The 288,358-nt window shown below is 43.5% G+C and overlaps 1 protein-coding gene and 1 pseudogene across 1 annotated transcript; both read right to left on the bottom strand.

The window, feature by feature from the left end:
- Positions 1-101,139: 101,139 nt before the first annotated feature.
- BOD1L1 (biorientation of chromosomes in cell division 1 like 1) lies at positions 101,140-220,583 on the bottom strand. The gene is made up of 21 exons (XM_073609958.1): positions 220,372-220,583; positions 212,305-212,429; positions 211,073-211,263; positions 199,581-200,195; positions 171,226-171,378; positions 170,708-170,865; positions 169,182-169,296; positions 160,290-160,425; positions 159,708-159,771; positions 151,930-158,176; positions 148,385-148,431; positions 145,661-145,736; positions 144,902-144,987; positions 134,893-134,965; positions 134,096-134,133; positions 133,857-133,896; positions 126,941-126,987; positions 124,787-124,868; positions 122,821-122,968; positions 120,632-120,757; positions 101,140-107,423 (listed from the first exon to the last, which is right to left on the bottom strand). Exons 1-21 carry the CDS (start codon positions 220,486-220,488, stop codon positions 107,294-107,296), a joined length of 8,814 nt encoding a protein of 2,937 aa, XP_073466059.1. The 5' UTR covers positions 220,489-220,583; the 3' UTR covers positions 101,140-107,293.
- On the bottom strand, positions 164,441-164,559 carry LOC141125094 (5S ribosomal RNA; annotated as a pseudogene).
- Positions 220,584-288,358: the final 67,775 nt, after the last annotated feature.

The raw sequence follows: 288,358 nt of genomic DNA, 5'->3' as shown, positions 1-288,358 counted from the left end.
TAACATAGCCTGTCTGAAGCCTTTTTTTGAAGCAAGCCTAAACCAGCCCTAATTGTCTTCTGGTAACCTGAACCTGTACTATGTAACTATGTAACCTGGCAGAACACTAATGTGCCTCTCTGTGCCCAGCAGTGAACACGCTACATGGGCGGAGCCTTCATGCCTGGCTGTTAGCCCCACTAGTCACATAGCCTTCCTTCTCCCTTTTGTTCTCAGCTGAGCAGGGAGCAGGGGCAGGCCGAGGGAGCTGGAGCAAGCAGTTCCAGCTCTCCTGATCTCTATGCCATTTCTAGCACAGACACGTCATAGAAAATGGAGCAGATCACTCCTAATTAACAAGTAGTTGTTAATTAAGGGCAAGATATTCTCATTTTTAATAGGGGCTTTTACTCTAGTGATTGTTTGTAAATAAAGCTGTATTTAGGAATGTTGCATCTGGCCAAGAAACTGGACGGAACCACTATTGGGCTGAGCCCAACCTTGCACTGTGACTCTAGCCAAGCAGCCGACTAATGTGATTGTGTTCTTTGCTTTGGCTTAACCAAAGGATATAAATTCACACAAAGTATATCTGCTTTGAATACACCAAGTCAGCTTTATTTTCCACTTAATATTGTAGCACTAACTCTCGGTGGAGCTGCTGGTTTAAAGCGGGCTGTTACCACTCTCGCCACCTCTGTTTCACCGGCACCGAGTCTAGGGTCCCGTTGAGTTTACCTCTGGACGATGTAGGCACCAAACACTTGAGTATGTTTTCCAATGCTTTAATGAACAAGTAATAAAGGAAGTAGCAGGAAAGAGGCAGAAGGAAAGTTGCAGGGAAGCTCAAATACCTTTCCTTAGTATTCTTCAGAACATTATTAGGAATTGAACACTTGTAGTTGAATGAACTCTCCTTGTGGGATTCAATCTTTGCCTGCCTGGATAGGCCTCTCTCACTTGCCTAGCAGCCAGCACTTAGCATGAACAAAAGTCTCTGCCACAGACTTGTTTGGAACAAAACCCGTACGATCCTCTGCCACAGGATGTAATGGTTTACGATGAGTATCAGGCACAGCACTTGAACCTTTGAGCCAACCCGGCAGTACTATGCAGTTAGATTACTTCAGGATACGTCCTCCAACTGAGTCACCAGGCCCCTCTCCAGACCAGCACTCTGCATGATCCTTCCATGACGGGTCCTCCCCTGGGATCTCCTCAGTTGTCCAGCTTCTTCACTCAGGATAGACAGCCCAGGACCATTCCTCTGCCGCTGTGGTAGGCCCCAGACAGGCTTCTGGGCCCACCCACATGCCGCAGCGACATGGGCCTCCGGAACGGAGGACCACGAGGTGGTATTCCTAATGCATACCTGTCGGCCAGGGGGGCCAGCATGTGGCTGAAAACGAACCCCTAAACATGGCGTCTGTCCCATAAATACCCTCTCCCAGAATGCAACTCAGAGGACCACCTCCACCGAGTTGTCTCCGGGATAGAAGAGCACTCATACGCTTCAACACGTTGCCTTTCCAACACCGGCCCATGGTGCCAATGTGGAATCACACGCAACTCAGCCAAGCTGGAACAGAGGCAAATCTAACTTCACCTAACAAGTAACCCACTAGATTTACCTATCAGCAGTAGATTAAAAATCTACCAGCGCTACAATATTAATTGTAAACCATAGACATGAGATGACAGTAGCCTGATCCAGATTGCTTCTTGATGTTGGAGTGAAAGGTGTAGGGTAGGTTAGAAGACCTTTCTCCATTGCTATTATTCCTCCTGTGATAAGCTGCCACTATCTCCCATTTCCCACTCTGCCCCTCCCCAGCTTTAAAATCAGCCAATATTATAAATGAAAGTGATATTAAAGGTTCTTTTTAAAAAAATGTAAAAAAATTAATAATATACTTAATAATAATATAATATACTTAATAATAATAATAATACTTACCTGCTCTGTGCAATGGTTTAGCACAAAGTGACCCTAGCCCTCTTCTTCTGGGTCTCCTGCTGGTGGTCTTAGCTCCTCCTCTTTGGCGAATGCCCCCCCCATAGGTAGCTACTTCCTATGGCTGCACTCATGAGGGCTCACTCCTGTGCTGCCTTGCCTGCATCCCTTGACTCAGACTGGACGGCTCGCCCCCACCCCCACTCTTCATCACAGCATTTGATTGACAGCAGTGGGAGCTAATGGCTCTTGCTGCTATCAATCTGCCCAGAGAGGAGGGACAGAGCCAGGAGATCCTCGGCTCTCATGCACAATAGTGGATCTTGAATGCGCCCAGGTAAGTATAAGAGGAGGGGGAAAGGGTGGATTCTGTTACACAGAAGGTTTTTTTTTTTTTTTTATCTTAAAGTGGATCTTCATTCCCCCAATCAACATTGATTATTTTTAATTCTTATGCTGCTAGCATTCGTAAATAGATGGGAATGCATATCATATTTACTTGTTTTAAACTTTATTTTTTACATTTCTTCAGTTACTTCTGGATTCTTGTCTAGGCAAATTATGTCATACATCCCAGGAGTTTCAGGAGGAGGGTAGAGGAGGAAGGGTTTTTTTTGAGCTAAGCACACTCTCCATAGTTGCCAACATTCTCCAAAAATGAATAGGGACACATTTTTGTCTGTAGGCGGGGGGTCTTAATATAATAAGGGGGCGGGGCATTCATTTGTAGGCATGGTGTAGAGGAGGGTGGAAAAATGCAGCGCGTGGAGCGTACCTTCGCGGAAAGGGGGCGTGGTCTAAACTTTATGTTGGGCATAGCTTAAAGGGGGTGTTGTTAGAGTCTGAGATGAAAGAGAGATGGGGGGAGAAGGAAAGGGAGAAAAAGAAAGAAAGAAAGAAAGAAAGAAAGAAAGAAAGAAAGAGAGAGAGAGAGAGAGAGAGAGAGAGAGAGAGAAAGAAAGAAAGAAAGAAAGAAAGAAAGAAAGAAAGAAAGAAAGAAAGAGAGAAAGAGAGAAAGAAAGAGAGAAAGAAAGAAAGAAAGAAAGAAAGAAATGAGTAAATCTTGTGTGAAATTTGTTCAAATCTTGGGTAAAAAAGATAAGTAGACCCCTAAGTTTTACCTTCTATATCTCCAAGCAGAGGAGTGAAGGAGTTGAAGGAGTAGGGAGAATGGGGATTTTTACATGTGTTTAATTTCATTATAAGGCAGAACAGAAGCAGACAACCTTTCCCTAAAGCTTGCATTCAGAGGTATTTCAGGCTTCCCTATAGGATAATCTTTATAACAGTTGCGTATCCACCGTGTAAAAACAGGGTGTGTTTTGCCCACATATCAGGTAAGTTCAACAAAAAGAAAAAGTCCCCATTACTGGATGGGACTTTAATGGCAACAGAGCACCCAAATTTAGATAAAATGTAAACATTTATTGATACATAATAAAATTTCCAACAAGGTAATACATATACAAAAATAATAAAAGCATATGACTCCAGTTACATACTAAGGTAAATGCATATGTTAATCAAATGTTGTCTCCACTCCACCATACGCGTTTCAGGAAAAACTTTCATCAGGGGTGCAATGGGGAGGGGGGGGATGCATATGTATAAGACATTCACATAGATTAATTGCGATGAAATGGTTTTGTATGTAACTGAGTTCTCAAGAGAAAGGGTAGAACTCTATCTGTGTCTAGTTGGGGGGAGAAAGGCAACACAATGTCCAACTAGAGGGGGGAGGGTAGAAAACCCACCGTCCCAACAAAGATCTTCAGACAAGGATGCCGCTGTGGTCCGCAGATGGGGTGAGATTCATAAAAAGCGTAGACTCCACATGAGTCTGTAGGAATAATCTGGAAGGTTGGTGGAGTAATTATTCCCTGTACACACAACAGTGGATTGCTACGGCCATGCTGACGTCTGGATAGCATCTCTCCCTCAGAGTGCTGTTCAGGATACAGGATTATCAGGATAATCTTTGGTCATCTGGTAGAATCTAGTAGGGATTCCTCTTTTAAGGCTGCTGGGGGTTATAGGTGGGAATCCCCACACTCTATGAAGTGCAAGTTGTAAAAAGTAACTATACTAAAGCACAGCCTTCCTGTTAGGGGGCAGGAGAATATTTTATTTTAAAATGAGTATTCTCCTTTAATGGACAAAACTGTAATATGCATAGCTGCAGTCTGTAACCTGATTCTGTCTGGAAGATGCAGAAAAAAATACAACATAGCTCAAGAAGAACCTGTATGTGAACTCCGAAACTAGAACACAAGTGAGAGTGGGGATTTTATTGGTGTTTTCCCTTATGTTTTCTACACTTTTTCCGCCACTACCGGTACTTACCTGATGTCCCTCTCTGTTATTCTCCCACAGGCTTCCAGTGAACCATAGAATTTAATTCAAACTCATTTCCCAACTAAACCAAAATTATATTTATTGGTCCAGTGTATTTCAGGATATTATAACTGCAGTGGCTTGGACAAACTATGAAACATCTTCACCATTACAGAAAATGGCTAGTTGAAGGTGACTAACTACCACTCAATGTTTTTTGGAATAGATGAGGTGAAAAAGTGCACTAATGTAAAAGGGGAGGTAATACACTGAGAATACGCAGAAATGATTGGAAAAGAGCTAAAAGAGAGAAAATAAGAATAACAGAGATTAATCAAAAAGATAAGTGATGTGGAAAATAGACAGGAATAAGTAAGAACACAGTGAAATGGCTTCTGGGTCATGGAGAGAGGATGAAAATAATTGGTGGGTGCACATTTTTGTAATTCTGTTGCTTGCAAGAACTGTTATTATTATTATTATTATAATACGAGATTTTTATATTGTCAACAGTTTACGCAGCGCTTTACAATGTATAGGGGGCAACACAATTACATTATAGTTCAATACAAAAGGTACAGGAGGGCCCTGCTCGTAGAGCTTACATTCTAAAGGGAGGGGGTGGTGGTACAAAAGGTAATAGCTGCAGAGAATGATTTGATGGGGGTGGCTTGGGGACAGTTGTTATGTGGGTGTGGGATAGGCTTCCCTGAATAAATGAGTTTTCAGGGATCTCCTAAAGGCGGACAGGGTAGGGACTGATCAGACATACTGGGGTAGGGAGTTCCAGAGGATGGGAGAGGCTCTGGAGAAGTCCTGAAGGCGAGCATGGGGGGAGGTAACAAGGGAGCTAGAGAGCAGGAGGTCCTGGGAGGAGCGGAGGGGACAATTTGGGAGATATCTGCAGATGAGGTTGGTGATGTGATGTAACTGTAACGCAAAAACTGGAAAAAGCCAGTATAGATGTAGTAACTGCCACTGAGAGAGCCAGTTTTGGCAGGAAATATGTACCTGATCGTCTGGAACAGGTTGGCCAATCGGGTAGTTCAACTGAGGATTGCCATGTTTGTTCCAGAAATGGAAGAGGTCACTCAGAAAGTGGTCCTGTCATGGGGAGTGCCACTAAAGAAGTATAATGTGCCTGTCTGTGCCTGAATGGACAGGGATCTGTACAGGCTAGGCGTATGACTAGAAGACTGTGGCATATTGTTTGGATGGCATGTGGCAGTGACTGGAACAGATGGCAAGACTTTCTGAAGAAAGTCCAAGAAATAACTAGTCTGCCAGGGCTTTCTTTGACCAGACAACAGGAAGAAGGCTAAACTTTTAGTTTCTAAAGTTAGCTGAAGATACTCCTATGTAGAAAATGTCTTTTTTGTTAGTTATCTGTGTCACAATTAAAGGTGTAAAATTTATGGAAATTTTGAAGCTATGGGAAAAAAAAAGTTTTTCCTTGTTTTTTTCTGGAAAAAAAAAAATTAATATTTTCGGAAAAAAAATCAGTGTAGTGTAGTTTTACAAATTGAAAGTTGTTTTGTTACATTGGGAACTTGAAATGCAGTGTATATAAAAGTATTTTGCTTGAAAAAAAAGTACAGCTTATTCAGTAAATAAACTAAACTTGCTTTTTAAAATTGTATTTTTTATTACAAATGGAATATCAAGGACTGTATATGTTTAGAACAATTCAACTATATTTGAGAACAAGTACCCCCCCCCCTTTCCTTTTCGTAATAACTTAAAAACTTTGTGCCAATATGCATTTTCAGTTATTGACAATGCTGATCCAGAAGCATTTATTGCTCCTGCAAAAGATTGAGCAATGTTCTCCTGATTTTCAGGTGTCATTTTCTCTATAAATGAAGGGATTGTGTATTTTTGGGAGGCCGTGGTTTGCAACACTTCCTTACTTGAAGATGATGCTGGTGAAGAAACACTTTGTGATGATCCAGAAGCAGCAGAAATAATGTTTCTGGAATGAGAAGGAAAAAGCACTTTCATTATGGTACTCATCATTTAATTTCATAAAGTATTTTTTAATGTCTTTAGGGCACCTCTGGCATGCAAATGTAACACCATGTTACAGTTTTGCAGAACAGTTTTTTTGTCACAAGTTGGCAGTGTTCGCAACTTAGCTATTATACAACTCATACAGAAATGCTGGGAATGTAGGACTTGTATGCTGTGAGCAGGATTCTTTCATTCAGATTAGCTGAAGCTGAACTACACCAGCCACAAAGACTGGCAAAGGGGTGGGAGCAGTCCACCCTGGGTGCCATGCATTGGGGGGTATGTCAGCCCGGCGCCCCACTGCGAGTGAAGCGGTGACAGCAGGGCACCGGGCACAGGCAGCAGCGGCGGCGCTGTGACAGTCAGGGCAGGAAGAGGTCAGCTGTGACAGGGTGCAGGGGTGCCCGTATGCGGACCTTACCCAGGTGACTGACACCCAGGGCTGGCCCTTGGGTTCTCTCTGCACCACTCACAGCAGAGGGAGAGAGATGGTGAGCTGAGCTGAAGAGAGGACGGCAACTGCTGTTAACTAGCAGGTGATTGGTTGCTAGGTGGTCCTAGCAGCCAATCATTAGCATTGTTAACATGAAAAATTAAGCAGTTCCTGCCCTCTTTTCAGCACTGCTGTGTCTCCAGCTCTGCATGCATGCTCCAGTAAGGTAAGAAGGGGCAATGTGTAATATGCAGGGGTCCCGAGCTGGGGGGGCTGTGTGTAATGTACAGGGGTTCAGAGCTGCGGGGGGGCGTGTAATGTACAGGGGTCCATAGCTGGGGTGGGGGGCTGTGTAATGTACAGGGGTCCAGAGCTGGGGGGGCTGTGTAATGTGCAGGAGTCCATAAGCTGGGGTGGCTGTGTAACGTACAAGGGTCCAAAGCTACGGGGGGCCATGTAATGTGCAGGGGTCCATATCTGGGGGGCTGTGTAATGTACAGGGGTCCAGAGCTGGGGGGCTGTGTAACATACAGGGGTCCAGAGCTGCGGGGCTGTGTAATGTACAGGGGTCCAGAGCTGTGGGGGGCTGTGTAATGTGTAGGGGTCCAGAGCTGGGGGGGCTGTATAATGTACAGGGGTCCATAGCTGTGGGGGGCTGTGTAATGTTCAGGGGTCCAGAGCTGGGGGGGCTGTGTAATGTACAGGGGTCCAGAGCTGGGGGGCATGTGTAATATGCAGGGTCCATATCTGGGGGGCTGTGTAATGTACAGGGGTCCAGAGCTGGGGGGCTGTGTAACATACAGGGGTCCAGAGCTGCGGGGCTGTGTAATGTACAGGGGTCCAGAGCTGTGGGGGGCTGTGTAATGTGTAGGGGTCCAGAGCTGGGGGGGCTGTATAATGTACAGGGGTCCATAGCTGTGGGGGGCTGTGTAATGTTCAGGGGTCCAGAGCTGGGGGGGCTGTGTAATGTACAGGGGTCCAGAGCTGAGGGGCATGTGTAATATGCAGGGTCCAGAGCTGGGGGTGTGTGTAATGTACAGGGGTCCAGAGCAGTGGGGGGGCTGTGTAATGTTCGGGGATCCAGAGATAGCGGGGGTGTAATGTGCAGGGGTCCAGACCTGTGGGGGGGCTGTGTAGTGTAAAGGGGTCCAGAGCTGCGGGGGTCTGTGTAATGAATAGGGGTCCAGAGGTGCAGTTATGGAGAGGAGGTACACAGTAGTGACAAAGAGATTTTGGGGGGTGCAGAGGCATGCAGGGGGCGTAGTGGGGTGTTTTTACATTTTAAAGTGGGGGGGCCAGATATAGGATCCGCCCTGGGTGCCAAATGCTCTAGGTATGCATTTAAAAGGGAAAAGCCTGAGAACAACCTGGGGTACATAAGAGAGACTGGGTTGGAGGCAGGACGTGAGAGAGTGCAGAGTGGATCCACGTAGGCCCAGGCCGGATCAGGCCGAGTCGAGGAGTGTCGCAAAAGCTGCTAGAGAAGCTGATCATCCTGAGGAGGCAGGTAGCAGATCCTGCGGGCAGATGGTCCGGGTCATTGCCATCCCAGAGAGGACAAAGGGCCCACCTCCACACAGAAGGTTATGGCTTCATGCTGCTTCACTGTGGAACCGGGTGACAGGGTTCCTACACAATGCTGCCATTTCACTCACACCTGTTTGCATCCAGTTGCAGTTTACAGTACAGGCCTATATCTTTAGGCACAGGCACTATAACCCATCCAGTACTGCAGTATAACTTTCCTTATTGTTTTTCCAGCACTGCATGCAGGATACTCTTTGATTCCCTGCTAAGCAGGAACTCTACACACACCTCACTTCAGACTTGAGCTGGTTTCCATTTAAAGAGGAAGTAAACTCCGATATATACAGTGGGGACGGAAAGTATTCAGACACCCTTAAATTTTGCACTCTTTGTTATATTGCAGCCATTTGCTAAAATCATTTAAGTTCATTTTTTTCCTCATTAATGTACACACAGCACCCCATATTGACAGAAAAACACAGAATTTTTCACATTTTTTCAGATTTATTAAAAAAGAAAAACTGAAATATCACATGGTCCTAAGTATTTAGACCCTTTGCTGTGACACTTATATTTTTAACTCAGGTGCTGTTCATTTCTTCTGATCATCCTTGAGATGGTTCTACACCTTCATTTGAGTCCAGCTGTGTTTGATTATACTGATTGGACTTGATTAGGAAAGCCACACCTGTCTATATAAGACCTTACAGCTCACAGAGCAAATGAGAATCATAAGGTCAAAGGAACTGCCTGAAGAGCTCAGAGACAGAATTGTGGCAAGGCACAGATCTGGGCAAGGTTACAAAAAATTTCTGTTGCACTTAAGGTTCCTAGGAGCACAGTGGCCTCCATAATCCTTAAATGGAAGACATTTGGGACGACCAGAACCCTTCCTAGAGCTGGCCGTCCAGCCAAACTGAGATATCGGGGGAGAGAGGTGAGCCTTGGTGAGAGAAGTAAAGAAGAACCCAAAGATCACTGTGGCTGAGCTCCAGAGATGCAGTCAGGAAATGGGAGAAAGTTGAAGAAAGTCAACCATCACTGCAGTCCTCCACCTGTCGGGGCTTTATGACAGAGTGGCACGACGGAAGCCTCTCCTCAGTGCAGGACACATGAAAGCCCGCATGGAGTTTGCTAAAAAAAACACCTGAAGGACTCCAAGATGGTGAGAAATAAGATTCTTTAGTCTGATATGACCAAGATAGAACTTTTTGGCCTTAATTCTAAGCGTTATGTGTGGGGAGAACCAGGCACTGTTCATCACCTGTCCAATACAGTCCCAAAAGTGAAGCATGGTGGTGGTATCATCGTGCTGTGGGGGTGTTTTTCAGCTGCAGGGACAGGACGACTGGTTGCAATTGAGGGAAAGATGAATGCGGCCAAGTACAGGGATATCCTGGATGAAAATCTTCTACAGAGTGCTCAGGACCTCGGACTGGGCTGAAGGTTTACCTTCCAACAAGACAATGACTCTAAGCACACAGCTAAAATAACGAAGGAGTGGCTTCACAACAACTCCGTGACTGTTCTTGAATGGCCCAGGCAGAGCCCTGACTTAAACCCAATTGAGCATCTCTGGAGAGACCTAAATTTGCTGTCCACCAACGTTTATCATCCAATCTGACAGAACTGGAGAGGATCTACAAGGAGGAATGGCAGAGGATCCCCACATCCAGGTGTGAAAAACTTGTTGCATCTTTCCCCAAAAGACTCATGGCTGTATTAGAGCAAAAGGGTGCTTCTACTAAATACTGAGCAAGGGGTCTGAATACTTTGAAATATCACATGGTCCTGTTTTTCTTATTTAATAAATCTGTAAAAATGTCAACAATTCTGTGTTTTTCTGTCAATATGGGGTGATGTTTGTATATTAATGAGGGAAAAAAATGAACTTACATGATTTTAGCACATGGCTGCAATATAACAAAGAAAAATTTAAGGGGGTCTGAATACTTTCCCTCCCCACTATATATATATATATATATATATATATATATATATATATATATATTTTTTTTTTTTTTTTTTTCTCCTTCCCTGCAAAGTAAAGGCATAATGTGCATACTAGCACATTATGTGACACTTACCTGCAAGCGAAGCCTGCGTCCCCCCCGGAGGTCGCATCCATCTTTGCCCATCTTCGTTATGGGGTCACGGACTCTGGCTTTGTGACTGGCTGCTGCCACGTGACGTCACTCCCTCGCATGCGTGTGGGAGCCGCCAGTCACGGCACTGATTTCTAAAGAACCGGCATGGGCGGCTATTCCTTCAGAGCACATGCGCCGATAACATCATCGGCGCAGTATACAGTAAATATCTCCTAAGCTGCGCACGGGGCCACCCGGGTACGTAAACGGGTGGCCCGCCCCTCTGACGCCACGGGGAAGCCATTGGGAAGTCCCCGTGTGGGGGGGCGGGGTCACCCGGGTACGTCACCGTGTGGCCCCGCCCTCAGTTATAAAAGAACTGTCATCACGCTGAAGTGTCATAAGGCGGGTGAATCCCATGGAGGCGGGTCTTTTTTATTTATTTTTTCCGGTCCGTCGGCGGAGCGCGAGAAGAAAATGAATGGACTTCGTGGGACATTTTTATTTTTTTAATAAAGGACTTGTCCCAAGATGTGTTTTGTGTTTTTTTTAACATTTTGACACTTTTTTTGTGAAATGGTAGGGGTACAATGTACCCGTTACCATTTCAAACAGGGGGGGTCGGGATCTGGGGGTCCCCTTGTTAATGGGGGCTTTCAGATTCTGATAAGCCCCCTGCCCGCAGCCCCCCACAACCACCGGGCAAGGGTTGTGGGCATGAGGCCCTTGTCCCCATGAACATGGGGACAAGGTGCTTTGGGGGCTACCCCAAAGCACCCTCCCCATGTTGAGGACATGTGGCCTGGTACTGTTCAGGAGGGGGGGCGCTCTCTCATCCCCCTTCTTTTCCCGGGGCCTGCCAGGTTGCATGCTCAGATAAGGGTCTGCTATGGATTTTTGGGGGGCACCCATGCCATTTTTTTTTAATTTTGGCGTGGGGTTTCCCTTAAAATCCATACCAGACCTGAAAGGTCTGGTATGGATTTTGAGGGGGACCTCTACACCATTTTTTTTTTTTAATTTGGCGCAGGGTTCCCCTTAATATCCATACCAGACCTGATGGGCCTGGTAAGGAATTTGGGGGGGCCCCCACACAATTTTTTTTTTTAATTTTGGTTCGGGGTTCCCCTTAATATTCATACCAGACCCAAAGGGCCTGGTATGGATTTTTGGGGGGACCACCATGCCATTTTTTTCAATGACTTTTATCTGTATTGCCGAGATCCGACAATTCATTATAGCCGTGAGTAATTTTAAATGACTTTTTTTCCTTTAGAAATGTCATTTTGTGCAGGGACTGTTCTAAACACGGGAAAAATGCGCCACTTTACAGGCATACTATAGACACCCCCCAGGTACGAAATTTAAAGGAATATTTCACTTTTATTGTTTCACTTTAGGCAGGGGCGTTGCTAGGGGGTGGCTATTGGGGCTATAGCCCCGAATCTGGGGCCCATAGCCCCGAGTCTCTTGCCACAGGGTCCCTGCCTAACCAGCAGGTCGTGGCCATGGCTGCTGAGGAGGGCGGGCTGGCTGCATGAGACAGACAGAGGAGAGGAGAGAAGTGAGCGGGTGGACAAGCAGAAATGACATCTCTCTCCACCCACTCCACATCAGCGCTCTTCACAGCCGGCCTCTTCAATGTGGGAGCAAGGTGCGGCAGGGAGCAGAGAGATGACATCATCTCTCACTGGCCGCCACACATCAGAGCTCTTCCGCCCTCACAGTGCGGTGAAGCGGAGGTCATGCGCTTCCTGTCATCGGTGGAGCTCCAGTTTGCAGCCAGACCCCCTTGCTTCAATGTTGGGGGTGCGACATCTCTCACTGCCCGCCCCACATCACCGCTCTCCTGCCCTCACTAAATGGACCAGTGCTGCCAGCCTGCCACCAATGCAGAGTCAATGCACCTTTGGTGGCACTGGCTGGCATGGCAAGTGACAATCCACATCAGTTGGCAAGTGACAACCCACATCTGGTAGCGGGTGACATGGCAAGTGACAAACTGCAAATGGTGGCAGGAGATGTGGCAAGTGACAATCTGCAAAGGGTGGCAGGAGATGTGGCAAGTGACAATCTGTAAATGGTGGCAGGTAATGTGGCAAACTGCAAATGGTGGCAGGTGACGTGGCAAGTGATAATCTGCAAATGATGGCGTGTGACGTGGCAAGTGACAATCCACATCTGCTGGCAGGTGAAAGTGGCAAGCGACAATCCCAATCTGGGGATAGGTGATGGTGTCAAGTGACACGCTGCATCTGGTGGCAGGAGATAGGGCAAGTGACTCGCCCAGGGCTCCCACTGATTCTGCATTATGGTGAGTTGAACCACTTCATTATATATTACAATGTAACAATAGAAACAATGCGCCTCAATCACCCTGACACCATATCAACCATGGTGCCATGATGATTGAAGCGCCAACACCAGCCATTGCCAGTGAAATATGGTTTACCACCGGCGTGCCAGGCCCACCCCCCCCACCCACCCCCCGAAAAGGTTGGTGACGGATGCTATGGGCTCTAGCCCAAGATCTTTTGCAAACCTAGCAACTCCCCTGACTTTAGGTATTATTATTAAAATCACTGCTCCCGAAAAAAACGGCCATTTTATAAACTTTTTTTGCATTGATACATGTCCCCTGGGGCAGGACCCAGGTCCCCAAACACTTTTTATGACAATACCAAGCATATAAGCCTTTAAAATTAGCACTTTTGATTTCTTCTATAGACTTTTAAAGGGTGTTCCGCGGCTTTCGAATTTGCCGTGAACACCCCAAATTGTTCACTATTCGGGGGAACACCTGATGTTCGAGTCGAACTTACGTTTGTATCGAACATCGGGCTCATCCATAATAGTAGGTATATAATGCTTTCCCCAATGTAGTGGGATCAGAGATTTACATGCATTTAACAGATATGAAGTCAAGACATCCTATATTGACCTATCACTTCAATCGTACAATGAGATAAAAAAGATATTGGTTCAGGTCCAATTACTTGCCCCTGTATCAAAGAAATCAATTTCGCCACTTCTTCCCAAAACGGGCAGATCTTAAGGCAAGACCACCATATATGCCCATGTGTAGCTCATTCTCCACAGTTTTTCCAGCACAGGGGCGAATTTGACATGGACATTGTGTGCCGTTTTACTGGTGTATAATACCATCGAGTAAGAAGTTTAAAATGTACCTCCGTCATTCTACATGAAGTGGTGGACATAAAACAGTTGTAAAATCTTAACTTTTTGTTTATCTATAAATGTAATTTGTAAATCTGTTTCCCAACGGCCTATATAATCTGGGTAACCCGGGTTTTGAAGGGTCATCAGAGTTTTATAAAAAAATTAAATACAGTTTTGTGGTGGGTCCTTATATTGCATGATTGTTTTGATAGGGTTCAATTCTTTTCGCGAACGAATGGGTTGCGGAAGACTCTGAATAAATTGAGGCAACTGTGCATATCTCCACTAATCCATGAATGTTGGCTGATCTACTCCACACATGGACTTTAATGGTTTAATCTTTGAATCCTTTAGTATTTGATGTAATAATGGTATAGACTCTGGGAACCATGTTTCAAAACCTTTATCTAAAACTCCTGGCATAAAGTATTCATGTCTCAACAAGGGCATTATTGGGGAATTGTATTCCCAGCAATATCAGGTGTGTAAAGAGTCCCATAGTGCCAAGGCAGATCTAGTCAGTGGAGATATTGTGCATGCTAACCCTCTCAATGGTCGTGGTATCTATGGTACTACCGATAAGTCGGTGTCTGCCAGTGCTGTTTCAAGTTCCACCCAGTGTCTAGTCTTTCTAGCATATTTCCAATCTGCCATGTGTGTCAACATGATCGCTTGGTAATACAGTTTAAAATTTGGTAAGGCCAGTCCCCCCAATTTTTCAGAATGGTATACCAGTGTTTATTAAAGGGGAACTCCTGTAGCTATTATACCATTCCTTTGTCAACTATGTTCTCCTCAAAGAGACTACATCTCTATTGTACACCAATGTAAGGGCCCCAACTAGCCAGCAGAAGACTTCTTCATGTGCTTGGGGTATCTGATGAAAATTTAATGAGAATTAAAACCTGACTTTTTTCACTGAGAACCAGCAAGTGAGCTAGGTCAGTTGTTATTCTTTCTTTCTCATCCCCTTCCCAGCCAGTGTCTTTAGTACTGTGACAGTGCATATTTTAGCACTGAGCACTGTATTGGTGTCACTGGTTCCCAAAAAAAGTGTCTGTTAGTGGGGCAATCAAAGGGTTAACTGTGTGCCTAGCCTGTGTTTTTGTACAGTGTGCAAGGTGCTTTTACTAGGGTAACACATGGATCCTTGTCCCTGCTTTGCAGGAACACAGGACCCATGCCTTCCCTGTTGACAGAACGGCAATCTGCCTTGTTTACATAGCTTTTGATGACGTTCCTAGCTTCTGATGACATCATATCACATGACGAAATGCGTCAAGTCGAGACATATGGTGCGAGGTAGTTGAGTCCTAGGTGGCACGCACGCCGACCCCAGGACAATTTTTCCAGTACCGCTTTGAAGCGATGATACCTAATGTTTGCATGGATGTCATACTGCTTGGAATTTTTACATAAACTTTTTTATGCTATGAGGAGCAATTTTTTCTTTTTCCTGGTTAATCCTGCTTATTGAGAGTCCTTGCCAAATGTATCCTAAGCTGCCGGGTGGAGTGGACGGAGTTTTTGGTTGCTGACTGTGATTTGACTTCTCTTGTCGTAAGGTAAAGAGAGTCAACGACGTTCGGTGAGTAGGGATCTATACTCCCATTCGTTTTTTCATACTTGTGGAAAGGAACGTCTGATATTGCCATCTTGGATTTTGGTGGTTACATGTATATAAGGCTACAGACGTAGTGAAGATATCAGCCATTTAGGAACACGGATTGTAATACCTGTCATATGGACTGTATTATTTATATCACTATTTAATCAACTTTGGGAATATTAAAAAGAGATTCCTTATTTGGACTATTTTCTGGTTTCACATTTAATATATTTAAACATTCACGTATGTAAATAGGTGAATGTTTTAATTTTATTTATTTATTTTTTATTTAATTCATTTATTTATTTTGTTGATTTACACTGGTCACTTTTCTGTTGCATTTGGACACATTAGCAAGCGCTGTTGGTCACGGAGGTTTCTCTAGTGTATTGCATGACCTCATCACCATTCACAGGTTGAAACAGCAGCTGCTCATTCACTATAATTAGTTTGCAGACACAGAGTTTAAGGCGCGGGTGATATAAGCAATATGGCATATAAAATATAACATGGAGTCCGTGGTACCCGCTGATCGGCTACCGCTGTATATAATCACAGCGGGACTGAGCTGCCCGTGGCACGCATTTGCGCCCGCTACCCGGACCTGCAGGGTCCCGTATGTATTTGAGATCCTGCACACAGCGGCCACCCTGAAGCAGTATATCTGCTATAACGCGGTCAGCAAGTGGTTAATTGCTACAAATGTATCCCACACACAATAAGAATCGATGTTATGGCCAAAAGAATAATGTCCACACAGCATATGTATATCGTCCAGAGGTTTTCTAGTCGTGGTATCACTAGATACAGTGGTCATAGCCTGCACATACCAGCTAGTTAGTATCCTTGTCCAGTACCATATTCACATCACTAATCTTTATGCACAGAAGAAACATGCTTTTTAAAATTTTAATAAATTAGTCCAAAAATACCAGATAATTAAATCACTTAAAAGAATTGAATGCTGCATTTCAAACCAAAACTAAATTATAGTGAAGTTGATCAGTATCGAAAATAGCTGTATCAGACTTTAGTGGTACCGTATAATTGGCTGTTAATAAACAGTCAATAATAAAATTATTCAAAATATTTTATTACAAAGAAAAAATACATTCATTATTACACAGGTAAATATAAAACCAGATCATGACAATCAGAAAATGCTTAACAAATAGAACATTTATACCATCTTGTTTCGTGGACTTGGCCGCTTCTTCAGGAGCTTATTTATTATTCAGATGGTATATAGAGAAAGATTGTCATATAGCTAAGAAATAGAAAAGATACATATTATTCACAAGAAAAAACATTGTGTAGTTACAACCAATAACATTTCATGTAAGTATAAGACATCCGCTGTAATACACCCACCATCCACACATCTTGCAGGAGGGCGTCAGCGAGCTGGGGACCCGGAGAGAATGCGCCCCACTCCGGAGGGCCTAGGAGCCTGTTATAGGGCACTAAATACGGCTAATACTTAGCCTAGTGGAAGGAAACAAAAGATTTTTTCAAATGTTTTCAAAGTCATCCAAGATAGGATGACATATATATGATACATTTGAACATATATGCATATTGGACAAGATTTTTTATCATACCTGAAGTGGGTATGTAAGCGACTAGGTGGGCTCAATAGGAGAGTGTAGTTTTGTCCCTATGAAGGGAAATGTATCTATAAGGTAAAGATACATAAATTAATTCTATAAGAAGCACACTATATATAAAAACTACAGACAGCTGCGTACACATAGACACATTTAAAACTGCAGTGCAGTGCAGTCTCTTTATGAAGTACCTTATAGTAGTATCAAAGCACATAATCCGTTTGTTACATGCACAGAGCTGCACTGGTAAAATAGAAAATGTATACTCCTATAAGAGATATAGCATAGAGTATAATTATTAATGCTTGCATCCACAATGGTGTGTGCCCATTCATATGCACACACCAGTCATGCAATGCATAAATCAATCTATATTCCTTTTAGTGTGCAAAATATTATTACCTTTGCAGCTGGTAAGCAATCTCTATGCTTGCAGAGAAACCACATCAGCAATGCACCTGAACAATGGACTAAACCATATCAAAGGATAAGATGAAGTATCCTGAAAGCAGGACAATTAACACAATCAAGACTTGATCCAGCTGTCAGAATATATAGTAGAGCCATTGTTAGAGATGGAACGACACGTGCCTAAGAGCCCACATCTAGTTGTGTCCTCCCCCACAGAGATGAACAGCTGATACAGCTAACAACTTTGCCCACACATGTGCCCCACTAATCAACATTTTGTGAAAATGTTCTTATGAAGTCTGATTCTCACTCACTTTTCCCTCTAATATGCTCCCTCTACACTTCCTTCTCACATTAGTGTCCTCTTTCCTCAAATTCTCCTTACTTTACCTCTCCTCTCCACCCCACAGCATATATACAGTATATATTGTGTATATCACCTTTACTCCTACCTTTTCCCTATTACTGCACTCATCATCTCATGCAAATACAGTCCACATACTGACCTAAACATCAGGACAGTGAGGTATATGTGCTCATAAACATCCAGTGGTGGCTGGTGCTCAATTTTTTTTTTTTTGGGGGGGGGGGGGGGGGGACAAACAAACTAAAAAATTCTGAAGAATACTGAAAAAAACATAAATTGCACCCTCACTGTGCCATCAATTGCAGCCATTGTGCCCATAAAATGCAGCCATTGTGCCCATAAAATGCAGCCACAGTGCCCATCATATGCAGTGCCTCTGCCCATCATATGCAGTGCCTCTGCCCATCATATGCAGTGCCTGTGCCCATCATACACAGCCTCTGTGCCCATCATAAGCAGCCTGTGCCCATCATACAGCCTCAGTAACCATCATATGCAGCCTGTGCCTATCATATGCAGCCTCTGTGCCCATCATATGCAGCCTGTGCCCATCATACAGCCTCTGTACCCATCATATGCAGCCTGTGCCCATCATATGCAGCCTCTGTGCCCATCATATGCAGCCTGTGCCCATCATATGCAGCCTGTGCCTATCATACAGCCTCTGTGCCCATTATATGCAGCCTCTGTGCCCATAATATGCAGCCACTGTGACCCCCCCGCTCGCCATCTGACCGGCACTTACCCCATCCTGGTGGCAGGTCACAGCAGCAAGCAGCATGTCAGCATGTCAGGCGATGACTCCTGCATACTCCATGGTTCTCTGTCCTCTCTTCGTCTGTACCGGCATCCAATCGGAGCGCCTGTGCCTTCAGCCAATCAGGTGACGGGTATTAGATCCGCGCCTCATGATTGGCTGAGAGGCGGTTCAATGTTAGAAAAACAAACATTCAATTGCTTTTCTAACACACCTGGGTGGACTGCGAGCGCAATGCTTTGTGCTCCATGTCCACCTTTTTTGAAGCCTATTAGAGCCTATGGGTCTAATCAGGTGCTTAAAAAAAACACCCCTGCCACTGTAGTTCATGTGCCCAGCGTTCGAAAAGGGGCCGGACGCCTGAACAGGGTGTGGCTACAGCGGCCATGGATAGATTCATGCTATGCATAAATCTATCCATTTTACACAGAGGGGGGTGGTGTGACAGACGGGGCAGCACCCATGCGCCCTTAATGGACGCACCGCCATTGTAAACATCCCTATGCTCTCTCACAACTTCAATCACTCCCTCAATACTGGCACCTTTCCCTCTAAAACATGCACAAAGCACCCCATACTTAAAAAAACCCTCACTCCACCCCACCAGCCTGAACAACTTAAGACCCATCTCCTTGCCCCCATTTACCTCTAAACTTTTAGAATGTTTAATTTACAACGGTCTAAGCTCCTACCTCATTGAAAACAACCTTCTTCACCCCTTGCAGTCTCCTTTTTGCTTGCAACACTCCACAGAAACTCTACTAAAACTCGCTAAGGATTTACTAACTGCAAAACCAACAGCTAGTATGCCATTCTCTTATTACTAAATCTTTCTGATGCCTTTGATACTGTTGCTCCTCCTCAATAAACTCTACTTCCTTGACCTCCAAGATTCTGCTCTTTCCTGGCTGTCCTCCTATTAGTGGTGCACCAAAATGAAAATTCTGGACCGAAACCGAAAATTCAGGATGCACTAAATTTCAAAACCAAAATTCGAAACTAAAACCAAAATGGACAGTTTTAAAAATATATATATATTTTTTATATATAATTGTATAATATTCAACTTTTTAATTAACTCCTTCCGCCGACCGCACACATATATGCGGCCTCACGGAAGTGGGCTTTTTTTCGAGCGGCCGCATATATGTGTATCTCTCTTTGTGCTGGGAGCACACCGCACAGCCCGCTCCCAGCACAGAGACTGGGCTCTTGCTGAGAGCCCCAGGTCTCATACTAATGTCCGTTCTGGGTCACCTGATTGCCGTGAAAGCCTCTCATTGGCTATCACAGTGATCAGTCACTGCTAGCCCACCCCTCGGTTTCCTTCCTCTTTTGAATGAAGAGAGTGATACATTGTGTCTTCCTCTTCTTGCAGGAGAGGAATTGTAAACAATCCAAGTGTGTAAAATCTAATAAAAATTAAAAATAAAGAATAAAAAAAAAGTATAATAAATTTAAAACATAAAGAAAAAAATAACAAGATCAAGATTGCCAGGGCTATTGTTAGGGTCAAGGTCAGAGTCAAAGGTCAAAGTCGGGTCAGAGATCACGGTCAGCATATTTAGTGTAGAATTTTTCGGATTTTCGTCTACAAAAGTCCGACGGACGCCGACGGACAAAATACGGCCGACAATCCGATCGTGTGTGGGCTTCCCCGGACTTTCAGCGGACTTTTCCAGCCGCAAATCTGACGGACTTTAGATTTGAAACATGCTTCAAATCTTTACGTCGTAACTACGCCGGACCCAGAAATCCGCTCGTCTGTATGCTAGTCCGACGGACAAAAACCCACGCTAGGGCAGCTATTGGCTACTGGCTATCAACTTCCTTATTTTAGTCCGGTGTACGTCATCACGTTCGAATCCATCGGACTTTTGTGTGATCATATGTAGGCAAGTCCGTTCGTTAGAAAGTCTGCTGCAAGTCCGCCAAAAGTCCACCGAAAGTCTGTCGAAAGTCTGTCGGACAGGCTGTCGGACTTTTGTAGATGAAAAGTCTGACCGTGTGTACGCAGCATTAGAGTCAGTCTCAGTGTGTTTTAGGCAGGATAAAAAAAAAATGTGCACCATTCTTTCTGGGCTGTACTATGGATACAAACAACAACTGTTACCATATACCACCAAAAGACAGCCCAATTTGTCCTAAAAAAAAGAAAAAAAAAAAAAAAGGTATAATCCACCTAGATACACTAAGTAGTTGTGACAATGTGTACAGTTTTACCAACACATGACAAAGTTGCAAAATTGAGCTTAGGTTTTTAGATTTGTATTACCCTTGCGCTTTCTGTCACGGTGTTAAAAATTCTGTTTGCCGCAGTTTTGGTGTACATTTTGTCAGTTAAAAAAGCGCACCATAATCTCATTGAAAATGCTGCAACACTTTTGCGTTTTTGATGCAGTTCTTGAATCACATGACCTATAAAAAACGCACCGTAAATGAAGAAAAATTGCGGTAAAATCACTGCAAAATTGTGGCAAAATCACACGTTTTTCGGCACCCATTTTCGGTACCTTTTTTTTATCGGCAAAACTCAAATGACACTATTTTAGGCTGATAATTATTGGGAGCCAATATATTGATGTATCCCTACCTCCTGTCTTTCACAGTGCACCTTCATTGTTACCTACAATTCTGTCTCCTTCTCTCCACTTCCTCTTTCTGTAGGGGTCACCAAAGGCACTTGTTCTTGGACCTCTTCTCCTCTCTATCATCATCTCCTCTCTTGGTCACCTGATAACCATCAATACCATTTACCAATATCAGAACAATTTCAATACTGCCTCTACACCCAAATCTATCTCTATTCCTCACCTCACTCCTTCAGTGTCCTCTCATGTTATTAACTTACTAACTGACATAGCATGGACTTCCTCAAACTAAATCTTTCTAAAACAGAGCTTGTAATATACCCCTCTAACAGTGCCCTCCTCCCTGACTTCTCCTTTAGGATCAATAATACAGCTATCAGTCCCTCCCCTCATACCTGGGTACTAGGTGTAATCCTAGACTCTTACCCGTCTTTTACGTCCCAAATCTAATCACTGTCAAAAGTGTGTAGGCCTCACCTTCTTACTAGGTCTTTAAAATACACCCCTTTTTAACCAATGAAACCACCAAGCTGCTCATTCACTACCTTTTTCTCTCTCACCTTAACTAGTGCAACTACCTTCTCATAAGCCTACATCTACAAAGGCTATCCCCCCTTCAGTCTATCATGAATGCTGCTATCAGACAGAGATGGTAATTAGGGTAGAGTGCTCAAGCAGTTTTTGACATAGAGGCTCAGAGAGCTCAGAGTTGGACTCTGGCGAGGCTATTGCCAAAGCACACTAAGGCTGGCCATACATGGTTCAAATCCTGCTGAACTGACCATGATTTGACCATGATTTGACCGTTAATAGGCAGGCTGAATGTACCAAGTTGATCAATCGATCAACTTGGGTACAACCAGCCTGCCGGATTCTCTTGCGATTATCGCTAGAGGCTGCTAAAGCTATATAATCACTGTCTTCTTCCACTCGCCCCCACCCCCTGCCGGGAGCAGACAATTGCTTGGCAGGAGGGATTCCCCTGTCTGTGTTGATGGGGAAATTTCTTTCCTGCAACCTGTGTATGGCCTGCTTCAGAGTGAATACAAGTAGATTGCTGCAGTAATTATGTCCCACCCAACAAAACACTTACAGTCGACACAGAGGTCTTTGTGGATATGGGGGAGGCCTCAGTCTTACTTGACATAGCTGAAGAAGACTTCATTGAGGATGACACTTTAATAATAAGTGTCCCAGCATCCAGGTTACAGGTGTTTGTTCCTTCTTGGGATATAGAGAAACTACCCCTAGAATCAGTAGGAGAGTATAGCTGAGGTCACCCAGAGCAGTGGGACTGTTGACAACATGTAGCAGGAAACAACTAGGCCCACAATAAAGCGAGGCCTTATGTAATTACAAACCCAAGCAGCAGGTGCTTATGAGGGTCAACAGTGGCAGGAGATTAATTGATTGAGACCAGAGACCAGATGATATACATGGTGCTTCAGAAGCAGGAGCAGCAGCGGGATGGTGCTTCCTCTAGGCTGAATGGAAGGCGAAAGAGTGCATGCAACACTCCTCGTAACTAATGACATAAGCACTCAAGTGCCCCAGCCCTAACCCATACTGCAGTGGCGGTGGTAGGTTTTACAAAAAATAAATACAAAAAATAGTACAGTAGCTGCTGATGCTTTAGCTTGACTGGCATTTACTCACAATGTGAGTCTTCAGGATCATACTAGAGACTGGGTCGCCCTCAGATGCTGTGCCTCTGCTCTGGGCACAGATACTAACACAGTACGCAAAGATCTGGAAAGCACCAAAATGCAGAACCCAATGCCGAAGGTTGCACTCTAGGCTAGCCCAACATTCATACAGTCTAGTGGAGTACAGGTAAGGCTTCTAAAACCATTGCTGAAGATATGCCCATCTGGATAACTGCTGTCTAGGAACCATCTCAAGCAACAATTTTTAAGGCACAGAATTAAAAAAAATAGCTACAAGATAGATAGACTTTGTTTCACAGCATAGCTAAAAAAAAAAAAAGAGGTTCAACCACCTGGAACACTATCAATAATGTAGGCATGATGATAGGAAACAGTTTTAATAGGGGATTGGCTTCATTGTTTGCCAGTTCCGCTTGTAGGTGGCAGTATAACCCAACTGTTAAGGATTTCTGAATTCCTTTGTTGCTCAATGAACAGAAAACAAACCCAGCTACTTTTCCTGTAAAAAACACTACCATAAACCTTACTGCGGCACTTTGTAGCAAATATACTCTGCTTTGACCTTTTACACATACAGTGCTAAAAATATGGCAAAAGAATAGATAAACTTGTGATGTGCAGTGGAGTGTGAAAAGCTGATTTTTTTTTTTTTTTTACTATGCCTCAAACTAAATTAAAACAATGTTTTCTGTTTGTACCCCACTTGGATATTTTTATGTAAAGTTATCTTTTGGGCTATACATGTTTTAACATCTTTTAAGCTTTACGTGATCATAATGCACGTTATGGGAATGCAGAAAGAGCTGACCACACAAACAAGTCAGATGTTTTTTCTGGTTCAGAGAAGTCCCTAAAAAAGTCCAACATGTCAGTCCAGTGCTAAGCTACAAAGCTACATGTTTGCTGTCAGATACTGTACCTGCATTTTTTTTTTCAGATATAGCAAACAGGTATGTTGCAAGACCAGCTTCACTGGACTTTACTGGAAATCTGGGTCATCCACGGGAAATTTACAGATCGCCTTTAGCCCAGAAAGAACATTGTTCTGTAGCTCTCTTTTGCATCATTAACCTTAAAGGCAACAAATATTAATTTTAATGTTTTATATTTAAAGATTTTTATTGTGTATGGTGTGATTACTTTTTTGTGCTAAAAATTACAGGACCCCCATTTCAACATTTTGATGAACTTCCCTTCGCTCAAAAACAAAGCAATTCTAATTATTCACTGACACCCTAATTAACTTACATGTGTCGCACACTGTACCCATGTTTGTATTCGGTTTGCCCTGATTACGTATATTCTATGATTGTTTCTGTTCTAGTAATCTGGCTGCACACTAGTAGAGTTTCATAAAAATCCATGCAAAACTTCTCAATACATTCGACAAGATTACGGATGACATTTGAAAGCAGTTAAGAATTTGGTCTGTTTTTAACATTTTATTTAGGAATGAATGGACTTTACCAAATAAAAACCACATACACTCTTAGAAATTTGTTCGTTCAAGAAAAGAATTCCATCCTGCTACTTCGAATTTTGTTGTCACTCTGGTCAAAATCGAATATCAATTTGATGCCACGATTAGAAAACTGTATGAATTTTTCTTAAAACAAAACATTTCCCATAAAATTCAACTAGTGCAGGCACCACTAAACAGTGAACCATGGTCCGGACCCAGAGCGAGACACGGTCCCATCGTAAAGGTAAAGGAGGGCCAGAGCTGCAAGGGGCTGTGATATAAAGGGGGGCAGAGGTGCAGGGGGCTGTGATGTAAAGGAGGGCCAGAGCTGCAAGGAGCTGTAATATAAAGGGGGGCAGAGGTGCAGGGGGCTGTGATGTAAAGGAGGGCCAGAGCTGCAGGGGGCTGTGATGTAAAGCGGAGCCAGAGCTGCAGGGGGCTGTGATGTAAAGGGGGGGCAGAGCTGCTGGGGGTTGTGATGTAAAGGGGGCAAAGGACACCGCTGTGAAGGGGGGTTCAGAACCCTGCTGTGAAGGGCAACTGTGATGTGAAAGGGGGACTGTGATATAAACGGGGACCGCAGGCATTGATGTAAGAAGGGGATTGTCAAATAAAGGACGGGGGCTATGATTTGAAGGACATTCACATGAAGGACATGAAAGTCATCATTCAAACATGCAATTCAGACATTTGCTGGAAGAAAATTTTACTGATGGGACCTCCATGAATTTTAATTCCGTACCCCTGCACTGATGTATAGCCACCAGCTTTACTATGTGTGTGGACTGCATGTGTTTACTGTGACTATGTGGGTCTGCTCTATTAGTCTTTTACTGCTTGTGAGCTCCGACTGTGTGTCTGCTATGTCTATGTGTGTGTATACTCGGGCTCTGTGTGTCTGCTATGTCTATGTGTGTGTATACTCTGACTGTGTGTATGCTGTGTGTCTGCTATGTCAATGTATATATACTCTGACTGTTTGTCTTCTGTGGCTGGAAGCATTTGCTGTGACTGTGTGTGCTCTGACTGTCCGCTACATTTGCTGTAATTGGGGGTGGTTGACAGCCTTCACTTCTTGAACATGCAATCACTGCAGTGGGGACACAAGAGAAAGGGTAGAGCAGGGGTCACATAGGAGGAGAATGTAACAGTGTATAGGAGAGGTAGGTGGGGGTAGTAGGGGTCAGAAGTGCAACACTAAAACCTCATACACACAATGAGAATATTGGACGAATAATTGTCCATTTTTTTTGTGATGCTAATCTCATTTGAAAAATGAAGAGGGTACTAAAGTTTCTAAAATTTGAATACAGAAGAATACAACTTCGGAAGTGATACAATGTATTGTATTGTATTGTAGTGAATTGTTTAGTTTCCGAGCATGAGCGGTCTTGGTCACTTGATTTTTTTTCGGGCAAATACTCTACTGATTTAATGAAAAATGCTCATTTTGGTATTGTACGAGAAACATTTTTCCTTGTCAAAAGAAGTTTATTGAGTATACAATGTTATAAAGATACATAAAGTAAGTTTACAAGGATCTATAAAGTAAGCTCATTGTTTTACAGTAGGGTTTATATAGGTAAATATCATGAAATTTCAAATATTAAACATTGGGTTCACGTAAACCTAAATTAAAAATATATATCATTTCCTTAGTTACTTTTGTAGGTATTTAAATTATTTATACCTACTATACATATTGTTTACAAGTAGAGTGTATATAGGTCAAATAAATTCTGATAATGAGCTTTAATCGTAAGGTGGAGAAAAGGAAAGAGAAAGAAGAAAAAAGGTTGAAAGGTAGAGGTATGGTCCACAAGGTTGTCCCGCTCGTCAGTTTATTATTCTTTTTAGTTCTCTTTGAAGCCTTAGAATGGGTGTCTCTGTAAGTCATTTAATCTGTTACCATGGCAACAGGACAGAGTCATTGAAATTTGACAGGAACTGTTGTTTTATCCAAGGATGCCAAAGTTTTTCAAATTTTGGAATTTGATTTTGATCGATGGCTACCATCTTAGCATGGGACATTGTATTATTCATTCTGTGAATTGTTTCTGCTAGTACCAATGTAGGAGATTTCCATGCCTTGGCCACTGTTTGTTTTGCAGCCGTTATTAGTTGGATCATAAGTTTGAATTGAGAGAGTGTTAACCATTCCGGTTTTAGATTAAGCAAAGTTAAATATGGATCTGGTTGTATTATTTTTTTAAATATTTTAGATGCAATCACGAAGACTTCCTTCCAGAAGGTTTGGATTACTGGGCACGTCCACCATATGTGTAAATATGTGCCTATTTCTGGGCATCCTCGAAAACAAAGAGTTGAGGTATTAGGTGAATATTTTGCCACTCTAGCGGGTACAAGGTACCAGCGAGTTAGGACTTTATAATTTGTCTCCAGTGCTAAGATGTTGGGTGAAGATGACTTAGATGTGAGCCATATGTTAGACCAGTCCGTGTCTTCTAAAGTTTGTCCCAGGTCCTCCTCCCACCTCTGAACGTAAGAGGGTCTATTAAGATTTGCTACTCCATATAATTGATTATAAAGTGATGAAATTGTACCTTTAGCAAATGGATCTTTTGTACAGATTGATTCAAAAATGGATAATTGGGATAATGGTGTATCCCCCTTTAGGAATGGTGTATAGAAATTTTTGATTTGGAGATATCTAAATATCTCAGAGTTTGGTAGATCATATTTTTCTCTAAGCGATGGGAATGAAAGGAATGATTTAGATGCTATGAAGTCATTTAGTGTCTGAATGCCTGGTGTTGTCCAAGCTTTAAAAGAATTTGGGTAGATCCATGCCGGATAAAAGGCCGGATTTCTGATAAAAGAAAGGAGAGGATTGTGTGGAGATTGTAACTGATATTTGGTTTTTAGTTTATCCCAGAGAGATAAGAAGTGTTTAGTTATGGGATTATGAATTTTAAAGCGGTCTTTAGGATCAAGCCATAATAAATTTGATATTAATAGAGGGTCATTTTCTGAAGCCTCTATAAATACCCATAATGGGATTTCCTGTTTTGCATGGTATTTGGACAGACTGGCCAAATGTGCTGCTCTGTAATAGTTAGTAAAATTAGGGTATCCCAGGCCTCCTTTATTTTTGGGAAGATGTAGTGTGTGTATAGGTATACGTGGTTTAGAAGAGCCCCATATAAACGAAGTTGCTCTTTTTTGTACTATTCTCAAAAAATAGGAAGGAATTGGAATAGGGAGGACTCTGAATAGATAAAGCAATTTGGGTAGAATAGTCATTTTGATTGCATTAATCTTCCCTATCCAGGATAAAGGAAGTTGCGACCATTGTTTTATTAGTTTTGTGATCTGTCTTAATACAGGAGGATAATTGGTTGAGAATAAGTCAGAATGAGATGCTGTTAAATGAATTCCAAGATATGGGATTGATTTTTCTGCCCATGTGAATGGGAGTGCAGCCCTAGCCGGGATCAATTCCATGTTTGTGAGAGAAATATTAAGCACTAGGCATTTCTTAGGATTAATCATAAGGCCGGATAGGGCTGCAAATCCATCAAGAGCTGGTATTAAGTTAGGACCAGAGACCTGTGGTGATGATAGAAAAAGTAATATATCGTCTGCAAATATACATAATTTGTGTGTAATACCTCCTACTTCAATGCCAGTTATAGTTTGGTTTGTTCTGATGTATTGGGCCATGGGTTCGAGTATAAGGGCAAATAATAAGGGAGATAATGGGCAACCCTGTCGGGTACCTCTTTCGATATTAAAGGCTTCAGATTTGTATCCAGCATATTTTATATAGGCTTTGGGTTTATTATATAATGCTTTGATCCATGTTAAAAAGTGGGGTCCAAAACCCCATTTTTGTAATGAATATTGCATATATTGCCAGGATACTGTGTCAAATGCCCTCTTAATATCGAGAGATAGAAAACATAAAGGGATTTTCCGTTTTTTAGCAATATGTGCCAATAACACTGCCCTGCGTATATTATCGCCTGCCTGTCTATTTGGCATGAAGCCTACTTGATCTCTATGTATTAATTTTCCTATAATGCTATTGAGGCGTTTTGCTATTATTTTTGCTAATAATTTAATATCGAGGTTTAACAGTGAGATAGGCCTATAATTCACACAGGAAGTATCATCAGAAAGGGGTTTTGGGATCATACAAACAATTGCCATTAGTGTTTCTTGCCGAAAAGAATGTCCATCTAGAAGTTTGTTAAAAGTTTCAGTGAGAATGGGAGAGAGTATTTCTGAGAATGTTTTATAGTATAAAGCCGAGTAGCCATCTGGGCCTGGTCTTTTGTTAAGTTTTAGGTCTTTTATGGCGTTAGCAACTTCATCTATAGTTATAGGCTCATCCAAACTGCTTTTTTGATTCTGAGATAACTCAGGTAAGGTTATTTTTGAGAAGAAGGATTCAGCTTCTGTAGGATTAAATTCATTGTTTGTCTTGTATAAAGTTGCGAGATGTGAGTGAAATTTATGGACTATTTTAACTGGATTACAAGTGTAAACATTTTTTGATAATTTCAAACGTATTGGTTTGAAAGATTTGTTAGTTGAATTTAATGCCCGAGCCAAATATGTACCTGGTTTGTTTGTATTCATGTAGAAATTGTGTTTGGAGCGTTTGAGGGATTTATCAACTGATTCAGTGAGAAATAGATCGTATTCCAATCTAGATTTTTCCAGATGAGATTTTGTACTCTGAGATGGATTATCTTGAAATGATATGTAGGCTGCATTAAAATTGAGTTCTAGTTTTTTTGCTAGATTTTTGCGTTCCCGTTTAAATAGTGCCATTTGTCTTTGTATTGTACCACGCAAGACAGGCTTATGAGCTTCCCACAGTGTTATTGGGGAGATGTCTGTTGTATTATTAATTGATATGTATTCCTTTAAAGCTTGTTCAATGGCCATCTGATGTAGTGGGTGTTTGAGCATTATGTCCGGTAAGTACCACGTTGGGTCGTGCGCTTTTGGTATGGCTGAGGCTATAGTAGTGTATACTGCATTATGGTCAGACCACGGAATCGGAATTATATCTGATGCAATAATTTCTGGTATCATTCCTATTGTTAGAAAAATATGATCTATTCTGGTGAAGGTTTGATGAGGGTGTGAGAAATAAGTGAATTTCTTTTTCATTGGGTTACTTTCTCTCCATGAATCTACCAGATTGTATTTGGAAAGAAGTTGAGAAAAAGGTAATCTAGAGGTTATTTTGGATGGTGTAAAAGGTGATTTATCTAGAAATGGGAGGAGGACCTGGTTCGAATCCCCACACATTATTACTGTTCCTATTTTGTGTGTATTAATCACTTGTAATATATGTGAGAGGAATGGTGTAGGTTGTTTGTTAGGAGCGTAGTAGGAAATCACCGTGATTGCTGTATCCATTATATAACCCATGAGTATCAGGTATCTACCTTCTGGGTCTTTAATTTCTGATGATAAGGTGAATGGTGTGGATCGGTGAAATGCAATTAGAGTTCCCCTTTGCTTGGTACAGGCAGAAGCCGTGTAAATTTGTTGATAAAAAGGAGAAATATATTTTGGAGTAGAATCTTTGGTGAAGTGTGTTTCTTGGAGGCATACTATGTGAGCCTTCTTGTTATGGAAAGTACGGAAGGCTTTGGTCCTTTTTTGAGGGACATTTATTCCCTGAACATTCAGGGAAAGTATATTCAGTGGTGCCATGGCAACAGATCAAATAGTTTTGACTTACTTTTTGTTATGCAGAGCTGACTGCGCAGATCAACCAGTGTGGACTGAAGAGATGAATAGATAGAAAAGAAACCAGTGAATTCTGGAGTAAAGAGTAAACAAAAAACATATGAGATTAGATGATACATTGTATAAATTATTTTTTGCAAGTAATCACAATTTACCCGTGAAAGAGAATAAATATCTCTCTCAGGGGAATAAGTGCCTTCGTCACACTCCCACATAATATGGTTGGGAGAATGAGGAGGGCTAATGGGGGTACACGGATCTTCCGCTTACAGGAGAGAAGTGCTATGTCAAAAGACATCAAAATGATGTTTCATTAATTGGAGTGCAGAATATAGTTTTTGTTGAAATTATTTATTCCAGGGTGGTTGTATATGGTTAGTCTTGCCCTAGGCTAAATAATTCAGTTAGAAAGGTACTGTTAATAACTTTGGTATTGATGAAGATAGTTTGAATTATTTTGGGATTTTAACCCTTTTAGAGTAAACAATTACATATTTTATTCATATGTAACTGTTTAGATATGTTAACTCATAAAATTGAGGTTGTATTGCTTCAGATTAGAATAAACAAAAACATAATTCTACGAACTAGTTAGGTAATAATATATTTGTTTTAAGAAAAGAAAGAAAAAGCTTCCATTACTTCTGGATTATTGAACATATTTGTCCTAAAAAGTAATAAATCTATTGTTATTACCTGATAATATATAACTGAACAAGAATTTCCTTATTTCACTTATATATTCTAAGGCTATATGAATCAGAAGTAATAAGAAATATAACTGGAATGTAACATGATCCCACACAGTGTGTGACTATCAGAATGCAGTTACATTCAGTTATAAATACAGGTTTTTTATAGAGAACCATCTCTTAGTACAATAAATGAAGAGATATCAGGAATTAGGATGTCAGTCCATTGAATCTTCTTGGTCCATTGGCATAACGGCCTCTTTTGTGAGAATGATGATTCCCATTTTGTTCTGAAATTTTCTGGGTGCTGCCTGAAGGTGAAGATGACGCCATTCTTCTGCGTGTGAGAGTGTTGCTGCTTGTGGGTTCTGTCAGATTTAATTTTAAAAGGGTTTGTTGTAGTTCATCTGCTGATCTGCTTCTGTAAATTGTACCTTGGTAGTTAAATCTGACTGAAAAGGGGAAGCCCCATTGATACATAATGTTGTGGCGTTGCAGTTCCATTAGTTGGGGTTTCATGGATCGTCTTTTAGTAATAGTAAGTTGGGATAGGTCAGCAAAAATTTGATAATTGTGTCCTTGAAAATTAAGTTCCTTTTTTTCTCTTGCAGCAATTAGTATTTGTTCCTTTGTTCTGTAATAATGAAATTTTGTGATTATATCACGTGGGGGTCCATCTTTCTTTTTGGCTGTGAGGGCTCTGTGTACTCTGTCCAGTTCTAAACGTTCAATAGGGATATCTGGCTTTAGTTCTTGTAATAGAGCAGTAATAGTAGATTGCAGGTCTGTCACAGTTTCAGGTATTCCCCTTATGCGCAAGTTTGAACGTCTGGCTCTATTTTCGTAATCTTCGAGCTTAGTTTGAAGTATTAAATTCTCTTTTTTTAATTGTTCCAATTCTGTTATATTTTCTTGGGTTGTAATTTCAATTTCATCCATTTTTATTTCTAAGGCTGCGGTGCGGTTTCCCAGCTCTCTTATTTCTTTGGTTAGGTTTTTTGTTATTTGGTCTGAGGTTTGTTTTAAAGCCTTATGAAGCATCTTTTCAAATTGTAATAATATTACTGGGGATACTGAGGAGGCTTGTGGAGAAGTTTGTGAGAGGATTTGTTCTGTATCTGACTCAAATGGAGAGTCTTGCTGTGACATTTTCTGTCTGTGAGAGCGCCCTGATGCTGTATCCTGTGAGGTGACTGGAGCTGCTTCAGCTGCAGTGAGTGCCTGTGAGCTCTTTGTGAGGTGATTTTTATTTCTGCCACGGTTTCCTCCCAGTACCATATTTCCTGCCCAAACTTTCACAGTTTGTTCCCTGGGGCAAAAAGGTTCAAATGGATACCTTTTGAGCCTGCAGGCTCCGCTTTGTCCTTCTCTTCTCTCCTCAGCGGTGTGGAGCTCTAACAATGCATGTCTGCTCTGCTAGGCTCCGCCTCCTGCCCCCCCCCCCCCAGAAACATTTTTGAGCTTGTCCCTTTGGATAATGTTGCATGGACTGTCATGCTCGGCTCTCAAAAGCTTTATACTAATAATCAGATTTATTGCACAATTGCTTCGAAGGTGGTATTTTTTTCTCATTGTGTGTACTAGACATAAGGAGGGGAGCAGAGATATGGGGGTATGAAGCTGAATGTGGAAGTCTGAAGTAGTACTTAAAGAAACCAGGATGTTCTTTTCTGCAAAGGACAACTGGGAGGTGAGATTGAACCCCCAAAGAGAACAGACAGGGAGTTGGAGCCTGCTTACTAAGAGTGTAAAGCTAAAAGGACCTGTTTACTGTTCCTAAAAGTGCTTCTGGCAGGGAACAGGAAAATGCTCCTCTCTTTTTGTAATATATACAGGAAGAATATTACTGTATATCTAAAGCTAGAACTTTTTTCCGTTTTGGATAGAGTAGAAAAGGGGTAGAACCTTTGTTCTAGCTAGATGTTTATTCTCTCAAACAGGAATAGAGAATAAATCTATCAAAGAAGATCTCTGTTCCAGTGACAACTGTTTCACTTTTAACAGATTTCTTCTAATTTCCTTTTGTGACTGGATGTTAAATTAAATCTACTCAACAGGACACCGAGAAATAACACATCACAGGGTTTTAATTACATAGCCTAGCAAAAACTGAAAAAAAGCCAGCTTTATATACACTAATGATCCATGTTTACTACTGATATTGTACCCATGTTCTCTTTCATTATTTATGGCTTTGGAGGGCATCCATTCTTGCTGTAGCTGCCTAATTTTCTCATTTACCAACAGAAGAAGCGCCAGACCGATTTATAAAACTCGATTGATTGGTTTGATGGTAAGTTATTGGTAAGTTGTTTTATTGGTTTGCACTAAAAGACGGCCAAAGCATTTCAGGAGCCAGAAAACACTTCATCAGGGCTTTAGTTAATGTAGGAAACTTGAATGGACTCAAAATGGGACTTTCCTGTGTAAATTTATGTACGGAAGTTACTTTCTGGACCAGGAGAATCACTAGACAGCAGCATCTGCATGAATGTCAGTAAAGAGATAAAGTCATTAAACAAATACTTAACCAACCAATAAATCAATTTGGACTATTTTATCATTTTGACTGGTGTGCCTTCTGATGGTAAATGTTTTTGTCTGGTAATCTGCTGGCTACCCACTGGAGGGTAGCCCTGTTTGTTGCCAGCAGGCTGACCTGAGCCAGTGAGCTCTTTGAATGTTTTATTTCTTGCCACTAACAAAGATTAAAGTCCCAGTGCCTCTTTGATGCTTATGTAGCAATGTCCCGGGCCTCCAGAGGCCTAATGGTGACCTCAAGAGTTAGGGAGAGCTGACATCCTTCCTTGTAGAGTGGGTTAACAGGCATAGTGGGTGTAATGCAAGATGAAATGATGGGCACCAGTCACTTTTTTAATGCGAACAAGAGATTTATTGTCTCTTAACAAGAACTGTGGGAGAGCGGGTTAAGGCCAGGACACCCTTAGGTAGATGCAATGGTAATTGGCAGACTCCGAGACACTATAGGTAGACAGCTATACAGGGAAAGGCCTCCAGCTGGATGCCACGTCTGTATAGGTAGGACCGCTCCTATGGCAACATAACATAATAGTACATAACTATTGGTAACACAGAATAGTTCTTCTCTTATCTCACAGTATCCCACTGTAGGTCTTCAGTCACAGAGCTCTCAGTCTCTTACTAGACTTCCAGATCCCAGTTGTCACCGGATCTATTGAGCTCTTCCACAGCTAGCCCGCTGTATACTCCTCAAGCATCACCCCCGCGAACCCGATGGGTCCCTGGCTTGGCATTCGCTGAAGCTTTCCCACTCCTTCACCATCCCTGGCTGGTGAGAAGATTGCTCTGGTACTTGCTCGAGCTTGCTTACAGTAGTCTCCAGTAATAAGATGGATGGTCCCTTAGTGGCGACTGCTTCCCCTTTACCTCCGACCACTGGTTCCCCATCCGGCTGAACCTTCACAACTCGGTTGGAGTCCAATCTTGCAGTTCCAGCCCTACGCTGCTTCTCCTGCTCCTGGATAGGCCTCAGGCAGCCTAGCAACCAGGTGTCCCCGGGATAGGCCTCTGGCTTCCGGCCTAGCAACCCTGGGGGACATAACAAGCATCCACCTAGACAGTCATCCAGGTGGCACAGAACCCTGATCACCTGACTCCACCCAAATAAATAGGGTCTCCCAGCAGGCCAAGGGACAAGAAAAACCCCTGCCAGTTGGCTGAGACACCCCATCCATTCATAATCTGACTTTGCTAAACCCCTGTCAATCTAATGTCACCAGCCACAGTGCCACCTAGTAACAGAAGAGAAAAGGTGCATCAATTCCAGAATTAGAGAGGAATCAGTGGATCTTCTAACAATTAGTGAGGACAATTACTACCTGGCAAACTAAATTTGTTGGCAACCCTGCCTAAACACCAGGGTGCTACACTTATTTCTTCATTGGATTTATTTTCTTATCTGACATATAACCATGTATGCTCCTAGCCCTGAATAACAAGGTTCCTAGGCAACTTCTGCTGCCTGTGTTAGGTGTCAGAAGGCTTATTGAGAGCAGGTTCTCTATTTTTTGGTCGGAAAAAGTTCCTATCCAAAAATGTGTTCGTCTGTATGCAATTCTGACGTGCAAAAAACCACGCATGCTCGGAAACAATTTGACGCATGCACGGAAGCACTGAACTTCATTTTCTCAGCTAGTTGTCGTGTTGTACATCACCGCATTCTTGACGGTCGAAAGTTCAGAGAACTTTTGTGTGACCGTGTGTATGCAAGCCAAGCTTGAGAGGAATTCCGTCGGAAAAACCATCCAAGATTTTTCCGACGGAAATTCCACTCATGTGTACGGGGCATTATAGGTGAACAGCCGCCAATAAAATACATGGGATTTTGAAAGTTGAGCATTTTGGAGCTTCGAGCGTGAATGAAACTTTGGAAATCCAGATAAAAACATAAACAGTATCATTCAATGGTTTGAAATCAGATTCAGCAAGACCAGACAGAGATGTGCAAGAACGAGTCATAAGTTAGGACAACCACAACGCTCCAAAATATGTCAAATAAAAAGACACCCTAAACAGAAAGGATTCATAAGGACAGACACAAAGGGGTTTATTTACTAAAGGAAAATTGACTATGCACTTTGAAAAATGCAGTTGCCCTCTGCAAGTGCAATTGCTCCAGAGCTTAGTAAGGCTTCACTTTGCAAAGAATGCCCAATCACATGCAAGGAAAATGTAAAAAACAGCATTTTTGCTTGCACATGATTGGATGATGGAAGTCAGAGCTTTTGCTCATTTACTAAGCTCTGAATGCACCTGCTCTGGCAGAGGGCAACTGCACTTTGGGGTCCAGAGGATGAGGACAGGTGGGCAGGAGGTAGGTGCATCACATACACCTACCCACAGACAGGGGGGCACAGGAGGGACTGCAGCCAGGGCTAGGGGGTCGCCCACCCCACTCTCTCTCCCAACCCCTCTCTCTCCCACCCGCCCTCTCTCCCACCCCCATCTCTCTCTCCCACCTGCTCTCTCTCATCCCCCTCTCTCTCCCACCCCCTATCTCTCTGTCCCACCCCATCTCTCTCTCTCCCACCCCCTCTGTCTCCCACCCCCTCTCTCTCTCTCTCCCACCCCCTCCCACCCTCTCTCTTCCACCACCTCTCTCTGTGCCACCCCCTCTCTCTCTGTCCCACCCACCCCCTCTCTTTCATACCCTTTCTCTCTCCCACCCCCTCTCTCATCCACCCTCTCTCTCCCTCCCACCTCCTCCCTCTCTCTCTCCCACCCCCTCTTTCCCCCACCCCTCTCGCTCTCACCCTCACTCACCCTCTCTCTCACCCTCACTCACCCTCGCCCACCCCCCTTTCTTTCTCCCACCCCCATCTCTCCCTCCCTCTCGTGAGATCTCAGGGGTTCATGCTGGGACTTGTAGTCTTTCAATTTTGGAGGGAGTCACATCCATTAAAGGGGTGGGGCAAATTTACATAGGAGGGGGAGGGGGCCCCCAATTTTAGTCTTGCCTAGGGCAGCACAAAATAAAAATACACTACTGGGCTATATCCACTTTAGAGTGCACTCTATATAAGTGGCAGCAATGAAATTTAAGACTCCCCAAAGAAGTACCTCTTACTATGGACAATAGGCAAAGTTCTTGTGAAGCAGCTATCTGAGTAAACAGTCTTTCGTCCTAGTTCTTCAGCCAGCTAGCGCTGGGGCCCAGGCTTGCGCATGAGTACAGCTCCAGTGAAGTCTGCATGCAATAAATAATGCTGCTATTTAGAATGCCAGTCCCTATATGCTCAGTCTCTGCTAACAGCAACAGGTTAATGGCAGCAGTGTCCTCTCATCAGTCTCAGCGATACAGCAACCGGGGTCCCGCTGTCCAGATGTCAGCTCACTTCTGGATCTGCCTGGATTGACTTTGGTTGGTCCACATAGGAGTAGTGCTGTTCACACCTTGGTCTCCTTGCAGCTAAGAGGAAATTTGTATTCAGCATGTGAAAATACAGCTCTGTCTTTCTCTCTCTCTTTATACTCCACCTGCATTGAGAATTTTAGTCCAGTAGCCCATAGACAGCTATAGTAAAGTTTATTTCTTAAACTTCATCTCCCATGATTCAATGTTGCCAACCGTCGAGTCTCTGTGTTGAGCTCCTTCTGCTTCTCAGCTCCCCCTGGCAGTTGGAGGTGAGGTAGTGTTAACCCATTCAGCTAAAGTCCATTGGGAGCACAGAAAGCACAGCAGTACAGTACCTGGCTACAGGGGGTAGACTGAATAGCATGCCAAGTTGAAAAGTGGGTTTGTCTGCTGGAAAGTGAGCGTGACCATATGGGCATAGCTTTTAGATATACTGACAAACCCAAAAGCTCTTGTAGGTAATACAGTGAAAACACCAAACTCCAACACATTTAGAAAACATAATTTGACACTAACCATTCTGCTGAGTACTGCACAGTGTTGCCAACCATCAGTATTTTTATTGGCAGCAAGTAAAAAACTGGCCAGTAAATGCCAGTGATAGGAAAAGGTTGTCAGTAAAAAATATGGCTGTAAAGCTCGGCTCAGAACTAGTCTGGAGTTCCGGTCTGGAGCCAGCTGAGACCATTTGAGTGCCTGCTACAGTGTGTTTGGGCGGTGAGAGCGGGGGGGAGTCTGGCAGTGTGTTATGTGATGTCATGCAGGTAACTGAGCGGAGCAGCCGGGGCCTCATGTGCAGGTCTGCGGGACTGTTAGTGCTGTTTGGACTTGAGTGAAGGCTTCACCTGACATGGAGAGAGACAGTTCCTGTGGCTCAGGAGGCAACATGTTGTGTTGGTGATCTGTGCTGCTGCACACTGCTGTCAGTGTCACTGTGAGAGTCAGTTTCATGTGTGTGTGCCTGTCCATTCTAATTTCCTGCCCTCCTGAGTCCTGTTCTGGAACTACTATATTGAAAACAAAATAAGAAATATGTTTATTACCTTAGTATCTACCTTATATGACATGGCTAATTGCATATTGCACTTCTTTGTAGCCTAAATACTGACATTTTCACTGTAATTTTGTAACTTTTGGAAATGCCAGTAAAAACTTGGCTATGCCAGTAAATTTTGGGTGTTGTGTCAGTAAATTTCAATCTGGCAAGTTGGCAACACTGGTACTGCAACACCTGTTAAGCCTGCTTCTTCTATACACAGCACACATACAGTATGCCATAGTGCTTTTACCCACAAAATGTCCTTTAAAGGATAAGTTCCCTTTTAGAACATGTTACACGTTCCAGCTCCTGCAGCTCTTCCACCACACCACCTCTCTCTGTGACATCTGGCAGGTGTTCATCTCTCTACGCTATTGTCATATTTTGAAAAGAATGTTACCATGTGGGGCTCCACCCACAGGGCTGCGTCATTCATTTACAGTTTCCTGTGAATAATTATCTACAAGGTCCACCAGCCGTTGCAGCTGGCGGCTTGTAGTTCTCAGCGAACTACCAGGGCGCTGGTGACTACAATACACTAGCGTGTATTGTAAATGTACAATGCAGTATCTATTGTGCAGGGGCCTGGAGTGCATAATGCACAGAGTGCAGCGGTTGGGAGTAGTTATCGCACAATATTAAGGGCTTAGAAGTGTGTAATTCACAGAATTCAGGGGGCAGGAGCACATGACACGCACATGACCGATGTTATAAAACATGTTACAAACATCGGACTAACATACGACTCATACTTACACGTACTAGGGAGACAACAGGAAGTGAGAGGAAATCTACCCCAAGGAAGGGTAATTTACCTGTTCCAACTTACATACAAATTCAACTTAAGAACAAACCTACAGAACTCAATATTGTTTGTAAGCCGAGGACTGCCTGTACCTTACATGGTTCTGATTGGAAGAATTTATTGTGTTAATATTATAAAAAATATAAATCTATTGCGCTTGAGCTATAAATCTAACAAATAGCAGCTAGCACAGTATTGCTGGGTACAATAGAAGTGATGATAAGAAAGGTGCAGCGCTTGGTTAAAGTTCAAATAAATTAAATAAAAGTTCATGACGAGTCAAAGTGATGTTCCTGAAGTATATACTGGTACGCTGAATAGAAGAGCCGTCACAAACACCCAATCATACTGACCCTTACCCTTCACCAAAGATGTATGCTGTAGGTAACCCGATAATAATGCCAGAGATCCTCAACTGCAAATGGATCCGCTCATCCAAGAGAGTATGCTGATTCCAATGCACTTATATGGATGTCAATTTCTACACTCCACCATCGAGCGTCAGGAAAGCCAATAAAGGGTCCTCACAGCAGCAATGGTACTCTCAAAGATGAAGAGAAGAATACTCATTGCGAAGACATCCAGTAAATGTAATTTTATTGAGTAAAAAGATTGAACCTACATGCTCTAGATAAAAAGCCATGTATATGGAAACGACCAGCAATTCCAACCAACAAAATTGCCGCTGCATCCCAGTTCACGCTCGGGTCATACGGAAGAACTATTAGTCGTGTACTCCACAAATTTGGCCTTTATGGAAGAGTGGGAAGAAGAAAGCCATTGTTGAAAGAAAGCCATAAGAAGTCCTGTTTGCAGTTTGTGAGAAGCCATGTGGGGGACACAGGAAACCCGCAAGAAGGTGCTCTGGTCAGATGAGACCAAAATTGAACTTTTTGGCCTAAAAGCAAAACGCTATGTGTGGCAGCAAACGAACACTGCACATCACCCTGAACACACCATCCCCACCGTGAAACATGGTGGTGGCATCATCATGTTGTGGGGATGCTTTTCTTTAGCAGGGACAGGGAAGCTGGTCATATTGATGGGAAGATGGATGGAGCCAAATACAGGGCAATCTTAGAAGAAAACCTGTTAGAATCTGCAAAAGACTTGAGACTGGGGTGGAGGTTTACCTTCCAGTAGGACAACGACCCTAAACATACAGCCAGAGCTACAATGGAATGGTTTAGATCAAAGCATATTCATGTGTTAGAATGGCCCAGTCAAAGTCCAGACCTAAATCCAATTGAGAATCACTCTCCATCCAATCTGACAGAGCTTGAGCCCTTTTGCAAAGAAGAATGGGCAAAAATTTCACTCTCTAGATGTGCAAAGCTGGTAGAGACATCCCCAAAAAGACTTGCAGCTGTGATTGCAGCGAAAGGTGGTTCTACTAAGTATTGACTTTAATACAAATGCACGCCACACTTTTCAGATATTTATTTGTAAAATATTTTGAAAACCATTTATAATTTTCACTTCACAATTATGTGCCACTTTGGGGTTGATTTACTAAAGGTAAACAGACTTTGCACTTTGCAAAATGCAGTTGCACTCTGCAAGTGCAGTTGCTCCAGAGCTTAGTAAATGAGGTAAAGCTTCACTTTGCAAAGAATACCCAATCACGTTCAAGAAAAACAAAAAAACAGCATTTTTGCTTGCACATGATTGGATGATGGGAGTCAGCAGAGCTTCTGCTCATTTACTGAGATAAGGAGCAACTGCTCTTGCAGAGTGCAACAACACTCTACAAAGTGCGCAGTCTATCTGCCTTTAGTAAATCCACCCCATTGTGTTGGTCTATCACATAAAATCCCAATAAGATACATTTACATTTTTAGTTGTAACATGACAAAATGTGGAAAATTTCCAGGGGTATGAATACATTTTCAAGGCATTGTTAATACCACTGCTACTTATATTAGGTGTCATTTTGATATAGTATGGCGCCCAGCAGGTTTTTGGAACAAATTGCTCAATGCCTTAACCGCTTCCCGACCACCTCACGCAGATATACTGCAGCAGAAGGGCACATACAGACAGAAACGTACCTGTACGTTGCCCTTTAGGAGGCGGCTTGCAGGTGCGCGCACGCTGCCGGCGGCTCGCGCTCGCCGGGAGCTCCGTGAGCATGATCACGGGTCCCTCGGACTCGATGTCTGCGGGGATACCCGCGATCGTCTCACGGTGAGGAAGAACAGAGAGGTGCTAAGGTAAACAAGCATTTCCCAGTTCTGCCTAATAACATTGTAACTGATCACATCTCCCTGTGAACGGGAGCGGTGATCAGTGTCGTGTCACACTCCGCCCCTCCCCTCCCCCCACAGTTAGAATCACTCCCTAGGATACACTTAAAGGGGTTGTAAAGGTAAAAGTTTTTTCACCTTAATGCATTCTATGCATTAAGGTGAAAAAACTTCTGACAGAACCGCCGCCCCCAGCACCCCCGTTTTACTTACCTGACGCCTCGAAAGTCAGCTTCGCGTTCCCGACATCTGTTCCTCCGCTCACCCTGGCCGCTGATTGGCTGCAGTGGATGGATTGAAAGCAGCGCAGCCATTGGCTCGCGCTGCTGTCAATCACATCCGATGACGCGGCGCGCCGGGGGGCGGGGCCGAGTGATACAGCGAGCGGCTATAGCCGCCGGCTGTATCACGGGAGCGCGCCCGCAAGCACTCACCACCGTGCGAGAGAGCTCGCATGAAGGTGGTAAATGCTTGCGGGGAGGAGCTGAGACAGCCGCCGAGGGACCCCAGAAGACCAGGTTCGGGGCCACTCTGTGCAGAACGAGCTGCACAGTGAAGGTAAGTATGACATGTTTGTTATTTTAAAAAAAAAAAAAAAACACCTTTACAACCCCTTTAACCCCTACAGCGCCACCTAGTGATTAACCCCTTCACTACCAGTCACATTTAAACGGTAATCAATGCATTTTTAATCGCACTGATCGCTGTATAAATATGAATGGTCCCAAAATAGCGCCAAAAGTGTCCGATCTGTCCGCCATAATGTCGCAGTCTCGATAAAAATCTCTGATCGCCGCCATTACTAATAAAAAACAAAATTATTAATAAAAATGCCATAAAACTATCCCCTATTTTGTAGACGCTATAACTTTTGCGCAAACCAATCAATAAACGCTTATTGCAATTTTTTTTTACCAAAAACAGTTAGAAGAATACGTATCGGCCTAAACTGAGGGAAAAAAAGGTTTTTATATATATTTTTTGGGGATATTTATTATAGCAAAAAATAAAAAATATAGCTTTTTTTCAAAATTGTCGCTCTTTTTCTGTTTATAGCACAAAAGATAAAAACCGCAGAGGTGATCAAATACCACCAAAAGAAAGCTCTATTTGTGGGGAAAAAGGATGCTAATTTTGTTTGGGAGCCACGTCGCACGACCGCGCAATTGTCAGTTAAAGCGACGCAGTGCCGAACCGCAAAAAGTGCTCTGGTCTTTGGCAAGCCAAATGGTCCGGGGCTTAAGTGGTTAATGGAAATGAGTTGCTGCTGTATGTGTCCCCACTGCCCTCTGTTACGGAATCTAGTAATAGCTTAGAATTTTGGATGTTACCCCCTTTCATTCCCAGTGACAATGGTCATGAAAGCAAATAGAGGGAGTGAATTTCCACATCAGGGACACAGACAGCAATAAATTCCTAACAGAGGTTTTAACTCGTCCACTTTCTACTCTTAAAAATATGTTTTTTGGCTATAAGCCTGTACAGACTTCACCATTCTCATGCTTGTTCTAGTTCAGTGACTTGCTATATACTGAAGTCAGGGTTAACATGATCTTTCCTCCCAGGATTACTCAAAACCCAACTCCAAACTCACCTCCCCTTCAACTTGCCCACCTGTAATTGGGCTTCAGGCTTCTTTGCCTCTTCTACAGCTGGTCCTCACTGATGAAGAACGGCTCTGATATGATATAATTTATAAACGATGATTGCTGTGGTAATGCCCATTTATTCATAGTATATCCTCAGTCTTCCAGGTTGAATGATGCTAGGTGTAATAGAAGTAGTGCAGGGAATAGCTTCAGAATAGTCCTTTCACTGCTGCCACCATAAGAGTTATGACAAAGCAGAACTGCTTGCAGCGTGCTGTGCCAGTAACACTGATGCCCTGTACACACGGTCGGACTTTCCAACGGAATATGTGCTTTCGGAGCTTGTTGTCGGCTCCATCTGACTTTTTCCATCAGAATTTCCGACACACAAAGTTTGAGAGCAGGCTATAAAATTTTCCAACAACAAAATCCGTTCGCGTAAATTCCGACCGTGTGTGGCCAATTCCAACGCACAAAGTGCCACACATGCTCAGAATAAATTGCGAGACGGAACTGCTTGGTCTGGTAAAATTAGCATTCGTAATGGATATAGCACTTTCGTCACGCTGCTGTTTTAAATTGTTTAATGCAGCTCACTCTCTTCTTCTTTATAATGCTAATATTTTGATTTGTCACATCTACCGAAAATTTCTTTATTTTTTTAATTTATTTTTTGGTATTATTTGTTGTATTTTTTGAAAATACAGATCTCTGTTTTATTTTAGTTTTTTTGTTTTTTGGTGATCTCCAGAATAGTTTTGGGTGTGTTTTGTGTGTCAAGTTACCACAACACCATTATTATCTTGTCTTTTTAATCTCAAAGAGATTGGTTGGTGGTGTTATCCCTTGTTAATTTCTCATTGTATTTTGAAAATGTACCTGCCTCCTCACAAACAAACTGTCCTTTTTGAAGGAAAACACACATAGGCAAGTATTAGTTCCAAAAAATACCTTTATTAAGGGGTCCTAACCAAATAAAGAGGGAGGCAACGCTGGAGAAACAGCAGAAATTGGCGAAGCCTTTGGCCCCCAGGGCACACATCAACTATTTTCAGGCAAAATTGGTGGCCTGAGGAGTCCATATATTCAAGAGAGTACAATCTGGTCCAGAAGTCCAAGAGGTCATGGACAGCAGCAGATGACATGTATGACCCCAGGCTGTGGTCATACAAGAGCCTGCATCTTTAGTCAGACCAGACTGAACCCAGGCCATCACTTTCTTGTCTTTCTTCCACTCTTCCTTCCAGGCTATGTCTGTGGTGTTGGAGTTGTGGCAGGAGGAGGGTGAGGATGATGCAACTCACACAGGTGGGTATTGGGTGTGTTTTCGCCCCTCAACCCCTTATTTAATGTTTTATAAATGATTTCCTCACACATGAGGCATTGCCCCTCCTGCATGTCCTGCAGTTTTGTGGCAGCCATGGAGGCAAAGGCCTCTTCACGAGTGAGGGGTGGCTCTGAGGGACGCAGAAGCCTCCTGAATCAGCCTGAGTGCTGACTCCTCCACGTTTCTCCTCTTCCTGGGTCTTTTGTTTGGAAGGCGGAGGGGAGGAACCTGTGATTGTGTGAGGCTCCTACTGGGCCCTGCCACCACCTGGCTGCCACTTACCCCGGCCAGCTTCTGGCTGCCACTAACCCCCGCCTCCTCCTGGCTGGCACATTCCACAGCCTCCTTCTGTGTGCCACATTCCACAGCCTCCTCCTGGCTGAGGTCTTCCTGTGTATGAAAAAGGAACATAGTTTTAGTTTTTTCTTCATCAATCACAAACAATTTTCATCTCATTACTGTTGCAAATTGAATGTTAAAAAATAGAAAAGACTATCATTCTGAGCCCAGCATTTTTCATTCTTGTCACAATTATTTTTGCCCACTACTGTCTATTGATATGTAAACGCCTTTATTAAATCAGTGATCGCTAATAACATCTAGTAGACATCATTTATGTTTTGGCAAGAAATCTGTAGAACAATGCTATACCTGGCTCAAGCTGGGCTCCTTCACTTCTTCCTGGCTGGAAGTCCCAGGTTGGAAATCAGAAGCCTCAGCTGGGGTGGAAGATAGGGTGGAAGGAAGAGTGGAAGGAAGGGTTGAGAGGGATTCCCTGACTTCAGTCTGGTCTGACAGAAATCGCAGTCTCTCATAGTACCACAGCCTGGGGACATAAACGTCATCTGCTGCAGCTCCGGATCTCTGGGAATCCTGGACCTTCTTGTGCTCCCTAAGATAAGTGCTCCTCAGGCCACCAATTTTGGCTTTTAAATAGGGGATGGTTGCCGTGGGGACCACCGGCTTCACTAATTCCAGCAGTTTCTCCAGCGCTGCCTGCCTCTTTTGTTTATGAATATAATGCAGGTGTTTTACCTGCCACAGACAGGGCAGCTCCCTGTATTTGTCTATGAACAGGGGGAGGAAGTTGTGATCATTGAAGCCATCCATTTTCTCTGCAAGACACAACACAAGACAAACCCTAATGTCAGGCTAAACTCTCCTAATCTTGTCCCAACATAGGCCTCAATCTATAAGCAGTATAGGCCCAAGTTAAACTTGTACCTTCGTTATCACGATCGGCACTTCCGATACTCCTTCCTCCGCTCACAGTACGTACGTACGACGCACGAGTGTTAAGCTTTATATACACTGCACATGCATGAAACTCCGCCCGCCCCTGACGTTCTTTCTAGTCTATTCCCTGTCCCTTCTCTTTCGGTGCAGTGGGGAACAGCACATTGCGGAGAGACAACAGGTGCATGATAATAGCAGCAACAAGAAGGAGGAGGAAAGCCCGGAGCCAGAAACGACACGATCCCGGAGGAGATTTAAGGCCTCAAATATGGCCTTTGTTGAGATGGTGGAGATAGTGGACATATTGAAAAGGGCCGACTATGACGGGAAGTATAGACCTTACCCAAACGTCAGAAAGGCCAAGATCATGGCTAAAGTTAAAGTGAAGAGTCTGCACAGGAATTTTGGGGTACATTGATCCAAGGATCAACTGAGGAAACAGTGGTCGGACCTCAAATTAAGGGAGCACGATCAGTATAGAAGGATCAGGAGAGTGCTGCAAAAAAGTGAGTAGTTGTCCTGTGTTCCTATTCTTTCTTTTTATGACGTTCGTGCTGCTCCATGTGCTTTTCTTTACTGTTGCACATTTTAAAATGACAACTTTCATGCTCATTGACACATTAATCGTTCGTAGGAAACACTGTTTGTTCGGCCACTAAAATACGATGTTTTGGCCAGATGCAGTTCAATACAGTTTTTGGGGCCTACTTCTATTAGTAAAATTTGTTGTCTAGATGGGTTTGTAACTAGAATGAAATGCTAACTAGATTCTGTGTAAGGAGGGGACACTCAGCAGCTGTTTACACATCTGGACGCTGGAGCACTAGTGTGGGACAAAAAAACACCCTTTTTATTAGGGGGCCCACACAGGTGCTCCAGTGTATACTATAGGGGTGACTCCATCTGTGAAGCTTGTACAAAACAGGTAAGTATTCAAGCTTTACAAAGGACAAAAAAAAATCTTCAGCTTGGAATTCTGCCAAAACAGACAATTGTACCCCACTTCCAAGCAATGTTTCATATTCCTATTTCTGCCATCAAATATCTGTGTGGTAAGTATACCTATTTTTGTTCACATAGGGGAGAAAAGACTCAGAGGACACCACTCAGAGGACACCAGGGACCTCCCAACTCAGGAAGAAGGGGAAATCCCCCAAACCCAAGCAGAGGAGGAGGAGGGAGATGTTGTAGAAATTATCACCACAACAGGTGAGTGTCTGCAACCACAGCTTCAGGTAAGAGATGGATGTCTGCATATTTATAATACATGTTGTTTTATTTATTTTTTTTTTTTTTGTAGGTGATCGGGATGTAGGTGATCGGGAAGAGGAATGTCATTTCACTAGTGAAAGTGCCCAGATCCTCATCGGGGAGATAATGGGGTGTAATAGAGATTTAGAAAACATAAAGCAAAACATCAATGATGTTTAAAACAAAATGAAGAACATCATTGATGTTTTAGGGAGAATCTAAAACACCCAGAAATCCCTAAATTTCTTCTCTTTTTTGTAACAAAATTTTTTTGCGTATGTTAAAATCCAACTTTAGAAGATGCACACAGTGTGTGCTATCTGCCATCACGGGAGATCAATGTACGCGTTTTGTGGGTGCAACCCCTTCCTCAGTAATAAATTAGCTGAGAGGAAGGGGTTGCACCCACAAAACACGTCCATTGATCCCCCATGATGGCAGCTAGCACATGTTGACATTAGGCAATTTGTGTGCATCTTCTAAATTTGGCTTTTACAGGGATGACATCACCCCATCTTGCTGAACGCAATATCAAACACAGTTTATAAATACTCATGTCTGATATTGCCTTCACTTTCTATAAAAGTTGAACTTTGTAACTTCCAGAGTTGTGTATTGTTTTATGGGTTTAAACATGCCTGTTTTACCTTAAAAGGCAATTTCTACTTAATGTGACCTTTAAAAATGTTATACAACAAACATGTTGATTTGTTCAAAAACCCTTTTAGAAACGCACATGTAATTGTGCTTTGATTAAAAAGATTGATAATCAACAATGTGTGGCTTCTTCTTTCAATGCTCAGAAGCATTTTTTGTAGTAAAGTTGTTGTTTTCAGTGACAATGTGGGTTATTTACTAAAGGCAAATCCACTTTACACTACAAGTGCAGTTTCAGTGCGGTCTCAAGTGTACTTGTAGTGCAAAGTGTATTTTCCTTTAATAAATAACACCCAACAGTGCTTCCTAATTTTACACAATCACGCCATTTTCATGACTCCCCAAATTTCGGTCATGGTGTTGAAAATTATTAATATTTTTGTCAATAATTTTTTACATACATTAACAAAAAAAACAAGGTGTGTGTGTGTAGCAGACCCACAACATAATAATAATAGTTAGCCGAAGAAGAGATTGTCACCTAATGTGTCAACGAAATTTAGTTTGCACTGTTAAAGAAAAAGGCCAAACAATTAGAACATTAATAAAAGATAACCAAGGAGACAGCTAAAAGAAAGCCAAGCAGTAAATCAAAGCAAATATTTGTTCCGTTTCAAATATATTTTTATTTTAAAAATGTCTCAGACATTGTCTGGCATATTGATGGCCCCCCTACCCGCAAAGTATTATACGGACCTCGCGGGCACTCTGGGGGGGCAAGCCAGTACGGCCAGTTTCAAGCGCCATCAGGGTTGGTTCATTAATATGAATTCCGGCCTCAGGCCCAACTGAGGCAGCATAGTTGAAAGAATTTCTCCTTAAAGAGTTGTGGAGAACACAGCAACACAGAATGATGTAATTGAGTTTATATTGTGTATCGGTGTAAGAAATAGGTGGAACCGGCTGGCCATTTTTCCAAACGTATTCTCCACCACTCTTCTGGCTCTGGCCAGCTGGTAATTAAAAACCCTCTGGTCCGGGGTGAGGGTCTTCATAGGGAATGGCCGCATAAGATGGTCCCCCAGCGCAAACGCTTCATCTGCAACGAAGACGAATGGAAGTCCTTCCACATTGTCTTCTGGAGGTGGCAAGCCCAAGCTGCCATTCTGGAGACGCCTGTAGAACTCGGTCTGGGTGATGACTCCACCATCTGACATCCGACCATTCTTCCCCACATCCACATACAGGAACTTGTAAGTAGCCGACACCACCGCCAACATCACAATACATCACAATACTATTGAACCCCCTGTAATTATAATAGCATGACCCCGAGTTGGGGGGTGGGACTATGTGGATGTGTTTCCCATCAATTGCCCCTCCACAGTTAGGACAGTCCCACTGCTGGGCAAAGTGGGAGGCCACAGTCTGCCATTCCTGTGGGTTGGAAGGAAACTGTGGAGTCAAACAAGAATAAAAAAATTAGTCATTTTGCACATAAACATTGAAAGCAGATTAGACACAAAACAAAGGACCTGGTATGGAATTTAGGGGGATTCCCACGTCATTTTTTTTTTTAAATTTTGGTTCGGGCTTTCCCTGTGGGGAATTCCCATGCCGTTTTTATCAATGAACTTCTATGTGTATTGTCGGCAATGCAATAGCTGCGGGTGGTTTTAAATGGGTTTTTTCCTTCCAAATGTCATTTTGCTGTCAGACTGTTCTAAACACGGGAAACATGCGCCCCTTTACAGGCATACTATAGACACCCCCCCAGGTACGAAATTTAAAGGGATATTACACTTTTATTGTTTGACTTTAAGCATTATTAAAATCACTGCTCCTGAAAAAACGTCCGTTTTTAAAACTTTTTTTGCATTGATCCATGTCCCCTGGGGCAGGACCCAGGTCCCCAAACACTTTTTATGACAATAACTTGCATATAAGCCTTTAAAATGAGCACTTTTGATTTCTCCCATAGACTTTTAAAGGGTGTTCTGCGGCATTCGAATTTGCCGCGAACACCCCAAATTGTTCGCTGTTCGGCGAACTTGCAAACAGCTAATGTTCGAGTCGAACATGAGTTCGACTCAAACTCGAAGCTCATCCCTACTGAACAGCAGAAAAACGAACTGAAAACCACAAGTCTGAAAAGCGCGAATCGTCTCTCACCAAACTTTTACTAACATGAGATTAGCAAAAGGAGCCCAAAGGGTGGCGCGCTTGGTATTGAACTGCCCTTTTATAGTCCCGTCGTATCTGTTGTACGTCACCGCATTCTTGATGTTCGGAAATTCCGACAACTTTGTGCAACCGTGTGTATGCAAGACAAGTTTGAGCCAACATCCGTCGGAAATAATCCGATGGATTTTGTTGTCGGAATGTCCGATCAAAGTCCGATCGTGTGTACAGGGCATAATGGTGGCTGCTTTCCCTTAGGTTTTAAGTTTTGGATTGTTTCAGCAGGCAGAATGTCAGTGATTACTGCCTGACAATAATCTCTGCTTTTCCCCACCACATAAGCTCTTTCCCGGCCCGATCTCTCTCCCCCTTATTGGCCTGTGGATCTCTGCTGCAGTGCCCCCGCTGCCTCTGCCTGCTGATGTCCCCTCAGCCTCCACTGGTGATGAGGCCGGCTTCCTGTCGTCATGCCCGTCTCATCACCAACTTTCTGTTTCAGGATGGCAAACAGTGGGATTAGTAGACATGACTTCCATGTTAAGTCATCTCTTTCTGTGAATGATTAAATTCTCAGTAGTCAGTAGTGAGCATTTCCAGATCCACTGCTGTGCTATTGAGGAATCTGTGTCCTCATTCTCTCTCCAGCTCAAAGGGTAAACTTCAGGGGTCTGCTATTTGATTTTTTTTAAAACTAACTTGGGGACATTTTTAATACATACAAATATAGCTATGATTTGGGCCAATTGCAGCCCAACAGAAGGCCAATTACACCCATAATTTACATTTCTTTAGATTTCATGGCCTCACAGGAGATAGCGGAAATACAAAATACAGAAGGAAATTTCACTGGTCTCTGACATTTAATGTTAGACACACATATCACTATTTTTTCATTATGGTCCACTATTTCTTTGTGTTTTGAATATTCTATATTCAAGAGAATGTGGTGACACATGGAATACAAAATATCTATAATACAGTATATTATGGCTGCTAAAAGGATTGCGTGTAAAATCACCACTCACATACAAATAATAATCACTAGCTATCCCTCCTTGCACGAAAGCTGCTGCTTATTTATGTAACACGTGTACACTCCTTTGTTAAAATTAATAAAATATTTGAACAAGAAATACTTATCACTAGCACTTATTGTATTCTTTTGATATGTTTTAGGTGTGCTCATAAACACTGAGATAAACAAACACTTGCTCAATTTATCCTAAAATGAATGGACTGTACTGTAAGAGTAGGAGGAAACCACTAACAAAAAATATAAAATATGGGTTCTCCTGGAGCTTTTGGCAGTAATGGGCTTGTATGCATAACCTATTAGCACATTATAGCAGACTTAGCAACCAAGGGAATCCCCTCCAGTGCATATGCATGTTAGTTACTTAATCTAGGCACAGAATCGTACCACGACTGTACTTTATGGTGACCCTGTCAGGGAAAAACTATTCCAAAAACCAGTACCCTACAAGAGAAGAGCTCTTGGGGGTTACATAGTTAGTCAGGTTGAAAAAAGACACAAGTCCATCTAGTTAAAAAAAAACAAACATACAATCCCATATACACAATCCTTCACCCAGAGTTGATCCAGAGAAAGGCAAAAAATCCCAGCAAAGCATGCTCCAATTTGCTACAGCAGAGGAAAAAAATCCTTCCTGATCCCCCGAGAGGCAATCAGATTTTCCCTGGATCAACTTTACCTATAAATGTTAGAATATACGTTATGTACATTAAGGAAAGAATCCAGGCCTTTTTTAACCGGTTCCGGACTGGCTTACGCAGATATACTGCGGCAGAATGTCTCTCCTGGGCAAAATCCCGTACGGGTACGTCCTACCCTTTTTCGGCCACCAGAGGGCGCGCGTGCGCCGCCGGAGGCAAGGGCGCGCGCCCACTGCATGGCGGGGGACCCGATGCGTGGGGCCGGTGGGTACGATTGCTGCCGGCCACGAGCGATCACGTGCATGAGCGCCAGCACAGGGATTTGTGTGTGTGAACACACAAATCCCTGTACTGTCAGAGGCAAGGAGCCATATCGTTTGTTCCTACTAAGTAAGAAAAAACAATATCTCTCCTCTCCTAGTCACTCCCATACCCACACAGTTAGAACATACTGAAGGAACACACAGTTATCCCCTTCCCTGCCAGTGACATTTACACAGTAATCAGTGCATTTTTATAGCACTGATCGCTGTATAATTGTCAATGGTCCCAAAAAAAGTGTCAAACGTGTCCAATCTGTCTGTCGCAATGTCGCAGTACTGCTAAAAATCATAGATCACCGCCATTAGTAGTAAAAAAAAAAAAAAATGCCATAAATCTTTCCCATAGTTTGTAGATGCTATAACTTTTGCGCAAACCAATCAATATACACTTATTGCGATATTAAATTGTCAAATTTAATTAAAATTATCAAATTGTAAAAAGTGCTCTGGTCAGGAAGGGGGTAAAATCTTTCGGGACTGAAGTGGTTAAAACAATCTACTGAGCTTGCCAGAACCACCTCTGGAGGGAGTCTATTCCACATTTTCACAGCTCTTATTGTGAAGAAACCTTTCCGAATTTGGAGATGAATTCTTTTTTCCTCTAGACATAAAGAGTGCCCCCTTGTCCTCTGTGATGACCTTAAAGTGAATAACTCAACACCAAGTTCACTATATGGACCCCTTATATATTTGTACATGTTGATCATATCCCCCCTTATTCTCCTCTTCTCAAGAGTGAATAAATTCAGTTCCTCTAATCTTTTCTCATAACTGAGTTCCTCCATGCCTCTTATCAGAGTGCAATGCACTCTTAGTAAATGAGGTAAAGCTTCGCTTTGCAAAGAATACCCAATCACGTGCAAGGAAAATTGAAAAAAAAAAATGCATTTTTGCTTGCACATGATTGGATGATGGAAGTCAGGTGAGCTTCTGCTCATTTACTAAGCTCCGGAGCAACTGCTCTTACAGAGTGCAACTGCACTTTGCAAAGTGCACAGTCTATTTGCCTTTAGTAAATCCACCCATTATAGTCACCTGTCTGCCAGCTTGCATCTCCTACCTCGTCTTCATTCTAGCAATGCAGCCTCCTGTGGTGTCTTCAGAATTCAACACTTCCAGGAATGTCAGATCCCAGTGGCTTCTGCTTGGAATTCATTCTCCTCATTAAAAGACTCTGCAATGGCATAGAGTTTGGAGCATGGAGCTTGTGCTCAGTTTAACCCTTTTGTTGACAGCGACGTATACGACGACAGCAGCTAGGGGTGGGTTTAAACACATGGGTGTGATGCTGCTGCTGTTGGTTGGCAAGTAGACTTTTGGTCCCCTATGTGATAAAAAAAATAAAGTTGAATAAAAAAGTGTAAAAAAACAAAGTTATCTAAACCCCCCTGCCCCACACACACATGTGAACAAAAACACATTGATTGCGCTGCATGTTACATATTACCATGCATGCTAGCGTGAGAGCAAGACTTCTAGGGCAATTATTCATGGTCATCTCTAAACCTGTAGGGGCTTTTAAAGTGTCAACAGTGGAAAATTTAGGGCACCAAAGTTTGCTGCTGTTTTATGGTGCACCCAATTTTAAGGCTTGACATATTGGGTATCTTTTTACTCAACATAACCTTTTCTTTTATATTTTACCAAGCGATTGGGTAATATATTGTGAAAACTTGCACTTGATAAACCGCTGGGCTGATATCGTGTGACAGCAAAAATTGGAAGTACCAGGATCTCTGCATTCAGAAAATGTATGTTGTGTTTTGGGGGTTCTAAGTAATCTTCAGGTTTAAAGTGAATTTTTAAACATGTGTGCAAAAAAAATGTAAAAACAGCTTGGGCAGCAAAAGGTTTGAGGGAGGCTTGTACTGAGAGAAATATGGGACAATCATTACTGAAATTTGAAAATGCTAGTTTCCTGACACAGAGGAGACATGCAGATTAAGATATCAGACTGAAGTCTGAGCACCTGATGTCCACATTTGTCAGTGATTCATGAATGTATTGAAGCCATTAGATTAGCAAGACAGCCAGGTAACTAGTATGTTCAGAAGGGGGTTAACTATGGCATCCCTTGTACTTAAATACAAGCTTCCTTTAAAGAACGTGTAAACATATTTATTGATCCATGCTTACAGAATGACCAATAGTTAGTTAGTGAAAAGCAGCCAGCAGACCAGGTCATACCAGTAGGGAAATTACTCACGCAACATGCAAATCAGGTAAAAGATTTCTAGCAGCACAGTTTATTTCCTCGTCTACGAAAACAGACATCTGCATGGGAATTTCAGTAGTTTTTCACAGCAGGATGAAGAGTTCAGTCTTCAGATTTCTAGACACTCATCGCTAATACCTGAACCTGTAAGTCTTCTTGTTTTTATATTATAACAGAAATTCCAATAGGTGAAAACTCCAAAAAGGTATTACTTCTGTGATGTTCATTCTGTTCATTGCTGTATAAGTGTATATTACAATGGTACAGTCACATTGCATTGTAATTTCTAGGGACATGTTTCTGCCTGGACATCAATCTCCATTACAGATAATATTGTTTCAGAAGGGCACACGTCATCCTATTTCTCTATTTATTTATTATAGGTATTTATATAGCACTAATAATTTATATATAGCTCTCTCTGTCTCTCTCTCTCTCTCTTTCTCTATCTTTTTCTCTCTCTATCTCTCTCTCTCTCGGGTTGATTTACTAAAGGCAAATAGACTGTGCACTTTGCAAAGTGCAGTTGCACACGGCAAGAGCATTTGCTTAGTAAATGAGCAGAAGCGCTGCTGACTTCCATCATCCAATCATGTGCAAGCAAAAATGCTGTTTTTTAAATTTTCCTTGCATGTTATTCAGTATTCTTTGCAAAATGAAGCTTTACCTAATTTACTAAGCTCTGGACCAACTGCAGAACGCAACTACAGTTTGCAAAGTGCACAGTCTATTTGCTGTTAGTAAATCAACCCCTTTCTCTCTCTCTCTCTCTCTCTCTCTCTCTCTCTCTCTCTCTCTCTCTATATATATATTGTACATTTACATCAGTCTCTGTCCTCAATGTGCTCACAATCTAAAGTCCCTATTTCACATCTTATGCATATATTAATGCGCTAAGGCTGTTTTGGGGGTGTGGGGACCCATTTGCACCATGGTATATGTTACATCCTAAATACAAGTGTAACATGTAAAATGGTGCAAAAGGTGGAGTTATCCTTTAAGGGCGACTTCACACTGCCCCGGTGCAGTCCCACTACACTTTGGGCAAAGCGTAGCTAACCCGCTGTTTTTGTGCAGGTTAGCTGTGCTTTCCCATAGACTTCTATGATATCCTGCAGTTTTGGTGTGGTTTCAGCAAAGAGGCAGGATGCAGGGGTTTTTGGTGCACTTTCTGAAACTGCAACAAAACCTCAGCAGCTCATAGAAGTCGATTGGAAAGCGCAGCCTACCCGCACAAAGTGTGAAGCCGCCTTAATGTTGCTTACCACAATGAATAGCATGTGTGTTGTGGTATACTGTAGAGCGGATGCTTAGCAGTTTACTGTACTTTTGTGTTGGGGTTCCATTTTATACAACACAATGCACATTATATCGTGTATTAATGCGTGTGGTGAAACATGCTTTTTTTTGTTTTTTTGGGGTTTTTTTTGGCACGTTGCTGCATGCTGCTGTAAAGCCACAAGACACAATTACAGGGACAAACTTGGACATTTCTCTGCTCTTGGTATTGACCAGTGGGAAAATAAGTGCTGTTCCATTACACAGGTTTGCAATTATTGCAACTTTATCTTATCTGTTAGCAGGCAAAAATGTGAGGCAGTCACATCAAACTATTATTGCAATATAATTTAATAAACAGTGATATATAGCTGCTATCAGTTTAGCGCATCAGATTTTGGATATTCCCTTTCTGTAAGAAGAACTGCGTGAAGGTACATTAGCTACAACCTGGGTTGTGCAAAATATTTCTTTAGTCACCGTATCCTAATGCACTGTACAAAGTAATTTGGTGATTAAGCCCTCTCCTTTTCTAAGAGTATTTAATTACTCTCAAGTAATGAGTACTTGCTATTTCTACAGCAACTAAAACAGTAACAAATAGAGGAGAAAGTGTATCTATATATCTTTACATCCTAGTATTAAATCTGAACTCTAGGTGTGATTTTTTTTAGCATAGTTACTTTGGTCCAATTTGACACAATGTAAGTAATATACAGTATTTCTCATGCTTGATGGACTACTGGGGAGGGTGACAATCACTGTAGTCAGTGGTAAATTTTGGTTTTGTGCTGCCCTAGACAAGACTAAAAATGCCCCCCCCCCCATCTAAATTTGTCCCACCCCAGCCAATGTAAAATTGCACACGCCCGTGCAATATCGACAAATGACGTAAATTTTACTATCCATAGGTGATGCTTTAAAAACCTTTACAGGTTACTACTTTAGATCTACAAAAGGGGTCTTGTGCAAGAATTACTGCCAATGATCTGACATTCGCGGTGATACCTCACATGTGTGGGACGATCGCCATTTGCGTGTGTGCGGGACCAACACACGGGTTTGCTTTTGCGTGGGAGCATGGGAGGACAATTACAATTTATACAATTTTGTTGTATTTATTACATTTTTTTTTGTTTTACACTGTTGCTTTAATCTTTTTGTATCACTTTTATTGCTGTCACAAGGAATGTAAACATCTTTGTGACAGCAATAGTCAGTGACAGGTACTCTTTATGGAGAGATTGGGGGTCCCTCCACTGCCCTTAAAAGCATTCAAAATACCAAGATCTGTGTTTTTGAATGCTTTGGATTTTTCACAACTGGCGGCTCTGGTTGATATTACAAGAGAGCCAACTGCTGGCTCTACAAAAAGAGTACCTGTACCAGGCCTCATCCCGGTACAGATGCCACTGCCCTAAAAAATGCCACCTTTGGTAAACGCCTTGTTTGCCTCGCACTAAATACACCCTTGACTGTAGTAGTTGTAGCTACTACAGCGATAACGGTGGTATGCTGGCTTATGTGCTGAGCGACTTCCCTTCTGCATAGTAACCACAGAGGGCGTCTCTCGCTCGGTAATGCCTCCATTCATAGAACGCTTTTTTTTTTTTTTTTTTATAAGGCAGGGCAGCCACTCAGTGCTAGACCTTAAAGATCGCTTCTATCATTGTAGTAGGCTTAGCGCCAACCACTTAAAGGATTGTAAACTTCTCCCGCAATCCTTTAGGTATAAGATATGTATTCTTATATGGTTACAAGCTGGACAAATCTACTGTAACTATGCAATGAAAATCACATCTACGCTTCCGCTTTAAATAACTTTTGGTGATTGTAAATATAACAAAAGGGAAGGAAAAATAGTGAAATGTGTTCTCTTTTAAAATACGATTGACACCCTGTCCAATAAAACCATTAAAGCGGCAAGAGTAATAATCATAAAGAATGAGAATGGTAGTAACCATTTTCATGTATATGTCCTGTCAGTATTTTATTGTTCTCTGATAATTGGCACAGATATGCAATCTGTTGAGGATCTAAGTTAAATATCATCTCAATGCAAGTGTTTACAACAAATATTTCCTGAAAATTTGAAATTTAAGAACTGAAACACACTTTTGCAATGCGGCACATTGTGGTAAAGTGTGTGTTAGTGCAATACACAGTACATGCGTTAGCGCTATGTAGTGCGATTTATCTTAGTTGGCACCCCAACCCATGAAGACAATGCAGCTCTGATGCACATGTATTGCAGGACACCTCAACACACATGGTGCACTGTGCCAGAAAAAATGTTGCATGTACTTTTTTGTTCTTTCTTGAAAAAGTGCGATGCAATGAAAATGAAAGGCTTGCCTTAACACAATCAAAAACAAAAGAAACGTGTAAAAATTACACAAAACATCCAGCGCTCCTCTATACTATGTAATGACAATTAGTCACACAAACACATGAATAAACACACCGAGAGTCTGTGGTGTAGAAGCAGTTATTGCAAAAGTACATGAATGGCAGAGGGGTGAATGAAAAGTGGACCGATGGAAGGATGAAGGGATGGATGGATGGAATGTGGTTCACCTCTGCAGCTCCCATAAGATCTGGGCAGGATCACCTCACGAAGCAGAAAATAGCAAAAAGAAGGGCACTGATGTTAACCACTTCAGTCCCAGAAGGATTTACCCACTTCCTGACCAAGCCCTTTTTTGCGATACGGCACTATGTCGCTTTAACTGACAATTGCGCGGTCATGCGACGTACCCAATCAAAATTGACGTCCTTTTTTCTCCACATATAGAGCTTTCTTTTGGTGGTATTTGATCACCTCTGAGGTTTTTATTTTTTGCGCTATAAACAAAAAAAGAGCGACAATTTTGAAAAAAAAGCAATATTTTTTACTTTTTGCTATAATAAATATCCCCAACAAAATATATAAAAAAAATAATTTCTTGCACAGTTTAGGCCAATATGTATTCTTCTACATATTTTTGGTAAAAAAAATCGCAATAAGCATATATTGATTGGCTTGCGCAAAACTTACTGTGTCTACAAAAGGGGATAGATTTATGGCATTTTTAATAATCATTTTTTTTTTATTAGTAATGGCGGTGATCTACGATTTTTATCATGACTGTGACATCGGACAGATCGGACACTTTTGGGACCATTGGCATATATACAGCGATCGGTGCTATAAAAATGCACTGATTACTATGTAAATGTCACTGGCAGGGAAGGGGTTAAACACTAGGGGGCGATCAAGGGGTTAACTGTGTTCCCTCAGCATGTTCTAAATGTAGGGGGGATGGGCTCACTAGAACATGACAGAGATCACAGTTCGCGATCACTGGGGGGCAGAAGATTCCTGTCATGTTGCTCGGTAGAACAGGAAAATGCCTTGTTTACATAGACATCTCCCTGTTCTGCCTCTCCGTACCACGATCGCGGGCCACCTGCGGACATCAAGTCTGCTGGATCCACAGACACGCTCCTGCGGCGTGCACAGCGACATACGGGTACGTTGTTTTGTGCCCCCGTTCCACTTTACCAACGTATATCGGCGTGAGCCAGTCGGCAAGTGGTTAATATCAAGAAAAAAAAAAACACCTTTCTTGAATGCAACACAGTTACAGGTCATAAATCACCAATCCACCAGTGGATAGTAACACAGCAGGTTGCGACACCAGAGCTGATTAGCTGAAGGTACATGGAGGCAATGGGTGGCCCCTAAGCATGCAGCAGCAGGGGCTCCTAAGCACCAGCAGGTAGTATGGAGAGAAAGGACCGGCAGCGTCTCCAGCCACACTGTGAAGATTACAGCCGGCAGGATTCTATGGTGATGTTGGGAGGGGGCGAGCATAATGTGTTTCAAGGGAAATGAATCTAAAAAAGGGACCGTCTGAATTTCAATGCATCTGACAATTGTCTTTTCTCCAACAGAATGTTGAAAAATTTCCACTCAATGAGTACATGCAGCCAATCGGCTGCAGTGCTGATCAGTGTATTCTGTCAGAAAACAATAGCCCAGCAGGAGGCTTTCTCCATCCATCTCAATTGTGTGGATGAGGGAATCTGTTCAGTTTTTTTGATCAGTCGGCTGGGATCCATTACTAAATACTGGAACAGTAACTGTAATTGATTGGATGCAGTCATTTTTTGACCAATCATTTTCCACTCTGTCTCTGTCCCTATCGCTGCTGGACTGGCTGCTGCAAGCCTCTGCCTATAGTCCTTATACTCCTGCTTTTTACCTATTTTGTTACATTACAGCCTTTAGTTCAATGTTTTTTTTAATCTGAATTAAATGTGATGGATCAGAACACAATAGTCTAAGTTGATGAAGTAAAATTAGAAAAATATATACCTAAAACTGTTTTTCAGAAATAAAAAAATGATAATTGGCATGTGCGTATGTATTCGCCCCCTTTGTTATAAAGCCCATAAAAAGCTCTGGTGCAACCAATTACCTTCAGAAGTCACATAATTAGTAAAATGATGTCCACCTGTGTGCAATCTAAGTGTCACATGATCTGTCATCACATATACACACCTTTTTGAAAGGCCCCAGAGGCTGCAACACCTAAGCAAGAGGCACCACTAACCAAACACTGCCATGAAGACCAAGGAACTCTCCAAACAAGTAAGGGACAATGTTGTTGAGAAGTACAAGTCAGGGTTATAAAAAATATCCAAATCTTTGATGATCCCTAGGAGCACCATCAAATCTATCATAACCAAATGGAAAGAACATGGCACAACAGCAAACCCGCCAAGAGACGGCTGCACACCAAAACTCACGGACCGGGCAAGAAGGGCATTAATCAGAGAGGCAGCACAGAGACCTAAGGTAACCCTGGAGGAGCTGCAGAGTTCCACAGCAGAGACTGGAGTATCTGTACATACGCTCCATAGAGTTGGGCTTTATGGCAGAGTGGCCAGAAGAAAGCCATTACTTTCAGCAAAAAACAAAATGGCACAGTTTGCGAAAAGGCATGTGGGAGACTCCCAAAATGTACGGAGGAAGGTGCTCTGGTCTGATGAGACTAAAATTTAACTCTTTGGTCATCAAAGAAAACGCTATGTCTAGCGCAAACCCAACACATCATATCACCCAAAGAACACCATCCCCACAGTGAAAGTCTTCAAAGCTGTGGGCATGTTCTGTAAATTAAATGATGCAAATCCTCAAACAATCCATGTTAATTCCAAGTTGTGAGGCAATAAAACACAAAAAATGCCAAGGAGGGTGAATACTTTTGCAAGGCACTGTATACACACCTCGTATAGAGAGCATGTAGTCAAAAACTAGCGGTGGGCGTAGGTGGACCAAGAATGAGTAAAGACGCTGGGTACTATTAACTTACAGGTCACTTATGCCTAAATAAAGCATGGTGTCATTAAACTGTGTAAATATATCAGTGTACCTTTAAGATCGAATAAAATAAAATTAAAAAAACACCTAACCTCTCAGATTGAGCTTTGGCTGGATAAAGGGATAAGTCCACACCTAGGTATAGACATCAAGCTCCTAGTAAATTGCAATGATTCCAATCCTATTCAATACGTAGTAAAGTATAAGGATGTAAAGCATAACACAGCCCCCAGCACACAGGAGCCTGAGACAACAAAAGGTATAACATAGATCCATTAACAATGGCCACAAACGTGTTTTACCTGTATTGTATCCCATAAAAGGGCTGCACAGTAGCGTCTTATAAGTTCAATCTATCCAAACATCACCACCAGGAATACACATCACAGGGAGAGGGGTACCTATCCCCTATTTATGCACCTATTTTATTTTATTCATTCTTAAAGGCACACTGATATATATACACAATAAAATGACATCACGCTTTATTTAGGCATCAGGGACCTGTGCTTAAGACTACCCAGCATCTTTGCTCATTCTTGGCCCACCTACACACTGCCCTGAGGTGTGTATCATGTTGTTGTCTACACACTTTCTAGTAAGACATGTATCTGATTCTTAGTCATCATATATATTCTCATTATATTGGGGTCTATCTTTTGTTACCCCCTGACCCCTACATCTGCCGGGGAGATTTTTGTTATTGGGGCATTCGCCCCCTCTGGATGCGGACTATGTAAGATATGGGGCCATTTCTGTCTCTACTTCTGTTTTTTGGTTGGTAGCTGGTGCACTGTATGAGGCTAATTTCTATAATCTGTTTAATGTGTAGCTGTGTGATCCAATGTGCATGCATAGTTATGTGTGTACATATGGCCCTACATGTGCCCGAGTTAAATATCATATGTGTGTTTTCATGTATTTCTGTTTACTTATAGATTTTCACTCCTTCTCAAACTCCTGAAGAAGTGGTTATCCCGCGAAACATGTTGAGAAAGACTAGTGTAACATTGAATATAGTTCCCCTCTTATTATAGAGGGGCATTTCTCCTATTGACCTAGTCTCTTTGAAGGAGTTATGTCTGTTTTTTAAACCATTTATTTATTTATATTTGTATGTAGAAGTGTTTTCATTTTCATTTTTTTCATTTTTTTGTGATAAAAAATATATTCAATTTTATTCTGTGAGTGTATTATCTGTACAAGTGGAACCAAGAAAGTCCTGATTGTCAGTTTGTGTTAAAAACAGGGGTTAGCACACATTTGCAAATACATGTGTAAGTTGCAGACCCCAAAGCCAAGGCACCAAAATAATTCTGCAGTCCATAACTCAATTTATGAGAGCCTCCATAGTAGAAGCACATGCATTCTAATGGATAGATAGAGGGCAGGTGAGCCTGGAGGTAGCCCACCCTTACTTAAAAACACAGGGGCACACAGGTTCTTCTACCAGGTATGTGACATGTTGTGATGGGTGGTGCCGAGAGGGACACTCACAGCTTCAATTTTGGCCAATTCAACCTGGAAGCTGCAAAATTCAAGCAGTTTATGGCCAGCTTAAAGCTATTGTTTCAGGACTGTTCATTCAAATTTCAAATCCTTAGCTGGGTCAAATCGACATTAGTTTTCTATCACAGTGAAGAGAAAATTCTAAGGGGTAGGATGGAAATTATTTTTCATACAAATTTCTAACAGTAAATGTGGTTTTCATTCAAGGAAATAACATTTATTCCAAAATCAAATGGTAAAAGCAAGGTTTTGAAGTACTTTTGAAAGACACTCGAATGTACTATGGGAATTTTCATACAAATGTCTGTATGAATGTTGGTACAAAGGTTTGTTTGTAAATCTGCTAGTATGGAGGCACATGCGTGGAAGCGTCCAAGATGGCCGCATAGCCCTGGAGCTCCGCACCTCGACGGCTCCCTAAACCCAGCCATGGCACACAGGAACACTGTCCCAGCCCACAGAGCTACCAAAAGAGAGAGGAATACCCCAGGAACCACCCGATGACAACGGGATCAGCACGCAGGGACCTCTCAAGCCAGCTGAACTCGGCACATCCACAGCATGGCCGAATCAAGATGGCGCCCGCAACTACACGAGGCCTGGCCCGGGAGGCAGAGGAATCCAATGCTGATCAGGACACAGCACAGGATACGACAAGCCTCACACCGCTCCCACAGGAGCACAAAACAGTAAGTACCTGGCAGCACTCCACTCACTCCCCAGCATCCACTGAATCCCTGATTGGGAAAACGATGGGAGGCCTCAATCTATCACCACTGAGCAATTTTTTATCTACCCCAAGCACTCCAGGGCACCCGGCTATCCCCTCACCCCCTTGACTTCTCCTCCATGATGGAGGCCTTTGCCAGCATGCTATCAAAGGGCCTGGCCCAAACAGCAGCACAGATCACTAACTCCATACATGCTGACCTCCAACAAATTGGAGAATAGGATAGACACAATAGAAAAAACAGACCAATCGGTTGCCAAGATTAATCAAAATTCAGCCAGAATCCAGAATCTCCAGGATCACTTAGAGACTGCAATGTCCAAAACTGACTACCTGGAAAACAGGTCGAGACGCCATAATTTTAGAATCTGGGGCCTACCCGAGTCAGTCAAGGAGGTACTAGTGGAAGTCTGTAAGCTGATAAAAGATTTAATCCCCACCATACCAGAACATCGCCTGGAGCTTGACAGAGTCCACAGAGCCCTGCAACCATTATGCATGGATGGCCTACCATGGGACTTTATTGTCAAACCCCATTTTTACGTGGTAAAAGAAGAGGTTATGAAAAGGTCCTGCAACGCTGACAAGCTCACTATCCAAGGTCATCAAATCCAGATTTTTGCGGATCTGTCTCCCTATACAGTCCAAAAAAGACGTTCCTTAAAACCACTTCTTCAAGTGCTGATGCAACAAGAAATTACTTACCGCTGGTCCTTCCCCTTCAGGCTGAACTTCTCTCATCAGAACAAGCCCTTTGGTTTCTCATCATTCACAGAGGGTGAACGTTTGCTTTTACACCCGGGACTGATCACACAAGAAACCCCAGTCCCATCTACCCTCAGAGATTCCTCTTCTGTGAAAAGGCCATCTCCAGGAGTCCTCTCATCCCAGTCTGGCAGCAACAGCAGTCAAAAAGGTCGGGGGAAGCTCATCCTACCTGAGAAAGAGGACAGGATGTGGACAAGGATGTTCAGCTTTACACCTTCAGGAACTGAACTTTAGAGGGTAACTTTTCCTTTACACTTTGATTGATATGGCCCTCCACAGTTTAGGCACAGGTAGCGCACTAAGACCCCGGAGTAGTCTCCCGGGAGAGTAAGTTAGCCCTGAATTCATGTTTTATGCCCAGCTCTGAAGTCTACCGTATGAACTTATAGTTATCATAACAAACCAAGCTGGGTCGCCTGCTTTCTACAGTCTCACTTAGGTTTACCTGCAGCATTAGCACATACAAGGTCCTATGCTGTGTATCAACCTGAACTCTTGCCTTCAGGACAGGAGGCCTAAGTTTAGCGAGCACAGTTGATAGTTCTAATTTAAGTTCCCAGGGTGGTAAGTGTGATTGTCCCCTGTCTCCCCAGCCTCTGAAAACCTATCCTTACCTTGGGGGACAGGGTGAAGGGTTTGCGGGGATCAGGGGGTTTACCACAGGGATCACACCTTTAACTTATGGCTGGGGACAGGTTGCTGTTCATATATTACTGCTTTGTGTTGTTGAAAATTTTTTAAACTGGGTAGCCGTTGCGCGTGCAATGCGCCTCCACCTGAAGTCGAGGCATCCATGTTACTCCCTCAGGGTCAGACTGATATTCCCCTATTAAGGGAATATCACCCTTTTTCTGGTTTGGACCAGGAAGCTGGTGGTCCCTTTCTGACCCGAGTGGGTGTGGGAATTTTAGGTTATGTATATTTACTAAATGACTTTTTTTTCTTCAACCCTCTACGCTTTACTTTCTCTTTTGTCTTTCCCTTTCTTTCTCTCCCAGTGTTCTTTTGTCCTTGAAGCCTTCCAGGAACTTTCCAATCTGTGGCCTGAAGGAACCAAACTGTTTTCATTCCCACGGTGCTTTTGCCTGCATAAGGTGAGCCCTTTATTTCTTACGAGCTACTACCCTCTGATCCATGGCTAATCCTACAAATGGTAAGGTGAAGCTACAGGTAGTATCCCATAATGTTCAGGGGATTAATTCCCCAGTGAAAAGAAGGACATTTTTCTATATAACTATATCACACCTTAAAAACGGATGTGATTCTTTTACAAGAAACTCACTTCCCTATCTCTTACAGTCCTTCATTTATCCACCAAAGCTACCCACAATTCTTTTTAGCTAATGCTGAAAACAAAAGAAGAGGTGTAGCTATCTGCTTTTCCAAACATTTACACTTTTCCCCCTCTAATGTGATCAAAGACCCGGATGGACGATTTCTCCTGGTGGAGGGATCTATAGATGGTGGGATCTATAATTTCATCACATACTATGCCCCTAACAAGGGTGAAGGGAGTTTTTTGAAACTCTGATGAAAACCCTACAGCCACACTGTAAGGGTACAGTGGAAATGGGAGGAGACTCGAACATTCCATTGGACCCCTCCATGGACATATTGCCTGGAGGGATCCCGAAAATGAAGCGACCTCCCAAACAGAGCTTAAAAATAGCACAGCTTCCTAACTCATACGGCTTAATAGATATCTGGAGGGAACTGAACCCGCATGTCAGGGATTACACACACTATTCAGCCCCTCACCGTACATACTGCAGGATAGATCACATCTTCTTACAATCTACGATGTCCCCTCTAGCTCCCTCTTCCACAATCCGTGACAGGACCCTGTCTGACCACTCCATGGTAACCCTACTAATACAGCGCCCACTAGGGGTCAAGGGAATGTCCAAATGGCGCCTAAATGAAGCAATTCTCAGCAACCTAATACAATGTACATTATTAGAAAAAGCCCTGAAAGAGTACTTCACAGATAATGATAACAATACGGTTCCACCAGCTACACTATGGGCGGCACACAAAACAGTAATCAGAGGGAAACTGCACCTTAACTTAGCCTTGAGCACAGCAGCAGAAAAACACCTTTGATGGTTTGGAGCAAAATTTTATTCACAAGAGGACAAAATTGGCTCCAAATTAGCGACAAAAATTAGCCCAAAGCCACGTACTGTAGCATTCCCCTAGATACGCTCTGAAACAGGTGACCTAACTCAAAATCCCATCCGGATCCTGGAAACATTCAAAAAGTTTTCTACGACAAGCTCTATAGGTATCAATCACACACCTCTCCCTCTAAATTTGATAATTTCCTTCAAAACATACCCCTCCCTAAAATATCCCATAACCACATGAAAATCCTTGAACAACCTTTCTCGTCGGAGGAAGTCCTGGAGGTCATAAAAACACAACACTGATAGACCCAGATCTATCAGTATGCTACTATAAGAAATTTGGACATGCCCTTGCATCCTTCATGACTCGGTTCTTTAATTCTCTCCGGGATGGAACCCCAATAAATAAAGATCGAAATTCTGCATTCATCACGGTCAACCCCAAGAAGGGAAAGAAGCGAGTGATGTTAACAACTACCGCCCAATTTCTCTCATTAACCACTTCACTTCATTAGTAATGGCGGTGATCTGTGATTTTTATCGTGCCTGCGTCATTTTGGACACTTTTGACACTATTTTGGGACCATTGGCATTTATACAGCGATTAGTTCTATAAAAATGCACTGATTATTGTGTAAATGTCACTGGCGGGGAAGGGGTTAAACACTAGGGGGCGATCAAGGGGTTAACTGTGTTCCCTCAGCATGTTCTAACTGTAGGGAGGATGGGCTCACTAGAACATGACAGAGATCACTGCTCCCGATCACTGGGAGCAGTAGATCCCTGTCATGTTGCTAGGCAGAACAGGGAAATGGCTTGATTACATAGGCATTGCCCCGTTCTGCCTCTCCGTGCCACGATCGCGGGCCACTGGCAGACATCAATCCACGGGACCCGCAAGCATGCTCCCGTGGCGCGCGGCACGTGCACGCCTGCTAACCACAGATGACGCAGCGACGTACGGGTACATTGTTTTGCGCACCCGTGCCACTTTGCCGACGTATATCGCGCGAGCCGGTCGGCAAGTGATTAAAAATGACCTAAAAATAATGACCAACATTCTAGCAATGAGACTTTCAAGCTTTATCGCAAAGTATATTCATAAGGACCAGGTGGGCTTCATCCCGGGAGACAGGGACCGAACCAGATTAGGAGGGCTATAGATGTAAACTCCATGTCAACTCCAGGTGGGATGGGGGAACCCAGCAAGGTTCCTCTGATCAACTGACCTCCAAAAGGCCTTTGACTCCATCTCCTGCCACTAGGCTTTGGCCCTAAATTCCTGGGTACAGTCCATTCACTTTACTCCAACCCTACAGCGCAAATCCATCTGATGGGTCACTGCTCCAATTCTGACATTAAGGGAATGATTTAATGCTTTTTCTCACCTCCCCACTAATCTCCACACCCAATCTCCTTCAACTACTAAAAGACTTCGGCAGGTTATCAGGCCTTAAAGGTAAACGTCGCTAAATCTGCGGAATTAAATATCTCAGTCCCTACTGCATTAATAGATCAGCTAAAGGGTCACTTTCCATTTACCTGGGCACCAAACACTATCCCATACTTGGGAATCAAACTGCCTGCTAAAATTGAAAATGTATTCTCAGCTAATTTCCCCCCAATGTTCAGAAAAGTAGAAGAGGAATTAAAGGCATGGTCGATGTGTGGTCTAACCTGGTTAGGGAGGATTAACGCGGTCAAGATGACACTACTACCACACTTGTTATACGTTTTTCGCGCCTTCCCCATACCGCTGCAGAAAAAGTCACTCTGGAAAGTTCAATCCAAAATAATTAAATTTATTTGGGGAAAAAAGGGTCATCAATGTAATAAAGAAACCCTTTTTCCTCTTAAAAAACAGGGGGGATTGGGACTACCCAACTTATGGTGGTACTACCAGACCGCACAATTGACCCAAATCTTCATAGCATACTCTAAAGGTCCTAAGCCGGATTGGGTCACTAGGGAACGCAGGCAATACCTTCCCACACAATAGATTACCTCCTCTGGTGTCCTCCAAAACTATAACCCACAGTGTTGGCCCCCACACTATCTCATTCCCTAGCCCTTTGTGACTCACCCCATCAACAGAAGACTCTAATATCCGACATGAAACCTCTTGCACATCTATTCCATAATCCAGCATTTCCTCCAGGCATGAATATCTTAGCCTTCAAATGGTGGCTAAATAAAGGACTATTTAAAATTGGACATTTCCTTACCTCACTGGGCCCTATAACATTGGGGTACTGTACTAGTAAACTCGAAATGCCGAACTTGGGAGGTTCAGACTCTCCCAGATCAACTATTTTTTACACTCCATCTGGTTAAACAAGCCTGAACCTCCCAAACCTACTAATTATGAATTATGGTATGCGTATCTCTATCAAATACACCTCCTTGGCAGACAATACCTCCAAGCCTTCCTACGCCCAATCCTGGGAGTCAGATCTGGAAATCCACATAGGCCCGGAGAAATGGTTCCATGCATTCCAAAGGTCCTACAAGGGTATTATGAATATCTCCTTAATCAAAGCCAGTATCAAAATCCTCACAAGGTGGTACTATGTTCCAGCTAGATTGTCAAGGTTTTTTCCAGATATAAGGCATTAGGTTGTCCCCCCTATGCTTAAGAGGGTGCAACATGACCGGCTCCATGTACCATACCTGGTGGACATGTCCACATATAAGGTCCTACTGGAACAGGGTGTTCCACTTAATATGCAAAGTTACGGGGTTATAGGTCCCTCAGGAATCGACAACCGCCCTCTTGAACAACAGGGTTGATAAAGCGCCTTAAAAGTGCTCAGACCTTAATCTTTTTCATGCTCTTGGGTGCTAAAATTACCATTACAGGTGCCTGGAAGAAATCCTCAATGTCACTACTGGCAACAAAATATAATATTTCCTGGATCATGTCCCAGAAACAAATAGTGGCCAAACTTCAAGATAAAGTCCATCTCTTTGAATGAACCTGGGAACCCTGGGCAGAATTGATCAAAGTACCGCTTTATCCTGGACATAACCCCCTCTAAAGGGAACCCCCCACTACTCCTTCTTCCTTCTACTCCCTCTCCTCCGGGAATTCTGCCTGACTGTCCTGGACTCTATCTCTTTCTCTCCCCTGTCTTTTATAATTGTCAATAAAACGAAGGAAAAGAGTCAAACTTCAAAGTCTTACATTGGGAAACTCTTTCTTGGCAAGATGAATGAAGGGTAACAATTAAATTACGATTTTAAGTTCTTTCGATTACCTAAATAAAAATTGAGATTTAACCAGGTTGCGGAGTAGGGACTTCTCCAATCCTCCTAAAACCGAGTCTGAAAGAGGTCCAGATTATGGATAACGAGGTTGTTGTCTGGCTAGCATGGCCGGATTTGCCCAGTCCACAGCGTGAACCCAATAGGGTGGCGGAGGGGTTCAGTCGAGGCGGGGTGGGCACCGACCTCCTCCAGCATGCTGGAATACTTTTTATTTGCAACGGAGATCATTATATAATCCACAAGGAGATACTCCTCTTACATATATTTCCTATTGTTATTGTTAGCTATTCAAATTGTTTGACAATGGTAAGCTAAAACAAATCTATCATATCACATTAATTTTACCGGATATGTACTGTCATGATTCTATGAGAGGCTTTGCAGGCCATTAACATAAGTTCTAATGTTATTTTGTTTTTCAATGATGGAAATCAATAAAAATATTGAAATAGAAAATCTGCTAGTATTTGGCCTCATGACCCACAATAAAATTTGTGGAGCTCCATACAGCCTACCTGACAGGGACCCCCTCATACAACCCTCCTGACAGGACCAGCCCCCTCCACCCCACACCAAAAAGAGACTTTAAAGCAGAGCTCCGCCCAAAAGGGAAAACTCTGCTTACCTGCTTCCTCGTCCCCCTCCTTTGGCACCTTTCCGGGGGGAGGGGGGGAACAGGTACCCGTTTATGACAGGTACCAGTCCCCACTTCTGGGAGACCTGGCTGCAGTAAGATGCGGCGCAATCCCCCGGAGGTTCGCCCCCCTCCTCCCTCCCCTGCCGCTGGGCCATTCAAAAAGCTCAGCAGGCTTTGTGCATGCGCAGTAGGGAACCAGCTGTGAAGCCAAAAGGCTTCACTGCCAGTTTCCCTCACCACAAATGGCAGCGGCAGCACCCGAGAGCCAATGGCAACATCAGCTGGGGTGCTGACATCGCTGGATTCCAGGACAAGTAAGTGTCCTAATATTAAAAGTCAGCAGCTACAGTATTTGTAGCTGTTAACTTTCAATTTTTTGGTGGGGGGGCACTCCACTTTAAATACTTTATTTTGCATGTGCAGTAATCCTGCCAGCCATGTCTGTTAGCAATTAACTTCCCCAGGCCCCATCAGCTCAGCAGTGGGGGCCAGGGATAGAGAGGGGTCTACTATTCTCATTTTCAGGATAGGTGGAATAATCCTCCGTGCTGCAGCTCCTGACATTTAAATGGCCTGCCCTGGCAGATTGATATAGAAGAAGAGGCTGGAACATGTCGGGAGCTGCAGCACGAAGCACGAATTGTTGGTCTGCTCCCAAAATGAGTAAATAATTTGCTCTCTTTGACCTTGGGGGGCTCGTAGTACTTCAGGTTCAGGGGGGCCCTAAATACACAGGGTTGGTTTACATTCTCAATGGCAGTCACACATTTTTAAAATGCATGTCACAACATCACTCAGATCACGAGTGGGCACACACAGTCAAAGGCCACCTTCCTTAAGAGTGTAAGCACTCTAGCCCCGTGTGGCCAGAGAGGGAGATTACAGATTTTGTATCTGTAGAAACTCTCATCATAAGGACAGTAAGTGAGGGAGAACTCTCTCTAAGGCTGCATTCACCTGAGCGTTTCACAGTCGCACGATTTTGACACATTTTTACCGCGTTTTTGTTCAGATCACCAATGTAAAAGGCAGATAAACACCTGTAATCTGCCCCAAAGAAGCTCATGTTCTTTTTTGAGCTTATGGTATTTTTAAGGCGTTTTGCTTCAGGTGACAGAAAGCTCAGATGTGAACAGGTGCCATTGAAATGAATGGGATTTTGCTTGTTGGGCCTTTTCAGGTGTTTTTTGGGCGTTGTACGAGCGTTTTATGAGCTGAAAACGCTCAAGTGTGAATGCAGCCTAATGGAGCCTCGAATAGCTATTAAAAACCAATCACAAGTTCTAACCCTTCACAACTATCCAAAACTATACAGTTACATTTACACACGCTATTGCTTATCACATTGCTTTTTAAAAGGTGACACTTTGTGATATTTTAGTACAGCAGCATTTCCTGGTAAAGCAGGGGGACTCTCCAGATTTCTGAAAAGATACTGGAATATAACTTCAACTGTATGCTGCCAGTAAGACATGTAACTTACAGATAAGATCAGATGTCCATAATGCCCAAGACCTATAATTGTGTCATAACAGCTCATCTCACCTTTCTTGTTTGTGACTTTTTTATTGATCTAGTTACCTTTTTGTTATCTTCTTGTCACTGCTATGTGAAATATGCAGTTCATTTTGTAACCATAGTTTATTTATTACAGGTACCATAGCTCTCAAATGTCCCCGATTTCGAGGGACTGTCCCTGATTTGTAAAAAAAATTTCCTCTGTCCTTCTTTATTTCTCATTTGTCCCTCATTTGGTCTGATCTATATAGTTGTATATAAAAATGCACTATTTATCTTTCAAAAAGTCATGCTAAACCTTTCATCCAACCTTTAAATTGCTGCATTTGCTGCATTTCAGAAGCCAGTATAAATGAATAGTAGTGGTAAAAAAAGCACTTGTGTGTTTAACTAATATTTTTTTTGTTTAATTCTCCTTTAACCACTTAAGCCCCGGACCATTTGGCTGGCCAAAGACCAGAGCACTTTTTGCGATTCGGCACTGCGTTGCTTTAACTGACAATTGCGCGGTCGTGCGATGTGGCTCCCAAACAAAATTGACGTCCTTTTTTTCCCACAAATAGAGCTTTCTTTTGGTGGTATTTTATCACCTCTGCGGTTTTTATTTTTTGCGCTATAAACAAAAAAAGAACAACAAAACAACAAGAAAACGCAATAGTTTTTACTTTTTGCTATAATTAATATCCCCCAAAAAATATATAAAAAAACATTTTTTTCCCTCAGTTTAGGCCGATACGTATTCTTTTACATATTTTTGGTAAAAAAAAATCGCAATAAGCGTTTATTGATTGGTTTGTGCAAAAGTTATAGCGTCTACAAAATAGGGGATAGTTTTATGGCATTTTTATTAATAATTTTTTTTTACTAGTAATGGTGGCGATCAGTGATTTTTATCGTGACTGCGATATTATGGCGGAAACATCGGACATTTTTGACACATTTTTGGGACCATTGTCATTTATACAGCAATCAGTGCTATACAAATGCATTGATTCCTGTGTAAATGACACAGGCAGTGGAGGGTTAACCACTAGGGGCAGTTAAGGGGTTAAGTGTGTCCTGGGGAGTGATTCTAACTGTGCGGGGGCGAGGCTATGTGTGACACGTCACTGATCACCGTTCCCGATTACAGGGAGCGGTGATCAGTGATTGTGTCACTAGGCAGAAGGGGGAGATGCTTGTTTATATTAGCAATTCCTTGTTCTTTCTCTCCGTGAGACGATTGCGGGTATCCCCGCGGACATCGAGTCAGCGGGACCCGCGATCCTACTCACAGAGCTTGGCACGCGTGCGCCTCTTAAAGGGTAATGTACAGGTATGTTAGTTTGCCTGTACGTTCCATTCTGCCGCAGTTCATCTGTGTGAGGCGGTCGGCAAGCGGTTAAGTGGACATGGCAGGGGGTGTGTGTCCTATGCCTACATACTTTTGCTAATAGGTGACCCTCATTCCCATCTCAAAAAGTTGGGAGGTATGCAGGTACTTACTGTATATAGCACAGACAATTTACGCAGCGCTTTACATATACAGTATATTGTACCTTCACATCAGTCCCTGACTTCAAGGAGCTTATGCTCTAAGGTCCCTAACTCACATTCATACACATACTATGGTCAATTTAAAGACAATTTAAAGACAATAAACCTACCAGCATGTCTTTGGAGTGTAGGAGAAAATCAGCACAGGCATAGGGAGAACATGCAAACTCCAGGCAGGTAGTGCGCTGCCAGGTGGAAGTGCTAGCCACTGTGCTGCCTGTATGTATATTGCTTTATCCAGTCTGTTTTTTTTTTTTTTCTTAATAATTCCAACTTAGCTATTTGGGTACTGAGAGTTGATCATTCATTATTTTGGTTAAAATTGGGACATTTTGGCCAAATGCATTGTTTTTGATGGGAAAGTGCTCATTTCAGATGATTGTAAAATGTACATACTGTGTTGCCAGACATCAGGGAAAGTAAATAGAATTTGGGGGTGTCACCGACAGGATGAAGGAGGTCCTGATTCCCCTGTATAAGTCCTAAATTAGACCTCATTTAGAACACCTTGTTCAGTTTTGTACTTATAAAAAGATATTTGATAAGATATTACAAGTCCAGAGATGGGTAACAAAAATGATCCAAGGTATTTCTGGGGAGACAGAAGGAACTTCGTATTGCCTTAGGAAGGCAGTATTTTCAGCATGAAGCTAAGAGCAAGAACATGAAACATGGAGACATACCCTCAGGCAAGTAGGAAAAACATTAAAAACTAACCTTAGAAAGTATATAATTTCCTGAAAGAGAAGTGCATACTTGGAACACACTTTCACTTACACTATTAAGCGGATTAAAAAATGATTGGGATAAGCCTAGGTCTATACTGGGTTGAAGAAAAGAAAAAAACAAAAATAAAGATTTTTAAAAAAGGGTAGACTTAATGGACAACTTGTTTTGTTCTGCTGTCACTCTTCTACAGTGTGTTTCTATTGTTTTTGCTGTTATTTAACCACTTGTCTGTCAAGGAGCGTGTATAAAGATTACAGTAGACAAGTGGTTAAATCAACACAACTGCTGCTTGTAGGCTTGATACTGGTTTTAAGAGCAAAGGGCTTTCTAATAAAAGTGATCGGGTGGCTCTATAGCCACCCGATCACATTTACTGGGCTCTGAACCTTTTGGTAGTTCCTGGGTTCTCTCGTTCCACCGGGGAACACAGGAAAAATGCTTCCCCGGTGAGTACAGGAGAAACTTGGGGAACCCTGATCCCTCTTGTGTCTAATGACCCCTGAAGCAACATGCATTATGTCACATGAACCGAGGGAGACATTGGGGGTGGCAATAAAATAAAAAAATAAATAAAGAGTTTAGAAAAAAAAAGAATTAGATCAAATAAATAAAAATAATTTTAAATAATGTAAAGCAACCCCGTCACCTCCGCACACACCCCATATAAAAAGCGCAGTGTGGGATGAGCACATGTATGTAAACATCAATTGTTGAGGTACCGTCGTTAACTTATTAATAATTAATAATAATAATTTTAGGGCCATAGTTCATGGTTAACTCTAAACTGATGACCTGTAAATGATTTGCCTAAAATTGTCACCTGTAGAGAGTTTTGGGTACCATAGTTTTCTTTGCGATTCCACAGGCGTGTGCAATTTTAGGACTTGAAATGTTTGGTATCTATTTTCCTGATGCAACCCCGTCTTTTATATTGTACCAATAAATTGGGTATAATATTGCTCTAAAATTTATTTTAGCGTATTTTTTTCCTGACAATATGCGTTTGAAAAATAACTGTGCAAATATCATGCAACATAAAAAAATGCAACTACCACCATTTTATGCTCCAGTGTCTGCTTTCAGAAAATATATTTTTGGGAGGTTTACAATCATTTTTAGCAAGAAATGCAGATTTTAACAGTTGAGCAAAAAAATTTGTCCTGGTAGACAAGTGTTTTTTTTAACTCAGCGCAAGAGACTGTACTTACCTTCAACGTGAAGTGTCCCTTGTGCTGCTGGCTGTAAATTATTCTTACAGGTTAAGGTAGCTTCTTCAACTATACTGGACATACTCTCACTACTAGGGAAACTTGAAGTTAGATGTTGTAACAAAAAGTGTATTGTTACAATTCCCTTTTCCTTGCCCACAAATTATCATGATTGCCTGTTGCTCATGTATTGTAACAATTGCCTCCTTGTTTTTTTGTTTTTTTTTTCTTAGTGAAAGAAAAACATGGCGTCAGCCTCCTGGGTAAATGAGCCAACAGGTAAGCAAATAGTTACCAAACCGATGGATCTAAAATAACCATTGTACCAATTCTGGTATTATAGTGACATCAGATTTCAAATATGTGCAACCTTAGACCACTTGTTCTTGTTTTTATTGGTGCAGGGTTAAAAACAACTCCTTTAGGTTATTGCTGCTATTGCTATATATTTTATATTGACTACATGTACCACAAACAAAGCTCCGATTATTATAAAATATAACCCCACTGACGAACTAGAAGATTCAAAATGAACCTATTGTTTAGCTACCTGTCAGTTTATCTCCATATAAATGTTTATGAACAATCTGCTATTCTTTGTTTCTCTTATTATATGGGCATGTGTTTTGCATCTTGGTTGATAACTACAGAATTTGAGTTTACAGAAGGAAGCTATTTTGGCCTTAGGTTAGTTTTATCTATGTATTTATAATCTTTGTTGTTTTACAAGATTTTACATTTAATACAGGGTGCACTCATGACAAAAGATTCCTGGAGCATTCCCACAAAGCAAAACAGGAGCGCTTTCCTCCAGGACCAGCCAGTCCCAATAAGGGTCCTGAAGACGTTCCTAGGGGTTCCTTAAGCAGTGGCAGACTTACTTCCCATCTGAAGTGCCTGTATCGTTCTGGGGCCAACATCCCTTGTCAGAATCAGAGGCTTGCCACCAATAAACATTTTAGCTGTCTGTTAGGGTGGCATTCTTCTTATTGACCAACACGGATCACCAGTGTAAGGTGGCACTTCACCCCTGATGTAAGGGGAGTAGGGAAAAGGTGTGGGGCGCTTGATCTCCTAAAGAGGTAACAAACCCAAAAGCAAAGGTTTCATATATTTCAGCTTGTTGGCGTGGCTTAAGGCTCCCTAGTGGGGACACTGTGTAACTGCACTCACTAATACTTTAACCATAGGCAGGGAGGGGACTGCAGTCATGTGAAATCGACATTAAGGCAGGCGAGCAACTTGCAAAGTTAACTCTTTTGTAACCCATGGCCAGACTCCTCACACTGTTAATACTGAGTACTCTGGACACAGCTGCTGATAGAAAAAAAAAACCCTTCCCCAGGTGTGCAGCATTTAGGACCTAGTACCGTGGAACCTGCACCAGTCTCCACCAACGCAACTCCTGTCACCTCACTCCTAGTGACCTGTCCAACTGTTGCTACCAAATGATCATTTACAGTACCGTCATGTTTGTTCTCCTCCCGAGGCCTCGCTACATCTCTCTCTCCTGTGACTCCTGGCTAAGTCCTAGGCACTCTGTGCTGCAAGCTTAGTCCCAGTATATGGGGAGTCGGTTGCTAGTGGAGGGGCCAAGCATAACACCCCATCACTATCAGAGTGGCTGTCACCTTTGTCTGTCACCTGTTCCCTGGCTGGTTGGGTGTCTTTAGCAAATAATACATACCCAGTTGTCCCTAGCAATGGTAATATAGCCTACACTCATAGGGGTGCGCACAGGGTGTGCCAGGGCACACCCTAATCACCCTGTATGGTGCATATTCCCCCTGATATTTCACTAGAGCCCCCTTATGGGGCTCCTAAAAAAAATGTTTTTAAAAATAATAAAAAATAAAATAATACAAATAAAAACTATTGACACTATCCACTGCCCTTCTGACACCGCCCACTGCTCTACTGACAACGTCAGTATATATATATATATATATATATATATATATATTGTAATGTTTGGGGTATTTAGCTCAAGCGATAAATGCGTTTTTAGTGCAGTGAGTCCACCTCAGACAGGCATTATAGTTAAGGGCCTGGTAGCCCACGTTTATTAAACCGAAAAACAAAAGCAAAAAGGTCCATTCAGGATTCCCACGCAGGGGTTTAACTTCATTAAGCACTCCAAAAATAAGGAAAACATACCAAGCCACCTGGCTCTCTTGTCAGCAGTTCCTCTGCTTGCTCTCAACAGATTTGGCAATTCTTTACAGCCCCCTGGACTCACTGGCTTCCTCAGTCTCCCCGACTCTCAAGGCTGGCCAGCCTTTCCCAGTCCCTGGGCAAAGAATCCCCTTTTCATCGGCTGCAGACTCCCACAGGGCAGACCACTCTCCAGACACAGGTCTGTCTTCACACAGCAGTAGCAACAAGCTGCACACACTCCACCTTCCTCCACCCTCTGCTCTCACTAGCCCCTCGTTATATGGGCTGTGTGCACCTGGGCACACAACCTGCTGGCTCTCCATAAGACATGGACACAGGGTTAGAGATCCCATCCCTTTTCCCAGTGACAGGGACTATTACAATATATATATACACACACACACCACCATATGTGTTTGAGCTTTGAGGTGCACACCTAGGTGGCTTAGAATGTTACCATCTACCCCCTGAGTCCTACTGCACAGGGGATAAGAGGAAGCTAATGTAAAGACAGATGCAGGTACATATACAAAAAAGTAAATAAAGTTGTTAAAAATAATTTTTAAAAAATGTAATACAAATAAAAACTACTTACATCATCCACTGCCCCTCTGACACCAATCTCTGCCCTACTGACACCGTCCACTGCTCTACTGACACCATCAGTATATATATATATATATATATATATATATACACACACACACATTATTTTTATATAGCGCCATACACATGCAGACACGCATATGTGTTTGAGCTTTGAGGTGCACACCCTAATGCAATAGGCTGTGCATACCTATGCCTACACTAGACAGCACCTTTCATGCTGGACTTCTCTGTACTATATCTTTTGTAACCTATGGTCCACCGATGTAAGCCTTGTTATTTGACACGCAATGCAAATCCATCAAAGATTTCCTTTAACCATATTGTATACTTTCTCATTGCTCATCAGTTGTGTATAAGGTCAACATTGTAGTGGCTATGGTATGATTGCCCAACTGTCTCATAGGGGTTGATTTACTAAAACCGGAGTGAAAAATCTGGTGCAGCTGTGCATAGAAACCAATCAGCTTCCAGTTCTTTTTGTCAAAGCTTAATTGAACAAGCTTAAGTAAGAAACTGATTGGCTACCATGCACAGCTGCACCAGATTTTTTACTTTACAGTTTTAGTAAATTAACCCCTTTCTGTCTATAGTCACTGTTAATTAATTCTTTGGGTATTTAACATTTAGTTTTCTACTAAGCATGCTTGTTTTTTTTTCTCTCCAACAGTAGAAGTACTCAAGCCAATTGTAGAAGAATGGGGTAACAATGTGCTACGGCTTTGTGCCCAACTGTGCCAGTTTTTAAATTTTCCAGTTGAAGATGGTAATTTTTTAAATTAACTATTACTACTATGACAATAAGACTTGGGCTTGTGCCGTTGGCATCAGTTTGAGGTGTGTCTAATATCATTCAGAATTAACTGACAGGTTCATTTGACATGCAGTTGGCCTCTTTCTGACCTGCGCCTTACTTGCTTCAAGGGGATTTTGCATATCCTTAGGTTTGTATAGAAATGCAAAATCTATCTGGTGTGAACAAAAGGCCGTAGACACAGGCTCTTACTTCCTTGTTATGTATAACCAGAACATGTCTACACAGTTGGCTTTTGGTAGCCCAATATAAAAGTAAAATGGCCATTTAGATTATTTTGTGAATTATCTCTTGCATTTTTGCCAGTTTAAACTGAAATTACTGTGTTCACATTACCATGATTAAAATATTTTGAGATATTTTCTTAATTTTTCTCAGTCACAATGCGGAACAGAGGTTGCTAACATAAATTTTCTTTCAATAAACGCTAGAACATACTTCTGAATAGGGATGAGCCTGCAGTTCGAGTCGTGTATTTTTTCTAAAACAAACTGAACATATGGGGCGTTCATGGGAAATTTGAGTTTGCGCAGAACGCCCCATAATGCACTGTGAGATCGCAGTGCATTGCTGTATGATGATTGGCCAAAGCATGCACCTGACCCTGAATCACAGCACGCTCTGCTGAGAGAGCCATGATTGGCCAAAGATTGCCTTTGGCCAATCATGGCTCAGGGGGACTAAGTCCACGCCCCACACTATATAAGGCTGCTTACATAGTGGCCGTGTATAGTGTGTGGACAGATAGTGTGAGCTAGATTAGGCAGGCTAGTTAGTGGCAGTGAATTTGATATATATATATATATATATATATATACACACACAGTCTAGTATATGTATATATCTATATATCTATAGTTATAGATATATAGATATGTACATATACACAGTCGGGTCCATAAATATTGGGACATCGACACAATTCTAATCTTTTTGGCTCTTTACACCACCACAATGGATTTGAAATGAAACAAATGATGTTCTTTAACTGCAGACTTTCAGCTTTAATTTGAGGGTATTTCCATCCAAATCAGGTGAACGGTGTAGGAATTACAACAGTTTGTATATGTGCCTCCCACTTTTTAAGGGACCAAAAGTAATTGGACAATTGGCTGCTCAGCTGTTCCATGGCCAGGTGTGTGTTATTCCCTCATTATCCCATTTACAAGGAGCAGATAAAAGGTCCAGAGTTCATTTCAAGTTTGCTATTTGCATTTGGAATCTGTTGCTGTCAACTCTCAATATGAGATCCAAAGAGCTGTCATTAGGTGTGGCCAAATCAACTGTTTGGAACATCCTTAAAAAGAAAGAACACACCGGCGAGCAACACCAAAAGACCCGGAAGACCACGGAAAACAACTGTGGTGGATGACCGAAGAATTCCTTCCCTGGTGAAGAAAACACCCTTCACAACAGTTGGCCAGATGAAGAACACTCTCCAGGAGGTAGGTGTATGTGTGTCAAAGTCAACAATCAATCAAGAGAAGACTTCACCAGAGTGAATACAGAGGGTTCACCACAAGATGTAAACCATTGGTGAGCCTCAAAAACAGGAAGGCCAGATTAGAGTTTGCCAAACATCTAAAAAAGCCTTCACAGTTCTGGAACAACATTCTATGGACAGATGAGACCAAGATCAACTTGTACCAGAGTGATGGGAAGAGAAAAGTATGGAGAAGGAAAGGAACTGCTCATGATCCAAAGCATACCACCTCATCAGTGAAGCATGGTGGTGCTAATGTCATGGCGTGGGCATTTATGGCTGCCAATGGAACTGGTTCTCTTGTATTTATTGATGATGTGACTGCTGACAAAAGCAGCAGGATGGATTCTGAAGTGTTTTGGGCAATATATCTGCTCATATTCAGCAAAATGCTTCAGAACTCATTGGACGGCGTTTCACAGTGCAGATGGACAATGACCCCAAGCATACTGTGAAAACAACCAAAGAGTTTTTTAAGGGAAAGAAGTGGAATGTTATGCAATGGCCAAGTCAATCACCTGACCTGAATCCGATTGAGCATGCATTTCACTTGCTGAAGACAAGAGTGAAGGGAAAATGCCCCAAGAACAAGCAGGAACTGAAGACAGTTGCAGTAGAGGCCTGGCAGAGCATCAACAGGGATGAAACCCAGTGTCTGGTGATGTCTATGCGTTCCAGACTTCAGGCTGTAATTGACTGCAAAGGATTTGCAACCAAGTATTAAAAAGTGAAAGTTTGATGGATGAGTGTTAATCTGTCCCATTACTTTTGTTCCCTTAAAAAGTGGGAGGCACATATACAAACTGTTGTAATTCTTACACCGTTCACCTGATTTGGATGTAAATACCCTCAAATTAAAGCTGAAAGTCTGCAGTTAAAGAACATCTTGTTCATTTCATTTCAAATTTATTGTGGTGGTGTATAGAGCCAAAAAAATTAGAATTGTGTCGATGTCCCAATATTTATGGACCTGACTGTATGTATATATATATATATATATATATATATATATATATATATATATACACACACACACACACACTCTGCATTTAGCGTAGACTAGATATTCAGTGTAGACTCTATATTTAAATCAGTGCAGGCAGTGCATTTGATTATATATATATATATATATATATATATATATATATATATATATATATATATATATATATATACACACATACACACTCTGCATTCAGTGTAGCCTATATATTCAGTGTAGACTCTATATTCAGTCAATGCAGGCAGCGTAGTTTATAGAACACAGTTTATTGAAGTGGTTAAGGGGACCCTGTGCCAAAATTCAAAAATAAAATGGCGTGGAGGTGTCCCCCCAAAATTCATACCAGGCCCTTCAGGTCTGGTATGGATTTTAAGGGGAACCCTGCGCCAAAATGTAAAAAAATAAAACTGGCCCCCCAAAATCCATACCAGACCCTTATCCGAGCATGCAACCTGGCAGGCCACAGGAAAAGGGGGGGACAAGAGAGTTCCCCCCCTCCTGAACCGTACTAGGCCATATGCCCTCAACATGGGGAGGGTGCTTTTGGGTCCCCCCCAAGGTACCTCTTCCCCATGTTGATGGGGACAAGGACCTCATGCCCATAACCCTTGTCCGGTGGTTGTGGGGGTCTGCGTGTGGGGGGCTTATCAGAATCTGGAAGCCCCCTTTAATAAGGGAGCCCCCAGATCCCGCCCCCCCATGTGAATGGGTAGAGGAACATACCCATTCACCAAAAAAAGTGTCAAAAAAGTAAAAACGACAGCAGACAGTTTTTGACAATCCTTTATTAAAAAAAAAAAGAAAAAAATTGTCCCGCGATGTAAATCCATGGTCAATCATGGCGCCGATTATCCCGAGAAAAACAAAGACGGGGAAACTCCGCCTCCATGGGAGGCGTCCCACCGACTGCACCCTTTTTGCGGTGACAGCTGTTATATAGTCAAGGGCGGGGCTACCCAGTGACGTAAAAGGGTGACCTCGCCCCCCACTGACATCACATAAAGTTTGGCGTGGAGTTCCCCTTAATATTCATAACAGACCCGAAGGGCCTGACAATGAACTGGGGGGGACCCACGCCGTTTTTTTAAATAATTTTTTATGTATATTGCCGGGATCGGACAATACATTACAGTCACAAGCAATTTTAAATTACATTTTTTCCTTTAGAAATGACATTTTGCTGTGGTACTGTTATAAACATGGGAAAGAGGTGCTACTTTACAGGCAGACTAAGGGGACCCCCCAGGCACTATATTTAAAGGAATATTTCATTTTTATTGTTTCACTTTAAGCATTATTAGAATCACTGCTCCTGAAAAAACTGCAGTTTTCAAAACTTTTTTTGCATTGATACATGTCCTCTGGGGCAGTACCCGGGTCCCCAAACACTTTTTATGGCAACAACTTGCATATAAGTCTTTAAAATGAACACTTTTGATTTTTCATGTTCTTGTCCCATAGACTTTAACGGTGTTCGCACAAATTTTTCGTCTGTTCGCATGTTCCGGTGCAAACCGAACTGGGGGGTGTTCGGCTGATCCCTACTTCTGAACATTACATGAATTGTGACTTTGGCTGTGGCAGTGGCATCACGTGCCTGTAGCTTCACACTTCTCAGAGACTGGCCATAAGTTTCTATTCCTTCTGTCTCTTTTCCAATGCTGAGGTCCCATAAGTTCTGGTATCGCTCCCGATAGTCAGAACTGCAGAACCTCCTATCTCCCGTGGAAATATCCCCCATATACCCCACTATGGGAAGTGACCTAACACAGGCTGACGCATCGCCATCCACAGTTAACCCCTTGCAATTACCAAACATTAAAAACCATGTAGTACATTATTACAACACCTGTCTACATACTTACCTTATAAAGTATTTTTCACATGAACCAGTTTAAAAAAATGATATCATTTAAATAAAGTATCTCTTTAGAGAGCAACTGAATCCAAAATATATTTTTGTTTCGGGAGGATCAACGAAAAATGCATGCCTTTTGTTTGAGAGCCCATTAGAGAGGGCCATCACCCTCCACTGGCATGTTCAGATGAGAAGTCAGCTACTTATTTCCAACAGCCCCATCTTTCTCATTATGTTTTTGTGGAGTAGGGTATACATTATATCTAGGAGAAAGGTAAGGCCCAGTGCCCCCAAGCCACCCAGATTCTCAGTTAGCCTAGCTACTCTGAAGAGAATCTCTGCACTGTGCTCCTGGACAGCAGGACAATCAAGCCAGAGAGTGAGCCCTGTTCCAGATAGCAGCATTATATAGGGAATTCCATCTGGAGTTGCTTGTACAGTCTTCTGCTGCACAGTTATTATGTTATACCAGCTACACAAAATGTTCTTTTTTTTCTTTTTTTTAGCTTCCCCTCCTCAATCTTCTCCTTCAACCGAGAGAACTACAGAAGAAATTATTAAAGACTATGAAGATAACATGTCAAAACTGACAAAGATAGTGGAAGGTATAATATAATTTATTTTTCTGCTTATGACACTGACGGAGAGGTAACAATCTGCTGGTTTAAAAAATATCTATCATTCCAGTTTTTTTTTTGTTCGGACCAAGTGCACGTAGCCCGTGGTCCCATTTAAATTCATCCATTTGATTTTAAGCAGCGTGGTCAGACAGGTCCCCACCATCAGACAATGCTGCTAGAAAGGAGACAGATTTGTGACAGTTCTAGTCTCTGGCAGCATGGGCCACTCTGGAGACCAGTGCTGTCATTTCACAAAAAAAAAAAAAAAAAAGAATAAAAGTGCACAGCAGTGTAATACATTAAAAAATGCAATGTCAGCACAAGTGTCAATCCATGCTTTTCGTAGGGGACCAAGGCCTGTGCTTGCAATCACACTGGAAAAAATAATATTGAAGGTCCAGTTAACTTCTAGTCTATTGAAATTGTCGGCAGATGAAGGGGCACTCTTGGACCCCCCCCAAACACATTGGCTTTTGTTTGAATTTGCCCCCTGACTTGGAATACATTTGTACCCTAAATTTTATCATAGACAACGCTTTAAAAGCTCCTACAGTCCATCAGTTTACAGTTACGCAGGTGCTCCGATGTTAAAAGTATTCCCCTCACTCCAGCGTGTGCGGTGATATACAGCATAACATCCGTAGGGCATTTGCCGTTAGGTGACCTAACACGTGTTTGTGTATGTGGGGGGGTTCTAAAAATAAAATAAAAATGTATGTGTCTATTTAAATATTCAAAACATTTTTTATTATTTTTTTTTACATTACTTTATTTCTATCACCTAGGGGACCAATAGCCCCAATGTGATAACATATAGGTGAGCCTTTTTAGCTCCTATTGCCCTTCCTAACAACACCTGCCATGACCGCTTTGGGTCCCCTGGGTAACAGCGGAGCCCGGTGATCATGGTGGGTTGCCGCATGGGGGGGGGATTGGAGGCACATTGTGGTGCTTGTGGAAGTGATCAGCGGCACTTGTATCACTTCCACATTGAAAGCTGAGAGTCGGCTTGTTTAAAGCCCATGTCTACAGCACGTTAAAAATCTGTATCCCCAACATGTGGCTGGAGATTCAGATTTTACCCCGCCCCTTCTCCCAACCTGGTGCCCTAAAGCAGCTGATTAGGCCAGCCTTATGGTTAAACTGGCCCTGATCTGGACCTCCTAGCAGTGGTGTGTCACTTCAATTTCCATTTTTGTTATATTCACCAAAAAAGCTAAATTTTTGTAAATCTGACGCAATTTTGCCTGGAGATCCTGCCAGTAACAACATTTTCTGTTTGAGGCTGACAGAGCTAAGCTGCATAGTTGCAATTAGTAGCAATGCTGTCACCCTGCTGCACATATGTCTTCCGTTGGCTGTTGGAATACCTATCAGATCTGTGCATGCCTGCAAATGTGATAGGCAGCTCAATGGCTAACTGAAGTAGCACACATAGCAGGCTGTCCGTAATTGGAAGGTTTCAAGCTGGCCATACACGTATAGTTATGTTTGTTCAGAATGAACACAATCCAATTGAGACCCATATCCATGCTACACAGCACAAATGGACGAATCTCATTGTCGCTATTGTATTTTGACAGCTGTCAAAGTACCCCAACAGTGTCTGCATCTGATTGGATGCAGGCACTGTTCGGCAGGTACTTATCTGTCTGGCTTCTATGCATTCTAAGTCAATGGATGTCAAGCGGCAGGTGGCCATCAGGGCCAGCCACTGAATGAATTCTGGCCAGTTCACCAGCAACTGACTAAATTCACTCCTTGCATGGCCAGCTTTAGCATTGTCAGCCTTAACCACTTCAGCCCCGGAAGAATTTACCCCCTTCCTGACCAGTGCGTTTTTTGCGATTCGGCAAACAAAATTGACGTCCTTTTTTTCCCACAAATATTCTTTTGGTGGTGTTTGATCACCTCTGCGGTTTTTATTTTTTGCACTATAAACAAAAAAAAATAGCGACAATTTTGAAAAAAAACACATTATTTTTTACTTTTTGCTATAATACATATCCCCAAAAATTATTTAAAAAAACATTTTTTTTCCTCATTTTAGGCCGATATGTATTCTTCTACATATTTTTAGTTAAAAAAAAAAAAATCGCAATAAGCGTTTATTGATTGGTTTGTGCAAAAGTTATAGCGTCTACAAAATAGGGGATAGTTTTATGGCATTTTTATTGATAATTTTTTTTTACTAGTAATGGCAGCGATCAGCGATTTATATCATGACTGCGACATTATGGTGGACACATCGGACATTTTTGACACATTTTTGGGACCATTGTCATTTATACAGCAATCAGTGCTATACAAATGCACGGATTCCTTTGTAAATGACACTGGCAGTGAAGGGGTTAACCACTAGGGGGCAGTGTAAGGGTTAAGTATGTCCTGAGGAGTGTTTCTAACTGTGGGGAGGCGTGGCTACATGTGACACGTCACTGATCTCTGCTCCTGATCACAGGGAGCAGAGATCAGTGACACTATCACTAGGCAGAACAGGGAGATGCTTGTTTACATCAGCATCTTCCCGTTCTTCTTCTCCGTGAGGCGATCGCGGATATCCCCGCGGCGATCGAGTCCGCGGGACCCGCAACTCGACTCACGGAGCTCCCAGCCGGCGCAATGGCATGGCGGCAAATTTAAAGGGATGTACGGGTACGCCCATTTGCCCAGCCGTGCCATTCTGCCGACGTACGCCGGTTGGGAACCGGTTAAACAGCTGCCATTACTGGCAGGATCTCTAGGTAAGAAAACTTTGCAATAGATTTACAAAAAAACTATTTACCTAGGGAAACTTTATACAGTGAGACATAATGTCAACCATACTGAAAAATAGATTTTGAGTTCTATGTACATTTTAAAGTCTGAGTAAAGCCCCAACTGCTGATTTGCAAATCTCTTATGGGTCAATAACTCAGAAAGTGTATGTTATCCAGTCAAATAGCATTTTTGGATTGATATTATTCAGTGCAGATTTTTTTTTTTGTTCAATACATTTTTTTATTCTGCTTTTATTTTTAACAATACATTCAGATAATAATTTTTTTAAAGGCTTTCTTTTCTAATGTCACTTAATTTCCCTTTTTCAGCTATATCCCAAAGACAAACAATACATCGTAAGTCACCACTTTTTTTTCTTCTGCATGTAAATCCTAACAATGAATTCCTTCTATTTGGTATCTTTTCGTCTCTTAAATTTAACATTGAAGGTGTTTTGTTAAATCTCTTCAAGAAGTACAAAAATACCTGCTGATCCTGCCAAAACCCAGTGAGATGATAACTTCCTGTGCTCTCTGTGCTGCACTGAGATCTCAAGCATTGTTATCAGCCTTGCACGGTTGGGAGAGCAATGTGACAGACAGCAAGCAGCAGGCTGAGGTTCCTCATTGTCCTCCACCTTGACCTGAAGATCTATGAACACCAAACTGCCACCAATGTATTAAAGCCAAGCAGCAAGGATAAAACCGTTGATGCGTTTCACACCGTAACGGTGTGAAACATGTCAGCGGTTTTATCCTTGCTGCATTGATTTATTATAACAATAAAGAAATCATTTTCATTGGAGTGCGGCCACCCGGACCTTTTTATTTTTGCATATTGAGCTGCACCCACACCTGGAGAGGGGAGAGATCATTAGGAAGTAAACACCTGGAGCAGGTTCTTCTTTTTGCCACCAATGTATTATGTTTTCTTTTCTGACACGACTGGACATAACATAACAGTTGTTTCTGTTTCCAGATTTTGAACAATATGAACTCTACTTTTTAATAAAGCATGTGGAGGAGCATAACTGGATTCATCTGATGAGGATCCTCAGAGTCAGCGAAGAAGAAGTGGAGAGGTGTAGAATTCTGTCCAGAGATAGAAGGGAACAAAAATATCAGATGTTACAGGTGTGGCTGAAAAAAGGCCAGAACGGGGTCATAAGCTTAAAAAATGAACTGATTTTTGCCTTGGAACTCATTGACTGTGTCAACATTGCTTCAATGTTCAAAAGTGGCCGTTCCGTCATGTCAAGTAAGTAACAGTTATTACGTGGTTCAGGTGAAAACATGTACAGGCAGTCCTCAGGTTACAAACAAGATCATACTTACCGTTATTTTCCTTTCCTGGTGCCTATCCATGCCCGTATACTGAACACACCCAGTTCATTCCTATTGAAGTACAGGAAATGGGCTGTTGTGTGGGTGTTAACTTTTTATAGCTATGCACTGGTCCTGTGGTCAGAAGTAGGCGTGACTACTACCACATGTATGCTACAATGGATAAGCACCAGGAAAGAAAAATTACTGTATTATACAATTTTCTGGGTTATTTTTAATCTTCAATAGTGCAAGGGAGGGTTATAACCAGTCAGATTTTTTTTATTTTTGCCATCTGTGTCCCATTTCAGAGATTACCCTTCACATCCTGTCACATAGCAAACAGGAAGTGAGAGGAAATCCCTGCAAATTAACCACTTCAGCCCCGAAGGTTTTACCCCCTTAATGACCGGGTCATTTTTTGCGATACAGCACTGCATTTCCTACTGACAATTGCGCGGTCGTGCAACGCTGTACCCAAATACAATTGATGTCCCTTTTTTCCCCACAAATAGAGCTTTTTTTTAATGGTATTTGATAACTTCTGCGATTTTTTTTGCGCTATAAACAAAAAAAAGTGACGATTTAAAAAAAAAAACAACAATATTTTTTACTTTCTGCTATAAAAACATACCCAATAATTTTTTAAAAAAAAATCTAATTTCTTCATCAATTTAGGCCAATATGTATTTAGCTACATATTTTTGGTAATAAAAATCACAATAAGCATATATATTGATTGGTTTGCGCAAAATTTAGAGTGTCTACAAACTATGGGATATTTTTATGGCATTTTATTTTATCTTTATTAGTAATGGCAGCGATCATTGATTTTTAGCGGGACTGTGAAATTATGGCGGACAAATCGGACATCTAACTGACACTTTTTTGGGAACCAGTTACATTATTACAGTGATCAGTGCTAAAAAAAAAATGCAGTTAATGTACTAATGACACTGGCAGGGTTAACATCAGGAGCGATCAAGGGGTTAAGTGTGTCCCTAGGAGGTGCTTACTAACTGTGTGGGGGATGGACTGATTGGGGGAAAACAGAGATCCGTGTTCCTTCCCTGTCAGACCGTCGTTCTGCCTCTCTGGGGAACAATCGCAGTTGACCCGCTGATTGGCTCCCCCTCTGTCCAATGCACCCACAGTATCTATTGCACAAAAGTACATACAGGTACATGATTTCATGCAATAGAGCCACCCTGCCGCAGTATATATGCGGTAGGCTGTCTTTAAGTGGTTAAGGGAACTCCTTGGGGACCCCCAAGTGACCAGAACTAGTGTCCCATTGGAAGATTTCCCATCTATTAGTTTTCTGGGGACAACTCAAAGTTTGGGATTTTCTTTTACTTTCAATGATAATGGTAAACAGGATAAATAGAGAGGGTGCCTCCTTAATGAGGGCACAGACAGCAATACAAACTGACAGGTGTTCTAATCCCTCTCCGCTATCAAAAAAAAAAGTTTTGCCTTTAGTTATACTTTAAGTTGAATTCATATGTAAGTTACATTTTTCTAAGTGTAACCCCAGCCCCAAAAATTATTTTTATGTTTTTTTTACTAGCATGGGAAGGGTTAGCACCCCTGTAATGTTTGTTTTGCTGTCTGTGCCCCTGTTCAGAAGATTTCACTTCATTTTCTGGCCCTGTGAAAATTTCGGGTTGTTGTGGAAACAAGGATTGGAGATAAAGCTTCAGTGGAGACCCCTTTTTCCCATGATGACTCTTACAGGAGTGAATTTCCCTTCCTAGGGATAGATTTCCTCTCAGTTCCTGTTGTCACCTCGAGTCATATGTAAGTTGGATGCCTGGATATAGAGATGGTGTTTACCTTGTTTTAAGATTTAAAACTAACTAAAATGTATACTTTTACCCATGTGAGCATAAAGCTTCACGCACACGTGAGCTAAAAAAAAAATGCCCGTTTTACAGGTGTTTAACGTGTTTCTTTTTCTGGCTTTGAATGCCCCTGCATGTTAGTCTATGTGTCCATGCACACATAAAGTAGGCATTTTCAGGAGTTTAGAGGCAGGAGCGCCTGGGTGCAAAAAAAAAAAAAAAAAAACACACCACTTGTGCCTTCAAGAGAGGAGCATTTTGGCTGAAAAAAATGCCAAAACTTGCCTAAACGCATCTAAATGTGCCCAAGCACTGGCACATTTAGTGCTTGCTCTAGATGCGACCTAAACGCATTTGAAAAAACAGAACTTGGGTGCGTTTTTGAAGAGATAAGAAAAGCAGGCGCATCTGAGACAATTTATTAAGAGCTTATATGGATAAAACTCATATGAAGGTGGTTAGAACATACACATCACAGGAGGTACATCCAAGGGACGTCAGCGGGTGTAGGGGCTTTGTAAGCCTGCACTGTCTACCATTTGCAAAGGCTGTTCTGGTCGGTGTTCTGTCAAATTAGCCAACTCGTCAGAAACTCCTTAACTTCCAGTTTCTTTAACCACTTCGCATCCCGCCTATTGTCATACGATGTCCGCAAGGTGGCTCTCTCACCCCGGGCGGGTGTCATATGATGTCCTTGGCTTCCCGCCCGCATAGGGGGTGCGTGCGTGCCACATCACCAAGGGGCCGATGCACGTGCCTGGTGGCCGCGATGTCCGCCGGGCACACACGATCACTCGTGACAGAGCAGGAACGTGGATCTGTGTGTGTAAACACACGGATCCACGTCCTGTCAGGGGAGAGGAGACAGATCGTGTGTTCCTAGTATTTAGGAACACCGATCAGTCTCCTCCCCTAGTCAGTCCCATCCCCCACAGTTAGAACACAGTCTGGGAACACTTAACCCCTTGATCACCACCCTAGTGTTAACCCCTTCCTTGCCAGTGACATTTATACAGTAATCAATGCCTATTTATAGCCCTGATCGCTGTATAAATGTCAATGGTTTCAAAAAAGTGTCAAAAGTGTCCGATCTGTCCGCCACAATGTCACAGTCACCATTACTAGTAAAAAGAAAATTATAATAAAAATGCCATAATTAATAACCTATTATCTATAGGTCCTATATATATATCAAGAATAATGTACAAGTGAATGTGAAAGATGACATCAATAAGGGAGCTAGGGAGGAGGTGGAATCCTTATGGGTAGAGCTCCTAAGGGATGAAGCTAAGGGGAAAATATTACTGGGAGTATGCTAGAGGCCCCCTAACCTGAGGGAGGAGGGGGAGACTGACCTCCTCACAAGTTGGATTAGCAGCAAGGATGGGAACTGTTATCATAATGGGGGATTTTAATTATCCAGACATAGACTGGGCGGAGGGAACCGCACATTCATCTAAGGCTCGCCAGTTCCTAAATGTCTTGCAGGACAATTTAATGGTTCAGATGGTAGATGCACCAACTAGAAATAAAGCGTTATTGGATCTAGTGGTTACCAACAATACAGACCTGATCACGGATGTGGAAATACATGGCAATTTAGGTAACAGCGATCACAGGTCAATTGGCTTCAGTGTAAATCACACAAATAGGAAACATAAGGGGAATACAAAGACACTGAATTTCAAAACAGCCAACTTCCCTAAACTACGAACCCTGCTAGAAGGCATGAATTGGGATAAAATCTTAGGAACAAAGAACACGGAGGAGAGATGGGTTTGCTTTAAGAGCATGTTAAATAAGGGCATTAGCCAATGCATCCCATTGGGTAATAAATTTAAAAGAGCAAACAAAAGTCCTGGATGACTTAACTCCAATGTAAAAATGCATATAAAAGCAAAGGAGAAGGCCTTCAAAAAATACAGGGTTGAGGGAACATCATCAGCATTCAGACTTTACAAAGAATGCAACAAGAAATGTAAGGGTGCAATTAGGACAACTAAGATAGAACATGAAAGACACATAGAGGAGAGCAAAAAAAAAAAATAAAAAATTCTTTAACCACTTCAATACCAGGCACTTAGACACCTTCCCGCCCAGACCAAATTTTCAGCTTTCAGCGCTGTCGCAATTTGAATGACAATTGCGCGGTCATGCTACACTGTACCCAAACAAATTTTTTATCATTTTGTTCCCACAAATAGAGCTTTCTTTTGGTGGTATTTGATCACCTCTGCGGTTTTTATTTTTTGCGCAACAAATAAAAAAAGACTGAAATTAAAAAAAAAAAAAAAACAAGTTTTTCTTTGTTTCTGTTAAAATTTTTTGTAAATAAGTACGTTTTCTTCTTCAATGACGGGCACTGACGGGGTGGCACCAATGAGGTGGCACTGATGGGCACTGATGGGCACTCATAGGTGGCACCGATGGGCACTCATAGGTGGCATTGATTGGTACATATGGGTGGCACTGATGGGTACTTATGGATGGCACTGATAGGTGGGCACTGATGGGCAATGGCAGGTGGCACCGATGACACTGATTGGTGGCACTGATAAAATTTATTGGTGGCATTGCTGGGCATAACTAAAACATAAATGGTGCCAATCAGTGCCCATTTGTGAGCACTGATTGGCACAGATTGGGCACATGTGGATGGCCATGGGGTACATACCTGGCCATCCACATGTTGCCCCTTCCCTGGTGGTCCTAGTGGCAATCCCTGGTGGTCCAGTGTGGTGATCTGAGGAGGGGCTGCGCTGATAAACAATCAGGAAGTAGTTAAGTATGTAAACAGTAAAAAAGGGAGGACAGGGGGACTTCAGTAACCAAAACTGCAGTGTTTATCCTTATGACACATCACAGGAAGCACCTCCATGGTTAACAGAGGACAGAATTAAAATTAGACTTGGTAAACTTAACATTAATTAATCACCGGGACCAGATGGCTTGCTATCCGAGGGTACTTAGGGAACTCAGTCAAGTAATTGCCAGACCAGTGTTCCTAATTCTTACTGACAGACAGTCTACTGACTGGAATGGTACCAGGTGATTGGAGAAAAGCCAATGTAGCACCAATATTTTGTAGATGCTATAACTTTTGCGCAAACCAATCAATATACGCTTATTGCAATTTTTTTTACCAAAAATATGTAGAAGAATATAAATCGGCCTAAACTGAGGAAAATATTTGTTTTTTTTAAAAATAAATTTGGGATATTTATTATAGCAAAAAGTAAAAAATAGTTTTTTTTCAAAACTGTCACTCTTTTTTTATTTATAGCGCAAAAAATGAAAAAACGCAGGAGGTGATCAAATACCACCAAAAGAAAGCTCTATTTTTGTGGAAAAAAATTATCAAAATTTCATTTGGGTACAGTGTTGCATTACCGCGCAATTGTCATTCAAATTGTTACAGCGCTGAAAGCTGAAAATTGGCCTGGGCAGGAAGGGTGTGAAGAAAGTGCCCTGTATTGAAGTGGTTAAACCATCAGTAATTGGAGATTTTGATGAATTGCTGTTTGGACACAACACCGGCAACCAAATACAGTCCGGTACAGGAAGATTTAGCGACTTTGACAGTACAGCAGCTAATGAGGACAAAGTTGTCGCTGCCTCGAAGGCGGCCATTTTGTTAGCTAGTATCGGAGCGGAGTGACAATCTTTGCTCATATTATCCTGTACTGGACTGTATTCGGTTGCCGGTGTTGTGTCCAAACAGCAATTCGTCAAAATCTCCAATTACTGATGGTTTAAAAGAACCGGAAGTTAAGTAGTTGAGAGTTTCTGACAAGATGGCTATTTTGATAGAACACCGGCTGGATGGTAGGAAGAGGGAAGAGCTCAAAGTGAGAGCTGTAACTCACACTGGAACACAGCGTCGACCCAGATGATGTCATTAAGCATCGACGCATTTCGGAGCATGTGCAGTAGGAGAAAAACCAGGGAGACTGCGCGCTCCTTTCTCAAGCTGAATTAGGAAGGAACCTGTGTAGTCCTTTATATTGCCATCTAGTGGACGTTATGATTATCACATGCCGCACAGTGCCCACTCAGACATTGGTTTAACCCTGTGCACCCTGGAGCAATTTTATATATATATATATATATATATATATATATATAAAAAACACACACACACACACACACACACACACACACACACACACATTATATATATATATACACATACACATAGTAAAATATAATTCATGTGTGTCTAAAAGTTAATTTTTAAGAGAAAACAGTATCAACATAATAAGTGTAAAATAACATAAGCTAAAATAAATAAATACATGATCACATAATTGGAAAATCACACACACTCCTGCTAGGAAAAAAACAGGTGCATGGGCCTAAATGTTGAGGTGTGTTCCCAAACTCGTTAAAGTGAGGAAGCCAAAGTTAAAGTGTCTCTAAATCCAAAAGCAAAAAATGTAATATACTGCAGCTCACCAATCCTTGATAATAATGTGGTAGCTGCATTAGTTTTCTTCTTTTTTTTTTTTTTTTAGCCTTCCGTTCCTTTATTTTGCACATCCTACTAGTAAGCCTGGTGTTTTTCAACTTCTTTGATCAGACCAAGCTGTCCAGATAAAGTGGCAGTTGGAGGGTTGAGACAAACCATTTACCACTGACAGGGGTGCTTACGATGGTCAGCTTTTATTCATCTATTTAAAACCTTTATCCTAAAAGGAAGGAGAAAAAAAAAAAACAAAAAAAAAAAACGTAGGCTTTTTATTTAAGTGCATCAAAATTTGCTAATGCATCTAACACTACCCTCTCCCTAGACAATGCTGCTGTCCAAGGGGGTCTCTGTTGCTCCTGAATAGAATGGAGCTACTGTAAAGCTGACCATACATGGATCAAAATTTGTCTGGTTCAGCAGGAGCCGGACGAATTTCAATCTATATTTGGCTAGGGTAGTTCTACAGAAGTTGATCTACCAATGGACCTTTGTACAACTGCCCTTTCAGATTTTTGCTGCTCGATCAGCACTGCCGGCTATAGTTCATCGCTGATCAGTGTATTCTGACAGCAGGGAAGTCTTCCTGCTGTCAGAGTACAAAGGCACAGCAATTAAATTCCCCCATCCACATATCCTAAAATCCCACATATGCAGTAATTGAACAGATCACTGAGCCATCAATAACAGTATTAAATGTTTATGGTATCAATAGAAACTTTTAGTGGCAGGTTGCCAACAATGGGCACCGAAAGTTTATGGTCATACAGTATGTGTGACGGAATACGTGAAGGTTTCTATTTGAAAAATTATTAAAAGCAACAAAATTGCCAGGTGAATGTCAAGAATATGCCAAGATATTCCTTTTAGATCTTTTGTAAGCAGTTTGTGTTATACTAGTTTGATTTTTTTTATTTTACTAATTTCCAGCACCTCTATGAAGAAAACACCAAAGGAGGTTTTCCAGAAGGTAAGTTGTGATTGTGTAAATAAAGCATAGAAACCTGTTTTTCTTTACAAACACAAATGTGTCAAAAGCTTTAGTACTCAGGTTTGTCCTAAAGAACACAAGATTTTAACAGATTTTATCCCTAGTGATGGCTCTCTTCTGATTGGCTAGTTATATTCTTTGGCAACTGCTATACAAAAAAAAAAAAAATTTGACTGCTCAGTTGTTGGATCACTTCCAATATCAAATAAGCAACCTCTATGGTTGGAAGGATATGTTATGTTATTGTTAGAGCTGTGAAAATATTTAATAGGCTAGAACTGGTTTCAGCAGATGTCGTAGATTGCATCCAAATAATGTTGCTTACAAATTTAAACATATGTTGCAAAATTATAATAAACATATCACGCCAAATGAACGTGTCATGAACATTAAATATTGAAACCCCAATTACACCGATTGCTGCTTTAATCATGAGAAATTGTACATCGAAGTCTAAAACCAACATGGAACCATAAACAACACCCAAATAATCACACAAATAACCCTGTATAAAACCAGACACAAACTTGGTAGAAGAATAGGCTGCAGCATTATTTATTGGTTTAAATTTTACAAAATGTTATACATTTACAGTATTACATCAAACCGAAATATGTCTTTTATAATAAAACCACCAACCATCCATCACTAATGCTTGCCTAGAAAGGCTAAAGCATCCTGTGCAACATTCACATTTAGCACTTTCATGACTAAGCCTATTTTTGCTATTTGGTGTTTACAAGTTAAAATCTGTATATTTTGCTAGAAAATTACTTAGAACCCCCAAACATTATGTATATATTTTTTAGCAGAGAATCTAGAGAATAAAATGGCTTGTTGCAATATTTTATGTCACACAGTATTTGTGCATTGGTCTTTTAAATGTAACTTTTTGGGGAAAAGGACACTTTCATAAATTTAAAAAAAAATGAAACAGTAACGTTAGCCCAATTTTTTTATATAATGTGAAAGATGATGTTACGCCGAGTAAACAGATACCAAACATGTCATGTTTTAAAATTGCGCACACTACGGTACCTAAAAATCTCCATAGACGATGTTTTAAAAAAAAAAATAACGGTTACCAGGTTAGAGTTACAGAGGAGGTCTAGTGCTAGAATTATTGCTCTCGCTGACGATCACAGCAATACCTGATGTGTGATTTGAACATCGTTTACATATGCGGGCGCAACTTTCGTATGAGTTTTCTTTGCTGCGCGAGCTCGCGGGGGTGCTTTAAAAATTTTTTTTTATTTCATTCATTTTTATTTTTTTACATTGCAATTAAAAAAAAAAAAAATTTGATCACTTATTGCGGTCACAAGGAATGTAAACATCCCTTGTGACAGTAATAGGTGGTGACAGGTACTCTTTATGGAGGGATCGGGGGTCTAAAAGACCCCAAATCCCGCCTTTGCACTTAAGAATTCAGATCGCCGAAAATGGCGATTCTGCATACTGTATACTTTTTAAAACCGGCGCCATTGGCAGCCGAGTAAACCGCAAGTGACGTTGTGACATCACTTCAGTGTTTACAGAGAGAAGACTAGAACCAAGCCGTTTCCAGGCCAGTCTGTCTCTAGCCGCCAGAAGTGGCGGATCGAGGATCGGGTCTCCTGGTTGGATGGGAGACCCAGGAAGAGCGGTGGAAGGCGGTGGATGTCCCCTCCCGCTCCTCCGGGTTAACAACCAAGCAGCTTTGAGCCGCATTGGTTGTTATCCCTGGAAAGCCGACCACCCGCTCTAAAAAAATGGTACCGGGATGATGCCTGCAGCTGCGGGCATGATCCCGGTATAACCCCCTAAAGCCGAGGCCGCATATATGCATACGCTCGAAACAAAGGGGTTAAACCACCCCCCCCCCCTTTAGTCAGGCTTGACTACACAAGCTTGGCTTCCACCAATACTGAGGTCCTGAGGTCTTTGCTAAGCATCCCAAGGGTAAAGATATCAAGGTCCACATTGGACAGATCACTTGCATTGTGCCTGTAGAGACTTCAAACTCTGTATTCTATAAATAGAAACATGTTAAAAGGAACATCGACACAACTGATGCAATAGTTTACAACAGCTGACCATACTGATTTTGTTTCATCTCTATGAATAATGCACTATAGGACATGTTCTGGTATGGTTCTAACACTCTCACATCTGTGTTTTGTATTTATAGGTTTAAAGTGAGTGAGGACAAACCGGGCTGAAGTATTCCTCTACGAAGATTTTTAAAGCACTTTGAGGATCTCATGGATTTTCCTTCTTGATGCATAGACAGCAATAATATAAGTGAAAACCGCATTCACAGGGATACCTTATGAGTGGAGCTGGTATTCAGAAGGACACTACTGACCAGTGTACTAAAAACAAAAAATGCGGCTGGGTTTGACATTTAATGCCTCAAGACTCCCCCAACCCTCTAGTGCTTGACGGTCATTAGGAACATATTTATAGCATTACCTTGTATATATGCAGTAGGAAGGAAAACATGATTGTCTTATAAACCCATATATGAATGTTCTCATTTAGCATCTAATGGCTACGTGAAGCTGTGTGGGAAAGATCAATTGTAGAAATGTCTTATCAGAAACGGTTACAGAGCCCACTGAGCAAATAAGCTGAACCATTGAGAGCTCTTCTTATCACCTGAGCTCTGTATATATCAGACTGTGACTGAAGCACTGTGGTGCATCCTCTAGTGGTTTCTATATAGGAATATATGAATGGATGGAAAAGCTGCCTCAGCAGATGTCAATAGTAGCTCAACTGAAAAAGTTAAACCAATAAAGGATATGCAAGGGGTGAAAGAGGCATATCCAAGCATAAATGAAAAGCCAGCACAAAAACCTGCCATACTCTACACAAAGTGGAGATGCCTTAGGAGTCAAAGGCAATATGGAAAGATGTCCATTCAGGCAGAAGTCCTCAGCACCCTTCCTCCTGTGGCCACAGTGTGAATACGTAAGCTTGTTTTACACTATGGGAATATTTTTATTCATTTCCATGTATGACCTCCGTGAAGATTTGGGTAAGCAGAAGATCTGTTTCCGGTTTGTGCCCCCACAAGCTGACAGAAGAACATAAAGCAAAACAGATGGAAAACTCTCGAGATTTCATTACCATGTGTGACCAGGATCCATCCTTTGTTTCCCCACCTAAAGAGCATCATGAAAAGCACACGTTTTGCAGATGTGGCGGCAATTGAGGAATGTGTGACAGCGGTTCTGCGATTGATTCCTAAAGAGGCCTTTGCTGACAGTTTCCAGAAGCTTTATGAACATTGCCAAAAGTGTGTTAAGGATGGCAATTATTTTAAAGGCCAATAAAAGGTAATTTGTATCTTCTGTTTCCATTCACCAAACTTTTTAGACACACCTTGTAGAGGCTTTACTTTTTGTTTTGTTTCTGGGACAGTAAAAAGTAAAGGAAATCCCACCACTGATAACTGGCACTGGATCCAGTATGTCCATTCAAATATTGCCCCCTATTCCTATTTTGACGATTACTGTGACATGTTGGATTTGCTCTCCTCTTCTCTGTCCCAGGGATAGTGGCCATCATCAGGACAAGTATTGATGGTGAATCTCCCCTCAAGCGCACAGACAGCATTAAAATCTCACGCTTTCTAAATCTATTGAAAAAAAAATTTTTTTTTGGCAGTATTTTTCATTTACAATTATGTATAGACTATAGATGTAAGAGATCACGAATGCACTTTAACACTACATTTGTAGTTAAACTTGATCCTGTGTTTGTTTATCCACGACTTATATTTCTGTTTAGTTCAAGTAAAAATTTGTGTGGCTATTTTTCTAAAATACTTGTTACATTTTTGCAGTAGCCAAGTGTATGTTATGTGAAACTTAATTTGTTACATAGATCTTGCGTTGCTGGTCCTCTCTCCTTTATCTTCTATCCCTATCGACTTTGTTTACAAAGAAATGTCCATACATCTACACTTTAGGAGGGAAAAAGAAAAATGCATAAAGCCCAACTCCAGACTAAGCAAAAAAAAAAAAAAAAAAAAAAAAAAAAAAGAGAAAGAAAAGAAAGGTGTGCCCATCCTCACGTTTCCAGGAAGGGGAATGTAATAGCATGGAATACCTTGATCCAAGGTCTCACAGGCTTTCCCCCCCACCAGTTCCCCAGCAGCCAATCACCTTCCTACTTCCTGAAATCTTCATATACAATGCAGATCCAGTGGGAAGAGAAGGGGAGTGTAATGTGGGCACACACGTTTATTATTAGATTGGAGCGCAGCTTTGACATATTGATATGCTACTAGAACAATAAGGGAGATGTACAGTATTTCAAAGGCTTTTGGAAAAGGGTTATGAATACAATTTGAATTGAGTTTTAAATAGTGGTGTAGATTTGGGTTTGGCTTTCCAGCAGGATGCATTTTTAAAAAATACAGACCTGTGCTGATTGCCTACGGTAAAAAGGCAAACAGCTTTCAATTCACAGTGCAGTTTATTATATACATTTGTGAATAAGCAGCCACAACTAATATTGTAACCAGTACAGGTAATGAACCGTGTACAAGAAAGGAGGAAAGAAAAACACAAACTGGGAACAAGCAGACATATTTAAAAAAAAAAAAAAGTTGTGGCCAAAAAGCTCAATTTTGGTCTTCTCACGCCAAATGACTTTGTGCCAGAAGGTTTGAAGCTTGTCTCTGTGCTGTTTGGTGTATTGTAAGCGGGATACTTTGTGGCATTTGCATAATCATGGTGCCTCCTTATTGTGCATCTTGAAAACAGCCACACCGCATGCTTTCAGAGAGTCCTGTATTTCACCTGAAGTTATTTGTGGGTTTCTTTGCATCCTGAACAATTTTCCTGGCAGTTGTGGCTGAAATTTTAGTTCGCCTACCTGACTGTGGTTTGGTTTCAACAGAATCTCTCATTTTCCACTTCTTGATTAGAGTTTGAATACTGCTGATTGGCATACTTGGATATCTTTTTATATCCCTTTCCTGTTTTATACAGTTTATTTAATTTATTTTTATTTATTTCAGGTACTTATATAGCGCCATCAATTTACTCAGCGCTTTACATATACATTATACATTCACATCAGTCCCTACACCCTCAAGGAGCTTACAATCTAAGGTCCCTAACTCACATTCATACATACTAGGGCCAATTTAGACAGGATCCAATTAACCTACCAGCATGTCTTTGGAGTGTGGGAGGAAACTGGAGTACCCAGAGGAAACCCACGCAGACACAGGGAGAACATGCAAACTCCAGGCAGGTGGTCGGGATTCAAACCAGCGACCCTTCTTACTGCTAGGCGAGAGTGCTACCAACTACACCACTGTGCCAGGGGCGGATCCAGAGTCTAGTCTCGGGAGGGGCACTGCCAGAAAATATATTTTTTTGGGGTACATCTATCGGGGAAATGGCTGGTGTTGGCGCTTCAATCATCACGGCACCATGGTTGTTATGGTGTCAGGATGATTGAAGCGCATTATTACTATTATTACATTGTTATAAAAAATTCAATAGTTTAACTCACCATAATGCAGAATCAGTGGGAGCCCTGAGTGTGTCACTTGCCACGTCACCTGTCACCAGATGCAGATTGTCACTTGCCACGTCGCCCCACATGTTGCGGATTGTCACTTGCCATGTCACTTGCCACGTCGCTTGTCACCAGATGCAGATAGTCACTTGCCACGTCGCCTGCCACGTTGCAGATTGTCACTTGCCACGTGGCCTGTCACCAGATGCAGATTGTCACCAGATGCAGATTGTCACTTGCCACGTCGCCTGCCACATGTTGCGGATTGTCACTTGCCACGTCGCCTGTCACCAGATTGTCACTTGCCACCTGCTAAGGTGGTGTCTTGTGTCCCAGAGACAGGAAGCAGAGATGATTTAATCTCTCTGCTGCCGCAGCTGCATGGTGAGGGGGTAACTGCAGGGATGCAGGGCGGGCGCCGGGCGGTGAGAGATGATGTCATCTCTCTGCTCCCCCGCCCGCCGGCTCCCTGATTGGCCAGCAGCCCGCCCACAAACACATCGAGTGGCACATCTGACCAACTGAGCCGCTGGGCCAGCCCGCTGTCTCTCTCCTGCGGAGCCGCCCAGTGGCTCTCACTTACGGAGCCGCCCGGCGGCTCTCTCACCTATGGAGCCACCCGGCGGCTCTCTCACCTATGGAGCCGCCCGACAGCGGGCTCCTCTCACAGTCTCACATTTCTCGGAGGGGGCAATTGCCCCGTTGCCCCCCCCCTGGATCCGCCCCTGCACTGTGCCGCCCATGCAGTTCAACTACCTTTTCCCATGACTCAGAATCCAGAAGCATCTTTCATCCAGTGCTGCACTGACGTAAGGGTCTGTCAGGAGTCTTGAAACTCATTGACCTTTTATACACACACACTCATTACAAGCAAACAGATCACAGGTGAGGATGGTTACCTTTAATAGCCATTCAAACCCCTTTGTGTCAACTTGGGTGCATGTTATTAGGCCAAAATCACCAGGGTATGTAAACTTTTGATCAGGGTCATTTGGGTAGTTTGTTGTGATTATGATTTAAAGAGAGTAAACACAGTTGATTGATAATAAATAGTTTCAGCCAAACACTAACCATGGGTGAAAAAAAAACAAAAATGGCCAAGAAATAAAATTCTGCCAGAGTATGTAAACTTATGAGCACAATACATACATTTGCCTCATTTTAAAGTTCCCAAACCTCCCCCCCCCCCCAACTTTCATCCCCCATAAAACCCTTCCACTCCTAGCAAGCTTCAGTTTTGTAGCAAGCAAAAGAGATCATAAGAAGTGTGTGCAGAGACTTGTGTCATGTACTGTACACCATGCAATGGATTTTACTGGTAAGTCAAAAATTCAGTTTTCTTATAGTAAAACGTCTTGTATAAAAACATGGGACGTTCATCTTATCTTATATAAAAACATGGGACCTTCAAAAGCAGTCCAACTGAGGGATAGGCAACACAGCAAATAATCAACAGACCCATTTAGGGATCATAGACATAAGGACCTTAGAAGAATGTAAGCTCCTTGAGGGCAGGGATGTGAATGTATTGATGGGAACACTACATAAAATGACAGCATTTTAAAAATACCTGAAAACAGATAAACTACCTTTACATGCAAAGATCAGGTCGCGTGGGTGAACCAGTGTTCTAAGCAATAGAGTTCATCACACAGACTGAAATCCCAACCCATGTGGGAAATATTAAAAAAAAAAAAAAAAAAGTGCACTTATTTTTCTGGAGCCTGTACCACATTACACCTGCAGTCATATTGCGGGTGCAATCTCAGTCTCATGCAGGCTCTCAGCATAGCTGGCTGCCTGTTCTTTGTATGGGCAGGCAGTTACCAGAGAGCAGGAAAAATCAATGGACTACCAGAGCGCTCACCAGCACCCTGGTAGCTCATTGAGAACTACAAGCCATCAGCTGAAATAGCTGATGGAACTTGTAGGCATTAATTTACAGAAAAGTGAGAATGAATGACGTGCCCGTGTGGGCGGAACCCCGCACAGCCACGCTCTTCGAGGAAGAAGAACCCCCTCCCACTGTCACAGGGAGAGCTGCAGGAGCTGGAACATGTTTTGAAAGTGAACTTTTCCTTTAAATTTGCATCCAGAGACAGCTTAGTTGGTGCCCAAATGCAAGAACCTGGAAATAAACATGATTACTGAAGGTTTATATAACCATTGTCATTCAACTGATAAATTAAAAAAAAAAAAAAACACACGTAAACCAGAAAAAAAAATGCATTACAAAGCAGTGTTTTTGAATGGTTTTATCATTTATGTAAAAAAGGTCAGTAAGAAATTAAGGTTTCACAAAAAAATAGCAACTGTGCAAAAAAAGAAAAAATTAAAAAAGGCAACAATCTCAACATATATGTTATAAATAATAAAAGCAAAAGGCAATGAAAACATACTTTCCACAATGAAAATGACATTTGGCAACATGCCTGTATCATTAAGAGAAAAAATACTGAATCCAAGCATTAGCTTCTAAAAATAATCTCATTTGCAAGAAACAGGCAGAATGTACATGGAGCGCAATATAAGAACACAGACTATACAAGTGTTGATCGAATAGTGGAAGAAAAAAAAAACACTGTAAACATATTTACAAATGAAAAGGTAGGCTATGGTCACACAGGCATAACTGTTCCTTCATCACACTAGATGATCAGAAAGCAAAATAAAAACGAATAATGAACTACAGTTCTCCATGTAAGGATGGGTCTTACAGGGCACACAGCTGAACTAGATGTAAAATCATTGTAATGTGGGGCATAATTTAAACCCACCTCCCACATACACACAACCAGTTTTGGCCAGGAAAGAGATTGTGTTCAAGTGGAGACAATTTAATCAATCCCCATATAGGGTTCCTATGTATTCCTAGATAATCCACTACAGGCAGCAACATTGATGCAGGGAAAGCATGCATTAGCATTTTGTGCAACCAGTAAAGTATGGGGAATGCACTTTAGAGGAGAAGAAGGATTAGATGACAATAGTAAACATCTAGTGGGACTGAAATAAGCCTCACTACACTGAATGTAAAATTTAAAAAATAAATATAACATTTGGGTGGAATTCTGCTTTTCGTGAAACTTTCCTGCACTGCACTTGAAACAAGAAAACGCATGGACACATGAAATGGCTTTTCTACCTTGATATTTGTATACTGAACTGAGGCAAGTTGCAAACATCAAAAGTACATGGCTACCTGCATCACAACCCTTTCAAATCAGTGGACTCAAACTGTTCTGCATCATTAAGTGTTGACTATCAGAACCTTTAGCAGCAATATAGTATAGGTGTGATTACAACTGGCCAGCTACCTGGGACTAGTACTCTACACGGGGAGCAGATATCTATCAAAATCTATGCAGTTAAGATTTTTGGCAGTGTGTATAAAAAGGCAGAAGCATTAGGTGTTCCTTTAAACGCGTTTCTATACTTTTGGGGCTTCAGGACATGGATCTGTTGGTATGCAGGTATCCACAGCGGATTACTGAGACCATTGCAGGCCTCTAGTTGGGACTGACATCGCCTATTCGGGAACTTTGTCAGAGAGAGCATCTCATGCAGTTGTCATTTGCTGGTATTTTGTCTTTCTATATTTCTAAGGTAGTCAGAAAAGCAGAATTATCCTTGCAGTCAAAACAGAATTTTTGTACCCACCATTAAGGTCTTTATTCTTTGGCGCTCACTGAGGGACACAGAGTCTTTCACCTTCGGCCTGTACTGCCTACAGAAGGAATGGACACTGGCAAACAAAAAACGTAGACCAGCCCAGGATAACTTGCTACTCCTAGCATGCTTCAGTTTTTTTAGTAAAACAGTACAGAGAGTGATCATAAACACAGATGGGTGGGACTTCAATGGATTTCAAGAAAAAGGTTTTAATGGTGAATACAAAACATTTTCTTTCATCTACAGAAAAAGTCTTTCAGGCTTGGGGCATTCAAAAGCAGTATAACTGGGGGAAAGGGCAGTACAGCAAATGCCAAACAGGCCCAAGAAAAAAACCTCAGAAAACCGAGGACTACATGCAGCTCAAAAAGCCTCAAGGACCTAATGCCCAAAGCTGGCATCTGATGAATGTGCAACAGCAAAGTGAATTAGTCTTTATGAAAAAAAACAAAAAACAAAAACAGTGGCTGAGAGATAGACTCACAGACTGAGCCACATCTAGACAAGGAAGAGAATTTTACTTTTGGCAAACTGCAGCTGGAGAGAGCAAAGCAAGAATAATGTCCTAGTTGAGGTGAAAGACAGGAACCACCTTAGGTTTTGCCTATGCAATACGATAAGGCCACAAGTTCTGACACTTGCAACAGCCATACCATTAAAGCCAGTGAGAACATGAAGCAGGCTTGTAAAATGAGTCCTTAAAGCTGAAGATCTGGGTGATCTTTTAAAGGCCATGGAGCTTTTGGTTCAGTTTGGGAAATGAACAAAATGGAGTAAAACCCCTGAAAACACTGCCACAGGAACGGGGCAATGACACCTCAATCTAGAATGAAGATCTGCTAGACTGTGTAGTGACAAGGAAATTTGCAGTTGAGAAGCAAGGAGGGGACAGGGAGTCAAATTCCAGTTTGTAGCCCTTGAGACCACATCCTGCACCTAGGTGTCAGAGGTGCAAACTGTTGACGTGTCTGCAAAGGTTAACAAATGTCTCCTATTCTTGAAAGTGGGGGGCACACCTTTCATGTGGAGGAAGGATTGTCTGAAGATATGGCAGATTTTAAGCCCCAGAACTTGTAGACTAGGAACCAAGTTTGCAGAGTCTGAATGTTGATGATGTGGACATTTCTTAACCAATAGTGAGGGTGAAGACTTTGCAGTCTGTTTCTTGGGTTGCTTCTCTTCTACTGAGGAAGATGGGTGTTCGTGCTACCGGTAGGATCCTTGATAATGGTATCCAGAGTAGATCGTAAAGCGACATCCTTTGAAAGCCTTGGGACTCAGATGCTTCCTAGATGCCCGTTCTGCAGTCCAGCACTTTTAACAAACGTGTCCCTCGCATTGTGTGATAGAAGACCCATGGGGGAGATGAGAAACCTCCAGCAGACCATCACAGCTGTAGCTTAAGGCTACAGCTATTTGCTCTAATCTACTACAGCACTAGAAAGAACTTTTTTTAAGGGACGTTGACCAGTCTGCTATGGTTTGGCAAACATAGCTAAAATGGGGTGTGGAGCAAGGCATACCAGTGAGAACAGTGCTTTAGAGAGGGTTTCCAACAGTTTATTGGTTGGGTACTCAGACAGGTCCACCCTTCACTGGCATGTTGGTAACTTTGCTAAGGCCATTAAACTGCATTTTACAGTGCACAGCAACCTACATCCTTGGCATTTTAAACAGCAGAGCTCTTAGGACACTAGCAAGGCATGCTGGTAGTAGGAGGGGTTATCCTGGGCTGGCCTACATTTATTTTTGGCAGTGCGTAATCCACTTGTAGGCAACAGTATAACCTGAAGTTAAAAGACTTCCCGAATTCTGAAAGGTAACTTCCAGAGTCCCTCAATTAATTAAAAAACAAAAATTACTATTCTTACTGTTGTGCTCTTCGGTGCATTACCCTTGCCTACCCAGTTTTCATTTTCTCCAAGATACATGTGCGAACAAGCCCTACAAGAAAAGTACATACAGCTTTTCAGGAGAAACCAACTACATTACCTTGGTAGCTTCAGAAAGAAAAAGGAAAAGGTGTTAAAAAAAAAAAAAAAAAAAAAAAAGAAAAAGAAAAAGGAAGTACAGCCAACACAAAAAAATACAACTCCTTGAACAATGTATATTTACAGAGTTTTATAGTTAAAGGACATGAACATTTCGGCAAATTGTAAAAATAAATAACTGCCTGCCATCTATATACAGCGGTGGCTTCGATTTTGCTTCAAATTCCGCATTATCTATGAGAAAAGAGTCTATCGATTCTACAAGAGCAATAGACATGTCTAAAGTATGAGGCGAAAAAAATTCAAAACTTACCTAGAAATTAATAAGCCAATTTCTTGTAAAGGCAAGATGTCAAGGCTAATTTCATAAGACAATATCAAAATGTCTTAAGTCCTAGCAACCAGTCAGGTCATCAACCTGATCACACTGTACTGGAACACCTGTGGCAAGTACTGTATACAAAAAATCCATGTAGGTAAAGTTGTCTGCACACCAGAATTAAAGTTTAATGCATGTTGATTTTCACTGCATTATAATCATATACTTTTATTTATGAAAGAAAGTACGATTTAAACTTTACGCTAATGTACAGAAGACACATCTTCACAGGTTTCCATTTGTTCTTTCTGGAGGGAAAGTTCAAATTTGATGGCCTGGTGGTAAACACAGCACGATAGTACTCTTGGCCCTGCCCTATTAAATAAAAAACTAGAGCAAACTGCTATTTTGTCAGCTAAATCAAACACTAAATGGGAATCGGACACAAGGTAAGACAGACCTCAGATGGGAAAAGGTTTTCTCTTGTGTCCAGGGCTGAATGCCAGTTGTAGGATGGTGAGGTTATTCCCAATAAATACTTCAGTTCACCTTTAACTCTAGGCCTGGAATGTGGCCCAGGAGTCCAAAAAAATAAAAAACAGCTTCATCAGAAGCTTCTCACAGTTATTTTTTATTCCCTATGAACAAAAATATAGAAACTTGCTGTGTCCATATTCTATAAGTGATGGCTATATCATGAAAGCTTTTACAAAATATACATTCTTGCCAATGAAACATGTAACTGAAGCATTAAAAAGAGAAATGCACTACATGGGTTTCAATAGTGGGAGGAAGGGAGTCTGGTTTGCATCCTTCACCTCTGTGCAATCATTTTTGAAATCACAGCCTGGGCACCTCCAGGACAAAAGAATGGACTAGGCATCAGAGATTTGCTTTAAAAATACAGTGCAAAATCTGGTGCAGCTCTGCATAGAAACCAATCAGCTCCCAGGTTTTATTGTCAAAGCTTAAATTGAAGAAGCTGAATATGGGAGAAGATTGGTTACTATGCACAGCTGCACGAGGTTCCGAGTGCTCCAGTTGAGTAAATCTTAATGTCTTAAGAAAAAGAAAAAAAAACAAACATTTGAAGTGAACATATAGCATCAAGTCTTTCATTTCAGTGAATTTTGAGTCACAGGCAGTTCCGACTAACTGTACACCCAACTCCTATCCTTAACATGAAGGCACTTTGCTAGCTTTAATGCGTCTGTTCACCCAAAACCAGTCTTTCTACAGCTACTTCTAGCTGTATTTAAAGAGTTAGTTCCCATTCAGCATAGACTGACAGTGCCTCTCTATTTCTCTCCCAGCAAGGTAATCCCATGAAATGCAAGCTCCCCTGTCACTTTCCCACTGCAGGGGTTCACTCTGGGTAAACCCCTGGTGTCAGAGCTTACCTAGGTGAATAGCGTCATGGCCGCTTCCACAGTGTTTCAGTCTGGTGACTGACCACTCAGGAACACTGTCACATGGGGGAGACCACATGCTCACCATCTTTAAAAGCCCCACTTTGTTAAACAATGAATCAAGGGCTCCAACGGGGTGCGGTGAGGGGATGTGAATGGCCAAGTATACCTTGCCGAGAGATGGAAGAAGCAAGCAGAAGATCTTTCACTATATCTTGAATGGGCAACTTGGCAGTGTCTCCAAGCAGACCATGGAGGCTACTAGATCTACAGAAGTCTTCAGAATCTCCGACACTCTGGCAGAAGTGGCTGGAGGAAGATCGGATCTAATGTGCACAGTACAAAGTCACAGAGATGAATGACTTTTAAACACCACACCTACTTTCTCACCAACCTCTGAAACCCCCTTCAGTGAGCGTTACCGTTAAAAGTTTACACATTCCTTGAATACATGTACTATGATAATGATGGTCCATGAAAAAAAAAAACAAAAAAAAAAACTGAACAAGTGAGAATTTATAAACCCAAGAGGTTTAGAAATACTGCCCAATGACTTGTGTTTATAATTCTTCAAACGATATATTACATATTTATACATATATATTGCAGCTACACTACAGACCTCAGAAAAACTAGTGGAAAGGAATTAAGTGGTTGTTGGCTATAGCAACCAGGTGCTTCACTTTCTAACTTGCATGAGAAAAATCACAGATGGGAACTGATTGGCTGCTACTGGCTATGACTTTTCTTTGCTGCTCTTCAGTTATATCTGAGACCTAAGTGAATCTTCTGTACATTTAATAAATCCGGAGTTACAATGAAGTGGGGGAGGGAAGGGGCTCCTACATACAACTAAACAAAATATGAAACATTTCCCCCATAGAATGGCATTAATATTGTATATTAATTTACATTTCTAAGCACCTTTTTTTGACACCAAACTTTTTACAGTGTATTAAATTAGAATACAATACTACAAAAATGACCTATGAAATTTATACAATCATTGGCGCTTCATTTTTTTCCCTGCCGATTCTCCTGAGGAGTGCCGTCCTCTAGTCCTTGGTGTTGGTGGGCTGGCTTCTCTCCTCCTCTTTGTTCCACTTGCTTGCGGTGTCTGCTGTGGGCTTGACCTGAACAGAGATCAATAATTACAAGACTATGAAACATAATATTTATATGATCAGTTATAGAATGTGTAAATTCTAAAGTACTTTTTTGTCATGTATTTACATGGTGAGCGCAGCCAAAATACCAAAATATTTAAAGTGTCATTAAACACACATCTTTTTTTACTGTATTCTGCAAAAAACCTGGTTGAGCCAGCTGTTCTCTCTCCCTCCCCTCCTGTCCAGGTCTCCACTGTAGGATTCTGCCGAGCAGCCGTTGTCAGCTAGTGGACATGCTCAGTTTTCAGTAAGTTTCTAGGTTGAGCATTTCCTCCTTGATCACATCTGAGCAGGCCATGTGACTATAGAGTCACACATGTGGGAGTATACACAGTGGTAAATGACAGCCCACTCCCTCCCTCCTTCATGCCCACATACCACAATAGAGGTGGGATATTACAGGTTGAGTGATTGAGGCTTCACTTCCCTCTTATCCCAAGCACATACACACAATAGACACAGGCTGGAGGGGTGTGACACAACCTGTCATTGGCAGAAATCTACTTACACCATGTTATTGCCAAAAATAATGAAGATTTGATTTTAAATATATATTTGTCAATTTAAAACAGTTTATTGAAACAATTTTTACTCTGAACATGTTACCAGCAGCAGAAGACTAGAAGCTCCTGCTTAGGTTTCCCTGCAGACAGGCTGGGAAAGAGCTGGATCATTTGACTGTGGTATATCACTTAAGAAGGTAAATAGATTTTTTTTAATTAGAATATTTACAGTGCCATCATCCATACACAGATAAAGAAGGGATACTGTAAATTGACCACTTAAAGACCACCCCATATACTGCTACAGGATGGCCCTCTTCGGCAGAATCACGTATATACACATGATTTTTGCACTTACGCATAGGGGGCGCACGCACGGGCGATGCCGCTGGCCTGTTTTGGGCAGACACACAGAATAGAGCTCTGCCTATGTAAACAAGGCAAAGCTTGGGGGAATGATGGGTTTTGTGTCCCACAGGGAATAAAAACACTTCACACAGTACACAAAAAATAGGATTTTTAAAACAGCTTACCTATAAAATCCTTTTCTTTGAAGTACATCACGGGACACAGAGCCATAGTAGTTACTATGTGGGTTAGAGGCCACCTTCAGGTGATGGACACTGGCATGCCCCCAAGACAAAAAGTGCACTCCTTATATAACCCCTCCCACTACTGGGAGTACCTCAGCTTTTGTAGCAAAGAAATACATGTGTATACCAAAGAAGGGAGGGACCTCTGTGTCCCGTGATGTACTTCAAAGAAAAGGATTTTACAGGTAAGCAGTTTTAAAATCCTATTTTCTTATTGTACATCACGGGACACAGAGCCATAGTAGTTACTATGTAGGATGTCCCATAGCAATGCCAAATGAAGGGAGGGAGACGCAACAAAAAGTTGAGCACTAAGACTAGAGGACTTATACTACAGCCTGCAGTACACTGCGCCCAAAGGTGATATCCTCATGACCTTTTACATCTACTTGATAGAATCTGGTAAAATGTATGGACTGAAGACAAATTTGCGGCCTTGCAGATCTGAGCCATGGAGGCTTGGTGATGCACTGCCCAGGAAGTACTAACAGCCCTGGTGGAGTGCGATTTAATATGAAAAGGTGGAATTTTCCTTTTTAAACCATAAGCTTGAACAATCACTTGACAAATGCATTTAGAAATAGTAGATTTCAACGCTGCTTGTCCTCTTTTAGGACCTTCTGGCAACACAAACAAAAATAGGATTTTTTAAAACAGCTTACCTGTAAAATCCTTTTCTTTCGAAGGACATCACGGGACACAGAGCCACAGTAATTACTGATGGGTTATATAGGTATCACTGGTGATTGGACACTGGCACACCCTATCAGGAAGTTCAACCCCCTATATAATCCCTCCCCCTTGCAGGGATACCTCAGTTTTCTAGCCAAGCAATATAGTGTATTAGAAGAGGGGTGGGACCTCTGTGTCCCGTGATGTCCTTCGAAAGAAAAGGATTTTACAGGTAAGCTGTTTTAAAAAATCCTATTTTCTTTCTCGAACATCACGGGACACAGAGCCACAGTAATTACTGATGGGATGTCCCAGAGCAATGCTACCTGAGGGGGGGGAACCACGACCAAGTAGGGTGCAATCAGACCTGAGGACCCTGTACTGCTGCCTGCAGCACACTACGCCCAAAGGCGATATCCTCATGCCTTCTCACATCCACCTGATAGAATCTGGTGAATGTATGAACTGAAGACCAGGTTGCGGCCTTGCAGATTTGAGCCATAGAGGCCCGGTGATGCACTGCCCAAGAAGCACCAATAGCCCTTGTGGAATGTGCCCTGATCTGAAACGGAGGAATCTTCTGTTTCAAACCGTAAGCTTGAATGATCAACTGTCGAATCCATTTAGAAATGGTAGCTTTTGACGCTGCCTGTCCTCTATTGGGACCCTCTGGCAGCACAAACAAAACATCCGTCTTGCGGATCTGAGTAGTTGCCCCTAGATAGGCCTTAACTGCTCTTACTACATCCAACGAATGTAGAGATCTCTCTTCCGGAGAACAGGGATCTGGAAAAAAGGAAGGTAGAACAATGTCTTGGTTTAAATGAAAATCAGAAACCACCTTCGGTAAAAAACTAGGATGAGGGCGTAGTACCACTCTATCCTTGTGTATAATCAAATAAGGCTCCTTACAGGAAAGAGCTGCTAATTCTGATACTCTTCTAGCAGAAGAGATGGCCACCAGAAAAATTAATTTCCTTGTCAACAAGACCAAAGGAATCTGACTTATTGGTTCAAAAGGCCGTTTCTGTAACACAGCCAGGACCAAATTCAAGTCCCAGGGGTTTAGGGGCGCTTTAACCGGAGGATTAAGACGCATCACCCCCTGCATAAAGTTTCGGACCAAAGAATGCGAAGCAAGTGGCCGCTGAAATAATACTGATAAAGCAGAGACCTGGCCCTTGATGGTACTCAAGGCCAGCTTCATCTCTAATCCCATCTGTAGAAAATCAAGGATTCTACCTATGACATATTTCCTGGGATGCCAACCTCTGGATTCACACCAGGTTATATAAGCTTTCCAGACTCTATGATAAATCATCCTGGAAGCTGGCTTCCTTGCATTAATCAAGGTAGATATGACAGGACCTGAGAGCCCACGACTCTTCAGAACGTGGGTCTCAATAGCCAAACCGTCAAATTTAGTGTTTGTAAGGCAGGATGGAACACTGGACCTTGAGATAACAGGTCTGGGCGTTCCGGTAGTGTCCACGGGGAACCTACCGTCATCCTTACTATTTCTGCATACCAAGTCCTTCTGGGCCAAGCGGGGGCCACCAGAAGTACCGACTTCCTTTCCTGCTTGATCCTGCGAAGGAGTCGTGGTAGTAGCAGAATAGGCGGGAATGCGTAAATCAGTGAGAACCGATGCCACGGGATCACCAACGCATCCGTCCCGCATGCAAGAGGATCTTTTGTCCTTGCCACAAATCTGTCTATCTTTTTGTTGAATCGGGATGCAAAGAGATCTACATCTGGAACCCCCCGTCTTTGGCATATGGCCCAAAAGACATCGGGATGCAGAGACCATTCCCCTGGAAGTAACTGCTGGCGACTTAGATAGTCCACCTGCCAATTCTCTATTCCCGGGATGAAAAACTGCCGATATGCATGGCACATGCATCTCTGCCCAGACTAAGATCTGGTTCACCTCTTTTTGAGCAGCTCGGCTCCGGGTGCCTCGCTGATGATTGACATAAGCCACTGCTGTGGCATTGTCGGACTGGATCCTGACCGGACAACCCTGTAGCCTGATAGTCCAGGCTTTTAGAGCTAGATGTATCGCCCGGATCTCCAGAATGTTGATGGGTAAGGTCCTCTCTGTCTTGGACCATACTCCTTGGACCGCAGCCTGTTCCAGAACTGCTCCCCAACCTGACAGACTGGCATCTGTTGTTACCACCGTCCAGGTAACCGGTAGAAAGGATTTCCCCTTCTGCAGGTTTTTGGGTATGAGCCACCAATTGAGGCTCTGACGCACCGCATGCGACAGATGCATCGGAAAGTCTAATGCCTGAACCTTCTTGTTCCAGGTCGACAGAATACTGTGTTGCAGCATTCTTGAGTGAAACTGAGCATAGGGAACTGCTTCGAATGAAGACACCATCTTCCCTAGTAGCCTCATACAAAGGCGGACTGAGGGACCCTTCTTGGTCCTTACTGTCAGAATCAGCTCTCTCAAAGCAGTGATCTTTGCCTGGGGTAGAAATATTTTCTCCTGGCTTGTATCTATAATCAGACCTAAATACTCCAGTCTTCTTACTGGTTTTAGGAAAGACTTTTCTAAGTTGAGGATCCAACCCAGGTGTTCTAGATACCTGACCGTGGTCCTCAAGTTTCCATTCAAAGAGGCTACCGACCGGTCTATCAAGAGCAGGTCGTCTAGGTATGCTATGACCGCTATACCCTGAGCCCTTAATCTGGCCAGAGGAGGAGCCAAGATCTTTGTGAACACTCGAGGTGCAGTGGCTATCCCAAAGGGCAGAGCCATAAACTGGAAATGGCGCCCTCCTACCTCGAAGCGCAGAAACTTCTGATGAGCAGGAAAAATGGGCACATGCAGATATGCATCTCTGATGTCTATTGATGCCAGAAATTCTCCTCCCTGCAGGGTGGGAACTACTGTTCGAATTGATTCCATGCGGAAGGATTGAATCCTTAGGAATCGGTTCAGATCCCTTAAGTCCAAAATGGGCCTGACATCCCCATTTGGCTTTTGGACCGTAAAAAGGTTGGAATAGAAGCCCAATCCCTGGTCCTTTGCGGGAACTATCATAATGACCTCCTGCGACAAAAGTCGCTCTAACGCTAGAAGGAGCGACTGCTTCTTCTCTGGGTCTCTGGGAACATTTGATCTGAGGAACCGAGGAGAAGGGAATTCCTGAAACTCCAGCTTGTACCCTAAGGTTACCGTGGAGACTACCCATCTGTCCTGGAAGTCCTCCTGCCAGAGCTCTGAGAACTGTCGCAGTCTTCCCCCCACTCGAGTGAGCGGGGGCGCCCCCTCATGCAGAGGTCTTAGTGTTTTGCCTAGTAGGCTTTTTTCCCCAGGACTTCTTTTGTCCCTGGGGTTGACTCTTGTCTCTGGACCCCGATGGAGGCGGCCGTCGAGACTGCCTGGAGGCTGAAGCCCCCGGCGCTGGGGAAAGAGTCCGTTTGAAAGAGGGACGCTTACTCTTCTTTTTGACAGGTAAGAGAGTGCTTTTCCCACAAGAGATTCTCTTGATATAGTTATCCAAGTCCTCTCCAAACAACCTTGCAGCACGAAATGGAAACCCAGCCAGTAGCTTCTTACATGGTGCTTCGGCTGACCAATTTTTCAACCATAGGATTCTACGTATATGCATTAACCCCAGTGAAAGACGGGAGGTTTGCACGATAGAATCTCTAATGGCGTCAACCACAAAGCATAAGGCCGCTGGAAGGTTAGCAAACCCCTGGGCCTGCTGTTCAGGTAATACTTTGATGACCTGCTTAACATGGTCTCTTAAGTATTGACAGACTCCAATCGCTGCTATTGCAGGTTGGGCCACTGATCCTGCTAAGGAGAAAACATCCTTCAATAGGGATTCCATCCTTTTATCTACAGGATCCCTGAGCATCTGAGCATTGTCTACAGGACAAGTCAGGCTATTATTTATGGAGGAAATGGCGGCATCAATAGCTGGTATTCCCCACATTTTAATAAACTTTTCTTCCATCGGATAAAGTGTTGAAAACTTTCTCGGCGGAAAAAAACGTTTGTCTGGGTGATCCCACTCAGAATAAATAAGCTTTTCAAGTAAAGTATGAACAGGAAAAGCATGTGCTGCTTGGAAAGGTTTCAGTGACCCCAAAGCAGAAGAGGATTCTTTAGCAGTTTCAGGTATGGGCAACTTAAATGTGGAGCGGACCAATCCAGTGAGGATCTGCACTAAGACTTTCTCCTCTTGGGAAGTCGCAGAGGGTCCCTCTCCACCTGAATCCTCCGAAGAGGAATCATCCATCCCATCCCGATCCTCTGAAAGGGATTCATCTCCTTTATCCCAGAGCTCCTCTGTCTGAGGGTCTTGGGGAACAGAGGAAAGCCTAGTGCGTTTTCTTCCACTGAGTGAAGACGTAATCACGGCCATTAATCTTTCCTCTAGACCATTAATGGTTGAGGAAAAAACCTCTTGTGTAATATATACAGGGGCTGAAGTGCCAGAAGCAGGTGTAGCCCCTGACCCCGATGGCTCTCCCTGGCTAGCCGTCCCTGGCCCATCCTTAGGGGGGAAGGATGCTGCCGACAGGGGGCCCTCAGAACCTGAACGAGATCCCCTAGTGTCTCTGGTTCCTGGGGTGCTTGAACCTCTTCTACCCATAGTGCAAAGCAACAAGGTGTGAGGTATACAAATGAACACTGTCCGCTGAGCGATGTAGTCTGGCTAAAAGCCTTGCTACCCAATGCTCAGTCTGGTGTTACTTCAGTAAATGCTGCCTAGGAGAATGCCTGTGTCCCACCTTACATGCGACCGTCAGCTCTGTGTCTCTCAGAAGGCTGAGTGCACCTGTACAGAGTGCCTTTAATAGCCTGCAGCTGGCCTGAGTGGGAGTCTAAACACTCTGTGCTGACATCCCGCCCCCTCCTCTACCGCCCCCCCCCCTCGAGTTTTGAAAAAAACAAGCGCTTCCCGCACTGCCGACTCTCCTGTCATGCTCTGGAGAAAAGGCTGGGGATGGGGGGGGGGGGGAAGGAGGGAGACTGGTAACAAGATTTGCCTGAACGGCTATCTTCAGAGATGGTGGCCATTAGGCCACAGAGCCCGGGTGGTATAACCACTTTCTAGACCCCTGTGGCCCCTCTCTAGCCTGGGGGGGAACATTCAAACATGAGAAATCCCCCCATCCACCTTACCTGCTTGCAGCCTGCTTGATACGCTGGGACATACACAGCGATTACAACACCTGAGACAGACATTCAGCATGTGTAGGTTTGTGCTCTTGGCAGCCCCCGGTGGTCACAATAGGCATAGCATGCATTTACCTTAAAGGAGAAAAGCCACTAGAACTCAAAAATTCTGTGGAATCTCCTCTTACCTTATCCAGCCGCAGGGTGCCGTTTACACAGACCCAATCTTCACCTCTCACGGTGGGCTCCGTTTGAAAAAACCGTCAGAGACTGGGGCCCCCATCAATAGGGGGATCCAACAGTTCTGGGACCGTAAAGCACCTCGCCAGAAATTAGGAAGTTTAAAGCCATTTTCTGATCTGCGGGGTCCAGCTCTCTAAAAAGAGAAGCATTACGGGTAAAACCTCGTTTCTTCGGACACGAGGCCCGGGTACCATTCAATTCGGCCATGAAAAGACACTTTGAATGGATCCGGTTCGCCTGGCTTGCCCCAGTATAGGATCTTAGGATATTCCCTTTGGAGCTCAGCACAGGACATCTTTACATGTCCATCACCTAAGACACTGGCGTAAAAACTGAGGTATCCCTGCAAGGGGGAGGGATTATATAGGGGGTTGAACTTCCTGATAGGGTGTGCCAGTGTCCAATCACCAGTGATACCTATATAACCCATCAGTAATTACTGTGGCTCTGTGTCCCGTGATGTTCGAGAAAGAAAAAAAGATCGCGATAATGATTCTTGACGATTAATCATGCAGCTCTAGCTAGCAGCAAGCTCAGGCTCATGTCCCACTGAGTGCAGTGTGCTGATCCATGCCGGCCCTCCTCTCCAGTTCATTCAAGTGGGTGTGCTTGGGGGTAAAATCATGTGCCGAAAGAAGGACTGGCATGATCAGCACACCAGGACAGGTACCTGTGCCACAGCAGCTTTCCCACGCAGCTCTGCATAAAAAAAACAAAAAAAAACCTTGTACTGTCCTGACCCCCAGTACCATACCATCCAGACCCCCCGTACAGTGCCCCCAAACCACCAGTACCGTGCTTGGCCCTGCTCATCTGCCCTACTGACCTTTGTACACTGCCCTACCCACTACTGACCTCTGTACACTGCCCTACCCACTACTGACCTCTGTACACTGCCCTACCCACTACTGACCTCTGTACACTGCCCTACCCACTACTGACCTCTGTACACTGCCCTACCCACTACTGACCTCTGGGGGCTTGCTAGTTAACAAAACAAAAAAAAAGGCTGAGGCACCCCAGTGAGCTTTGCAGTCTTCCATGTTGTTGTGGTAGATCTGCACATCTCAACAGGTTGTCCACCCCTGGCCTAAAACTTAATATGCTACCCCTCTCCTCAGTAGCATCTCATACAAACAAGCCAGAGTTTTTGCATGTCTGTGCACGTGTGAGCTCCCTGACTGTTCAAAGAAGCCCATCTTCCTGCAGAGACAGGGTCTCTCACTCACGTTCTTTGCAGGCAAGCCTGCACACAAACAGTACAGCAGAAATTTCAGTTCCACGAGAAGAACTGCTTGGTCACATTATTGGTCACAGGCATGGGGGTGGCATACGTCTGATCTGGGATCTGCTATTTTCATGACAGTTTTAGAGACAACTTGGGGGCACATTAAGCTGCTTTGTGCACATATCCTTTACTTACCTGATGATCCTCCCCTGCAAAATCCCAACACTGCCAAAACTACTTGGCCATAAAATTTCAGTCACAGATTGCACTTGACTAAATTTACTGCATTTCTGCAAAAGAAAGGGTACAAGAATGTCTAGACCTCAGGGCTGGAACAGCTTCTCAAGGTATCCAGGAAGTTCACAAACATCTGCTGCAGTTTTTTCTGGCATCTAGAACTCAATGCCTGATCTAGAACTGAGACCCAGCAAAGGAGCAACTAGAGCTCCTCTATCCTATCTCCAAAGGAAACTAGGATGGCTCTGAATTACATTTTTTTTAGTATTTAAATGTTAAAGAGAGAATATAAATATATATATACACACACACACACAACCTTTGTATTACAAAAAACATTTGCTACATGACAAAACATTCCCAGAGTACTGTGGGTTAACTAAAGGTAGCAGAGAAGTGCACCTTACTTTGAAGCGCAATTTAACTGAAATTTAACCCAAATTTCTGATAAATTGGGATGAATCACTGCTGATGACTTTACATAGTACAGATAAAAAGGAGCCCAGTGTCTTTCACTACTGATAAATTTGGGAGGATGAATTTGTGTAGTAGTTCCCATCAGTTGCTGTGTTGAATACAGAAGGCAATTTGTAGGTTCTTTTATTACTGTGACTGAGGTTATAAGGAAGAGAGCCTAAATAGGGGGCGTGGCCACGGCATGCAGGAGTGAGGACGCGCGTCTGCCGAGCTCCGCAAGATCCACTCGCTTACCTGCACCTACGGCAGCTTAACTGGGTGGAACTTCAAAACATGCCCCCTAAGTGGCAGACGTCGCCACAATGGACCTCCCGGGGCCGCTGGATGCCTATTTTACAGAGACCCAATGGGGACCTCCAGGACACTCCAAGATGGTGCCCAGTGAGAAGACTCATGCTGCACGTGCAGCATCCCCTATTCCATCACCAATGATCCCTGTGCACTCGCTCCCCCTCCCTACCTCACCCTCAGGCTCCTGCTCAACCTTTTGCATTAGGAGAAGCCCTGGGTGCTAGGGATCTGCGGGCACATATTTTGTCCCTCCCCACTAAAGCTGATCTGGAGCTGTTTGCTCACAGGAGTGGAGAAGGCACCGAGACAGGATATAGAAGCCCTGTAGCCTGACACAGCACATATTGGAGGCAGAGTAGAAGCCCCGGAGGAACAGTGGGAGGCTGTGTCATCTACTATCCAAGCTCTTACTGAAAGATGCAAAACACAAGACCAACGGCTTAACTCTATTAGATCAAATGGATGACCTTGAGAATAGGAGCCGCAGAGTAAACATTTGTATCAGGGGCCTGCCGGGAAGCTACAGTCCCCATCCTGCATGGAATCTTTAAGCAAATCCTGGGCTGTGAGGCACCTGATCATATTGAAATCGATCGGGCTCATAGAGCACTTTGTCCGACTAGTGGAGCTTGGATGCTCTGCTATTTTTTCCAAGTGTTATTTACTCATACTACTTTAAGTGTTTTATTTCTTTGGTTTTTAGGTTTGTCTCTTTTTTCAGCACTTCTCTTGTGGGTCGGTTCGTCGCAGGTCTCTCTCTGTTCATGTGGTGATCAACAAAGTCCCAAGCTCCACCCCTTGCCATGGCTTCCCTGAAAATTGTGTCCTACAATGTCCAAGGTCTGAAGTCGCCTTGTAAACGCAGTAAGTTGTGGCTTGAGTTGTGGCTGGGTGGCGCATATTCTTTTATTGCAGGAGACTCATTTTCACACTTACTCGGTCCCACGGTTGCCTACCCACCTATACAATCAATGGTTTCTCAGTAATTCTCCACATACTAAGTTGGGGGGGGGGGGGGGGGGTAGCCATAGCTATACACACTCAATGCCCTTTTGTCCTGCAGTAACACTTAGTTGATCCTAATGGCAGATTTGTGTTTTTGAAGGGCACCATTCTAGACCGCAAATATACCTTTGCAGCAGTGTATGCCGCAAATACTTGACAACTTGCCTTTCTGGACTCTATCTTGAAGTCACTCGTGGCTTTCCGGGAGGGCCAATTGATATTGGGGGGATGACTTCAGAGCCCCAGCTAGATACATCCACAGGACACTCCACTCATTCCTTTACCTTCCTCAAACACTTTAGGAAATCCCTACACGCTCACCAACTGATCGACTGCTGGAGGATACTCCATCCTACTGATAAAGACTACAGCTACACTCGGCAACCCATGCAGTTTACACTCGCATAGACCTACTGATGATGGATCAGTATTCATTGGAGTCTCTATCGGATGCATAGATCGGCTCACTAACTATATCTGATCACGCCCCAGTTTCTATTAACTTACATCCCCTTTCCCCTGACCAAAAGTCATGAACTTGGCGTCTGAATAGGTGGCACTTACAACAGGTATCGGATTCGATACTTTGTGGAGAATTCCACAGGTGTGGGGGTGGCTTTCATCTGGGAGGGCAGTAAGGCAGTAATCAGGGGTCTGTACCTCTGTACCCTACAGTGCTCCAAGCAGACGGGAGCTTGGGGGTGCCTACTATGCGTATGCATATTACGAGGCTATTGTCTTACAACGGATATTGAACTGGCATCATGGGGAAAGGACTAAACTTTGGGTTCCTCTGGAAAAAAAATTAGCGGGTCGGAACTTGGCTCAGGTGCCTTAGGTACCCAGAGAGTATCAGGGGTTGTCTGAGTATACCGGCCCTGTCACCACCCACACCCTTAAGGTTTGGTATGGCTCGCCCCCTCGGTTTCACCTCTGGCTCTATTGGGAGGTTGCCCTTGGTTTACGCCGGGAACACCTTTCCTTCTTTCGCTCATGGGCTTGATGGAGAGACGCGATGGGGCAGGTTTGTTCAAAACCAAGGGCTGCTCACCCTACATGCTCTCAGGGACCAATATGGCCGCTTCCCTATGGATGAGTGGCACTATGGACTGCTCCGCTACTTCATTAGCAGTTTGCCTCAGGCCATTCGCCCACGCTCTTCTGCTACTCCCTTCGAGAAGCTCTGTATGTCCACCTCTACGACCCTGCATTCTATCTCTGTGTTATATGGGATGTAGCAGTCACTTGAGCCAAAAACCCTCTACATAAGAGAATGGGAGAGAGACCTGCAATGCAAATTCACTGAGTTACAACTAGACCATCTTTATCGCTTCACATATTCCAGCTCTGTAGAAACGAAAATTCAGGAGTCTGGTTTTAAATTACCGTACTGACTCGTTGGTATAGGGCCCCCTGCAAACTTGCTAGAATCTACCAAATATTGACTGATGCTTGCTGGAGGGATTGTGGACAACGGGGTACATTCCTGCACATTTGGTGGGAGTGCCCCTGGATTACACCCTATTGGCAAGATATCAGAACTCAGGTCAGAGTGATCTTAGATCTAGAACTACCAGACTCCCCGTTTGAGCTTCTGTTGCATGTCCCTACCATTCCTCCAGGTCATTACCGTAAATCAGTACTAGCCCATCTACTGAATGTGGCCAGACTACTAATTCCAGTTCACTGGAAATCAGCTCAAATTCCTAGTAGGGAGGATTGGATACGTTTAGTAAACAATATTAAGGCTGCGGAGTAGTGGATGGCCACATGCAAAGATAGACATGACAAGTTCTACAATACCTGGCCTACGTGGATTCACTATACTAGTTCTTCCCCTTTGGGACTCCCAGCTGTGAACTTCTTGATGAAGGACATGGTTGTAGTTGGACAGTTTAAAAGTTAATGGATCAGATCCAAAAATAGCAATGTATATTTACAAGTATTTATACTAGAGTGCCGTTCTCTCCTTACTTTGTTCCCCTCTTTTGCCTTTTCTTCCTCCCCCACCCTCTTATTTTTTCACTTCATGGTTATCTCTTACATCACCCTTTAATGCTATAAACATATATAGATGGGTGCTGACACTGGGTTTACGCTGAAAATAATATGGCAATTCATAATGTGTAGATTTATCTGTATTAATAATATGCATGCGGCTAATATGCCCTTATGCTGAATGGTCAGTCTATACATGTACCAGTCTATACATGTACCCTATACATGTACCAAGTTGAATTCCTGCTGGGCCTGCTACCCAAATGATAACTTTCTTTTGCCTTTTTATGGCTTCTTGTCTAAATGTCTTACGTTTTGTTTTTCTACATATTGAATAAAGAAAGACTACTTAAAAAAAAAAAAAAAAAAGAAGAGGCTAAATAAACAATTTCTCTCCGGAACAATTTTATTTGCATTTAAAGCCAGTGCATTTTGGGTATTCCAGAACACATTGACCCTTTTATTGCATGCAAACATATAATTGTTCTGAAAAGAAATTAACCTGGTACTCTCCTTAAAAGCTTAATCTTTGCGGAGGACTCATTGAGCGGGTTAAATAACAGGCTTCTTTCGTTATAGACCTGAAAACACGAAAAGGCACTTGAAGCTTCACCTGCTGGCTCAAAAGTAGAAAACTATAAACATGGTATAATTCATATTTACCTGCCAAAAAACAAAAAACAAAAACACATTTTTAAAAAGGCCACATGAAATACTCAAGGTTTCAAAAATTAGGTAAGAGATTGTCTTTTCCACTGAAGGTTAAAGTAACTCACCGCTTTGCCGTTTTTCCAGTCTTGGACTCAGGAGACGTAATTTTACGCCGTCTATCAGCTAAAGAAGGTCGTTCAGGACTGTTTAATTTTGCAGCTGCTCGGGTTGTTGGCTTGTGTGGCAGTTTACTGAAAGTAGATATTACAAATCAGTTACAGATACTATACATACTAGGCAGATGGATGTTTATTAGTCCCAACTAGAGATGGGCTCGGGCGTGTTTGAAATCCCACGTGCCCGATCCCGCCAGGAAGCCGGCTAATCACAGCCAGTGGGATTTCCCAATCTGTGTAGCTGCGAACCAAGAATGGTCTCACTGCTTGTAATTAACCGTGTGCAGTGTTGGCTTCCTGGCGGGATTGGGAACGTGGAATTTCGAACAAGCCCAAGCCCATCTCTAGACCCAACCATCTAAAATTCCCAAACGTAGCATCACATGTCCATAATGATAAATGCACAAATGAAATGAAGCACTAGGCAATGCAGGTATTAAGTTGAACCATGTGTGAACAAGCTTTGTTCATACTGGTTTTTGTTCTGAGAGGACCTGCTATTGAAAGTGAACAATATGGTCCATGAAGATAAGAATTTCCCAAAATAACCACTCACAGATGCACTGCTAGCAAACACAAACAGAGCTGCAATTAATGTGCATCTTCAGCCAAACAATGTATTTGGTTTTGGATGGATTCAGAAGTGTCAGCACCTCTGCCATTTTTTACTGCTCTCTGTGGGGCATTCAGTAGCTAAATCATTGGCTGCCAGCATCATTTCAAGAGTTGCCAGGAACCTGAGCTTGGGGAAATCATACGGTTGTTTTGGCTAAAGAGGCTGTAGGCAAAACTACCTTATACAACAAAGTCTTCAAAGCTTAGCTCCAGCCCTGCCTCTCCCCCTAAAAATTAAAAAAGTCAGCAGCTACTAATACTGTAGCTACTGACTTAATACTAGGACACTTACCTGTCCAGGGGTCACGCGATGTCGGCACCCCACCCGATTGTTCCATCGGCTCTCAGGTGCTGCCACCTTGTGGCTTCACTGTCGTTTCCCTACTGTGCATGCACCAAGCAGCCTGCGCTTTCTGAATGGCCCAGCGGCAGGGGAAGGAGGGGGGGGGGGGCGAACGCCCTGTGGCAAGGTCCGCAGCAAGGTCTCCCCCAGAAGTGGGGATAGGTACCTGTCAAACACAGGTACCCACTCCCCTCTGCCCCCCCAAAAGGTGCCAAATGTGGCACTGAGGGCTGGGGGGGTGGGGATTTTGTGTAGTACCAGAGGAAGCAAACAAGCGGAGCTTCCCCTTTTGGATGGAGCTCCGCTTTAACAAAAGAGGGGTACAAATTAATAGAGTGCGATTAATAAATTGTTAAAATGGTTTTATGTGAAATTAGATGTCAAATTAACACCCTATAAATTTTCAATGAGTGCATTCAATACATAAAGAAAATGTTGTGTTACTTATTCAGTTATATGTTAAACCAGAAAGTCAGCTGCTCTGACAACAATAAATTATCAATGTACCATATATCACAATCTTTGTTCATATGCTAGTCTATCATATTCTGCTAGATATTCTGCCATTAAACCATTACACAAACTACTTGCAGCATCCCTTAATGTACAGAGGCTGGTCATTGTGCCATCACTGTTACTGCCCAAAGCTCATGTCATTGTAATCACATGCCTGAAACTGTGCCAAGGATGCTCTTACAATTTTTATATGCTTGTAGCCCCACCATTCTTCTCCACTGAAACCAACTTGCAGAAGCCATCATATATGCTGTATGGCCCTGAGCTGAACACTTGGCAGAGAGGAAGGATAACCAGTTTCAAACACATTAAGCGGCCGCAAATGTACACGTGAAAGCATATCTAATCTGAAATAAACATGAATTCTGCATCTGCCGAATCGTATAGCAAATGTTACAACACATAGCCATCATGGTGACCCTCTTTGACCAATATGCCGATAAAGACTGTTTTTATTTTATCTGTACACTTATTCCTGGTCAGTGACTCACTGAAACGTAGGGTCAGTATAACCAAGCTATTTTCAGAAGGTGGTTCACAATAACAATTTATCTGAGATTTCGTTTGTTTTAAGCGATGTGGTAAGGAGACAAAAGGTCAAAACTCTACAGCAAAATGCTTTGGTGACCTACAAGCTCTATGCCATCATCCACATGTTGTGTACCTCTGGGCTTCCAGACGGGAGGCAGCTCTCGTTGTCGCCCCTCTAGGCGTTTCATCGTCCTCGTCTTCTTCGCTCTCACTATCTTCCTGATCTTCATCCTCTTCAGTACTTTCTGTCTTCTTGCGCTTTTTCTCTGGATCGGAGCCTTCTGTTATGGCAAATCAGACAAAAGTATATTATATATATTGCTCTGTGTGAGAAGTTAAACAGTGATGCTGAGTGACTCAACTAATAAACCAGGCCAAATTACATTGAAATTTTTTTTTTTCAACCCGATTTTAAGCAAATTTTTAAATTCATAAATCATAAGGCCTCCTTCACACGGCCCTTTAGGAATCCAATGGCTGCAGCTAAACGGCCATGTGAAGGAGGCTGAATGGCCTGGATTCCAGAGTGGTGTGATTTTCTGCAGATCAGATAAGATCAGTATGCAAATATTCAGGTAATCAGAAGTTCACACATTAATGAATATTCTGATTCGATGACCATTATTACATGGTTTTAATATGTTCATACAAATCACTACTAAAAAAAGAAACACAAAAGGTTTCCTGGAATGTGATATTTAATGTAATTCATGCAAATCACTACTAAAAAAAAAAGAAACACAAAAGGTTTCCTGGAATGTGATATTTAATGTAATATTAGAAGGTTATAAAGCAGGGGACCTGCAGCAAACTTCAAACAAATAGATAAATATAGAATTAAAATGTGTGGGAGCGGTTTTATCTGCTAAAAGGGATCTCTTTCATTCCAGCCCATTTTAAGATTAAAGGCCTGCCAGACTGCACCAACAGGCTAGCGACCTGTGTATAATCTACCGTAGCCATGCTAGGTCAGGTCCCGACCTGCCTTCAGTCTGCAACTGGACAGTGATGGAGCAATATCATTACTGATGGGCTCCATCCCTCTGCTTACTGCCCCTGTGTGCAAGTGTACATGTAGCACACCTGGCATAAAGCACTGACCCTTCCTTCTCCAAGTCTGGGGTTTTACTATAAAGAGAATTACAAGAGGCTGATGCCAAATTAAATTCAGCTTTTCATTTTTCGTGGGAATTACAACAAGAGAGTCTTAACATGTGTTTTTCTGGAGTGCAGAGTCCAGAAAATGCACTTCCTATAGGAATGAATAATGCCGCGTGTAAGGTGCACCATGTATGCATTTATGTGCATCTTGATGTCAAAGAAAATTAATTCTGACCAAAAAAAAAAAAAAATAATAATCACTGTTACAATGCATGTTCGTAAGTGCATAAAAAAAAAAAAAAAACTTCAGTGTGTTATAAAAGTCTAAAAATGCATGTATTTTTAAGAGCAGACTTTGAAAACAGCCCTTTTTGCTGTAAAGCAAAAAAATGCCCCAGATGGAAGCATTTTCTAATTCCCAGGCTATATGGTGGCTTCAGAGCACTAATACAAAATACGTTTGGCTTCACTGTCAGATCACTATCCAAGAGTCAAAAAGACAATCTTCCATCTGAGATATCTCAGAAAGGGGTTTTGCTTTAAAATAGGGGCACTTTTAAAAAGGTTAACTCTGCATACATGGACTATGAGAAAAGCCCATTTTAGTCCATAAGCTTGGCAGTTTAAGGAGCTTCCCATAGTTTTTAGCCACAGCAACATGCCAAAGTTTTAATAGTTTCCAAATTTTGAACGACTAATAATCAAAGCATTAAAGTTTACAGGATATGCATGATTACAGTTGTTTCGGTCAATTTCGAACATCATTCATCCCTTTAAGACAGGGAAACAAATGAAGTCTTCGGTTGCAGATTGATGTGCCTGAAAAGATGATAGAATAGTTGCAGCGTCTGGCCAGTAGAGTAGAATGTAGAGCTAACTGTTGGTAAAGTGGTAAAGTTGCTGGAGCGCAGTTGGAATTGTTATAAGCATAAAGAAATGAAAAAAAAAAAACCACAATAGTGTTGAGTGCTTGTGATCAAATATCGGGTATTGAATACCATTATCAGAAGAACTTTGTGAACGTCTTTTTTTTCTTCCTCTTCGCGGTACAGGTCCAGGACTTCTTTCCGAATCTGTAACCTAGAAAATATCAAGACAGTTTCATTGACTTTCCCCAAAACTTGGTTTTTAGAAAGTTTTACAGTTTCTAAAAACTGAACCCCTGAATCAGCCCTCACAAGTCAACAATCTTTAGAGGTTAGATGTAATATGAGACGGAACTGGGCTATGGTACAATCTTGTGTATTACAATTCATCAGTGCGAGGGATGGTCTAGATCCAATTCTGTGTTGATCAGGGTAGAGGCCATACGGAAAATTTTGGTCCAAAATTGCTGCACAACAGGGCACATACACCAAATATATGCTTTCCCGCTTGACCGCAAGCTCGGAAGCACACAGAGGGATAGCCAGGAAGAAATTTAGAGATCCTTACCGGGGCCAAGTACCATCTCATAATGCCCAACATATTGGTAAAGAGCATTTCTTTCAAACCTACTTTTATTAAGCAAAGACAAAAACTCTAGGAAATTGGCAGTGTATATATGGGGGGAGGCGACAATGGTTTCGAAATCTTTAGTTTGGTTAGTCTGGATTGTGTACAATATTCACAGCAATTTAAATACAACATGTTCAGTGGTATCTTTGTCAGCAGCCACCAACTGTTCGGTATGCATTATATCATAAAGTATTAAAGAGGAGGTGCAGCCTGGATGAAAAAAAATAAAGTCAGCAGCTACAAATACTGTAGCTGGCAATGTACTATTAGGGCACTTACCTGTCCAGGGAGCCCACAATGGTGGCACCCCAGCCAATCTTCGGATCAACCCCCGGGTGCTGCCGCCACCATTCCTGGTGATGGAACCCGGTAGTGATGCCTTTCGGCTTTACAGCAGGTTCCCTACCGTGCATGCGCGAAGCGTGCTGCACTTTCTAATTGGCTCAGCGGCAGGGGAAGTAGGAGGGGGGCCGAACTTCCAGGAGATTGGCCATGGCCCGGCTTCAGAAGTGGGGAAGGGGAGCTGTCAAACACACGTCCCCGTTCCCCCCCCAGAATGTGGCAGCAGGGGGGGAGGAAGCGTATAAGTGAGAGTTCCACTTTTGGGTGGAACTCCGCTTTAAGTTATTCTCCATGTTTTTTTCCATAGATGTTTAATCTTACACACCCATCAGTGTTAAATGTTATCAGTCATTTAAAGTTGAACTCCAAAAATGTGACAAACAACGCTTGTAGTTGGGCCCTTTGCACTGCAAGAGTTAAATGCGCGTATAGTCCAAGGATACACAGATGGGAGAAATACTTATTTTATCCCTGGCTCCGACAGGCTTCCACAATGGGGCTGCAGTCACAGGCTTACACCCAACAGAGTTACTAGCCCTGCATTGCAGAGGGAGAGAGCACCGGAGCATGGAGATTACAAGTAGTAAATTTAGACTATACGAGCATTTAAACCTTGCAGAAAAGGGGACCCATTGTCACAATGGCCACTTCCCAGGTTACCACTTTAAGATCCTTCAGAAATATGTCACTACTTTAAGTTTTAATAAATCAAAAATGTGCAATTACTGTCTATTCCAGCCACAACATCATTAATAAAAAAAACGTCAACAACCTGACCAAATACCAATCCTTGTGGAGCATCACAATATATTTAACTCTCTCAAATTGACTTCTGGCGATCACATGGATACGGTTTCTCTAAAATCATCTCCTATTGGGTCTAATGTCATTGTATTCTAAGTATCCCTATGGTTTTCTTTGTAGGATACCAAAGTGGTTTACCATTGCCTTCTTTTGAGAAATTTTAGGTAATGTCTTCTCCGTGGTCACTTTTGTGATTATCCACCATAGACACTGTCCTATAATGCTGCTGCTTAATAAAAGGCATAAGGTTTTAGTCTGCCAGCTCTACTCAAACTGGTCTGCCATGGGTGACCCCAATAAGGATTTAAACTCCAGGTAGCATAGTTTTTAGCTTCCCTCTGCGCCTCAGGCATTTTATGAATAAGTACAAGGCTTTCTCAGATTGGCTCTTGTTCAAACGCCGCTTCTGAAACAGGTTGTGGGAGGGAGGTCACAATAAAATGTTCATTCTTGTAGAGGGTACAACCTCCTGTTGTATACACAATATACAATCTGTATAAAGGACCTACCTCAGATTTTTTGGACTCTTTATCTTTCTTCTCCTGATCAGAAGCGCCTATGGATGTAAAGTAATATGTTAATTTACCACTGTATTATTTGATACAGATATTTGTATACTGGTTCTTACTCATACAGAATGCAAAGCATATCTAAAAAAACCTTAATTACCGGTAATGGTATTTATATGAGCCTTTCAGGACAGCACTTTAGAGAGAGCGTAGCTCCACCCTTCACAGGAAACACTGCCGTGACAAGACCCTTTAAAAGCAGCTGCTTCCACCATGCCATCAGTCATCCCCGAGAATTCCTCCGACATGCTGGAAGATGTAAGCATAGAAAACACCAACCGCCAGAGATACTATATAAGGCATATAATAAGCAAGGGAGGGAAGTAGCTGCTGTCCTGAAAAGCTCATAGAAATACAGTTACCGGTAAGTAACTAATGTTTTCTTCCCTCGCCTTTCAGGACAGCACCTTGGAGATAACCGAGTGCTTACTTCAGGGTGGGACCACAGCTTATAAGACCTTCCTGCCAAAGGATTGTTCCAAGGCAGACAGCAGATCTAAACTGTAGTGCCTTATAAATGCCAGGCAAGCTTCTTTGATAGCCTGCTTTTAGCCCCCCTTCCCGGAGTACTTGGAAGCGTTCTCCCCTTTGTGTGCTCCTGTTGCTAGGGTGGACAAGGCGATAGACTTATAGGTGTTTATTTACATCAAGATATTTTAACCTCCCTGGCGGTATGATTATTTCAGATTTTTGATGCTGAAAGCGGTACAATTATTTTGCACGGAAAATTGGCGTTTTATAGTGTAGGCCTGTAATTCTTAGGAATAACTCAAAACTCAAAAAAACTGTCCAAACAAGAGTCTAGTAGACCTCCAGGGTATGATAAAGTTTAAAAAATTAATTAAAAAATAATAAATAACTATAAATAATTATAACAAATAATAATATAATAATAAAAATTATTCAATAATGTAATCAAATCAAAAAACACTGAAATTTGCTCAGTTGCAGAATGGTCGCTGTCATTACTTTTAGCGTTTGACGAATTTCCCCGTGAATCACTATCGCTCAATTCTGCAAGTGATTCTAATTTATTATGGCTGTTTTCTAGCTGGTCTAAAAGCACTTTTGACGTAAACGGACATTTTTTTGGTTGCTATGGACAATCTAAATATAAAATATATAAAACTGCATGCAGGACACTGGACAGACCACTAGGGACAAAGGGGATGTGTAATTATTTGATACAGTACTGTAATCTGTAAGATTACTGTATCTATACTGTGTTTTTTACTTTTTGAATTTGGCGCCGAATTCCGTCCCCGCGCGTCGCACCGCTCGCAGGGGACGGAGCTCGGCACTGTGAATCGAGCGAGACAGGACGGCTTGCAGATCACAGCGGGGAGACATCGCAGGATCCAGGGGACAAGATAAGTAACCTCTACATCAGGGGTCTCAAACTGGTTGCCCTCCAGCTGTTGCAAAACTACAAGTCCCATGAGGCATTGCAAGACTGACAGTTACAAGCATGACTCCCTCAGGCAGAGGCATAATGGGACTTGTAGTTCTGCAACAGCTGGAGGGCCACCAGTTTGAGACCCCTGCTCTACATGGATCCTGCGACGCGATCCCGAGTCTGACTCGGGGATGTCGCTTTTGGTACTGAAAATCCACCTCGAGCCAGACTCGGGAATACCACTAAGGAGGTTAAAAGACATCTTCTGGTATCTAGAATGTGAAAGGCCTCCTTCTCCCGGCCCGGAAGGAGCCAGACAGAATGTGGGCAGTATAATTTTTTGCAAACAGTGGAATGCTGTAGACATTTTTTGGAAGAAAACCCAGATCTGTCCCTAAGATTATTCTGTCTGAAGAAGATCTCAGGAAAGGCTCAGCATTAGATAGGGCATGCATCTCGCTAATCCTGCGGGCTAAAGTCACCGCTACCAGGAGAATTGTTTTCAACCTGCGCAATTCTATAGAGGTATCTTGCAAAGGGTCAAAAAAGGGGCTTTCATGAGCCCTTGAACTAAGGATAAACCCCACTTCGGGAATAATTTGACTGGCATAGTTCTACCCCTAGCTAAAAAGGAAGAAGAGAAGAATCAAACAGCTCTAGAGAAGGTTTTCGCTAGAAACACCGACAGCGCTACCAGCTGCGCCTCAAGGATGCTCGCTGCTAATCCCTTCCCCATTCCCTCATGGAGAAATTCTAAACACAAATTAAACTAAACTATTAGAATCAAAGTTTTTTTTCTGGAACACTAGTTGTTTATACTTCCAAACTTTGGAATAAATTGCCCTGGTTACCTTTTTCCTGCTTGACAAAAGGGTGTTGAAAAGCTTTTGCGACAGGCCTCTGCATCTTAGTAGGTCCTCCACAAAAACAGGCCATCAGGTTGAGAATTGCTGGGTCCGGATGAACGACGGACCCTTGACTGATAATCTCCAGGGGGCTTCGCTGATAAGTTCAGCAGGGCTGAAAACCAAGGTCTTTTTGCCAAAAGGGTGTGATCAAAATCAGATCAGTGGATTCCACTATGAACTTTGCTAGCATCTGCGGGATCAGTTAGAAAAGATCTCCTGATTCAATGACTCCTTTATCATCTTTCTGCTTAGAAGGTCCGCTAGGACATTATGTGTGCTCTTCAAGTGCACTGCTGACAGCGAAACTAGATTTTGATTCTGCCCAGGATAGGATCAGATATACCAGCTCCATTAGTCGCCTTGCCCTGTTTTGTCAGGCATAAAACTGCTGACATGTTGCCCGACAGAACCTGAACATGCTGATTTTCCAAGAACTGCCGGAAGAACAAAAAAGAAAGACTTAGTTGAAATTGTTCTCTCCCATTGAAGGAGCTTCCTTTTATAATTTAGGGAAGTCCCTGAGTCAGGAGTTATGTTTATCATAGAAAGAACAGAACTTCTTTACATGAAGTGGCATGTTTGGGCTGCGAACCCAGAACCTCAGTGCTTGTAGGTGGAAATGCTAATCTCTAAGCCACTGTGCTGCCAGTTCTTGTAGCAATCTTGATCTTTTCTATTGACTCCTGGTGTGATGATTTCTGGAGTCTATTCTATGGCACATGTGGGATTTGAACTCGCAACCTCACGGTTACTAGCAGGGCGCATTTGCCCACTTTTCCGATTTTTTCCCGCGGAAGGAAAAATCTGTCTCATGACCCAGGAATCTTTCTTGCAGTGCCATCCCAAATTGTTTAGGTGCCGAGTCATCTGCAGATTATCTGCTAACTGAATTTTTGGACTCTGCAAACAGCAGCAGATTGTCCGAATAGGGTACTATGGCAACCCCTCTTTTTAGGGGTTCTAAGGCTTCTGCCATTCTTTGGTAAAATGCTGGGTGAAGAAAAAAAGAATAAGAGGTAGAGCCCCGATCAGCCCTATTTTGTTTCCCAGATGGTGGGCTGCCAGACGCCAAAACTCTTAAGACGAGCTTGCAATTGGATGTATAGATATGAATTTCACAGGTCGATTGATGCCATGAAACAATTGGAATGAGCAGATTCCCTAGAGAAAAGATCTTGTCCACCCAAAACCTTTTGTACCTAAAAAGGATCATCAAATTTAGGATCAGCCGAAATTTTCCTGAAGGTTTTTTGGCTAGAAAGATGAGAATAGAAGCCTTCCACTTCCTGCTCCCTCGGGACCCCTGTTGAATCAGTTCCCTTAAAAAGGGACGTCATGGCCTGGGCTTTTTCTTGATCCTTTGGGAGACTGGTTTTATAAAAATCTGTTGGGGGTTGGAGTCCGGAAAAATTCTGGATTGCCACCTCCCACTGCAGTCGGAAGGCTTGAAGCCTTCCTCCCACTGCAGTCGGAAGGCTTGAAGCCTTCCCCCCACTGCAAGGTGGCCATCATTGCTTTTTTGCTCTTTCTTCTGGAGGCCTGAAGAGCACGCCCCGGGGCCTCTACCTCTTCCCCTCGTCTCTCCTGGCTTTGGTCTTTTTCCTTTGGAGAAAGTGAAAAGGACAAAAACTTTTTGGCGGTACGCTCTTTTTCTTAGTTGGAAAGGCCTTCTTATCCGCTGTCCTGACTAGGACGGTTTACAGGACTGGACCAAACAGTGAGTCTCCTGTAAAAAGAATTCCACAGTTTCACCTTTAACACTGAGTCTCCTGACCAGGTCTTGAGCCATAAAGCCCTCCAGGCTGAGCTTTATAAGAGCGGACGATCTCGCTGTCATTCTGGTGGATTCTGCCGAGACGTTCATTATGTATTTTACTGCTTTTAACAGCGTAGGAAGAGACTCTGGTAGATCCTGTCTTAATGTGCCGACCCTTTAACTGCCTAACCCAGCATTTAAGGTTCCTAGCGACCACTGTAGAAGCCATCGCTGGTTTTAAGTTGGACAGGGACTAGTCCCAAGCTTTCTTTAGCAAGGAGTCTGCCCTCTTGTCCATGGCGTCTTTTGAACATACCCGTGTCCTCAAATGCCCTTACCACCTCTTCCCAGGACAAGCTGGGTCCTCTCCTCCCTCCTACTCCTCTGAGTCCAGCATAGGAGGGGGGATACTTTTTTCTTCCTCTGATTCACACTCACCTTTTTGAGGTGGGTGAGAGAGGGTTGGAGTGGAAGCTTTGATGCGGACCTGAACTCCTCTTCAACCGAAAGTGTACAGACCCCAGTTTCCGCATGCTCCTCCTTACTGAAAAGAGTTCTATGCATTGCTGTGCGGATTCCCTCACTAGCCCTGCAATACCCCACAGAGTGATTTAGGCCAAGAGTCCCCCAGCGGATTCTTACAGGAGGGGGACCTTTCTCTTCTTATTTGGCAGTGGTTTCAACCCCACGGTCCAACCAGGTGCCACAGAGTCTTTAATGAAGGGAGAGATGTAACCAGAGGAAGTCTACCTGCCAATTTTCTACTACCAGAATGTGAACTGCAGACAGAGCAGGAACATGGACTTCTGCCCAAGACAGAGTGAGATTCACCTCTTGCCGAGGTGCAGAGGAACGGCAGGGGCCATGAACTGGTAGTACAGAAACCCTACAACAAAACACAGAAAGTGTTGGCGTGGTGGAAATATGGACATACAGTGGCTATAGAAAAAAAATTAAAAAATTACATTTTGTTGCTTTGCAGTCTGAAATGAAGACAGACAGCTTTTGTTTTATTCAGCTGTAGTTACTCAGTGCAACTTATAACATCCAAGCAAAAGAAATAACACCAACACGTCAGAAAAAAAATTCAAACAGAATCAGAGTTGGAAAAAGGATCACCCCCTTGTGTCAGTATTCTGTTGAACCACCTATTGCTTTAATTACAGCCTTTAGTCTGTTGGGATAGGTCTCTACCAACTGCACATCTAGAATTTGCACACTCTTTGCAGAACTGCTAAAGTTCAGTTAAATTTGATGGTGACCGTTTGTGGACTGCAGTCTTCAAATTATTCCACGGATTTTCAATAGGGTTCAAGTCTGGGGCTCTGACTAAGCCATGCAAGGACTTTCACCTTTTTCTCTTTAAAAACACTGCATTTTTGCTGTGTGCTTTAGGTCATTGTCATGTTGGAAGTTAAACCTTCTTCCCATTGACATCTTTCTGGCAGAGGGCAGCAGATTTTCCTCAAGAATTTGACAGTGTTTTGCCCCATCCATTTTTCCTTCCATCCCGACAAATGCTTCAGTTTCTGCTGCAGAGAAACGCCACATAATAGGACATTACCAGCTACATGCTTTACTGTAGGAATGGTGTTATTAGAATGGATTTCCCCCTGACATATCATTTGGTGTTGTGGCCATACAATTCAATTTTAGTCTTTTTTGATCATAACACCTTTTTCCATGTGGCCACAGAATTTTCAAGGTGTGTTTTAGCAAAGCTCAGTCATGACTGCATGTGGCCTTGGAGGAGTGGCGTTTTTCTTGCAAACTTCCCATACAAGCCATATCTGTGGAGAATTTGTGATATTATTGTCACATGCACACAATGACCACTTTGTCATAAATTCATGCAACTGCTCCAGAGTTGCGGTAGGCCTCTTGGTAGCCTCTGACTAGTTTCCTCCTGGTTCCTTCATCCAGTTCGGAGCAACATCCTGATCCAGGGAGAGTCTGTGTTGTACTAAATACCTTCCACTTCTTAATAGACTTCACTGTGCTTCTAGGCATTGATAAAGCCTTTGAATTTTTTATGATCCCATCTACTGACTTGTGCCTGTCCACAACTTTATCCAAGAGATCTTTTGACCCTGCCTTGTCACCCATTGATTGTTTGCTTTAGTTTAGCACTACCAGGGATTAAAAAGCTCCAGGAAAGCTCTTTTCATGCTTCGCTAATCACAATGCCAACAGCTGATCACAGTTGAAAGTCAACTGGCTTTGTGTGCCATTGAGATGGTGATTAGCTATACCGGATTGCGTTTACAAGTCATTTTTTTTTTAGGAAGGGTGATCCTTTTTCCAACTTAGTGATTCTGTTTTTGATTTTTTTTCTCTGATATGTTGGTGTTATATCTTTCACTTGGATGTTATAAGTTGCACTGAGTAAATATAGCTGGATAAAATCCAAAAACTGTCTGTCAACTGTGAAAATCAACAAAATCTGATTTTATAGGGGGGCGTTTTTTTTCTATACCCACTGTATGCAAGTGTGCATCTTTTTATGTTCGCAGAGCCAGAAGGTTGAGTAAAACCCCCAAAATATTTTTTTTTACAACACTGGCTGGTGCTAGGATATGTTGATCTAGAAGGCATCAGAGGGCCTGACTGTCAATTTCTGAACGCATGTACAAGGCAGGCCAAAATTGTCAGAATGAGTTTCATGGCTATTGAATTAGCAGTCATAATCCCTGCTAATACCATATGTATGCATTAGTACTTGTAGTTTTCGAAACAAAAACTCTCTCAAGGTATTTGTTAAGCATGGCCTATAACAATGCACCGATATTTACATACCTTCATTCAAACTGGCTTCATCCTCAGTTTGTCTTTTTTGCTGGATTTAGAAAAACAAAAAAATATATATATGGTCTAAAAAAATATAGCACAAATATATTTGTTAACCAAGCAAATGACAAATCAAACTAAACATTTTAAAGAGTACCAAAAATTAGCAATCAGTAACTTTACTTAGAAGATCTGAATTCAAGACAATCTGTTTAAGATTTTTAGGGTTTCCTAAAATAAATACTTACACGGACAGCATGTTCTTCAGAACTTACTTTTTTCACTTCTACAACAAAAAAAATTGAATGCATTAAATAAATGAATGTAGCCTTTTATGATACAATGCTTTTAAAATGTGACCAGCTTAAAAGGCCAACCCGCTCTGCTCATGCAGCCCACCCTTCCAAGCATGCAGGGCAGGGACAAGGGATGGGCAGAAGGAACAGCTGCCCTGGGCGCAGCGTGTATTGTAGGGATGGGGGCGCCGCAACTTCCTTCTACTATAAAGCTGACAGGAGTAGCGACAGTGGCATCACTTCTGTCAGTCCAGTGCAGGAAGCAGCAAGGAGAGGAGGAAAGAGATGGGAGGAGGTGCGGGCTGTGACCTCTCCCCTCCTCCTTTGGCGCAATTGGGCATCTTTGCCCTGGGTACTGGATGATCTTGTCTGGGCACTGCAAGCATGTACACTTAACCAGCCATACTGCCTTTCCATTGTAGCAGCCCCACCAGTATTTATTGGTGCTGAAGATTAGACATAGGAACTATGTCATGGCATCCCCTTACAATGTTCAGATCTGGTGACTGGCTGCCACATTAGGATAGCACGTTCTACCCCTCATTCAGAAGCCATGCCCTACTTACAAAGACATTGGCAATGCAGGAAGGCAACAAGAAGTGTGTCTGGGGATATATATGTCAGGGGGGAGCAAAGTGCTCATTCAAGGAAAAGTGACTGTCTGAAAACTGACAGCATCTCTAAACAATAAGTTTCATGTCTCACACGAAAACATGTAAGAGTTTTCATGTAAAATTCAAGAACCTTACCAGCATCTGCATTTGAGGATAAAGACAGGGTACGCTTCTTTGGAGGTCGCCCTCGTTTTCTCTTAGGCGGTTCCTAAAAACAGGAAAAGTGTGAGTGACTACAAAAAGGTGAACATGGCGGTTGGCCTTTGGATATTAAAAGTGAACTTGACACACATACAAAACTAAATGGTTTGCTGAAGAGTCATGGCACTAAAGAGGATTTCTGAAAGTAAATTTAATATCTTCCAAAATGATTCTGGTTTGCCCATTGACCCAGGGCACACTATCCTCCCTAACCACCTCAAGACCGGACACTTTCACCCCCTTCCTTTCCAAAGGAGCTTTCAGTGCTCTCACACTTTCAATGACATATTACTCAGGCATGCAACACTGTACCCAAAGAAATTTCTATCTTTTTTCTTTTGGTGGTATTTAATCACCAGTTTTTTTAATTTTTGCCACAAACGAAAAAATTACTGAAAATTTTGGAAAAATAGGATTTTTTATTACAGCTTACCTGTAAAATCCTTTTCTTTCGATGGACATCACGGGACACAGAGCCACAGTAATTACTGATGGGTTATAGGGTATCACTAGGTATTGGACACTGGTCACACCCTAATCAGGAAGTTCAACCCCCTATATAACCCCTCCCCTTCCAGGGATACCTCAGTTTTGTAGCAAAGCAGTATAGGTGTATTAGAAGAGGGGCGGGACCTCTGTGTCCCGTGATGTCCGTCGAAAGAAAAGGATTTTACAGGTAAGCTGTAATAAAAAATCCTATTTTCTTTTCTCGGACATCACGGGACACAGAGCCACAGTAATTACTGATGGGATGTCCCAAAGCAATGCCAACTGAGGGGGGGGAATCACAACCAAGTAGGGTGCTATCAGACCTGAGGACCTTGTACCGCTGTCTGCAGCACACTACGCCCAAAGGCGATATCCTCATGCCTTCTCACATCCACCTGATAGAATCTGGTGAATGTATGAACTGAAGACCAGGTTGCGGCCTTGCAGATCTGAGCCATAGAGGCCCGGTGATGCACTGCCCAAGAAGCACCAATAGCCCTTGTGGAATGTGCCTTGATCTGAAACGGGGGAACCTTCCGTTTCAAACCATAAGCTTGAATAATCAACTGTCGAATCCATTTAGAAATGGTCGCTTTTGACGCTGCCTGTCCTCTATTGGGACCCTCCGGCAGCACGAACAAGACATCCGTCTTGCGAATCTGAGCAGTTGCCTCCAGATAGGTCTTGATTGCTCTTACTACATCCAAAGAATGTAATGACCTTTCTTCCGAAGAACAAGGTTCTGGAAAAAAGGAAGGTAGCACAATGTCTTGGTTTAGATGAAAATCTGAAACCACCTTCGGTAAAAAAACTAGGATGAGGGCGCAGTACCACTCTATCCTTGTGTATAATCAAGTAAGGCTCTTTACAGGGAAGAGCTGCTATTTCTGATACTCTTCTAGCAGAAGAGATAGCTACCAGGAAAATTAGTTTCCTCGTCAGTAAGACCAAAGGAATCTGACGTATTGGTTCAAAAGGTTGTTTTTGTAACACCGATAGAACCAAGTTAAAGTCCCAGGGGTTTAAGGGCGCCTTAACCGGAGGATTAAGACGCATCACCCCCTGTATAAAGTTTCGGATCAGAGAATGCGAAGCAAGCGGCCGTTGAAACAACACTGATAAGGCCGACACCTGGCCCTTGATGGTACTCAAGGCCAGCTTCATCTCTAATCCTAATTGTAGAAAATCCAGAATTCTACCTATGACATATTTCCTGGGATGCCAACCCCTGGATTCACACCAGGATACATAAGCTTTCCAGACACTATGATAAATCATTCTGGAAGCTGGCTTCCTTGCCTTGATCAAGGTAGATATGACAGGACCTGAAAGCCCACGATTTTTCAGAACGTGGGATTCAATAGCCCACCCGTCAAATCTAGCATTTGTCCCACCCGTCAAATCTAGCATTTGTGAGGCAGGCTGGAACACCGGACCTTGAGCTAACAGGTCTGGGTGTATCGGTAGGGTCCACCGGGAACCCACCATCATCCCTGCTATTTCTGCTTATCAGGTTCTTCTGGACCAAACGGGGGCCACCAGAAGTGCCGACTTCCCTTCTTGCCTGAGTCTGCGAAGGAGCCGTGGCAGTAGCAGAATGGGAGGGAATGCATAAATCGGTGAGAGCCGATGCCACGGAATCACCAACGCATCCGTCCTGCCTGCAAGAGGATCCCAGGCAACCGGTAGGAAGGATTTCCCCTTCTGTAGGTTTTCGGGTATGAGCCATCAACTGAGGCTCTGACGCATCGCTTGCGATAGGTGCATTGGAAAGTTTAATGCCTGCACCTTCCTGTTCCAGGTCAACAGAATACTGTGTTACAACAGTTCTGCTTGGAACTGCGCATAGGGAACTGCTTCGAATGAAGCCACCATCTTCCCCTGCAGCCTTATACAAAGGCGGACAGAAAGACCCTTCTTGGCCCTGACTGTCAGAATCAGCTCCCTTAGAGCAGTGATCTTTGCCTGCAGACACTTCAGTTAAAGTGGAGTTCCACCCAAAAGTGGAACTTCCACTCATCAGATTCCTCCCCCCCTCCGGTGACACAGTTGGCACCTTTCAGGGGGGAGGGGGGTACAGATACCTGTATATTACAGGTATCTGTACCCACTTCCGGCATAGATAGCCGCAGAATCTGCGGGTATTTACGCCACATCCTGTTCCCCCCCCCGCTGCCTGCTGGGAAACACACGGGTCCCAGAGGCAGCAGGGAGCATTCGTATTGCGCGGCGCGACTCGCGCATGCGCAGTAGGGAACCGGGAAGTGAAGCCGCACGGCTTCACTTCCTGATTCCCTTACCGAAGATGGAGGCGGCAGCACCCGAGGACGAAGAGACGATTCGGCCTCGGGTGCCGACATCGCGGGCGTCCTGGACAGGTAAGTGTCCATGTTTTAAAAGTCAGCAGCTGCAGTATTTGTAGCTGCTGACTTTTAAAAAATTTTTTTTTAGGTGCCACTCCGCTTTAAGCAGGAAAACTGGGCACATATAGGCCTGCATCTCTGATGCCTTTTGATATCAGAAATTCTCCTCCCTGCAGGACGGAGATTACTGTCTGAATTGATTCCAAACGAAAGGACTGCATCCTTGGGAATCGTTTCAGATCTCTCAAATCCAAAATGGGTCTGTCGTCCCCATTTGGTTTTCGGACCATAGAAAGATTGGAACAAAGTCTCAATCCTTGATCCTTTGTGGGAACCCCCACAATGACCTCTTGCGACAAAAGTCGCTTTATCGCTAGAAGGAGCGACTGCTTCTCTTCTGGCTTTCTGGGAACACCTGATCTGAGGAAACGAGGAGAGGGACATTCTTGGAACTCCAGTCTGTACCCTAAGGTTACCGTGGAGATCACCCATCTGTCCTGGAAGTCCTTCTGCCAGGGCCCTGAGAGCTGCAGCAGTCTTTCCCCCCACTCGAGCAAGCGGGGCGCCCCTTCATGAAGAGGTCTTAGTGTCTTGCTTAGAAGACCTTTTCCCCCAGGATTTCTTGTGTCCCTGGGGTTGACTCTTGTTTCTTGCCCCATATGGAGGAGACCCTCGTGACTGCCTGGAGGCTGATGCCCCTGGCGCTGGGGAAAGAGTCCGTTTAAAAGAGGGACGCTTACTCTTCTTCTTATCAGGTAAGAGAGTGCTTTTCCCACAGGAGATCATCTTGATATAATTATCCAAGTCCTCTCCAAACAACCTTTCACCACGGAAGGGAAACCCAGCCAGTAGCTTCTTACATGGTGCTTCGGCTGACCAGTTTTTCAACCATAAGATTCTACGTATATGCACCAACCCAAGCAAGAGGCAAGAGGTTTGCACGATAGAATCTCTAATGGCATCAACAGCATAACATAAAGCCGCAGGAAGGTTAGCAAACCCCTGGGCCTGCTGTTCAGGTAATACTTTGATGACCTGTTTAACATGGTCTCTTAAGTATTGACAGACTCCAATCGCTGCTACTGCAGGTTGGGCCACTGATCCTGCTAAAGAGAACACATCTTTCAATAAGAAGTCCATCTTTTTATCCACAGGATCTTTGAGCATCTGAGCGTTGTCTACAGGACAAGTCAGATTACTATTTACAGAGGAAATGGCCGCATCAATGGCCGGTATTCCCCACCTCTTAATAAACTTTTCTTCCATAGGATAAAGTGTAGAAAACTATTCCGGCGGAAGAAATCGCTTATCTGGGTGATCCCACTCAGAATAAAGCAGCTTTTCAAGTAAATTATGAACAGGAAAAGCATGTGCTGCTTGGAAAGGTTTCAGTGACCCCAAAGCAGAAGAGGTTTCTGTAGTAGTTTCAGGTAGGGACAACTTAAATGTGGAGCGGACCAAACCAGTGAGGATCTGCACTAAGACTTTCTCCTCTTGGGAAGTCGCAGAGGGTCGCTCTCCACCTGAATCCTCCGAAGAGGAATCATCTGTCCCATCCCGATCCTCTGAAAGGGATTCATCTCCTTTATCCCAGAGCTCCTCTGACTGAGGGTCTTGGGAAGCAGAGGAAGGCCTTGTGCGTTTTCTTTCACTGCGTGAAGATGTAATCGCGGCCATTAGCTTTTTCTCTAATCCAGAAATGGTTGAGGAAAAAACTTCTTGTGTAATATACACAGGGGCTGAAGTGCCGGCAGCAGATGTAGCCCCTAACCCCAATGGCTCTCCCTGTCCAGCTGCCCCGGGTCCCTCAGGAGGGGATGGTGTAGCAGACAGGGGGTCCTCAGAACCTGAACGAGACCCCCTAGTGCCTCTGGTTCTTGGGGTGCTTGAACCTCTTCTACCCATAGTGCAAAGCAACAAGGTGTGAGGTATCAAAAGCGAACACTGACTGCTGAGCGATGTAGTCTGGCTAAAAGCCTTGCTACCAAATGCCCAGTCCGGTGTTCTTTAGTAAATGCAGCCTAGGGGAATGCCTGTGTCCCACCTTACATGCAACTGTCAGCTCGGTGTCTCTCCAAAGCTCAGAGCACCTGTACAGTGTGCTTTAAATGGCCATGCTTTCTGGCACTGTGGGCGTCTGGGCACGCTGATGCTGTGCTGACGCCCCGCCCCCCCCTTCCCCCCCCTCGTTTTTGAAAAACGAGTGCTTCCCGCGCGAGCCGACCCTTTCTGACAAGCCTGAAGGGAGGCTGGGGTTGGGGGAATAAGGAGGAGGCCGGCAGTGATGGGACCTGCATCGCAATGCGGCTTCGGTGGCGGCAGCGGCTGTGACAGTGCGGTCTCACCCGCCTTACAGCATACCTGAGCCTTTCCCTAGCCTGGGGGGACCATCCCAGCAGAGAAAACCCCCCACCATCTACCTTTGGAGCTGGAGGAAGAGCTAATGCAGCGGACGCTGAGACAGATCAAGCATGAGAAGGTTTGTGCTCTTGGCAGCCCCCGGTGGTCACAATAGGCACAGCATGCATTCACCTTAAAGGAGAAAAGCCACTAGAATTAAAATTCTGTGGAATCTCCTCTTACCTTATCCAGGCCGCAGGGTTCAGTTTACACAGACCCAGCCTTCGCCTCTCACGGTGGGCTCCGTTTGTGGAAAAACCGTCAGAGACTGGGGCCCCCATCAGTAGGGGGATCCTTCAGTTCTGGGCCTGTAAAGCACCTCGCCAGAAATTAGGAAGTTTAAAGCCATTTTCTGATCCGCGGGTCCAGCTCTCTAAAAAGAGAAGCGTTACAGGTAAAACCTCGTTTCTTCGGACACGAGGCCCGGGTACCATCCAATTCGGCCATGAAAAGACACTTTGAATGGATCCGGTCGCCTGGCTTGCCCCAGTATAGGATCTTAGAATATTCCTTTTGGAGCTTCAGCACAGGACATCTTTACACGTCCAACACCTAAGACACTGGTGTAAAAACTGAGGTATCCCTGGAAGGGGGGGGGGTTATATAGGGGGTTGAACTTCCTGATTAGGGTGTGACCAGTGTCCAATACCTAGTGATACCCTATAACCCATCAGTAATTACTGTGGCTCTGTGTCCCGTGATGTCCGAGAAAAGAAATGTATATTTAGTCTGTAGGAAAGTTAGAGTCTACAAACTATGGTATATAGCAAGTTCCCTACTTAAGAACAAGTTCTGTTCCGGGAGCTCATTTGTAAGTTCAGAAAATATTAGTGCTTGCAGATAAAGGCTGCGAGTGCTGATCAGTGTGTTCTGGCGAATTAACTGACAAAGACACAGCACTGGAGATCATTGCACCAACATTGCTAGTGTTAACATGGCGAGCTGTCAGTTAGCCGGCTGGGTTAAACAAAGTTGTCAATTCATAAGATCTTTCTAACACACATCATAGGCATACTTAAAATTACACCCTAAGACTTTCACAGCCTAGCCACAAAGGGGCCCAAAATCCAAAGAGCACCTTCGGGGGCATAAATTACACCTCTAATTTTCTGACTTCCTATCACATTTTTGGAAGTCCAGGAGAAGCAGGACAGTGGAAACACAGTGACTACATTTTGGAGAGTAAACACCCCAAGGTATTTAAGAGGTATGGCGAGTCTTTTTAAGACTTCATTTCTATGCCAAAAGTTTTTGAAAAATACAAGAAAATTACATTTTTTTATTTTTTTATACACAAATTTGTCAATTTAATAAGATTTCTCACACACAGCATGGCATACATAGAATTACACCTCAAAACAAAAACACCTCTAAATACTCCTTATATGCATGGCGATACTTTTTGGATCGTTTATATACCGAATATTGTATTTTGCATATCAGACAAATCAATCGATTGTTTCAAAACCGATGTACTGTAATGGCTGCCTCTGTACGAGGGGTTAGAGAATATGGCTTAATGTAGCATCACCTAGAACTGCCCCAGTTCCTATAGGTCAAGAAAGCTTTGTCTACTGATACGTGGCTGCCCCCAGGAATGTCATGTTCACAGGCCAGGGAGTACAGGAGGCTTAACAATAGAATTCCTGTGGTTCCAGGAGTGCAGGGAATAGCTAGAACTGTAATCAGAATGAACGACCCATCTGCACAGGCAAACAGGTGATAAGCAAACAGGCAAAGGATCGGTCCAGAAAGCAGGCAGGAAAATGTTCAATAAACAGGCCCCCTACTGAGGAAGGCCACACCAAAGGACATAACACACGAGCACTTTGTGGATTACACGCTGTGGTGGAATAGTACCTTGAATTAAATAAGATCAAAAAATACTTTTATTGAGATTCATGAATTTATGGACACTGCAATTTACAGGATAATGACTTCTCACTAAATGCATAGGATTTGCGTTTGTATATTGTTGCATTTTATATCATATTTATCAATTGCATGCGTTGTGTACCGTTGCACTTTAGAGAATTATCTTGTGTTACACAGTTATGCACTAAAGAATTGGAGTAGCACTGCACCGGCTTTGGGTTATGTTTCTATTAAGTGTAGTAAAACGCTTTTGTGGCGTTAGCAGCAACTGAATATTTTTTATAAATTGTATTGGTTTAGGTTGGGTTGCGCTAATTGAATATAGATGATTAAACAGGCCAGGGTTAGTACAAGTGGCAGGCAGAGGCAATACTTCACTGGTGTGGCAGTGATTAGGAACACTGTTGCTGGCTTACACGGGTTTGGTGAAAGTGGGAACTAGTGTGATAGCAATCAGGAAAACGGCTGCTGACTTACAGTGGTCTGGCGACACTGGGGCTGGTGTGGCAATAATCAGACAGACATTGTTCCTGGCTTACACTGGTGTGACATTAATAAGGAACACTGTTGCTGGCATACAATGGTGCGGTGACAGATGATTTAGGCACCCTGTAACTAGTGTAGCAGCGATCTGGGACAATATGACTGGTGCAGCAGTGATCAGGGACACTGCTATTGGTGTGGTGGTAATGATGGGACACTGAGTGGGTGGCAGTGACTATGGACACTGAGTGGTTCCAGCGGTGAATAGGCATACTGACCAGCAGCACTGGTCAGGTGACATTGTCCTGCTGTGGCAGTAATCCGAGATCATGGCTGGTGCCACTGACAGTAATGTCAGAGCAGTCGGCCATTGTACATGGTCATCACCATAGCAACACAATGTCACCATAGTGGCACTGCACTTGCTCTGGTGACAGCAAGTAAAACACTTTTTTTTTTTTTACATGTCGTCACCAGAGCAGGGTGGGGGGGTTGGGGGGTGGGTGGAGTGATTAATCAGGGATTCACAGATGACAGGTAAAAGTAAACAAAGAGGCAAAGAAAACACATAAGTTCCTTATCCGAGAATGCAGCCTCATTCATAAGGCAGCCAACTTGTCTTTAACCCTTTCATGACTAAGCCTATTTTTGAAATTTGGTGTTTACAAGTTAAAATCCATATTTTTTGCTAGAAAATTACTTAGAACCCCCAAACATTATATATATTTTTTTAGCAAAGAATCTAGAGAATAAAATGGCGATTGTTGCAATATTTTTTATCACACGGTATTTGTGCAGCGGTGTTTTAAACGCAAATTTTTGGAAAAGTGACACTTTCATGAATTTTAAAAAATCCAAACAGTAAAGTTACCCCAATTTTTTTATATAATGTGAAAGATGATGTTACGCCGAGTAAATAGATACCAAACATGTCACCCTTTATAATTGCACGCACTCGTGGAATGGCGACGAACTACGGTACCTTTGAATTTCCATAGGCGACGCTTTAAAAAAATTTTTACGGTTACCAGGTTTGAGCTACAGAGGAGGTCTAGGGCTAGAATTATTGCTCTCGCTCTGACGATCGCGGCAATACCTCACATGTGTGGTTTGAACACCGTTTACATATGCGGGCGCGACTTCCGTATGCGTTTTCTTCGCTGCGCGAGCTCGCGGGGACAGGGGCACTTTAAAAAATTTTTTTTTTTTTTTTTTATTTAATTTATTTATTTTTGTACTTTATAAATTGTGTTTAAATTTTTTTTTTTTTTTTTTTACTTTTATTGCTGTCACAAGCAATGTAAACATCCCTTGTGACAGTAATAGGTGGTGACAGGTACTCTTTATGGAGGGATCGGGGGTCTAAAAGACCCCCCATCCCTCCTTTACACTTCAAAGTATTCAGATCGCCGAAAACGGCGATTCTGAATACTGTGTACTTTTTTAAATTCGGCGCCATTGGCAGCCGAGTAAACGGGAAGTGACGTCATGACGTCGCTTCCGCATTTACAAGAAGAAGGCTGGAACGAAGCCGCTCGCAGCTTCGTTCCAGTCCGCCCCCAGCCGCCGAAGGCAGCGGACCGGACACCGGGCCTCCCGATCGCACGGGAGGCCCGGTAACAGCGGCGGGAGGCGGCGGGAGGGGGGGGATGTCCCCTCCCGCTCCTCCGGTATAACAACCGAGCGGCTTTTAGCCGCATCGGTTGTTATACACGGGTAGCCGATCGCCCGCTGTAAACAACGGTACCGGGATGATGCCTGCAGCTGCGGGCATCATCCCGGTATAACCCCGGAAAGCCGAGGACGCATATATGCGTTCGGTCGGCGGGAAGGGGTTAAGGTAGGCTTCTAGATTCCGATTAGACCCCCATAACCACCAGATAAAGATTGTGGTCAAGGAGGGCCCTAGTCCTCATTAACAGGGGGTGCCTAACGATAAGCCGACCCCCATCCACCATGTTGGAGGTCATGTGGTTTGGTGTAATTTTAGAAGGAGTAGGGTGGGCCACATTCAATTTATCGAAAGGCACAACATAGAAATGGATATGAAACACATGTTACAAATATTATTTGGGTTGGACTGTGGCCAGTGGGAGTAGAAAATGCCCTGATTGGTGGGAGTAAACAACTCAACAGGCTTGGTGGCCACTGGTGTTAAAAAAAAAAAAAAAAAAAAAGAAAAATGCATCATTGGTGTCAGCGGGAGGAATAGTGCTCCAAGGGCCAGATAAGAGGCAAGCAAAGGACAACATTAGGGCCACAGGCTGCAATTTTGAGACCCTGTAAAAAAGGGAGGTGTATGTGGTTTTACACATTTAATACAAGCAACTTGCCTCTTCAGACTTTGTAGCAGGCTGTGATTCAAGTTTTTTCTCCTCCTCCTTTACACTTTTATCTTCTTCCATATGTTGTTTAGACCCTTGACAAAGAAAGAAAAAAATTTAAATCACAACCCGATGAGTGCAAATCATAAACATTACAATTGCATGTGGTCCTCTGGGGAAATTCTGTTAAAATGCTTACTCAATATTGTGTGTAAAAAAAACAAAAAAACAAACACACACACACTTGGGAGCTTAATTTTATTTCCTGGTAGTCATGATTTTACCACTTGGGTTTTCAGGGGCCATTTTAAAAGTGAATTCAAATCCAAAGACCCCTTGTGTTTATGTTTGGTCTGTTGGCCTGAGCAATAAGAACGACACAATAAAATACTTGGTTGGTTAGGAGGAAGGTCAAATCAGATTTGTAGATTAGTATTAGCCCTAATATTATTAGGTCTTAGGATTCTTTCAATTCAAATGGGGGAATACAAAATAGCCAGCAAGAACAAGTTCTTCATAGCACTTTCTCAAAAAAAGTTTTTCTGCACACAAATTTAATAAAGGGAGATTGTCATTTTACATCTTTGTATGTAGTCCTGTATACTGTTATTGTTGCTGGTTTAATGGAGTGCTTTGATGAAGATGATCTAAGCCAGCGCCTGAGATGAAAATATAGAGTGCAAGTCTATCACCTGGAGCAGCATGTTGAATGTTTAGCAGTGAATCATTGCATATCCTGTTTCATTATAGGAGAGGGACAGTTCTAACCTTCAGGTTCATCAAGATTTTCACTCTTGTCTGGCCGTTCCACTTCAGTGTTTTCTGCATCTTCTAAAACCTGTACCTAAATATTCATAATAAACAACAATTAAAAAAAATGTAATGCAAGTGGATCAACTGAAAAATCTAAATCAAGCCAAGCCCCCTTTATTACAATCTATGGCTTTAATGTAATAAAGCAACACATGCATACAACCCACAAATTGGATGGGAAATCCTATTGCAACTTGTATATTACTTCACTACAACAAAATGCTTGACAATTAGCTGACAACTACAGAGTATTTAATAAAAAAAAAAAAAAAAAGACAAAAAAGTATTAAAAAACAGTTGAGAGACAGCAAATGTTTCCTATTGGTTGTGTGTTAGGGCTTCCCCATTTATTTTCTAATGCAGCTGAGTTTTATCACGCAACAGAAAGATGTGCTTTATTGAACTACAACATATTATCCTATACTGGATTTATGAAACATTGACACATGTTGAGAATATATATTTTTTAGGTCACTTTGATTTCACCATTTGCACATTTATAGCATATCATATTTGCAAATCGATTGGAATAGTACATATGTAGTTTTATTTTTCATAAAAATTATATAGAGGTCTGCGCTGAGTAAATTATAATTTTTGCGGTGCTTGGTGATCTCAGTGGTGTTAGCAGCGGATTGTATGCATTTCGTTAGGTATATAGCAGAATCACCTCTTTTGTAGCGCAGAGGTTAAAATATTACAATCACTTAGGCTTCTTCACAATAAGGGATGTGCATCTCTCTCTCTCTCTCTCCATCTTTATAGTAAAGGAACGCCAGGGGCAGTTGATCCAGGAAATAACCAAATGGTCTTCTCTGGGTCAATTGTGGGTATAGGATTGTGTATATGGGATGTTTTCTATTTGTGTGTTTTTTTTTTCATATTGGTTGAAATATTGACATGTGTGTTTAACCAGGCTAAACTACATAACCTGATGGTAGTGGCATATAACCCATTGTCTCCTGACTACAAGTCCCGTGTCTTGTATTGTACAATTCAAATAAAGGTTTTGCTAAACTCACAAAAGCACCTAAAACATATGAATTCTGCAGGTACAGCAGGAAATAACAGTTATTCAACCTCATGTTAACGTGAATGAATTTCCAAGAGCTCAGTACTCTGAGCATTCAATGTACTAAAAGCAGAGCCGAGTTCTGCATTCTGTGTGAATAGACAACAGATGCGGGACTTGGAAGCGCGCGCGCATGGGTGTCCAAGGACAGCGCTTCTCCAACGTGGACACTCAATGCGGGGAGGAGCCACCAGAAGAGGACTGGGGCCACTCTGTGCAAAACGAACTGCACAGTGGAAGTACGACATTTTTTTTTATTATTAAAATAACAAACACACAAGAGTTAACAACCCCTTTAACTGGTTCAATACAGGGCATTTTCACCCCCTTCCTTCCCAGACCAATTTTTAGTTTTCAGCGCTGTCGCACATTAAACGACAATTGCGCGGTCGTGCAACGCTGTACCCAAACAAAATTGACGTCTTTTTTCCCCACAAATAGAGCTTTCTTTTGGTGGTATTTGATCACCTCTGCGATTTTTATTTTTTGCGCTATAAACAAAAGAAGAGCGACAATTTTGAAAAAAAAAAAAACACAATATTTTATACTTTTTGCTATAATAAACATCCCAATTTAAAAAAAAAAAAAAATTTTTCCCTCAGTTTCGGCCGATACGTATTCTTCTACATATGTTTGGTAAAAAAAAAAAAAATATATACATATATATCGCAATAAGCGTATATTGATTGGTTTGCGCAAAGGTTATAGCGTCTACAAAATACGGGATAGATTTATGGCATTTTTAAAAAGTTTTTATTTATTTATTTATTTATTTTACTAGTAATGGCGACTATCTGCGATTTTTTTTCTTGACTGCGACATTATGGTGGACACATTGGACACTTTTGACATATTTTTGGGACCATTCACATTTATACAGCGATCAATGCTATAAAATTGCATTGATTACTGTGTAAATGTGACAGGCAGGGAAGGGGTTAACCACTAGGGGGAGACAAGGGGTTAATTATGTTTCCTAGGGAATGATTCTAATTGTAGGGGAAGGGGAGGAGACCGATCAGTGTTCCTCTGTACTGGGAACACAGATCGGTCTCCTCTCAACTGACGGTCCTGCCCGGTTAAGGGCAATCGCGGGTGCCCGGCGGACATCGCGGCCGCCTGGCACACGCACCAGGTCCCGAGCAACGCGGCGGGCGCACGTGCGCGCCCCCGAGATGGCCGGGAAGCCCAGGACGTCATATGCTGGCCACCCAGGATGGGAGATCCCATCTCAGGCCGTCATATGAATATGGCTGGGTAATGAAGTGGTTAAAGTGGTTGTAAACCTTAGTCATGGAATCTGAGCTACGCACATGAGGGCTTAGCTCATTCACACTGATGTACATTTGATGCCTTCCCATTGATATACAACAAAAGGTGCCTTTTTGGTGCACTTTTGAAAAACTACACCAAAGATGCATCCTGCAGGACTTTTTAAAGTGCAGCACGCCTGCAGTGTGAACAGTTACATAAGATTTAATGGGGAATAGAAAAGCATGGCAAAAGCACACCAGTGTGAAAAGGAGCCTAAAATATAATACATATGAGCCAAGATCAGTAATAACAGGGGAAAAAAAAAAAAAAAAAAAAAAAAAAAAAGGGCTTACATGAGCTTCGATTTCTGGCTGAGATTGTTCACCCTGCAGGGCACATTCTGAAATAAAAAATATTATGCATTATACCCATAAGGGGGAAAAAAAAAAAAAAAAGAGGGCACAGTAACCTTAGGTTTAAACATAATATAAATTGTACAGCAAGTCTCGGTTCACAGTGCTGCGGTGCAAATTCCATCAGTTTTTGAGTGCGGTTTAGGTGCAAATTCACAGCGCCATTTCTGTTTGTCAGGTGCGATTCCAAATGTGAACTTTAATAGCAGCTGTGACCAAGCTGATTATTGTTGTTAAGTGAAAATTACAGGGGAAAGATTCCCACTGAAAAGAGACACAGACGGACCATGCTGCTTAACCACTTAAAGACCAGCCTCGTTTTGGATTTTAGGTGTTTACATGTTTAAAACAGGTTTTTTTTGCTAGAAAATTACTTAGAACCCCCAAACATTATATAGTTTTTTTTCTAACACCCTAGAGAATAAAATAGCAGTCATTGCAATACTTTTTTTTGCACCGTATTTGCGCAGCGGTCTTATAAGCGCACTTTTTTTGGAAAAAAATCACTTTTTTGAATAAAAAAATAAGACAAGAGTAAAGTTAGCCCAATTTTTTTTTATATTGTGAAATATAATGTTACGCCAAGTAAATTGATACCCATGTCACGCTTCAAAATTCCGCCCGCTCGTGGAATGGCGTCAAACTTTTACCCTTAAAAATCTCCATAGGCGACGATTAAAAAAATTCTACAGATTGCATGTTTTGCGTTACAGTGGAGGTCTAGGGCTAGAATTATTGCTCTCGCTCTACCGATCGCAGGGAGACCTTACATGTGTGGTTTGACCACCTTTTTCATATGCGGGCGCTACTCACGTATGTGTTCGCTTCTGCGCGCGAGCTCGTCGGGACAGGGCGCTTTAAAAAATTTTTTTTTTTTTTATTATTTTACTTTAAATTTTATTTATTTTTTCACTGTTTAAAAAAAAAAAAAAAAATTGGATCACTTTTATTCCTATTACAAGGAATGTAAACATCCCTTGTAATAGAAAAAAGCATGACAGGTCCTCTTAAACATGAGATCTGGGGTCAAAAAGTCCTCAGATCTCATATTTAGACTTTTTTTTTTTTTGCATTAAAAAGGTTGTTTAAAAAAAAAAAATATGACACAAGAAAAAAAATGTGCCTTTATAAGAAGTGGGCGGAGCTGACGTCATGATGTCGCTCCGGCCGTCCTATGGTATGGAGACGGGTGGGCGCCATCTTAGCCTCACTCGTCTCCATACTGAGGAAGTGAAAGGACCCGATCGCCTCCACCGACGGCTCAGGGCGCGGGGGATCGGTGGGAGGGGTGGCACCTCTCCCGCCGCCGATAACGGTGATCTCGCGGTGAACCCGCCGCAGAGACCACCGTTATCGTGTACAGAACCGCCGGCCCTAAAGATGGATACCTCGGTTGTGGCAGCAGCTGCCGTTATTGAGATATCCATCTTGAAAAAAATGACATATATACAGTGGCCGGTCGGTAAGGGATACATTTTATTAGAAAAATATGTTTAATACAAAAAGAGCCAAGACCAGGTACCCACCACCAACACCATATTAAAAATAGACAACATTGTCTCTGATTATATTAAAAATAGACGTTGTCTGTTTAATAGCAGCTGCATCACACTTCAACCGTGCATACACACACCTATAGCAAGGCTATGGTTAATTGGAGTAGATAATGTTTTATGGATTATACTGATGGTTTCAGTGACATGCACCATACATAGCAAAGTCCGTTCTGTCACTATATTTAATTAGAAACTCTAACAAAAAACCCTGGTAAACGGTGGTTGTGGTTGTTATGTAGGTCTGATTCTATGTCTTTTATTTAAGATATCTGTTAAATCAACCTGTTCTATTTTTAATTTTGCTGAAAACGTATCAATCTGTGTCTGCAAATGTATGCAGAAATCTAAGTGCCTCTGAATAGTGGAAGAGAAAGAGTGTGATGTTCTATATGCCATGTACATCTACTCATGAGTGTGAAACAAAATGAGAAGATTTGGAGTGTTATGCGCTTCGTTGGGTGTCTTTAGAGATCACAATACCATCCCCATTATAACAAGGCTAGTTGATGCACCTGATATGCTCTGGAGGGCTTTTCTATATACAGGCTTCCCTTGATCTTCTGTAGCGGGGGATCACGGGCTTCCGGTAAGCAGTAACCCCTTACTTAATGGTGGTGGATTTCTGCGCTAGTTCCTCTTTTGATTTTGAAGATTGCACTAGTTATGGATAGTTCACGGGTGATACTGCCGTGTAGGCCCTTTGGACATAATCTTATTTGGTCTATTAATTTGTCATGATCAATATTTTTGGACAATATTACACATATATAATTTTTCAGGTGTTTTGCTAATTTTTATTTCTGTTTATTATTTATATGGTTGCACATATTTGGTTATCTGGTTTTTCTGACATCAGGTTGGTGTATGAGAGCACATTCATTATATGTTTAGCGCGATTCTATGTTTTCCTATAATCTTAATTAAAGCTGTCTCTGTGGGACCAGCAACTTATATCAACCACCGTTTACCAGGGTTTTTTGTTAAAAGGGTTTCTAATCAAATATAGGTGACAGAACGGACTTTGCTATGTATGGTGCATGTCACTGAAACCATCAATATGATCCATAAAACACTATCTACTCCAATTAACAATAGCCTTGCTATAGGTGTGTGCATGCATGGTTGAAGCGTGATGTAGCTGCTATTAAACAGACAACGTTGTCCATTTTTAATACGATCTTGGTGTTGGTGGTGGGTACCTGGTCTTGGCTCTTTTTGTATTAAACATATTTTTCTAATAAAACGTATCCCTTATTAAGCAGCATGGTCCGCCTGTGACTCTTTTCAGTGGGAATCTTTCCCCTGTAATTTTCTCTTTATATAGTATTTAGGCACAGAGACTGCACCTATTATTGGTGAGCCTGCAAATCTTGGGACACCACACGGGTATACTGAACACCCAGTGTTGTGGTAACTAATAGTGAGTACTGATCTTTAACCAATATTTTTATATGATTGTTGTTAAGTGTCTGGTATTGATTTGGGGGGGGGGGTCCTATGCCATTTCTACCCGCCATCTTAATTGCCAGCATTCTTTTGTTTAAATTTCAGCTGTCAGGATGGAATGCCTGACAGCTGATGAGTCATTGGTTACTTGTTTTTGAGGGGGGGAGCATGAGGAGGGAAATAGAAAAATATAGGAAAAAAAATTGTTGGAATTTGCATTGTTGTGAACACAAGACTGCGATTTCAATCTAGTCCCATTCAAGTCTATGGAGCTGAAATGCGCACCGCAGTAAACTCAGAATCTTTTTTTAATCGGATCAGAATCGCACCGCATATATATGTGAACAGACTTCAATGACAGCAATACTTTAGATGACATGCAAATCTATGCTTTTTCAGATCGCATCTGAGCCACATTGAATTTGCATCAGTGTGAACTCAGTGTGAGACTAAAGGTTTACAAAGTGCAGAAGAGTGACTAACCTTTATCTGAGTTAGGGATACCATCTTCAGAGGCATTAGATGAGGTAGCATTTTCTGTTTCTTCTGCTTGTGTAAAAATCACATCCGAGTTTGTAGATTGACCTGCAGGATCATCACGATCACAACTTGATGCATCATAAACATCTGAAGTTCTTTCAGATTTAGATTCTGAAGGAATGTTTAAATCAACATTATCTTTATCCAATGTGTAAGCTTCATCTACCGCTGTAAGAGGGGCATCAGTATGGTCTTTTGAAGGCGTTTGTGCTTTGCTGTGCTCTAAATGATCTTCTGATGGAGTGCTGTTCTCGTGGAAGACATCACCAACTGACTGCGACAAGCTTTCTACACATAACGGATCTGCCACTTCAGAATGTGAAGTGCCACGATTTAAATCAGAGTCAAGCAAGACTTCATTGCTCTGCACTGGACAACCTGGAGACTCATCAGAAATATCAGAACATGAGAATTCTTGAGTTTCCGGTTTGCTTTCTTTCTCCAAATCAGAATTTTGGGTTGTAACAGATGAAACCTCTTCGGGCACCAAAATATTTTTGTCTGAAGGAGAGGGTGTGCTTTCTTCTTCTCTCACGTGAGAAGAGTTATCCTCTAGAGGTTCTGGTGTTGCAGTGAAGCTGGTAACACACTCAAGATTTTCTGAGTTTAATTCCTCCATTTCCCCAGCTGTTTCTTCATTGGCATTTGTTATGCTTTCTTTAGGTTTTTCAACAGAATGTACCAAAGTAGAGGAGCTGTGTTCCACAGTGTTTGAAAATGAAGAATCCTCACCTGGGGTGCCAGAACTTGTAACAAATCCTTCACCCTCTTCCTCATCCTCTTTAGCACCAGTGCTTGTGATGGCACTTTCATCATCTTCAGTAATGGCTATAGGGCCAAGGTTTTCAGCTATATTCATACTGCCACTTTCATTTGTTTCTGTCTCTTCAGAACATGCAACTTCATCTTGTCCTTGTAAAACTTTATCACCATAGCTTTCTTCAGTTATACCTGTACTCGTAACCGCCCCTTCACCTTCTTCCGTTATTGACTGACTAGTCTGTGCAACTTCATTTTCAGTGCCTACATTTGCAATCATTTCATTTTCGACAGATACATCTTCAGATTCTTCAGCCATTTTGTTGTCTGCAGATGCTTCAGATACTTGATCATCATTGAAATCTTGATCACTTGCATGGGAAACAGAAGCTTCCTCAACAGCAACGTTCGCTTCCACATTGCTCACATCAACATTAATGACTTCTTTATCTGCAAAGGCGACATGATCAGAGGCTTTTTCTCTATTCACAGATGACTCTCTTGCATCTGTACCAGCACTGGTGACAGTACTATCAGTTTCTCCATCCCCAAGCTGTCTTGTGGCCTGTCTAGATGAATTGCCAACAAACCTTTGTTCTTCAGAGCTGGCACTACTGACAGTATCCTCTTTTTCATCATTATTTTCATAACTTATTGAATTTGATCCATCAGTGGCATTCATTTCAACATGTCCATCATCCTCATCTGCCCGTAATGGAGCAACAGCTTCTTGTAACGTGGCAGAAATACCATTACTACTATGGTTAGCAACAAAACTTGACTCAGCAGCCATTTCTATAGATCTAGAACTGCTTTCATTGCTAGGACTTTCATGAATGCCACTAATAACTAGCTCATTTTTCCTTTCCATGCTGGAAGAGGTTGTGGCATCATCGACCACTGGTCTGTTAACAGATGCATCGGTGACAATATCTTGGAAATTTGAAGAACTAGCAGCTTCAATATTCTTTGACAGGCTTAAAGCCTGTCCCACACCTTCCACACTGCTATCCATTGTATAATCTGATGAGGTTGCGTTGTCACCATCGTCCAGTGGTGACCCCACTGTATTGCTTGAACTGGCTGCTGCGGCTTCACTATTAACATCACACCCATCATCCATATCTTTATCCGTATCCAAATCAAGGTTTGTGCCTGTGGAAGTTGTGGCATACGGGTTATTATTGGAAAGAGCATCACATGCTTTATCATCTTCCATACTGCTGTCCATCAAATTGCTGGATGTAGCTGCTTGTTCATTAACTTTATCTGCAAAAACAATACCTTCGACATTCTCTTCAGTTCGGTCTACTCCCATTATGCTTGAGGAGGCAGGTCCTCTTTCTTTTGTGATGCGTTCCAGACAAGCACTGTCCATAATGTTAGAGGATGTTGCAGTATTTGTTCTGCTGCACAAATGTGCAACACCCATGTTCAGATCTTCGCCGGTACTGCTGTCCATTGAAACACTTGATGATGCTGTGGGTTGTGTGTTGTGATTTACATCTGTGAAGGTTCCACTGTTAACTGAACTGCTAGATGAAGTTGCTGTAGTATCAGAGCTGTTTCCTGGAGAAGTTCTAAAATACTGCTCGCTACTGCTATTAGTAGTAAAGCTTGATGATGCTGTGGCTTCTGTGTTGTCAGAGTTTATTGTGCTTCTAATTTGTCTGTGCTGCGTGTCACTACTTGTAAAAGAGCTTGAAGAGGATGCCGCTTCATCACCTGCAGTCTGTGTTTGAGCCAAAGATGTTCCACTACTGGAAGAAGCTGCATTGTCTTTCTCCTTTGTCGGTTTCAAATATTTATCATTCCCAGGGCTTTGATCTCCCCTACTGCTGGAACATCCCGTGGCTCTACCTGAATAAAATTCACTGCTGACTGAAATTGATGCTTCGGTGCTGCTATCCATGGCAAGATCAGATGAATTTCCTGGATATTCTTTTATTGTGCCTGAGGAGATTATGTCCATACCTGCTTCATTCACACCATCCTGCTGGGTGCTTGATGTGGCTCTAGTATTTTTACTATCTTCTACATTACCAAAATTAGGTTTGCTTCTGCAAGTACTTGGAAGATTGCTAGAAGAACTTGCTGCATCTTCACTCTCTCTTTCTGAAGCATCTTTAAGCCATTCACTGGAATCATCGCCTATACTGCTATCCATTACATTGCTGGATGATGCTGCTAAGTTTTCATTATCTATTTCAGAGGAAACCAAAGAGCCATCAAAGTTTAGTTCTCTACTACTATTAATCATACTGCTTGATGAGGTGGCCGTATGCCTTTCCGAAATTCCAAGGCCATAGTGATTACCTGAAGAGCTTGATGAGGTAGCTGACTGAGCTGCAATATTTCCAGAAATATCAACTGTTCCATCGCTTTCTGAAGACGTTGCTACATGGCTAACAATTTCAGCTCTACAAGAGCTAGCACTTTCTGCATTGGCATCAGAAGAAGTAGCCGTTTCACTGACATTACTTAACATTCCTAACTCAATATTACTTCTTTCTGCATTGTCAGAAGAAGATGCAGCATTTTCGTGGGTGTTTTGTGAAAGTTCTCTATGGGCGCTGGAAGAAGTAGCAGCTTTAAAGGTAACATTACCAATTTTTTCTGGCACCAAATCTGTTGTACTCTGAGAGCAGGTGGCAGTACTTTCTCTCCTTTTTTCTGACAGTAAGGGCTCCAAAAAGCTATCCTCATTGTAATGTTTCCTATCAGAGCTTGATGAGGTAGCAGTGTCTTCAAAGCTATTCTCTGATAACGTTGCAATGTCTCCATCATCTTCAACAATATTACCATCTGCAGAAGCTGAAGAGGTGTATTCCCTGCTGTTATCCAGATTTGCCCCTTCCATTTCCATGCAAGTCTCATCTGTACTGTTATCAACTGGTGTACTGGAAGACGATGCAGTATTCTCAACACCTTGTCTTAACTCATTTTCTATTACGAAACTGGAAGAGGTAGCAGTTGCATCATGCTCAGCTTCCTTTCTACTCTCATTGCCCTCTCTAGGGGTAACACCATTAATCTCTTTGTTATTATTTTCCATAACACTGCTACCTATATTTCTTTCTGTGCCAGTCACATTAGCAGAACTACTTTGTTCTTCACCTTCAGCTGAAACGTTTTCATTTCTTTCCAACAAAGAATTTTCCTTAACACAAACATCCCCTTCAACCTCGTTTCCTGTAACAATATCATCAACCTCTAAAATATCCAATTGAACTGGAATATTGGCACTTTCCATATTCTTTTCTTCCAAGCATTTTCCAGTGCTTTCTGCTAAGTCACTCGTAGAAATCTCCCCATCATTTGAGTCTGCTACATCAGGATATACTTCCCTGGGAGACACACTGGAATAGTCATTACTATGTGGGGTGGGAGCAGATTCCCTTTGCTCCTGAGCAGAACTGTTTGCTGTGCTAGATCCAGCAAGATCATCTCTCTCCATATGTGAATTTCTGGCTGTTTTAGAAGGCATTCCTTGATCAGACTTCTCTGCAACATCAGCACCATCTTTTGAACTGAAGACAGTCTTTTCATTTTCATCTATGCTCTCAGAAGCTGAAGTATCCGAGTCTTTGATGGAACCAAGATCATGCCCTAATAAAGCTGCAGAAGTGTTTTCATAGGGACCGCTAGATTTATTGTCCTTCAAGTCACTGCTTTCATGCTTGGACTTGAATTTTAGCGGTGTGGACTTTTTGGAAGAAGGGGTTTCAGAAACTGATTGAGATTTGCTGTTAGAATTTATTTTTGTGGCATCTGTAACCTTTGCATCTGCAGATGTCTTCTCATTTCCACCTGTTAGACTCCCGAGTTTCTTATTCTCTCTGGGATCTTTATTCTCACCACATCCTGATTCAGCTGAGAGATCACTTTCGGACTTGGAGCCTTTCTTTAGGCCCGTTTCCTTAGAGCTTTCATTTTTTGACTCTGAGGAAGTTTTTTTACCAAGCTTTCCATCTGAGCTACTGCTTCGTTCCTGAATTCTTTTTTCATCTGGATTCTTTACAGATCTTTCTTCTGCTCTCCTGCCATCTTCCTTCCGTTTTGAATCTTTGTGAATATGCTTTAAGTTAGAACTCTTGGAGCTTTCCCCAAATGATTTCTTGTCCAACTTAGAAGATCCATGTTCCTTGCTGTCAAGACGAAGCCTTTCCTTTGATTTATCACTTGTATGCTTAGACTTGTGGCTCATTTCTTTTGCTGCGCTGCTTGAGGCTTGAGAATTATTGTCCTTCCTTTCTCCACCATCTTTATCTTCAGATTTCGATTTTCTGTACTTTTCACTCGAACTGTCAACTGCAACCCTCTCTTTTTCATTTCTACTGTCAGCCTCTTCTTGGTCATTTGGTTTTGTCAACTTATTACTACTACTGCTTTTAAATTTGGCTTTGACATGGAGCCTTTCATCTGAGGAACTATGTAGTTTTTTCTTGTCTTTGTTTTCCTCTTGTCTGGAGTGATCAGAACTGGCAGAGTCAGCCTCATTTTTATCATCTAAAGAATTCTTCGACTTCTTCTGAGATGAACCGGGTGTCCTCAAAATACTTTGAGATTCTCTGTGGTCCCTGGAATCACTTGCTGATCGCTTAGAACGGTGTTCAGATCTGGACTTTTCAGATGACTGAGGTCTGTCTTTTTTACTACCATCACGACGTGCGCTATCCTCTTTTTTGCTAGCATGCTCAGATGTTCTTTCATCTTTACAGGATGATGATGACTTTACATCACTTTTTTGCTTCCCTTTCCGATCAGCCCTCTCTTCCGAACTGGATTTACTGCGTTTCTGTGAGTGGTTGTCAACTGCAGATGTCCTCTTGGATTTCTGAGAGTCTGACTCATCACTTCCTTGTTTATGTCCATTATCTGTCTTGTGCTTATGCTTAAGGGATGAACGCTCATCTTGCTTGCAGGAAGAACGTTCCTCCTGCCTAGAGGATGACCGCTCCTCCTGTTTGGAAGATGAACGTTCTTCAGGCTTTGAGGATGACCGCTCTTCTTGCCTGGAGGATGACCGCTCTTCTAGTCTGCTGGACAAACGATCCTCTGAGAAAGTTCGTTCACGTTCATTCCTGTGAGATTTAGACTCTTTTCTTGGAGTACTCTTTGCATTCAGTGCATCACTGTCAATGCTTTCTTTTTTTAAATATTTGTCAGGTTTGTCTGGTTTGCTGGGTGTTCTGGCCTTCTGATGTTCTTCAGAGTTTGAGTCAAGCCTCTCTAGTTGCTTTCTGGTATCCTGTGTCCCTGCATCTTGTTGAATTTTTTCTAAAAATGAAGGGGATTTTTTTTTACTCTCTTTTTCGGTTTTGGAGTCACTTTTACTCTCTTCTGCTTGGTCAAGTGATTTTTTTGAGGATTTGCCATCAGACTTTCCAGATTTATAGTCTTTTGTGGAGGAGGATATTCTATCCTGCGACTAGTAAAAGAAAAACAAAAAAATATAAACATAAATATTTTATTGAGAGAGGCAATTCCAAGCAACAGATATAGCACATGCATACACAAATACAACTGTTAGATGGGGTACACGATAAATAAAAATCAGGGGAAAATCGTGGGTGCGTGTTACAAGCCGATCCCCTGTGATCCCCCGCTGACCATGAGTGGAGCGATCGCCGGCCGAGTTTGAAAATGGCGCCCCCGGCGCCGAAATACATAGCCGTGACTTGCGGCATCTCTTCGGCCACTTTCGGCTCCACTCGTAGTCCCGCCCAGGATGGGCGTGACTGTGAGCGGAGCGAGCGCCGCCCATATACAGATAGCCGAGTGTAGGTTCGGCTAGCTCCGCTCACAGTCATGACCAGTCCCACCCTATGATGGACACAGGGACTGGGCGTGACTGAGTGGAGCTAGCCGAACCTAGCCGAGTACACTCGGCTATCTGTATATGGGCGGCGCTCGTTCCGCTCAGTCACGCCCATCCCGGGCAGGACTACGAGTGGAGCCGAAAGTGGCCGAAGAGATGCCGCAAGTCACAGCTATGTATTTCGGCGCCGGCGGCGCCATTTTCAAACTGCAAGGCTGCAAATGGACACCAAGGCTGCAAATGAAGATAGACGCTGTGCATGTGTATATATATATATATATATATATATATATATATACATACATACACACACACATACACACACACATACATACATACATACATATACTCTGTGTCGTTCGAGAATTTTGTACACTTAGTAACATCCTCCGTTTCGACTTGCTTTGAAAAATCGAGGAATACCAGACCATCGTTCGCTCCCATTTCTTAGTGTATGCGCCCAGCCTTAATTTTACCATTATATAAAATATATTAGCATTACTTTAATGGAAGATTGCATTAAAAAGAGAAACTGACAAAAAGAAACTGGGTTAAAACTGAAAATTCCTGTCCCAGATCATGTACAAGGTGTCTGTTACCTTTTATTAGCTGTAAAACACTCCACTGTGCCAATCTCAATTAGTTCCACTTGGTTACTAGACTGACCTACAGGATGAACCCTGCTCACCTGTGAATACTCTTGTCCAATTAGAGAACTCAAGTGTCCATTATGTTAAACCAGCCATAAACAGTAGTAGTTAGCGAAAACTAAGCCTATGAGGAAAAACTGCCCAAGCAGAGGATCATTTTCAACAAAAATATTTTCTTTTAATCAAAATAAGTTGATCCATGATTGAGAGCTAAAATTATATGTATATCTCAACTTTTTCCCCAAAAAATATAAGCTTGCCTCCACCTTCCGTCTAAGCATTCCTTGGACAGCTTCACTGACCAAAAGGGAGGTTCAGCAGTAGAAGAGATGAGTCCAAGTTCAACTATTTCATGAAAATTCCAGATTTGCATATGATTTTATCTGATTAGATCTTAGGATATACTGATCATTCCTATAAGCTTTCACGGACAGTACATTCCTAATAGTACTTCCAATGAGGGGATTTTGAATTACTTGTGGATCACTCACCTCATTGGACTTTTGGGTATCTCTAGAGTCTTCATCAAGAACATCAGTTTTTATCTTCAAAGAACTAGACATTAAAAGAAGAAAATTACCTGTTTAAATAATGGATACATTAAAAAGGATAAATTCTACTTTTAACAAAAATGCATATTTTTTGCAAGTAAAAAAAATGTGCAATTACTATATTTTGTTTCTGGAACCTCTAAAAGCATTTCACCTTGTAGTTTTGCATTCACACTGCGCATGAGTTACGCGGCCGGGAGGCGGGGCCTCTAATGTCAAATACTTTAAATATTCAGAAAGTGTATAATAATATTAAATACACACACACTTTTTTCTTCAAAATGATGCGATTTGGTAACGTTCACACAGGTCCTACAGATGCATTTAAAGTGCTCTGTTTTATCCAAACAGAAATGGAAAGGAATTTTCAAACGGTCTTACAAAACTGGTGAGAATCTAAGACTTGGTTATTAAACATGGTTTTATGTAGTTTGTAAAAAGGGTTACTTCCATCAATTTTAAAGTTTGCTGCATCGTATGCTCAATGAAAACCAATAAAATAGCAGTAAATCCAAAACATACCCACTACTATCCTTCTTCCTCTTCTTACTCATTGCAACTTTCTTTTCTAAAAACATTTGTTCTTTGAGAACCTCTTTCATACTGGCAGATTTTGCCTTCTGATCCTTTGGAGATTTATGAACAGAGTTTGATGTACCTATATTATGCAGTAAAAGTTAAAACATGAATAAAAAACAATTTACATTTTAAATCTTGCGGCTTATTTATGGAAAAAAAAAAAAAAAAAAAAAAAAAAAAAAAAAGGCCAAAAGCTACAGGGGTTGGACAAAAATATGATTGGTAGGTGTGAATGTGACACTACATTTCACGTTGAAAGCAAAAGTGATGTAACATTCTTTTGCTTCTACAGTGTGACGAGACATCTGGCTAACAGGTGGGAAGCCTCATTTTTGTCATTCACTGCATACGTTCCTAGTAATACAGAGTCATATCAGAGCTTACAAAGTTTCACTGAGGGCAAACTGTTGGTGTCCGCTTAGCTGGTGCCTTTGTGACTGAAGTTGACAATTTGCGTTGTCCCAAGGTACAGCAACAAAGGTTATAGCAGCTCGTACAGTTTCCGGGAAAGCATCATTTGACAAGCATAAGCGCAGTTGACACGGTCAACCGACCGAAAGACCAAAAAAAGGACACTGCGCAGAATTGTGACCCAGAATAAGAAAAATAGGATTTTTAAAACCGCTTACCAGTAAAATCCTTTTCTTTGAAGTACATCAGGGGACATAGAGCCATAGTAGTTACTATGTGGGTTATAGGTCACCTTCAGATGATGGACACTAGCACACCCCAAGACAAAAAAGTGCACTCCCTATATAACCCCTCCCACTAATGGGAGTACCTCAGTTTTGTAGCAAAGCAATACACGTGAATACCAATAAGGAAGGGACCTCTGTGTCCCGTGATGTACTTCAAAGAAAAGGATTTTACAGGTAAGCTGTTTTAAAAAAAAAAAATCATATTTTCTTTTCATACATCAGGGGACACAGAGCCCTAGTAGTTACTATGTGGGATTTCCCATAGCAATGCCAACTGAAGGGAGGGAGACACAATAAAAGTAGGGCACCAAGAGACTAGAGGACTTATACTGCAGCCTGCAGTACACTGCGCCCAAAGGCGATATCCTCATGACCTTTTACAACTACTTGATAGAATCTGGTAAATGTATGGATTGAAGACCAGGTTGCGGCCTTGCAGATCTGAGCCATGGAGGCTTGGTGATGCACTGCCCAAGAAGCACTAACAGCCCTGGTGGAGTGCGCTTTAATATAAGGGGAGGAATTTTCCTCTTTAAACCATAAGCTTGAACAATCACTTGACAAATCCATTTAGATATGGTAGATTTCAACGCCGCATGTCCTCTTTTAGGACCGTCTGGCAACACAAACAAAACATCTGTTTTATGAATCTGGGCAGTCGCTTTTAAATAGACCTTGACCACTCTTACCACATCAAGAGAATGTAGTGACTTTTCTTCCACAGAATGGAGGTTCTGGAAAAAAAAAAAAAAAAAAAAAAAAAAAAAAAATGAAGGCAGAATTATATCCTGGTTTAAATGAAAACCTGACACTACCTTCGGTAGAAAATTAGGATGAGGCTGCAATACAACCTTATCCTTATGAATAATCAAATATGGCTCTTTACAGGAAAGAGCAGCCAACTCTGATAATCTCCTTGCAGAAGATATGGCAACCAAGAAAACTATTTCCCTCGTCTAGAGTATCAAGGGAATATTTTGAACCGGTTCAAAAAGTGGTTTTTGTAAAGCCGACAGGACTAAATTTAAGTCCCAAGGGTTCAGGGGTGACATAACTGGGGGATTAATACGTGTTACCCCCTGGATAAGGTTACGAACCAGAGTGTGAAGCAAGTGGTCATTAAAAAAAAAAAAAAACACAGATAAGGCCGACACCTGGCCCTTGATAGTACTCAAGGCCAGCTTCATTACTGATCACATCTGTAGGAAGTCAAGGATCCTACCTATGATATATTTCCTGGGGTGCCAACCCCTGGATTCACACCAGGAGACATATGCCTTCCAGACTCTAATATATGGATTCTGGAGGCCGGCTTCCTAGCATTAAACCAAGGTAGAAACTACTGAAGCGGACAGCCCACGGTCCTTTAAAATGTGGGTCTCAATAGCCAAACCATTAAATTTAGCATTTGTAAGGTAGGATGGAACAACGGACTTTGCGAGAGAAGGTCTGGCCACAGGGGCAGGGTCCAATGGTCCCCTACCGCCATCCTTAGGACCTCGGCAAACAAAGATCTCCTGGGGCACCAGAATCACCTCCTTTACCTCTTGCTTGATCCTGCGTAGGAGACGCGGAAGCAGCAGAACAGGAGGGAATGCATAGATCAGTGAAAACGGATCCCATGGAAAGACCAAGGCATTTGTTCCATATGCAATCGGATCCCTTGTCCTTGACACAAAGTTGTCGATCTTGTTGTTGAACCTGGACGCAAACAGATCCACGTCCGGAACTCCCCATTTTTGGCTTATTGAAAGAAAGATGTCAGGGTGAAGGGACCATTCTCCTGGGAACAATTGTTGGCGATTCAAGTAGTCCGCCTGCCAATTCCCCATCTCTGGAATGAAAACTGCTGATGGGCATAAAACATCCCTTGCCTAAGACAGAACATGATTCACCTCTCTGGGCCGCACAACTTCTCGTGCCCCCTTGGTGATTGATATAAGCCACAGCTGTGGCATTGTTGGATTGGATCCTGACAGGTTAATTCCGTAGTCTGAGCATCCAGGCCTTTAGGGCCAGGTGTACTGCCCGAATCTCTAGAATATTGATGGGCAAGGTCAACTCTGATTTGGACCACTTCCCTTGGACAGACGCTTCTTCCAGGACTGCTCCCCAGCCCAAAAGGCTGGCATCTGTTTTCACTACTTTCCAGGTAACGGTAGAAAGGATTTTTCTTTTTGAAGATTTTTGGTTATTAAACACCAATTGAGGCTCTGACGCACTTTGGCAGATAAACGCATTGGGAAGTCCAGAGTTTGGACTTCCATTTGAAGCCACCATTTTTCCCAATAAACTCATGCAAAGATGAATAGAAGGATTCTTCTTTGTTTTGACCAACCAAATCATTTCCTTTAAGGAACCGATTCTTTCCTGGGGCAAAAATACCCTTTTCTGGACTATCTATGATCAGCCCTAAGTACTGCAATCTCCTTGATGGTTTTAAGGAGGATTTTTCTAGGTTGAGGAGCCAACCTAAAGTAACCAGGTAGCTGACTGTGGTGACCAGACTTTGGTTTAAACGGGCTACCGATTGATCTATCAAGAGTAGATCGTCTATGTAGGCTAGTATCATTATACTTTGACCCCTTAACCTGGCTAAAGGAGGAGCCAGGATCTTTATAAACACTCGAGGTGCAGTAGCTTGCCCGAAAAGGTAGAGCTACAAACTGGAAATGAAGATTTTCTACCTTTAAGCGTAGAAATATCAGGTGAGCGGGGAAGAGTTTAGATCTTTGAGATCCAGAATGTCCATTTAACCAAACCCCAACCTCTGCTCTTACATGGGGACCACCATGACCACTTTTGCCAAAAAAAAATGGTCCAATGCTTAAGAGAAAGACTTCTTTTTTTCTCTGGATCCTTAGGAACGTTTTGGTCTGAGAAAAAACGAGGAGACGGGAACTTTTGAAACTCCAGCTTGTACCTTAGAGCTATTGAGGAAGTCCCTATTCGTCTTCCTGTCATATCCTTGAGAACAGCAGAAGAATTCCCTCTATTAAGCGAGCGGGGCACCTCCTCATAAAAGGAGGCTTCGGTATCTTGTAGGTTTCCTCCCCCAAGACCTCTTTTGTCCCTGGGATTAATTCTAAGGATTACCTTTTGAACCGGACGGCGAAAGCCATCGTGACTGCCTGGAGGCTGATGCCCCTGGCACAAAAGGAGCTTTAAAAATGAAAATAGATTTACTCCTTTACTTAAAGATGGCAAAAAGTGGGTACTTTTCCCACTAGAATTTCTTTGGATGAATTATCCAAACATTTTCAAATAGCTGTTTCACCGCAAAAGGTAGACTAGCCAGGAGCTTCTGCATGGTGAAAGGAAGGTTTATCCTCCGCTGACGTGTGTTCCTGCACTCATGTGTTTAGCTGTTTGTGTTAGCAACAATGTGCACAGAACTGTGTATAGCACCTAGTATTCCCAGGCGATCTCCCATACAGGTACTAACCAGGCCTGACCCTGCTTAGCCTCTGAGATTAGACGAGATCGGGCGCTTTCAGGGTGATGTGGCCATAGGCATCTCAGCAGTTGTGAGTTTGGCTAGTTTATAAGCAAGCACCTGCATGAGGACCTTGTGGGAGGTTCTACAATAGAAACTCGCAAAGCAATTATTGCAAACATAAAGCTGCCAGGTCCTGGGCCTGCTGAGCAGGATACCTGAACACCTGTTAAACTGGCCTCACAATGATTAAGCAATTACTGTCAGCGTAGGCTGCTCAATCTGCCAGAGAAAGTGGGTTGTTTTTTTTTTTTGTTTTTTTTTGTTTTAACAGAAATTCCAACATTTTATCCGTTGGATGCCTAAGCATTTGAGCATTGTCTGCCGAACAAAAGCTCTTATTCACAGAGGATATAGCAGCGTTAATTGCTGGTATACTCTACTTAGTGAATTTCCTCCACTATAGGATAAAAAGTGTAAAAAAACTTTAGGAGGACTAATAATGTTTATCTGGGAGATTCTCTCAGATACAAAAAAGCTTTTCCAACAATAATGGACAGAAAAAGGCATGCACAGTTTGAGGAGGCTTTAGCGAACAAAACACTCAGTTAAGGGAGCATACCATACAGAAAGAAATTGCACCATCAATCTTAAGATTGAAACCAGCTCAAGAAGAGGAGTCATCAGCCTCACCACGGTCCCCTGAGGGGATTCGTCTTCTCCCGCCCCTAGTTCCTCAGTTTGAGGGTCCTGGGCAATGGAAGAGAACCAGTAAAGTCGCTAAACTTTTTTTTTTTTTTTTTTTTTTTTTTTTTAAACCCATCATGGCTGAGGGGAAAAAAAATCTTTTGGTAAAATACACAGGGGCTGCAGTGCTGAAAACAGTTGCAAACATTTCATGGCCCTGATGCTCATTCTGACCAGCCACTCCAGCTCAGAGGAGGATGCCATTTGTAGAGATGAGTAGGCTTTCCAGAGCTTGAGGGGGACCCTTTTAGCTCTATTTTGGGGGTGTTTTAACCTCCCTTCTGATCTTAGCCCGATGCACTAAGCAGAGGTATTATCAGAAGAAATCGCATCCACTGCTTGAGCAATAGTCTAGCCACTGCTGCTGCTATTAATGCTCAGCCTCATGCAAATAGTAAATGTGTTAAGCAGGAAATGCCTGTGTCACCAACCTCTTTCATACTCCCTTTGCTCTCATGTCTCTGCGACAATTTTGCAGCCAGCACAAATGGAGTTTTTTTTTTCTTTTAAAAACACTCCCGCGTTGGAGGACGCCAACGCCGCGCTAAGCCTCGCCCCCACCTCATATCGCAGCCCCCCCCCCCCCTTCTCTTTCAAAAAGAGTTTTCCCTTGCAAGCATGGGCCTCCGATCCGACGGGATCGGCTTTTTAGTGAGGGAGGGATGGCGTGGAGGAGACCTGGAAGCAGCCCCGTACAGAGGCGGTGAAAGAAAACGGCATTGCTGATAGTTTTCAGTTCTCCCTTATACTCAGCCTCATGAAGAGGGGAAGAGTTCAGTGCAGGCGGGGGTATGGAGGAAGCAAAAACCCCCCAAAAAAAACTTACCGGAGGTCTGCCTGCTGGCTGGAGAAAAAGTCTGCTGCTTCTGTGACACAGCGTGATCTCTGAGCAAAGCATGAGAAGGTACGTGCGCCATACAGCCCCCAGTGGTGACACTTAGGCATAACAACGTTTACTTTAAAAGGAGACAATTCATAAGAAAATTTTAAAAATTTCTTAGAAAAACTCCATTTACCTTTCCCGCCGCAGGGTTTTCTGTGGTAAACCAACAAACCTAATCTTCACCCTTGACGGTGGGTTCCGTTAAACCTTCAGGAGCGGGGGATCCTCGAGGAAACCCACAATCCTGGACCTGCAATAGCACCACTGGTAGTAAACTTTATGGCCTTAATACCAAAAAGTACTGGATCCTGGGGTCCAGCTCTCAACATAGAAGCATTCACAGGCAAAAACCTTGTTTCTTCAGACACGAAGCCCGGGTACCATTCAATTCGGCCAGAAAGACACCTTGAATGGATCCGTCTGCATAGCTATAGCACCAGCAAGGATTGCTCCAGAGGAGCTCAGCACATCTTTACTCCGTGACCAACACCTAGACACTGGCGAAAAAAAACTGAGGTACTCCCAGTAGTGGGAGGGGTTATATAGGGAGTGCACTTTTTGTCTTAGGGCGTGCCAGTGTCCATTACCTGAAGGTGGCCTATAACCCACATAGTAACTACTACTACTGGCTCTGTGTCCCCTGATCTATGAAAAGAAAACTGCTGCAAAAGTGACTGCAGAGCTCAATCTCAGTCTTCTAAAGCCCATGTCCACAAAAACTGTGCAGAGGGAACATAAGCAAAACATTCAAAAGCAAGCTGCAATTGCCAAACCACTAGTGACTGATATTAATGCTCAGAAGAGAGTGTGGCGCAAGACCCATAAATCAATGGCTATCGATCAATGGAAGACTGTACTATGATCCGATTAATCTAGCTTCACACTGTTCCCAACCACCGGACGGGTTTACAAGTGGCAAACACCATCCCAAGCTTACGACCAGGACTGTCTCGTGCCAACGGTAAAGCATAGCGGAAAGAGCCATATCTTGGTCTTCTGAAGGCCCCATCACCTTGAAAAGGTAGAGTCACTGCCATTGACTAGGTACAAATTTTGGCCAACCATGTGCACCACATGGTACAGACAGCTTCCAGAAGACCGTGCCATTTACCAAGACAAAAATGCTCCGATTCACATAGCTGCCATTGTCAAATTGTGGTTTGACAAGCATGGAGACAAAAAAGTCTTGCACCTGCCCTGGGCGCTGCAGTCCCCAGACCTCAATATCATAGAGCCACTATGGTCAATTTTGGAGTACAAGGTTCAGGTCAGTTTTTTGCCTCTGGCACCTCCGCGAGAACTGGAATGATTTTTGAGGCATCAGATTCCATTATCCCTCAAAAACTTACAGTGGACATAAAAAGTCTTCACACCCCTGTTAAAAGTTTCTGTGATGTAAAAAAATAACGATGAATAATTTCAGAACCTTTTCCACCTTTAATATGACCTATAAACTGTACAACTGAACAAAAACTGAAATCTTTTAGGCAGAGGGAAGTAAAAATAAACTAAAATATGGTTGCATAAGTGTGCACACCCTTAAACTAATACTTTGTTGAAGCACCTTTTGATTTAATTATATTTATAATAAATATATTTTTTATTACAGCACTCAGTCTTTTTGGGTACGGGTCTATCAGCATGGCACATCTTGACTTGGCAATATTTGACCACTCTTCTTTGCAAAAACACTCCAAATATTTCAGATTGCGAGGGCATCTCCTGTGCACAGCTCTCTTCAGATCACCCCACAGATTTTCAATCAGATTCAGGTCTGGACTCTGGCTGGGCCATTCCAAAACTTTAATTCGTCTGGTGAAGCTATTCCTTTGTCGATTTGGATGTATGCTTTTGGTCGTTATGCTAAAAGATGAAGTTCTTCTTCATTTTCAGCTTTCTAGCAGAAGCCTGAAGGATTTGTGCCAATATTGAATGGTATTTGGAACTATTCATAATTCCCTCTATGTTGACCAAGGCCCCTGTTCCAGCTGAAGAAACACAGCCCCAAAGCATGATGCTGCCACCATCATGCTTCACAGTGGGTGTGGTGTTTTGGGTGATGTGCAGTTTTTGTGCCAAACAGTTCAACCTTGGTTTCATCAGACCATAACACATTTTCCCACATGCTTTTGGGAGACTTCAGATGTGTTTTTGCAAAATGTAGCCGGGCTTGGATGTTTTTTCTGGAATAAGAAAAGGCTTCCATCTCGCCACTCTACCCCATACGTATGAAGAATATGGGAGATTGTGGTCACATGTCCCACACAGCCAGTACTTTGCCAGATATTCCTGCAGCTCCTTTAATGTTGCTGTATGCCTTTTGGCAGCCTGCCTGACCAGTTTTCTTCTCATCAATTTTGGAGGGACGTCCAGTTCTTGGTAATGTCACTGTTATGCCATATTTTCTCCACTTGATGACTGTCTTCATTGTGTTCCATTGTGTATCTAATGCCTTGGAAATTCTTTTGTACCCTTCTCCTGACTGATACCTTTTAACAATGAGATCCCTCTGATGCTTTGGAAGCTCTCTGCGGACCATGGCTTTTGCTGTAGGATGCGACTGAGAAAATGTCAGGAAAGACCTACTAGAACAGCTGGACTTAATTTGCGCTTAATAAGAGGCACTTTAAAAATAATGGCAGGTGTGTACTAACTCCTATTTAACATGAGTTTGAATGTGATTGCTTAATTCTGAACAGTTACATCCCCAGTATGCTTATGCAACCACACTTTAGTGTTATTTTTACTTCCCCTTCCTAAAAGATTTCAGTTTATTTTTCAATTGTTGTACAGTTTCATTAAACGTGGGAAAAGGTTCTAAAATGATTTCTCTGGGTCTCATATCACAGAAACCTGACATTTTAACAGAGGTGTGTAGATTTTTTCTATCCAATACATGTTGCTCTATTACCAAGAGAATTCAGGATGTCTTGGATGCCAAAAGGCAGTCAACACCATATTGGGTAACAATTTTGCTCTTTTACCTGGTGTTTCCTGGTGTTTTTGTCCAAGCCCTGTATTTTTCTAGGCAGAACCATTTATCTTGTTTAAACCCTTTCCAGATATCCTACCTTGATTCTTCATTCTCAAAGCCTTGGCTTTCTCCGCTGCTTTTTGTTTGCGCTTTTCTTCCAATCGCTCTCGTTTTACTTGCCGCCTTAACAGTCTTTCCTCCTTTTCCTTGGCCTGCAAGAAGTAAATTCAAGATAAAGCCAATCCAACCTGTCATAATTATAGCATATAAGTAGCAAAAAAAAAAAAAAAAATAAAAATCCCCTCGGCAGTTTAGGTTATAATGGGCTGGTATGCATACTCATAGGACATCCACTCAGAACAGTAAAGCCACCACCCGGCCGTCATTCTTCCACAGGCCAGGGGGGAAGGTGATAAACAGGCTGTCTGAGGAAATGTTTTTTCTCTGAGAGTTGACCGGAACCGAGCTGAGGTAAATTACCACCATATCATAAATGTACACCAAGTTGTGCCATCACAAGAGTAGATTTGCTTAGTCATGCGCCGCCCCCCACCCTGCTGAAGAGGCAGCAGCATCGAGCTCTGAGGTCACCTGACCACTGAAATAAAGTGATTCGTAAGGCATTTTAAGAATTTTTTCAGTTTTAGAGCCACTTCACACATGTGCATCGCAGCAACACAGTAAAATGTATGTGTTCCAGCAACGCAACTGCTCTATGTGCAATTCACTGCGATTCCATTAAATGGGGTGACACCCCAACACTCTCTACAGTAGAGCGCAAAGCACAGCACACATGGTGGACTGCTAAAAAAGGGTCATGTGTGTTTTTCTGTTGTGGTGCTTAGGCAGTCCATTCATAATCAATGGGATGCCTTAATACAACACATTTTTACACTTTACAATGCATCACTAGAGTTTGAATCAGCTCTTAACGTTAACTTTTCTAAAAGATATCTGCTGGTTGCCTTTACCAATGACTTTACTAAGTCACTGGTAGTTACTAAACTCCTGGCTAGTACATTATCCCACTGGGTTCAATAATGTGTGGAACATTTGTCCAGGAACAAATGGCGGATTGGATGGAAACGGACAGGCGATCCATCTCCAACCAATTTCTCCTTAGAGGAGAGCGGGACTGTGTCCGTTCTGCACAGTGGAGTGGACAGGACCTGTCATCTGCCTGCTCAGCAGGAATCAGCAGAACGACCCCCAAGCTGAACAAGCAGAATCCGCTGCACGGAGTCACCCGTGTAAAAGGGGCCTTAGGCTTCATCTAAACGTTTTTCTCCTGGGAGGAGAATAGCAGCTTCAAAAATGCACCTAAGCGACGTTTTTGAAAAACGTGTTTAGGAGCATCAAGCCTATATTAAATTATACTGGTCATTGAAATTAACAAAATGCTCAAATCGCTAATCACTCCTACCTCTTAGGCGTGTTTAGGCATTTTTTCAGCCAGTTTTTTTTTTTTTTTTTTTTTAATTGTCTATAAACTTCCCTGCTGCTAAACTCTTATAAAGGCCTACATGTGCATGGACACAAAGGCTAACATGCAGGGACGTTCCTTTACTAGAATTGGAAAATAGATTACTGACAGCCTGTGTGTTAAGAGAAGCATAACCTTACCACAGACTGTCTGCGCTGCTCCACAGTCAGCTCATCATCAGAGTCACTGTAGTACTTAGAATACAGGTACGGTTTGTGCACATAGGAGTGCCGAGTGCCCTTTGCCTTGGTTTCGCCCGCTTCACCAGCTTTATTTTGAGTAGCTGCTTTCTCTTCATCTGAAGTAAAGCAAAAAAGGATTAATACAGGTGTCAAACAGGGTCACAAAATGAGAGAAAACTCACTTTTTTTATTATTAATTCAATAAACCATTAACCCAAAAAGTAAAAAACACCAGATGACAATAGAAGCATGATTTTTAGCATCAAATTAAATGTGCATAGTAAGCCATAAGTAACTAGATGTACAGTAATGCTCCAATCTCCCCCCCCCCCAGTCATACTCAAACAGATATGATCACACGCTGTAGTGAAGAGAAAGCATATAAAGCAAAAGCTCCACTTCACACTAAAAATGAAAAAATAGAATTAAGCTGCTGTTCTTATTTTATCAGAAATGAGAATCAGCTATAAACCTACCATCAGAAGTAATTTCACCCTCTTCTGTGCTGTCTGACACAGCCTCATCTTCATCGTCGCTCTCTTCTTCAAATGAGGACAAGTCGCTGGTGTGGACTGAACTAACCGTCACGTCTGACAGAGTATCCAGGTCTGAATCAATAGATGGGCACTCTACAACAAAAAAACAAGATGGGAAAAACATTAAATAGGCCTGACTGGTATCATTCTTTATACAAAAACTATACACTCTTTATACATACTACACTTTTTAAGGTCCATTTACAAAATCTGTTTTGGGCTACACTGGAAGCTTTGCCCAACACAATCCCAATGCGCAGACTAGCCAATTTGCCTTGTTTTCCATTAAGTTAGCAAATACCGCTATGTGGCAGTGGTGTGCACTGAAAAGTATTGCTTTTTGAATTCAGAAAAGCCAAAGTGCTGGTTTCTGAGAGACAAACACCATTAATAAGCAGACATCCCCCCCCCCCATCTCTGTAAATTACACAAAATTCTTTCAGATTTTTTAAACTGCTGTAATTACAGATTTCATGGATTTGTAGATCAACCTTGAGACTCGCTCAAAATGTGTTATTTTTTAAAATGCATTTGTTCAGTCTTATATTATTCAGCATTGCTGCCACCCTTTGGTCTGCTTCCTTATACACTATTCTGTGTCTGATTCCAGAACAACAGAGCCCTGACCTTACCCACACATTAGGAGTAGGATATTTCCAATTACTTTGGGTAGTTTTAGAAGCATGTAAACTGCAGCAGACTGGGCATGTCCTAGCTTTTAGTTTAAAACACCCCCAACCCAACAATTTTTTGAGACAAATCGTGACTTTGAGATCCACTTCTGTCGTGCAGAAGGAGCAGTTAGAGGTGCACAATTGTCAGCTTTTATTTAGGCAATATCTTTTTCACCAAAAACAAACAAAAAAACTGGTTTAACCACTTGCCGACCGCCGCACGTCGATAGAATGGCACGGGCAGGCATATGGGCGAACCTGTACGTCCCTGCCTCCCGGTGCCTGCGGCAGTCGGCTTCGTTCCAGGAGCGATTCGCGCTGAGGGGGAGGCCACCAATTCATGGCCACTCCCTCGCAATCGCTCCTGACAAATGGGAAGCTGAAACTGTAAACAGAAGCAGAGGAAGTAAGGTCATCTCTCCTCGTGCAGCCTTTTCATTCCGGAGTCTGAGGAAAGAAGACATCACTGAGTTTGCACCAACAGCACACTAGTACACACAGGCACACAAATCACCCCTAGGTCACAGTGACACCAATAGCAGTTTTCATTTTTTTTTTTTTTAACTGCTCACTGCATTGGTGTCATTTTGTGACAGTTATAAGCGTTAGGGCAGTTAGTGGTAGGCCCCTTTAGGTCTAGGGTACCCCCCTAACAAAGGTTTAACTCTTGATCGCCCCCCAGTTAGCCCTTACATCCCCTGTCATCAGTGTCACCAAGCAATAAATTTTCTGATGGCCGTATAAGTGTCACAGGTGACGCTAGTTAGCCAGTTATTTAGGTTCACCGTCAGCTTTTTATTGCGTCAGGCTCCCCCATATACGACCTAATAAAGGTTTAACCCCCCCCCCCCATTGCCCCCTAGTTAACCCTTTCACCAGTGATCACCGTATAAGTGTTACGGGTGACGCTAGTTAGTTTGTTTTTTATACCCACCTATTACCCAATAAAGGTTTAACCCCCTGAACACCCGGCGGGTGATATCAGTTAGTGGGATCAGCCCAGACACCTGCTAGCACCTGCGTTTTGCCCCTCCGCCCAGCCCAGCCCACCCAAGTGCAGTATCGATCGATCACTGTCACTTACAAAACACTAAGACACAAACTGCAGTGTTCGCAGAGTCAGGCCTGATCCCTGCAATCGCTAACAGTTTTTTTTGGTAGCATTTGATACAGTTGCTGACAGCCTAGGAGCTATTTTTCCTGTGAGTCTCACTAGTATACTAGTAAATTTAGAGCCCAAAATGGCAAATCGAAGGTACACTAGTGAAGAGGCCTACACGTTTCTGAGCATGACAGATAGTGAAGAGGAAATCACTCATTGTCAGATTCAGGCTCAGAATACGATCCTGTAGACAACAGCGGCTCCATGACAGATAGCTCTGACGACGGAGTTGTGGTCCCTGCCAAGGTCAGGCGTACCCGACCCAGTTCTTCTGTTTTTGAGGTGCAAAAAAACGCAAGGCTCTCGCATGGAGCATAGAAGTATTCATGCCGCTCATCCTTCTGGTGAACTGGCAATCACCAGCGGCCTAGTACACCCTGGTCATACATCCAGCACTGCAGTATCACGTGGTGACATGGAGAGTCCCATAAGTGCAGTTCAAGCTGGCGAGGTTGCAAGCACAAGTAGGGTCCTGCTGCCACCAAGAAGACAAAGACAAGCACGTCGTGCCCATAGTGCCCTTCCTGCAGAAATCACCAATCCTGATTGGGAGCCCACTACTTCTGCAGCACCCGCACTTCCTCCATTCACTGGCCAACCCAGAATTCAGGTGGAAACAGTTGATTTTATGTCACTTGATTTTTATTTGCTGTTTTTCACGGAAGAACTCTATAGATCTATTGTGGACCAAAGTAATTTGTATGCTGGTCAATTCATCTCTGCTAATCCCCAGGCCTCCCTTGCCAGAGATTGGAAACCAATTACGGTTTCCGAATTCAAGACCTTTCCCTCGACATGGGCATAGTTAAAATGAGTATGTTGCGGTCATATTGGTCCACCGACCCAATTTACCATATGCCCCTGTTCTCTGCCTCCATGGCCAGGGCACGATACAAGCAGATCTTTTGGTCCATACACTTCAACGTCAATGAACTCTGTCGCCCTCGTGGAGACCCTGGATACGATCGGCTCTACAAAATTCGGCCTCTCGTAAACCACTTCAAACACTTTGCAGCAGTTTATTCCCAATCAAGTTGTCTGCATTGATGAGTCCCCGATTACATTTTCTGGCTGCTTGTTTTTCAAATAGTATGTTCCCAGCAAGCGTGCCAGATATGGGGTCAAGATGTATAAGCTCTGACAGGGCCACAGGCTATACATATACAGTCAGGTCCATAAATATTGGGACATCGACACAATTCTAATCTTTTTGGCTCTATACACCACCAGAATGGATTTGAAATGAAACAAGATGTGCTTTAACTGCAGACTTTCAGCTTTCATTTGAGGGTATTTACATCCAAATCAGGTGAACAGTGCAGGAATTACAACAGTTTGTATATGCGCCTCCCACTTTTTAAGGGACCAAAGTAATGGGATTAACAATCATCCAAACTTTCACTAATACTTGGTTGCAAATCCTTTGCAGTCAATTACAGCCTGAAGTCTGCAACACATAGACATCACCAGACGCTGGGTTTCCCTGGTGATGCTCCGCCAGGCCTCTACTGCAACTGTCTTCAGTTCCTGCTTGTTCTTGGGGCATTTTCCCTTCACTTTTGTCTTCAGCAAATGAAATGCATGCTCAAATCGGATTTAGGTGAGGTGATTGACTTGGCCATTGCATAACATTCCACCTCTTTCTCTTAAACTCTTTGGTTGCTTTCGCAGTATGCTTCGGGTCATTGTCCATCTGCACTGTGAAGCCCCGTCCAAGGAGTTCTGAAGCATTTTGCTGAAAATGAGCAGATAATATTGTCCGAAACACTTCAGAATTCATCCTGCTGCTTTTGTCAGCAGTCACATCATCAATAAATACAAGAGAACCAGTTCCATTGGCAGACATACATGCCCACAACATGACACTACCATCACCATGCTTCACTGATGAGGTGGTATGCTTTGGATCATGAGCAGTTCCTTTCCTTCTCCATACTCTTCTCATCACTCTGGTACAAGTTGATCTTGGCCTCATCTGTCCAAAGGATGTTCCAGAACTGTGAAGGCTTTTTAAGATGTTGTTTGGCAAACTCTAATCTGGCCTTCCTGTTTTTGAGGCTCACCAATGGTTTACATCTTGTGGTGAACCCACTGTATTCACTCTGGTGAAGTCTTCTCTTGATTGTTGACTTTGACAGACATACACCTACCTCCTGGAGAGTGTTCTTGATCTGGCCAACTGTTGCGAAGGGTGTTTTCTACACCAGGGAAAGAATTCTTCGGTCATCAACCACAGTTGTTTTCCATGGTCTTCCGGGTCTTTTGGTGTTGCTGAGCTCACCGGTGCGTTTTCTTTTTAACCACTTCAACCCCGTACCATTATGCTGCCTAAGGACCAGAGGACTTTTTCCAATTTGGCACTGCGTCGCTTTAACTGCTAATTGCGCGGTCATGCAAAGCTGTACCCAAACGAAATTTGCGTCCTTTTCTTCCCACAAATACAGCTTTCTTTTGATGGTATTTGATCACCTCTGCCGTTTTTATTTTTTGTGCTATAAACGGAAAAAGACCTAAAATTTTGAAAAAAAAAAAAAAGATATTTTCTACTGTTTGTTATAAAAAGAAATTCAATAAACTCAATTTTAGTCATACATTTAGGCTAAAATGTATTCGGCCACATGTCTTTGGTAAAAGGTGCTAAAATGGCAGGGCAGTACAAACCCTGCCCCCAAATGACCCCATTTTGGAAAGTAGACACCCCAAGGAAATTGCTGAGAGGCATGTTGAACCCATTGAATATTTATTTTTTTTGTCCCAAGTGATTGAATAATGACAAAAGAGAGAAAAAAAAAAAAAAAATTTACAAAAAGTTGTCACTAAATGATATATTGCTCACACAGGCCATGGGCCTATGTGGAATTGCACCCCAAAATACATTCAGCTGCTTCTCCTGAGTACAGGGATACCACATGTGTGGGACTTTTTGGGAGCCTAGCCGCGTACGGGGCTCCGAAAACCAATCACCAGGATTTCTAAGGGCGTAAATTTTTGATTTCACTCCTCACTACCTATCACAGTTTTGAAAGCCATAAAATGCCCAGATGGCACAAAACCCCCCTAAATGACCCCATTTTGGAAAGCAGACACCCCAAGCTATTTGCTGAGAGGCATGTTGAGTCCATGGAATATATTTTATATTTTGACACAAGTTGCGGGAAAGTGACAATTTTTTTTTTTTTTTTTTTGCACAAAGTTGTCACTAAATGATATATTGCTCACACAGGCCATGGGCATATGTGGAATTGCACCCCAAAATACATTTAGCTGCTTCTCCTGAGTATGGGGATACCACATGTGTGGGACTTTTTGGGAGCCTAGCCGCGTATGGGGCCCCAAAAACCAATCACCGCCTTCAGGATTTCTAAGGGTGTAAATTTTTGATTTCACTCTTCACTGCCTATCACAGTTTTGGAGGCCATGGAATGCCCAGATGGCACAACCCCCCCCCCCCCCCAAATGACACCCCAAGCTATTTGCTGAGAGGCATGGTGAGTATTCTGCAGCTCTCATTTGTATTTGAAAATGAAGAAAGACAAGAAAAAACATTTTTTTTTTTTCTTTTTAAAATTTTCAAAACTTTGTGACAAAAAGTGAGGTCTGCAAAATACTCACTATACCTCTCAGCAAATAGCTTGGGGTGTCTACTTTCCAAAATGGGGTCATTTGGGGGGGGGGGGGGGGGGGGGGGGGTTTGTGCCACCTGGGCATTCCATGGCCTCCGAAACTGTGATAGGCAGTGAAGAGTGAAATCAAAAATTTACGCCCTTAGAAAGCCTGAAGGCGGTGCTTGGTTTTCGGGGTCCCGTACGCGTCTCACACATGTGGTATCCCCGTACTCAGGAGAAGCAACAGAATGTATTTTGGGGTGTAATTTCACATATTCCCATGGCATGTTTGAGCAATATATCATTTAGTGACAACTTTGTGCAAAAAAAAAAAAAAAAAAAAATTTGTCTTTCCCGCAACTTGTGTCACAATATAAAATATTCCATGGACTCAACATGACTCTCAGCAAATAGCTTGGGGTGTCTACTTTCCAAAATGGGGTCATTTGGGGGGGGGGGCTTATGTCACACATCACCCACTCTTCTAACCACTTGAAGACAAAGCCCTTTCTGACACTTTGTTTACATGAAAAAATTATTTTTTTTTGCAAGAAAATTACTTTGAACCCCCAAACATTATATATTTTTTTAAAGCAAATGCCCTACAGATTAAAATGGTGGGTGTATCATTTTTTTTTTTTTTCACACAGTATTTGCGCAGCGATTTTTCAAACGCATTTTTTGGGGAAAAAACACACTTTTTAAAATTTTTATGCACTAAAACACACTATATTGCCCAAATGTTTGATGAAATAAAAAAAGATGATCTTAGGCTGAGTACATGGATACCAAACATGACATGCTTTAAAATTGCGCACAAACGTGCAGTGGCGACAAACTAAATACATTTTTAAAAGCCTTTAAAGGTTACCACTTTAGATTTACAGAGGAGGTCTACTGCTAAAATTACTGCCCTCGATCTGACGTTCGCGGTGACACCTCACATGCATGGTGCAATTGCTGTTTACATTTGACGCCAGACGCTTGCGTTCGCCTTTGCGCGAGAGTGGGGGGGACAGGGGGTGCTTTTTTTTTTTTTTTTTTATTATTTTTTTGCTTTTTTCTCTTATTTTTAAGCTGTTCCTTTCTTTTTTTATTTTTTTTTTTAATCATTTTTATTGTTATCTCAGGGAATGTAAATATCCCCTATGATAGCAATAGGTAGTGACAGGTACTCTTTTTTTGAAAAAATTGGGGTCTATTAGACCCTAGATCTCTCCTCTGCCCTCAAAGCATCTGACCACACCAAGATCGGTGTGATAAAATGCTTTCCCAATGGCGCTGTTTACATCCGGTGAAAATCTAAGTCATGAAGTGCTTGTAGCTTCCGGTTTCTTAGGCCATAGAGATGTTTGGAGCCACTCTGGTCTCTGATCAGCTCCATGGTCAGCTGGCTGAATCACCGGCTGCATTCTCAGGTTCCCTGTTGAGACAGGAGAGCCAGAGAAAAACACGGAAGACGTTGGGGGGGGGCATTCCCTCCCACTGCTTGTAAAAGAAGTCTAGAGGCTAATTAGCCGCTAGGATTGCTTTTACATGAAAGCCGACCGCTGGCTGAAAAGAATGATACCAAGATGATACCCAAACCTGCAGGCATCATTCTGTTATAACCACTCAAAGTCGTGAATGGCGTACCTGAAGACAAAAAAATGGTTAACAATAAAACACAGTAAACGGTAAAGTATAAAAAATTGCATACCTGAAAAGCAAACATGATAAAACATAATAACAAAAAAACATTGCAGAATAGAGTACAGTAAAAAAGAGCAGAACAATAGAGAGAGGAGAGAGAGAACAATAAAACAACAACTATTTTTCAAAATATATATATATATATATATATATTAGAGCTGCACGATTCTGGCTAAAATGAGAATCACGATTTTTTTGCTTAGAGGATAGATCACGATTCTCTCACGATTCTCGCGGCGTAACATCATCTTTCACATTAAAACAAAAAAAATTGCGCTAACTTTACTGTTTCTTTTTTTTTATTTATTGAAGTGTATTTTTTCACAAAAAATTGCATTTGAAAGACTGCTGGGCAAATACAGTGCGACATAAAATATTGCAGCAATTGCCATTTTATTCCATATTATAAAATATTATAATAAATATATATATATATATATATATATATATATATATATATTTTATCTCTAATGTTTGGGGGTTCCAAGTAATTTTTTTTAGCAAAAAATATTGATTTTAACTTAAGAAAGAAGTGTCAGAAAAAGATTTAGACTTTAAGTGGTTAAACTTCCTGCATTTACACGTTGTTTAAAGCTTGGCAGATTGCCCAGGTTATTTGTTTACACAGAGAAGTTTATCCCTTTGATCTAAGAAGGAAGTTAGATACAATGTTTCAAGTTCTAAACTTGGCAGAATGCCTGGATGTTTTCTTTTGACAGCTGAGTGAGCAGATAATCTCTCCACTTGTTTATATGAAAGAATCGTCAAACTCAGCAGGAGAGATCGTCAGGGGAGGTGAATCGAGATCACGATTTTTTAACGATTAATTGTGCAGCTCTAATATATATATATATATATATATATATATATATATATATATATATATATATATATATATATATATATATATATATATATATATATATATATTTTTTACACTTTTTTTGTAAGTAACTTTTATAACTGTAACCGGTTCCAGGTTCGGGTCTCTCAAAATGCGATGGCATCTTGGGAGACCCTGTGAAAGTGTGCCTAGTCTGTGCAATGCTGTACCCTACGCTAATACTCAACTAGTGAATGGTAGCGTTCAAAACATTCACCAATGCAAAGACCAGGATTGTCAGCACAGGAGGGACAATAATAGCGGATGCCACGCCTATATCCGCGCTTTCTACAGACACAACATCTTTTTTGGGGGAGTTCACTGGGTAGGGGTACTCGGGAGGACATAAAGAAAATGCCTCTCATGCAGCCGACTGCATTTGGTTGGGGATGTGAATGGGGAAAGTACGGGCGCTGCAGAAGTGGTGGGTTCCCAATTAGGATTGGCGAATGCAGCAGGAAGGGCACTATGGGCACGACGGGCCTGTGTTTGTCTTCTTGGTGGCAGTGGGACACTACTTGTGCTTGCCACCTCACCAGCTTGAACTGCACTTATGGGACTCGCCACGTCACCAAGTGTTACTGCAGTGCTGGTTTGACTACGACCGGGGTGTACTAGGCCGCTGGTGCTTGCCAGTTCACCAAAACGCTACCAAAAAAAACTGTTAGCGATCGCAGGGATCAGGCCTGACTCTGCGAACGCTGCAGTTATGTGTTTAGTGTTTTGTAAGTGACAGTGATCGATCAATCGATACTGCACTTGGGTGGGCTGGGCCGGGCGGAGGGGCAAAACGCAGGTGCTACCAGGTATCTGGGCTGATCCCGCTAACACTGCGTTTTTGGGAACCCTAAACTGCTGGGGACGCTAGTATAGATCTGATCGGATCAGATAATGATCCGTACAGATACTATACCACTAAGGGAGGCGTATGCTGCGTGCGTGGGTGTTAGCGGTACTGGCACTAATCAGACGCTGCCTGGGGCGACACATATCGCCGCCGGGTGATCAGGGGGCCAAACCTTTATTCGGTAATAAACGGCGGGTGCCCTGACACTATAAAAAATAAACAAACTAACCAGCGTCACCCATAACAGTTATACGGTGATCAGTGGTGAAAGGGTTAACTAGGGGGCAATCAAGGGGTTAAAACATTTATTAGGTAGTACATGGGGGTCCCTGTCGCTATAAAACGCTGACAGCGAACCTAAATATTTACCTCCCTAACTAGCGTCACCAGTGACACTAATACAGCAATCAGAAAAATGATCGCTTAGCGACACTGGCGACGGGGGGTGATCAAGGGGTTAAAACTTTATTAGGGGGGAGGGGGTTAGTGGGGTACCCTAGACCTAAAGGGGGCTAACAGTAATTGTCCTACCACACTGTCACAAACTGACACCATGCAGTAATAAAAAAAAAAAAAAAAAGAAAAAAAAACTGCTTGGTGTCAGTGTGACGGGGGGGGGGGGGGGGGGGGGAGAAATCGGGGGGTAAAGGGGGGTGTTTTGTGTGCCTGGCATGTTCTAGTGTGTGTGTGTGTGTGTGTGTGTGTGTGTGTGTGTGTGTGTGTGTGTGTGTGTGTGTTGCACTCACATTGAAGTCTTCTCTCCTCGGCCCCGGAACGGAAAATACCGAGCCGAGGAGAGATGACATCATTTCCTTTGCTGCTGTTTAGCATACAGCAGCATAGGAATGATCTGATTGGCCGGCGGCGATCGAGAGGGGGGGGCCACGAACGGATGGTCTCCCCCTCATCTCCGATCGCCGCTGGACAAGTGCCACCTTGCTGACGTACATCGGCGTGAGGCAGTCCTTAAGTGGTTAAGGATGTTCCAAACAGTTCATTTGGGCACACCTAATGTTTATGCCATCTCTCCGATGGGATTGTTTTGTTATTTCAGCCTAATGATGGCTTGCTTCACTGATAGTGACAGCTCTTTGGATCTCATATTGAGAGTTGACAGCAACAGATTCCAAATGCAAATAGCACACTTGAAATGAACTCTGTACATTTTATATGCTCCTTGTAAATGGGATAATGAGGGAATAACACACCTGGCCATGGAACAGCTGAGCAGCCAATTGTCCCATTACTTTTGGTCCCTTAAAAAGTGGGAGGCACATATACAAACTGTTGTAATTCCTACACCGTTCACCTGATTTGGATGTAAATACCCTCAAATTAAAGCTGAAAGTCTGCAGTTAAAGCACATCTTGTTCGTTTTATTTCAAATCCATTGTGGTGGTGTATAGAGCCAAAAAGATTAGATTTGTGTTGATGTCCCAATATTTATGGACCTGACTGTAGTTTTATGGTTTACGAGGGAAGAGATAGTCACGTAGAGCCACCAAACTGCCCAGATTACATAGGGAGTGCTGGCAAGATTGTGTGGGACTTGGTGTCACCCTTATTCGGAAAGGGGTACAATTTGTATGTGGATAAATTATTACACGAGCGTGACACTTTTTAGTCACTTGTTTGATCAGATTGGCGCATGTGGCACTGTGCAACCTAATCGCTGGGGCTTACTCCAGAGGCTTGTAGATTCCCGTCTTAGGCTGGGGGAAGAGAGCCTCCTTCAAGTGTAATCATTTGCGCACTGTGAAGTGGAGGGATAATAAAAATGTTTTTGTTCTGTCCTTCCTTCACGCAGACACGACGGTCCAAATTCGTACAGCGACTGGTGTTGTGGAGAAACCCCTCTGTGTCCACGAATACAACCAAAATATGGGAGGGGTGGACCTCAACGACCAGTTGTTGGCGCTGTACCTAATTGTCCATAAGGCCAGACGCTGGTACAAAAAGGTGTCTGTATACTTCTTTCAATTGGCTTTGCTGAACGCTCATGTGCTATACAGAGCTTTAGGATGGACTGGATCCTTCCTTAAATTCCAGGAAGAGATCGTCAGAGCCCTTCTGTATCCAGACGATGCTTCACCTCACCCTCCCAAATTTTCCTTATGTCCTCCCTAGTACCCCTACCCAACGAGCCCCCCAAATGTCGTGTCTGTAGACAGCGCGGATATAGGCGTGACACCCGCTATTTTTGTCCCTCCTGTCCTGACAATCCTGGTCTTTGCATTGGTGAATGTTTTGAACGCTACCATACACTAGTGGAGTTTTAGCGTAGGGTACAGCATTGCACAGACTAGGCACACTTTTACAGGGTCTCCCAAGATGCCATCACATTTTGAGAGACCCGAACCGTTACAGTTACAAATAAAAGTGTAAAAAAAAAAAAAAAAAAAAAATAGTTGCTGTTTTATTGTTCGCTCTCTTTCTATTGTTCTGCTCTGTTTTACTGTACTCTATTCTGCAATGTTTTATTGTTAACCATTTGTTTTGTTTTCAGGTACGCCATTCAGCTGCAGCGCAGATTTATCTTGACAGCAACAGCGTTTGCTCCCACAATACATAAAGCTATGACTCCAGCGCTGTAGGAGGTGATTTCACCACCACAGTTAAAAACAAAATGGTGCATGTATGCCCATCATTAGAAGTGGGTGGATGAAGGGAGGTATTTTAACCGGTTCAATACAGGGCATTTTCATCCCCTTCCTGCCCAGACCAATTTTTAGTTTTCAGCACGGTCGCACTTTAAACGACAATTGCGCGGTCGTGCGACGTTGTACCCAAACAAAATTGACGTCCTTTTTTTCCCACAAATAGAGCTTTCTTTTGGTGGTATTTGATCACCTCTGCGGTTTTTATTTTTTGCGCTATAAACAAAAGAAGAGCGACAATTTTGAAAAAAAACACAATATTTTTTACTTTTACTATAATAAATATCCCATTTTTAAAAAAAAAAAAAACAAATTTTTCCTCAGTTTCGGCCGATACGTATTCTTCTACATATTTTTGGGAAAAAAAAAAAAAAAAAACGCAATAATGCGCAAAAGTTATAGCGTCTATATAATACGGGATAGATTTATGGCATTTTTTAAAAAAAATGTATTTAATAGCGGCGATCACAATTTTTTTTTTTCGTTACTGCAACATTATGGCGGACACATCGGACACATTTTTGGGACCAGTCACATTTATACAGCGATCAGTGCTATAAAATTGCATTGATTACTGTGTAAATGTGACAGGCAGTGAAGGGGTTAACCACTAGGGGGAGAGGAGGGGTTAAATGTGTTTCTTAGGGAATGCTTCTAACTGTAGGGGGAGGGGATGCACAAGGGGAGGAGACCGATCAGTGTTCCGCTGTACTGGGAACACAGATCGCTCTCCTCTCACCTGACAGGATGTGGAACACAGATCCACGGTCCGGCCCGGTTAACGGGCAATCGCGGGTGCCCGGTGGACATCGCAGCCGCCGGACACACGCACCGGGTCCCGAGCAACGCGGCGTGCGCCCCCCCCCTAGACGGCCGGGAACCCGAGGCCATCATATGACGTCCACCCAGGATGGGAGATCCCATCTGTGGACGTCATATTACAATACACCGGCACTGAAGTGGTTAATCAATCTCTTTTTTTCGTTCAGCCCACACAGGCTGCATAAAAAAAAAAAAAAGAAAAAAAAAAAGAAGATTACAATATATGCCCAGCAACGTACTATGTTGCTGGGCTTTGGGTGGTTATACCAGAATGATGCCTGCTGGTTTAGGTATCATCTTGGTATCATTCTTTTCAGCCAGCGGTCGGCTTTTATGTAAAAGCAATCCTAGTGGCTAATCAGCTTCTAGACTGCTTTTACAAGCAGTGGGAGGGAATTTCCCCCCCTCCCACCGTCCTCCATGGTTTTCTCAGGCTCACCTGTCCCAACAGGGAACCTGAGAATGCAGGGGGTGGTTCTGCCAGCTGACCATAAACCAGAACGGCTCCAATCATCTCTATGGCCCAAGAAACCGGAAGCTACGAGTATTTCATGACTTAGATTTCGCCGGATACAAAACAGCACCATTGGGAGATTGGGAAAGCATTTTATCACATCCATCGTGGTGTCGTCAGATGCTTTGAAGGCAGGGGAGAGATTTAGGGTCTAATAGACCCCAATTTTTTTTGAAAAAAGCACCCCTGTCCTCCCCCCTGCTCTTGCGCAAAGGCGAACGAAAGCGTCGGGGTTTGGCATCATATGTTAACAGCAAGTGCACCATGCATGTGAGGTATCACCGCAAAGGTCAGATCGAGGGCAGTAATTTTAGCAGTAGCCCTCCTCTGTAAATCTAAAGTGGTAACCTGTAAGGCTTTTAAAAATGTACGTAGTTTGCCGCTGCTACACGTTTGTGCACAATTTCAAAGCATGTCGTGTTTGGTATCCATGTACTCGGCCTAAGATCATCTTTTTTATTTCATCAAACAATTGGGCAACATAGTGTGTTTTAGAGCATTAAAAAAAAAAAAAAAACCCGCTGCGCAAATTGTGTGTGTGAAAAAAAAAAAATGTAAACACCCATTTTAATCTGTAGAGCCTTTGCTTTAAAAAAAAAAAAAAACTATCTATAAAAAAAAAAAGTGTCAGAAAGGGCTTTGTCTTTAAGTGGTTAGAAGAGTGGGTGATGTGTGACATCAGCTTCTAAATGTTGTGCATAAAATGCCAGGACAGTTCAAACCCCTCCCAAAATGACCCCATTTTGGAAAGTAGACACCCCAAGCCATTTGCTGAGAGGCATGTTGAGTCCATGGAATATTTTATATTTTGACACAAAGTTGCGGGGGAAAAAAAAAAAAAAAGACATTTTTTTTTTTTTTTTTTTTTTTGCACTAAATGATATATTGCGCAAACATGCCATGGCCACATGTGAAATTACACCCCAAAATACATTCTGTTGCTACTCCCGAGTACGGGGATACCACATGTGTGAGACTTTTTGGGAGCATACGGGACCCCAAAAACCAAGCACCGCCTTCAAGCTTTCTAAGGGTGTAAAACATTTGACAGTAAGTTTTTTTTTTTTTTATTTAAACATTAAATACATACAAAGCATTGACAGCTCGAAATACAGAATCCTTGCACAGTGTTACAAGTCACGTAATTACTATAGTTGTATAGTTGTCTGCCACCTCCTGCCAGAAGGGGCGAATTCTGGGACAAGTCCAAACCATGTGAAAAAATGATCCCTGTTCAAGGGTACATCTTGTGCATAGTGGACTAAGGGAGGGGTATAACCTCTGTGGGGTATAGTATGCTCTGTGCAAAAATTTTATATTGGATAAAAAGGTCTCTAGATGCAATCATAGAGGGGATATATGAGGAGACGGACTTCTCCCAGATGTCCTCATCCAGATCAGGAATGTCAGTCTTCCATTTACCCAAAGTGACCATAGTGTCAGTATCATTAGCTATCGTTCGATATAGATGAGAGGGGTTTTCCCATCACTCCCGAGTTTAGGAGTCGTTCGAGTCCGACTCGAGAGTCACTGGTGCTGGAAATTGTGAGTTAAGGGCATGATGGAGCTGCCAATATCTGAACTGGAGGGAGCAGGGGAGGTCATAGGTCTGTCTTAGTTCCTGAAATGTCACGACCCTACCGTTCGGGCATCACGTGCCGCAGGGTAAGGATTCCCCGTTTAGCCCATATTGCTGGGTCAGGCACAGTGTTTAAGTGAGGAAGGAGGGGGGTTACCCCAGAGTGCAGTATGGTGGGAGACGGTCGTCGGTTTATTACCCGTCGCTCTAGAGCATTGCCATACCCGTATGGTAGCCTTCATGGGACCCTTTATGCAGGGGTGTGCCTTACATCCCCTAAACACCAGATTGGAGAGTGCCACGTAGGAACCCAGGATGGCAGCCTCCAAGGTGACGGCCGGGTTCTGCTTAGGCTGAGAAAACTGACCGTGACTAGGACCACCGCCCAGTAATATATAGGGAAATTTGGAAAAGCCAGCCCACTGCTGGATAAAGGGAGGTAATGGGTACACCGCGCCACCCGAGGGGGACGATCAGCCTAGCTGAAGGTGGTCACAATACTGTCTAGTTTCTGGAAGAAGGATTGAGGGATAGGGGTAGGGGGTCTGCCTGAAAAAGTATAGCAATTTGGGTAGGTATATCATTTTAATTAGGTTTCCTCTGCCCACAGGTGTGAAGGGGAGGTTGCGCCACGTCGCACACCGTTTGGATAGTTGGTCCAACACCGGAAGGAGATTCCTAGCCAGGTAGTCACCGTCGTGGGACCCACCTTTACCCCTAGGTATGTAAATTCAGTGTAGAGGTGTGTGGGAGTCTGTTCGGGGCATCGACGGATGGAGCGGGAACAATACAGATTTATCCCAGTTGATACGAATCCCAGAATAAATCGGCTAAACTGGGTCAGCGCGGATCGTAAAGAAGTGGAGGTGTCCGCAAGATATAGCAGGGCGTCGTTCGCGTATAGTGATAATTTTTCTTCTAGTGGGCCTACCTGTATGCCTTTAATTCCAGAATCTTTCCTAAGGTAGGCCGCAAGTGGTTCCAGGGCAAGGGCAAAGAGCCGGTGACAGTGGACAGCCCTGCCGAGTCCCCCTCCCTAGAGAGAAGGAGCTCGACAGGGTCCCGTTGGTGCGTATGCGGGCTCTAGGGTGTTTATATATCATCTGCAGCCATGAGAGGAATCAAGGCCCAAAGCCAAATCTAGAGGATCGTCCACAGGTAGCCCCACTCGACCGAATCAAAAGGCCTTCTCGGCATCGAGAGAGGCCACCACCCCGGGCTTGTCTGGATCTGTGATCGCTATGTGGGTGTGTAACCTGACGAATGTCTATGTCGGTGCCCAGACCCGGCATGAAGCCTGTTTGGTCCGGGTGGACCAGTGCTGTAATAACAGTATTCAGACGGTTGGCAAGAATTTTTGCATCGACGTTAAGGAGGGAAATAGGGCGATAAGAAGAATATAGGGTGGGATCTTTGCCAGGTTTGGAAATGACCACTATCACAGCATCACTCATCGAATCCGGGAGAATGCCGGGCTCCGATGCTTGAGCCAGAAGTGACTGTAGTCTGGGAGCTAGGTCCTCCATGTACATCTTGTAAAACTCGACCGGGAGCCCACCCGGTCCCGGAGTTTTGCCCACCTGCATCATTTTTAGGGCTGTCTGTATTCTTCTATTTTAATAGGGGCATCTAGTTTGTTCGCGGAGGTAGAGGTGAGGACGGAGACATCAATACCTTCAAGGTAGTCATTCAGGTCATTCTGGTCATAGGTCACCCAGGAACTATATAGCTGTTGGTAAAAGGTAGCGAAACACTGGTTGATGTCCTGGGGGGGCAGAGTGGAGGACCCGGTCCTATCCAAGGACCTGCACAATGGTCGTCACTCCCAACTGTTCCCTGGATAACCAGGCCAGTAGATGTCCCGTCTTTTCTTCCTGCTCAAAAATGTGCTGGAATGGATGCATTAATTTCTTCTGCGTCAAAGATGTACGCAGAAGAAGGGCCTGCTGGGTCAGAGATTGAAGTCTGGTATATTGTTGGGGGTCGTGGGACCTAACATATAGGGCCTCCTGTCTAGATGCCTCGTCCACCACCTTAGTAAGCTCCGCTCTACGCTCCCTCCTCACTGTAGCCATTATTGACCGATAGTGACCCCTTGAGGAGGCCTTAAAGCCATCCCACAAGGAGCTCTCCGCAGCCATCCCCGGGTTGTCTCTCCAAAACAGTTGCAGGGTATCATGGAACTGTGACTCCACCTCCACATCCGAAACCCAAAACCTGGAGAGTCTCCAGAGTATGTCAGATGGGTCTGTTGTCAACTCTAGGGACAGAAGCAACAGGGCATGGTCTGAAATCCCCCTAGGAAGCATGGTAGTGTCCCGGACTCTGGGCAGGACAGGTGCCCTGATGTAGGCAAGGTCTATGCACGAAAAGGATTTGTGGGCGGCAGGTGAGGGCCCGAGACAGGGGGCGCCTCCACGCATCCGTGAGGCCGTATGCATCAGCCCACACCGCTAGCCCTTGACAAGCATCTGTCCAAACTGGAATACTAAGGACCGTTGACTGCTGAGTTCAAACCACATGTGTTCCAGGAGAGGATATCAAGGGTAGCCATAGAGGTAAAGTATTAAAACATAGCAAGGAGCATCAGAGTTTGTGAGTTGTGGAACGTTCAAGGCAGCCACGACAAAGCCAAGGAAAGGACCAGGTCTCCATAACAGTGCAAATAAAAAGGACAAAAACATTACTGTCATGCAACATAAAACAATAAACTGAGAGCCATCAGGGTGGCCCAAACCCATCCCCCCCCCCCCAACAGCAGAGGAGGGTTTGCTTCCCAAAACAAACACCAGCCCTATGGCCGGACATGAAGGCAATGAGCAAGAGGCAACTAACCTCTGTAGGTCAGAAAAGTCAAAAAGTACCTGAAAAATCCAGTAGAAGAGAGTTAGTGTGGAACTCCCTGACCCCTGGTGCTTAGGTGAACAGCCTCTGAGTCTCCCATAATAAAACAGGAACAAGGCAAGGGGGGAGTGGGGGAGAGAGAGGACAGTTTCCGTGGGGTCCCCCACAAGTGTGTTGCAGGCGACCTGAGCATGTCCATCGAGGTCATAGCCTCAATACAGTCTCCTACCCGCTGTATCAGGATATTAAAAAATGTGGGGAGAACACAGGAGAGGGTATGTGGGTGAGCCGGTGCAGTAACATGGGGTGGCCAAGGCAACATCAACAGGGGGGGGCCCGCCAGGTGTAGGCTCCAAGGGGGGCGTAAGATACAGGTCATGAGGCTTCAGATCCACACAATACAATGGGAAAAGTTCACAGGCTGCAGCATCACTGGTGCCAGGTGTGGGTGATCATGTATCGAGAGAGAATAAAACCCCCGTCACAGAGTTCTAGTGTGGCCACTCACATCACACGTTTAAATTATGGGACCCACATGCTCACAAATATAAGCAAGGAGAAGAAATGCGAGGAGATCAGCGTTGCAAGGTTTCTGCCCATGCGGCTGCATCTCTGGGAGAAGTAAAGAACTGTACCCGTTCTCCATCTTGCACTGTCAGCTTGGTGGGAAAAAGCATGCTATACTTGACTCCCTGCTCTCTCAATATGGCACGAACCTGATCAAAGGATTTGCGTTCTCTGTTTCCACAGAGTAATCCGGAAAGATTAGTAGCTTTGTATTCTCATATTTCAGCTCACCCTGCAGACCAGCCGCACGAAGGACTGTGTTTCTGTCCCTGTAATGCAGGAGCTTGAAAATGAAAGTGCGCGGCGGTGCCCCCTGTGGACCTCTGGTCGCCGGCATGCAGTGGGCACGTTCGATGGAGAAGTGCGGGGAAAAGCGCACCTTAGGAAGCAAGTATGGGAGCAATTGCTCCATGAAGGTAACTGGATCTGAACCCTCAGCGCCCTCGTGTGGGTTCTAGGACTCCCAGTTATTACAGCGGTTCCGGTTTTCGGCGTCTTCAGCCCTGGCTTCAAGGACTTTCACCTTGGATTTCAGGATCTGCAGGTCAGCGTGGTGTTCCCTCTGTGTGTCCTCAGCGCTGGAGACCCATCTCTCTACCTCCGTCACCCGCTCCCTAAACCTGTCCATGTCCCGGTGGATAAGGGCCATCTCCATCTGGACATGGTCAATTTTCACCTTGAGGGTGGATTGGCATGTGGTTGATCGCCAGCATTAGGGCAGCAAAGGCTGCAGAGTAGGGCTGAAACAACTAATCGATTAATCGGCCAGTAACATAATGGGGTTAAGAAATAATAAAATTAGCCCTTTATAGTACAAAAAGGGCAAATACCGTATTTATCGGCGTATAACATGCACATTCATTTTAAGGGGGAAGTTTCAGGAAAAAAAAACCTTAAATTTTAAATAAGGAACTTTGAGGCAAAATAAGGGTCAGTGCCCATCTGTAGCCTCACCATTTCCATCAATGCAGCCTGATCAATGCCCATCTGCAGCCTCACAAGTGCCATCAATGCAGCAGCCTCACCAGTCCACATCAATGCAGCAGCCTCACCATTGTCATCAGTGCAGCCTGATCGATGCCCATCTGCAGCCTAGAGGGGGACAGGACGAGCGCTGACAGATTACATACAGTGAGAATCTTCTATGATAGACAGAACAGTGGTCTAATGGCGGACCAGGAGAGGGGACTTCCTATTACAGAGGCCACCAAGTAAACAGAAGTTTCTCACTGTATGTAATCTGACGGCGCTCGTCCCGCCCCCTTCCCTGTCCCCTCCGAGGCAGCTAAATAAGTATTGGCGTATAACACGCACATGCTATTTGCACCCAATTTTCATGGTGAAAAAGTGAGTGTTATACGCCAATACAGTAATCGCTACTGTAAATATTACTTTCACAGTTCTACAGTAAAAAAATGAACCCATTACAGTAGCGATGATTTGCTTTTTTTGTACTATAAAGGGCTCATTTTAGTTTTTTTTAACCCCATTATGTTACTAAACGTCTTAGACCTGGTTCACATCTTTGTGTTTTTTGGTGCTTTTTGCAGAAACACACTACAGTTCAATTAACATGGTTTTCTACGGGACACGTTCACATCTATGCTATTTTTCAGCCGCTGCGTAATTTGGAAAGGGTCAAGGACTTTTTTTTTTTTTTTTTTTTTAAAACGCAAAACGTTTTTTTTTTTGGTTCAATATACTTCAATGGAGAAGCTGCAGAAAAGCATGAAATACGTTTTTTGCAGCAATTTGTATTTTTTAATCTGCCCAACAACAAATTGGCCAAAAAACTGTATTTCTCTTCTAATAGTGTATACAGTATATTTCCTCTAATAGTGTATATACAGTATATCTCTTCTGTCTGTTATTCTCAGAGTGGATTCAATATTTTGCTCCCTGACCATATAGTTGGTTGTTTATATTTACCACTGCATAGAGATATTTAAGAATAAATAGCTTTTTTTTTTAAAAAAACTTTACATATTAACTAAATTATACACCACACTTTTTTTTAAGGTTATTAACCGATTATTCGAAACAATAAATCGACCAACTAATTGATTATGAAAATAATCGTTAGTTGCAGCCCTACTGCAGAGCTTGCCTGGATCATGCAGTCAGGCGGAGACACTGTCTGAGTCTCCATGTGGCAGGCCGAGGAGGGAAAAGGCCTGGGTTGCGGCGTCGTGTGTGTTGCGTCGGCAGTTCGTCTTTTCTGGGTCCCCTTCTTGCTCCTTCTCATTCCCCGACACTCAGGGAGGCAGTCTGAGGGGTATAAAAGTAAAACTGTGGCGGTTCCACACTAGGATGAATGAAGGATAAAAGTCTGGAACGGGAGCTCCACAACTAAGCGTCTGCTCCCAGCGCCATCTTGGACATGTCCCCAAGGGTGTAAATTTTTGATTTCACTCCTCACTGTCTATCAGTTTCGGAGGCCATGGAATGCCCAGATAGCACAAAACCCCCCAAATGACCCCATTTTGTGACAGGCGGTGAGGGATCTTCTCCCCCTGCTCTGCAAGCATCTGCAAAGAGCGTGGCCGTGCGGGGCTCCGCCCGCATCATTCATTCACAGGAGTTCTGTGAATTGAAAAAAAACAGGATTTTTAAAACAGCTTACCTGTAAAATCCTTTTCTTTGAGGTACATCAGGGGACACAGAGCCATAGTAATTACTATGTGGGTTATAGGCCACCTTCAGGTGATGGACACTGGCTGCCCTAAATTAAAAAGTGCACTCCCTATATAACCCCTCCCACTACTGGGAGTATTCAGTTTTGTAGCCAAGCAATACACGTGTATACCAAGAAGGGAGGGACCTCTGTGTCCCCTGATGTACCTCAAAGAAAAGGATTTTACAGGTAAGCTGTTTTAAAAATCCTGTTTTCTTTTCATACATCAGGGGACACAGAGCCATAGTAATTACTATATGGGATGTCCCATAGCAATGGCAACTGAAGGGAGGGAGACACAATAAAAAGGTAGGGCATTAAGAGGCCAGAGGACTTATACTACAGCCTGCAGTACACTATGCCCAAAGGCAATATTCCTCATGACCTTTTACATCGATTTGATAGAATCTGGTAAATGTACGGACTGAAGACCAAGTTGCAGCCTTGCAGATCTGAGCCATAGAGGCTTGGTAACACACCGCCCATGAGGCACTAACAGCCTTGGTGGAATGTGTTCTAACATGAAAAGGAGGAACCTTCTTCCTCAGACCCTAAGATTGAACAATCACTTGACTAATCCATTTGGAGATAGTAGATTTCGATGCCGCTTGTCCTCTTTTAGGACCTTCGGGCAGCACAAACAAAATATCTGTTTTTGCGAATCTGAGCGTTTTCCTAACCGCTCTTACTACATCAAGGGAATGTAGTGCCTTCTTTTCCTTAGATCGAGACTCTGGGGAAAAAAGGCAGAATAATATCTTGGTTCAAATGAGAACCGGTCATCACTTTCGGTAGAAATTTAGGATGAGGCCGCAATACCACCTTATCCTTATGCATGATTAAAAATACGGCTCTTTACAAGACAGAGCCGCCAATTCCGATATTCTTCTTGGCAGAAGATATGATAACCAAAAAGACTATTTTTCTTTAAAAGACCTAACAGAATTTCCTTTATAGGTTTAAAAGGCTGATTCTGTAAAGCCGACAAGACTAAAATTCAAATCCCAAGGATTTAGAGGTGCCCTGACAGGGGGATTAATTCTTGTTACCCGCTGAATAAAAGTACGCACCAGAGAGTGAGAAGCAAGAGGCCGTTGAAAAAATATTGATAAGGCCGCGACCTGGCCCTTAAATCGTACTCAGGACCAGGTTCATTTCTAATCCCATATGCAGGAATTCAAGAATCCTACCTATGACATACTTCCTGGGGTACCAACCCCTGGATCCATACCAGAAAATATGCGCCTTCCAGATTCTAAAGTAAATGACTCTGGAGGCCGGCTTCCTAGCATTAATCAAAGTAGGAGATAACCCACGATCCTTTAGAATGTGGGTTTCAATAGAAAAAAAAAAAAAAAAACGCTAAATTTTGCGTTTGTAAGGTAGGATGGAATACCGGACCTTGAGCTAGAAGGTCTGGCCATAATGACAGGGTTCAAGGGACTTCTACTGCCATCTTATGATCTCGGCAAACCAAGATCTCCTGGGCCACCCTAGGACCACCAGAATCGCCTTTTCCCCTTCCTGCTTGATTCTGCGGAGAAGGCGTGGAAGTAGCAGAACTGGAGGAACGCATAGATCAGTGAAAAAAACTGATCCTATTGGGAAGACCAAGGCATTTGTTCCGCACACTAGCGGATCCTTCGTCCTAGACACAAAGTTGTCGACTTTGTTGTTGAATCTGGACGCGAACAGATCTATGTCCGGAATACCCCATTCTTGACATATCGAGAGGAAGATGTCGGGGTGAAGGAACCATTGTCTCGGAAACAATAGTTGGCGACTCAATAGTTCGCCTGCCAATTCTCTATCCCTGGAATGGACATTGCTGATAGGCAAGGTATGTTGCTTTCTGCCCGAGCCAGAACATGATTCACTTCTTTTTGGACAGCACGACTTCTCGTGCCCCCTTGGTGACTGATGCAAGCCATAGCCGTGGCACTGTCGGATTGAATCCTGACAGGACAATTCCGCAGCTTGAGCGTCTAGAACTCCAGGGCCAGATGTACTGCCCTAATTTCTAGAACGTTGATGGACAGGGTCCTTTCTGGTCCTTGGACCGTTTCCCCTGGACAGAAGCTTCTTCCAGGAATGTTTGCCAACCTAGAAGGCTGGCATCTGTTGTTATTTTCCAAGATACTGGTAAAAAAAAAAAGAATTTCCCCTTTTGGAGGTTGCTGACATTAACCCCCAATTGAGGCTCAGACACACCTGGGGGGATAAGAGCACTGGAAAAAAACCAAAGCCTGAACCTTCTTGTTCAAGACCGACAGAATAGCGTTTGTAGCAGTCTTGAATGAAACTGCACATAAGGAATGGCCTCGAAGGAGGCCACCATTTTCCTTAATTTCATGCACATCTGAATGGAAGATTTCTCTTTGCTTTGACAAGTTGAATTAGTTCTTTAATGGAACCAATTCTTGCCTGGGGTAGGAATACCTTCTTTATACAGTATCTATGACTAGCCCCAAGAACTGTAATCTCCTTGATGGTTTTAAGGAGGATTTTTCTAGGTTGAGTATTCAACCTAGGCATTCTAGGTAGCTTACAGCAGCGATTAAACTTTGGTTTAGACCAGAGACTGATTGATCTACCAAAAGCAGAGCATCTAAATAGGCTAGGACCGTTATGCCCTGGGCCGATAACCTGACTAAGGGAGGTGTCAGGATTTTTGTGAATACCCGTGATGCAGTGGCTAGACCAAATGGCAGAACCACCAACTGAAAAAGGCGATTTTCTACTTCGAAGTGTAGAAATTTCTGATGAACGGCAAATTTCGGTACGTGGAGATATGCATCTTTGATATCAATTGATGCCAGAACTCTCCTCCTTGCAAAATGGAGACCACCGATCGGATTGACTCCATGCGAAAGCACCAGATATTTAAGTACTGGTTCAGATCTTTGAGATCTAAAATGGGTCTTACCTCCCCGTTTGGTTTTGGCACCGTAAGAATAAAAAGGTTTCAATAAAAACCCTGAACTCTGTTCCTCTAAGGGAACCTCTGATATCACCTCTCGAGATAAAAGATGATCCAGAGCTAAAAAGAGAAACTTCTTTCCTCTGGATTTCTGTAAACATTTGACTTTAAAAAACGAGGAAACGGGAACTCTAGTTTGTAACCTAGAGAAACTGAGGAAGCCCATCTGTCCTGACATTGTTCCTGCCAGATTTGAAAATTGCAGAAACCCCCCCCGCCCAAGCGAGCAGGGGTGCTCCTTCATAAGGAGGCCTTAGCATTTTGCTTTGTCAGGCTTTCTGCCCCAAGACCTCTTCTGGCCCTGGGACTGTCCCTGAGGTCTACCTCTTGAGCTTGACGGTGAAGGCCGTCGAGACTGCCTAGGGGCAGATGCCCCTGGTACTGAGAGGAAGCATGCTAAAAGGAGAAACGTTTGAACTTCTTTTACTGGCAAAAGAGACCTTTTCCCATTAGAAATCCTTTGGATATATTTATCCAGATCGTCTCCAATAACTTTTCACAATGAAAAGGGAAACTGGCTAAGAGCTTTTACATGGTGCTTCGGCTGACCAATTTACCAGCCACAGGACTGAGGTGTGTATGTACTAGTCCTAGCATAAGCCGTGAGGCTTGAAGGATACAATTTATCATCACATCCACCGTAAAACATAGTGCATCTGATACGCCAGCCCATTGCTGGGCCTGCTGATCAGGAAGATTCTTAAGTATCTCTACAAACTGATCCTTTATGGACTGAAATACCCCATTTGCCGTAAGAATCGGCTGCGCTACTGAACCTGCCAGAGACATATTGTTCTTAAACAGAAGTTCCAACTCCTTATAGAATTCTTTCTCCATAGATACACTTTTTTGAAGGAAAAAAACAGCTTATCCAGGTGTTCCGAGGTGATTGCAGCCTTAATTGCTGCAACCTCCTATCTGAATATATCAGCTTTTTTAGCCATGAATAAATAGGAAAAGCGTCCCCAGACGGGGAAGGTTAGTGATCCCAACCAGAGGTGGGCTCATCACTAGACTGTACTACAGGCAGCAAAAGGGTTAAACTAACCAATCTAGTGAGGGAGTGTACCAGAAATGTGAGATTACTCCTTCTATACTAGGATCCTCAGAAGAGGATATATTAGTATTTTCCAGGTCTCTTTGGAAGACCTACCTGATCCCCTGCCCCTTGTACCTCAAAATGAGGGTCCTGAGCACTGGATGGGGATCTGCTATGATTGAACCCACTATGGAAAGTGATCATAGCATCAAATCTTCTTTCCCACTAGAAATGGTAGAAGAAAAAACCTCCTGTGTGATATATATACAGGGGCTGAAGTGTTCAGCGCTGCTGCACACCAGTCTCCCCTGACGGCTCATTCTGACAGACCGCATCACTCAGAGGAGGAAGACATTCTTTTGGTCATGGATTTAGGTTGTTGTAAAACACTCGGACCCTTAGAACCCTTTGTGGATTTCCTGGTCCCTCTTCCACTCGTAGCCTTAATGTACAAAAAACAGAGGCGATACAAAAAGGAATGCATACACTGCTAGGTTATAGTCCAGCCATATAATATGCTGCTAATAATGCCCAGCCTGAAGCAATAATAATGTGTTAAGGGAAATGCCGGTGTCACCAAACCTGAAACAATGCCACCTTGCTCTTGTGTCCCTCCACAGCCAGCAGCAGCACACAGTGTGCTTTTAAACACTTCCTCCACGTGTACCTGGCGTCTGAGAACGCCGACGATGTTGTTCCCCCCGCGTTGCCTATGGCTCTGCCCTCCTTTCAAAAAAGGACAGGATTTCCCGTGCAAGTGGCGGACTACAGGTACCCTCGGACCTAAAGCCAGGTAAAAAAGCTGCCAGGCGGCCGCAGCGTTTTTCTTTTTTAAAGTATCCGGGCTTAAAACCGCCCTGAGGGGGGAATCCCAGCATAGGGACCACTAACGGGGAGACAATTCACCCCTTTCTTACCGGAGGATCTGCTGTTTTGGCCGGAGGAGGAGGAGGAGGAGGAAGTGTTCGCTCCTGACACAGTGACTGTTTCCAGCATGAGGCGGTGAGTGCTCAACACAGCCCCCAGTGGGGACACATAGGCATGACAACATTATTCAGTTAAAAGAAAACTACATGAAAAAATTTCAGAAACAAATCTCCACTTACCTTTTCCCCGCCGCGGGGTTATCTGTGGTAAAACCATCAGACCCAATCTTCACCCTTCACGGTGGGCTACGTAAAACCTTCAGGAACAGGGGAACCTTGAGGTATCCCACAATCCTGGACCTGCAACAGCACCTTGCCAGTAAAACTTTTTTGGCCTTACTACCAAAAGTACTGGATCCCAGGGTCCAGCTCTCTAGAAAGAGAAGCATTTGCAAGCAAAAAACCTTGTTTCTTCAGATACGAGGCCCGGGTACCATTCAACCTGGTCTAAAAGACACTCTGAATTGATCCGTCAGCATGGCTAGCCCCAGCAAGGATTGTTCCAGTGGAGCTCAGCACAGCACATCTTTACTCGTGCCCAACACCTTAGACACTGGTGAAAAAACTGAATACTCCCAGTAGTGGGAGGGGTTATATAGGGAGTGCACTTTTTAATTTAGGGCGTGCCAGTGTCCATCACCTGAAGGTGGCCTATAACCCACATAGTAAATACTATGGCTCTGTGTCCCCTGATGTATGAAAAGAAAACTGAAAAAGGGCAAGCAGCATTTTTGGATGTCGGCTTGTAGTTCTCATCGAACTACAACGGCGCTGTTAAGTGTTGTGGTAGTTCATTGATGCTTCCTGTTAATGTGTAACTGCTTGGCTATGTACAGCCAAATGGCTTACACACTGAGCTTGCAAGAGCCCTGCATATCACCCACCATCTGCTGATCAAGGGTGAAATGCCTTCCAGGCTCCCAATAAAAAAAATAAAAAAAGGAAAAGATTTATTTAAAAAATATAAATAATATATCTTTTATTAACATGTTCAGCTATGCGGACTCCCATGGGTCTGGAGGTTCTTCCCACGTATTGGAGTCCGCATTCACACTGAAGCATGTACACTACTCCTACGGTGTCACAAGTGATTAGGTTTTTAATCTGATAAGCTCTATCAGTGGCAGTAGCTCGAAACTCAAAAAAGGTTTACAGACACATTATGTATCTAAACATTTGTCATAATAGAGACCCTAAGAAATTGCAGTTTTGGGGCATAGAAAAAGTCACGAAACACTGGAGGGGTGGCAACTATATTAGGCAGCTTAGCCGCCGAGAGTCTCTATGGATCCGTGAAACGAGTAGCAGTCCCTAGGGGGTTAAACAGAGTTTGACCTCAACTGCTTCATTTCTGACAAATAAGCATAATGTGTCCCCTATTGTATGGTATTGTATTCTATTCTTACCTTTACTTTGCTTGCCCTTTTATATGTATCCCTCTTTCAAGCGTAATGATAACATTTTAATTCAATTGAGATTTTTTTTGCGCATTTTCTGTGCATTTTTTCCCTGTGTGTATTCATGTATTTGCACTATGTATGCAATTTTATGTGATCACATTTATGTACGAGATGGGCGCAGGTGTTATTATACATTTAATTATATCTTTCATGAAGTTTATATTAGATCCTTGTAGTTACTAGAGATCAGTAATAAACCATGAATTTTTCATTTTTATATCCGTTTTATAGTTTGTTAGTAGTCCGTTATCATTTGTTTCTGAAGTGTCTTCCACTTTCAGTTGTGACACATCCCCTACTGACAGTCGGCAGGTATTTAGGTTTCTGGGTGACAGTATGACTACACCCTCGCTGACGAAGTTCTGTGGACGTAACGCCGCGTACGGGGGGCGGAGTTTTTGCTCTGACGTCACCCGCTCGGACGCGAACAGTCTGTTCTCAGCTTTGTTATCGATATTTATTGAGTAGCGCTATACTAGCGCATGTTTTTTAGTGTATTTTATATATATTTTTTTAAATAAATTGCCATACGGCTATACCAAACGGACCGCTCTTAGGTTTTTTCCTCTTTTTCTTTGGGGATTGCTGCATTCCTATTTTGGATTGGAAGCCCATCTGTCATATTGCCGCCTTGAAGAGGTATCTGCCAGTAATCATTGAGGACAACCAGGGGATCCGTGCTGTGTCCATCCAGTGTGTATGGAATCTATGTTCATATGACCTCCTGTAACTTAACTAAGCATTCTACATGTATACGAGTGGAGAGGACCGCTGTTTCATATAGAAGGATTGTCTTTAAATTTATGGACTTTATTTATACATCATCATTTGCGCTGCACTTAATTTGGTATGTAGTTTAATGTATGGGCTTGGTGATAACCCTTAGTGTTCAGCTTGCACTCTCACATACATACATACATACATATATATATATATATGTGTGTGTGTGTGTGTGTGTGTGTGTGTGTGTGTGTGTGTGTGTGTGTGTGTGTGTGTGTGTGTGTGTGTGAGAGTGCAAGCTGAACACTAAGGGTTATCACCAAGCCCATACATTAAACTACATACCAAATTAAGTGCAGCGCAAATGATGATGTATAAATAAAGTCCATAAATTTAAAGACAACAATCCCTTGTGGTAAAGTCAATATATATATATATATATATATATATATATATATATATATATATATATATATATACACACACACACACACACACACACACACACACACACATATATACGCTGATTGTTCCTAATTTTGGTATAATTGTATAAAGATTGGATTTTTTTTTTTTTTAGCATGCTCTTTTCTTTTCTGAACCATTTTCACAATAAACTACTGAAAGGAGTATGAACTACAGACACATACCTTCTTTCACAGGCTCAATAGGCTTCTGCTTACTGCTGCTCTTTTCAATGATGTATTTTACAGATTCTGCATCACCCTCTTTTTCCTTCACAGATTTTTCCTCCTTCTGCCTTGTGGCCTCATCAGACTTTCTTACATGTTCATTCTTTTCTGTCTTGGTTTCTTTTTTGTCGTCCTTCTTTTCAACTTTTTCAATGACCTCATTCTTTTTCTCTGCTTTCTCAGCTGCTTTAGGTCGTTGCTCATCAATATCATTCACAATGTCTTTGCTTTGAGAAGAGCCAATGATTTCACTGACTACATTTTTATTTTCTTCCACAGGTGGTAAAATGTCAGTTGCATCTTCCTGCTTAACCTGCTCAACACCGTCACTGGGGATTTCAGGGACAGGTTTTTCATTGTCCTGGGTCTCTTCTGGAGGACGTTCTTTCTCCAGTGACGGATCTACATTCTGCTGTGCAAGTCTTCTGGACACCTTTTCTGTGTTTTTATGGTTTGCATTTTCTGTTAGGGCCCGGGCAGCTGTAGCTTCTTGATTTAGGGAACTTATGGCTTCCAAAATAGACATGGCATCATTCGCTACACTCGTGCTAGGTCCAACTGTAGAGATGGAACCTTTTGGGGAAAAAAACATAGAAGAATCAGATTTGTCACAATACTTCCATGCACTTCCATGCATATAACAACTGAAACCCAAAACTGGACATGCATGTAAAACAATTGTTATAGCTTTTGCACTTTCCGAGTTGGCAAAATATTTACAAAACAACCCCCCATGACAGCCTGGCACTTTGTATGGCTGGTGGCTATCAATCCTGATTATCAGTGGGTACAATCCATTAGTGACAATCAGGAACCAGAGTGGTCCCCATCATGTGATCAGTAGATCAGCTCTGACATAGTAATCACATGCAGGTTAAAGCCTTTACATAAAATAAAACCAGTCTGCATAAAATCTATATATGAAATAAAAAAAAATAGAAAAATACATTCAAAAAAGTGTAGCGGTTAATGGTTTAATATTTAACCCTTTCATGACTAAGCCTATTTTTGAAATTTGGTGTTTAAAAGTTAAAATCCGTATTTTTTGCTAGAAAATTAACCAAACATTATATATATTTTTTTAGCAGAGAATCTAGAGAATAAAATGGCGATTGTTGCAATATTTTTTATCACACGGTATTTGTGCAGCGGTGTTTTAAACGCAAATTTTTGGAAAAGGGACACTTTCATGAATTTTAAAAAATCCAAACAGTAAAGTTACCCCAATTTTTTTGTATAATGTTAAAGATGATGTTACTCCGAGTAAATAGATACCAAACATGTCACGCTTTATAATTGCACGCACTCGTGGAATGGCGACAAACTACGGTACCTATGAATTTCCATAGGTGACGCTTTAAAAATTTTTTTACGGTTACCAGGTTTGAGTTACAGAGGAGGTCTAGGGCTAGAATTATTGCTCTTGCTCTGACGATCGAGGCGATACCTCACATGTGTGATTTGAACACCGTTTACATATGCGTGCGCGACTTCCGTATGCGCTTTCTTTGCTGCGCGAGTTTACGGGGACAGGGGCACTTTAAAAAAAATTTTTTTTTTTTTTTTACTTTTATTGCTGTCACAAGGAATGTAAACATCCCTTGTGACAGTAATAGGTGGTGACAGGTACTCTTTATGGAGGGATGGGGGGGGTCTAAAAGACCCCCCATCCCTCCTTTACACTTCAAAGTATTCAGATTCTGAATACTGTGTACTTTTTTAAATTCGGCGCCACTGGCAGCCGAGTAAATGGGAAGTGACGTCATGACGTCGCTTCCGCGTTCACAACGAGAAGGCTGGAACGAAGCCGCTCACAGCTTAGTTCCAGCCCGCCCCCAGCTGCCAAAAGATACCCGATCGGACACCGGGCCTTCCGATCGCACGGGAGGCCCGGTAACAGCGGCGGGAGGGGGGGGGATGTCCCCTCCCGCTCCTCCGGTATAACAACCGAACGGCTTATAGCCGCATCGGTTGTTATACTCGGGTAGCCGATCGCCTGCTGGAAACAACGGTACCGGGATGACGCCTGCAGCTGCGGGCATCATCCTGGTATAACCCCGGAAAGCCGAGTACGCATATCTGCGTACGGTCGGCGGGAAGGGGTTAATAAGTATTAGAGCTGCACAATTAATCGTTAAAAAAATCGTGATCTCGATTCACCCCGTCTGACATTTCTCCTGCAAAGTTTGAGGATTCTTTCATATAAACAAGTGGAGAGAGGATGTGCTCACTCAGCTGTCAAATGAAAGCATCCTGGCATTCTGCCAAGTCTGTAACTTGATACATTTTAACTAAGCTTCCTTCTTAGATCAAAGGGAGAAAACTTCTGTGTAAATAAATAATCCTGGCAGTCTGCCAAGTTTTCAACAACATGTAAATGCAGGAAGTTTAACCACTTAAAGTCTAAATCTTTTTCTGACACTTCTTTCTTAAGTTAAAAAGAATATTTTTGGCTAGAAAATCACTTGGAACCCCCAAATATTATAGTATATATATATTTTAGGAGAGACCCTAGGGTATAAAATGGCAATTGCTGCAATATTTTATGTCACTGTATTTGCCCAGCGGTCTTTCAAATGCAATTTTTGGGGGAAAAATACACTTCAATGAATAAAAAACAAACAAACAAAAAAAAAACGAAACAGTAAAAGTTAGGCGAGAATCATGATCTATCTTCTAAGCAAAAACATCATGATTCTCCTTTTGGCCAGAATCGTGCAGCTCTAATAAGTATGCAAATTAGAACTACCCGACGCTGATTAACTTGTCCTGAGCATCTAAGCACCAATGGCCTCCAATCATGAAAGGGTTAAATAAGCATCCCACTTTCAAAGAAGAGGTAAAACCCCCTAAACTTGCATCCTGTTACTACAGATGGACCATCGTGTCCTACCCAGAGCCCCAGCGATCAGCTACTTTTGAAGGCTCCATTCACAGCAGTTTGTTTTTCATGCTTTTTGCAGAAATGCAGGGCATTTTGTTTTTTTAACATGGGTTCACATCCATGCATTTTTTGGAAAGGGACAGGGACATTTTTTTAAAGGCAAAACGGTGCTGTTTTTGGTTCAATAGAATTCAATGGAGAAGCTGCGAAAAGCATGTAGTGCAATTTTAAATCTGCCCAACAACAAATTCCCAAAAAACAACCCACCACACACACGAAAAGCAAAATCGCTGCAAAATTGTGGTAAAAAAGTGGAACACACAGCAAAAAGCACTGCAGAAATGCTCAAAAGCAACATGCATAGATGTGAATCAAGCCTAACTTTTACTAGAGCAATTAGAAATGCAACCTTTTTATACAAAACACCTCATCGCTGTTGATTATCCCAGGAGCTTTCAAAGAGGTTACGGATATTTTATGACATATGGAGAACTGTGGCAAGAGCTATTATAGTTTGCAATTGCCATTAGCAGACCTGCCCTTTTATGGCAGAATGGGTATGTGAAGTGAACTAGATTCAATCCCTGGAACAGACGAGCCATGCTGAAAAGAAACCTACAGAACACCCTCCTACCATATGGCTACAGTGGGAGTACCTTTGATTCTCTGCCACCTTTTCACAAAACTCATGAGGTTTGGGAGCTGTCAGTTCCTACTCTCCTCTTCAACTTAAAGCGGAGTTCCACCCAAAAACGTAACTTCTGCTTTAAGCGATGGCGACCCATTTGGCATGTCATTTTTTTGGGGGGGGGGAGGCGCATACCCTCTTTTTAGAGGCACCCAGCTCTCACTTTCTCCGGGGCTCTGCAAGTTCACCTCTCCCCCTCCCTCCCTGCAATCTTCTGGGACACGTCACAGGTCCCAGAAGATTGCCCTGTCATTCACAGTGCAGCTTGCGCATGCGCAGTGCTTGCCGGCTGTGAAGGAGGGGGGAGAGGAGTGGGGCTTTGTTCGCCTGCATTACTGGACCGTGGGACAGGTGAGTGTTCAATTAAAAGTCAGCAGCTACACTTTTTGTAGCTGCTGACTTTTAAATGGGTGGCACAGTGGTGTAGTGGATAGCACTCTCGCCTAGCAGTAAAAAGGGTCGCTGGTTCGAATCCCAACCATGACATTACCTGCCTGGAGTTTGTAAGTTCTCCCTGTGCCTCCATGGGTTTCCTCCCACACTCCATAGACATGCTGGTAGGTTAATTGGCTTCTGTCCAATATTGGCCCTAGTATATCAATGTGAGTTGGGGACCTTGGATTGTGGGGCTCCGTGAGGGTAGGGACCGATGTGAGTGTGCAATGTATGTGTGGAGCACTGTGTAAAATTGACAGCGCTATATGGGTACCCTACATAATAATATAGTAGATGAGCATCCTAATGAGACACAATGTACAGGGATAAGGACAATTGTAGACACACACACACTCAGGTTGAACTGGATGGACTGGTGTCTTTATTCAACCTTACTATGTAACTCCGCTTTAACCTCGCTATTGCCAACCCTTAAATATCTCACCTGCAGATTGTGGGCCAACATGAATTCCCATCCTCAAACCCCCTTCCCTCTCCCCTTCATTCCTCCCCCTCCCTTCTCTCTGTTCTGCTTTCTTCCTCTATCACATTCTTTACTTCTCCTGATTCATTCTTGGGCTGAGTTCACATATGTCTGGTCGTGGTTTTCCTGCGTTTTTTTCAAAAGGAGAAAAAAAAAAAAAAAAAAAGGACCACAGCTGGCTCGCAGATATGAGAAGGCTATCAATTCACATGTCATGCGAATTGAATGCGGTTCAAAATGCATACAATTCGCATATGTGTGAACCGAGTCGAAAACAGGATACCTGAGACACCTTCCATTATCATATTAATCTACCTGACCTGATGTGATTTTTGGCTGTGACGCTACACCATTACTCCAGGTCGTGTACCCAGTGTGTGTCACTCCTACTTTGTACTTCTATGATATTAAGGTGTTACCAAATCCACAACAGTAAAATCAGTCTGTATATGCAGTAAAGCATGCTTGTTATACTCAGTGGAACCTAAGGGGTTAATCCTCTTCATTGTGTAAAAAGGCAGTTTGATCCCATCTTCTCTGATCCTCTGTCCCCAATCCATTTCGTGATAAGACAGAGCCTTTGGAGTCACCCTGCACATGCTCAGTTTGGTGTGTACTGCTTGCGAGCTTTTTTTCCCCCTGGAAAGGTGCATGTGACAGGCACAGGGCCAGTCAGCACTGTCCAGACAGAGGGTCAGGGGTCTTGCAGCCTCATAGGACAGTCAGAGGAGAATGAAAACTTCAACAAGCTTTAACCAGACACTGATAGAGGTCAGAAGACTGCTATATGCTGCTGATGAGAAAGTATTTAGCAGTTTAGATTTACTAAAATAATTGTATTTCCATGTTCTGTATACTGTGGGAGACCAGATATAGTGAATGCAGGGTCTTGGGTTTAGTAACACTTTAAGACCTATCATTTAATTTATTTCTGCTGACCTTTAATCATTTGTCTCATACCTAGATTTCCCGTTGGTCACAATGAGTCCGACTGACATAACAAAAAAACAGTACATGACACTTGATGATGTGTCCTTACATATGATGGAACATGGCACTGATCGTGTACCTTTTCTCTTTCTGTACTATGTTTATAAATCTTGAAAATGAAAAAAAAACAAAGATTATACATAAAACACCTCATGTAAGCCTAGACCGGTGATAGCGAACCTTGGCACCCCAGATCTTTTGGAACTACATTTCCCATGATGCTCTCTGCAGTGTAGTTGAGCATCATGGGAAATGTAGTTCCAAAACATCTGGGGTGCCAAGGTTCGCCATCACCGGCCTAGACCATCCTTATTACCATTATAATTGCTAGCAGATTTAAAGTGGTTCCAAAGGCAGAAGTTTTTTTTTTTTAATCTTAACGCATTAAGGTAAAAAGGAGTGTGTGCAGCAGCCCCCCTAATGCTTACCTGAGCCCCATCTCGATCCAGTGTTGTTGCACAAGAGCCTCGCTGTCCGAGACAGTAGAGGGCACCATTGGCTCCCGCTGCTGTCACTCAAACTCAGTGAGCCAATGAAGAGAGAGGGGTAGGTCCAAGCAGCAGCTCCGTGTCTGAATGGACACACAGTAGCAGCTCGGGTGCCCCCATAGCAAGCTGCTTGCTATGGGGGAAGAAGGGAAGGGCCAGGAGCATCGGCAAGGAAACCGAGAAGAGGAGGATCTTGACTGCTCTGTGCAAAACCATTACACAAGGAGGTAATAACATGTTAGTAATATAAATAAAAAAAAAAAAAAAAACAAGACTTTAATATCACTTTAAAGCACATAATTTGGCATGTATCAGAGTGGTACTCAATCCAACAAAATGTTGATTCAAAGGCATAGTCCACCTTTTTTGGACCAGGTTTTTAACGTTACACCCATACGTAGGGTGTAACCTGAAACACAATTGTATCCCAACCACGACACTACCAGCTTGAAGTTTGCATGTTCTCCCTGTGCCTGCAAGGGTTACCTCCAGGTACTCCGGTTTCATCACACACTCCAAAGACATGCTGGTAGGTTAATTGGATCCTGTCTAAAATTGGCCCTTGTATGTGTGTGTATGTATGCAAGTTAGGGACCATAGATTGTAAGCTCCTCGAGGGCAGGGACTGATGTGAATATGCTATGTGTGAAGAGCTGCGTAAATTGATGGCGCTATACAAGTATCTGTAATAAATAAATATACCCCATTCCCAAATCTCACACAGTCTCCCTTCCATTATCTGAACTGCATGCACAATCACATCATCCACTAACAGGGATTGCCTGTCAATCAATATACTACAAGTCCCATCTTCCTCTGGGTAGCAAGACTGATGTTACTGCACTTTAGTCCATTGTTTATTTCCCCTGCCTGTATAAGGACCTGTGGCTAAAATTAATCAGTGCAGAGGTCTGTGCCACTGCACCCATGGCGCACGGATCACACTTGAAAATGCTCTGCAGGCTTGAATGAAAAAATAGGATTTTTTAAAACAGCTTACCTATAAAATCCTTTTCTCTTTCTCGAACATCACGGGACACAGAGCCACAGTAATTACTTATGAGATGTCCCAGAGCAATGCTATCTGAGGGGGGGAACCACGACCAAGTAGGGTGCAATCAGACCTGAGGACCCTGTACCGCTGCCCGCAGCACACTACGCCCAAAGGCGATATTCTCATGCCTTCTCACATCCACCTGATAGAATCTGGTGAATGCATGGACTGAAGACCAGGTTGCGGCCTTACAGATTTGAGCCATAGAGGCCCGGTGATGCACTGCCCAAGAAGCACCAATAGCCCTTGTGGTATGTGCCTTGATCTGAAACGGAGGAATCTTCTGTTTCAAACCGTAAGCCTGAATAATCAACTGACGAACCCATCTAGAAATGGTAGCTTTTGACGCTGCCTGTCCTCTATTGGGACCGTCTGGCAGCACAAACAAAACATCCGTTTTGCGAATCTGAGCAGTTGCCTCGAGATAGGCCTTGACTGCTCTTACTACATCCAACGAATGTAGCGATCTCTCTTCCGGAGAACAGGGATCTGGAAAAAAGGAAGGCAGAACAATGTCTTGGTTTAAATGAAAATCAGAAACCACCTTTGGTAAAAAACTAGGATGAGGGCGCAGTACCACTCTATCCTTGTGTATAATCAAATAAGGCTCCTTACAGGAAAGGGCTTCTAACTCTGAAACTCTTCTAGCAGAAGAAATGGCTACCAGAAAAATTAACTTCCTTATCAACAAGACCAAAGGAATCTGACTTATTGGTTCAAAAGGCTGTTTTTGTAACACAGCCAGGACCAAGTTCAGGATTAAGACGCATCGCCCCCTGCATAAAGTTTCGGACCAACGAATGCGAAGCAAGTGGCTGTTGAAATAATACTGATAAAGCAGAGACCTGGCCCTTGATGGTACTCAAGGCCAGCTTCATCTCTAATCCTAATTGTAGAAAATCAAGATTTCTACTTATAACATATTTTCTGGGATGCCAACCCCTGGATTCACACCAGGAAACATAAGCTTTCCAGACTCTATGATAAATCATTCTGGAAGCTAGCTTCCTTGCATTGATCAAGGTAGATATGACAGGACCTGAAAGCCCACGACTCCTCAGAACGTGGGTCTCAATAGCCAAACCATCAAATTTAGCGTTTGTAAGGCAGGATGGAACACTGGACCTTGAGATAACAGGTCTGGGCGTACCGGTAGGGTCCACGGGGAACCCACCGTCATCTTTACTATTTCTGCATACCAAGTCCTTCTGGGCCAAGCGGGGGCCACCAGAAGTACTGACTTCCTTTCCTGCCTGATCCTGCAAAGGAGTCGTGGCAGTAGCAGAATAGGCGGGAATGCATAAATCAGTGAGAACCGATGCCACGGAATCACCAACGCATCCGTCCCGCATGCCAGAGGATCCCTCGTCCTTGCCACAAATCTGTCTATCTTTTTGTTGAACCGGGATGCAAAGAGATCTACATCTGGGACCCCCCCCCACCTTTGGCATATATTCCAAAAGACGTCGGGGTGTAGAGACCATTCCCCTGGAAGTAGCTGCTGGCGACTTAGATAGTCCGCCTGCCAGTTCTCTATCCTTGAAATGAAAACTGCCGATATGCATGGCACATGCATCTCTGCCCAGACTAAGATCTGGTTCACCTCTTTTTGAGCAGCTCGGCTCTGGGTGCCTCCCTGATGATTGACATAAGCCACTGCTGTGGCATTGTCGGACTGGATCCTGACCGGGCAACCCTGTAGCCTGATAGTCCAGGATTTTAGGGCCAGGTATACCGCCCGGATCTCCAGAAAGTTGATGGGTAAGGTCCTCTCGGTCTTGGACCAAAGCCCCTGAATCGCAGACTGTTCCAGAACTGCTCCCCAACCTGACAGACTGGCATCTGTTGTTACCACCGTCCAGGTAACCGGTAGAAAGGATTTCCCCTTCTGCAGGTTTTCGGGTATGAGCCACCAATTGAGGCTCTGACGCACCGCATGCGACAGGTGCATCGGAAAGTCTAATGCCTGAACCTTCTTGTTCCAGGTCGACAGAATACTGTGTTGCAGCATTCTTGAATGGAACTGAGCATAGGGAACTGCTTCGAATGAAGATAACATCTTCCCTAGTAGTCTCATACAAAGGCGGACAGAAGGACCCTTCTTGGTCCTGACTGCCAGAATTAGCTCTCTTAAAGCAGTGATCTTTGCCTGCGGTAGAAATATTTTCTCCTGGCTTGTATCTATGACCTAAATACTCCAGTCTTCTTACTGGTTTTAGGAAAGATTTTTCTGGGTTGAGGATCCAACCCAGGTGTTCCAGATACCTGACTGTGGTCCTCAAATTTCCGTTCAAGGAAGCTACCGACCGGTCTATTAGTAGCAGGTCGTCTAGGTATGCTATGACAGCTATACCCTGGGCCCTTAACCTGGCCAGAAGAGGGGCCAAGACCTTTGTGAACACCCAAGGTGCAGTGGCTATCCCAAAAGGCAGAGCCACAAACTGGAAATGGCGCCCTCCTATCTCGAAGCGCAGAAACTTCTGATGAGCAGGAAAAATGGACACATGCAGATATGCATCTCTGATGTCTATCGATGCCAGAAATTCTCCTCCCTGCAGGGTGGAGACTACTGTCCGAATTGATTCCATGCGGAAAGACTGAATCCTTAGGAACTGGTTCAGATCCCTTAAATCCAGAATGGGTCTGACATCCCCCATCTGGTTTTTGGGCCGTAAAAAGGTTGGAATAGAAGCCCAATCCCTGGTCCTTTGCGGGAACCATCATAATGACCTCCTGCGACAAAAGTCGCTCTAATGCTAGAAGGAGCGACTGCTTCTTCTCTGGGTCTCTGGGGACACTTGATCTGAGGAACCGAGGAGAGGGAAATTCCTGAAACACCAGCTTGTACCCTAAGGTTACCGTGGAGATTACCCATCTGTCCTGGAAGTCCTCCTGCCAGAGCTCTGAGAACTGTCGCAGTCTTCCCCCCACTCGAGCGAGCGGGGGCACCCCTTCATGTAGAGGTCTTAGTGTTTTGCCTAGTAGGCTTCTTCTGTTCCTGGGGTTGACTCTTGTTTCTGACCCCAGACGGAGGAGGCCGTCGAGACTGCCTGGAGGCTGAAGCCCCTGGCGCTGGGGAAAGAGTCCGTTTGAAAGAGAGACGCTTACTCTTCTTCTTGACAGGTAAGAGAGTACTTTTCCCACCAGAGATTTTCTTGATATAGTCATCCAAGTCATCTCCAAACAACCTTGCACCACAAAACGGAAACCCAGTGCGGGGGATGCTGCAGAAAGGGGGTCCTCAGAACCCGACCAAGATCCCCTAGTGTCTCTGGTTCTTGGGGTGTTTGAACCTCTTCTACCCATAGTGCAAAGCAACAAGGTGGAGATACATGCGACCTGTCAGCTCTGTGTCCCTCCAAAGGCTGTGTGCACCTGTACAGACTGCTTTAATAGCCTGCAGCTGGCCTGAGTGGGAGTCTAAGCACCTGGGAGTCTAAGCTTCCCACGCTGGCCGACCCTCCGGAACTAATATGGAGGAAGGCTGGGAGAGGGGGAGGAAGGAAAGGGGCCGGTAGTGATGGTGCCCGCCTGTAATGGCAGCGGCGTTCGAGCGGTGTATAACCGATTTTCAGACCCCTGTGGCCTCCCCCTGCTTGGGGGGGGCGACAACACCCCTGATGAGAAATCCCCCCATCCATCCTATCTGGAGTCAGTCGGAGACGCTGTGCAGCATAAGAACACTGAGCCAACATCAGCATGACAAGGTATGTGCTCTTGGCAGTCCCCGGTGGTCACAATAGGCATAGCATGCATTTACTTTAAAGGAGAAAACCTACTAGAATTTAAACATTCTGTGGAATCTCCTCTTACCTTATCCTGCCGCAGGGTTCTGTTGTACAGACCCAATCTTCACCTCTCACGGTGGGCTCAGTTTAGAAAACCGTCAGAGACTGGGGCCCCCTACGAATAGGGCGATCCTGCAGTTCTGGACCTGTAAAGCACCCGGCTAGAAATAAGGATAGAAAAACATTTTCTGATATGCGGAGTCCAGCTCTCTAAAAAGAGAAGCGTTACAGGTAAAGCCTCCTTTCTTCAGACACGAGGCCCGGGTACCATCCAATTCGGCCATAAAGAGACACTTTGAATGGATCCAGTTCGCCCCAGTATAGGAAATGGGATATTCCACCTTTGGAGCTCAGCACAGGACATCTTTACACGTCCATCACCTAAGACACTGGCGAAAAAACTGAGGTATCCCTACAAGGGGAGGGATTATATAGGGGGTTGAACTTTCTGATAGGGTGTGCCAGTGTCCAATCACCAGTGATACCCTGTATAACCCATCAGTAATTACTGTGGCTCTGTGTCCCGTGATGTTCGAGAAAGAAAATGTAATAAATGCCCCTTTTTTATAAATTCAATGTCGGTGCGTTAGTTTATGTAAAGTTGGACTATGCCTGTAAATAAGTGAAAAATAAAAGTACCAGTGTTAGAAACCGATGATTCAAACTTCTCTTCAGTCTGCTCATGATTTGCACTGGCATCCTCCTTGTTATGTAGTGTAGCCAGAAAATCTTGCACAACTTTTTCCACTTGAGGTCTAAACGTGTGGTTTATCTTTGGATCCACCACCTGGGATATAATGCGGTCAATACCTGCTTCAAGCATTCCAGACCTGAAGAAAAATAAATAAATAAATAAGATACACATATATTCTGTATGTCGCAGTAATGATGGAAAAATGCCACAAAACAGAGTTTTCAGATTATGACTAACAATGGGTGGAGTGCCGAGACCTGTCAGTTGCACACAGTGGGGTAAGAGGAGAGTGGCAGTGGGTATGCAGAAACTATCCCAAGCAGCAGTACCAAGCTAATGTGTGTTTTTCATTTGAATGAAATTTTAATATTTGGAGGTTTATATGGATATTATTTTTACTTTGAGCTACTGTCTTCTAACTTTTCCTTAGTTGATCATTTGGTGGAATAATGCTATAGTGGTTGGGGAAACCACATGTGATTCGGATAGGAATCGCACTGCATTCCTGTTCATATTACATGCAATTTTTTGCAGTGCGATTTGAGCTATTCATTTTGAATGGCTCAAATCGCACTGCACCCACGCGAAAGGAGCATGCACCTTGACCCCATTTTGGATCCAGTGATGTTACCACTGATGTCTGCCCTTCTCTATGCAATGAAGACAGATCATAGATGGTGGGATCGGCCAACAGGGTACTAAAAAATAAATAAATCACTGCATCGTGTTTTAGTACTTCTCTCAAGAGACCTCATCCTTGATGCCAGGAGAAGTCTGCTCTTAGAAGTTAGGCAAATATCCAAATGCATTGCTGAGTGGATGCCAGTCTGGAGAAGAGAGATTTCCTACTCGGTCTGCATTGGGTGCTGCTATTAGTAACACTGTACAAGTTAACCTACGCAAGTAGAAACTGTCGCAAAAGATATGATCTGCCTGGATATTCTCCTGGGGTTACAATTAACCCAATCTATTTTCCTATTTATTATTAATGGGAAAAGGGTCTGTTCTCACAGGCATGCAACTCAAGAAAAGATCATGCAGCAGTCAGACCATCAGCGAACATAAATGGTACCCAGTAATAATGTACACTGTAAATGCAAAATACTGGAAGTAAAAAAAATGCAAAATGAAAAAAAACGGGTAGAATATATAATTTTCTGTACAAGACATGACTCACTTGAGCACCTGCTGCCTGATATTATTCCTCAGCTGATTCTTGTTCAGATGGGGGCTCCAGGTGTGATTTGCCAAGTGGTTAGATACAAAATTGTCAACTCGTTGTCTCAAATTTTGGTATGCAGGCTACAGGACATAAAAAGCAAGAAGAGAGAGGATATTAAACCATTGTAATTATACAAGAGGCAAAACAACTACTATATTTAGTTTCCAGCTGCAAGACAACTAGTTTAAAAGAGCATTAGGAATTACAGCACATTTAAAAATGCGATGGCTTAAAAAGGTTAAGTTGGATAAGTCCAACGTCATACTGACTTTTTAATGTGTCTTGAAGGGACAGGTTGTGGCTGCCCACCTACTGCACCCGGCACCTCTGTAGTCGTGTGTGTGTCCGCTCAACGTCCCTTCAATCACCTGTCCTCTCTATGCTGCAGCACTCTGAATTCTAGGGCCGAAACTTCTCATATTATTTTCATAATCGATTAGTTGGTCAGCTGATTAGTTGGCCTGCTATTGAGGCACTCTAAAGGCAGGAGGAGCCAGAAGTGTCAGTGGGGGACACCAGAAGAGGAGAATCAGGGTTGCTCTGTGCAAAACCATTACACAGAGCAGGTAATTAGAACATGTTTGTAGTTTTCAAATGAAATTAAAAAAAAAAAAATCACTTTATAAAAGACTGTGTACAGGGAAGATCAGCATCCGAACCCAGAGAAGGTGGAGGTTGATAGACTGGAGGTAATAGAAGGCATTACAGTTACATTCAAAGTAAACGTTTACCAGTATTGTGCATTATATTTAAAATGATCATATCCATGGGAAAAAAAAAAAAAATTCTCAGCTTTTAGTACTACTTTAAAGCGGAACTTCAGTCATTTTTTTCAACTTGCCTCTATTAAATCTTCTGCCTTTGTTGTTTTAATTTTGGATAGTAAAACATTTTTTTCTGCCAGTAAATACCTTATACAGCCCACTTCCTGATTGTCTGGTTATTAGCCTAGGCTTAGGACATGATGTACAGCTCTCTCACTAGCCTGAGAATTTGCCAGGAAGGGGGGGGGGGGGCTGAGTCATAAGAGGGTCAATGAGAGCTGGAGGTGTGCCTCTGTGTAAATCCAGGAAGTGAACAGGCAGCAGCTTAAGCTGCCCACAGTTAAAATGAACTACTTAATAATATTCAGTGGTTGGAGGGAAGCTTCACAATAGCAAAGATGTTCTTACAAATTATGCGAGCAGACTGCAGTTCCTCTTCATTATAAAAGATTTATATATCTCTTCCACCCTTCATGTCTGACTCCTAGTTAAAACGCGCATATAGCCTGAGCGATAGAGAGATATACATTTCACAGTATAAATTAACCCCTTATAGTAGTGATTATCGGTTATTGTATTATTAGTCAAAACAATTATGAAAATAATCGTTAGTTGCAGCCCTACTAAATTCCATTTCTAACCAAGTGATCCGGGATCTCACAAAACTGGAGAACTCAGACATGTAACCCGCTCCTGTGTTGGCTGGCCCAACAAAGAAAGAGTCTAAAGCGGGAGACACAGGAGTGGGTCACCAATAGGAAAAGGGATGGGATATACACGCTCCAGGATGTGCCTGCTATTCTACATTAGTTGCAGTTTAACCGGTTCCCGACCAGCTCCTGTACATTTACATCGGCAGAATGGCACGGCTGCGCAAAGTAACGTACCTGTACGTTACTTTGAATTTGCTGCCGTGTGCGCGCGCCTGCCGCGATCTCCGTGAGTCAGGTGGCGGGTCCCGCGGACTCGATCACCGCGGGCATACCCGCGATCGCCTCATGGAGAGGACGAACGGGGAGATGCCATTGTAAACAGCATCTCCCCGTTCTGCCTAGTGAGAGTGTCACTCGATCTCTGCTCCCTGTCATTGGGAGCAGAGATCAGTGACGTCACACACCAGCCCATCCCCCTGACAGTTAGAAATCACTCCCCTAGGACACACTTAACCCCTCCCCGCCCCCTAGTGGTTAATCCCTTCACTGCCAGTGTCATTTATACAGGAATCAATGCATTTTTATAGCACTGATTGCTGTATAAATGAAAATGTTCCCAAAAATGTGTCAAAAATGTCCGACATGTCCGCCATAACGTCGCAGTCACAATAAAAATCGCTGATCGCCGCCATTACTAGTAAAAAAAAAAAATTATTAATAAAAATGCCATAAAACTATCCCCTATTTTGTCAACGCTATAACTTTTGCGCAAACAAATCAATAAACGCTTATTGCGATTTTTTTTTACCAAAAATATGTAGAAGAAGAATACGGATCGGCTTAAACTGAGGAAAGAAAATGTTTTTTTTATATATTTTGTAGGGATAATTATTATAGCAAAATGTAAAAAATATTGCGTTTTTTTCAAAATTGTCGCTCTTATTTTGTTTGTGGCGCAAAAAGTAAAAATTGCAGAGATGATCAAATACCACCAAAAGAAAGCTCTATTTGTGGGGAAAAAAAAAAAAAGAGGACGTCAATTTTGTTTCGGAGCCACGTCGCACGACCGCGCAATTGTCAGTTAAAGCGACGCAGTGCTAAATCGCAAAAAACGCTCTGGTCAGGAAGGGGGTAAATCCTTCCGGGGCTGAAGTGGTTAATGACACATTTCCAACAAAAGATTTACTTTAATATTACTAGCTGTCCTCAAACCTGGACCGGCCACATGTGCTCACTAGGCTGCAATGCTCAGGATTCCACACAGAGACAGCCACCCAACATCATCATAACATAGGCCCCAAAAGGTGGAGAAGGAGGACAGGGCTTACTGGCCAGAGGCCGCAATTCTGGATAGAAAGGGAGAACCGTCTGATCCAACACAAAGCAGATAGACCGGGTCCACTGATCAACTGACCATCTGGTCAGGATGAACAAACGATGTGCTGCTCCTGGATGTTAGGAAGCACAACTATAACTGAGGGATGGGAAGAGGCAGGGGAAGGGTTGTTGGAAGAGGGTTTTCACTATATTGGCTTGAATTTTCTATAGCGGGAGGAACCAATCATCTCAGGTTGCTGTCCCAGAAGAGGATTTAGGGAAATCTACACTTATCTTGTTTAATCCTGAAACACATCTTAGGTCATTAGACACTTAGTCAAGCATGTCCTACAAACACCACCTTTCACTTATACAATATTTGCAGAACAGCTAGTAAATCACATGATGAAATACACCATGGGGTCTACTTATAAAACATTCATTGGACGAATGACACTTTCACGTAGCCTAGAAGAATTTTCCCCATATTTTCTGTAACAGATTAATTCCTACAATTGTCAGCTCCATCTAATGGTCAAAATGCAGTATAGTTCTCTGCATTACCTCAATGAGAAAGTATACAGAATTCTGGCCATTAGATGAAGCTGACGATCATAGGACTAACTATACTTACCTTCACTTCAGTGAAGTCCGCGGCTGGCATTTTCAGGCAGCCAGCCAGCTTCTGGGTAGAGATTGACAGCCACTTTCATTGGCTGAGCTGAGATGGTGTCACTCCCACACATGATTAGGAGTTCATTCATCTTGACATTCCCGAAATTGTACAATGAGCTGTTCAGTGTACAGGGGCAGAAAGAAAAGCAAGTAACTTTTAATGCAGAAGAGACATATGTCTCTTCTGCATTAAAAATCCTGCCTGTTCACCAACTTTATATTTTTCCTAAAGTTGCGTTTTAACTTAGTGCCGCCCACTCTATAGCCGAAAGACGGTTACAGCATGGGCCTTAATTGCGGGGAGGACGTCCTCCCGTGCATGATCCGCCTGGGTGTCCCTGCGGATCACAAGGGACACGCTCTGTTATCACCGATCTCAGCCCCTTACCACGTGATCAGCTGATCACGTGATCTATACAGAAGATCGGTAATCTGTACCGGCCTCTGTCAGAGGGACATCGGCCCCTCAGAGAGAGCCGCAGCTGCCTCTTCAGTGCCACCTATCAGTAGCCACCAGTGCAGCCCATCAGTGCCCACCAGGAGAAAAATTACCTGTTTTCAAAACTTAATAAACAAACTATGAAACAGTTTGGTTTGTTTTTTTTCAAAATTTTTGGTCTTTTTTTAGCAAAAAATAAAAAACCCAGCAGTGATTAAATACCACCAAAAGAAAGCTCTGTGTGAAAAAAAAAAAAAAAAAGAAAAATTTAATTTGGGTACAATGTAGCATGACCGTGCAATTGTGCGACAGCGTTGAAAATTGGTCTGGGCAGGAAGAGGGTGAAAGTGCCCAGTAGACAAGTGGTTAAAGTAGAATGTTTAATACAGTAAAACCTTGGTTTGAGAGTAACTTTGTTTGAGAGCGTTTTGCAAGACAAGCAAAATTTTTTCATAAATTTTGACTTGATATAGAAGTAGCATCTATTCACAACTGAGTATATTAGAGAAGAGAGGAGCCTCTAAGTGTAGCAATATAATTACATTTAGCAACTCACGTAACTGCTGATTAAAACAGGCACATCTATGTATGCAGCCATCCGGGGTAAAGCTGTCCACATAGACCGTCCTCCACACCGCCATCAACGTCATCTCTTCCACACTGCTCTCCCCGAACTCTTCAAGCCTCGCTTTCAGATCGCTCTACTGCAGGGTAGTCTTCCCGGTCAAGATTGCAGACCGACAGCGGTGAGAGCCGGAGGTGCGGGGGATAGTCTATGTAGACAGCTTTACCCCGGATGCCTGCATATTTACATGTGCCCCTTTTAATCATTAACCACTTCAATACTGGGCATTTTCACCAACTTCCTGCCCAGACCAATTTTCAGCGCTGTTACACTTTGAATGACAATTGCGTGGTCATGCAACACTGTACCCATATGACATTTTGATAATGTTTTTTCCCCACAAATAGAGCTTTCTTTTGGTGGTATTTGATCACCTCTGCGGTTTTTAATTTTTGCACTATAAACAAAAAAAGAGCCACAATTTTGAAAAAAAAAAAAAAAAAAAACCACACAATATTTTTTACTTTTTGCTATAATAAATATCCCATTTAAAAAAAAATTTCCTCAGTTTAGGCCGATATGTATTCTTCTACATATTTTTGGTAAAAAAATAAAAATGGGGAAAAAAACCCCCAAAAAACGCAATAAGCGTATATTGATTGGTTTGCGCAAAAGTTATAGCGCCTACAAAATAGGGGATAGATTTATGGCATTTTTATTGTTATTTTTTACTAGTAATGGTGGCGATCTGCAATTTTTATTGTGACTGCGATACACTTCAGACACTTTTGACACTATTTTGGCACCATTCACATTTATACAGCGATCAGTGCTATAAAAAAAATGCACCGATTACTGTGTAAATGTGACTGGCAGGGAAGGGGTTAACACTAGGGGGTGATTGAGGGGTTATGTTTCCTAGGGAGTGATTCTAACTGTAGGAGGCGGGGACTCACAAGGGGAGGAAACTGATCGGTGTTCCTCTGTACTGGGAATACACCATCGGTCTCCTCTCCTAAACACACAGATTCACGGTCCTGCTGTGCCCGGCGGACATCGCGGCTGCCGAGCATGTGCATCGGGTGCCTAGTGGCGCAGCACGCGCCCCCTAGAGGCTCAGGGAGTAAAAGACATTATATGACGGCGGCCCGGAGGGACAAAGAGTTCCTGCCGCCGTCATATCACTATGCGCGGTATAGAGAAGTGGTTGACCATGTGAGTTGCTAAATGCTGGACCTTCATTAACCACTTAAGGACCATCCTCGTTTTGGATTTTAGGTGTTTACATGTTTAAAACAGGGTTTTTTTTTGCTAGAAAATTACTTAGAACCCCCAAACATTATATATGGTTTTTCTTCTAACAACCTAGAGAATAAAATGGCAGTTGTTGCAATACTTTTTTTTGCACCGTATTTGTGCAGCGGTCTTAAAAGCGCACTTTCTTTGGAAAAAATTCACTTTTTTGAATAAAATAAAAAAATAAGACAACAGTAAAGTTAGCCCAATTTTTTTTTATAATGTGAAATATAATGTTACGCAAAGTAAATTGATACCCAACATGTCACGCTTGAAAATTGCGCCCGCTCGTGGAATGGCGTCAAACTTTTACCCTCAAAAATCTCCATAGGCGAAGTTTAAAAAATTCTACAGGTTGCATATTTTGCAGTACAGAGGAGGGCTAGAATTATTGCTCTCGCTCTACCGGTCGCTGCAATGCCTCACATGTGTGGTTTGACCACCGTTTTCATAGGTGGGCGCTACTCGCGTATGTGTTCGCTTCTGCGCGCGAGCTAGTCGGGACGGGGGGGGTGGGGTTTAAATTTTTTTGTTATTTATTTTACAATATTTTATTTTTACACTGTTTAAAAAAAAAAAAAATGGTGTCACTTTTATTCCTATTACAAGGAATGTAAACATCCCTTGTAATAGAAAAAAGCATGGCAGGACCTCTTAAATATGAGATCTGGGGTCAAAAAGACCTCAGATCTCATATTTACACTAAAATGCAATTTAAAAAAAAAAAAAATCATTTAAAAAAATGACATTTGAAAAAAATGTGCCTGACGTCGCTTCCGCCCAGCAGTGTCATGGAGACGAGTGAGCGCCATCTTGGCCTCACTCGTCTCCAGACACAGGACGGAGATGGATGCGATCGCCTCCGCTGCTACCGACGGCTCCGGTAAGCGGCGGAGGGCACCAGATCGCGGCGGGAGGGGGGCGCCCCTCTCCCGCCACCGATAAAAGTGATCTTGCGGCGAATCCGCCGCAGGGACCACTTTTATCTGAAAGCCAGCCACCGCACGAAAACGGGGATACCGGGGTTATGGCAGCTAGCTGCTGCCATAACAACGATATCCGCCGCCAAAGTTTGGACGTACATCGTCGTGCGGCGGTCGGTAAGTTGTTAAATGTAACCATATTGCTACACTTAGAGGAACCTCTCATCTCTTTAATACCCTGTAGCTCCTCCTGGATTTTACTTCTAATCCCCCTGTGTAGGCTTCCATTTGTGGATGGACGTTTTATACAACCTGATCACTTTGCTATAAAATGAAGAACCTATGAATAAATGGTTGTGGAATGAATCATCTGGAGTTTATAAGTTATATCGAAATTTGCTTTGATATAAAAGTGCTTTGGAGTACAAGCATGTTTCCAGAACAAATAATGCTCGCAATTCAAGTTTTTCTTTTTTTTTTACTGTACTAACTAGTCTTAAAATGTTCCCTCCCCCTGCTGCTACCTAGATTACCTTTGTGTAAAAAAAAAAAAAAAAAAAAAAAAAAACACCCCCTTCCTTCTATAAATGAAAATGCAGTATAGGATGAGGAGTCTTCATCTCAGCTCTTATCCTGGACTGAATGTCATGTTATTAATGTCATCACTTGTGTGTGCGCAAACTGATGATATGGACTGGGAGTGCATGCCACAACTGTGCCACCAGATGCAATATATACAGGGACCCAGTGCCACCCTATACCTCATACAGAGATCCATGCCACCACACACGGGCTGCTCTGAACGACGCCACATGCAGGGGCCACTCCACAGGCAAGGGCCACCCTGGGACAGCCTACATGCACAGGCCTCCTGACACGCAGGGGCCACTCTACATGCAAGGGCTACTTCACACGCAGGGGACACCCCCCACACGCAGGGGACACCCCACATAGAGGGGACACACTACATGCAAGGGCTACCTTACACGCAGGGGACACCCTACAGACACAGGCCTCCTCACATACAAGGGTCACCCTACATGCACAGCCCACCCCACATAGAGGGGACCTCCCAAACATGCAGGGTCCATGTGCTGTCAGCAGATATGAGGCTGCTGTGAGGAGTGTAATGACAAGTCATGGATTGTGTACACAGCACAGACAAGGTGGAGATGATGAAGATGTGAGCCCCTCCCCCATACAGAGAGGGGTACAGACTGGCGGGGGGGGGGGAGGGGCTCGGTAGCTCAGGTGAGAAATATCTCTCCCCCCCACACACACACAATCCAAGCTGCACGTAAGCCACCCCAGGCTGACTCAGTGGCCGCTCCTCCCGCTCTCACCCCCATCACACACATACACAGGCAGGCACTGCCCTCCCCCTCCTCACCTTGGTGTCCACATCAGCCAGGCAGTCCCGGCGGAACTGGTCGAACAGTCCTTGGCTCTTCAGGTGATTGACGATCAGAGACACCAGTTTAGGATCCCCGGGCGGCAGATTGGCCATACTGTGCAGCGAGATGCCCCGGGCTCATCACCCAAAACAAACGCAGCCGCGACACCTGACCCGGAAACACCGGGGGATTGTGGGAGCGAGCGGGTCCCAGGCAAGAGCGACCAGGAGACGTGAAAGGGAGGGAGCGTGTTCTGTGAGGAGCTCCCTCTACAGGCACAGCTTGTAATACCATGCTTCTTACCATTGCTTCCATAAGTTTTACTTTCTTTTTTGTAACTATAAAAATTCTGTGGTTTAACCACCCGCTTACTGGGCACCTAAACCCCCCTCCTGTCCTTTTCAGCTTTCAGAGTTGTCGCGCTTTGAATGACAATTGCGCTGTCATGCAACACTGTACCCAAATGAGATTTCTATCATTTTTTTCCCACAAATAGAGCTTTCTTTTGGTCGTATTTGATCACCTCTGCGGTTTTTATATTTTGTTAAAAAAATGTAAAAAGACAGAATTAATTTTTTTTTTATATATATATTTTGTTATAAAAATTTTAAAATAGGTAATTTTTCTCCTTCATTGATGTACGCTGAGGAGGCATCACTGATGGTCACTGATAGGTGGCAGTGATGGGCACTGAAGGGTGGCAATACACTAATAGGCAGCACTGCTAGGTGGCACCGATTGGCACCATTGGTGGGCATTGATAGGTGGCACTCATGGGCATTAATAGGTGCCACTGGTGGGCACTGTCAGGTGGCACAGATGAGGCATAATTTCCTCTTCGGGACCCATGCTTCTTGCAGATGAGCCGATGATCAGCTTTTTTTTCTCCTCATTGGCTGACAGCTGATCACATGGTAAGGGGCCGGGAGAAAGAAAGACAGATGGAAGGAAAGAAAGAAAGACAGATGGAAGGAAAGAAAGAAAGACAGATGGAAGGAAAGAAAGAAGGAAAGAAAGAAAGAAAGAAAGACAGATGGAAGGAAAGAAAGAAGGAAAGAAAGAAAGACAGATGGAAGGAAAGAAAGAAAGAAAGACAGATGGAAGGAAAGAAAGAAGGAAAGAAAGAAAGACAGATGGAAGGAAAGAAAGAAGGAAAGAAAGATGGAAGGAAAGAAAGAAAGAAAGATGGAAAGAAAGAAAGAAAGAAAGAAAGAAAGAAAGAAAGAAAGAAAGAAAGAAAGAAAGAAAGAAAGAAGGAAAGAAAGAAAGAAGGACAGGAAAGAAAGAGAAAGAAAGACAGATGGACAGGAAATAAAGAGAAAAGAAAGACAGATGGACAGGAAAGAAAGAGAAAAGAAAGACAGATGGACAGGAAAGAAAGACAGATGGACAGGAAAGAAAGAGAAAGAAAGAAAGACAGATGGACAGGAAAGAAAGAGAAAGAAAGACAGATGGACAGGAAAGAAAGAGAAAGAAAGACAGATGGACAGGAAAGAAAGAGAAAGAAAAAAAAAAGAAAGATGGACAGGAAAGAAAGAGAGAGAGAAAAAAAAGAAAGATGGACAGGAAAGAAAGACAGATGGACAGGAAAGAGAAAGAAAGACAGATGGAAGGAAAGAAAGAAAGACAGATGGAAGGAAAGAAAGAAAGACAGATGGAAGGAAAGAAAGAAAGAAAGAAAGAAAGACAGATGGAAGGAAAGAAAGAAAGACAGATGGAAGGAAAGAAAGAAAGACAGATGGAAGGAAGGAAAGAAAGACAGATGGAAGGAAAGAAAGAAGGAAAGAAAGAAAGACAGATGGAAGGAAAGAAAGAAAGACAGATGGAAGGAAAGAAAGACAGATGGAAGGAAAGAAAGAAAGACAGATGGAAGGAAAGAAAGACAGATGGAAGGAAAGAAAGAAGGAAAGAAAGAAAGAAAGACAGATGGAAGGAAAGAAAGAAGGAAAGAAAGAAAGACAGATGGAAGGAAAGAAAGAAGGAAAGAAAGAAAGAAAGAAAGAAAGAAAGAAAGAAAGAAAGAAAGAAAGAAAGAAAGACGGATGGAAGGAAAGAAAGAAGGAAAGAAAGACAGAAAGAAGGAAAGAAAGAAGGAAAGAAAGAAAGACAGATGGAAGGAAAGAAAGAAGGAAAGAAAGATGGAAGGAAAGAAAGAAAGAAAGATGGAAGGAAAGAAAGAAAGAAAGAAAGAAAGAAAGAAAGAAAGAAAGAAAGAAAGAAAGAAAGAAAGAAAGAGAAAGAAAGAAAGAAAGACAGATGGACAGGAAAAAAAGAGAAAGAAAGACAGATGGACAGGAAAGAAAGAGAAAGAAAGACAGATGGAAGGAAAGAAAGAAAGACAGATGGAAGGAAAGAAAGACAGATGGAAGGAAAGAAAGAAGGAAAGAAAGAAAGACAGATGGAAGGAAAGAAAGACAGATGGAAGGAAAGAAAGAAAGACAGATGGAAGGAAAGAAAGAAAGACAGATGGAAGGAAAGAAAGAAGGAAAGAAAGATGGAAGGAAAGAAAGAAAGAAAGAAAGAAAGAAAGAAAGAAAGAAAGAAAGAAAGAAAGAAAGAAAGAAAGATGGACAGGAAAGAAAGAGAAAGAAAGACAGATGGACAGGAAAGAAAGAGAAAGAAAGACAGATGGACAGGAAAGAAAGAGAAAGAAAGACAGATGGAAGGAAAGAAAGAAGGAAAGAAAGAAAGAAAGAAGGAAAGAAAGAAGGAAAGAAAGAAAGAAAGAAAGAAAGAAAGAAAGAAAGAAAGAAAGAAAGAAAGAAAGAAAGAAAGAAAGAAAGAAAGAAAGATGGACAGGAAAGAAAGATGGACAGGAAAGAAAGAGAAAGAAAGAAAGAAAGAAAGAAAGAAAGAAAGAAAGAAAGAAAGAAAGAAAGAAAGAAAGAAAGAAAGATGGGCAGGAAAGAAAGAGAAAGAAAAAAAAAGAAAGATGAACAGGAAAGAAAGAGAAAGAAAGACAGATGGAAGGAAAGAAAGAAAGAAAGACAGATGGAAGGAAAGAAAGAAAGAAAGAAAGAGAAAAAAAGAAAGATGGAAGGAAAGAAAGAGAAAGAAAGACAGATGGAAGGAAAGAGAAAGAAAGAAAGAAAGAAAGAAAGAGAGGGGGATGGAGGAAGAAGGAAGGAAAGAGAAAAAGAAAGAATGACAAAGAATGGAAATAAAGGAAGAAAGAAAGAGAGGAGGATGGAGAAAGAAAGAAAGAAGGAAAGAAGGACAGATGGAAGGAAAGAAAGAAAGAAAGACAGATGGAAGGAAGGAAAGAAAGAAAGAAAGACAGATGGAAGGAAAGAAAGAAAGACAGATGGAAGGAAAGAGAAAGAAAGAGAAAGAAAGAAAGAAAGAAAGAAAGAAAGAAAGAAAGAAAGAAAGAAAGAAAGAAAGAAAGAAAGAAAGAAAGAAAGAGAAAGAAAGAAAGAAAGAGAAAGATGGACAGGAAAGAAAGAAAAAGAAAGAAAGATGGACAGGAAAGAAAGAGAAAGAAAGACAGATGGAAGGAAAGAAAAGAGAAAGAAAGAAAGAAAGAAAGAAAGAAAGAAAGAAAGAAAGAAAGAAAGAAAGAAAGATGGAAGGAAAGAAAGAGAAAGAAAGACAGATGGAAGGAAAGAGAAAGAAAGACAGATGGAAGGAAAAAAAGAAAGAAAGAAAGAAAGAGAGGGGGATGGAGGAAGAAGGAAGGAAAGAGAAGAAAGAATGACAAAGAATGGAAATAAAGGAAGAAAGAAAGAGAGGAGGATGGAGAAAGAAAGAAAGAAGGAAAGAAGGAAAGAAGGAAAGAAGGACAGATGGAAGGAAAGAAAGAAAGAAAGAGAAAGAAAGATGGACAGGAAAGAAAGAAAGAAAGAAAGAAAGAAAGAAAGAAAGAAAGACAGATGGAAGGAGGAAGAAGGAAGGAAAGAGAAAAAGAAAGAATGACAAAAAGAATGGAAATAAAGGAAGAAAGAAAGAAAGAAAGAAAGAAAGAAAGAAAGAAAGAAAGAAAGAAAGAGAGGGGGATGGGGAAAGAATGAAGGAAAGAGAAAGAAAGAGACAAAAAGAATGGAAAGAAAGAGAAGGGGATGGAGGAAGAAGGGAAGGAAGAGCATCCCCTACATCAGTGTACTCACTGGGAGGCAGGAGGGATGGATGGATGGATGGATCAGACTCCCCTTGTCCTTTTCCTGGGCTCCAGCTTGAATCTTCCCGCCCACACATCCCCTTCTCTGAGGCAGAGCAGAGAACACTGCCGAGGAGAGTGGGCGGGGCAGACACAGGAGGAGAGGGCGGGAGGAGGAGGAGCAGAAGCTCTCTCTCCTCTTCTGTCTGGCTGTGCGGGCAGCAGGGGGAGGGGGGAGATCTGTCAGAGCAGGCTGTACACTGAGCGGCTCTCCCTCCCTCCCTGTGATCCGGAGATGTCTGTGAGCTCCGATCACACGTCTCACTCGCAGCCTGTTATCTCTCCCTGTAGCAGGGCGAGGGGACTCAGGACGGAGATCTCTGCTGCTGAATGAGGCGGCTCCCTAATTAGGTAAACTAGCCAGCTGTGCGAGGCCCCTATGACTGCGAGGCCTGAGGCCACCGCCTATTTCGCCTAATTAGAGAGCCGCCTCTGTACACACAGTATCTCACAAAAAGTGAGTACACCACTCACATTTTTGTAAATATTTTATTATATATTTTCATGTGGCAACACTGAAGAAATGACACTTTGGGGTTTATTTACTAAAGGCAACTCCACTTTGCACTGCAAGTGCACTTGGAAGTGCAGTCGTTGTAGATCTGAGAGGGACATGCAAGGAAAATAAAGAAACAGCATTTTTGCTTGTACATGATTGGATGATAAAATCAGCAGAGCTTCCCCTCATTTCAGATCTTCCCCTCAGATTTACAGCGACTTCACTTCCAAATGCACTTGTAGTGATGAGTGGATTTGCCTTTAGTAAATCAACCCCTTTGTTACAATGTAAAGTAGTGAGTGTACAGCTTGTATAACAGTGTAAATTTGCTGTCCCCTCAAAATAACTCAACATACAGCCATTAATGTCTAAACCGCCGGCAACAAAAGTGAGTACACCCCTAAGTGAAAAAGTCTAAATTTGGCCCAAAGTGTCAATATTTTGTGTGGCCACCGTTATTTTCCAACACTGCCTTAACCCTCTTGGGCATGGAGTTCACCAGAGCTTCACAGGTTGCCACTGGAGTCCTCTTTCACTCCTCCATGACGACATGACGGAGCTGGTGGATGTTAGAGACCTTGTGCTCCTCCATCACCTTTACCCTCAGCTTCCTTAGCAAGGCAGTGGTCGTCTTGGAGGTGTGTTTGGGGTCGTTATCATGATGGAATACTGCCCTGCGACCCAGTCTCTGAAGGGAGGGGATCATGCTCTGCTTCAGTATGCATACCTCCCAACATTTTGAGATGGGAACGAGGGACACCTATTAGCAAAAGTATGTAGGCATAGGACACACACCCCCTTAAAGGAGACTTATACAAAAAAATATTAGTTAAACCCACAAGTTTGGCTTTTAAAATGTACAAATGCAGCAATTTAGAAATTTGATGAAATGTTTAGCACTGGGAACACTTTTTGAAAGATAAAAATTGCATTTTATATACCACTATATAGATCAGATCAAAATGAGGGACAAATGAGGAGGAAAGAGGGACAGGGGGACTTTGTACCAAATCAGGGATAGTCCCTCGAAATCAGGGACAGTTGGGAGCTATGAGTATGTCACAGTACCTGTTGGCATTCGTGGTTCCCTCAATGAACTGTAGCTCCCCATTGCCGGCAGCACTCATGCAGCCCCAGACCATGACACTCCTCCCACCACCATGCTTGTCTGTAGGCAAGACACACTTGTCTTTGTACTCTTCACCTGGTTGCCGCCACACATGCTTGACACCATCTCAACCAAATAAGTTTATCTTGGTCTCATCAGACCACAGGACATGGTTCCAGTAATCCATGTCCTTAGTCTGCTTGTCTTCAGCAAACTGTTTGTAGGTTTTCTTGTGCATCATCTTTAGAAGGGGCTTCCTTCTGGGATGACAGCCATGCAGACCAATTTGATGCAGTGTGCGGCGTATGGTCTGAGCACTGACAGGCTGACCCCCCACCCCTTCAACCTCTGCAACAATGCTGGCAGCACTCATATGTCTATTTCCCAAAGACAACCTCTGGATATGACGCTGAGCATGTACACTCAACTTCTTTGGTCGACCATGGTGAGGCCTGTTCTGAGTGGAACCTGTCCTGTTAAACCTCTGTATGGTCTTTGCCACCGTGCTGCAGCTCAGTTTCAGGTTCTTGGCAATCTTCTTATAGCCTAGGCCATCTTTATATAGAGCAACAATTCTTTTTTTCAGATCCTCAGAGAGTTCTTTGGGAAAGGGTGTAGATGTGGCACTATCCCTCTTATGAACAATGAATTATGATACTTGAAATAATATAAGTGGAATCAAATGTTTGTAAAGACTTCAAAAATAAATATTAAAAAGAGTGCTGGAAACTTACTGCAGAGTCCCGTGTGGGAATCCCTCTAAAGTGAGAGAAAAAAAATCATCATTTAAAAAAAGTAATAAGTGCTTGTGTGTTGTACCCTCTGCCCTGTGCAGAGTTGCAATGAAAAAGGGGTGTGCTGAAGGTGTTATATATACTGCCTGATGCGGTTTAACCTTGATTTAAAATAAAGATGAGAGAAAAATTAATTGCGCGCTAGTGTGTTACACCCTTTGCAATATGCGGGGTGTCAAAAAAGTGGAAAAAACGATAATTAGTTCTGGTGTTGGGGGTGTGAATCCTCTGTTACCATACACTACTTAGTTATTCCTTGTATATGCAGGTAGCATATGTTTTCGACTCTCTGTTACAGTGGGGGTCATTTACTATAGAGCTGTGGTAATTTGCGGTAATTAGTGCACAAACGGTATTCACTATAGCGCTGGTGAGAAAATACTCCCAAAATCGAATTTACTATAGTTCCCTGAGACCAAATAGCTCCCAAACCCTAATGCCCCGTACACACGGTCGGACTTTGTTCGGACATTCCGGCAACAAAATCCTAGGATTTTTTCCAACGGATGTTGGCTCAAACTTGTCTTGCATACACACGGTCACAAAAAGTTGTCGGAAAATCCGATCGTTCTAAACGCGGTGACGTAAAACACGTACGTCGGGACTATAAACGGGGCAGTGGCCAATAGCTTTCATCTCTTTATTTATTTTGAGCATGCTTGGCACTTTGTGCGTCGGATTTGTGTACACATGATCGGAATTTAACTGATCGGATTTTGTTGTCGGAAAATTTTATATCCTGCTCTCAAACTTTGTGTGTCAGAAAATCCGATGGAAAATGTCCGATGGAGCCTACACACGGTCGGAATTTCCGACAACAAGGTCCTATCACACATTTTCCGTCGGAAAATCCAACCGTGTGTACGGGGCATTACTCTGCTAAAACCTGGAGTAGTGCACATGGAAATAATGTTTAGAGCATGATATAATTGCGTAAATACTGAAATATGCGGTGTATTATTTAAAGATAATCTGCTTTTAAACTGTGTGAAAAAGTGATTTCTACACTGAAATATCTTTAAAAGTCTGAAAAGTGAAAAATTCCCCGTTTTGGACAACTAGGTGCCAACACAACTGAGCATGCTCAGACCTGAAAATAACTCTCATTTTAACTCAAGTGTCTTTTTTAGCCGGCGCTATAGTAAATACCAAAATGAAAGCTAATTAGAGAGAATTTTTTTCTAATGAAAATCTGCTCTATTTTAGTCCAAATCAAGTTTCAGCCATTGATTCTAATGGAACAATTCTAACTTTCACAAAAAAAACCTTTTAATGTTGAGATGAAATGTATCTTTCTGTGAAATAAATTTTCCTTTGCAACATTGTTGCTTCTACTTAAAATATTTTGATTTTAAGAATACTAGAATGTGGAATGTTTTGATGTTTTGGTAAAATATATTTTTCACTTGTTAGGCCCCTTTCACACGGACGGATAGAATTGTGCTTTTAACTGCGGATTTTCTAGTTTTCTACTGCAGCTAAAAGCACACAGGTGTCCTTTTATGAAAGTGCGGTAAAATACCGCTTTTCAGTTCTCAGGCATTCTCAGAGGAGATCGCTCTCCTCTGAGTGCCTGTTTATGAAAGTGTGTAGATCGCTTTTCATGTTGAGTTGAGGAGTGATCTACAAACGCCGGGAACTCCTGAGAATGGCTCCTCTCACTGTAATCTCGCGTGATATAGCGGGATTACAGTATGAGGAACCATAAAATACAAAAGTTTAACACAAATCAGCACACATTATTCCCCAACATATTAATAAAATAATAAAGTTAAATTCCCCCTACACAATATACATTAACCTAATTATAAAAAAAACATTGTTTTTATCAATATTTAAAGATCATACATGTCCCTATTTAAATGTGAATGGTGTATAGTAAATGAATGTAATGCACATATGTAATGCAGCTATACACCATTCATATAAATGCAAAATACATTTATAATCATTAAAAAAATAATTTTAATAAAGTATACAAGTATAAATATTTATTAATAAATTAAAATAAAATATATTTCATTATAGATAAACATAAAAATTGATAAACTGGTGCGATGCGAGAACACTGCGAATCCACTGCGGGTTCCCGCATCGCACCGACTCGCATGTCAGTTCACACTGCCATATGCAAATCGCTGGGGAGTGTCAATACATTGTTAAGGACACCCCCAGATCAGCTTGCATATCGCACTGCGAACTGACAGTTCGGACATGAATCGGATCGCATATGTGTGAACACACATGCGATCCGATTCTGGTCCGAACAGAAAAAAGGGTCCTGTGCGTGTTTGCACCGAATGCGGTGCGATATCAGCCATACTATCTGTACAGCTGATATCGCACCGCACTGACATCGCATGTAATGTGAATGGCAGTGTGCTGCAAATAACATGCGATGCCTGTGCGATGTCCGGCATCGCGCAAGTGTGAACTAGGCCTAAAAGTTAACACCCCCAAATCAGTTCACATATCGCAGTGCGATCTGCAAACTCGGACAGTAATCGAATCGCATGGGTGTGAACACCCATGCAATCCGATTCTGCTGTGGACCAATAAAAGGGTCCTGTAAGAGTTTGGTCCGAGGGCAATGCAAATTTAGCAATACTATCTGTATGGCTGAAATCGCACAGAGATCGGATGTGATTTTGCACTGCGGTGCGAATCACATCCGATCTCGGACACCGCAGCAGTGGGAACTGGCCCTAAATCATATTGCATTTGCACCAAAATGGTACAGGACCCTTTATTTGGTCCGCACTGGAATCGGATCGCATGGGTGTGAACACCCATGCGATCCGATTCCTGCACCATTACATAGTTCGCACTGCGATCTGTGAAATGATCTGGGGGTGTCATTAACTTTACATTGACACCCGCAGTGGTGTGCAGATGTCAATGTAGGTGCGATGTGAAAACCCGCACAGGAATCACGCTGGTTCACGCATCGCACAAGTGTGAACCCAGCCAGAGACGTGAACATCTAAAAAAAAAAATATATATATATATATCTATATATATATAGATATATATATATGTATCTATATATAGCTATATATATATATATATATATAGATGTATATTTATATATATATATATATATATATATATATATATATATATATATATATATATATATGTATATATATATATATATATATATATATATGTATATATATATATATATATATATATATATATATATATATGTATATATATATATATATATATATATATGTATATATACATACATATATATATATATATATATATATATATATATATATATATATATACACTATAAATTCCTATCCTGCTGGTTTTGGGGTGTGTAATGGTGGGGAAGATGTGCTCTGACTGTTTGGTGAAAGAAAGAAGTCAAAAGACTTCTTTCTTTCTCCAGAATATCAGCCAGTTTCAGGCTTCTCACTCTGATTCTCCACTTCTGAAATGGTGAATCAGAAAGTGAGAATTCTGTCACAGATCGCCAGTGAGGTGTGGAGATCGCACCTTCATAAACTGGCCGTTTCTGTGAATTCTCACTGTGCTGAGATAATCAGCGGAGAACATGTTCTCCGCTGATTATCTCAGTTTCATAAACTGGTAAAGCGCTGAGATCAGCGGTGAGACTCGGGATCGCCGCTGATCTCAGTTTCATAAAAGGACACCACAATGCTTTCCTATGGCCTCATTCACACACTGCGTTTAGCTGTGATTTAGTTACATGCAGTTTGGTGTGGATAGAAAAAATAGAATTGGCTGCGTCCAGGAGCGATTTAGCGCAGCTATCTGCACATAACTGCAGGTGATCGCAGTGTACTATTTCTCCTGTGGATAGCAGCGGCAACAAGGAAAGAAAAGCAACAGGAAGCACATCAGAAATGGCAAGAATGTTCTAAACGCAGCCCCATGTAAACGCAAGTAAACTAAGGTAATCACACTGTACAAATGCAGCTGATCACAGTGCCTGGAGTCTTGAATTTCACAGAACATATTATATGCTTTTAACTGCGGCAGAACAGCCATCCGTGTGAAAGGCGCCTTACTCTCCATCTCACAACAATCTTTACCCAAAACTCACTCAGGTGTCTTTATAATCCACAAACAATACCATTGCTGATGCAAATTTAAAATAAACCACAATTTTTTGTGCTTTTTATTATTTCCAAATATTCATAATTTGAGCCCAAAAAATGTGATATGTGTACCAACATCAGAAATCAAAATGTAATTCCCAAAAATTTGAGGGTAATATTCTTCTCCCACCCACAAAAAAACACCAAATATCACAGAATAAATCAAGAATAACTCTTGAGTAATGTAATTCCATCCAGTAATGTAATGTCCAAAGAAATAGAGTATTTATGTGTTTTTATGTGTAGTTATGTGTAGGAGGTTCTCACATGTGGCAGCTCTGTGGCTTAGAAGTTAGAACTTCTGCTTAGGATCCTGGAGTGTGTGGGTTCAAATCCCAACCATGTTACTTCATGTAGAGAAGTTGTCTCATCTCCCAGGTCCTATAACTATGTCTAAATGTGGTATTTATGTGTAGGAGGGTTCCACCATGATTGTAAATCTTTTCCAGATACACTATTTAGCCAAAAGTATTGGGACACCTGCCTTTATACACACATGAACTTTAATGGCAGCCCAATTTTAGTCCGTAGGGTTAAAATTTGATTTGGCCCACCCTTTGCAGCTAGAACAGCTTCTGGGAAGGCTGTCCACAAGGTTTAGTGTGCCTATGGGAATGTTTGATCATTCTTCCAGAAGTTCATTTGTGAGGCCAGGCACTGATGTTGGATGAGAAGGCCTGGCTCACAGTCTCTACTCTAATTCAGCCAAAGGGTGTTCTATCGGGTTGAGGCCGGGACTCTGTACAGGCCAGTCGAGTTTCTCCACCCCAAACTTGCTCATCCATGTCTTTATGGACCTTGATTTGTCTACTGGTGTGCAGTCATGTTGGAACAGGAAGGGGCTTTCCCCAAACTGTTCCCACAAAGTTGGGAGCATGAAATTGTCCCAAATGTCTTGGTATGCTGACGCCTTAAGAGTTCATTTAACTGGAACTAAGAGGCCAAGCCCAACCCCTGAAGAACAACCCCACACCATAATCCCCCCTCCACCAAATCATTTGGACCAGTGCACAAAGCAAGGTCCATAAAGACATGGATGAGGGAGTTTGGGGTGGAGGAACTTGACTGGCCTGGAGTCCTGACCTCAACACAACAGAACACCTTGGGGATGAATTAGAGAGGAGACTGTAGGTCAGGCCTTCTCGTCCAACATCACTGCCTGACCTCACAAATGCACTTGGAAGAATGGTCAAACATTCCCATAGACACACTCCTAAACCTTGTGGACAAGAAGAGTTGAAGATGTTATAGCTGCAAAGGGTGGGCCAAATGAGTTTTGAACCCAAAACTAATACTGGGTTGCCATTATAGTTCATGTGCATTTAAAGGCAGGCGTCCCAATACTTAGGCCAATATATTGTATATTGCTTGTGACACTGAGCATAGCTATGGACTTAGGGCTGGTTCACACCACAGAGATGCAGAGAACATGTGTGGGGCTGCCTGGTGGCTATGTGGGTAGCAGTTCTGTCTAGCAGCACCTGTGAGGTCGGTTCTAATTCCCTAACATGCTAATCCTTGTGTTGAAGTTTATATGTTCTCCCTGTGTGGGTTTCTCACCATAATCCAAAGACATGCTGGCAATTTATTTGTCTCCTGTCGAAATAGGTTCTAATGTAAGAAAGTTAATTTTGGACTTTATATTGGAAGCTCATTGCAGCCAGGGACTGATGTTAATGTTTATTAGCACTAATCATGCTCAGGGACTTGGACATTTCAAATTTTAGGGTTTACACTGCATGCAGGCATGGACTGGCCATCGGGACTACCGGGAGTTTCCCGGTGGGCCGATGGCTCAGTGGGCCAGTCAGGTGCGGTCCTGGAGCCGCTCCTCACTGACAGCGAGTGATTTCAATCCTGTCAGGAGGAGCAGCTTCCGTCACTTGCTGGAGAGAGCATTAGGCGTTATGCTCCCTCCAGCCTGCAGGGGGAGATAGACCAACGGCAGACTTTCCTTCCTCTCTCCCCTTATCACTTGTTATCACATGACTGGAGAGAGGAATGAGAAGCTGCCTTCAAAACGGTAAGTACATGTGGGAAGGGGAGGAGAGGGAGGACACCCTGATGTGAAGGGGACTTCTGATGTGAAGGGGACTTCTGATGGGGACTCTCTGATGTAAGGGGGATGCTGTTGGGTACATTCAAAATTAAAGTGGGCCGGCCATGATGAAGTCCAGGGCCAAATTTTTGTCCTGGTCCAGCCCTGACTGCATGGGTACATATGCGTAAAAAACTGTTGCTTTGTTTATGTGGATGCAAATGGACTTTGATCAAAAGTGGGTTTATGTGGCCATGCTGTCAATGTTGTGCGTGTATTGTTCCTGTCTAATCATGCAAACATCGTTTGGAGGCATCTGCTGACCTACTCTTTTTGATCTCGTTGTTTAATCGTGTACACCGAAATGCAGCTTCCAGCAGAACATGGTCACCAATGTATGTATGTGTGGATTGTGGGCTGGTGGGTGTTTTGAAGAAGTCTTTAAATATTATGTTGGAATGCTTTGTAAGAATGACTGTTAAGTATATTTCTATAATCTTGCAGATAAAAATGTGATGTGTTGCCCGTTATACACTGAAATTAAAGCTGTGTCCACTCTAAGGTTTTGTCAAATTTTAGATTGTAAGCTCCTATGAGCAGGGCCCTTAAAACCCCATTGCTAAATGTAGTACCATATATCCTGTCCAAATGTTTTTGAAGCTAGTAAATGTAAATTTTTTTTTTTTTTTTTTCCTGCTGGTAAAATAAAAGTACATTATTGAGCTTTGTTGTGTTTTTGTTTTGTTTTTTTCTTCTACTTTTTTTCTGTTTAGTTTTTGTGGGTGGTGATTTTGGGAAAGTACAATATCTTTTATTTTATTTCAATATGTATTTGTGCACCAAAAAACGAATCTCTTTGCCCTGGTTCACATTGATGCTACTTTGAAATCGCGCTACTTCACTTGAAGTTGCACGATTTCAAAGTAGCAAGGTCAGCGTGATTTCAGGTGCTACTTGATAGATGTCCGTGTGGCTTCATACACACATGTCTATTGACGTCGCACCTGAAATCGGCAAAAGTAGTGCAGGCACTACTTTAGCAAATTGGTGCGGTGCCACAAAAATGTTGCATCGATTGGAACAGTGCCATTGCTGCCAATAGTCATGTGATTTGGTCTCTCAAATCGCATAACAAATCGCTCCAATGTAAACCTAGGCTTCAGCACACCTGTAAGTTAATGATAAAGGTGGAATCTTTATATATAACAGCTGTGGAGAATTGCAGGTAATGAATTCAGCTGGTGGATAGGCAGTGTTGTATGTGTCAGCTTTAGTTCACATTGGTGCGATTTGATATGTCAAAGCGGTGACAATTGCACTGTTTTAATTGGTGCAACTTTGGGGTGCAATTTGTATTGATATCAGTGCAGAAACCTGCACAGATGTCTCTGAAACTCCCCCTGCAGTCGGGACTGACATGCGGGAATGAAAGTGTGTGATTTCAGCTGAACGATTTCCTCCCGCTGCTAACCTAGGGACACAATTTCTTATCGAACGCCTTTAAATATCATAAGTAAAAATACAAATTTGCATATCTGAAAATAAACAAAAATAATAAAATTCTAATAGTGGTTGCAATCAAATATTCGCAGCAGCGTTCAAAAGAGTGTTCTGCTGCTTGATTGTTCTTACGGGAGGTGAGAGGGGACGTCTATGATCTATGATCGTTCGGAGGCCGGGCGTGATGTTATGATGTCACGCCCGGCCTCTGTATTAAAAAAAAACGGTGCCGCTTCGGCTGGGAAGCGGAGATCGTTTTTTTTTTTTTTTTTTTTATTTCAGGCTTCTAAGCCACGAGGTAAGATGTGGGGTCTTATTGACCCCACATCTCACTGTAAAGAGCATCTGTCATGCTTATTCCTATTACAAGGGATGTTTAAATTCCTTGTAATAGAAACAAAAGTGATGAAAAATTTTTTGGGGGGAAAAAAGTGTCAAGCTGAAATAAAAAAAAAAAAGTAAAATTAACAATAAAAAAATAAATAAAATTTTAAAGCACCCCTGTCCCCGTGAGCTCTCATGCAGAAGCGAATGCATACATAAGTCCCGCCCACATATGAAAACGGTGTTCAAACCACACATGTGAGGTGTTGCTGCGAATGTTAGAGCGAGAGCAATTATTTTGGTCCTAGACCTCCTCTGTAACTCAAAACATGTAACCAGTAAAAATTTTTAAAGCATCGCCTAAGGGGATTTTTAAATAGCGAAGTTTGGCGCCATTCCACGAGCGTGTGCAATTTTGAAGTATGACATGTTGGGTATCTATTTACTTGGCGTAATTTCATCTTTCACATTATGCAAAAACATTGGGCTAACTTTCTTTTTTTTTTTTTTTAGCTCAAAACTGTTTTTTTTCCTAAAAAAACGCATTTGAAAAATTGCTGCGCAAATACCGTGCTAGATAAAATGTTGCAATGACCGCCATTGTATTCTCTAGGGTCTCTGCTAAAAAACATATAATGTTTGGGGGATCTATGTAGTCTAGCCAAAAAAATTATGATTTTTGCATGTAGGAGAGAAATGTCAGAATTGGCCTGGTAGGCAAGTGGTTAAAGTCTATGGGACACGAACATGAATAATCAAAAGTGCTAATTTTAAAGGTTAATATGCAAGTTATTGTCATAAAAAGTGTTTGGGGACCTGGGTCCTGCCCCAGGGGACATGTATCAATGCAAAAAAGTTTTAAAAATGGCTGTTTTTTCGGGAGCAGTGATTTTAATAATGCTTAAAGTGAAACAATAGAAGTGTAATGTTCCTTTAAATTTCGTACCTGGGGGGTGTCTATAGTATGCCTGTAAATGGGCGCGTGTTTAGAACAGTCTGACAGCAAAATGACATTTCAAAGGAAAAAAGTCATTTAAAACTACTCGTGGCGCGGCTAATAATGAATTGCCGGTTCATCAAAAGATGCCGGCGCCGCGGAGGAGATGCCAGACGAGAACACGGGAGGAAGAACCAGAAGAACCAGAAGAAGAAGAAGATGGAGGAAGAAACCAGAGGAAGATAGAAGATAGAAGAAAGAAGATAGAAGAAAGCAGAAGCATTTAAAAAAAGGAATTGTCAAAAACTGTCTTTTGTCATTTTTACCATTTTTGACAAAATAAAACAAGAACAAGGTGTGCAAGACTCAGTGCAGTATTTTGGTATCCATTTAATAAGAATAAACAAGCCAAATGGCTACTGACAACAGGGAAGTAATTTCAGGCACATAAAGGAAGGGTCCGAGGGGCGGAGTCACTCAGCGGTCCGAGATGCTGTCCGTATGATCGAAAGCTGGCTGGGTCACGGTGCTGTGGATGGTGAACCGCTAGGCAGCTAGCCAGCTTTCGATCATACGAGTGTAAAGGCCACAGTTAAGGCCACTACTTAAGTAGTCTAGCCCAGAGGATCTCTGCCTTCGCCTAAGTCAACATCACAGGGATGCTCTCCTGCATTCCTGTTAAAAGACTTGCTTGGTTGACATCCCTTCTGGCTCCAGATCCTGCTTGCTGTTTTACTATGCTCATCTCAGCTCCCTGACGTTTGGCTTGTCTGATTATCCATTCCGGTTCCTGAACTCTGGCTATGTTTTGACTGCGTTTTATTCTATTTACTTTTATTATTAAACAAGTGTGATTTAACTATACTTCTGTCTCAGTCTGATTCATGGTTTCTGACAGTAGGTGAAGGCCATGAATTCAGAAGATACAATCAATCCACCCGCCAGTAATATTTTTTCCAGATTGGATGAGCAAGATCACCGCATTTATCAGTTTGCCATGGCATTACAAACGCTCCTGAGTTACACGGCTCATCTGGAATATCCCACTGTGGCTCCTCCAGTACAACCTGAGACGTCCCTGCTGCTGCGCCAGTCTCTGTGCAGGCACCCTCCTCAAGTAATTACCTCTATAAGAGGTATGTCTGGTTTCGCTCTGCTTCTCCAGCGATTTGGGGGCGATCCAGTTCAATGCAGAGGGTTTCTCAACCAGGTTGAGATATACTTTGAGATGCTGCCCCAGTAGTTTCCCACAGACAGAAGCAAAGTAAGTTTTGTGATATTTTTGCTTTCTGAGAGAGCCTTGGCCTGAGCAAACCCTCTATGGGAGACACAAAAACCTGTTGTCTTGAGTTCCCCTGAGTTTGTGGCCTCCTGTAAAAGGGTATTTGACTATCCTGCATGCTCCGCTTCTGCTGCCAAGTGCCTCATGTCCATCAAAAAGAGTACGAGAACTGTTGCCGACTACATCATTGAATTCCGTACTCTGGCAGCAGAGGTTGCTTGGAAAAATGAGGCCTTCGTGGCTGCTTTTTCTCTGGTCTCTCGGATTCCATCAAGGATGAGATAGCAGCCCGAGATATACCCACTGAGATGGAGAAGTTGATCACGTTTGCCATCCTCATTGACTCCAGACTCAGAGAAAGACTCTCTTTTAAGGAGTGCTTATGGAAGCCTCCTGTACGTTTGCCTCCGAGCTTTGCAGTCACACCCGTGCCTCCCTCACCATCCCATGCCTCCTGGTACCGAGTCGATCAGTGAAGATAAACTCATGCACTTGGGCTTCACGCGTCTCTCTGTGGATGAGAGAGCCTTTAGGAGGAGGGAGAGATTGTGCCTTTATTGTGGCCAGGCAGGTCACTTTTTAAAGTCTTGTCCTAGGGAACGCCCGAACCTTGAGGTCCTGTCACGAACAGACCTTAGGTGGCGTTGTTTTGTCCCCAGTTATCCAGAAGGAAAAGCCCCTGGTTACGGTCACCCTTTCTTGGGCTAAGTCGTCTATCGAGATACAGTCTCTAATTGACTCTGGGGCTGCAGGCCTGTTCATTGATGCTGCCTTTGTATCGAAGCACTCGATTCCGCTGCAGCTGCGTGACACTCCACTTGCCATTGAGGCTCTTGACGGGAGACCCCTACAGCCTGCCCATGTGACTCATGAGATGGTTCCATTGTCCATGGCCATAGGGGCTCTTCACCATGAGATAATCCAATTCCAAGTTATTTCCTCACCTAAGCTTCCGCTGGTTATTGGTTATCTTTGGCTACAGAGGCACAACCTCTCTTTTGATTGGCTCCGTGCTGAGGTTCTCTCCTGGTCGCCACAATGCAGTAAGACATGCTTCCAGAAGGTAGCTAAGGTCGTGTGCACCTCTTCACTCTCCTCCCTGCCAGAGGAGTACCTCGATTTTAGCGATGTCTTTGACAAAGGTCAAGCTGGTAGTTTGCCTCCACACCATTCGCATGATTACGCAATTGACCTTCAACCTGGTGCCACAAACCCTCGTGGCCGGGTTTACCCTTTATAAGTCTTGGAGGATAAGGCCATGGAGGAGTATGTTGCAGACGCACTTTCTCAAGGTTTCTTCCACAAATCCTTGTCCCCTGCTGGTGCTGGTTTCTTCTTCATGAAGAAAAAGAGTGGTGAACTGAGACCTTGTATTGATTATAGGGGTCTCAATCGTTTCACAATTAAGAATACCTATCCGATTCCGTTGATTACGGAGTTATTTGACCACCTCAAGGGAGCAACAGTTTTCATGAAGCTTGATTTGAGAGGGGCATAAAATCTTGTGAGGATTAGGGAGGGCGACGAGTGGAAAACTGCGTTTAATACCAGAATAGGCCACTATGAGTACCTCGTAATGCCTTTTGACCTTTGTAACGCCCCGGCAGTTTTCCAGGAATTCATTAACAATGTCCTTGTGTGTGGTGGTTTATCTCGATGATATCCATATTTTCCAAGTCCCTGGAGAGCCACCACACAGATGTCTGTCATGTGCTTCAGAAACTAAGAGAACAATCTCTACTGTAAATTGGAGAAGTGCGAGTTCCATCGTGAACAGGTTACATTCCTGAATTATGTCATTTCCACTGCTGGTTTTTCGATGGACCCAGAGAAACTTTCAGCAGTTCTACAATGGCCCGGACCCGTGGGCTTACGTCCTCTGCAGTGTTTCCTGGGCTTTGCCAACAATTATCGGAAGTTTATTCATAACTTCTCATCTCTGGTCAAGCCCCTGACTGATATGACCAGAAAGAACGGTAACCCACAGAGTTTGTCTCCGGAGTCCATTAGGCCTTTGAGAGTCTCAAGGCTGCCTTTGTTTCTGCTCCTGTGTTGGCACATCCTGATCCTACCTTACCTTTTATCCTTGAGGTTGATGCTTCTGAGACTGGAGTTGGCGCCCTTCTGTCTCAACGTCCTACCTCTGAGAGTGCTTTGCATCCTTGTGGCTACTTTTCCAAGAAATTGTCACCTGCGGAGTGCAATTACGAGATTGGTGTCAGAGAAATGTTGGCAATCATTTTAGCCCTGAAAGAATAGAGACATCTCCTCGAAGGTACCACTGTGCCGGTTCTCATTCTTACTGACCATAAGAATCTCACATTCATGTCTGAGGCTAAACGCCTCTCTCCCAGAAGGGCGCGATGGGCTCTTTTTTTGTCAAGTTTCAATTACATTGTCTCATTCTTACCCTGTACTAAGAATATAAGGACTGAAGCCTTGTCACGAAAATTTTCCTCCACTTCCAAGTTGGAGTCGGTTCCAGTTCCTGTGATTCCTCCTGATTGTATTCTGGCTACAGTTTGCACCAGTCTCACTTCTCCTTTGGGTGACAAAATTCTTGCCGCTCAGGTCCATGCTCCTCCTGAGAAACCTTGTGATCTTTGCTTTGTCCCAGAGAGTCTCCGTACTGCCATGCTCCAGACTTACCATTCTCCCAAGGCTGCTGGCCACCCTGGGAAGAATCAACTCTTTTGGTTCATTTCCCAACAATTCTGGTCTACGTGCTGATGTAACCGCCTTCGTAGCTGCCTGTTCTGTGGGTGCTCAGAGTAAGACTCCACAACATCTTCCAGTGGGCCTCCTACAACCCATACCTAATGGAGAGAGGCCCTGGACCCACCTGTCTATGGATTTCATTGTGGAGTTACCCAACTCCCAGGGCACCATAAGGATAACACAGTTATCCTTATGGTGGTTGACCGGTTCTCAAAAATGTTTTATTGTATTCCACTTAAGAAGTTGCCCACTTCTTAGGAACTGGCTTCCATTTTTGCTCGGGAGATCTTTCGCTTACACGGGCTACCCAAGGTGATTGTCTCGGACAGGGGTAGTCAGTTTGTGTCCCGGTTCTGGTGAGCCTTTTGTGCACAGTTGGGAATTCAGCTTGCTTTTTCCTCTGCGTATCACCCGCAGTCTAATGGGGCTGCAGAACTAGCCAATCAGTCCTTGGAGCTATTCCTAGATTGCTATATTTCTGACCATCATAACAACTGGTCAGACCTATTAGCGTGGGCAGAGTTTGCTCACAATAGTGCCTTGAATTCTGCTTCCCGATTGCCCCCATTTATGGCGAACTATGGTTTCCAACCTTCCATGTTGCCTGACTCCTTTGTTCCGCAGAGTATTCCTGTGTTAGAGGAGCATCTCCGTGGTCTGTGTTCCAGTTGTGCAAAAGTCTAGGAGGCTTTGTGACATGCAAATGATAGGTACAGACTCCATGCTGACCACAGACGTCTGCCCGCGCCTTCCTACCGGGTTGGGGACAGGGTCTGGCTGTCATCTCGCAACCTCTGACTTCGTGTTCCCTCACTGAAGTTCGCACCTAATTTCCGTATTCTTCGCAGGATTAACCCAGTGGCTTACGCATTAGACCTTCCTTCTAACATGCCTATTTCAAATGTATTTCATGTCTCCTTATTAAAACCTTTGGTCTGCAACCGTTTTACCACCTCTGTGCCACGTCCTCACCCTGTACAGGTTGAGAACCATGAGGAGTATGAAGTACAGTCCATTGTTGACTCCCGTAGGTTCAGTGGGCGCATACAGTACCTGGTGCATTGGAAGGGGTACGGTCCGGAGGAACGCTCCTAGTCTCATCATTGGACGTACATGCCCCTGTCCTCCTCCGTGATTTCCATAGACGTTTTCCCCTCAAGCCTGGTGGTCCTCCGAGTGGGAGGGGTCGTTGATAAGGGGGTACTGTCAGGGCAGTTGCAGCGGCCGCAAGCACATTACGGACCGCACAGTATATAAGGAAGGGGAGACGACGCAGGGACCACGTTCCCGTAGAAGTCCGTGTGATGAAACGTACGTAGGGCGTGGCTTGGACTAAACGCCGTGCAGACATCTCCCTGTAAGCTGACGCTTAGGAACATTCTATTGAATACTGTACACTGCTTATTTTTTCTACTACAATGTGAGTACCCTCTATATCTGACCTAATAAATAGTGTTTTAAATGGTTTTACACTATGGAATCCTTTCTTTTCTCCTTCATGTCCTTATGATACCACCCTGTTCCTGGTCCTGCCAAGGATTGCTACACAGTGGCACATACTGTGAATACCTGTTACCCCTGCAGGGGAAAAAATAGCTGGTGAGTCTCTGCACAATCACAGCGCGAGACACCAGCACTGGAACGAAACTTGCTGTATGTTCTAAGGAAATCTCACAACGAATGTCTTTTTTCACTTATAGTGCACCGGGCACAGTTACCTATATGGACTGTTTACCAACATAAAAATCATTTGCATGATACATGTGTTAACTATTTCCTATAGTGATCATTTCACTAGGGCACCTGTCACTTTGTTATCTGGTAATTTTGTCATCTGGTATTTGGAGAGCAACCTAATACTTATATTTGTAACATTTATTTAGCACTAGGCACCTTCGGTTATTTAGCACCAGACACCTTTTGGATAATTTTGCATGTCACGTGTGATATATTGATTATTTAATTTTGTGTTTTTAATGTTTTAGACATAAGTCACTTTTAACTTATAATAGTGGAATAATTGATTTATCCCCTGGAGAAATCGCTTTGTATACCGACATGTCCCCTCTGAGAGAATATAGCACATGACACCTTGGATGTGATGTATTTTATGCACTCTTAATATTTAAGACACCAGTCACTTTAACCCACAGGAGTGGTAAAAAAATCGATTTATCTCCAGAGAAATTGTCACACATACCCCTGGTGAGGGAATATAACACAGGATACTTTAAATATATTTTCTTACACTTATTGTTTTCACCAAAGAACTCTGGGACAGCGCCACACTCACACACTTTTCCTTTTTCACCTATTTCCGCTCATTCCACCCATTGTGGAGTCAGCGTATGTAAGGGCAGCAGTCTATCAAATCATTAAGCAATATACATCCCATTTAGGCTTTTAATTAATTCCACTGCGCGGACTCCCCATCCCATTTTCCTTTATTAGCTTTGTTGCCCTTCTGGGCGGCGGGGCAGAGTGATACAGTGAGCGGCTATAGCCGCCGGCTGTATCACGGGAGCGCGCCCGCAATAACTAACCACCATGCGAGGGAGCTCGCATTAAGGTGGTTAGTTCTTGTGGGGAGGAGCTGAAACAGCCGCCGAGGGACCCCAGAAGAGCAGGTTCGGGGCCACTCTGTGCAGAACGAGCTGCACAGTGAAGGTAAGTATAACATGTTTGTTATTTTAAAAAAAAAAAAATTTACCTTTACAACCCCTTTAAGGAACTGGCGAGCCTTAAATGAATGCGCGGTTCCCTCCGCCCAGTCTATGTCTGGATAATTAAAATCCCCCATTATGATAACACTTCCCATCCATGCTGCTAATCCAATTTGTGATAGGAGATCCGTCTCCACTTCCTCCCTCAGGTTAGGGGGCCTATAGCATACTCCCAGTATTATTTTCCCCTTAGCTTCATCCCTTTGGAGCTCTACCCATAAGGATTCCACCTCCTCTCTAGCTCCCTAGAGCTAGCTCACAAATCCTCCTCATACAACAGTATCTCTAGTTCACCCATCTTGTCCGCCATGCTCCTGGCATTGGTGAACATGCCACATAGTTTAGACCGGTCGCATATTGTCCTCGTATTGGGTGTTTCGAGATTGCAACTAGGACTTGCTACTATACTCACCTTGTGTTTTTGTGCTTTGGTTAACCTACCACTAATGCCCCCAATACTACCCTCTGGAATATCTTCTGCGCTGGCTATCTCTGTCTCTGGACCCTCCCCCCATCGCCTAGTTTAAAAACCCCTCTAACTTTTTGGCCATCTTCATTCCCAGCAGATCTGCACCCTCCTCATTTAGGTGCAGTCCGTCCCTTCTATAGTACCGGTTACCGACTGAGAAGTCGGCCCAGTCCTCCAGGAACCCAAACCCCTCCTTACTACACCAGCTCTTCAGCCACTTGTTTACTTCCCTAATCTCCCTCTGCCTTTCTGGTGTGGCTCGATGTACCGGTAGTATTCCTGAGAATACTACCTTGGAGGTCCTTTTCCTCAATTTAGCTCCTAAGTCCCTAAAATCGTTCTTTAGGACACTCCATCTGCCTCTGACTTTGTCATTGGTGCCAACGTGCACCATGACAGCCGGGTCTTCCCCAGCCCCTCCCAGTAATCTGTCCACAAGATCCGTGATGTGCCGAACCCGAGCGCCCGGTAGACAACATACTGTTCGGCGCTTCAGGTCTTGGTTACAGATTGCCCTCTCTGTCCTTCTAAGAATTGAGTCCCCTACCACCAGAATCTGTCTTTCCTTTCCCTTTGCTGCCCCCCCACTCTCACTAGAGGAGTTCTTCCCCCGGCAGCTAGGAGAGTCCCCCAGCTCCAGCAGTGCTGGTCCCTGACTGGTTTCACCAATGTCACTCAATGGAGCGTACTTATTGGGATGCTCCAGTCCTGGATCGGCCTCCCTGGCACTTCCCCCTCTACCCCTCCTGACTGTCATCCATCTACTCTTTGCTAGTGCCTGCACCTCTTTGTCTCCACCCGCCTCTGTGCTGGCCCCTGCCGTGTACGTTCCTGGCTCTCCTTTAGTATGGAGGGACTTCTCAGTGCTGACAGTTGCTTCCCCAGATTCAGAACCTGGGCTTCCAGGGAAACAATGTGCTTACATTTTGCACAGCAGTATTCGCCCTCGGTCGGATGATCAAGGAACGCATACATGCAGCAAACCTGCCTTCATACAGATACCTCAAATGTGAGTTTTTAATGCACCCTCTTCCATTAAAAATGTACAGACTTTACTCAGAGGCGCTTGTATCTTTCTCTCTCTTGGGCTATCTGAGCAAGGCAGGGTTGAGTCAGGCCTGGTGACTCCCCTGTGAAAACCAGCGACATTGGGGAAAAAGAATGGAGATGTACTGTGGCCTGCAGCTAGGTCGGGGACCTGGTAACTGTAAGTACAGCCCAGCAAGAACCAAATAATGTCCCTGAAATGCCGGCTGCTCCTATGTACTCTGCTGACCCCACCTGGGAGGAGACAATGCAGGAGGGAGATGTACCCTCAGGTGAGCCAAGGGAAAAACAGAGACAGGGCCAAAGATTGGGGTTCCCCAGACTGCAGGCAGAATTCAGGTCCCTGGAAGATGATATAGCAGATTGGTTGTCACACTGTAGCTTGGAGGAGGAATGGGAGATGGGAGGCTCCCTGGTCCAGGAAGAGGTCCAGTCCGAGGCGTTAGATGTGCCAGATCCTGCTGTGGGAACTGGAGGAGCCCCTGTTAGTGCAAGAGAGCTCTTCTACAACAGACCCTCCACCACCCAGACCAGAGCAGCTGATTTCAAGCAGAGGGTCAAGAGGTCCCCCAACACTTGCGCCTGCCAGGAAAAGGGAAACCAAGAGAACTGCCCAGCTTTTCCAAGTTCCAGCGGGAGTTTCAGCGCAGAACAGCTCTGGAGTGGGGTCTGGACTATCTCTATGTCCCTCCCGACATCATGGACATTATTGAGGACTCCCGGGGAGAGTGGGAGGATGACCTGGTGTAGGAGTATTTTGCTATAGATCAGGGCAATGAAGGATCAAAATCAGGCACCACATCCCATTGGATAAATAGGAACAACTGGGAAAAGGAGCGGGACTTTTAAGGTGCCAAAACAACATACATTTTTTTTTTATAAAAAATATAAATTTTATTAAATATAATTTCTTTAAAATGACAATAAATGTTCAACCAACGTATACTTCATACAACAGTGCAGACACTTCTTGCTCTACATGTTTCACTCAAAGGAGCTTCCTCAGGAGATTTAAAAGTACTGCATGAAGTTGATACAGATCAAAAATGTTTGAATCAATTGAATCATTTTGGTTCCTTCTAGAGCCTAGGTCAGAGGGGCAGATTTGCAACCATAGGGAGAAGACAGTATTTTTATTCAAAGTAGATTTTCAAAATAGAACCAATTAGTTACTCATTTCCCTGAGAGAGAGTAATTTGCTGCTGGGATCTACAAGAAGAAAAACAGCAGATGATGTTTCCTGAGGCTTAAAAAAGCCAAGACACGGGCTTACAGCACTCCTGCTGTAAAGGCCTGTTTTTTCAGAAAATCAACCAGCACAGTCATGTACTTGAAATCGGTATAAGGGAACTTGATGTAGAGAGGGAGAAGAGAGATGCAAACTTTCTCTCTCACAGATCCTCCATCCGAGGATGGTGTGGGAGTACATGCACATCCCCAAGGCTTTGCAGGGCCAGATTGTGAAGAGACCTGGGCCTGGTTTCAGGACATTCGGAAGGAATGTAGGCTGGGGAGAGAAATTCACTAGGAGCCACTCTGTCTCTTTCAGTAAAGCTGATGGCATACTTGCCAACAGTCCTGATTTTCCCGGGAAAATCCAGATTATTGGACTCTCGTCCCGACCTTAGTCTGTCCCGATTAAAATCATGGGATTTTGCGTTTGTCCCGGGAATCGAGACTGTTTTTGGCAAAGAGCGACAGCGGGCTACAAAAAAATGGCTGCCGCCGCAAGGTGTCTTTCCTCGTGTGTTCAGTGGAGAAGGGAGGGGCACCCAATCTGCTTCTCTCTTCAGTGTTCAAGTAGACTGTTCTCTTGTACACTGAAACCGATTGGCTATGCAGATTGGAGGCCCCTCCCCTCTCCACTGAACACATTGCATTGTTGTGGGAGCTTGCTCAGCTCTGCCATCTGTGTGTTATGTGGGGATGTCGTTGTACAGCCCAGGCCAGCGACACATCATCAGCTGTAACCCCCGCTATTACTGCAATATCTCCACCATATGTATGGGGACAGCGGGCATTGTCTTGTGTACATGGAGGATGCAATGTGCAGGGGGAGGGGGGTAACTATGTACAGGGGGGTAATATGTACAGGGGGGTAACTATGGGGAGGCGGGCAACTATATGTACAGGGGGAGGGGGATAACTATGTACAGGGGGAGGGGGTAATATGTACAGGGGGGTAACTATGTACTGGGGGAGGGGGGTAACTAACTGATGTAAGGAAGGACTGGGGCTCTGCTGGGGATACTGATGTAAGGAAGGACTGGGACTTCTCTAGGGACACTGATGTGAGGAAGCACTGGGGCTCCGCTGGGGACACTGATGTAAGGAAGGACTGGGGCTCCACTGGGGACACTGATGTAAAGACTGGGGCTGGGGACACTGATGTAAGGACTGGGGCTGGGGACACCGATGTAAGGACTGGGGCTGGGGACACTGATGTAAGGACTGTGGCTGGGGACACTGATGTAAGGGCTGGGCTCCTCTGGGGATATTGATGTAAGGACTGGGCTCCGCTGGGGACACTGATGTAAGGACTGGGCTCCGCTGGGAACATTGATGTAAGAACTGGGGCTCCGCTGGGGACACTGATGTAAGGACTGGGCTCCACTGGGGACACTGATGCAAGGAAGGACTGGGGCTCCCCTGGGGACACTGATGTAAGGACTGGGGCTCCGCTGGGGATACCAGATGTAAGGACGTACTCTGCTGGCGGAACCTGATGTAAGGCCGGACTCTGCTGGGGGCACCTGATGTAAGGACAGACTCTGCTGGGTGTTAGGTACCTGGTAGTAGTGCCTGACGTAGGAAAAGATCTCTCATACAACGCTGGTAGAGGAGCCAGTGAAGTGGGGACAGTGGTCTCGTGAGCACAGTGAGGTAGGAGTGCCTGGTGAGGTAGAAATCTCTGGTGCTGGAGCAGGGTAGAGATCCCTCCAGGGATGGCTGGACTGCAGGTGAGGGTGGTCAGCGGAGAAAAGCAGGCTGAAGCACTGGAAGATGCAGGTGCAGGGATCACTGGAGCTGGAGCTGAAGGTGCAGCAGCACACGGAGCTAACGGCAGGCACAAGCAGGGTCAGACAGTCCGGGTCAGCAGGCAATCAAGGCAGGTGATAACAGCAGGCAAAAGCCAGAGTCGGTAAGCAGGCAGAGGTCGGCAACGGGTACTGGCAGAGACAGGAGCAGGGTCAGGCAAGCCGGGTCGGATTGGAGAGAGAGGGATGGTCAGACAAGCCGGGTCAGTATCGTAGACAGATCAACCAAGTGCGGGTAACAAGTTCACAGAAGCTGAAGACGAAACAGCAGCGCGCCAGTGCAGCAGGAAGACCTTTATGCGCTCATTGGCGCCAAACAACGTTAACGCGCACCAGCCACACACCAGTCGCGCACCCGCGCGCCCGAGGGACGCACTGACGCACAGCAATAACTGGGGATTGCTGTATAGTCTGAACAGGGGCGCGCCGGCACATGCGCGCATGCATATGTCCTGGTCTGGTGCTGACAGGTCCCTGACACTGGGGCACCTGATGTAAGGGCGGACTCTGCTGGGGGCACCTGATGTAAGGACGCACTCTGCTGGGGGCACCTGATGTAAGGAGGGACTCTGCTGTGGCCACCTGATGGAAGGACGGACTCTGCTGAGAATGCCTGCTGTAAGGAGGGACTCCGCTGAGGGCACCTGATGTCATCTGGTGGCAGGCGATGTGGCAAGTGACACGCTCAGGCTCCCACTGATTCTGCATTATGGTGAGTTGAATGATTTCATTCTATATTACAATGTAGTAATAGAAATAATGTGCTTCAATCATCCTGACACCATAACAACCTTGGTGCCGGGATGATTGAAGCGCTAACACCAGGTGTTAGGAGTATCTTTATCTGCTGATTTTTAAACTTTATAGAATACACATATTTCTATTGTGGTGTAGGATCTGGGCCTGCTATCCCTCCATCCCTCTTTCTTTCCTTCCTTCTTTCTCTTTCCTTCCCTCCCTATCTCTTTCACTCTCACTCTCTCTCTCTCTCTCTCTCTCTCTCTCTCTCTCTCTCTCTATCTCTCTCTTTCCTTTACTCCCTCCCTCTTTCTCCCTCCATCCCTCGTTCATCTCAGACTCTAACCACACCCCTTTGAGCCACACCCCTTTAAGCCACACCCACGATGTTGCTTAAACCACACCCATTTTTCGATACACATGCCACATTTTTGTTTCCCTGCTATGCCATGCCTACAAACGAATGCCATGCCCCCTAATTATAAAAAGACTCCACCTACAGGCAAAAAAGTCCCCCTATACATTTTTTTACAATGTTAGCAACTATGTGATGGCAGTAGGAGAAGACTGCCTCATCCCAATCTCTTCGCCTGAAGGACTGCTGGAGTGTGCAACTCACAAGTGGAGATTTTCACATGAACAGCTGGGAGATAGCTGCCTGTGCTGCTTTTCTGTTTGTTTCTTTGCAGACTAGGCTGGCCTGCCACCCTGACCCATGCCATATGGACTGTCCCCCCTGATGACCTTGGGTGAAGCCTAGGTCTGAACACTTACCCTTTATTTTTATTTTTTTGCCAAGCGCCTGATGACTAAGGAGGGGCTCCCATTAACAGAGACTCTAAAGCAAAATGTTGTGCTGTTTCTGCCAGCAGGTTCCCTAACCCCCTGCTGCCAGAGATAAAAAAAATGTGTGGACCATAACCCCCTGCTGACAGAAAATGTATACAGTTAGTCGGTTGTTAGTGGTAGGATTTTGTACTCTCTGTTTTGCAGGTGCCGTTGTGAGCGGATGCTCACCCTGCCATCGTTGGACAACATTTTCCAGCTGGCTTCCCTTGAGGGGGAGGTATATATATATATATATATATATATATATTTTTCTAAACAATGTATATTTTTCTACTGCAGATTTATTTGTACCATAGCCCCAGCCCGGTTTGTTCCCTTTCCACCTTCCAAAGTTGTATTTTTATGAAATGCCCTTGCTCCTGGGTTCAGAAGCACCCCTTTTTGTAAATTCCCAGCCATGGGGACAGGCTGGATGTTAGAGAACGGGGGGGGGGGGGGGGGGGGGGCTGAGTGTAGCACCCCCTAGCGTGGCTAGAGTGCTAATTGATAAGAGTTTTTGTTAGGTTAGGTAACTTGTCAGGGTCAGCCCAGCTGGGGCAGTGTGGAGTTTGAGTGGAAGATGGAGTGTTAGGCTGTCGGGGGCCTTTGAGAGTAGCCCCCCAGCCTGGAGGGGTGAACTCAGGCCTGGGCTTGGGTGCAGAAGGAGCAAGAAGAGGAGAGGACAGCAGGAAGACACTGCGGGTCAAATCTCCAGGAAGGAAGACAGCCACATGGTTGGTGAGTGTTACAGTCAGAGGACTGAGAGGCATGCCTGAAGGGACTGGGTGCAAACAGTCTGGGATGGATGCAGGGTCAGTCTGAGAGAACTGTGGAGAAGTAGCCAGGAGGGTTAGTGAAAGGGGCAGCTGGCAGTGCCTGAAGAGGTGGTACTGGGAGCAGTAGCCACAGGAAAGGACAGCTAGCATCAAAGACCTCTTTTTTAGCTGCACTACTAAAGGGGCCCTCGGTTCCTACCTGCAAAGGGCATTCACAAGGATCTGAGATTTTGTTGGATCGAACAGTCAGTGTTAGTTGGTCCTGGGAGTTGTAGTTCTACAAGCAAGTCTGTGCTGGAGGTAGAAGAGGAGAAGTGTGTATATACCGGAAGTATATAGTTTGTGTCCCTGAAGATTTTTTTTCTGATCAAGTGGGCATCCCATAACAATCCTTCCCCATCCAAGTTTAATTCCCCTAAGCAAAGCTGCAAGGACTGCTTCTTGTCTACTGAGTGAATGGAAAACTCATATGCCTGGCTGTGCAGATTGGGAGATACCCATATTCACCAGTGGCTTCTGCGGGGGTAGCGCTACATAACTAAAAATCTGCAATCAGCAATAAATGATAAATGAGAGGTCCTATACTATTCAGCGGCTCTTACGGGTGTAGCATTACTATAGCTCCCAACTGTCCCTGATTTCGAGGGACTGTCCCTGATTTGGAACAATGTCCCTTTTTCCTTCTCATTTGTCCCTCCTATCCTTTGCTGGGGGTATTGTCCCCCACATTTGTGGGTGGACAATATTATTAAAGGTTTCAGCGAACTGGTTGTGTTTAGTTTGAGTCTTGGTGACTGAGCTTTTTGTTGTTTGGTATTTATTTCAAAGTTTTGGTTTGGCTTATGGTTGTTCATTTTAAATAAAGGATAGCTAGGTGCTGGACTACAGAAAGATGGAGAAGGAGACATTTCCCTCTTTAGGCTCCATGCACACTGGGCTTAAAAAACGTCTGTTCTCTTTGGAGTAAAAAATGCTCATATAGAGCATTTTTTGTACAAAGTTTAGATGAGTTTAGGAGAGTTTTACGTTTTTTCTGCCAGTGAGCTCCAATCAGAATCTAACCGTTGATCTCAAAATATGCCTGTGATTGTCCTAATGTGCATGGAGACATAGGATAACATTGAGCTGCTTCTACAGGCAGAACACAAAACTCCTGTAGAAGTAACGTTTTTTACGCCAGTGTGCATGGAGCCTTACAATCAGTTTACTTTCATGTTCCGCTGTTATGCTGAATGTTGTGTTGCACGATCCCCTCCAACCAGCAGAGGGAGAACTATAGCCAGAAAAGCCTATAAAATCCTATGTGGATTAGAACGCTGAGGATTGGGGGGGGGGGGGGGAGCCGGTACCTGGTTTCCCACTTATGGGTCACATTGCTGTGGCGATCTGTGAGGATGTTCTCCCCCTGCAGCCTTCTGGGACACACACAGGTCCCTGAAGACTGTAGGACCATTCACAAAGTGCAGCGTGGTCCATGCATGCAAAGTAGAAAACCAGCTGTGAAGCCAGAAGGCTTCACTGCCAGTTTCCCTTACGTAGGGTGCCATGTCGGCTCGGGTGCAGACATCATTGGATCCCTGGACAGGTAAGTGTCCTTTTATTAAAAGTCAGCAAACTTTACATTTTTTGGGGGGAGACTGGAGCTCCTCTTTAAGTCTAGGAAGTAAGCCATATTGTACACCTCCCAACTTTTTAAGATAGGAATGAGGGACACCTATCAGCAAAAGTATGTAGTCATAGGAGAATTATACAAAAAAAGATTAGTTAAACCCACAAGTGCTTTCTTTACCACTACTATTTCTTTATATCGGCTTTTGACATTTACAAATGCAGCCATTTAGAAACTGGATTAAAAATTTAGCACTGGGAAACACTTTTTGAAAAATAAAAAGTGCATTTTATATACAACTATATACAGTAGATCAGACCAACATGAGGGACAAATGAGGAGGAAATAGGGACTTTGTTCCAAATCAGGGACAGTACCTTTAAATCAGGGACAGTTGCAGTGGCGTAACTAGAACCTTCAGAGCCCCGATTCAAAAAACCATGGAGGGCCCCCTGACCCCCGGACAGGGCTCTTTTCTCTGAGCCCGATGGCGGAACACCAGGGCCCGGTCACAAGTGGGTGGCTGCATATAAAGGAACCGATTTCTCCATTTCCCCCCGCTTCTCCTCCTCTCCCTCCCACAGGCATTCAGCGGCTGCAGGAGGAAAATGGAGAGATGGGTTCCTCCAGTGGCGTTGCTATGGGGGTGCGGGGGGTGCGGCCCGCACTGGGTGACACCTGCCAGAGGGGTGACACCAGGGCCGCCGCTAAATGCTATAGCTTGCAGCGGAGTGGCACGAGCAGGGGATTCAGCCGTGTGGGGGAGGCTGCTATAACACTCCCCAACTGTCACTCAGGGATCTCCTCCAATATCTCCCGTGGCAGCCGGGTTAGGTGAGCGGAGCTGGGGGTGTGGCCACCTCCTCCACTCCTCCCACAGACCCCTTCACGCTGATCCCACAACTGAAGGAGATAGAGCCGAGGACAAAGACCCGCCCACTCACCCGGGTCTTCATCTGCAAGCATGAGGTATGGTATAAGCTACTGCACAGCACACCGTCACACAACCCTACCTGCCTTGTACCACCCTCAACCTGCCCTGTGCCATCCCCAACCTGCCCTGTGCCACCCCAAACTGCCCTGTGCCACCCCAACCTGCCCTGTACCAACCCCAACCTGCCCTGTACCACCCCAAACTGCCTTGTACCACCCCCAACCTGCCCTGTACCAACCCCAACCTGCCCTGTACCACCCCAAACTGCCCTGTGCCACCCCAACCTGCCCTGTGCCACCCCAAACTGCCCTGTAACAACCTCAACCTGCCCTGTACCACCCCAAACTGCCCTGTGCAATCCCCAACCTGCCCTGTGCCACCCCAAACTGCCCTGTGCCACCCCAAACTGCCCTGTACCAACCCCAACCTGCCCCGTACCACCCCAAACTGCCCTGTACCACTCCCAACCTGCCCTGTACCAACCCCAACCTGCCCTGTGCCACCCCAACCTGCCCTGTGCCACCCCAACCTGCCCTGTGCCACCCCAACCTGCCCTGTAACAACCCCAACCTGCCCTGTACAACCCCAAACTGCCCTGTACCACCCCCAATCTGCCCTGTACCAACCCCAACCTGCCCTGTACCACCCCAAACTGCCCTGTACCACCCCCAACCTGCCCTGTACCACCCCAAACTGCCCTGTGCCACCCCAAACTGCCAATATACCAATCCAACCTACTCCATACCACCCCAACCTGCCACTATACCACTCTATAATACCCTAACCTGCCCTGTGTCACCCCAACCTGCTCTGTACCACCCTCAAACTGCCCTGTACCACCCCCAACCTGCCCTGTACCACCCCAAACTGCCCTGTACCACCCTCAACCTGCCTTGTACCACCCCCAACCTGCCCTGTACAACCCCCGAACTGCCTTGTACCACCCCAATCTGCCAATATACCAATCCAACCTACCCCATACCACCCCAACCTGCCACTATACTACTCTATGATACCCTATGAAAAATTAGGAGAAGAAAAGTGGGACTTTAAATGAAGCATGTCATTGAGGATAAGGAAATTGCATGTGAATTAATAAGATTAATTTGGATTTAATTTGATGTCATTAACCCCTAGGGGTAGTCCACGATTATTAAGCATAAACTGATAAAATCATAAATATATAGATATATATATAATATATATTATATATATATATATATATATATATATATATATATATATATATATATATATATATATATATATATAATATGATATATACAGATATAATCATAAAGATTAATGTATGTATTGATAATCAAAGAATCTTTTGTGCAAACAATTCAATGGACATACATTGATGCAGTTCATAACAGAAATACATTTCCAATCAAAATTAACATAACAAAACCAATGTTTTTTCGAGTCTGTACTTATACCATGTGATTTATGTTAATTTTGATTGATACATCATATTGCGACAGGTCGCTTCTTCTAAATTTCTATAATACCCTAACCTGCCCTGTGCCACCCGAACCCGCCCTATACCACCCCAACCTACCACTATACTATTCTATACCACCCTAACCTGTCACTATACCACCCTATACTATAATTTACAGGGGCTGGTTTTGGGTGCGCCCCGTGATCGTGCGCTGCCTGCAGGGTGCTGGGCAGCCTAGGCAGGAGGGGGGGGGGGTGACACCATGTTTTATTGCACCAGGTGACACCAACCCTAGTGACGCCACTGGGTTCCTCTAGGTCGGTGTTTCTCAATCTTTTTCCAGTCAGGGCACCCTTGAAGTATACACCTAGGTGAATGGGGCTGCACTGCAACCACTCCGCAACTGTGTGCATTGCATGCAGTTGCAGCATAGCGATTATGCATTTAAAGGGTTAAAACAGGCAGTCAGTAGGCAACATATTGCCTCTTTACTGGCTGTCAAATGCCTCTGAAAAGCGATCTGAGCATGGATTGCTTTTCGGAGGAACAGCATTTTTTTGCTGGTACTATGAACTAGCAAAAAGAAATAAAAAAATCAGTTCTGACTGTACACATATAGGGGGTCAAGATTAAAAGCATATACCTAAAATGTGCATACATACAAGTAAACACACACACACATATGTAAAAACACACACATATATAATAAAAACACACACGTATATATAAATGCACATATGCACGCACATATAAAACAGTGGCGGCTGGTGCTCAAAATTTTTAGGGGGGCACAAGCAAACTGAAAAATTCAGAAAAAAAACATCAATTGCAGCCACTGTGCCCATCAATTGCAGCCACTGTGCCCATCAAACGCCGCCACTGTGCCTATCAAACGCCGCCACTGTGCCCATCAAACACCGCCACTGTGCCATCAAACGCCACCACTGTGCCCATCAAATGCTGCCACTGTGCCCATCAAATGCTGCCACTGTGCCTATCAAGCACTCCTGCTGTGCCATCAAATGCCGCCAGTGTGCCCATCAAATGTTGCCAATGTGCCCATCAAATGCTACCACTGTGCTCATCAAACGCTGCCACTGTGCTCATCGAAGTCTGCCACTGTGCCATCAAATGCCACCACTGTGCCCATCAAATGCTGCCACTGTGCCTATTAAATGCTGCCAGTGTGCCCATCAAATGCTGCCAGTGTGCCATCAAATGCTGCAACTGTGCCATTGAATGCTGCCACTGTGCCCATTAAATGCCACCAGTGTGCCCATTAAATGCTGCCAGTGTGCCATCAAATGCTGCAACTGTGCCATTGAATGCCGCCACTGTGCTCATCAAATGCAGCCACTGTGCCCATTAAATGCTGCCAGTGTGTCCATCAAATGCTGCCAGTGTGCCATCAAATGCTGCCACTGTGCCCATTAAATGAAGCCAGTGTGCCCATTAAATGCTGCCAGTGTGCCATCAAATGCTGCAACTGTGCCATTGAATGCTGCCACTGTGAATCCCCCCCGTCCGCTCGCCGTCTGCCCGGCACTTATCCTGTCTCGGTGGGGCAGGGGGTGACGGCCACGAGCGGGGTCCTCCATGCGTCTCCTGCCGTCCTCATCTCTCGTCCTTTCCTCCTGATAGGACCCGCACACCTGATTGGTGGAGAGGGGGTTCAGTGTTAGGAAAGTGAATATTAATTCATTTTTCTAACACACTTGGGTGGACTGTGAGCGCCAAGCATGGCACTCGCAGTTCACCTATTTTGAAGCCTATTAGAGCCTATGGCTATAATCAGGTGCTTCAAAAACATCCCCTGCCACTGTAATTCAGGTGCCCAGCGCCCGAAAAGGGGCTGGACACCTAAATATGGGGGTGGCAGCGGTGGCCATGGATAGATTCATGCTTTGCATGAATCTATCCATTGGTCAAAGAGGGAGGGGGTGGCTGGAGAGAGGGGGCGGCACCTGTGCGCCCTTATGGATGCACCGCCACTGATAAACACATGCACATACATGCACACTCACACACATACATACATGCAAACTCACATACATACATACATGCACATTCACATACATACATACATGCACACTCACACACATACATACATGCACATTCACATACATACATACATGCACACTCACATACATATGCATACATACATGCACACACACACATACACACATATAAACACACATACAGTATGCTAGATATGCATATTGTGGAGCCTATGGACTCTTTGCACTATAATTCCCAAGAGACATTGGGGCAAGGGGGAGCAGTGGGCGTAAAGATGGAATAAAACAATAGCAACTGGCAACTCTAAGGCCTCATGCACACTGGACGTTATAATAATGTTATAAAATGCCAGTAGCTTCCCATTAGTCTTTTTAATGTTTTTGCAATAACGTTTTTTAGCGTTTTTTGAGCATTTATCTGAGTTTTTCGGCGTTGTCTGGTATGTGTAATCTGAATCTAACTCACAATTTCTATGGATTCTAGTGAATTGGCTACTGGGCGTATTAGATGTAGCACCCGGATGTTTAGGCAGGGTTGCTCCTAAATTTACCTGCCAGGTGTAGTTACCTTGGCTCATTGTTGGGGATCAATTAAAGCGGAGGTTTGCTGAAAAAAAATAATAAAAGCCAGCAGTTACAAATACTGCAGCTGCTGACTTTTAATATATGGACACTTACCTGTCCAGGGAGCCCGAGGTGTCGGCAGCCGAAGCTGATCCATCCTTTGGCTTTTGACTGCTGCCACTGCCATCCTCGGTAAGGGAATAAGAAAGTTTGGTTCCCTACTGTGCATGTGCGAGTCGTGCTGCGCATCCTCTCAGGTCAATGCTGTATTCTGTGTCTCACAGAATACAGCGGGGGAGAACGGGGTAGGTAGCGGAAGTGGCATAGGTCACCGCAGTCACCGCAGTGATCTATGCCAGGAAGTGGGAGCAAATACCTGTATTAGACAGGTATCTGCTCCCTCCTCCCCTCTGAAAGGTGCCAAATGTGACACCGGAGGGGGGGAGGAATCCAAAAAGTGAAAGTTCCATTTTTGGGTGGAACTCTACTTTAAGTTCACCCTAAGTCTGGAATTGCTGCACTTCTCTCTTCTGCTATTAGGTGGCCGGGTACCTGGTGGCATTAGATAAGACAAGGGCAAAGCAAGGACAGATTAATGCCCCGTACACACGGTCGGACTTTGTTCGGACATTCCAACAACAAAATCCTAGAATTTTTTCCGACGGATGTTGGCTCAAACTTGTCTTGCATACACACGGTCACACAAAGTTGTCGGAAAATCCGATCGTTCTAAACGCGGTGACGTAAAACATGTACGTCGGGACTATAAACGGGGCAGTGGCCAATAGCTTTCATCTCTTTATTTATTCTGAGCATGCGTGGCACTTCGTCCGTCGGATTTGTGTACACACGATCGGAATTTCCGACAACGGATTTTGTTGTCGGAAAATTTTATCTCCTGCTCTCCAACTTTGTGTGTCGGAAAATCCGATGGAAAATGTCCGATGGAGCCCACACACGGTCGGAATTTCCGACAACACGGTCCGATCGGACATTTTCCATCGGAAAATCCGACCGTGTGTACGGGGCATTAGAGTGTTTATCTGAGTTTTTTGCCTTTTTTTTTTTTTTTTTTTTTTTTACATAAGAGCATTGTTACAGCTGAAAAACTCCTCTCAGAACCCACTAGTTTTGGGGTTTTACAGCCAAAAAATGCCCCAGCCAAAAACAGTTGATAACAGCCTATGTGGGCATGGACACATAGGATAACATGCTGGAGAGTTTATTGACTGCAAAAAAAAACATCTGAAGCCAAAAACAGCAGCTGTAAAAATGTCCAGAAATGTCCAGTGTGCATGGGGCCTAATAGAGCCTATGACCACAGGTAAGAAAAGGGAAGTAGAGTGACCGGAGTTGGTGTCAGATTGCACCCTGTCCTTGGTGCCACAACCCCAGGAAAAGCACAACTGTTAGCAATGTTTCATTGAGTGTTAGCAAACTATAATACACTGTCTTTATAGGAAAGAGTTCCTTGAAAGTATAGCCAATATAGTACCCAATGTTCTTTAGTGAGGGGGGGAGCAGTGACCCGGCAGTTGGCGGAGTCAAGTTGGAGCTGCATCCTAGGCAGCAAGAGGAGCCTCCGGTGAGAGCGTGGAACTGCATCCTCCATGGGCAGTTTCGTCCTGCTTGGTGACAGTCAGGAGGCCACTATCATTGTCCGCAGCACAGATCTGGCCAAATCACTGTGTGCAGGGCGTGCAGTTGAGCACTCCCTTCCAGATCACAGCGTTATTTTTTGGATTGGTGGGCAGGCAGAACCCCATCCTATTTGCACCCCAAGAGACACTGCATGCAGACACCTTTACTTTGGATGGACGTGTGTTGTACTGCCCGATTATTATACCAGCCCAACATCAAAACGTCATTACTTCCTTGTTCATGAAAGGGAAAACCATGCATTTTAAAGCACATTTGAAGAGTGTAATATATATATATATATATATATATATATATATATATATATATATATATATATAGAAGGCAGATATGAAAGCACATAGGGCTTTATGTATATATTTATATATACATATATACAGTCAGGTCCATAAATATTGGGACATTGACACAATTCTAATCTTTTTGGCTCTATACACCACCACAATGGATTTGAAATGAAATGAACAAGATGTGTCTTAACTGCAGACTTTAAGCTTTAATTTGAGGGTATTTACATCCAAATCAGGTGAACGGTGTAGGAATTATAACAGTTTGTATTAGAGGTCGACGTTATATCGGCCGGCCGATATATTGGCCGATATTTGGTGTTTTTTACTTAATCGGCATCGGCCGATTGTGCTGATAAAAAAGGCCGATATAACTTCAGCGCGACTTGCAAATGACTTCTGTAATAGAAGTCAATACAAGTTGCCTGAATTCTTCTGTGAAGCGACTTCTCTCCTGTCCGTCAGTATACCACTTCCTCCCAGTTTGGACTCAGATATCAGATATTCCAACCGCTCCCAAGCACAAAACAAGGCGACACTTGTTTCACTGCTAACATGGACTGTTTTTTATTAGAACCAGAATACAGTCTTATATACAGTAGAAGATGAGGTTCCCCCCTCCTGCTCATATTACTCTAACAATACACCTGTAACCTAATTAACCTGAATAACATGAGCTAGTTTACTAAATCATTTACCCAGACCAGATGACTCAGAGACATGACCTGTAGGACACAGACTTGTGGGCACCGAGCTTCACACAGTAGTATAAACACAATAGCAGGAGCTAATTACAATTAACAATACAAACAACAATCTCCCCCCTCCTCAGCCTAGTCATCAACAAACTATAGTAGGAGTAGACTGTTCGTCTCCTAGCCAGTCCTGGAGGCCAATGTGATCAGCTCACACAATTAACATGTTGAGTTCAGAACCAAACAAACTAATAATAGTCTCTACATACATCCGGGAAGATATTGTGGACATATATCACTGTCCCATTTTAAGTAGTCCAAGATATATTTTCTCACTCACCCTGTGCCAGGATAGCACAGGGTGACTTAGACATAAGAGGTGTATGGGGAGCTGAAACAAGGGCATCCCATACATTCCAAGGGATTCTGAGTTCCAGGGCCCTCCCATCACATCTCCTCTCTGGTCAGCCTGCCAAATCTGATAAAAAGAACCTGAAGAGATACAATGTTTACATTTATGAATGAGCTGAACTGGTGTGTAGAAGCTCTCAGTTTAACCATTTAAAGACTAAATCTTTTCTGACATTTGTTGCTCACAAGTAAAAATCCTGTATTTTCTGCTAGAAAATCACTTAGAACCCCCAAACATTATATATATATATATATATATATATATATATATATATATATATATATATATATATTTTAGCAGAGACCTTAGGGAATAAAATAGCGGCTGTTGCAATATTTTATCTCACACGGTATTTGCGCAGCGGTCTTTCAAACGCAATTTAAAAAAAAAAATAATTACACTAATAAATTTTAAAAAAAACTAAGCAGTAAAATTAGCCCATTTTTTTTTCATCCAAAAGTTTTGATTACCTGTTTTGTGTATTTAATATTTAAGATATAGTTTTTTAAAACTTTTTTTATCTAAATTCTACATACAAGTGAACTGATTGGAGGTTTGTTTTGTTTAATAAATGTTTAAATGTAAAAAATTTTCTGTATCACTTAAGGTTGCTTCCACACTGGAGCGGACATGCATTGACGGTAAAACGTTGCTAGTTTTAGTGGCGCTTTACCGTCATTTTAGCGGCGCTATTCGGCTGCTAGCGGGGCGCTTATAACCCAGCTAGCAGCTGAGGAAGGGGTTAAATGCTCCCCTGAAGCGCCGCTGCCGAAACGCTTTGCAGGCGCTTCGGCAGCGGTGCGCATTCATTTCAATGGGCAGGAGTGGTGGTATACACCGCTCCAAAGATGCTGCTTGCAGGTCTTTTTTTTAACATCCTGCCAGCGCATCGCCTCAGTGTGAAAGCACTCGGGCTTTCACACTGAGACTGCAGGGGAGCCGTTTTACAGGCACTTTACAGGCGCTATTTTTAGCCCAAAAGCACCTGAAAAACACCCCAGTGTGAAAGGGGTCTAACTGTTAGATTTTATGAGATGAAGGGAAAAAAAAAAAAGAAAAAAAAAAATCGGCCTAATATATCAGCATCACATATCGGCCATAGGCCACCGAGATTTCTAAATATCGGCATCGGCCAGAGAAAAACCCATATCGGTCGACCTCTAGTTTGTATATGTGCCTCCCACTTTTTAAGGGACCAAAAGTAATGGGACAGATTAACAATCATCCATCAAATTTTCACTTTTTAATACTTGGTTGCAAATCCTTTGCAGTCAATTACAGCCTGAAGTCTGGAACGCATAGACATCACCAGACGCTGGGTTTCATCCCTGGTGATGCTCTGCCAGGCCTCTACTGCAACTGTCTTCAGTTCCTGCTTGTTCTTGGGGCATTTTCCCTTCAGTTTTGTCTTCAGCAAGTGAAATGCATGACTCAGGTCAGGTAATTGACTTGGCCATTGCATAAGATTCCACTTCTTTCCCTTAAAAAAGTCTTTGGTTGCTTTTGCAGTATGCTTCGGGTCATTGTCCATCTGCACTGTGAAGCGCCGTCCAATGAGTTCTGCTAAATATGAGCAGATATATTGCCCGAAACACTTCAGAATTCATCCTGCTGCTTTTGTCAGCAGTCACATCATCAATAAATACAAGAGAACCAGTTCCATTGGAAGCCATACATGCCCACGCCATGACACTACCACCACCATGCTTCAATGATGAGGTGGAATGCTTTGGATCATAAGCAGTTCCTTTCCTTCTCTTCCCATCACTCTGGTACAAGTTGATCTTGGTCTCATCTGTCCATAGGATGTTGTTCCAGAACTGAGAAGGCTTTTTTAGATGTTGTTTGGCAAACTCTAATCTGGCCTTCCTGTTCTTGAGGCTCACCAATGGTTTACATCTTGTGGTGAACCCTCTGTATTCACTATGGTGAAGTCTTCTCTTGATTGTTGACTTTTACACACATACACCTACCTCCTGGAGAGTGTTCTTGATCTGGCCAACTGTTGTGAAGGGTGTTTTCTTCACCAGGGAAAGAATTCTTCGGTCATCCACCACAGTTGTTTTCTGTGGTCTTCCGGGTCTTTTGGTGTTGCAGAGCTCACCGGTGCGTTCTCTCTTTTTAGGATGTTCCAAACAGTTGATTTGGCCACACCTAATGTTTTTGCTATCTCTCTGATAGGTTTGTTTTGTTTTTTTCAGCCTAATGATGGCTTGCTTTACTGATAGTGACAGCTCTTTGAATCTCATATTGAGAGTTGACAGCAACAGATTCCAAATGCAAATAGCACACTTGAAATGAACTCTGGACCTTTTATCTTTTCCTTATAAACAGGATAATGAGGGAATAACACACACCTGGTAATGGAACAGCTGAGCAGCCAATTGTTCCATTACTTTTGGTCCCTTAAAAAGTGGGAAGCACATATACAAACTGTTGTAATTCCTACACCGTTCACTTGATTTGGATGTAAATACCCTCAAATTAAAGCTGAAAGTCTGCAGTTAAAGCACATCTTGTTTGTTTAATTTCAAATCCATTGTGGTGGTGTATAGAGCCAAAAAGATTAGAATTGTGTTGATGTCCCAATATTTATGGACCTGACAATATATATATATATATATATATATATATATAAATTCCAGTTAGAAGTGGGCAACCCAGGAACATGTGGATTGATCCATCATCAAGGGGCAACCCAGGAACATGTGGGGACTATGGTTTCCAGAGACCACCTTCTGCAGAAAGAATAGGGGGTGGTTACTGATATGAGGGGGAATACTTTATATCAGTGCCCCCTTATATTATTGTATTCACTCCCCTTTACATCAGTGACCCCCCTCAGACTTGCCTGGCGGCGCTGTCACTGACCTCCTCTTAGGTGCACCGTGCAAGGCTCAATTAGATGGCTCCAGGTTGGCGGCTCTGGTTTTATCCCATAGTCTCCTCTCCACAGTCCACACACATCTGACTTCTCCCATGACCCCCACTTTTAACTCCTTTCCAGACTCCCCCTCAGAGACTGCAGACATGATATAAGACAAGAGATGATCAGAGGTTGCGGACATGGTACAAGAGATGGTTAGAGACTGAGGACATGATACAAGTGATGTTTAGAGAATGAGGACAGAATACAAGAGATGGCTAGAGACTGAGGACATGATACAAGAGATGGCTAGAGACTGAGGACATGATATAAGAGATGGGTAGAGACTGAGAACATGATACAAGAGATGGTCAGAGGCTGCGGACATGATACAAGAGATGGTCAGAGGCTGTGGACATGATACAAGAGATGGTCAGAGGCTGCAGGCATGATACAGTAGATGTCAGAGGCTGCAGACATGATACAGGAGGTGTCAGAGGCTGCGGGCATGGTACAGGAGATAGTCAGAGGCTGCAGGCATGATACAGTAGATGTCAGAGACAGCAGACATGATACAGGAGGTGTCAGAGGCTGTGGGCATGGTACAGGAGATGGTTAGAGACTGAGGACATCATACTAAAGATGGTCAGAGACTGCAGACATGATACAAGAGATCAATGCAGCCTCATCAATGCCCATCAAATGCAGCCTCACTGTGCCCATTAATGCAGCCTCACTGTGCCCATCAATGCAGCCTCACCATGTCCATCAAATGCAGCTTTATGGTACCCATCAATGCAGCCTCACTGTGCCCATCATTGTAGCCTCACTGTGCCCATCAATGCACTCTCACTGTGCCCATCAGTGCAGCCTCACCGTGCCCATCAATGCAGCCTTGCTGTGCCCACCAATGCAGCCTCACTGTGCCCATCATTGCAGCCTTACTGTGCCCATCATTGCAGCCTCACAATGCCCATCAAATGCAGCTTTATGGTGTCCACGAATGCAGTCTCACTGTGCCCACCAATGCAGCCTCCCTGTGCCCACCAATGCAGCCTCCCTGTACCCATCAATGCAGCCTCCCTGTACCCATCAATGCAGCCTCAGTGCGCCCATCGTTGCAGCTTCACTGTACCCATCATAGCAGCCTCAATGTGCCCATCATTGTAGCTTTATGGTGCCCATCAATGAGAATGAGTACATCAATGCAGCCTCGCTGTGCCCACCAATGCAGCCTCGCTGTGCCCACCAATGCAACTTCGCTGTGTCCACCAATGCAGCTTCTCTATGCCCATGAATGCAGACTCACTGTGCCTACCAATTGCAGCCTCCCTATGCCCACCAATTGCAGCTTCTGTGTGCCCACCAATTGCAGCCTTGCCGTGCCCACAAATGCAGCCTCACCGTGCCCATCATTGCAGCCTCTCTGTGCCCATTAAATGCAGCTTTACGGTGCCCATGAATGCAGTCTCATTGTACCCACCAATCCAGCCTCCCTGTGCCCACCAATACAGCCTCCCTGTGCCCACCTATGCAGCCTCCCTGTGCCCATCAATGCAGCCTCACTGTGCCCATCATTGCAGCCACACTGTGCCCATCATTGTAGCTTCATGGTGCTCATCAACGCAGCTTCTCTGTGCCCATCATTGCAGCCTCACTGTGCCCATCATTGCAGCCTCACAATGCCCATCAAATGCAGCTTTATGGTGTCCATGAATGCAGTCTCACTGTGCCCACCAATGCAGCCTCCCTGTGCCCACCAATGCAGCCTCCCTGTGCCCACCAATGCAGCCTCCCTGTGCCCACCTATGCAGCCTCCCTGTGCCCATCAATGCAGCCTCACTGTGCCCATCATTGCAGCCACACTGTGCCCATCATTGTAGCTTCATGGTGCTCATCAATGCAGCCTCTCTGTGCCCATCATTGCAGCCTCATTGTGCCCATCATTGCAGCCTCTCTGTGCCCACCAATACAGCCTCTCTGTGCCCACCAATGCAGCCTCGCTGTGCCCACCAATGCAGCTTCGCTGTGCCTACCAATGCAGCTTCACTTTATTGCAGCCTCACTGTGCCCATCAATGCAGCCTCACTGTGGCCCTCCATGCAGCCTCTCTGTGCCCACCAATGAAACCTTGCTGTGTCCACCAATGCAGCTTTGCTGTGCCCACCAATGCAGCTTCTCTGTGCCCATGAATGCAGCCTCACTGTGCCCACCAATTGCAGCCTCTGTGTGCCCACCAATTGCAGCCTCTCTGCCCACCAATTGCAGCCTCTCTGTGCCCACCAATTGCATCCTCTCTGTGCCCACCAATTGCAGCCTCTGTGCCCACCAATTGCAGCCCCTGTGTGCCCACCAATTTCAGCTTCTGTGCCCACTAATTGCAGCCTCTGTGCCCTCCAATTGCAGCCTCTGTGTGCCCACCAATTGCAGCCTCTGTGCCCACCAATTGCAGCCTCTCTGCCCACCAATTGCAGCCTCTGTGTGCCCACCAATTGCAGCCTCTGTGCCCACTAATTGCAGCCTCTGTGCCCACCAATTGCAGCCTCTGTGCCCACTAATGTCAGCCTCACCATTTTCTGGATAACATGCAGCGCTCCCCTTCCTCTGTCCTCCGGCGCTCGTATGTCACGGAGCTAGGTCTGTGTTCAAGGTCCCGTCCCCCTAGCTAGACCGGCTCGTGTGATAGGCGGAACACTGATTCAATCAGTGTTCCATCTAGAAGACTATTACACGAGCCGGTCTAGGGGGGTGGGACTTTGCACACACAGACCCAGCTCTATGACATACGAGCGCCGGAGGACAGAGGGAGGAGAGCGCAGCAGTCGCTGCTCAATGTGGCCCCAGGGCAGGCGGCCTACAGGGAAATTTCCTGGTATCCCGGTAGGCCAGTCCGGCCCTGGTCTGAGGGCCTATCCAGAAGCAAGGGAGCAGCGTAGGGTTGGAACTGCGGCTTGCAGTTCAACCTGAAGTGACGGTTCTGCCGGCCGGACAACCTGTCATGGTCGGAGGTAGAAGGGAAGATGTCGCCACTAAGGAACCAACCACCATATTATCAGGGACCACTGGAATAGCTGAAGCAAGTACCGGAGCAGTATTCTCACCAACATGGGGACGGTGAAGAATTGGGAAACTTCAGCAGGTGTCAAGCCAGGGACCCAGCCAGCTGAGGAGGTGACACTTGCAGAGCAGCTTTGTGTGCCAAGCCAGGGACCGAGCAGGCCAGTGGGGTAAAGCTTGAGAAGTATCTGAAGTGCCAAGCTAGGGACCCAGCAGAGAAGCAGGGGTGCCACTTGAGGAAGATACTAAAGTGAAGATTGGAAGAGCTCACGGGATTCAGTGGCAGTGAATCAGCAAGTCTAGTACGAGAGACTAGGAGCTCAGTGGATTGAGAACCTGCAAGAAGTGATTGTAGAAAAAGTAAAGGAATTAGTTACGATTTGTGTTAGGAACATGCAGATGTGGTGTCTTGCTGGATACCTTTCCCTGCATGGCGGTCTACCTGTAGATATCTCGGAGTCTGCCAATTAACATTGCAACTACCTAAGAGTGTCCTGGCCTTAAACTCTCTCTCCCACAGTTCTGTTGAAGAGAAATAAAATCTCTTTGCATTCAAGAAATGTATTCAAGAAGTGTCTGATGCCCATGAATCTACCTTGCATTATACCCACTATGCCTTACAACCCACTCTACACAGAAGGATGTCAGCAACTCTTGGCCCTGGAGGTTCTCATTAGACTAAAAGAGGGCCTGGGATCTTGTTACATATACAGTGGGGACAGAAAGTATCAGACCCCCTTAAATGTTTCACGCTTTGTTATATTGTAGCCATTTGCTAAAATCATTAAGGTTTTTTTTCCTCATTATTGTACACACAGCACCCCATATTGACAGAAAAACACAGAATTGTTGAAATTTTGCCTATTTATTAAAAAAGAAAAACTGAAATATCACATGGTCCTAAGTATTCAGACCCTTTGCTTTGACACTCATATATTTAACTCAGGTGCTGTCCATTTCTTCTGATCATCCTTGAGATGGTTCTACACCTTCATTTGAGTCCAGCTGTGTTTGATTATACTGATTGGACTTGTTTAGGAAAGCCACACACCTGTCTATATAAGTCCTTACAACTCACAGTGCATGTCAGAGCAAATGAGAATCATGAGGTCAAATTAATTGCCTGAAGAGCTCAGAGACAGAATTGTGGCAAGGCACAGATCTGGCCAGTGTTACAAAAAAATTTCTGCTGCACTTAAGGTTCCTAAGAGCACAGTGGCCTCCATAATCCTTAAATGGAAGACGTTTGGGATGACCAGAACCCTTCCTAGAGCTGGCCGCCCGGCCAAACTGAGCTATCGGGGAGAAGAGCCTTGGTAAGAGAGGTAAAGAAGAACCCAAAGATCACTGTTGCTGAGATCCAGAGATGCAGTCGGGAGATGGAAAAAGTTGTAGAAAGTCAACCATTACTGCAGCCCTCCACCAGTCGGGGCTTTATGGCAGAGTGGCCCGAGGGAAGCCTCTCCTCAGTGCAAGACACATGAAAGCCCACATGGAGTTTGCTAAAAAACACGGAAGGACTCCAAGATGGTGAGAAATAAGATTCTCTGGTCTGATGAGACCAAGATAGAACTTTTTGGCCTTAATTCTAAGCGGTATGTGTGGAGAAAACTAGGCACTGCTCATCACCTGTCCAATACAGTCCCAACAGTGAAGCATGGTGGTGGCAGCATCATGCTGTGGGGGAGTTTTTCAGCTGTAGGGCCAGGACAACTGGTTGCAATCGAGGGAAAGATGAATGCGGCCAAGTACAGGGATATCCTGGACGAAAACCTTCTCCAGGGCGCCCAGGACCTCAGACTGAGCCGAAGGTATACCTTCAAACAGGACAATGACCCTAAGCTCACAGCTAAAATAACGAAGGAGTAGCTTCACAACAACTCCGTGACTGTTCTTGAATGACCCAGCCAGAGCCCTGACTTAAACCCAACTGACCCCCCCCAATAGACTAAGCTTGTTAGGGGTTCCCTGAGACCTGAAAATTATTTCAAGGGTTTCCCAGGGGTAAAACAGTTGAGAAAGGCTGTCCTATCCTGTATAAACAGAGGTAAGAATAGGCTGAAACATGTGAACAGGAGCCATGAGCTCCACCACCTGGCTGCTTATGAAACTGTTTATGAACATTTGAGTGCAATATTCGTATTTTCCAAAATGAAAAAAAAAAAAAAAACAATTTCATTGTGTTTTTTTTACTCCTGACTGTAATAAATAAAGTAAGAACATATTTACCTCTTTACATTCCCTTCAATATTATCATCTCTTTTTAGACATGTATGCATCTACATAGTTTTATTAGCCAGTCAATTAACTACCAGCCAAACAAGCAACATTGTTCCCTTTTATTCTCAGAGAGAGGAGAAATAATTTTATACAAGCAGCAGTTCTTAAGGGAAAGCCTTTGACAGGCTGAATAGTTGGCATAGATGAGAATGGTGACTAGACAACAGGTCTGTTACTCAGAAAAGGAGCCTTTTATTCTAGCTGGTTTGTAATGGCCTCAATGCTGACACCTTTAATACTTCTCAATAAAAGTTTCTAAGCGATTTCTGGAACAAAACTGAAATTACAGAAAGGTCTCGCTTCCTGGTTCTCACACTGGAATTAAACAGAGCAATTCTTGTCACTAGTAATCTGTGTCAGGCAATGGCCAAAACTTTGCGGCTCTTTAAAGTGACTGCAGAAAAGAAGAGAATTAAAGGGCAGTATAGAATGAGCCGTTCTTGGATGCTGATTAAAATCTCCAGTAAGTAATACTTCAAACTGTCATTAACATTTTGAGAGATAACGCTGCCATCTCTCCATGGATGGCTGCATAAGCTATCTGGCCGATCATTGCTTATGAACGGCTGTTTGTTTGAGCTGAGATCTAGGGGCCTAGTTATGGGCTGAAATTGATATCTTTTCATTTTCTTTCCATTGGAAATTTGGATTCAGATACTTTGTCTATTTATAGGGCAGCTGTTTTTGAACAGTAAGTAAAAGCAGGCCAATGGTATCTATTTTTTAAGTAGATGTTGGCATTTTAAAAATCCATTTTGCCTGTCCTTTGCCAAATTTAGAAGATGTATGGGCAACCAAGTGGCTCAGTGGTTAGCACCTCTGCCTAGCAGCACTAGTTTGAATCCCAACCATGGCACTACCTGCCCGGAGTTTGCATGTTCTCCCTGTCCCTGAGTGGGCTTCCTCCAGGTACTCTGGTTTCCTCCCACACTCCTAAGACATGCTGGTAAGTCAATTAAATCTAAACTGGCCTTAGTATGTATGAATGTGAGTTAGGGACCTTAGATTGTAAGCTACTTGAGGGCAGGGACTGATGTGAATGTACAATATATATATATATATATATATATATATATATATATATATATATATATATATATATACAGTATATATATGTGTGTGTGTGTGTGTGTGTAAAGCGCTGCATAATATTGATCCGCTTCCAGGTTTTATTGCTAAAGCTTAATTAAATAAGCTGAGGTTAGAAGCTGATTGGTTTCTCTGCAGAATTGTGACAAATTTTGCCCTCGCTAGCTTTACTAAATAAACCCCTATATTACCAAAAGTATTGGGACACCTGCCTATACACGCACATGGACTTTAATAGTTTCCCAGTCTTAGTCCGTTGGGTTCAATATTGAGTTGGCCCACCCTTTGCAGCTATAACAACTTCAACTCTTCTGGGAAGGTTGTCCACAAGGTTTAGGAGTGTGTCTATGGGAATGTTTCCCACCATTCTTCCAGAAGCGCATTTGTGAGGTCAGGCACTGATGTGGACGAGTCTCCGCTCTAATTCATCCTAGAGGTGTTCTATCAGGTTGAGGTCAGGACTCTGTGCAGGCCAGTCAAGTTCCTCCACCCTAAACTCACTCATCCATGTCTTTATGGACCTTGCTTTGTGCACTGTTCCAAAACATTTGGTGGAGGGGAGATTATGGTGTGGAGTTGTTTCTCAGCGGTTGGGCTTGGCCCTTTAGTTCCAGTGAAGGGAACGCTTTTTTTTTTCCATTTTTTTATTTAGTAAGAGTAAGGCAGAACATACAGGACAAGGTTATTGTCACAAAACGTCAATTAACAGAATCACATGGAGGGTACCTATGTCACGATACAACATGAAAATCCTAACTAAGATTAAATGACAACGACCAAAACCTGAAGTTGTAATTACGCGTAAATGGGCGGAGGATCGTATTGGGAAGGATCTATTGTCCCCTCCAGCATAAATTGAGGGAAGGAAGAGGCTCAGTAACTTGATCATGTTCATCATTTAGATTGCAATGTATCCTGACAGGACGAAGTCAAGGTACCCATCTTTGGAAATAATAAAAAAAAAAAAAAAAGGAAGAAGAAGAAATTGAAGAAAAAGGACTACAGAAGGGGGAGGGGGGCGGGGGGCAGAGAGGGAAGGGTCATAGAAGGGTCTGCGGAGGGAAAAAAAAAAAACAAAAAAAAACAGGGGAGGGGGGAGATATGCTTTGAACGGGAAAATCAGAGGAGGAGACGAATGGATCCGCACCTGCCTCCCCCCCCCACACACACGGCTGTTGAGGCATTGCTGCATTCACCAGTCAGCCCTAAGGTACATACTGAAGGTAGCGGTCAGTGGTAACGAAATGGGACCGGCAAGCCCATGTAGCTGAAAATTTGTGCATTCTGTCTTGCGAGGTGAAAATCAGTTCCTCCATTTCTTTTATGGAGGAAATCTGTGCAATCCATTCCCTGACTGTTGGAATGCCAGTGGAGCGCCAATGTCTGGGTATACAAAGTCTGGCAGCATTAACCATATGCATGGCTAAGGATTTGTAGTAGTCTTTTTTGGGTAGCGATGTATGGTGCAAAAAAAATTGGGACGGGGTGTAGTCCAAAGTATAAGTAGTGATATGCGAGATGAGGCTGTGGACTTCCCTCCAAAAGGGTTGGATGTTCACACAGTCCCACCACACATGAAGCATAGTTCCCACCCCCAACCCACATCTCTAACATGTATCAGGAATGTTGGGGGAAAATTTGTGAAGACGTGATGGGGTCCTATACCACTTAGTGATCACCTTATAGCCATTTTCTTGGATGGCCACGTTCAACGAACCTTTATGTGCGTATTCATAGATAGTGTTCCAGTCCTCCGTGGATAGGAGCGTTTGGAGATCTCTATTCCAGGAAGTTTGTGCAGGGGCAGGGGTCTGCGTTGGGGTCTCTAAGAGGAGGGTATAAAGAAGGGAGATTAAGTGTCTTTGCTGCGTTTTACGGTGGCACAAGGATTCAAAGGGCGTGAGTTGTCGTGTCCAGAACGACTGACTGGCATGGGTTGTGAGAAAGTGTCGAATTTGTCTAAACCATTCACAAGAGTATATAAATCAAAGTGCACAATAGTGTCCAAACAAATAGCAGGCATTCCTCATGCTTGTATTTATGAAAAAGTGCTAAATATTCCTCATGCTCTTCTTAAGAGATGTGCACGTTATGGCATGCTGCAGTGCTCTCCAGTGACCCCCAATGGATAATGCACTCACCTTAGAGCGTGTGACACAGTGGCTAAACAGTGTCAAAACACGCATTAGAGCCACTCCAGGGCTCATACAGGGTCTCACTTTCTCAAGGATAGAGAGAACGTCTTGGTGATGGACTTTAGGGTTTCAAAGGGTAAGAGTTTCTCATTAAAATAGAACTGGAGTGCTAGAAAGTCCTCAAATGGACACTCCTGACTTAACAAATCATCAGAGACCCCCGGAGGAAAGTCAAGGTTCCCCGTAAAGTGGTTAAAGGGCTCAGGAGAGGGGTGGATGATCCCTGCAACAAAGCCTTTCTGAAAGCCAGGAGTGTAGAGTAGATGAGCTGGTGAGCTGAGAGGCTATGGGGCTAGTTCTTAGAAGGTAGCCACGGGAGAAGGTGTAAGGGTCCTGACGAGAAGGCTTTCTCTAGGAATACCCTTGATTTTTTAAAGGCATGAATGTTCCAATCAGCGATCCTTGTGAGGTGACAGGCGGCATGGTATTTTTGGAGGTCCGGTAGACCTATTCCCCCTCTAGACTTAGGTAATGTGAGTCGGGAGAACTTAATGGGAGGTGAAGAGTCCTTCCATAAGAAGGCAGAACAAGCTTTCCGATAGGATGTAAAGAAACCTGCTGGTAAGGAGATGGGGATTGATTGCATTAGGTAGAATAGGTGAGGCAGAACAATCATTTTAATCAGAGCTGAGCGACCGAACCAAGAGACGTTCAGGCCCATCCAATCTTTGAGATACTTTTGGGTCCGAAGAAGGGACGGGTGGAAAATTTTTCGAGTATAGGTCTGTCAGGCGGGTGGGGATTCGAATGCCAAGATATGTGAGTGCGTCTTGTTCCCATTGAAATGGGAATGACTCTTGACAACGTGTCATGACATGGGAAGGAAGGGAGGCATTTAGTGCCTGTGATTTGGTGTAATTGATTTTGAGGTTTGATAAGGTACCAAAGTATTCTATATCTTTGAGGAGATTGGGCAGGGAGATACAGGGCGATTGCAAAGAGAGCAGAATGTTGTCAGCGAAGTCTGCGACCTTAAACTCTCTATCTTTTACAGTGATCCCTTGAATATTTGAATTACCTCTCAACCTATTAAGGAAGGGTTCCAGGGTAAGAATGTATATCAGTGGTGAAAGTGGACACCCCTGGCGTGTGCCGTTGCTGATGGGAAAGGCGTCCGACAGGTGGCCGTTGACTTTCACTGCTGCGGAGGGGCCTGTGTACAAGGTCATAATATACGACAACATGCAGGTCCCTAAACCTATAGCAGTGAGCACCTCCTTCTGGGTCAACAAGGGAATCAGATACATGGAAGTTAGCATTTTTAGATATAAGAATAGAAACACCTTTTGTCTTATGCCCCGTACACACGGTCGGACATTGATCGGACATTCCGACAACAAAATCCTAGGATTTTTTCCGACGGATGTTGGCTCAAACTTGTCTTGCATACACACGGTCACACAAAGTTGTCGGAAAATCCAATCATTCTGAACGGGGTGACGTAAAACATGTACGTCGGGACTATAAAAGGGGCAGTAGCCAATAGCTTTTATCTCTTAATTTATTCTGAGCATGCGTGGCACTTTGTGCGTCAGGGCATTAGAGTCAGGGTTAGTGGAATGGAACGCTGTTCGGTAAATATGATTAGACAGTTTAGGGACGGCATCCAAGCGAAAGTGGGTCTCCTGCAAGAAGATGAAGTGAGCCCTGTGATTGGTGAAGGAAGACAAGACTTGCGACCTTTTTTCTGGTAGGTTAAGGCCCTTCATGTTTAGAGATAGGCATTTCAACATCAGGGAAGACATGATTTGGGATTGGAGTCGCAAGACTTTCTATGATTGTATGCCACGGGGTTGCGGGTTTTTTGTGCAGATGTATTGTGCAGATAAAAGAACGGTGGGGGGATACCACCAGGAGGGGCAGGGGCGGATCCAATCAGTAAGGAGAAATCAAAGTTGGGGAGAAAAAAAAAGGGGGGTGGGGCAGGGAGGGGGGATATAAAAAGGAGATGAGAAAAGAAAGAAAAAGAGGGAGAGAGAGGGAAGGAAGAGGACGGGGGAGCGATCAGGAAAGGTAAAAAGGATGCAGGAAAAAAGGAATAAAGAGGAGAACAAGATGGAAAGAATAATAGTTCAACCAGAGGTGGTGTTAGTCTAGCTAAGCCACCTTAAAAGGGGGAAAATCTGGAGGGTCAGCAAAAATCCCAGTGGGACTGCTGTGTGGGGACGCAAGAAGGGACGGCAACCTCAGGAAGGTTGCAATCCGGGGAGTGAAGGATTAAACTTGGTTAGAATAGGGTGAGTACAGTGGGGAACCTACCAATAATGCGGAAATAATAACTTAATAACCGATGTGAAGTCTAAAACCAGGGTGCTATGGAGCCCTATTGTCAGAGAGGATCTCGGTTCAGGACACTTGCTGGGCACTCTGGAGTGCGCCGTGTCGTGCTGGCTCCCGTGCGGGCGGGTGCGCGTGGGCGCGCGCCTGGGCGTGCCGGCACGGTCGCGGTGTTTGGCGCCGGTTGCCCTATTTAGGTTGCTGGGATGATGTGCTCGGTGCTGTCCGATCATCAGCTTCCTGTTCCCGTGCTTCCTGTTTCCTGTGTACTGTTTGATCTCTCTGTGACCCGGCTTGTTTACTGGACTCTGCGCTGCTATTTGCCTGCATCTGACCCCTGGCCTGCCTCCGACTTTGAACCTGCCTGACCCCTCTGTACCGTGCCGACCGCCTGCTGCCAAACCTGCTTGTGACCTGGACTTTGTATCTGCCTGCTCCTTTTATACCGTGCTGACTGCCTGTTGCCAACCTTGCTTGTGTTTGGATCTGCCTGCTCCTGCTCTGCACCTGTAGCTGAACTACAGCCTACCTATCATCTCCTGCCAGCTTGCATCAGGACTTTGGGCCTCATCCCTGCTAACCACCCGCCAGGCTCTCATACCATTCTGTGCTCCCGTGCCTTCTGTGTGCTCTATCAGGGGCCGGGAACCAGATATGTATGGGAGGCCATCCTCTGCTATATCGGGTTCGTCAGTCTGATACGGGTAAGTCTGACAGTATCAGACAGCCATGTCCGAGCCCAAGCAGGGGACCTCTCCCATGGAGGAGCTATGCAGACACCTGGCGGGTCTCACGCAGGCTGTGAAGAGCCTTCAAGAAGGTCATACCAGACTGGAGGAGCGAGTTCAGGTGCTATCCTCACCTGCTAACCCGCAAGGTGCTTCTGCTACCGGGCTCTCACCTGCACCCTCAGTGGTTATGCTACCTCCCGAATCCAGGGTCCCTACACCCGAAAGGTTTACCGGAGAGCGCAACAAGTATCGAGCATTTCGTAACGCTTGCAAACTGTACTTCACCTTGCAACCACGCACCTTCTCCTTGGAAGCAACCAGGGTGGGTTTTGTCATCTCTCTTCTATCTGGAGAACCACAGGCCTGGGCCCACCGTCTCCTGGAGCAAAAGTCAGTCTGCTTGGATAATCTGGATACCTTCTTTACTGCCATGTCTCAATTGTATGAGGACCCTCAGTTAAAAGCCACGGCTGAATCCGCCTTACACGCCCTACAACAGGGGCGCAGGCCTGCAGAAGACTATGTTCTGGAATTTAGGCGTTGGAGTTCAGACACTGAATGGAATGATGCAGCCCTGCGATACCAATTCCGCTTAGGATTATCCGATTCGCTCAAACACGAGCTGGCACGGGTAGGCGTACCCCAAACTCTTGAAGACCTTATTAACCTGTCGGTGCAGATTGATCGGCGCTTGAGAGAGCATCGTTCCGAGAGGTCGGTCAACCAGTTCCACCCCACTTGGGTCCTCCCCAATGTCCCTAGTGCTACCAGCTCCGTAGGCCAAAGCCTTCAGGTACCGGCTGCCTCAGGCCTTGACACTTCTGAACCAATGCAACTGGGGCTTCTCCGCCCATCCCTCACTCCCGAAGAACGACAACGTCGACGGGTCAACAACTTATGCATGTACTGCGGGGAATCAGGTTACTACGTGACATCTTGCCCAAATAAGACACGTAAGTCTCTTTCAGCTTCTTCTAAAATCGCACCTGCCTTGCCTAACCTTGCTAACCATCTGGCTCTCTCCATTACCCTCCAGCTTCCAGGACAGGATCTGCTTACCCCAGTCATCATTGACTCAGGAGCGTGCAGTTGCTTCATTGATCTCACCTTTGCGACTCAACACCGTATCCTTCTCCGGACAAAATCACAGGGACTTGCTGTCTATCTCGCGGATGGTTCCACCCTCAGCTCTGGTCCGGTCACCTTGGAAACCATCCGACTGCTAGCCACCATGAACACCTGTCATCAGGAATTTCTCCGGCTGGACACCATTTCTTCACCACTCTTCCCTATTATTCTAGGAATGCCTTGGTTGCAGGCGCATAACCCCAGTATCGATTGGGTTTCTGGGGAAGTCAAGTTCTCTTCCAGTTACTGCCAACAGCACTGTTTGCACGGAACTCCTGCAAAACCCAGTCAACTCTTGTGTCTGAACACCGACACGGAATCGCAGCAGGCGATTCCCATCCCTTACCAGGACTTCTCTGATGTCTTTAGCAAAAAAGGGGCTGAGACCCTTCCACCTCATAGACCCTACGACTGTCCTATTGAGTTGTTGCCCGGATCTGAAGTTCCTTTTGGGAGAATATTCCCTTTAACAGAGCAGGAGCTGGGTACTCTCAAGGTGTATATCGATGAAAATCTTAAGAGAGGCTTTATCCGTCCTTCAACATCACCAGCCGGGGCAGGCATCTTTTTTGTCGAGAAAAAGGACCACTCACTACGTCCCTGCATCGATTATAGAGAACTCAACAAGGTGGCCATCAAAAATCGCTATCCCTTACCTCTTGTGCCAGAACTGTTCCAAAGATTGGGTTCAGCAAAAATATTTACCAAACTCGACCTCCGTGGGGCCTATAACTTGATTCGCATCAGAGAGGGGGACGAGTGGAAAACAGCCTTCCGTACTAGGTTCGGACATTTTGAATACCTCGTCATGCCCTTCGGCCTGTGCAATGCACCGGAAACTTTTCAACATTTCGTAAATGACATTTTTCGTGACCTCCTGGATTTATATGTTATCGTATACCTGGACAACATTCTGATCTTCTCCTCTTCTGTTACCGAACATCGCAGGCATGTCAGGAATGTGTTAACCTGGCTCAGGCAGCATGGACTCTATGCTAAATTGGACAAATGCGATTTTGAGCTCCAGTGCATTCAGTTCCTTGGCCTAATCATCTCTACCAATGGTGTTAAAATGGATCCGCAAAAGGTTGCAGCTAAATTTATAAGGAGTTTTTCTACTATAATCGCCCCCATCACAGAACTGACGAACCAGGGAAATCGATTCTGTTGGTCTCCTCAGGCGCAAGCAGCCTTTGATAAACTCAAGGAACTTTTTACTTCCGCTTCTGTCCTGAAGCACCCAGACCCTGCCTTGCCATTTGTCCTTGAGGTGGACGCATCGGAGGTCGCGGTAGGGGCAGTACTGTCTCAGTGGCAAGGTGCCAAGGCTCTCCTTCATCCCATAGCCTTCTTCTCACGAAAACTTTCTGATGCAGAAAAAAATTACGATGTAGGAGATCGTGAGTTGCTGGCCATTAAAGCCGCACTTGAAGAGTGGTGCTACCTATTGGAGGGGGCCGCTCACCCCATTCTGATTTACATGGACCATAAAAATCTTGAGTATTTGAGAACGGCCAAGAGATTGAGACCACGACAGGCAAGATGGGCTCTGTTCTTCTCGAGATTTCAATTCCACATTACGTATAGGCCAGGTACCAAGAACACCAAACCAGATGCATTATCCCGTATGTTTCATGACTCCAGGGAATCTCTGCCTCCAGACACCATTCTCCCTGCTGGAAGTTTTCTGCTTTTTCAGGGAGATCTTATATCCCGGATCAAACAGGCCTCAAGAAATTGGTCCCCTTCTGTGGAAGGCGAGATAAGCTTGCAAGACGGCTTATTCTGATACAAGGATAAAATCTTGGTCCCAGAGGATCTGAGGATTGCTGTACTGGAACTCTGCCACGACCACAAATTGGCTGGGCATTTTGGTGTGTTGAAAACAACAGAACTTGTACAGCATACTTTTTGGTGGCCCCAGCTGGTAAGCGACTGCAAGAGCTTTGTGGAGTCCTGTATTACCTGCGCTCAAAGCAAGAGCAGCCGAACGAAGGCCTGGGGGCTATTAAGGCCCTTACCCGTGCCAGAAAGGCCATGGAAAATGATTGCGATGGACTTCATCGTTGAGCTCCCGTTGGCAGAAGGCTTTTCCACCATCTTCGTCATTGTAGACAGACTGTCCAAGATGGCCCACTTTCTACCCATGAAGGGTACCCCATCAGCTTTGGAAACCGCAAAAATATTCATTAAGGAAATTGTACGCCTCCACGGAGTTTCCGCAAGTATAGTATCCGATCGTGGGGTTCAGTTTACCTCCAGATTCTGGAAAGCTCTCTGTAGGTCTCTGGAGATAGAATTGGCATTCTCTTCGGCCTACCACCCCCAGACGAATAGGCAGACGGAGAGAACTAATCAGTCACTGGAACAGTACCTTCGTTGCTTTTCTGCCTTCTCACAAGACGACTGGGTCTCTCTCCTGCCTATTGCTGAGTTTGCCTACAACAACTCTGTGCATTCAGCCATCAAACAGACAGCGTTTTTTGCGAGCTACGGGTTTCACCCATCCTTTTTAACCAGTTCCTTACCTGAATGTGCGATTCCCGCGGTTTCTGAAACTATGAACTTCTTCATCAACAACAACAAACTATTGCAAGAAACAATGGCTAGAACCCAGGAATACAACAAAAAAATGTATGACAGGAAGAAGCGAGGACAACTATTGCTAGAACCTGGCAATCAGGTCTGGCTGTCTACCAGTAACTTAAGGATGGCTTGTCCTTCGAGAAAGTTAGGTCCCAGGTTCATGGGTCCTTTTTCAGTCAAGAGAAAAATCAATGATGTGGCCTATGAGCTGGACTTACCTAATTCATTGAAAATCCATCCGGTTTTTCATGTATCCCTACTTAAACCCGTTATCCCCAACTCTTTTTCGGGTCGCAATACTGGCCCGCCTGAACCCGTAATTATCGACAACGAGGAGGAGTTTGAGGTGGAGGCAATATTGGCTTGTAGGAAGAGACGCAGCCAAATCCAGTACTTGATCAAGTGGAGGGGGTATGGACCAGAAGACAATTCTTGGGAACCGGAGGCCAACTTGCACGCTGAAGAACTCTTAAGGGATTTTCAGAGTACCCATGCGGATAGGTTAGCCCGGCTGGGCATCCGTAGGCTGCCCTTAAGGAGGGGGCACTGTCAGAGAGGATCTTGGTTCAGGACACTTGCTGGGCACTCTGGAATGCGCCGCGTTGTGCTGGCTCCCGTGCAGGCACGTGTGGGTGCGCGTGAGCGCGCGCCTGGGCGTGCCGGCACGGTCGCGGTGTTTGGCGCCGGTTGCCCTATTTAGGTTGCTGGGATGCTGTGCTCTGTGCTGTCCGATCATCAGCTTCCTGTTCCCGTGATTCCTGTTTCCTGTGTACTGTTTGATCTCTCTGTGACCCGGCTTGTTTACTGGACTTTGCTCTGCTATCCGCCTGCATCTGACCCCTGGCCTGCCTCCGACTTTGAACCTGCCTGACCCCTCTGTACCGTGCCGACCGCCTGCTGCCAAACCTGCTTGTGACCTGGACTTTGTATCTGCCTGCTCCTTTTGTACTGTGCTGACTGCCTGTTGCCAACCTTGCTTGTGTTCAGATCTGCCTGCTCCTGCTCTGCACCTGTAGCTGACCTACAGCCTACCTATCATCTCCTGCCAGCTTGCATCAGGACTTTGGGCCTCATGCCTGCTAACCACCCGCCAGGCTCTCATACCATTCTGTGCTCCCGTGCCTTCTGTGTGCTCTATCAGGGGCCGGGAACCAGATACGTACGGGAGGCCATCCTCTGCTATATCGGGTTCGTCAGTCTGATACGGGTAAGTCTGACACCTATACACATCAAATGAAACAATTGAAACATTACAAACAGTTCTGCCAAGTGTCGCCATTGATTACAGCTTCTTATTGCGGAAAAATAAGTGTAATCAGGGGAGCAAAAGAGAACAACTACTTTGTGCGATTGTTTGAGAGCCATGAATGTCAAATTAGATTTAGTGAAACATTCGAGATAAGTGATCATTACCTGAGTAAATAAGGGAGGTGTGTACAAGAACCACCCTGTCAGTCTCGATGTGATTAGGGAAACATCCTCCAGCCGCACGGGAGTGACCCAGACTGACATCTCAGGCAGACAAAGAAAAACACACTACATACATGGTAGCAGAACCAAGATTTACAGCAACTTAACATAACTAGACTGGAAGTTCTACCACCTTCGTGAGTGTACCTCTATGCATAAAGAAATGGGGATGTAAAATAACATCACCACAAGTGTTATATAAAAAGGAATAGAAAACAACCTGTAAAAAAAATAAAAGTAAAGAAGAAATAAAAATAAAGATAAAAAAGCAAAAAAAAGGTGTTTTTCCCCCCTTTATCTTTTCCCCTTTTCCCCTCCCTTCCTTTGTAAAAATAAAATTGAATTTAAAATAAAATTTAAAAAATGCAGTCAAAGACCATCACCGAGTAAGTCAGCGGGAGGAGACAGAGGGGAAAAGGCACAACAGTTCCTGATGTAGAAAGTCTGCTCTCCTAGCCAAGGGCATGGGGGCAGCATAGATGCTGGTGTGTAGCAGAAAGAGTTACCTCCCAAAGATGAAGACATCAGCGACGGGGTGTAGCAAGTGCAGTTCCGTGAGAAGCAGTGCGAGGGAGGGTAGAGATGCCCAGAAGGGATGAGTAGTGATGATTCAGCACTATTGGTCCTACGCGTTCTTCGTCTAGCTGATGAGTCATTGCAACTGTAATGTAGTGTTGTCCAAAGGTTTCATGAAGCTCGAGAGACTGATGGAGGGACCGGTGAGGGCAAGAGTCCTAAAGAGGGAATAGGAGCAGAGAGGAGTGGGAAGGAAAGGAAGAGTGAGTGTGGACTGTTACTCGCACGTGGTGGCACTTGGCAAACAAGAGTCAAGGTGTATTAGACATCCACTCGATCTCTCCTCCTGGAGGGCATGGACGGGGAGCCTGGATTGCGTTGGTGCTGGTCACGGCGTGATGCATGGTTTCCCGGGGAAGAATAGTCAGCTCTATATCTGCGGGATCTGTGTGGTTGGGCCTTCGGTGATGGGTGAAGAGAGACCGGGAGCCAGGGTTCAGAGGGGAAGTAGGAGGCATACCATTCCAGAAGCTCGATGTGCGGGAGATCGAGTTGCTCGCAGAAACACAGAAGGTCCTCAGGTGTGCGGAGTAGCGCAGAGCGACCTCTAGCGCATGCTGACAGCCCAGAAGGGAATTTCCAGCAATATTGTATATTTCTGGCTCGTAGGACTTCCAGTAGGGGGCGTATTCTGGAGCGTTATCTGGGACAAATCCTGAAATAATTTGACTTCTACGCCATTATGGAGGATTCAGCCTCTTTCTCTGGCTTTACGGAGAATTTCCTCTTTAAGTGGAAAGTTAACCACACAGCATATTACATCCCTTGGTGGTTCATTTTCACGGGGCAATGGGCGCAAAGCACAGTGGGCTCTTTCCATTTCTATGGGAGAGTCTGCTGGGCGTTCAATCAAGTCATTAAAAATTGTGCAGATAGTCTGTTGCAGTGATCCCGGCTCAATGGTCTCAGGAACCCCCCTCACTCTAATGTTGTGCCTCCGACCACGATTGTCGAGGTCCTCGACATGCCTGTGAATGTCTAGGAGTTGGGAGAGCTGGGAGTCAAAGGTGGTTTGGACCTGTCGGATGGCGGCCGCATGTGTCTGGGAAGTTTGTTCCACTCCATCAATCCGATGTGCCACCGCATGGATTTCAGTTTTAAGTTCAGCGATCGCCGATGTAACGGTGTTTTATGATATCACCGGCAACTATCTCTAAGTCAAACAGGCTAGGGGGGTGAGCGCGCCCTGATCCCCCGGACAGCGGTGTGTTGGGTTCCATGCTAGGCGAAATCGGGGTTGGGGCCTGTGAGGCCGCGTGTGCAGCCATGCGCTGGTCCGAAACAGCTCCGGTATGTTTCTACTTAGCTGTGTACCTGAGTCAATGATTGCTCGGGATGTAGAGGAGCTCTGAGTGGATCTACTCATGGTGCTTACAAGGTGTAGGTTCCCCTAGGAAGCGAGGTTCAGTCCCCAGATCGCAGGAGCTCTTGGCTTATGCTGCCATCTTGGTCTCCGTCCAGGCCACGCCCCATGAAGGCAACTCTTAAGGCGTCAGCATACTAAGACATTTTGGACAATTTCATGCTTCCAACTTTGTGGGAACAGTTTGGGGATGGCCCCTTCCTGTTCCAACATGACTGCACACCAGTGCACAAAGCAAGGTCAATAAAGAAATTAATGAGTGAGTTTGGGATGGAGGAACTTGACTGGCCTGCACCTCAACCCGATAGAACACCTTTGGGATGAATTAGAGCAGAGACTCCGAACCAGGCCTTCTTGTGCACATCAGTGCCTAACCTCACAAATGCGCTTCTGGAAGAATGGTCAAACATTCCCATAGACACACTCCTAAACCTTGTGGACAGCCTTCCCAGAAGAGTTGAAGCTGTTATAGCTGCAAAGGGTGGGCCAACTCAATATTGAATCCTATGGACTAAGACTGGGGTGCCATTAAAGTTTATGTGTGTGTAAAGGTAGGCATCCAAATATTTTTGGTGTATATGCAGCAATCTTCAATACTTAATTTTTACGAGTAAAGCCTAAGTGCAGCCAAATCACAAACAAAGAAATCAGCACAAGGGACATAACTTGCAGTCAGTAGGATGTGTCCCTTGTTCTGATTCCTCTTCTGTCAGTGACAGGCAGTTATAATCCTTTCCCACTCTACAAAACAAAGTGCTGTCTGTGTGCTTTTTGGGGAGATTATCCTTCACTTTCTGACCCTTTGATAACAGAAAAAGTGGGGACATTTCTCTAAGTATAGTAACAGAGATACTAGTCCTACCCTTCTGTGTCTCTAAATTGCATAAGGTAATGCAATTTCAAATCAGAAATATTGGGGAATTTTATAGTTCTGTGGAGTAACAGATAGCATCTTAAAGTATAACTAAAAGCAAAATAGAGAATAGAACGCTTGTCAGTATTTATTGCTGTCTGTGCCCCCGTTAAGGAGATTAACCCTCTCTATTTGTTTTGCTTACTATTATCTTTAAAAGTGAAAAGAAAATCCCAAATTCTGGGTTGTCCCCAGAATAGTAATAGAGGATAAAGCTTCCAATGGGGACATTAGTTCTGGTGACCTGGGGGTCCCCAAGGAATTCTCTTAATCTGCAAGGATTTCCTCTCACTTCCTGTTTGGCTTTGGGACAGGAAGTGAAGGCAAATCTTTGCAATGGGACACAGATGGCAAAAAAAAATCTCACAGGGATTATAACCTTCCCTTGCTCTATCCAAAATGAATAATAAAAAAAAAAGAAACAGAAAATTGTTTAACCACTTACCAACCGGCCCATAGCCGAATGACGGCTGCAGGGCGGTTGGATAACTCTGGGAGGACGTACTATGACGTCCTCCCAGAATTCCCCTCTCGCGCGCCCCCTGGGGCGCGCACCCGAACACATCCGTGACCGCCGGGTCCAGAGGACCCGGCGCATCACGGATCAAATGACGGCGCGATCACATGTAAACAGACCGGCGTCATCTGATGACGCCGGTTCCTCTCCTCCCCTCCGGTGTACCGATCGGTACACTGTGGAGGAGAGGGAGATGGATGAATGTCTGCAGCGCTGTGGGCTGTATGTGTAGTGCCCACAGCGCTGCACAGAGACATCCAGCCATCCATCCATCCATGCTCAGCCATCCCTACTACTATGTAATGCTGTGCAATACTCTGCAATACCCCCACAATACTCTGCAATGCTGTGCAATTCTCTGCAATGCCCCCACAATACTCTGCAATGCTGTGCAATACTCTGCAATGCCCCCACAATACTCTGCAATGCTGTGCAATACTCTGCAATGCCCCCACAATACTCTGCAATGCTGTGCAATACTCTGCAATGCTGTGCAATACTCTGCAATACCCCCACAATACTCTGCAATGCTGTGCAATACTCTGCAATGCCCCCACAATACTCTGCAATGCTGTGCAATACTCTGCAATGCCCCCACAATACTCTGCAATGCTGTGCAATACTCTGCAATGCCCCCACAATACTCTGCAATGCCCCCACAATACTCTGCAATGCCCCCGCCATACTCTGCCATGCCCCCGCCATACTCTGCCATGCCCCCGCCATACTCTGCCATGCCCCCGCCATACTCCGCAATACCCCGCCATACTCCGCCATACCCCGCCATACTCCGCCATACTCCGCCATACTCCGCCATACCCCGCCATACTCTGCAATACCCCGCCATACTCCGCAATACCCCGCCATACCCTGCCATGCTGAGCCATGCTCGGCTGTACTCGGCCTCTGTATGTGGACAGGCTGTGGAAGTCTCACACATGTGGTATCGCCGTACTCAGGAGGAGCAGGAGAATCTATTTCGGGGTGTCATTTTTGGTATGTACATGTTATGTGGTAGAAATATTGTATAAATGGACAACTTTGTGTTAAAAAAAAAAAAGCGTTTTAACCACTTCCCGCCCGCCAGCCGTCATACAACGTACTTGACTTTGTGCGGGGATATCTGAATGATGGTTGCAGCTACAGGCATCATTCAGATATCAGCTTTTTCAGCCGGCGATTCCCTACACCATGAGAATGATCATAGCAGCTGTTCCACTGCTTGATCATTCTTACGGGAGGCGAGAGGGGATGTCCCCCCCTCCCGTGCTTCTACCGACTCACCGCTACGATCGAAGCCAGGATCGTTTTTTTTTTTTTTTTAATTTCAGGCTTCCCAGCCTAGAGGTGAGATGTGGGGTCTTATTGACCCCATATCTCACTGTAAAGAGGACCTGTCATGCCATATTCCTATTACAAGGATGTTTATATTCCTTGTAATAGGAATAAAAGTGGTACAAAATTTTTTTTTTGGGAAAAATGCATCAAACTAAAATAAATAAAGTAAAATGAACAATAAAAAAAAAAAAATAATTTTAAAGCGCCCCTGTCCCTGTGTGCTCGCATGCAGAAGCGAACGCATACGTAAGTCCCGCCCACATATGAAAACGGTGTTCAAACCACACATGTGAGGTATCGCTGCAATCGGTAGAGCGAGAGCAATAATTTTGGCCCTAGACCTCCTCTGTAACTCAAAACATGTAACCACTAAAAAATTTTAAATCGTCGCCTATGGGGATTTTTGAGTAGCAAAGTTTGGCGCCATTCCACAAGCGCGTGCAATTTTGAAAGGTGACATGTTGGGTATCTATTTACTCGGCGTAACTTCATCTTTCACATTATGCAAAAACATTAGGCTAACTTTACTGTTTTGGTTTTTGTAAAGCACAAAACAATTTTTTTTCCAAAAAAAACGCGTTAAAAAAATTGCTGCGCAAATACTGTGCGAGATAAAAAGTTGCAACGACCGCCATTGTATTCTCTAGGGTCTTTGCTAAAAAAACATATATAATGTTTTGGGGTTCTATGTATCTAGCTAATAAATGATGATTTTTACATGTAGGAGAGAAATGTCAGAATTGGCCTGGGTGCTCCAGAACGCCTGAAGGTGCTCCCTTGCATGTTGGGCCTCTGTATGTGGCCACGCTGTGTAAAAGTCTCACACATGTGGTATCGCCATACTCGGGAGTAATAGCAGAATGTGTTTTGGGGTGTAATTTGTGGTATGCATATGCTGTGTGTGAGAAATAACCTGCTAATATGACAATTTTGTGGGAAAAAAAAAAAGTTAAAAAAAACCCTTGATTTTGCAAAGAATTGTGGGAAAAAATGACAACTTCAAAAAACTCACCATGCATCTTTCTAAATACCTTGGAATGTCTTCTTTCCAAAAAGGGGTCATTTGGGGGGGTATTTGTACTTTTCTGGAATGTTAGGGTCTCAAGAATTTAGATAGGCCGTCAGTACTTCAGGTGTGATCAATTTTCAGATATTTGCACCATAGCTTTTGGACTCTATAACTTTCACAAAGACCAAATAATATCCACCGATTTGGGTTAATTTTACCAAAGATATGTAGCGGTATAAATTTTGGCCAAAATATATGAAGAAAAATTACTAATTTGCAAAATATTATAACAGAAATGAAGAAAAATGTATTTTTTTACAGATTTTTCAGTCTTTTTTCTTTTACGGCGCAAAAAATAAAGAACCCAGCGGTGATTAAATACCACCAAAAGAAAGCTCCATTTGTGTGAAAAAAAGGACAAAAATTTCATATAGATACAGTGTTGCATGACTGAGTAATTGTCATTCAAAATGTGAGAGCACCAAAAGCTGAAAATTGGTCTGGTTAGGAAGGGGGTTTAAGTGCCCAGTTGTCAAGTGATTAATACTAACCGTCATTTTCTTTTCCTGGCAGCATACATGTAATAGTAGTTATGCCCACTTACGCCCACAGGACCAGTGCATAGCTTTAAAAAGTTAACACCCACACAACAGCTCATTCCCTGTACATCACTAGGAATGAACTGGGTGGGTTCAGTATACTGGCATGAATAGGCACCAGGAAAAGAAAATGAATGTAAGTACGATACAATTTTCTGTTTTCCTGGTGCCTCCATGGCAGCATACAGTACATCTGTTAGATCACTAACTAGCTACCAGGGTGGGAAGCTTCAGAAAATCCTATCATAAGAAAATGAGAAAGCTACTGGCTTCCTGCCAAAGACAGGTGTAGTGAGGAGTACTACTGTAAGTCCATCAGTAGAGCTGAAAGAATGTGCCATAATAGACCTTAATTGACTCTCCTGCCTGTTGTGTTGGCTGACATCTCTGCATAAGGTGGCCACGATGTCCAGATGCTGCATGAGGAATGTACAGCAGTTACTTTCGGTGGTTGCAGCCCAGCCATATATAGCGGGACCTTCGAATTAACTTTAGGAACCGCAAGGCGATTGTGCGCTGGAGCCTTCTACCATTTTTGGTTTCTAAGGAACTAGGTATAGCTGCTATGGCTAGCTAATGACTGTTTGCAAGTGTGCCATCATTGATCTGGATGTATTGAAGGAGTACTTCACCTAAGTCAGACAAACCAATCCCACTATGGGATAGGCAAACAAACGCCCACAGGCTCTTGAAGTCATGACAACAGCAAAGCTGTGAACTGCCTGCAGCTCGAAAAGCCTCCCCAAGAATTCTTATACCAGAAGCTGGCTTCAGATAAGGGCAAATGTTCACCTGGTACAAAAACAAATGTGACGCCCTCCCCATCTGCACCCACCACTACAGCTGAGCTCAAATAGCCTAGCCTTTAGTTTGACCTCAGGGGCTGGGGTAGCAATCAGTCTCATAGGTTTAGGCACTGCTGTCAGATGTAATCTACCTGCCACTGTGTATACCCAGAAGGCTCATGCCTGACAGGGCTGGAGCCTGAGGTTTTACCAATGATACCAATCTATCTTTTGCTACTGCAAAACTCTGAATCCATCTGAAAATTGAAGTACGCCACCTTCATGGCATTATCTGCTTGGATCCAGATTGTATAAAACAGCCTAGAACGTCTGAATGTTACCTTGGGAAACAAGAGGCCAAAGACAACCAAGCCCCTTGATATCAAGGGTGTCTAGGTCTCTTCCCCAGAATGATCCACTGTCTGGAGGTGTCTTTCCATAGGGATTCCTTAAAAAAGGAAGAGAAGACTTCCTTGCCCGAGAGCCAGACCCCTGAGCCTCAGCAGTAGGGAAATCACCTGACCAAAGACTAAGTCAACTTGTCCCTCTAAGAACAAAGGCCTGTAACGGCCTGGGATGAAACCAGGCCAAAGGAATACCCTCAGTTCTAGCCCTCTCATACAAAAGTGGAGATACAGATTGCTCCTGGTCCAGACAGCTTGAATCTAAGACCAGTATTCTGATTCCGATTGTTGTGAAGTGATTTATTCTTTGTGAGACCTCTATGTCTGGCCTGTATAAGATATAATCACTGAGGACAATCCTCATCAGATAGCTTGAACTCACCAAATTCCATCCAGCTTTTATTCTGAACATCAGGTTACAACAGATGACAGGATACTAACAGATGAATAGGTTGTGGTATTTATGCGGTCAAAAGATGATATTGTCTGTAGCTTTCAACGCAGAATACATGTGCCCTGCTACATGTGGCTTGTAGCTGCATCCGTGACACAGGAAGTACAATCACAGGAAAAAGGGTGGAGCATTACATATAAAGGAAGTGTGACATAACATCAGGGAAAAGAAACATGACAAAACAAGTGCATTACCACAAAAGGTCACTAGTTGGCAGCATGTAAATTAAATATTACCGTCCATAGAAAATGGTTAGGAAAACAGTCTATATATATTCTTTGCCCCGTTGGGGCAGAACAACCAGACATAGTTGCCAACAGTCCCGATTTTCCGGGGACAAACCCGATTTTGGGACCCTCGCCCTGATCGGAGGCCGTCCCAATTTGGGAAATCGGTAATGTTTTGGCTCTGCAGCAGTTGAACTGGCTCCTGGCTCCAACAAAATGGCCAACAAAATTCGAATTAGAATCTTTTTTGAATACAAATTTGAATAGTTTTCCAATTTCCAAACAGAATAAAATAGAATAGAAAATAAAGGCACAGAATAGAAAAAAAAACATTTTTTTTCTATTCTATTCCTTTGATTTCTATTCTATTTTATTCTTATTGGAAATGGGAAAACTATTCGAATTCGAAAACTTTTTCGAATTCGAAAATTATTCGAAAACTTTTCGAATCAATTTGAAAACGAATAAAAATAACGAATTCTAAAAACAAATTAAAGGGATTAAACGACTGAAACAGATTTAACTAAACAATTTATATAAATAACGAATCGAAACTAAACAAAACTATTTTTTTCGTTCTGCACATGTCTAGTAGCAATATTAGATGTTTTGTATATTCAATGCAGTGTTGACCAAGTTTTATTTGGTTTTAACTGGAAGCAGTTCAATTGTAGAATATTGTTATCCCAATTGGAACTTTAAAGGCAGAATAGGAAAGACAGTAAAGATGAATGGCAAAGTTTAAAAAGTATATAAATTTTTTTTAAATTAGTAAAAAGTGTTGACCACGTGGTCTAAATTGCATCACAGCATAAAATCCATTACATGACGACATAACAAATATTTTTACATAGAGCACCCTGAGGCTCGGATATATTAGAACACCATATTGGCCCTGATGAGGTGAGGGGCCAAAAAGTCCTTGTGGAAGTTCACCGAGCAGCCCCGGTGAACATCCACAATAATTGTTGTCATACATCTTTACTGTCTTTCCTATTCTGCCTTTAAAGTTCCAACTGGGGTAACAATATTCTACTATTGAATGTACCGTATATACTCGAGTATAAGCCGACCTAAATATAAGCCGAGGCACCTAATTTTACCACAAAAAACTGTGAAAACTTGTTCTGAAAACTCGGCTTATACTCGAGTATATACGGTAATCAGAATGTTGGCAGAATTTCTTTTGTGATATAGACCAGTACTTTATTGACTGATCCCCCCCTTTTTCTCATAACTGGAAGCAAGTGGACGAAAGAGAGTCCACCATTTTCTCGTTTATTCAATGTCTTTCTTTTATACAAACCATACATTTAAAGAAATTAAATTTAAGTGTTAAGTCACCTCCCTGCTCTACAGTTAAACCTGTGCCACCCGAGTGGG

The sequence above is a fragment of the Aquarana catesbeiana genome, linkage group LG01, assembly GCF_042186555.1.
Source record: "Aquarana catesbeiana isolate 2022-GZ linkage group LG01, ASM4218655v1, whole genome shotgun sequence".
NCBI lineage: Eukaryota > Metazoa > Chordata > Amphibia > Anura > Ranidae > Aquarana > Aquarana catesbeiana.
Note: the sequence above shows the minus strand (reverse complement) of the source record. Positions and strands in the feature narration are given on the sequence as shown.

Bases quoted from the DNA above. Each gene is read 5' to 3' on its own strand.
- BOD1L1 (XM_073609958.1), bottom strand. From the start codon at position 220,488: ATGGCCAATCTGCCGCCCGGGGATCCTAAACTGGTGTCTCTGATCGTC. The intron at 211,264-212,304 runs GTGAGTCATGTC...ATTTTTCTTCAG, and splicing joins ATCAGGCAGCAGGTGCTCAA to GTCTGGAATGCTTGAAGCAG. The intron at 200,196-211,072 runs GTACTTTTATTT...TTTCCCCAAAAG, and splicing joins ATCATCGGTTTCTAACACTG to GTTCCATCTCTACAGTTGGA.